The following is a 243,350-nucleotide window of genomic DNA, read 5'->3' on the forward strand; positions in this document are numbered from 1 at the left end:
TCCAAAGCGCGTCTTTGAACACCACTTCCGATATTTTTGGACGAGTTTTAGCAGTTGTGACTATTTTTACTTCATTACATAGATTTTGTATTGCACCCCACAATGTTCAACATAGATTTATAGTTATTTAAGGAAATGGTGTTACCTCTGTCCTGTTATTTGGACACTAAACACCATTAACTGTTATCTTTTGCAAATATTATATACATAAGTATACTTCTGTTTTATGAATTGTATAAATTTAAGATTGCACAAGATAATAATGAATAAAAATGAATGATGATAATGATGATGAAAACCTGCAAAGCTGCAAAAATATATTTAAAACATTTATTATCGAATTTCTGAAGGTGGTGATACAAGCGATCGAGATGTGTCCTTGTGTGTATGTATATATACGTGAATGTAAATTGCAAATAGCCAACAGGGTACATATGTTGGCCTTGATATCACATTGAGCCCTAAGCTTGATATACATATCACGGTATGACTGGAAGTTTTATCATTGGCAATCTTTCTCGCAACAGTTTCCCATTAAGGTGAGTAGGACTGGACCAAACAAGATAAATGTTTATATATGAAATTTGGGCAACCTTGGGAGTTTACCACTGTAGAAGAATTAGAAGAATCCAATGACCTGAACTTCAAAAACACTTACAACAAAGCCTGCCCGCTAATAAGATACGGAAATTGGTCGTTGATATTTGAATATTCATGAAATGTTTCAAGACAATTTCTAAAGGCTATGTTGGACTGCTAACATGTGGGCATTCCTTCACGAAAAGGAAATGGACAAATTTGTCATTCATACTCGAAAGACTAGAGGGCATTCATCCAAGATTTTTCTTCTTCAAAATCCGCTAAAGCTGAGCTTAGAAAAAATGAGGACACCACTTCCGAGTTTTAGAAGTTGTAATAAGAATTACTTCAAAACCTACAAGGAAACCTGCAAAAATATATTTAAAACATTTATTATCGATTTTATATTAATATTGCAACATCTTACCATAATTTAATGCCGAAAATATGATAAAACGAAATTATTATATGAGAATTGTCACACGTTTGAATCATATAAAAGTCAACACAAAACGGAACTTGAGAAAAAAAGCGATGCCGTTGTATATTTTTTTTAGAAAAAAATGATTTGTTCAGTTTTACATACATTTTTTCCTCTGCATAACAAAGTAGTTTTATAAAGCGACAACATTCTTATTTCTAAGAGCGTTCAAAATGGCGGCGTTAGAGCGAGAAACTGCTTACATCCGCCACCTTCTATAATTCCATGATGCAATTAATCAGCCCTATTCTGCATTTCGACTTGGATTGGAATTTTTTCGATTTGGCAATTTTGGTATTCTGTGTTCCAATCTCTTTCGATCCAACTTCGAATCGTTCGATTTTGCGTATTCTGCATTTCGATCGTAGTTCCGTTTTTCTAAGTTGCAAATTAGTTGGCGGAAAAATATTTTCTTTTTAGTTTTTTATTAATTTATAACAGAATTTTAACAAAAATGTAAGTAAAACTTGTTAAGAAACGTAGAAAGCTTGATGATGATTGTTTTTTATGTTTCCAGGTCAAAAACAACATGTCGATGTCGAAGTCCTTGGACGTATTTGCCCCGCAAAAGTATCTAACACATATTTGAAAGCATCCTTATTAAGTAGAAAGTTTTTTTGAACCTAAATAAGAAAATAAGTCATTAAACTTTACCATTTTTAAGTTCCAATTTCTTACAATTCGTCACTCATCTCAAATGGATTACACAAATGTCGCAATATTTGCCTTTCCATTCTCGCCTGGCCATTTTCGTATGCATTGCTTTCCAACTCCACAAATAATGCCGCGGCTATTGATTCCATTATAATAGACAGCTATAATTTGTGTCTGTTCGTTGGGTCCAGTTATATGCCAAAGCAAGCTGCCGGCGTAGAGGAAGGTGGAGCGAAAACGTAAACAATCCTTGCGGAAAGAATAAATAAACCTTTATAAAGTATTTTAGGCCAGTGCAATGAAATTAGCATCCTTAAAATTCAGAAAATGTCAACTATATTCGTGCAGGAATCCGTTTTAACAAAACTTGGTGGCCACGGCAGGGAATTGGCCAAAAGAACGACAAAAACACACTTACAATTATGAAAGCACTTCATTCAAAAAAATATAACACTGCGGCAATATATTCTTTTGCTTTTTTTGTACAAAATGGCGTGGATAATAAAATATAAACGTTTTTCAGTGTTTTTTACAAATTATCTTTATTTTATTTTGTTCCAATGGTCACACATTCCGTACCAACAGCTGATTTCGAAAAATCATTTGCTCTTCCTCTTCTCTTTACGATTCCGTCGTAATGCAGAATACCAAACTTCGATTAAAGCTGGAGACATTGGTGCTTTATCGGTAACCGTATCGGTAACCTTATAACAGCTGATTCGACCAATCTTATGAGAATCAATGCAATCGATTATTGGTGCCGCTAAGGTCGTAACCGTATCGTAGCCAACCAATTGGGTTTTGGTTTACCGTCGTAACGATAAACAGCTGATTACGTTAGGGATACGGATACAGCGATACGACATACGGCACCAATGACTCCAGCTTAAAGCGGAGCGTAGAACGGGAACGTAATCGAAATGCAGAATAGGGGTGAATATTCAGGTGTTCTCATCCCGTCAAAGAGGATAAATATAACAAGAGGCGTCACTCGTTATTTTTTTGGCATTTACTCGATGTATACTGAGAGGTAGTCGCTACATTTTTTTTGGGCGAGATGTTTATAAATGTCTTCTATACATTTTCGTGGGGTATTTGTGTTTATTTTTCGACTGTATTTAATTAATTTATTTAATTCTCTTTCTAAAAATCACAGTTGCACAAGGGGCCTACACGGCATGGATAAATGCGAGACAATTAAAAATGTCCTTCTCAGAAAACATTCGGCATCAATTTTTTCAATTTCCAGCGAGGTACTCGCCACAAAATAACGAGTGACGGCTCTTATTGTATTCATCCTCTTTGATCCCGTTGCCGTTTTCCCTAATTCTGACAAGTTCGGCATGCATAATTTAGAGTGTTGTCTATCATACATAACTGCCTTTGAATTATACTACGATCGGAGCAGATTTTACTATACGTTTAGAAATATAATAACTATGTAAGCCGGTACCAGAATTTTTTAGACATAAACATAAACGTAACTTTGTATTCCCCAAAATATTATAGACAAAATTTTTCAGAAAACTTAATTTTTGAAGAAATTTTTGCGAAAAATTTAGCAATAAAAATTTAGTACTTTTGTAGTACAAGTAAATACTGGCAAATAGAGCTGCCGAAAAAGTGAGGTTATGTTGTTGACATCACCTTTATTATTCCATCATGCTATAATTCCATTATGCGTATATACGCGATTTCATAGCGAGTCTACAAATATCAGGAAAGTTCGGCGGTCTTCATCGAGATATCTCGCATAGCACAGGATCTAAATGCATGTTAGAGTGTAAGCAGTCTCTGGAGAGAATCGTGAGGGGAGAAGCATACATCTATATTGGGTCCCAGGGCATATGGGAATAAATGGGAGTGAAAAAGTGGATGAATTAGCTAAAAAGGGCGCATCCCTTGAAGCTTGCTCCGTAGACATCCCAATTAGACTGGGCGCGATTAGCGAAGGCGAGAGGTGCACATGCCCGACCAGGCGGGAAAGGCGTGGTTTCAAGCGCGGGGCTGTAAAGTGTCGAAGATTATGTGTAGGTCTTACAACCATAGACTAACAAAGTTGCTTCTATCATTAAAAATAGAGGACTGTAGACTCATGACGGGTATTCTGACTGGACACTGCCTTCTGGCGTCACATGCCTTTAAATTAGGCTTGGTCAGTGATTGCAGATGTAGGAAGTGCGGGTTGGAGGGGGAAACGATCGAGCACGTGCTGTGCTCGTCCCCTGCGCATGCCAGGCTAAAACTGCAGCTATTAGGAGTAATACAGCTTTCAGATCTAGAAGCAGCAAGTGGCTTAAGTCCTAGGAAGCTTCTAGTATTTGCCAAGAGGACGGAGTTATATTGTAACATAGGTCATGGTTTTTGATAGGGTTTTTCAGTTTGGTCGTTAAAACAAACTTCTGGTAACACTACAGACTCATTCAGTCTATGTGAGGTCCTCATGGACCGGCCAGTTCAATCTAACCTAACCCATAGAGACACGACCAGCATGACTATCCAAGAAAAACGCGCTCGTTCTCCGGGAACCGACGTTACAAACATCGCAGACCAGGACAAGTTACACGTTTCAGAGCCAGTCAAATCGGCGGAACCGGTGGAGTGATATCGGTCAAGTCGCAAGCCGCTTGCGACCAATTGATACATCTACATGGTATATAACCAAGAAATCATTAAACTGCAAAGAATATACCTTAGCAGTTTTCCTCGACATTACGGGCGACGAGATGGACGCGGCTCAGCACGCATACCGAAAGGCAAATCAGTTGATGACGCGAGAAATCATTGAAATGCAAGGAAGGCTATGACAGCCTCCCTCGATATTGAGGGTGCCTTCAACAACGTTCAAACGGAGGGTACTTATACGATATGAAATCCAAGACTATTGTTGCATGGATCTATTATTTGCTAAGTTTCGTTGACGACAAAACTTAAGGCGTTGGCTCAGTTTGTAAATAACTTCCAAGGGCACACCTCAGAGCGGCGTGCTAGCAACACCTCTTCTTTGGATACTGGTAGTTAATGAAATTTTGTAATTCTTAAGGCCAGATGGAATGCGGGTAGTCGAATACGCCGACGGCTAAGTGATTCTGATTACAGGTAAATTCCTGCACACAAGTACAGGACAAAACGGGCTGGGGCTAAACCCAACAAAAACGAAACCTAGGCTAAACGGCACAGCAATAAATCTGGCGTCTGAAGCCAAATATCTTGACATGATACTCGACTCCAAATTATGCTGGAAAGAGGAACCTTGAGGAAGCTCTGATACTATACTACACCTGCAAAACGGCTTTCGGGGGGAACTGGGGACTATCATTCGACCGATTCTAACGTATGGATCAAGACAAAAGAGCAGTGAGGGTTAGGAAGGTGCAAAGGCTAGCACACCTGGGTATGTTCGGCACAGTGAACAGCGTTTCCCAGGAACGGTTAATTGTTCACTTGATGCGTCTACAAGTGTTCGCGGAAGGATTGGTCGTGAATGACGATTAGATGACACGATAAGGGGCGTAGGCTCCATGTTACAATTGAAGAGATGCTGGATGTCATGTGCGGGCATATCGCATGCAGGAAATATGTACATCACGTATTTCATCGTTATGCTCTTTTATGTTGATTTCTTTTGCCCCAGTTGGCAGTTCTGAGTGCAGCATTTTGGCATGTCTGCAGCCTCTTCCAGTGTATGTTTTTTAGTGTAGGCGATATTTCCCCATGGGAAAGTCTCTTAGATCGAGCTGTATCGCTAGGTTACGTTCTCTTGCTAGGGTTACAGCTTCGACCGGGAAATGTGGCACATCGGCCCACCTCCACGGGGCTAAGGTAACATCTCCATAAGCAATATGATATGATGAGACCCGGCACCTGCCAACACTGCCGTTTGATCCAGGCAAGCATAAGCAGGCCGTTAGCCAAACCCACACAGAATCGGTAAACGCCTTTGTCAGGACGCGCCCGGTGAACCCTGTTATCAATATTCAATATCCTACTCTTGCAGAAGAAGAAAGCACACAACCAAGGGAGACCCGAGTCACCACCCCCAGCGGGCTAGGGGCTTAGAATATACCCGCGGCAGGTATGCCGTAATGTATGTAGTAAGAGGCGACTAAAGTCCCAAATTGATTCAAGGGGTTGTGTAGCGAAACCCTTTCAAAGGGTTTCCAGCTCAATATATAGCTTCTCCAACCCAATTATCCACCTTACCTACCCGTGGCGAATCCTGTTTCTTTAATAGCCGCGACTCTGGCGACCCCAATTTCCTCATGGATCTAAGGGGTTTGGGGAGGTGGTATGGCCAAGAAGGATCGTTCCCGAGATGGTGGGGCTAGTACCTTAATGGTGCTTGATACCAGAACGTTCTGGATCTGCATCCGGCAAAGAACCATCAACATCGATAACCTTCGGGTTACAACAACAACATCAACAATACGAGTCACCCTGAACCAACTTCGCTCTGGACACTGTAACAGGTTGAACTCTTACTTCTCAAGAATCAATCGCGACATACGTAATGTATATCCTGCATGCGATGTGTCCCCACATGACACCAACCATCTTTTCCCCTGTTGAAACTACCAATTTCCTTTGACTCCCGTTATAGGAATTTGGTGACAATTTATGAGTGGTCGTGAATCGGGCGAAGCACGGTTAACACAACAGTAGCAGGGAGCCATAAGTTGTATTAACGCTTCGTTGTTTTTGTTGTTGGAGCGATAAAGACACTCCTCGAAGGTTTTGAGAATTGTTATCGATGTTGATGGTTCTTTGCCGAATGTAGACCTAATACGTTCCGGTAAAAAGTGTCATTAAGGTACAACGGCCATCACGGGAACGATTTAATATGATTACATTGAACATTTTAGGCTTCCCGCCGCCATCCCCTAGTTCCATGAGGAGCTTGGGGTCGCCAGAGCCTCTCCTGCTAAATAAAGAGAATTCCCAATTCAGTTGAGGTTCACAATTGGTTTGGAGAAGCTGTAAATTTTGCTGCAACCCCTGAAACGGACAGAAACGGCTGTCGTGTGATGCGCGGTCTTTTCCGTCGTTTTTTATTTCGTATGCGGACCAACCCAGCCTACTGTACATTTTGCTTAAAAGCTGTAAGCTTAAAAAACCACAAGAATTATATTTAAAACACAAAGTCTATATTTTTGTATGATGATAATGAGTACTTTTTCTAAGACCCTATTCTACAACTTGACTCAAAAGTTATAGAATTCGATTTAAAATTGTAAAAATAGGTACCATGAAATGTACAATCCGAATGATATGCAGACTACTATCAAATTGGAGTGGAGTATTAAATTATAAACAAATATCGATCCAAGTTTTAGAATAGGGCCGTTTTATATCAATACATAATGAAATATCATATCATGTCAAGTAACAAATTCACGCGCGCTTACAAAACTACGAAAAAAATAGATGTAGTTGCATGCATGCATTGTATAAAATAAAATATGAGAAAACCTTTAAATATTTAGCTTCAAAATTTTGCAAAAATTCTCAAACATTGAGTAGCTGCATTTAAATTTTTTTTGCAATATCACCTTTACTTTGTTTTCTTGTTAAATTTTAGCTTTTCGCCTTTACATAAATATTTCTTTTTTTTATACATATTAAGCAGTTTTTGATATTTTTTTCCTATCCATAAATATACACGTTTTCATAATTTAATAATCATAGCGCACCATTTAGTAAGCTGCTCTCAAAATAAGTTTATTTTTATATATTTTTTTCCATATCGAATTCCTTATCATTATCAACAATTCATAATCAATTGCAACACTCCATTCTTTTTTTTTAATCTCGTTTCATATTTATATGTAGATACAAGTAGTCTTCTCACAAACTCTATTTACAATGAGAAATATTTTAGAAATTGTGCTGGCGGCACTGGCTGTGCCACCACTAATTGTCCACCACCCGCCGCATCCTCCAGTCGTTGCTTGTAGTCGGGCATTTGATCGGCAATACATGGATGACCCTCCGATGGCCAGAATAAACAGGAACATATCCGGCATAATTTCAATACTTCAGCAAATTGATATTCATCATTTACGCCATAGGTGCGTTTCAATTGATGATACATTTTTTTCCAGTCCTTAACCTCATTCATTAGTTTAATATTATTAATATCTAATATAAGATTGATTTGGTATTGCTTGAAATGAAAGCGACAAAGTTCGCGCCAAATCCGTTGTTCCGAGACCAATGTGGCCATTGTGTTCCATGCGGCGGCGGAGGACTGTATAGGGTTAAATGAATAGTAAATAAAATATTATTTTTAATTTATTCATAGAAATCATTTATTTTATTATTGATGTTAGAGAAAAATCATGACGCCATAGATCATCTTTGCATCACGCAATAAAGCCAAACACGTGGTTTAACTATATGGTTGGCTCATCTCTACAGTAACAACATACCTTTGTTCAGATTGTCAAAATCTGCGTGTTGGTGTTAGGCGAATGGAATGGAGAGAAAACATAAAAATTTGCAAATCTTGGGTGTTGGGAAAATAATGCGGTAAATTAGATGGATTTACTAAAAAAAATACTTGAAGTTATATGAAACTATTTTGTAATACAAAATTGGCCACCACGGCAGAAAAAATTGTCAATATGTTGCTTATATTTTGCGTTTGCCGTCTCCAGTGAAATAAAAAAAATAAAATAAGCTGATGAGATGAGCCAACCATATAATTGAGCCATGGCCAACAACAAAAATTTTACGGTCATGAAGGGAAAATATTTGGTACTATTTTGCTACTTTTTTAGTACTTTAGCAATGTAACCCTGCAAAAACGCTCCACGTCATCTGACTAGTAATTTACGGTAATTTTGCCCGGTCATTGTAGTAGTCATATTCATAGTCACATTTGCATTGGCGATAGTCGATTTTTGACCAAATTTTGTTTCGTTCCTATTAATGTGATCGTGCCGGGTGGCTGTGTGCGTTTTTGGTCACACGATTTTTGCACGGCATGTGCGGAAAAGAGTCAAACTTGATATATCTCACACATGGGAAACGGGAACATGACAGAAAAGTGATGAGAAAACAGAGGCAATAGGAAGAAAAAGTTGAGTAAGTTGGAGGGAAGTGGGAAAAGTAAAGACACCAAGAGGAAAAGGGAGAGTGAGAGTAAAAGCAAGTATAAGGCTAATGGTTTGAGAAAAACTAGTAAAAAGAGGTTTACAGGAAGAGTAAGAATAATATTAAGCGTAATAGTCATAGTTAGACTTGGATAAGAGCAAAGCAAAGAGTAAGAGGAAAAACGGGAAGATTTCCGGAAGAATAAAAGGGTAGGGGAAGTTGAATGGGCCGATTAAGGTAAATTAGAATTAGAAAATTAGGGTAGAAATAAGATAAACTGAATTAAGCAAGGAAACAAATACAAGCAGGATAGCCTAGTGGTTAAGGCAACTGCAGTTTCACCGTGTGATTCGCGGTTCGAATCTCGGCGAAACCTTTGATAACATTACGAAATTGCCTGATGATGATTACGTGGTTTCGAAATGGTACCATCGCAATATGCCAGTAAACGTTGATTTCTTTCTTTTCAGTTTCTCTTAGAATAACATAATAATTGAATATTCAATTATTATAAGCCGGAAATGGTACCAATGGAACCTACCTCTTAACGCTTCATTTAAATAGTTAAATATTGAATCTCGGGACCGTGTACAGCCCATCACCAGCTTTCGTACTACAAGCCTCCCAGTTACTCTTCCGCGATTTCATGATATTTTTCCAGGTCGTCAATCATCCCACTGACGTCAAAAGTCCGTTCCCATATTACCTAGTTGTGTACAATGGTATACTCTGAAGATCCAGCTTTTCAGTTGCGTTGTCTAAAACTTTTCCATTTCCACTCAGGAAAAGAAAATAAACCCTCCCTAAAATACAGACCGCAGGCGATGTTTTCCTGTACGTTACTTTATATTTCAGAAAGGCATTAATGTAGTATTTGTTATGATACTGAAAAAATCAATGCTGTAGATAAATCAAGAAGCAACACTTAGAATTAAAGGGCTAGTATTGTCAATTGCGAACCCATTTTGTAATAATGACTTCACCTGCCTGGTTTTATTGCGTTATGGAGAAAAATTTTACAAATTTTACATACGGCGATGGTTACAAGGACACGTTTCTGAATTTCACTTCTTTATCAGCTAGCTTTTCGGGAGCTGAGTATTGAACTCGAAATCTGCAACATTCATAATTCATACTAGTTTAAAAGCAGATACCTTTATCCCCTCAGCCATATGACTGTCCCGCTGCACGCTTTGTAAGATGCCCTTGTACATACCAACTAATATGGAGCTAAGTGCCACCTTTGTCCATGCCCTTTAGGCTAGGTTGCGTTGTGTAGACTGAAGTCGCCAAGCAAGACTTTTATATCACGGCGAGGCAGCGCTCGTATGTGCATTCTCGGGGTTTGTAGAATTAGATGTTAAAGAAATTCGCTTTCATGTGAACAGCGGCGCAAACCGCTTAGCGTCGATGAAGATATTGCGATGCACGTTTGCATGACGAGTCGCTTAATTCAAACAGACGCCTGCAGCTGCACTTTATGGTGGTCAGAACTGCCGATGAATTCCTCCAGCTTGTCCTTATACCGATTACGTCGAAATGGCTTAGCCAGGTTTGTCGTCTTGGGCTCACCACTAAACGAATTTTTTGTGGCTACCCAGACAACGTTTGGTCACAGACCGGTATTAGTGAGCTGCTCGAATCTCATGCAAAAGTAATGAATGGCGGTCGAAAGCTTTCTCTACCTGCGTAGTGTTCTACGCAGGGCTCTACCTTCATATGAACGCATCATAATAAAGGACCATCAATATCGATAACACTCCCAAAACCTTCGGGGAGAAGCTATCACTAAGCAATCAATTACACACTCCTTAAAGTCTAAAAGAAAGGTACCCCAAGGTAATACTCACTTCAAGATCTTTATGATCGGCTATGCGTAAAATAATTTCACGTATACACTCCTCAGGCAAGTCGTGCAATTTGGGACGAATTTCTGAGCCGGGCTGAAAAAATCGAAAAAAATTTTTGTTAGTGTAATTTTAATTAGAAAATATAAACGTTGTTTTATATAATCAAAACATTTAAGCAATTCACAAGGTGTACTATTCGCCGTGTATGCTATGCTTCAATCAAATTTTGTTTTGGAAATCATGGAAACGGCTCGATTTTTCAAATTTTACATGAGGTAGGTATATAGCATGATTCAATCACAAGAGGTTTGCTCGACAGGCACATTTTTTGACAATTGCAGCCATTTTGCTCCCAAATCGAATTGACATCCGTTAACTGTGTTGTTTCTTTGCGAATTTTCGAAAAATATTAGTAGTAGAAATAGGAAGTAATCAGTTTACAATTACCCGATAAGTACTGAACTGCATAATCCCTTAGAACATTTTTTTTAATGTTATAGTGAATTTATTAACTATACCTCGATCTATAAGTATGGCCGAACATTGAACATAGGTAATTTTATTAAAAGTGAGGACACCAAGAAATCGTGCACTTTCGTAAACCTATGAATATACGAAACCTAAACCAATTCAAAATTCATCGTTTAACATCAAAACCTTGATTCACGTAAAAATGTCTTTAGTAAATAATGGAGATGCCGTAACGAAATGTGCTCAAAATCTAGAACAGGAGTATACTGCTAATACGCGTCCAAAAATATCGAGAGAGGTGACCTCGACAACAATAATCCGAAGGCGAAAAAAAAATTGCATCTCTGTCCGGAGATATTTACAGTTGAAGTTGGCAATTTTCATGCGGTTGTTGTAATGTTTTTGTGCACTGAAAAAGATTTTGTGTACAAAGGGATTTTGCACGCATTTAATTTTGATCCCACCTCATTGGTAGACCGGCCAGGGTAATTTTTTATAAGTTCGGCTGAAGGCCGCCAACGCAACCCGGGGTCATTTTTCGGTTTTTCGTCAATATCTTTTGAACGAGCTAAAATTTTTATTTCCGCCTTCGAATTATTGTTATCGAGGTCAATACGCGTCTTTTGACACTTCTCTGGATATTTTTGGGCGCGTATTAAAAGTCGTCCTTCTGTTCTATTAATTCCGTATGTTCGGAACATTCGTTTCCATTTAAAAATTTGGGGAATCGGTTTATATTTGGAATATTATGTATATACTTATCTGATATATTCGGACCTCGTGAGGTAGTATAAAATGAACGTATTCCGAATATTCTAAATTAATGGTTTATCCGGAACGCTTCCATGAATACTTAACGGAAAAGAGCTTTCCGAAATTTCAGAATAAAAAGGTGCATACTCCCTGTGTAGCAGGACCTCACAAAAGCTTAACTCTTCTATCAAAGTCAAGGTAGGAATATAAAGTTCTAAGACAATAAGCCATTTTCTTTTATTTTTGTCAGTTTATTGCGGCTGCCTGTTCAAAATCGTGCTATCTCAAAATATTTTTAAAAAATTTCCCAATTCAGGATTTGTCACAAAACCGCCCTATATTAGAGTTAGATTGAAGAACGCTTCATCTCAGAATGCTCAAAATGCATTGAACTTATGCTCATATAGGGAGTTTTTGAAACAAATTTTGAGATAGTGCATTCTTCAAACAATTTCTGAAAGGGTGACCAAACCAACATGAATTTAGTAGAAAATGAATTGTTTCCCCAAAAACTTTTGGTATTTACAAATTTATTATCACTACTAATATACTACCAAAGATACTTTTCTACTACAATTTTCACTGAAGGGTATTGAATTATTCCCCGTTTCCCTTACTTCGTAAAAGCAACCCGTCCAGATTTTCCAATTTGGGAGTGTCAAAGATTTGTCATCATTGGAGAACAAACCTCTAGTAATTGAATCATGGGTATATAGTGTTAAACTATATTTTTATTAAAAATGTATTTCACAGTGAAATTAAATATTTTCAAATTTTAAAAATTCTAAAATAACTGATTTGAAAATTTTCATTTTGAAATAACATTAAGAATAAAATAACATAAAAATAATTTACAAAATTAAAGTATATTTTACAAAGTAGATAACCCTACATATACTCCCCCTCCAGTGAAACCTAAAATTTATTTTTTAAATGTTAATTTACAGTGTATATTGATTACTGTAATAATTTTGTGTTGTAGTTTGAAAAATGTTTGAATTTTGTGTTGTAGATATATTGTATTTTTATTTTTTAATTGTCAGAATTTTGAGAAATGTATTTTTGTGTTAATTGCGTTAAAAGTTTATGTTGGTATTGATGTAAGTACTCAATCTTTTGATGATTCGATGTACTTGATAGTTTATTTTATTTTTTAATTTTCGGTAGGTGTTGTTATTGTTTACTAATTGTAATAACATTTTATGCATATTAATATTAGGTTGTGTTATTGCTATGTTGTTGAGGCTAAAAATAACTTAATAGCTGTTTGTAAAATATTATCAATTATAATTATGTGTTTGAAGAAATTAGACTGAGGTTGAATGATAGTAGATGGCAAGTTTGTGTGCACAATCATTCAAAAATTAAAATCTTGTATTATGCAGAATATATGTTCAATATATAATTGTACTCTGCATAATGTTGGTGATAAGGAATGAAATGTTGATTCCTTTATTCGTTTGAGGTAGATATGAAATTGTCATGATTTTAATTTCAATATGAAAGAATTGATATGTCAATAAAAATTATTTAAAGAAATCTTTTGAGATTTTTTAAAATTGATTATAGTAATTAGTTTTATTTTAAAAATTTAAAGTTATTTCTTTGCTCTTTGGGTTGTTAAATATAAATTTACTTGTATTGTGAAGTTTGCATGTCTGTTGTTGTAAAATTTCATAAATGTGTTAATGATATATATTTTTTATTCTAAACTGGAGAAAGAGTATACATAATTAATATAAATAATAAATTGACTATTGTTTTAAACCAATTAATACAAATTTTTAAATAATGTAACATTATTATTCTAAATGCAATTATTTTGTTTAGATTAAATTTTCATTTCATTATGTAACAAAAATTGGAAACAAACTTCTTTTTATGAATATAAATATTTTGTTGGGTACACCTTCCTTTAGTTAATTATACATGAATTTTCTTTTGTATATGATATATATATATTTTTAATTAGTAATTGTAAAAACTAATATTTTTAGTCATATGTTTTTTTGCATTTATAGTAATATATCCTCGCTAACAAACATGGGTAATAGTCTAGTTGAGGGGTCGACTGCTAATACGCTACCAAAAATATCGAGTGAGGTGTCAAAAGAAGCGTATTAATCTCGGGAACAATAATCCGAAGGCGGAAAAGAAAAATTTTATCTCTGTCTGGAGATATTTGCAGTTGAAGTTGGCGATTTCCATGTGGTTGTTGTTGTGTTTATACCCACAAAAAAAATTGTGCATCACCGTGGCGGTAGCCACGATTATACCACACACCCGGACTTGGCATGGCGTAGCCCAGGGTTATTTTTTATAAGCGCGGCCGAAGGCCGCCAAAGCAGAAAGGTGTTCTGCGCAAAAATACTATGGATCCGACCCCCGGTTTCGGAGGTACCCGTGGGTCTTTTTTCGGTTTTTCGTTAATATCTTTTTAACGCGTTAAAATTTTTATTTTCCGCCATCGGATTATTAATACTGATGTCAAGACGCGTCGTTTGACACCTCTCTCGATATTTTTGGTAGCGTATTAGCAGTCGACCCCTCAACTAGACTATTACCCAAACATGTGCAGTAGAGCGTGAGGGATGTGATTGTAATCTTGATTTGTTTATTGGTTGACCCGACTGGCTTAATGGTTGGGTAAGTGTCCAAAAATATATTTGTTATTTCTTTTGTTTGTATAATTAATTGGAAATGCATTTCAATCTCGATTTGTTGCATTGTTAAATGTTGCTTGCATAGCGCGTCGTTTATCATTTATAATATATATTGCAGTTAGGAAAAAGAAGATAGCACCCAAAACTTCAATAAAACTTGTCGAAAATAATGAATATTGTAACGCTTTAAATTTAGTTATATCGGTATCTTAGAAATTCGCAGTCCTCAAGTCAATATCTTCATTATTATATGATAAGACACTTGAATCCGTAATAACATCTGTGATATTTTGATGTATAAAATTGGAAGTAACTATTTGCAAATAAATCACTAATAGACTAAAACAAATTTAGGTCCGTTGGTAGAATCGCCAAATTATATAGTGTTAAACTATATTTTTATTAAAAATTTATTTCACAGTCAAATTAAATATTTTCACATTTTAAAAATTCTAAAATAACTGATTTGAAAATTTTCATTTTGAAATAACATTAAAAGTAAAATAACATAAAAATAATTTACAAAATTAAAGTATATTTTACAAAGTAGATAACCCTACAGTAGGCCTGCAAGTTCAGAAATCTCATCTTGAGTTCGAATCTCAACTCGGAGGGGATATAAATCCTTAGCAGGATGGAAATAGCAATAATATCTATCTTAATAAAACTTATTGTTGCGAATTTCGAGAATTCTAGATTACGCTGCGCCTTCTGCTATCGCTCGAATCACTGAACTGTCGAACACAGAAATATTCTGCATATAAAATGCCCTTTATTAACAGCACTACTACGGTAGTAGATCTTCATAATTTAATGTGTTCCCGTACTTCACTTATAGCATGGTAAAATCAAACTGCCTCCTTTTTTCTTAGCTTGCGCTGAATACTCTTAGTTGCCTCGTTCTCCTATTTCTTCTTAGACTTTTCTCGAACAGCCTTCTCGATTCGTTATTAATTAATTTACTTCTCTCTGCATCTCGTAGTCGCTGCTGCCTTCTATGGCGGCCACCGTGGTGTGATGGTAGTGTGCTCCGCCTACCACACCGTATGCCCTGGGTTCAAACCCCGGGCAAAGCAACATCAAAACTTTATAAATAAGGTTTTTCAATTAGAAGACAATTTTTCTAAGCGGGGTCGCCTCTCGGCAGTGTTTAGCAAGCGCTCCGGGTGTATTTCTGCCATGAAAAGCTCTCAATGCGAACGCATCTGCTTGGCAGATGCCGCTCGGAGTCGGCATAAAACATGTAGGTCCCGTCCGGTCAATTTGTAGGGAAAATCAAGAGGAGCACGACGCAAATTGGAAGAGAAGCTCGGCCTTAGATCTCTTCGGAGGTTATCGCTCCTTGCATTTATTTATTTATTTATTTTTATACGCGCTCTTTGTTGCTGTTTACATATGCGTGTAATGTCATATACTCTCTTAGCTGCTGTAGATGGTAGCGTAGCTATTTGCTGTCTTATTTGGTAAGATTACTATTGTTACAAGTTTATTTGCGGAATATTGACGTATCGAAACGGCTAATATTCGCGGAATAGTGACGTATCGAAACGGCTAATATTCGCCACAATATAAATAGATTATTGTGGTTTTCATTCCCACAGCAGGAAAACTTAACCACTTTGAAGCCAAAGACTATAGATCAATACGCCTCTCATCCTTTATCCTTAAAACACTGGAGAGGCTTATCGATCTACACATTAGAAACAATGCAAATATCTGGCAGATAGGTGCAGCACAGCATGCATACCAAAAAGGCAAATCAGTTGAAAGTGCCCTTCATGAGGCAGTCAGTGCCCTCGAGAACTCACTAAGCTGCAAGGAATAGACGTTGGCAGCTTTCCTCGACATTACGGGCGCTTTCAACAACGTGCAGACGGAGGCCATCTGCAAGGCTCTTACACGATATGGAACCCAGAGCTCTATAGTTGCATGGATCGATTCTATGCTTAGGAGTAGAGTTGTCAACGCGACTTTAGGGACTATTTCTATTGGCAAATGACCACCAGAGGCACCCCCAAGGCGGGGTGCTATCGCCTCTTCTCTGGATACTGGTGTCAACGAAATTCTTGAAATATGTAGGAGAAAGGGAAGAAAGGTAGTTGCATACGCCGATGACTTAGTGATTCTGACCACAAGCAAATTCTTGCCAACTATCAGCGAACTCATTGAATCGCTACTTTGTCACATTTCGCGATGGGCGGGGTAAAATGGGATGGGGGTAAAACCAACAAAAACCGAACTTGTCCTGTTCACGACAAAGACAAAGATACCCTCCTTTAACTTACCGAGGCTAAACGGCACAACGTTAAACCTATCGTCGGAAGCGAAATATCTTGGAATTGTACTCGATTCCAAGGTAAGCTGGAAAAGGAACGTTGAGATGAGATCAAAGAAAGCTCTAGCAGCATACTACGCCTGCAAAAGGGCTTTTGGGCGGAACTGGGGACTGGCACCACATGTCATTCATGGCATGTACAGCAGTCATTCGGCCGATACTAACATATGGAGCTCTAGTCTGGTGGAAGGCGCTAGGCAAAAAGAGTAATCAACAGAGGATCGGGAAGGTACAAAGGCTGGCATGCCTGGGAATGTCAGGCGCTAGAGGAGAATCCAACATGTGGAAAACAGCTAAGCACGGGCACGCGCTGATTCTGGAGTATATGACGAACCACATCACAGGGGTTTTGGACTTCCATGTTCAGAACATACGATATCCTTCAAGGGAAGAATGGGAAGTAGGCCTAAACAACGGCAAGGGCATCACAATATACACCGACGGCTGGAAAATGGAAAAGAGAACTGGAGCTGGGATGTACTCGACATATCTACAGCTAAGCCGATCATTCCGACTTCCTGACGCATGCAGAGTATTCCAAGCCGAGGTCTATGCCATAGACAGAGCGGCAAATCTGCTCCAATATAGCGCGGTCTCCAACACCGACATAACAATATTTGGTGACAGCCAAGCCGCCTTAAGGGCATTAGAGTCCAAAATGATGAAATCGGACATCGTGCGGAGGTGTAGAGCCTCTATGGCTTCTATAAATCATCTCAATGTCTCCCTTTGCTGGGTCCCTGGGCACAGCGGCATTGAAGGGAATGAACTCGCGGATGAGATGGCTAGGAAAGGTTCCGACTTAGACATAAGTGAGGTGGACAGCTCCGTCCGACCGCCGCTGAGTTGTCTCCTAGGGAGAATCGACGAATATGAGAACAGGGCAACGGACTTGCTATGAACCAATAGGGTTGACTGCGTAGTCTCAAGGTCCTTATGGCCATGCTTGAATAGGAACGCCACCAGATTCCTTCTCAAACTGAACGAATCTGCGGTGAGGGTACTTACGGGTGTCATCACAGGTCATTGTGCTATCGCACCAATGCTCCGACGGTGGCGAATACCAACAAGCTCCCTCTGCAGAAGCTGCCAGGATGAGGGGGAAGAGGAGTCGATCTACCACTTTCTCTGCCGATGCCCGGCGCTTCAAAGAAGAAGGCTCAGATTTCTGGGCTTACGCTTCTTCGACAGAATGGCAGAGGTTGGGAAGGTGGACGTCTCGCTTCTTCTTGGGTTCATCAGGGAAAGCAATTGGTTCGTTGAGGACCGCTAGGAGTTAATGGGGCTAAACGAATTTGCCGCCACCCTGTACTTACTGAGAGCATTCACAAAGGACAAAAATGTATCCGAGAGGAAGTGTGGCTATCACCCACACACGCCTTCTTAACTTAAACTAACCTGACCTAAGCTTCGAGGTCAAGGAAAAAAGTTGGCCTATATAACTATACAAGAGGTGGAATAATCCCAACTTTTTTTCTTGGAAATTTTGTTCTTTGGAAATATGAGGTGGCACCTTGAAAACTTTCTCCTTTAAAACTTTATTTTTGTTAGTTACACTGAAGTTGCTTTTATGGCTCGATATTTTCACCATCACACACCGAAAGTGATAGGTTAGGTTGAATTGGCCGGTCAATAAAGACTTATGTTATAAAATAACTCTCTTGCTTTTGGCGAATACTAAAATTTTTCTAGGAACTACCTTAATAGCTGACTCGAGATCTGCCAACTCTGTCGCTCCTAGTAGCTGGGGCCTTGACCTGGCGAGCACAGAACACAAACACAGAACGTGCTCAACCGGTTCTTCCTGCAACTCGCACTTTCTAAATCTGCTGTTACTGACGAGGCTTAACTTATAAGCATGTGACGCCAAAAGGCAGTGCCCAATTAATATGTCCATCGTGAGCCACAGAAAGTGATAATCAACAAAAATGTGTGTATGTTTTTCAATCATAGTTAGAAGTAATGAATGAAAAGGATCTGAAAACACATTAAGCATATCCATTAACCTGGGTCGATTTGTATCGACGAAAGTTAACCGATATCGCGCCATCCATTTTTCGATAGGATTTGGGCTCAGGAAAAAAAGTTCCACTACGCATACCCAAAAAAATAATTTTCGAGTCTGTGAAATTTAATTTTTTTTTTTACTTTTTTTCGACTTTGATTTTTAAGGTTTTTTTCATGACCTACTAAAAAAATTTTCATTTGATTGTAAAATTTTCATATAAAATATTTTTTTTTTTTTTTTTCAAAAAACTGTTATCGACAAGGTTTTAACGGACATTTTTGGGTCGGACAGGATACACATATGAAAATTTTTTAGTAGGCCATGAAAAAAACTTTAAAAATCAAAGTCGAAAAAAAGTAAAAAAAATGAAATTTCGCAGGCTCGAAAATTATTTTTTTTGGATATGCGTAGTGGAACTTTTTTCTGAGCCCAAATCCTATCGATGGCCCGATATCGGTTAACTTTCATCCATACAAATCGACCCACCGTAATGTCCATGCACTAAAGGCCAAGTTTTTAATTTTATTTGCTTTCACCATTAAAAAAAATACAAAAGAATGGGTAACGCTGTATCTCTGTTATTCATATCCTGCATCACTTCCGCTAAATTAAATTTTCATCTAGCGCAAGGTGTACAAATGGGAAAATTAAACGTTAATGAAATGAATTGTAATAAACAACAATAAAGATTGCATTAACCACTCAACAGCTGCAACTGTCAATGTGCAAGATAGACTACGGCATTAGAGTGTTTCATATCGCATGAAATATTTTCATTTCTTTTTATATGGCTAAGGCCAGCCTGCTATCGTTTCGGATATTGGTAGTTACAGAAATTCTAGAAATGTTTAGGTGAAAGAATAGCAGCTAATCGTAGTGGAAAAGGAACTTTGAAGTGAAATAGGGCTTTCGGGAGGAGCTGGGAACTGCCACCGCATATCATTCATGGCATGTAAAACACAGTTGGGCTATATTTTAGGCAAATTGAGTCCTACACAGGGGGAATTCGTTAAGGTTGATCTCCCAAATGTGCTGATCCAAAATGTGATGGAGAAAATCTCTTTAGGAGAAACGAGCTGAGACCAATTGGTCGATACGACGAGGGCCGTTGCTCGTGAATCCTTGGCGTTAATGCTAAAAAACAAATTTTTCCGATACCCTCTCAACTTGAGCTTCAACTTTAAGTGCGGACTTTTACAACTTTTTTTTTGATCCAGTGTACAGTTACAATTTATCAAATCTTAAAAAAACTCACCTCTTTAATTTCGATTTGGCTAGCGACGTTTTGTATACGTTTTATGGTCTCGATGTGCTCTTGCCACAGATTATTGCTGCCCAATGGTTTTCCCCAACACTTTTGACTCTCCTGCGATACAATATCTTGCAGTTGTATTACCAGACCACGCAAAACATTGAAATGCTGTTGGCTGTCATTGACTGATAAGCGTAAAACGGAAAATGACAAAATGTTGATTTGTCGGTTCATTCGTTCGTGTTCGTTGTTAGTTACAGGTGTGATGGCGTAGACCAATTGCCGGTTTTTAGATGCAGCATTTGGATATGAAAGTTGATCAATTCAATGCAAATAAACATGGAGAGAAGAGAATTTATAGAGTATGTATGTAGCTATGTAGTTTTGGAAAATATGATAGCAGAGGCAAGATTCATACAGATATAAGAGACTTTAAATAAGACATATACATATGCACTTTGTATCCGGAAATACGAGGGCAGCTTGATAAGTAAATTAAACTAAAAAACTAACTTTGAGGAAAAAAAGGAAAAATAATAATCAATTGAAATTATTTGTAGAGGTCCACACCAAAACTAAACATTTGTATATGATTTTCATATACATGATTTTCGTTTAATGATATGAAAACATCTTTGCTCCCGGTATGGGGGAGCCCTGAACGTAAGCGTAATGTGTAGGCGTAAACGTAAGAGTAATCTTTGTGGTACGCTATATGGGGGCTATACATATGTATGAAAAAAGTTAATGCAGGCGTAGTGGATAATATTGGTATACATATATATATACTGTATGGAGTACTAGAAAGGCCGCAGCACAATGACATTTTTCATATAGATGCGTTTAACATAAGCTTATGCATTCCAATAACTTCGCATGATGTTGCGTTTGCAAATATGAAGGAACTTCAGACTTGGCAATTGAATTTATTATGGCTTTCCCATTCACATACAAAATTTCGCGAAGCACTGTTATAAACATTCTCCCTATACAACAAAAATACTTGGTAACATATTTTGTGTCGTATTCGATTGTTATATTGCAGTTTTTAATTGCGAAAAATGTTAGAAAATTCACCAACCAGTGGGAAAAATAATTTAACTTGAAAAGTGTGCCAACACCCTTAACCAAAGCAAATGTCAAATTCTTCTTCTTATGATTTGCTTGAAACAAAATTTGGGAGTTGGCTACTTTTCAATATCAGATGTCGCTTATTCTACCGTTCTCCATAAAAATACATGCAATCTACTCATAATGCAAAAGCTTGTGTTAAACTCATCTATATGAAAAACTGCTTATGTGACGGGGCTTTAAGCGTAGTGTATGGTATTGGTATGCTGTATGGAGAAATAAGAGCATAAGTACAGTCAGTACACTGTAGCGTAATGTGGGAGCAAAGTACGTGTTAGAGTTGATGTAAGCGAAATCACACAGCAATCCAAGGAAAACTTGGCACCTTCATATAAATTAAAGTTTCTGAACATAAACACAGTTGTTGTGCATGCAGGTACTCGAACAGATGTATACACTGCTGTTTTGTTGGAAATAGAGAGCCATATCAAACATGAGCAAATGCCTGATTTTTATTACTGATAAAAACAGTTGTTTACAAAAATAAAGTCCCTGGCTAGGTATTCTGGTTTCAGTTGGAATTTGTTTCTTTTTAGGATTTTATTGGTTGTAACATCTTTGTACATTATTTGGTTAGATTTATATGAAGTATAATAACGATTATTGATATGTTATTAATATGTTATCGATTTGCAAACGGATTATGACTAATTTTATATGGGACTGTTACCTGCTACCTAAAATTTTTCGATTACTTTACGAAAAATTATCCATATATTATAAAAGGGATATCAATTTGTTTTAGGAAACTTATAGATTTCTTATCGTTATTGAACGTTTCAATTAAACTAAAGAACTAATTTAAAAAAACTTGACTTGTTGGTTGATTTCAAATTGATCGTCCTAACTGCTGTCCAGGTTATACGGTTTGTTCGTGTGACTTCACCGCAAGAAATTAAGCTAGTAAAATCGAAATTCAGGTTTGTTGTTTTTGAATTTACAGGCACTCAACTGAGTTTTTCCTCAAGAAAACAAGTTTGTTTAGTTTTTTCAACAAAACAAAAACTGTTGGTTTCAGCTAGTAATATTCTCTAAATATGACAGATTCTCAATCAATCTGATTTTTCTGTTAAAATAACTGATCACTTAGATAATGTTTAGGATACCCCTCTAGCGGCAACTAGCTACAGAACATGTTGTACCGAAAACAAAGCGGAGATACACACCTCTGGTGGTCATAGTGTATAACATATAGCTGAATCGGTTGCGGTGAATAGTGGACACACACCATTTGTAGAGGTAATACATAGGGGTGAAACATACGACACACATTTCAGTTGCATCTGAAATTAAGGAGTACTAATTTTCTGCGCAGCAATTTCAGAAGAGTAGATAAAGTTTAACGCTTAGCTGTCCATATAAAGTTTAAGCGTATATGTATATTAGTCAAATGCATCAGCTAATTTTAAAGAGAATCTTGCGCTCACGGCGCTCACCAATTCTGTGGTCATAAGCAAGAAGTCACGTGTAAAAAGCTGAGACTTAGACAATTATAGTGCCTCAGAAATATCTGTCATATCATCAGCCGCAGTTATTGTAATGTTAAAGTAAATCTGTAATTTTAACAGCGTTCATAGGTATTTTAAGAGTGGCAGTAATAGTTGTTAGTTAACAGAGCAGAGTTGGCGGCCGCCGTGGTGTGAGGATAGCGTGCTCCGCCTACCACACTGAATGCTCTGAAGGCCTGGAAAAAAACTAGCAAATTCTTTAGAAAACAGTTTTTTCAACAAGAAAAAAAATTCTAAGCGGATTACATGTATGTATGTGTATATTTTTTTAACAGGTCTACGGCTTAAGTTTCACGAGCTCTTCTTTTGTTGATTTGATTGTTGCTGTTCAGAATCAACAATTTGTTAACCATTTAACAGCTACTTGCGATGGATAAAAACTGCCAGCTTTCCGCTTTTAGTGTATCATAAGACATCACATCTTTAAATAACATTTGAAAACTTAAATTTAAGATGGTAGTTTGTAGCACTTGAGTTTGCTTATATATGTCGCGTGTTTTACTTCTCCATTATTACAGGGGTCGTCAGTAATTAAAAGATAAACGAAAGACAAGTACAGGATTTCCCATGAGGTATATATACCGTAAGTATCTGAATGAGCCAGATTCAAACACGACCAAGAAAACACCAAAGACCTATCATTTATCAAACTGCCATCATAGTGTACCGTTACTGTAATTCGTTTTGATATAATACCTATGATTAGTTTTTGTTATACTTACCATGAGTTGCGACATCTTCAACAATTTGCATCAGCACCCGTTGCGCGCTTCCCGATAAATTCACGATACCTTTATGATACATCAACAAACGTAGCAGCGCACAAATATAGTGGAAACGTTTGTGATTACGTAAGGAAGTCCGAAAGTCTAGACGTTGCACAACTTCATCAAGTCCATTGAAACCGGCTATTTCGCGTGTGCAACGTACTGTTATGTGGCAGTGTGGTGGGACGATAACCTCGTCCGATTCATCATCAAAACTGTCATCTGAATTGGAGGAAAGTCTGGAAATGGATATGTAAGCAAAAATGTAATAGTTATTTACATATTATTATAATTATCGATAAGTATGTACTAAAACCTAATATAAACTACTCGAGCAAATGCCATGCTGTCCTATAATCTTCTAACAACCAAAAGTATTTCAAGCTTTGTAAGTCGTATTTAACCAAAGTGCAAACAAGGAAAAATATAATATAAAATAAAAAATTAAAGTAAAATAAAATAAAAGAAAAAAAAAAATAAAATAAAATAAAAAAATAAAATAAAATAAAATAAAAAATAAAGTAAAATAAAATAAAATAAAATGGATTCTCAGCTCCCGAGAAGCTAGCTGATGAAGAAGTAAAATTCAGAAACATGTCCTAGTAACCATCGCCGTTTGTAAACTTCGCAATTTTTCTCTAATATCAATAACAGCAAGTAAGGAAGGCTAAGTTCGGGTGTAACCGAACATTACATACTCAGCTGAGAGCTTTGGAGACAAAATAAGGGAAAATCACCATGTAGGAAAATGAACCGAGGGTAACCCTGGAATGTGTTTGTCTGACATGTGTATCAAATGAAAAGCATTAAAGAGTATTTTATGAGGGAGTGGGCCATAGTTCTATAGGTGGACGCCATTTACGGATATCGCAATAAAGGTGGATCAGGGTTGACTCTAGAATTTGTTTGTACGATATGGGTATCAAATGAAAGGGGTTAAAGAGTATTTTAAAAGGGAGTGGGCCTTAGTTCTATAGGTGGTCGCCTTCTCGAAATATCGCCATAAAGGTGGACCAGGGACGACTCTAGAATGCGTTTGTACAATATGGGTATCAAACGAAAGGTGTTAATGAGTATTTTAAAAGGGAGTGGGCCTTAGTTCTACAGGTGGACGCCTCTTCGAGAAATCGCCATAAAGGTGGACCAGGGATGACTCTAGAATGCTTTTGTACAATATGGGTTTCAAACGAAAGGTGTTAATGAGTATTTTAAAAGGGAGTGGGCCTTAGTTCTACAGGTGAACGCCTCTTCGAGATATCGCCATAAAGGTGGACCAGGGGTGACTCCACACTTTGTTTGTACGATATGGGTATCAAATGAAAGGTGTTAATGAGCCTTTTTAAAAGGGAGTGGGCCTTCGTTCTATAGTGGTCGCCTTTTCGAGATATCGCCATAAAGGTGGACCAGGGGTGACTATAGAATGTGTTTGTACGATATGGGTATCAAATTAAAGGTATTAATGAGGGTTTTAAAAGGGAGTGGCCCTTAGTTGTATATGTGAAGGCGTTTTCGAGGTATCGATGAAAATGTCGACCAGGGTGACCCAAAACATCATCTGCCGGGTACCGCTAATTTATTTATATATGTAATACCACGAACAGTATTGCTGCCAAGATTTCAAGGTTTTTTTATTTCGCCCTGCAGAACTTTTTCATTTTCTTCTACTTAATATGGTAGGTGTCACACCCATTTTACAAAGTTTTTTTCTAAAGTTATATTTTGCGTCAATAAACCAATCCAATTACCATGTTTCATGCCTTTTTTCGTATTTGGTATAGAATTATGGCATTTTTTTTCATTTTTCGTATATTTCGATTTCGAAAAAGTGGGCGTGGTCATAGTCGGATTTCGGCAATTTTTAAAACCAATTCAAAGTGTGTTCGGATAAGTACGTGAACTGAGTTTAGTAAAGATATATCGATTTTTGCTCAAGTTATCGTTTTAACGGCCCGGCGGAAGGACAGACGGTCGACTGTGTATAAAAACTGGGCGTGGCTTCAACCGAATTCGCCCTTTTTCACAGAAATAAGTTATCGTCCTAGAATCTAAGACCCTACCAAATTTCAGAAGGATTGGTAAATTTTTGTTCGACTTATGGCATTAAACGTATCCTAGACAAATTAAATGAAAAAGGGCGGAGCCATGCCCATTTTGAAATTTTCTTTTATTTTTGTATTTTGTTGCACCATATCATTAGTGGAGTTGAATGTTGACATAATTTACTTATATACTGTAAAGATATTAAATTTTTTGTTAAAATTTGACTTTAAAAATTTTTTTTTTAAAGGTGGGCGTGGTCGTTCTCCGATTTTGCTTATTTTTATCAAGCATACATATAGTAATAGGAGTAACGTTCCTGCCAAATTTCATCATGACATCTTCAACGACTGCCAAATTACAGCTTGCAAACGTTTTAAATTACCTTCTTTTAAAAGTAGGTGGTGCCATGCCCATTGTCCAAAATTTTACTAATTTTCTATTCTGCGTCATAAGTTCAACTCACCTACCAAGTTTCATCGCTTTATCCGTCTTTGGTAATGAATTATCGCACTTATTTGGTTTTTCGAAATTTTCGATATCGAAAAAGTGGGCGCGGTTATAGTCCGATATCGTTCGTTTTAAATAGCGATCTGAGATGAGTGCTCAGGAACCTACATACCAAATTTCATCAAGATACCTCAAAATTTACTCAAGTTATCGTGTTAACGGACGGACGGACATGGCTCAATCAAATTTTTTTCGATACTGACGATTTTGATATATGTAAGTCTATATCTATCTCGATTCCTTTATACCTGTACAACCAACCGCTATCCAATCAAAGTTATATACTCTGTGAGCTCTGCTCAACTGAGTATAAAAACAATTGTATGAAGCAATATGAGCATGTCTCGCTAATTAAATACAGAAAATAAAATAAAACAAAATAAAATAAAAAAGTAAAATTAAATAAAATGAAATATAATGAAATAATATAAACACAAAAAAAAAAACATCTTTGAACATTGTTTGGTTGGATTTATATAAAATATACATGTAATTCAATGCAAACAAAAAAAAAAAAATAATAAAATAAAAGGAAAAAAATAAGGATAAAAAAATGAATAAAAAGGTAGAATAAAGTAAAATTTAATGAAGTAAAAAAGCTAAGTAAAATAAAAAATAAAATATATATATAAAATTAAATGAAATGAAATTAATAAAAATAAAATAAATCGATTTTAAATAGACGAGTTTTCAGTTTGTAACCGAAATGTTATCGATATCTTATCAAAATGTTATCGATTTGCTATCGGATTGGTACCAATTTCTTTAGGAGTATTATCGAAAAAAGTTTCGATTTATAATCCAAAAACTATGGTTTACTTACGGAAAAGCTATCTATATATTATCAAGAGGATATAATTAGGAAACTTATAGATTTGTTATCGGCGTGTTGCCAATTTGCTCCCGATTTACTATTGAAGAGTTATCGATTTCTGATAGGGTGTCACCAATTTTTTATCGCAACGTTATCGATTTGTTAACGGTTTGTTATAATAAAATCGATGACATGTGTGACCAAGTCGATCATCATCACCATTAAATGGGGCTCAACCGCCTCCTAACTCAGTGGAGGTATCCCCCTTTCTCTACTTCCAAGCTGCGGTGTTTACTCAAATACTTTCTTGACCGGAGTGCCTTCGTCCATTCGCATAACATGACCGAGGCAGCGAAGCCTTTGGGTTTTTATTCGCTGCACTATCATCATTATACCTCCATCGATACTCGGCATCGGCATCACAGACAGGACCATAAATCTTCCGAAGAACTTTTCTCTCTAACACTCCAGGAGAAACGGCATCTTTTCTCGACACCGTCCATGATTCCAAGCCATACATCAGGATAGATATGATGAGCGACTTGTGGAGCGTGATTTTTGTTTGCCGAAAGAGGACTTCACTTTTCAATTTCCTACGCAGTTCAAAGTAGCGCTTGCTAGTAAAAGTTAATCTCCGTTCGATTTCTATGTTGACATTGTTTTTGCTATTAATGCTGGTTCCCAAATAGACGAAATACTTTACAGTCTCGAATTTATATCTGTCAAAGCACGAATGCGCCGATTCTTTCTTGGATGACTTCGTATTGTCCTCTTTTACCGCAGGACCCACTTTTTTACTTCTGTATCTAATTCAGAGAAGATAGAACTCACAGCGTGTTTGTTAAAGCCAATAATATCATATCATCAGCATACGCCAGTAATTGTATAGATTATATCATCACGGTTTAGTTCTGACTAGAATTATTTTCTCCAGCATTATGTTAAAGAAATCGCACGAAAGGGAGTCGCCTTGTCTGAAGCCTCGCTTGGTTTTGAACGGTTCGGAGAGGTCCTCCCCAATCCCAAGGGAGCTGGTGGAGTAGCTCAACGTCAAACCGATACGAAAGCGAATATAAGACGGACAAGGTGATAACAAATCGAAAACTGGATGATAATAATTCGCTTTCAATAATATACGGATAATAAAACAAAAACTTTTCGGTATTGGAAAAAAAGATTACTTCATTAATAACTTTTGCTAGTTTCGAAATGTTTTAAACAATTTTGTTTATTATGAAACATTCATAATTTTCTACCCAGCGTAATGTCATGTAAAAGGTAATCATGAAAGGAGGTTTCACAAATGCCCAGCCAGAAATAAAATTGATTTTCAATTGGCTTTAAATGCACTAATTTTTACAGAAATGTATTTTTAGGAGTGTGCAAAGACGAAAAAGAGAGATAAACTATTTTCATTCAGTACTAATGACATGTGTGTATTAGGGATAACAGTTTTTTTGTGATACCGGGATTGTCGGGATCACTCATGGTAATACTGGTGTTAGTACCGCGGTTGCGGTGTTTTATTTTCCAACAAATGAACTCTTTAAAAGTTCAAATTAATTTAAGAAACAAAGGACAATGCAATTCAAATTCCAAAATCTGTGGTCACAAGCAATAATCGCCAAAGATCTTTCCTTTTACAGAGGCTTTAAAGATTATTGCTTACGACGGAACACGCTGGATCGGACCACTATATCATATATCTGCCATACAAGCGGTTTCTCAGAAAAAATATTTGTATGTCATATCTTCCTCAATTTATGAAATATAAGATACTTTCGTATATGGCACGTATTGTTGTCTAAAAAACTCTTATACAGCCAATTATTCGGAAAAAACGATGTCAGTCCCGTCCTTAGTTGTTTTAATTGAAATGTACCTGCTATTTAAATAATAGTATAGAAATTAGTAATGTAAAATCTAATGTAATACATGCATATGTGTGAAGTTGACTTGTTTGAACGTTTTTCGAGGTTAAATAAAGTTAAGCCTCAAACTGTATGTGAATAAAATACCCTATTGATTCGAGGGGTTGTGTAGCGCAACCCTTTCCAGCGCCGATGTCAGGGCAATTTATAGATTCTCCAACCCAATTGTCCACCTCACCAATCCGTGGCGAATCCTGTGTTTTTTTTTTTAAGCAGCCGGGGCTCTAGCAACTCCATGTTCCTCATGGAACTAGAGGCATGGGGCGGGATGACCTAGGAGAAAATCGTTCCCGAGATGGTCGGGCTTATACCTTACGGGTACTTATTGTCGGAATGTACCAGATTTATATCCTTCAAAGGACCATCAAAATCAATAACACTCCTAAGACCTTCGGGTAGGGTCTTTATCGCAAAACAAATGCAAAGTCTACAAATTCGTAAACTAAGAAAGAACAAGTAAAGATGTCTAAGTTCGGGTGTAACCGAACATTATATACTCAGTGTGAGCTTCAATTGTACATTTCATTTCAGATAAATTACTTTTCTACATAACACGTGGCACCGCCCGTTTAAAAAAATGTCTCCCCATTTCCTCTTACAATAAAACTTGATAAGTGAAATATCATTAATTCAAAACTATTTTTTGCTAAGTTATAGCTTATTATTCTAGTCTACGACCCTTTTAAACTTGTTTTATATCAAAGTTGCCGTGGTCTTTCACCGCTCCCGTCCATTTTTACTAGAAATATTTTCTGCTATAAGGAAAATATGTGTACACAATTTCATTACGATTCGTTAATTTTTCTTCGAGGTATAGCTCCCGAAACATAGAAAATTGCTTAGTCATAAAAGGGCCGGTGCCACACCCATTTTCAAAAATTTTAGTGTTTTCAAATTTAATTTAGAAAGTAAAATTCTATTGATACAAAGCTCTTTTTCGCTAAGATATAGCTCATTATTTTCAGCTACGACCCTTCTAGAAATCTTTTATATAAAAGTGGGCGTGGTCTTTAACCTCGTCCATTTTTTCTAAAAATATTTCTTGCTATAGGGAAAATTTGTGTACCCAATTTTATTACCATCCGTTAATTTTTCTTCGACTTATGTCTCCCGAAACATAGAAAATTGCTTAGTCATAAAAGGGGCTGTACCACGCCCATTTTTTTTTAAATTTGAAGTTTTTCCTATTTATTGTTATAAATCCACTTGGGAAATGAAATACCATTGATATAAAGCTCTTTTTTGCAAAGATATGCTTATTTTATTCGTCCACGACCCTTTTAAAAATCTTGTATATAAAAGTGGGGGTGGTCCTTAACCGATTTCGTTAATTTTTCTTCAAAGCATTCCTTATAGTAAAGGCAGCCTCTCTGCCGAATTTTGTTACGATAGGTTTAACGATTTTTGATTTATGATTAATCTAATATATAAAATTCTTCTGTCACGGTTTTAGAGGCTGAACTCCTCCGAAACGGCTGAACCGATTCTCATGAAATTTGTGAGCATATTGGGTAGGTCTGAGAATCGTCCAACGTCTACCTTTTTTTCGTTACGTGTCTAGGGTCTTGAGATCAAAACGTGGACCCGGGTACCCCTAGAATGTGTTTATACAATATGGATATCAAATGAAAGCTGTTGATGAGTGCTATAGTACAGGATAATTTTCATATCGCTGGGTGACTAGGGTCTCGATATATAGGCCAAAACGTGGACCCGGATACCCCTAGAATGTGTTTATACATTATGGATGTCAAATGAAAGCTGTTGATGAGTGCTATAGTACAGGATAATTTTCATACAACTGGGAGGCTAGGGTCTCGAGATATAGCCCAAAACGTGGACCCGGGTATCCCTAGAATGTGTTGATACAATATGGATATCAAATGAAAGCTGTTGATGAGTGCTATAGTACAGGATAACTTTGATATCGGTGGGTGACTAGGGTCTCGATATATAGGCCAAAACGTGGACCCGGATACCCCTAGAATGTGTTTATAAAATATGGATGTCAAATGAAAGCTGTTGATGAGTGCTATAGTACAGGATAATTTTCATACAACTGGGAGGCCAGGGTCTCGAGATATAGCCCAAGACGTGGACCCGGGTACCCCTAGAATGTGCTTATACAATATGGATATCAAATGAAAGCTGTTGATGAGTGCTATAGTACAGGATAATTTTCATACAACTGGGAGGCTAGGGTCTCGAGATATAGCCCAAAACGTGGACCCGGGTACCCCTAGAATGTGTTTATACAATATGGATATCAAATGAAAGCTGTTGATGAGTGATATAGTACAGGATAATTTTCATACAACTGTGAGGCTAGGGTCTCGAGATATAGCCCAAAACGTGGACCTGGGTACCCCTAGAATGTGTTTATACAATATGGATATCAAATGAAAGCTGTTGATGAGTGCTATAGTACAGGATAATTTTCATACAACTGGGAGGCTAGGGTCTCGAGATATAGCCCAAAACGTGGACCCGGGTGCCCCTAGAATGTGTTTATACAATATGGATATCAAATGAAAGCTGTTGATGAGTGCTATAGCACAGGATTATTTTCATACAACTGGGGGGATAGGGTCTCGAGATATAGCCCAAAACGCGGACTCGGATACACCTAGAATGTGCTTTTACATTATGGGTATCAAATTGAAGCTGTTGATGTATGCTTTAGTACAGAGTAAGTTTTACACCGCTGGGTAACTACGGTCTCGAGATATAGGCCAAAACATGGACCCGGATACACCTAGAATGTGTTTTTATATTATGGGTATCAAATTGAAGCTGTTGATGTATGCTTTAGTACAGAGTAAGTTTTACACCGCTGAGTGACTAGGGTATCGAAATATAGGCCAAAACATGGACCCAGATACCGCTAGAATGTGTGTGTATTATGGATATCAAATGAAAGCTGTTGCTGAGAGCTCTGAAGTTCATTGTGATATTCGATTTAGTCGCATCAACCTGGCAAAACTGATAAATATGCATGCGAAGCCGAAATAAAGACATGAATTAATAATACCCACATACTTATTTGCATGCGCCTTATTCGATTTGTCTGAAATTTCGTATATAAATTTGCCTATATTAGTATTTACGATGCTTTTTTCCGGGAAGTATAATAGAGACGGACTGGGACTGGAATTAGGACCAGGACTGGGACTGAAACTGAGACTCGGAGTGGGACTGGACTGGGACTGAGACTCGGAATAGGACTGGAACAAAATACATGCCACCCTCTGGGACTGGCAATAAGAGATGAAGAAGAAGGAGAAAAACTTGAGAGAAGAGAAAAGAGAGAAGGATACTGAGAAAGAGATAGAATGAATGATGAAGTGAAAAAGACGGAGGGAGGAGTGAATAAAGAGGGGTAGGGCAGAGTTAGACGGAAAAAGCTTATTAAAATGTATGCAGATAGGCCAAATTAAGGGCAGAACAACGTCTGCCGGGTCTGCTAGTAATATTTGTAAAATTGATTTTATCACAAGTGGGCGCCCATTAAAAAAATTCTTTTTTTTCAAATTTTTATCAAGAGTCTCAATATCAGTCCACACGTCAAATTTCAACATTCTAGGTGTATTATTTACTAAATAATCAGGTTTTTTGTGTTTTCCAAAATGTTATATATATATAAAGTGGGCGTGGTTATCATCCGATTTCGCTCATTTTCAATACCAATCTATTCTTGGTCCAGATAAGCTCGTGTACCAAATTTGGTGAATATATCTCAATATTTACTCAAGTTATAGTGTTAACGGACAGACGGACGGATATGGATCAATCAAATTTTTTTTCGATACTGATGATTTTGATATATGGAAGTCTATATCTATCTCGATTCCTTTGTACCTGTACAACCAACCGTTATCCAATCAAACTTAATATACTCTGTGTGCAAAGCACGCTGAGTATACAAATTTCATCGCAAAAATATGATGTTTCCTGTTACAAATTTAATTTTGATATATGGAAGTCCATATCTATCTCGATTCCTTTGTACCTGTACAACCAACCGTTATCAAATCAAACTTAATATACTCTGTGCGCAAAGCACGCTGAGTATAAAAATTTCATCGCAAAAATATGATGTTTCCTGTTACAAATTGCGCTATTAGATGTGTCTTTTTATAAGCTTTTATTTACTTTCACTTGGCTGTTGTCTGTAATCAAATCTTGCAAGTTAAATTTTATACACTTCCCGCTGTCCGTTTGAGCTGAAATTTTGCACACATGTATAACTCCGATGACAATGCAATATTACTTTGCGAGAATTCGATAAATTTATCTATAACAGAGTTATTGGTAAAGATTTGTATTCACAAGGGAATAAAAGCCTAAGTCCTCACGAACGGAGGTAACTTCGCTTTGTTTGTGTATGCAACAAACGTAGAAGTTAGGTTGTTATCGCTAAATGTTGCATACTTTTTGTTGCATACTTTTCTGCGCACTTGATTTTGTTTTACAGATTTTTGGCGATGGAACAGAGCAGAGATCTGAAATCAGTAGTTGTAAACTGAACGCGACATAGGCAAAGTCACAATAAAATATGATTTTAAGTTAGTTAACACTCGAATAGAAGAACTTGACTGTTCAAAGTTGACTTCGAAGAATGTTAATGCATTAAAAGAAATGGATAGGATGAGAAACGTTACAAATAACTAAGTAAAGATTACATAACTAATTTAAACAATATTTTACCCTACTAAAAATTAAAAAAAAATCATATTTAAATTAAATTTGAGAAAAAAGCTTTTCTAAGAACAAGCTTCTATTACTTGTTAATAAAACGAACTTACTTACAAAAACGAACTAAAAAGTAAAAAATTAAATTAAAGAAAGAAAAACTTTTTTAAAAATAAGCTTTTATTATTGGTTAATAAAATAAACTAAAAAGTAAAAAATAAATTGACTGTAAAGGAAATATAACACTTTATAAGTTCATTGTAACCCTTAACGATAATTTTATTAGAACAATTAGGACTGTGATATAAACTGTAAGATTTAATAATGTAGGTGTAAAGTTTTAATTTTAAAAATATATAATTATGTACAATATGGAATTTTTTTGTCGCAGACGAAGAAGCCTAATTATCGTTAAAGGTTACAATGAACTTATAAAGTGATATATTTCTTTAGTCAATTTATTTTTTACTTTTTAGTTAATTTTATTAACCAATAATAAAAGCTTATTTTTAAAAAAGTTTTTTTTTTCTTTAATTTAATTTACATCTATATACATATGCACTTAAACTTTATATGGACTGCCAAGTGCATAACTTTATCTACACTTCTGAAATTGCTGCGCAGAAAATTAGTACTCCTTAATTTCAATACGCATTATACTCGGATGCAACTGAAATGTGTGTCTATGGTTCTCTTCTATGTTTTACCTACCTCTACATATGATGTGTGTCCACTATTCACCGCAACCGATTCAGCTATTTATTATACACTATGGCCAACAGAAGGCCGTCTCTCCGCTATTCGGTACAACCCGTTCTGTAGCTAGTTATTTAACCCCTGCCGCTAGGTAGGTCTCCTAAACATTATCTAAGAGATGATAAGGGTTTTTCTTTACCCGCAAATGTAGATGTATATACATGTACAAAAAAACACGACTATTATTTTGAAATAAAATTTTAATAACTGTTACAGTCGTCACATAAACCGTGAGTAAATAAAACAGACCATGATTCCAAGTGAGAGTTTAAACTGCAGTTAAAATTGACTAGAGTTTATCTATCCATTTTATTTACTGACTTTTATTGGAACAGCCATAATGTTAGGAATAAACTCACACTGAATCACACTGAAGAAAATGGTGGGAGTGTATTGTGGACAAATTTTTAAGCTTGGATAAAATAAAAAAGCGATATTTCTGGGTAAATTGTAGAAATAACAAATCCCGAAATGCACGAGAGGCTTTCGGGATTTAAACATTGCGAGATCCTGAGGTTGTTATCCCTAATGTACGGTCAGGCTGAATGTTTACGAAGTAGATCATAAAATGAAAACAAGCACAATATGTACTAACTAAAAAGGTAAATGAACGCTTCTTGGCAATGTTGAATGATTCATTGATATGTAGATATAGATAAACATTTATTTACATATATAACGATAGCGGCACGCAAATGATATTTTTAACATCTTTTTTACGCAGCTTGCAATTAAAAATGTTAAGATGTTTTTTTGTTTTTATACCTTTCATGAACATGAAATGGTATATTAACTTTGGTCCGATGTTTGTAACCTTGAGAAATATAGAAGATAGACTCACCATTAAGTATACCGAATTGATCAGGGCGACGAACTGAGTTGATATAGCCATGTCCGTCTGTCTGTTTGAACGCAAACTAGTCCCTCAAATTTCGAGGTATCTCAAAGAAATTTGGCACAAGCATGTATTTTTGAATTATATTAGACATTTGTCGGATCCGGTAGGATCGGACCACTATAACATATATCTCCCATACAACCGATCGTTCAGATAAGACGATTTTGGTCATTCCTGCCATAATTTAGAAAGTATAAACGTGAAACTCGGTGATATATATTCTAATATATTGTCACGGATATTGGCATCGCTGAGCTGTACCATCACTAAGGCGATGCTAAGGCCATGCCAAGCAGTATTTACGTCAATAATCAAATCATGTATACACATATATAAGGCAGCCGAAAGAGATGTCACACACAGATGCATTTACTTATGCGCCTATGTATGCGCGAGAGACTGTAAACTACAAACATTCACATCAATAATTCAATTATTATGTATCTACATAAACGAATAAATAATTGCGTCTACACATATGTACGTATACGAGCAGCGAAGCGGCAATGCACAAACACATGCATATATCTTATCTCAGTTGTCACAAGAGAGGGCAATAATTTTTGCACGTAGTTGTGGCTGGCGATTTTGTAGCCGAAATAACTAGTAAGTTCTGGAAATCGAAGAGCCTAGAAGTATGCAGCGTAAACTATAAAAGCGGGGCAGGCGAGTAAGAAGTAATTCAGTTTGAGTTGAGCTATCAATCAGTTTGATTAAGCACGCGATCTGGCGGCCAATAGTAGAGTTTCATTTGAGTTATCAATCAGTTTGGTTATTAAGCCAGCGAGTAGCAAAGTATAAGTGTTATTGTGAAGTACTTAATAAAGGCCATTTTTCCATCATTCAATATTGGAGTTATTTATTCAACAGTTTAGTGATTCGAACTTAGCAGAGGATTGCAAATAAGAGGATTTGCGGCAGATTCGTTACAATTGGTGTCAGAAGAGGAATTGTTGAATAAATTCCAGAGGACAACAAGGACGTGGCAAAGTTCAGTGAATTGAAGATCCAGCAACTAAAGAAGGAGTTGGAGAGCCGTGGATTGAATACAAGCGGCGTTAAACTTGAACTTCAGGCACGGCTACGAGAGGCAATGGAAGCAGAAGGAATTGATGTGGAAGAGTATGACTTTCATCTTGATGGCGAGGAAATAACAAAAATGGAAGAAACACCGCAGACAATGGCGAACACAGACCTGAACATGATATTGGCTGCAATATCTGCTCAAACATCGACAATGTCATCACAGATGGAATCTCAAGAGACACGTACAACATCAAAGATTGAAGCACAAGAAACGCGTATGTCAGAAATGTCGACACAGATTACATCGAAGATGGAAGCACAAGAAACGCGTATGTCAGAAATGTCGACACAGATTACATCGAAGATGGAAGCACAAGAAACGCGTATGTCAGAAATGTCGACACAGATTACATCGAAGATGGAAGCACAAGAAACGCGTATATCCGAAATGTCGTCGCAAATGTCATCTCAGCTGGAATCGCAGGAGAACCGTATAACAGCGAAGATTGAAGCACAAGAGGCACGGATATCCGAAATGTCGGCTCAAATTTCAGCACAGATATCATCGCAGATCTCTGCTCAACTGGAAGAGCAAGAAGGACGTATTTCCTCGAAGTTGGAGGCGCAAGATACAAAAATTTTACAGTTTGAAGAAAAAATCGAGGCCGAGGTGGATGCTTTGAGAGGACGTATCGAGCAGTTGCAACTAAATCGCCCAGCAGTTTCAACTAGTAATTCAAAGGTAAAAACACCATCCTTTGACGGTTCTGTTCCTTTCCAGGTCTTTAAGCTACAGTTTGAGAAGACCGCAGCAGTGAACAATTGGAATGTGGAAGATAAAGTTGCCGCACTCTTCGTAGCATTGAAAGGACCAGCTGCCGAAATCTTACAGACTATTCCAGAGTACGAACGGAACAGTTATGACGCATTGATGGCTGCTGTAGAACGGCGATACGGAAGCGAACACAGGAAACAGATATTTCAAATAGAACTGCAAAACCGCTACCAAAAAGCTAACGAGACTTTGCAGGAGTTTGCTTCGGACATTGAAAGATTGGCTCATCTTGCAAATGCGGATGCACCCGTGGAATACACGGAAAGAGTGAAGATTCAGAGCTTTATAAATGGCATAAGGGACGTCGAAACGAAGCGAGCCACATACGCGAACCCAAAGCAAACATTTTCTGAAACGGTATCCCATGCATTGACTCAGGAAACGGCGTCATTATTGAGTAAACCAGCATACAAAGCTCATCGTGTGGAAGTAGAAAGGCCAGAGTGGGTAGATACAATTTTGGAAGCTCTGAAGGGATCACAACAGAAAAATGCCGGAGTTATGAAATGTTTCAAGTGCGGTAACCCAGGTCACATTGCACGTCATTGCAGTAGCAATTCCAATAGTTCCAACAATGTGGGTGGCCGTAAACGCAGAGCTGAAGGAGACGAGCAAATCTCCAAATCCACTCAATCGTTAAACTAAAGCGAGTCAGCCGCAAGGGGCGACAGCTGGCTCCCTCAATTGATTGCCCCATAATCTCTATCTCGCAAATTGGAAGAATGTCAAGCAATCTTACTGTCGGAGGACATGTGGATGGAAAGGAACGTTTACTGACTGTAGATACGGGTGCATCCCATTCCATCATTCGATCAGATTTAGTCAACAAGAAGATAAGACCATTGCTTGGAGCAAGATTACGTACAGCCACGGGAGAGGACACCCAGGTAATTGGAGAAGTAGAATGTGAAGTAGCAATTGGGAACGTCTCGGTACTTCACAATTTTATAGTGGCAGGTATTGTTGATGAAATCATAATTGGAGTGGACTTCTTAATCAACCAAGGCATCAAGATCGACATGCAAAGCAAGACGATGCGATATAAGAACATGGATGTGCCACTTAATTTCAGCTACGAGAGAGGCTACAGCAGTAAACGAGTGCTGGTGGAAGAGAGTCAGCGAATACCACCAAAATCCGAAGCAGTCATCTGGGCAAAGGTTGATGGAGATTGTGGGACAAACAAATTGTGGGTTGTCGAAGCAGCAAACAAATCAGCACTAAACATACTTGTAGGAAAAACCCTGGCTATGACAAAACAAGATGGACGTATTCCGGTAAGAGTACTCAATGAGTTCAAGTCACCACTCAAACTGACTAAAGGAGCTATTTTGGGAAGATGCCAAGAGGCTGAAGTAGTTATTAACTGTGAACAGCTCCAGGAACACGTTTCAGCTAGTAATACTGATCTTTCAAATGACATCACGGCATGGACACAGGGGCTAGAGGAAGCATATCAGAGTAAGGCAAAACAACTGCTCCTAAAGTACGCGAACATATTTGACCAGGATGATTCTAAACCAGGCCGCACCAACGTTGTGAAACATCAAATTGACACTGAAGATGCGAGGCCGATCCGTCAAGCTCCACGTAGTGTTCCACTGGCGAAGCGGGAAGTTGTGAGTCAAATCATTCAAGAAATGAGCGACAGCGGCGTCATCGAACCATCAGCTAGTCCATGGAGCTCACCGGTAGTACTTGTAAAAAAGAAGGATGGAAAAATGAGGTTTTGCGTGGACTACCGGAAGTTGAATGACGTAACAAAAAAGGATAGCTACCCATTGCCAAGAATTGACGACACTCTGGACTCGCTATCTGGTACGAAATGGTTTTCCACGCTGGACTTGAAAAGCGGCTACTGGCAAGTGGAGGTGAAGGAGGAAGATAAAGAGAAAACAGCCTTCAGTGTCGGTGATGGTCTTTGGCAATTTACAGTGATGCCTTTTGGACTATGTAATGCACCAGCTACTTTTGAGAGACTCATGGACCAGGTACTGAAAGGACTACATTGGAAAACATGCTTGGTGTACCTGGACGACATCATCGTATTGGGCAAGAACTTTGATGAACATCTTAAGAACTTAGAGGAAGTTTTCCAGAGAATAGCTGGCGCTGGTCTGAAGTTAAGTCCCAAAAAGTGTGCGCTGTTTAAAAAGGAAGTCAATTATTTGGGTCACAAGGTAACGACAGAGGGCATCTGCACTGCGAACGAAAAAATAGAGGCTGTACAGGATTGGCCAAGACCACAGAACCTACATGAATTGAGAAGTTTTCTTGGGCTGTGCACATATTACCGCCGATTTGTACCAAATTTTTCCAGCGTAGCCCATAGCCTCCATGAGCTTACAAGAAAAAACAAAGCTTTTGAATGGAAGAAGGAGCAAGAAGTGGCTTTCCAAACATTGAAGGAGCGTTTGTGCACTGCCCCAATGTTAGCATATCCGATTCCAGGAGCAACATTTATTCTAGATACAAATGCGAGCGGATATGCTATAGGAGGCGTTTTATCACAACTGGTCGATGGACAGGAGAAGGTAGTTGCATATTACAGCCGTTCAATTGGAAAACCAGAGAGGAACTATTGCGTTACACGGAGAGAGCTGTTGGCATTGGTAGAATGCATTAAACATTTTCACAAATACCTCTACGGTCAGCGATTCCGTGTCAGGACAGATCACGCAGCGTTGAAATGGCTTCTGCAGTTCCGTAATCCGGAAGGACAATTGGCACGGTGGCTCGAGCGACTACAAAGCTATGACTTTTCCATTGAGCATCGAAAAGGTAGTACCCATGGAAATGCTGATGCAATGTCACGAAGACCATGTAGTTTAGAATGCAAACACTGTTCAAAGGCCGAGGCTAAAGAAGACATTATAGATGTCCGGCTAATGACTATAACGTGTACGGATGAATGGGACAAGGAGCAACTAAGAAAGTGTCAGCTAGAAGATACAGATCTGTCACATGTTATGCAAGGGCTCGAACGAAACGAAAGACCAAGCAGAGAGGATATGTCAGCAGAGAGTTCCATTGCGAAGTCATATTGGGCACAGTGGAACAGTTTGGAATTGATATCCGGTTGCTTGCAACGAGTATGGGAGAGTGAGGATGGTCAATGCAAGAAGAAACTGATAGTTGTTCCCAGAAAGAGGATTCCTAACGTGCTCAGTGAGTTGCACAATGGTCCAAGTGGAGGCCATCTTGGAATCACGAAGACACTCGAGAAAATTAAGCAGAGATTCTATTGTGTTGGTTGCCGTCAGTCGGTCACCGAGTGGATTGCCAATTGCGAGGTATGCAACAGAGCGAAAGGGCCCAAAACCCGAAGTCGTGGCCAGACGAAGCAGTATATTTCAGGTGCACCATTTGAAAGGATCGCCATGGATGTCGCAGGTCCATTTCCTACTAGCAACCGCGGAAACAAATACGTACTGGTGGTTATGGATTATTTCAGTAAATGGCCAGAGGTATACCCAATCCCAAACCAAGAAGCAGAAACAGTAGCAGAAGTGGTTAAAAACGAATGGGTTGCAAGGTATGGTGTACCAATGGAGTTACATTCTGACCAAGGCAGGAATTTTGAATCAGCTGTGTTCCAAGAACTGTGCAAGAAGTTGGGCATTCGAAAAACACGGACAACTGCATTGCATCCTCAGTCCGATGGTATGGTGGAACGTTTCAATAGAACATTGGAGGTGCATTTAAGGAAAGTAGTCGACAAGTACCATAAGGACTGGGATACACACATATCATTATTCTTGATGGCCTACCGATCGGCAGTACATGACACAACGGGCCAAACTCCCGCAAAGGTAATTTTTGGCAATGACCTTCGACTGCCAGCTGATTTGAAGTATGGGATAGATGCCGATGCGGAGAGGAATGTCAAGAAATCAACTGATGTCTTAGAAGAAGAGCTGAGAGAGATACACGATCTGGTAAGGCAACGAGCAAAGATTATGAGTGACAAGATGAAAGCGAGGTACGATAAAGCAATTAATTCGGAAGGGTTTCAGGAAGGAGATTTGGTGCTGCTATACAACCCACAACGAAAAAAAGGTTTGTCCCCGAAATTGCAGTGTAACTGGGAAGGCCCATACAAAGTTGTAAAACGGATCAACGATGTAGTATACCGCATACAAACCACTACCAAACCACGAACCAAAATGAAAGTGGTTCATTTGGAGAGATTAGCAGCGTTTAGATCGAGAAATTTGTCTGATCGGGACGATCAGACTTAGGTGGAGGGCAGTGTCACGGATATTGGCATCGCTGAGCTGTACCATCACTAAGGCGATGCTAAGGCCATGCCAAGCAGTATTTACGTCAATAATCAAATCATGTATACACATATATAAGGCAGCCGAAAGAGATGTCACACACAGATGCATTTACTTATGCGCCTATGTATGCGCGAGAGACTGTAAACTACAAACATTCACATCAATAATTCAATCATTATGTATCTACATAAACGAATAAATAATTGCGTCTACACATATGTACGTATACGAGCAGCGAAGCGGCAATGCACAAACACATGCATATATCTTATCTCAGTTGTCACAAGAGAGGGCAATAATTTTTGCACGTAGTTGTGGCTGGCGATTTTGTAGCCGAAATAACTAGTAGGTTCTGGAAATCGAAGAGCCTAGAAGTATGCAGCGTAAACTATAAAAGCGGGGCAGGCGAGTAAGAAGTAATTCAGTTTGAGTTGAGCTATCAATCAGTTTGATTAAGCACGCGATCTGGCGGCCAATAGTAGAGTTTCATTTGAGTTATCAATCAGTTTGGTTATTAAGCCAGCGAGTAGCAAAGTATAAGTGTTATTGTGAAGTACTTAATAAAGGCCATTTTTCCATCATTCAATATTGGAGTTATTTATTCAACAGTTTAGTGATTCGAACTTAGCAGAGGATTGCAAATAAGAGGATTTGCGGCAGATTCGTTACAATATCATAGAAGTTATCCTGAAAAAATCACTTTGATCGGAGCTTTATATAGTATATATCCCACACAACCGATCGTTCAGATAGAAAGATATAAAAACGTCAAACCTGGTGATATTTATTCCTGAAAAAATCACTTCGATCGGAGCTTTATGTATATAGTAAGTATATACCTATCCCATACAACCGATCATTCAGATAGAAAGATTTTTGGCCATTTCTCCCTTAGTTTCCAATATAAAAACGTGAAACTTGGTGATATATATTCTAATATATCATAGAAGATTTCCTGTAAAAGTCATTTTTATCGGAGCTATATATAATATATATCCCATACAACCGATCGTTAAGATTAGAGGGCTTTTTGCCATTTTTTATTTTATGTTTATCTTAAAAATTGTTTAGGTATGTACATCTGTTCACTATATATTTCTTATCTTATGCATCCGAGATTACGAACGGGATAAGATTATTGTTCAGTCCCATTCATGAAAGGTATGAAGTCTTCGGCACAGCCGAAGACAGTCCCGCCCTTACTTGTTTTTAATGTGTAATAATTTTTGCGCACGATATGGGGGAATCTTGAATGTGTTCCATATGACAATATATATAGAAAGTAATTTCAGTCATAGTGTGTAGATTGGTATATCTACTGTATGGAGTACTAGAAAATGTGGTAGAGTTGATGTGAGCGAATTCATACAGCAACTTAAGGCAAACATGTCACCTACATAAAAAGTGAGGTCTCTGAGCATATACACATTTTTTGCAAGTGCTTGAACTGATGTATACACTGCTTTTTTATTGGAAATAAAGAGCCAGAGCAAACATACACAAATGCGTGAATTTATTACTGATACTAAAAGTTTTAACAAAAACAGATCACGTGGTTAAGTATTCAGGTTTAAGTTGAAATTTGTCGCTTTAAAGGGTTTCATTTGTTGTAACATATTTGTACATTATTTGGTTACATTTATGTAAAGTTACTAGCAAAGAGCCGGCAAATGTTGTTCTGCACTAACTTTGGTCTAATGCATAACTTCTAACGCTATGGACACTTTCAATCTATGTACGTGAGGTCTTTATTGGTTGAACTGGCAGCCCAACCTCCCTCCTCCTCTCTCTCTCTCTTTTCCAGCCGTTATTTTCTCTCTTACTCCCTCTTCTTTCCCTAACCCGCTCTATCAATCTCTATGTCTCTATTCCTCTAACTCTATTTCTTTATTTTATATTTATGTTATGAGAATCGATCGAGCCGTTTCGAAGGAGTTCCACCGCAAACACTGTGACATGAGAATTTTGTATATAAGTGCGAACAAAGAAAAAATAAAATAAAGTAAAATAATATTCGATGAAATAAAATGAAAAAAAGAAAAAAATAAAACACCATAAAATAAAATATAATACAATGTAAAATGAAATAAAAGCAACTAAACTAAAGTGAAATAAAAAAAGTGAAAAAAATAAAATAACATAAAACAAAATAAAATTTAATTAAATCGATTTTCAATAGATTGGTTAACCGTTTGTTATCAAAAGTTTTGAATTTTTCATCAAAAAATTATAGATTTGTAAACGGTTTGTTGCTGATTTCTTATCGAAGTGTTATCGAAAAGTTATCGATATATTATAAAAAGGATAAAGTTAGATCCGTTGTGTATCAACTTCAACCCCTGGGCGAGCTGTGGTTAACTTAACAAATTGGTTTCCAGACATACGCCTGTATATTTACACGGCGAACTTCACGGGTACTTCGTACTCACGCCCTTTTTTGTTAATAAGTACTGCTCGCTTCATTACAACCGTATATGTATATCTCGTGAAACTATATATGTATATATTAAAATTATATATATAAGATTAACCTGTTCGAAAGGCTGCTTAAATAAAAAAATTCAAATAAATCGTTTCATCTTTGTTGACTTTCCGGAAAGAAATGGTCCCAAATATTGAGCTTGTCGAAAAGGAACTCTGTACTAAATTTCAATCAACTTACACCATAAATAGAATTTTTTCAAATATCTCGGCCACTGCTTCTCTCAGTTGCTCAAATATTTATTTAGTAAAAGAGAAACCCCTGTACCACATCTCAAGCAAATTAATTCATAAATAAGGTTTTCATGAATAGGTCGTCCCTGGTCCACTTCTCGAAAGGCAAGTCTCTTAAATAATAAGTTAGTCAAGGAAGTGGCCCTTATGCCAAATTTCATGGAATTCGCACCACAATTAATTTTTTTTCCCGGAAAAATAGAAACAAACAAAATTTCATAAAATCGATCCAGTCCATACAAAGAGATGCTGATAAAATTTTTTTCACAAATCAAAGATCAAGGTTAACAAACGGGTAGAAAAGTTTAGAATTTTACCAAACACACTCACGCAAACTTTATATATTTATGTACATTAAATCTTCGTTTTCGTCGATTTCCTATTTAACAAATCCGATTCCAAACAGTCGGAATCGAGTTTGGGATTCAAAATCAAACGAAAGCTTCGAGGTGTCGTATCATGTAATCATTTTACCAATTTTACGCTAAGCAAATACAAAATAATGGCAAATTAGTCAATTTCAAAGCAAAATCAGTAAAGGTCATTTGCAGTGCCAATCGAACTACTAGCAGAAAACTGGCGTTGGTCATATTCATATTCATATTCATATTCATATTCATATTTATTGAGTCAATGGCAGAAACCTTACTGACTAGATTTACAAGTTTGCAAATTAACTTAAAACTAAGCAACTAAAATTAATTAATTCAAGGATGAGATAAATTGTCTCGATAGTAAGACTCAATCCGTAACTTAAACAAAGGCCTGGGCATTGCAAAGTCAAGATTTAGCATTCTGGAAATTTTATTAAACTCTTCGAGACCTCTTGTGAGAGGGGCAAAGCTAAGGTAATTGGTTCTCAGAACTTCACCGTAGAATATATTATGAGAGCGTAGAGATCTACTAGGAACTAGAAAATTTAACTGCTCCAACAGAGCTGAGCAATCAATAGTACCAGAGATAATATCGTAAATAAACATTAAATGTTGTACTGAGGACCATAGCCAATAACAACTACCAAAGACTTTTTGCTTTCATGCAATTTCTGTGAGTAGAATCGTATGTACATATGTAAGTACATATGCATTTCAACGTGGAATCCTCTCGTAGATGTAGTAAAGTTGAATACTTAGTCATGAAAAGTTCGATAACTCTGTCTATATATGAATACTTACATACAAATATTTTGGAAAAGTAGGTTATATGCATACATATGTACTTAATAAAGGGTTAAAGTTATGTCGGATCGAACTAGAAGCTTGTTAAATTTAGCGCACAACTTTATGTATTAAAGTAGTTTACTCATTCGAAATGTAATTGAAATCGCATTGAAAGTTACTCATACGCCACGTGGTGTTAAAAAATATGTCTACGAAGCTTGTTCAAGACGTAGGAGTTGAGTCTGATAAAGGAGCACTATGCGCAAACAAACCGAAGTTAAAGCAGTTTGCAATAATTTCCTTTCATCATTTTTTCCATAAATTCTGAAATATTACGGCAACGGGAGCCTGCAATTAAATATTCTTGTATACAAGGTCTTATTAGGTAGAATATTTAAAAACGAGCGGAAAAAGTTTTGATGTGTTCACGGCATAGGGGAATCCTGAATGCAAGCGTAAGGTGTAGATGTGAGCGTAAGCGTAAGTATAGTATTTGTTAGTGGTATGCTATATGAGGGATATATGTGGAATGTAAATGCAGCTGTAGTGTCTGGTATTGGCATACTGTGTGGAGTAATAGAGATTGTAAGAGTAATGATAATTACACAGTAACGTAATATGGAAACAATGTACCTGGTAGAGTTTATACGAGCGAAATCAGACAGCAACTTAAGGCAATGATTTCCTAAAAAATGCGCAGAATTCATCTACCAACCTCTTACTGATCTGTTTAACCTCACTTTGAAGTATGGAATTTTCCAGACGGCATGGAAAGAATCCTTATTATTTAAGAATTCATGACCATAACACCGGCTTATAGTAATTGGATATGCAATTATTAGGTTTTTTCTAAAAGAAACTGAAAAAAAAAATAAAGGATCATTTACTGGCATATTGCGATGGTACCATTTCGAAACCGCCACGTAATCATCACCAGGCAATTTCGTAATGTTATCAAAGGTTTCACCGAGATTCGAACCGCGAATCACACGGTGAAACTGCAGTTGCCTTAACGACTTAATTATTATAAGCCGGTGTTAAGCTCATGAATAAAGCCACAATGGCTCTCTACGCTTGTAAGTCGGCAATCGGAAAAAGGTGGGGTCTCCAGCCACGCATAGTCCATTGGATCTATACGGCAGTGGTGAGACCCATACTCTTCTACGCCGTCACCGTATGGTGGACGGCACTCGATATCGAATCTAACAGGAGTAAAGTAACGAGAGTGCAGAGGATGGCGGCAATGCTCACCAGCGGTGCCCTTCCCTCCACTCCCACCAAAGCTCTTGAAACCATATTATTCCTTCTCCCAACTGAACTATATGGCAGATAATGTGCCTCCTGCAACGCGGCGAGGCTCAACGCTATCGAACCCTGGAGGGATTGCAGGTTTGGTCACACCCGGATCCTGAAGCAAGTCCCTGAAACCTTCTTGAAATTGGATCATACAACATCGCCCCCTTGCTGGGACAACAAATTTTCCACAAGAATCCCAGAGAGGAACGAGTGGGCAAACGGCGTAGAGCCGGGATCACACGAAATCTCCGTTTTTACAGATGGCTCTAAACTAAACAACAGAGTCGGCAGCGGGATATTCTCGGAGAAGCTCAATCTAAGCGAGAGCTTTCGCCTACCTGATCACTGCAGTGTTTTTCAGGCTGAACTCATAGCTATCTGGGAAGCAGCCCGCTATCTGGCTAACCTGCAGGTAACCAATTCTATTTCAATTTTCTCTGACAGCCAAGCTGCAATAAAATCCCTGCAATGCAGTAACACCTCGTCACTAGTGGCATTGAAGTGCAGAGAAACCCTCAACAAACTAGCTGAAAATTGCAACCTAAGCATAATATGGGTTCCTGGCCACTGTGACATCTCAGGAAACTGCGCTGCGGATGAGCTAGCTAGGGAAGGCACCAACTTGCAAACAACAACCTCCGCTGATTGGGCCAGCCCTCCTCTAAACACTTGCAAATACCACCTGCGATCTCTTTTCACGGATCAGGCAAACGCCAGATGGGCGAGGGAACCTACATGTAGTATATCCAAGCAAATCTGGCCTAAGCTGGATGAAAAGAGATCGCGATCGGTGATATTATTAAACCGTATCTCTATAAGCCCACTAGTGGGCCTTCTTACAGGTCACTGTCTCATGGGCACTCACGGTGCCTATATGGGCCTGCAGACAAATGACTTCTGCCACAGCTGTATGGACGAGGAGGAGATAGAAAGCGTTGAGCACTATCTGTGCCACTGTCCCGCACTGTCAAAAACCAGGTACCAATGCCTCCACAGACACTCTTTTGGGTGCCTTGCGGAGCTTGAATCTATAAACCCAAACGATATCTTGCGTTTCATTAGGCAAACGCGCTGGTTTAGCCTCACTGGGGTATAAACTCTCCTCTTCTTCGAAAGTAGGGTAATAGGAAATAGGGGCCCCCCGCGTGGTAGCACAACGGGCCACAACGGCCTACGTGAGTCTCCGCTCGGACAGCGGAGGCAGCCACTCTAACCTAACCTAACCTAAGCTCATGAATTCCTAAATAATAAGTATAAATTGAACACACCATTAAACAAACAAAACGAATTCTTTCTCATCCCTCTCCATAAAAGTGGCATTAAGTCGTCCATTGAAAACTATCGTGGCATAGATAGACTGGCCGCTATTCCAAAGTTGTTGTTGTTGTTATAGCAGTGCTTCGCCCCATCCAATAGGTGCGACCAATCACAAATTGTCATCAATGTAGAGGACATTCGGTCATCGGGACATCGGAAGTCCAAGGAAACTTGCTGTATCAACAGGGGTGGGCCATAATGAGAGGGTTGTTGGAGGCGTTGGTTCCACAATACAGTTAAATAGATGGTTGGTGTCATGTGGGGAAACATTACAAGCAGAACATATGTTTTGTATATCGGGGTTGATTCTGAATAGGTAAGAGGAAACCTGTTACAGTACCCAGATCGAAGTTGAGCTAGAGTGACGCGCGTTTCCCTAGGGAGAGTGCGTTCCTGCTCTGCTAGTTTTGGATACCGAATTAGCCGGGCAATTCCTGGCATATTGCTGTTGCATATTGCCGTATTTTCTCATAATGCTTACGGAGATGACTCCTTAAGCCCCTGGGCGGTATAGGCTCATCAATCAGATGTCTATTGGGATGCCCAGATTTCTGGGTATTCAACAGAAACTGTTTGGTTATCATTTCATTTCTCTCCCTAATGAAGAGTATTCTCTCCTCATTATGTAGATGTTGTTCTGGGGACATAAGAAGACAGCCCGTGGTTATGAGGGCGGTATTTTGGCAGGCCGTGAGTAGTCTTTAGGCTTGGCGACCATATCGGGGAGCATGCAATCGGCTGGCCAATTGCTTTGTAAGTGGTAATGAACGTTTCTTTATCTTTACCCCAAGTACTGCCAGCAAGAGATTTGAGGATTTTATTGCGGCTCTGGATTTTCGATACAACTGCGGCTGCATGCTCACCAAAATGTAGATCCTGATCAAACGTCACACCCAAGATTTTGGGGTGTAAGACAGTCGGTAGCGTAATCCCATTGACGTGGATGTCCAAATTGTCGACATATGGGACGTCCATGCTGTAAATAAGGTCGCCGATGATTTAGTCGATGACAATGTCAAGTTTCGCGAGGCGAAGAAACTGGAGAGATCAGGGAAATAGCCGTTTATTTTGTGGTAAAGCTCATTGATCTGTGGGCCCGGGCCTGTGATCATTAGTGTGCAGTCATCTGCGTAAGAAACACTAGAGACTCCTTCTGGTGGTGAAGGTAGCTTTGATATGTAGAAGTTAAAAAAAAGTGGGGATAGGATACCACCCTGTGGACCCCTTGTTTAATTCTTTTTGGTTTGGATGTTGCGTTCCTAAATAGCACCGATGCCTGCCGAACAGACATGTAATTTGCGGTCCACCTTTTGAGACTTCCAGGTCTTGCAGCAACGTGCTGTGGTTGTGCTATATAACCAAAGTTGTTCGAAGCAATCGTTACAAATCACCTAACAATTTCGATTTCAACATTAACTGCAAGTTCTCAGCATGGGTTTTGTAAGGGAAAACCAACCATAATTAATTTGCTTGAGTTCACAAGTCACATTTCGAACGGGTTCAGAGAAAATCTTCACACCGACGTTATATACACCGATTTTAGTAAAGCATTCGGTAAGGTATGTCACTCTTTACTTGTCTATAATAACCTCGACATGCGTGGCTTTCAACTTATCACACGTTGGATTTCCTCTTATCTCTGTGGCAGAACACAAAGAGTAATTTTAAAAACATGTTTAAGAGTATCATTAGTGTCACCTCTGGTGTTCCTCAGGGAACCATATTGGCCCGATTCTGTTTTTGCTATTTATAAATGATATCTCTGCAACTATAAAATATTCTAAAATCTTGATGTATGCTGATGACGTAAAACTTTTTAAGACTTCAAAAAAATGTAAATGCACAATTTGTTCGAAGAAGTTAAATGCCTATCTAGTTAGCATAAATTCAGATATTAAAATCAAATATAAGATAGATAAAACATAGAGAAACGTTCAATTTGTTGTTTTTATAGGTTGCCGAAAAGTTTTTTTTTGCTTGACCTTTTCCGGGTTTGAACACTTTTCTTATGAGGAGCACAAAATATAAAAAATACTACAACAATGTATCATGGAAATTAATGATCAAACCGATAAGTTAGAAAGACAAAGCTAACTCCGCTCTCTACGAATTAATTTTTCGAACTGCGGGGCACATTTTCAACTTTCTTATAGTGATACACTCTAATATACATGCTGCTTAATTTTTTTTAATCAAAAATGACCCAGTTTTTTGTGGCATGCATCTCTGCCCGATTTCCTATAAATATGTACGTAAATACATACAAATAAAATGTTTCCATTTCATTCACGAATTGTTAAATTTTAAACAATGAAACTTAAACCAAATGATTTGGAAATCACAAAAGTGTCGGTAGCTAAAGAATACTGCTGATTACTAAATCTATTTTGAGCAGCATAGTTGTAACGTATGTATAAGTATTCTATTATGAATTCACCTGGTACCCAGGGCCGCATTTACCTAGGCCGGCGGTTATAGCCCAAGGCGACCCAATTACTTTGTTTTGGGCCATAACACATCGCACATTTAAAACTTGATATCCTTAGACGTTTCCTAAATCCTAAAATTGAAAGAAATTAAGACAAAAACAAGTAAGGAAGGCTAAGTTCGGGTGTAACCGAACATTAAACACTCAGCTGAGAGCTTTGGAGACAAAATTAGGGAAACAAGTAAGGAAGGCTAAGTTCGGGTGTAACCGAACATTACATACTCAGCTGAGAGCTTTGGAGACAAAATAAGGAAAAATCACCATGTAGGAAAATAAACCTAGGGTAACCCTGGAATGTGTTTGTATGACATGAGTATTTTAAAAGGGAGTAGGCCATAGTTCTATAGGTGGACGTCATTTCGGAATATCGCCATAAAGGTGGACCAGGGGTGACTCTAGAATGTGTTTATACGATATGGGTATCAAATGAAAGGTGGTAAAGAGTATTTTAAAAGGGAGTGTTCCTTAGTGTTATAGGTTGACGCCTTTTCGAGATATCGTCAAAAACCCAGCAAACACAGTTTCTAACATTAGAGAAATATTGTAATTTTACATTAGAATTCTAATGTAGTTTTCTAATGCATTTCGATTCGAAAACTAGGTTAGAGATGACATGATCACTCATCCTTAGTGAAAATGAATCCAAAAAAGTTAAAAAGGAATAGCGAGCAGATTATTGAAGTGCTATTTGAATGGCATGAAGAAAACGCTTCCTCATCCATACCCCAAACCAACGCGGAGCTCAATCCTGAGGAAGTGGAAGCGAAAATTCCAACACAATAACTAGTACTGAAAACTGTGAAACATACGATAGGATTTTGAATTATTTTTATTTATTTTTTTTTATGAAATGTTCAAAAAGTACCTTTAATCTAACAAGACTGAATTTAACTGTTTTATATGTGTTAAGTTTTAAGTACGGTTTTAATTTATTATAATAGAAAAAGCCTTCGAAATATGTTCATTCTTAATACATAAACTGATAACCAAATAAAAGTATTTGATATAATGAAACAATGAAAATTTCGCTGATTCTGAATAATTGAGTTAATTGCGCATCACTTCAAAATTCTCATTAGAAACCCATTAGAAATTTGTGTTAGAATTCGATTAGAATTCTAACCCTTTTCTCGATATCGAGAACGAAGTCCCCTTTTTGTCGAGAATGCTATAATTCGCGACAGTTTCGCAAATCGTCCTCTAACCTTCTACCTTAGAGAAATACATTAGACTTCGATTCGCCTTCTAATCGTTTTCTAACATAAATGTTTGTTGGAAAGGTGGCCCAGGGGTAAATCTAGAATGTGTTTGTACGATATGGGAAACAATGAAAGGCCTTAGTTCTATAGGTGGACGCCTTTTAGAGATATCGCCATAAAGGTGGCCCACGGGTGAATCTAGAATGTGTTTGTACGATATGGGAATCAAATGAAAGACCTTAGTTCTATAGGTGGACGACTTTTCGAAATATCGCCATAAAGGTGGACCAGGGGTGACTATAGAATGTGTTTGTACGATATGGGTATGAAATGAATGGTGTTAATGAGTATTTTAAAAGGGAGTGGGCCTTAGTTCTATATGTGGACGCCCTTTTCAGATATCGCCATAAAGGTGGCCCAGGGGTGACTCTAGAATGCGTTTGTACGATATAGGTATCAAACGAAAGGTGTTAAAAGGGAGAAGGCCTTAGTTCTATAGGTGGACGCCTTTTCAAGATAACGGCATAAAGGGGGACCAGGGGTGAGTCTATAATGTGTTTGTATGATTTGGGTATCAAATGAAAGGAGTTAATGAGTATTTTAAAAGGGAGTGAGCCTTAGTTCTATAGGTGGAGCCTTTTCAAGATATCGCCATAAAGGTGGGCATGAGGTGACTCTAGAATGTGTGTGTACGATATGGGTATCAAATTAAAGGTATTAATCAGGGTTTTAAAAGGCAGTGGCCCTTAGTTGAATATGTGAAGGGCTTTTTTCGCGTCAATAAACCAATCAAATTACCATGTTCCATCCCTTTTTTCGTATTTGGTATAGAATTATGGCATTTTTTTCATTTTTCGTAATTTTCGATATCGAAAAAGTGGGCGTGGTTATAATCGGATTTCGGCCATTTTTTATACCAAGATAAAGTGAGTTCAGATAAGTACGTGGAATAAGTTTAGTAAAGATATATTGGTTTTTGCTCAAGTTATCGTGTTAACGGCCGAGCGGAAGGACAGGCGGTCGACTGTGTATAAAAACTGGGCGTGGCTTCAACCGATTTCGCCCATTTTCACAGAAAACAGTTACCGCCATAGAGTCTATGCCCCTACCAAATTTCAGAAGGATTGGTAAATTTTTGTTCGACTTATGGCATTAAAAGTATTCTAGACAAACTAAATGAAAAAGGGTGGAGCCACGCCCATTTTGAAATTTTCTTTTATTTTTGTATTTTGTTGCACCATATCATTACTGGAGTTGAATGTTGACATAATTTACTTATATACAGTAAAGATATTCAATTTTTTGTTTAAATTTTACTTAAAAAAAATTTTTTTTTTTAAAGTGGGCGTGTTCTTCATCCAATTTTGCTAATTTTTATTTAGCACATACATAGTAATAGTAGTAACGTTCGTGCCAAATTTCATCATGATATCTTCAACGACTGCCAAATTACAGATTGCAAAACTTTTAAATTACCTTCTTTTAAAAGTGGGCGTTGTCACGCCCATTGTCCAAAATTTTACTAATTTTCTATTCTGCGTCATAAGGTCAACCCCCCTACCAAGTTTCGTCGCTTTAACCGTCTTTGGCAATGAATTATCGAATTTTTTCAGTTTTTCGAAATTTTCGATATCGAAAAAGTGGGCGTGGTTATAATTCGATATCGTTCATTTTAAATAGCGATCTGAGATGAGTTATCAGGAGCTTGCATACCAAATTTCATCAAGATACCTCAAAAATTTACTCAAGTTATCGTGTTTACGGACAGACGGACGGACGGGCGGACGGACATGGCTAAATGAGTTTATTTTTTCGCCCAGATCATTTTCATATATAGAAGTCTATATCTATCTCGATTAGTTTATGCCATTACGGGGTACCGTTATGCGCTCTGTTCAGCTGAGTATAATTACTCGGTTAATTCAAAAAAGTTTGAAGTATTCGAGTTCAGGTTCTACAATTTTCGTGTAATTAATAGTAAGCAGGTGTCAGGGTGTTTGTTTCGGTTAATGTTGTTGTAGAACTTGTAAATAATAAAAAAAAAAATTAAGTTAAACGGTTTTATTGAAAACAATACTTACATTAAGTAGTAATAATACTAAAAGATAGAAAATAATTACGTAGGTCCTAGGTACTAGTCATCACACTCCTCATCAATCTAGGGCGTTAATCAGACAATTAAATAAAAGCGTTGGGCGTAAAATGATGGCTGGCAGGAATAATGTCCGAAAATTCTACCGAAATATCCAACGGATGATGGAAGGTTTCAAGACCGAGCAGATTTCTGCAGAATGGTTATGGCAACCTGGTAACATACGTACAGAGTTTAAGTTGTGTAGCAAACACTTCTCCTCATTGCTAGCTAGCGAGGGAGAATACGAACCCGTTACCCTAATCGGCAAACACTTTCCAAGTAAGAATAGAAATATTCCTGCTAAAAAATAAGGCGGTTAATGACGTACTACCCGCCGAGCTGTTCAAACACGGATGCGAAGAGTTGGTAAAGAGCATGCATCAACTCCTATGCAGAATATGGTCGAATGAATGGATGTCTCCACATTGGAATTTAGATTTTAACTGCTCAACTAATAAGAAAGGGGATCGCGCAGTTACCGTGCAATCGGCCTGCTTAATATCGCGTATAAAGTTCTATCGTCCACACTGTGCGAAAGACTGAAACCTAAAGCCAACGAACTGATTGTACCTTATTAGTGCGACTTCAGACCTGGTAAATCTACCATCGACCAGATCTTCGCAATACACCAAATCCTGAAGAAGACTCACGATATTACTATCCGAAACCAAATGAGGCTTCGGACAAGATGACTTCCTTTCGTGCGATTTCTTGAACACAATACGCGGCCGACGTGGTGTGGTGATAGCTTCGTGTACACACCGAAGATGCTAGATCGAGGCATGATGGCACATTCTATTATAAGAGCGTACAAGCACAAGTATACGTATGCTGATGACATTGATATTAATTGGCCTTAACAAACGTGTCGTGAGTTCTTCCTTGGTCGGATTAGATAAAGAGGCAAAAAAGTGTGTGTTGTGGCAAATGAAAAAAATACGAAGTACCTACTGGCTTCCAACAAAGACTCGGCTCGTTCGTGCCTTGGCAACCACGTCACTGGGATATAAATATGAGACTGTGAAAGACTTCGCCTATCTGGGAACCAGATTTTCAGCGAAAACAAAGTCACTTTAGAAATGAAATGGAGAATAACTTGTTAGTAGGAGTGCTACTTTGGACTGAGTAGGCAATTGAAAAGTAAAGTCCTATCTCAACGAACAAAAGTCACGCTCTAAAAGTCGCTCATCATATATATCTTGATGTATGGCTCTTAGTCATGAAGATAGAGCAGCGAAAAAAAGCCCAAAGGTGTCGCTTCACCTCCCATGGTGCTCTCGATTGGCGTCAGTCAAGAGTTAGCTTTATGCAGACATCAACATATTCCACGGAATTAAAGCGCAGCGGCTTCGCTGGCTAGGCCATGTTATGCGAATGAAAGATGACGCTCCGGCTAAGAAAGTATTTTTATCGGAACCCGCCTATGGAAGCAGAGGAAGAGGGCAGCCCCACTCCGCTGGAAGGACCAGGTGGAAAACGAGTTTAACTTTCTTGGTGTGACCAATTGGCATCAGTTGGCAGAGCGAAAAAGCGTCTTGCGCGCCTTGTTGCACGGCCATAACCATTTAAAAGGTTAAGCACCAGTTAAGTAAGTAAGAAGAAGAGTTATGTATATTTTATTTTCATGCAAAAAATTCTGCAGTTTTGAAATCTTACATTTGAATCCAATTAGAGAATTCCATTTGAGTACAAGTTGAGAACTACCTTTTTCTCAACATGAGAAACAGCTTTTTCTGCCATATTAAAAGCCTCTTTTGTTGAGAACCCTTTAATTCTCATGTTACGAAATATGCTCGTTCGTAATTACTCTCGCTTCCAGTGAGATCCCTCAAAGTATGAATTGTGATAATATGTACATATCTGTGGCAATTTGAAAAAACAACCTATGTCGAGTTAGGATAATGGCGATACATAGACCTATATCTGAAAATCTAGCCGCAATTCACCATTCTAACTTCCTGTATTTTGTAGCAGCCATTTGGTGCTAGGGCTATGAGTAAGTAACGCAGGGAGATCTGTAACGGATTTCTGTTATGAAGCCAAAATATCACTTTTATCCTAACTCGACATAGGTTGTTTTTTCAAATTGCCACAGATATATTTTTTCATAAAAGCCAAGTTTAAATTCTCTTAGTTAACACACTCAAAGATTGTTATGTGTAGAATAATAAATGTATAATAAGAATTTTTAAATCGACACCATACGAATACTTTTTACAAGACATCGATAATGTAAAGATGTTGAGGCCCCACCAAGTATTGGCCTCAGTTGTGCAAATGCTAAATACGGCCGTTGTGGGCATATATGAACATGCAAGCATATGGAATCGTGAATAATGCAACGTATGAACGCGAAGGATGTCTATTCTCAAAAAGCCTGAAGATGTGAAGAAAACTGGGCCCGTATCGTGTTTTGCGGTCTGTGATCGAAATAAATTTTTAAATCGCAATAGCTCTGTAACCAGGTCATCAAATTAAAGAAAAATGAGAAATAGGGGACTAAGATAACTCCGTAAATCCATAATATTTTATCATTTTAACAAATAGTGACAAATTCGTATTTATCGTTTGAGTGACATTTTTTTCTCATTCGTGATCGTAACAGACGATACGGGCCCTATGCGCCATAGCCTAACATTCTTTAAGAAATCGCATAGGTAAAGTTATTTATAAACAATCCTAAAATTTTTGAATATAAACAAGCTGTTATTGTTATTTTTCTAAACTTGCATGACCTCAACTCAATCCTAGCAAACACTTAAGTCGGGGTGTGAGCCTTATTTCATACATTATGTGAGCCTAAATAGGAGTCCGAACGGTCTCCTACATGGGAGTCAGCTCATTATTTACATCTTAAATGAGTAATTTATAAGGGATTAGGATTTACCCGTTCAGGGTGAATATTGACGCTGCGCATTTTGGGAAGCCTGGTGGAACGTTTGACATTTGAAATGGAACCGCTTAAGGGAGGGGCATACCGCACGTCAGCGCTAATTTAAGGCATATGGTGGCTCGACACATCAACCGGGGTATACCGCGGAGCCGATTTGTTGTTGTAATCAAAAAAAATTTAAAATACTTACTTAGATATTCATATGCGGATAATAAATAAATGATTAAACGTCCATGAAAGAGAAAGCGTCCATACCAATTCATAAAGCGAAAATGTTTCCAAAATAAAATATGAATATCTGTTCTTAAGTCGCTTTGTTTGCGGAACACTCTTGGTATAAGGCTCAATTTTTTATCATATCGGAGTCATAAAAGGCTCCTATATGATCATATTTCTGAGGTTCATATTTTTCACATATTTCGGACTCATATCGGTTTTCCAAATTATGAGCGCTACGAGAATGTTTGAGAGGATTAAAGGGACAGATTTAATTTAAACTTTGCTCACTTATCAAAGGCCGATAACAATGAAATAATTTGATGGTGGGGTGACATAAGGTCAACGGACACAAGGTCAATTGACCTTATTAACACTTCAGATGGCCATAAGGTCAATCTTTACTATGCGCACGCATCCAGGGTCGATTACAATCAAATAATTTGATGGTGAGATGACTTAAATTCAACGGGACATAAGGTCAGGCGAAACTTTACATATGCATCAAGGACCAATGATAATGCCTAATTTGATGGTGGGGTGACATAAAGTCAACGGACATAAGGACAATTTGGCTTATGTGAATAAGAATTTGCCATTTAAAGTGGCTATAAGGCCAACTGACTTTGCGACTTTTCAAAATTTGATGTAGTGGCCAATTAGGAAATTTCCGTTTGACCATGTTACTATTTCGGAGAAAATTAATTGAGACCAGCACAAAAAAAGAACTAAAATAGTTAAAAAATATATATATGTATGTAGTTCAAAAAAAAACTAAAAACACGCTTTTAAAGCACTTCAAATTAGAAAGTTAAAAATAATTTTCAAAATACACTTAAAACAATAATGAATTTAATTATTCTGTTAACAACTTTAATTTAATTTTATGTAGTGTGATGGTAGCGTGATCCGCCAATTACACCGAAGATCCTTTTTTCAATTAGAAGAACATTTTTCTAAGCGGGGTTGCCCCTCGGCAGTGTTTGGCAAGCACTCCGAGTGTCACCAAAAGCTTCTCAGTGAAAACTAATCTGCCTTGCAGATGCCATTCGGAGTCGACATAAAAAAAGTAGGTTCCATCCCGCCAATTTGCAGGGAAACTTTAAAGGAGCACGACGCAAATTGGAAGAGAAGCTCAGCTTAAAATATCTTCGGACGTAATCGCGCCTTACATTTATTTTTTTTATTATGAGTAAATAATTTATGGTAAGTTATTCGACCTTGACTTACTGTAACATAAACTAGTAGTTGTGATTAAACATTATTTTCTCATTTTTGGTCCGGTTAGTTATAAAAGGCTGTTTTTTTTTTTTTTAGTTTTTTCAACCTATTATTTATTCACAATAATCCTAGTATTTTTCATTCATTTTTCTTTTAAGCGTATTTTGAAAATTATTTTTAATTTTTTTAGTTCGATGTGTTTTAAAGCGTATTTTAAATTTTTTTTAATCATTTATTGGCTGAGCTTCATGGTTAATTTTGTATGATATGTTTTGCGATACTGCGTGACCTCGAATTCGGGATGTAATTCAATGCTAATAACTATGCCAAAGTGTCTACTAAATTTAAATTTTTTATTAGATCAAACAACATTGGCTCTAAAATGAATGTATGTATGCAGAATAGTTACGCAAATTTGAATGAACTTGAAAGTGTGCAGCAAAAACATTCCATTAAATCCGCATTTGCAATCGTTCTCACATTTAAAGGTCACATACCAAAACTCGAAGGCTCGCAATTCACATAAAAATTGGCACAGTGAGAGTAGAACAGAATGTACATGTATCATATAAGCAGCATCCTTTATAATACTAACGATTTTTGCAGCTGTTATACGGCTACCCAAACTTTGTCGTCCTTTAAATGCTTAGTTACTTCTCCCACGCTGATGTAAGTACGCACGTCGCTCTTATATTAAGGATTCCCAGTCTACTTATGCTGGTATTTGCTTTTGTGGTTTTTATTATTGCCGTAGGTTGGCGAATACTTCTTGTGCATCAAGGACAATACATACATGTGTATATGTATACATAGAAGCAAATATTGGCTTTTACTGGGAGTGTATGTAGGGTAGGATGTCATTTACTTGCAAACTTAGTTCTTTCCTTGTAAAGCCCGTGAAAATTATATGGTACATATTGTAACGAATTTAGGGAAATACCGCTTATTCCAAACCTTCTGCTAACGTTCGAATCGCTAAACTGTTGAATAAATAACTCCAATATTCAATAATGCAAAATGGTCTTTATTAGACTACTTTGAAAGTACTTTACAATAACACTTCGCAACTAAAAGCGTGTTTAAATCAAAACTGATTACTGATCACTCAGCTTGTTCTGCTTGTATACTCTTTGTTGCCTTGTCCGCATATTTCTAAAAATGTCTAGGGTAGGATGTCTAGACGTTTCTCCCTCTAGAATCTTCTACTTGGTTACCAGTTATATGCGTGTGTATTTGTAGTTTGTAGCCTCTCGTATAGGCATATGCGTGTGTATATGTGAGTGCTAATTCGGCTGATGATTACATGTGTTTATGAGTATCTCTGCGTCGCCTTGTATGTACGTGTGTAGATGATGATTGATTTGTTTACGTACATACTGCTTAGTATCGGCTTAGTGATGATAGTATCGCTTAGTGATACTAATATTCGTCACAATATATTAAGTTGGGTCATATTCTCGAAAAGAATCGCCTATAAGGCCCACTACTTACAAATTTTCATCAAAGTACTCTAACGGGAGTCGAAGGAAACTAGCAGTTTCGACAAGGGTGGACCATATGGAAGTTGTAGTTAGAGGCGTATGTTTTACATTAAATTACTTATGTCGAGGTTGATTCTGGAGAAGTAAAAGTTTAACCAGTTACAGTATCTAGAACGAAGTAGGGCCAGGGGGCTCGTGCGTCAGGGACCGAACTCTTCTAAAAGGTGGTGCGATTTGATTGAAATTCCGTACAGGGCTGGCTGCCTCTTTGATCAAATTAATATTTGATAAACTTTTATTTTCGGAAAGTGGACCGCCTTTTGTACTAAATCTTTTCTATGGGGTGATTTGCTTGAGATTTGCTAAAGGAGTACTTTTTTGCATAGTTTGGTAATTAAGAAACTTTTCCTACCGAGAAAAAATATAACTTATTTTCCTAAAATTTGGTACAGGGGTTCCTCTGCGACAAGCTTACCTAGCTTAATATTATAGAAACTTTTCTTTCAATGAAGTGGATGAGAAAGTGGAAAACAATTGGAGTTGGAAAAGGAGAGAAAATGGAGGAGGAGGGGACAGTAGGAAGAAGACGAAATAAGAGAAAGGCAGGAGATGAAGAAAAATAGATGGAGGATGAAGCAGAGGAAAGAAAATTGGAGCAAATAAAATAAAATGTAAGGCGAGATAACCTCCGAAGAGATCTAAGGCCGAGCTTCAGAAAATTGGAGTAGAAGAGCGAAAAATCGAGAAAGTAAAAGGAGGAAGATACAGAGGAGAGACAGGGAGCAAACATGGAGAATAGTGGGGCTAGAAGTGGAAGTAGGAATGGCAGTGGGAACGGAAGCGGGTTTGGGTATGGAAGAGAGATAAATGGAATAAGTGATGGACAAAAATAGAAGAAACATTGGAAGATAAGGTAAAGGATAATGGGATAAAGATTGCTGGTGTACTCTAGTATCTTTATATATGTATTTAGAAATTATCATTTTGAACAACGGTTTTGTCCACTTTTAATGGCATGTTCGGGCAGTTTCATAGGATGATCCTGTCAGTTTCGCCAAGTTTTTCTAACTAACATAGGAATTCTTTGTCCAAATGTATATTTCTTACGTAGGTTTCATTTCATTTTTCACGTTGTTTAAGGTTTGAATTTAGGAGTTTGAAACCCCCAATGGGCGAAATCGAACGACAACCACGAGCACTTTTTCGATCTCGAAAATTTCGAAAAATTGAAAAAATGCAATAATTGTTTACCAAAAACGAATAAAGTAACTAAACTTGATATGTGAGTTGACTTTATGACGAGAAACAGAAATTATGGAAAATGGGCGTGGCACTGCGCCATTTATAAGAAGAAAAGTTTAATGTTTTTCAAGCCGTCAATCAAAAGTCAATGAATGTATTGTCTTGAAGGCACGGAGGTTATCCTTGCCACTATACATAACTTTCAAATTTCAAATCGGTCCACTCCTGAAAAAAGTCGATATCGAAATTTCGAAAAAATGCAACAATGTATTACCAACACCGATAAAGGTGACGTGCAGTAGCGTCAATGGAACTAAGGTCAATTGATATTAATGCGCTTTTCAATGACAATAATTCCAAATCCGAAAGAGAACTAATGTCAATTGACTTAAGTGCGCTTTGGGACTTTTAACGTCGCCCACTCAAAAAGGAGCTGGGAGTAATAAGACTATGATTTGCGTTGCGGTTGCTAGTCCAAATCTGGCGTTGATACGATGCGACGCAATTTTTAAATTTTTTGAAATTTTCGAAAAGTATCTTAGGCTGGGTGCGAGTTCGCCTAAATTTTAGGTACCTAATCTAATATTCCACTGGAAATTTCCAGCACTGCAATAATTTAGGAAAAAGCTGTCAAAACTGTGCGAGTTGATTTGGAAACCTAAGTTGTTTATTTCTGGTAAGAAAATAAAAACAATACGGAAAATTTGGAACTTTTTAAGCTTTTTCACGCTTAAAAACAGAGGTCAATTAGGGTCCGTAGTAAGTACTTATCCCAAGATAGCAGTTCAAGAATATGCAGTGGCTCCGTTTTATAGGGAAACAGTGGAGCACGTGCACAATGACCGTTTCCACAATATGGAATTCAATAATGTGATGTTGGTACGCCTCCAATAACTTCTTTAGGCCAATTAGTGCACTTGGCTGCCAAATATGTTGAGATTGCGGTCCATATTTGAGAAGGATCAAATTCTTGTGTCGCCAACATCAGCTTGAACAAAATTGAGCTCACCATCACGTACAATCGATCGGACCATAATCGCAGAAGGGGTCATCGCTCTATGATCTATGATTTACTTAAATTGAATGGAAAAGTGTCATTTATCTCATTATACATTATTGAAAATCAATACTTTTGTTTTTGAAATTTGTCATTTTAATTTAGGTTGAAAAGTACCCTGCTAAACAGCTATCAGTCATTTGAGGCATCAATTGACAGATATGGCTGATGGAAACTTACATCACAGCGTAAAGCAAAGCATGATGAAATTAATATTCAAGTGTTCTCATCCCGTTGACGTTTTCCCTTATTCTGACAACTTCGGCATGCATAATTTAGAGGGTTGTCTATCATACAGAACTGCCTTTAAGTTCTACTACGATCGTAGTAGATTTTACTATACGTTTAGAAATATTATAACTATATAAGGCGTTACTAGAATTTTTTAGTCAAAAAGAGTAACTTAACTTTGTATTCTGTAACATAATATAGACAAAATTTTGCAGAAAACTAATTTATTTGAAGAATTTGTACGAAAAATTAAGCAATCCAAATTTATTACTTTTAATATGCACGTAAAGACTGGCATTTAGAGCTGCCTATACATTCTGTATACGTGTATGCACACACATACATACCATGGTTTTTCATACGAATAAACGGAAAAATTTATTTATTTATGCAATTCTGTTAATGTGTTGGAGATTCCGTCAGCTCTGTCTAGCAGGGTATGCTCATAAAAATTCAAAACTTTTATTTTGCACTGCCTTACCGACAGTTTCCAGTGATTCGGGTTTTTTCTCTATTTAGGTAGAAATTTATGTCAACTAGATCACAGCCTTAATATTGTAACGAATTTACTCCAAATCCTCTTATTTGCAACCTTCTACTAAGTTCGAATCACTAAACTGTTGAATAAATAACTCCAATATTTAATAATGCAAAATGGCCTTTATTAAAGTACTTCACAATAAATAACTCTATTATTGCCCGACAGATAGCGTGCTTAATCGAAACTGACTGTAGCGCCTCTGCCTTCGGTGCTTATATACTCTGTGATTTCCTCGTTGCATCTTCTAGGCGCTTCCAGAATTTACTTAGTTACTGCCATATTGTGTATTATGTATATACATAATGATTGATTTATATATGTGCATACAAGGCGCTGCTTAGCATCGGCTTAGAGATGGCAGTACCCCTTAGTGTTGCTAATATTCGTAACAATATGGTATCGTAATATGCATAGAAAATTTGGAATTAAAAAGCGACATTAATTCGCTTTTGAAAAGAGAACTAATGTCAATGACGTTGATTCCAACATGATTCTTTTATGGATTTGGAATTAATGTCGTTAACATTAATTCTTTTTCAAAAGCGTATTAATGTCAATTGACGCTAGTTCCTTTTACACTATTGCACGTTACCCCAATAAAATTTAATACGTAGGTTGACTTTTAATAGAAAATAAAAATTTAAGAAAATGGGCGTGGCACTGCCTACATTTGGAAGAAGAAAATTTAAAAGTTTCTAAGCTATAAATCAAAAGACGTTGAAGATATTGAAATTTGGCATGTAGGTTGTTCCTGCTATTATTTACACACTGTGTGAAAACAAAATCGCCACCTCGCCTCCTTTAATAGAAATCGATATAGAAATTTCAGAAAAGTTTAAAAATTCAACAGTTCTTTACCCAAGACCAAAAAAGTGATAAAATTTGTTACTTGAGCTGACTTTGTGACGAGAAAAAGAGATTTAGTAAAGTTGTCGTGACTGTTTTGATTCCAAATTCGGGTGCACCACACTGTGGACAAATTTAGTCTTTGTGAGGTCTTATTGAGCGGCCTGTTCTACCTAGGGTGCACCGCGTTGAAACCTGGACCAAAGGATAGCCTTGTTTCTGGTAACAAAATTTATTTGGATTTTTGTCGGTCTGTGATATAGGAAAAAAAACGTTGTTCACAATTGTCGACACGAATATCGACCTGAGATAATTTGGATATTCCCGCTTCAGATTTAGGTTCTGCGCAATAAAAACCTTTAAAAACCATTAGCCAAAATCTGGCCATATATTTTTTTTTGTTATTTCGTTCCCCAGTGTTATGCCTGTTTTGCATTTAAAAGTTAGATATTAGGAACAAGTTTTCAATTATTCATTTTCATTTTTCACGTTGTTTAAGGTTTGAATTTAGGAGTTTGAAACCCCCAATGGGCGAAATCAAACGACAACCACGAGCACTTTTTCGATCTCGAAAATTTCGAAAAATTGAAAAAATGCAATAATTGTTTACCAAAAACGAATAAAGTAACTAAACTTGATATGTGAGTTGACTTTATGTCGAGAAACAGAAATTATGGAAAATGGGCGTGGCACTGCGCCATTTATAAGAAGAAAAGTTTAATGTTTTTCAAGCCGTCAATCAAAAGTCAATGAATGTATTGTCTTGAAGGCACGGAGGTTATCCTTGCCACTATACATAACTTTCAAATTTCAAATCGGTCCACTCCTGAAAAAAGTCGATATCGAAATTTCGAAAAAATGCAATAATGTATTACCAACACCGATAAAGGTGACGTGCAGTAGCGTCAATGGAACTAAGGTCAATTGATATTAATGCGCTTTTTCAATGACAATAATTCCAAATCCGAAAGAGAACTAATGTCAATTGACTTAAGTGCGCTTTGGGACTTTTAACGTCGCCCACTCAAAAAGGAGCTGGGAGTAATAAGACTATGATTTGCGTTGCGGTTGCTAGTCCAAATCTGGCGTTGATACGATACGACGCAATTTTTAAATTTTTTGGAAATTTTCGAAAAGTATCTTAGGCTGGGTGCGAGTTCGCCTAAATTTTAGGTACCTAATCTAATATTCCACTGGAAATTTCCAACACCGCAATAATTTAGGAAAAAGCTGTCAAAACTGTGCGAGTTGATTTGAAAACCTAAGTTGTTTATTTCTGGTAAGAAAATAAAAACAATACGGAAAATTTGGAACTTTTTAACCTTTTTCACGCTTAAAAACAGAGGTCAATTAGGGTCCGTAGTAAGTACTTATCCCAAGATAGCAGTTCAAGAATATGCTGTGGCTCCGTTTTATAGGGAAACAGTGGAGCACGTGCACAATGACCGTTTCCACAATATGGAATTCAATAATGTGATGTTGGTACGCCTCCAATAACTTCTTTAGGCCAATTAGTGCACTTGGCTGCCAAATATGTTGAGATTGCGGTCCATATTTGAGAAGGATCAAATTCTTGTGTCGCCAACATCAGCTTGAACAAAATTGAGCTCACCATCACGTACAATCGATCGGACCTTAATCGCAGAAGGGGTCATCGCTCTATGATCTATGATTTACTTAAATTGAATGGAAAAGAGTCATTTATCTCATTATACATTATTGAAAATCAGTACTTTTGTTTTTGAAATTTGTCATTTTAATTTAGGTTGAAAAGTACCCTGCTAAACAGCTATTAGTCATTTGAGGCATCAATTGACAGATATGGCTGATGGAAACTTACATCACAGCGTAAAGCAAAGCATGATGAAATTAATATTCAAGTGTTCTCATCCCGTTGACGTTTTCCCTTATTCTGACAACTTCGGCATGCATAATTTAGAGGGTTGTCTATCATACAGAACTGCCTTTAAGTTCTACTACGATCGTAGTAGATTTTACTATACGTTTAGAAATATTATAACTATATAAGGCGTTACTAGAACTGTTTAGTCAAAAAGAGTAACTTAACTTTGTATTCTGTAACATAATATAGACAAAATTTTGCAGAAAACTAATTTATTTGAAGAATTTGTACGAAAAATTAAGCAATCCAAATTTATTACTTTTAATATGCACGTAAAGACTGGCATTTAGAGCTGCCTATATATTCTGTATACGTGTATGCACGCACATACATACCATGGTTTTTCATACGAATAAACGGAAAAATTTATTTATTTATGCAATTCTGTTAATGTGTTGGAGATTCCGTCAGCTCTGTCTAGCAGGGTATGCTCATAAAAATTCAAAATTTTTTTTTTGCACTGCCTTACCGACAGTTTCCAGTGATTCGGGTTTTTTCTCTATTTAGGTAGAAATTTATGTCAACTAGATCACAGCCTTAATATTGTAACGAATTTACTCCAAATCCTCTTATTTGCAACCTTCTACTGAGTTCGAATCACTAAACTGTTGAATAAATAACTCCAATATTTAATAATGCAAAATGGCCTTTATTAAAGTACTTCACAATAAATAACTCTACTATTGCCCGACAGATAGCGTGCTTAATCGAAACTGACTGTAGCGTCTCTACCTTCGGTGCTTAACTTGAATTAGTGACGTCTCATTCATGAATCATTATTGATGGATTACACCAAAAAAAATGTTTGCCACATCAACTAAATGATTTTTGGACTAAGAGCTGACAATAAAATTAACACAGAATATTTGCTATTTATACTATTTTATCGTAACGTAGAAATAAAATTCTCTTTTAACAGCCACATATTGTTTCAAATAATCTGTTCTAGTTAATTGGTAATATTTTAATACATATCTGATAAATTTAATGATGATTATAAATTTTAATTATTCAATATAGAAAGTTCGGATATAAAAGAGTGGATATACTTGCTTTTTAATATCAAAATTTAACTGTCCTGCCAAAACGGATTCACCACAAAGCGTGGCAAGTCCTGAAACTCGCTTTTTAGAAGAACACGATCTATGAAAGTTTTTGATTCTTGAAAGGACGCTGAAGGAACGTTCTGCACTAGCTAGAGTGACAGGGCAAAAGATACGTAAAGCAACACAAATGTTGGGGAAAATCGTATACAGATTTTGAACATACATATGTAGATGGCATTTAGCAATTCCAATGGTGACAGACTTTTATCAAAATTTGCTTCGTAAATGTGTTTCAAGTGAATTATTTCGCATTCTAAGCTTTGAGAAATGTCCGACTTGTATTTTTCGACAAATTTTGCTGCACTCGCCCGAACCGTATTTTCATCCATGCCTTCAAATTGTCACAAAAAGGAAAATGTCTGGCTCAAATTTCTCCTAGCTACAAATCGTTCAGTAATGGCACTTATTACCGAATCAACGATCACCAGGAATGTATTGTTTTTAAAATCAGACTCTGAATCATCCGTAATCATCTAATTTGAATTATCTTCAGAACGTCTTTTGGGCTTTCTCTTTCGAATGTCCGGAAACTTTGGTTAGATGTTCAATGGAATAGCAACTGTTTTTCATTCGTATAAAATTATTTCCCATTCGTTCCTGATCAACTTCAAATCAGCTAATAAGGCATCTAGATGTCGGACCTCAACATCTATGGTGACGTCTCTAGCTTGGAGGACCTCGTTTCTTTCATTAATGGTAGTCAGTATTTTGAACCAAATTGAGGACAGCAAGATACATTCGAACTTGTTGATGTATTTGAGAATGCCGGTAACATCGCCGCATGCTTACGCAGTCAAATTTGGCTTTTGGCTGAAAGACTATGAAGAGAGCTGGGTACATTTTTTTTAGGATGTCCCATCGTTGTGGAGTGCTGCTGAAAATAGTAAAACATTTTTCCGAAGAAAGTAATTGCAGCCGTACAACATTCTGCAGCATGAACACAACATAAATTGATACTGTGGGTTGCACAAGGCGAGTAATCAGCATTCAAGTTTTTGCCGAGAATGTTACGTAGTGCTCCGTTGTAAGCTTCTTTCATATAGGCGCCGTTATCGTACCCTTGTCACGACAATCTTTTAATGGGATTTCATGTTTACCTAGAGTATGGCAAATTAGACCAGCGATTTTCTGAAAACCTTTCTTGAGTTGTAAAGTTTGTTGCTTTCGAATTGAAATGGAGGTAGCGCAAAATGAACGTAGTCTGTTCAACGTGACTAGCATCAGACGTAAGTAACATCAACGATAATAGCAAAATACTTGGCTTTCTTGTCTTGATCTAATATAGTTTCCCTCACGTGTTTTGCACAAATTTCTATAAACTCGTTCTGAATGTCTGCGGAAAGATAATGAACTTGTAAACGTTTGTGCTGCTATTGTGAAATCTTAACTTTCTCCAAATGATCTCTAAGTATCGGATCATAATGGCTTATGAGATCTTAGATGCCCAAAAAATGTCCATCCTTTCGCTTTTTGAAAAAAAAAAATAGTGTCCAAAATTCTATATAAAATTTCTTTCCACTTTTGAGTTTCAGTGATTAGCTGTTCATTGATAAGTGTATCAACTGAAGCTTCCTTTTGAATTAGATTTTGTAAAGATCGCCATTGAATATAACATTTAATCTGATCTTGAGTATTTTCGTGTGATGGCAGTTTATCGTATAGCTTCTTCCATACCTGGAATTTCGAATATCCGCACAACAAATTTTAGGTCAATTTAAAGTATTGGTGCTCAACAGACGACATGGTAGACAATAAAAAGCATTCCCACTGGCACTCCACACTAACCAGTCACGCTCCAATTTCTCTCCATTTCGCAAGATTCTGTTTAACAATGAGGTAGGAAATGCCTCGTCATGACAATCACGTGGAAAAATAATAGGACATTTTTGAAGACCTCGACAAATTATTCCTTGACTTCTTCAGATCGCAAAAATTCATTATTCACGGTACCGATATCGAAGTCTTTTAAATAATCTGGACTTTGATACAGAGTTGGTGGTATTGTTGGAAGACTTTTTGAAGATGAACCTTCATCAGTGTCACCAAGAAAACTTTACGATTTCGGATTCATGTAATTCATGTATTGTCTCCTCAGTCCCAGGCAAAAAATCATTATCAATATTCGTTGCTTTTGAAATTCGGCTTAAAATTTGCACATGGAACGACTAAAGACTCTCCTGAATTACAAAAAATTTCTTAGTAATTCTAACTCGCGGGCCCCCTGAGAAACACATTTTTGTTTGATGTTTTTATTGTCTCCTCAGTCCCAGGCAAAAAATCATTATCAATATTCGTTGCTTTTGAAATTCGGCTTAAAATTTGCACATGGAACAACTAAAGACTCTCCTGAATTAAAAGAAAATGTCTTAGTACCTCTAAATCGCGGGCCCACTGAGAAACACATTTTTGTTTGATGTTTTTATTGTCTCCTCAGGCCCAGGCAAAAAATCATTATCAGTATTCGTTGCTTTTGAAATTCGGCTTAAAATTTGCACATGGAACAACTAAAGACTCTCCTGAATTAAAAAAAAAATGTCTTAGTACCTCTAAATCGCGGGCCCCCTGAGAAACCCCGGGCCGGGGAATCGCCACCCCCCCCCCCCCCCCCTCTATCGACGGGCCTGTGTGTGTATGTATAAGCGTTTGCAGGGGAACAATTAAGCCACTGACGCTTGGAGGGTTGGCTTTACAACTCGCAATGAATTATATTGCATGTCTCAGTGCCTAGCAGTCTGTCACGACGTCTTACATATATTACATGCACATTTATTTGGAATCACGAAAATGTGGAGAAATAGCATGAGGTAAAATTAAATTGCAAGTCTTTTCTATTACGTATTCATTTAACGGCTGACATTGTATGCTGCATAGATATCTTGTAACTGTCTTCCGGGCAATGGCGACTGCTGCAATTGCCTACATCTACTCGTGCACATTTAGCAAATGTCATTGGAATCGGCCATAACCGGCTGGTGTAGCTATTGCTTCCACTGTATGCATGAATTAGGTTTATTTGTTCAACGGACAGGTTTTTAATTTTTTTTAAATCTCTTTTATTGCACAATTGTTTGACTGTCATTTTTGCAATGACTTTTTACTACTTTGCTCGGGGAGCATTTTATAAAACTAACAGAGAAACAGATTATGCTTTTCACTAAAACATTTAACTTTTCTTCCGGAAAGTGCGGTAACCTCAACCGACCGCAAATATGCAGACTCAACTTGTTTCTCGGTTGCTGCAATGAATTCTTTCAGTATTCATGATGTTGCGATTCTGAGATACGATGTGGTGAATAGGTGCACACTAGAGCTTACGATTTCTCTCGATTTACACTCGTAAATTTTTGAAATATGATACAGGGTTACTTCCTCCACTATCTTATTATTTGAAAAACTTTTCTTTCCGTTAAGTGAACCATGGCCTGACCTTTTCCAAAAGTCTAACTTATGGGGCGATTTAGTTTAAATTCGGTAAAGGGGTACCTCTTTGACCAAGTAAATATTTGATACACTTTTCTCTCCGGCAAGTGAACCAGGGCACGACCTTTTGTACTCAATCTTATTTTTGAGGTGCTTTGCTGATATTTGGTATTTGCCTAGCTAAATATTTGAGAAGCTTTTCCTATTCTGACATATTCGAAACAATCTTATCTACGGTGTTATTTAAGAAATTATGGTTTGTGAGTTTTAGTTGCATATGTTAACCCATTTCTCAGATAGGTGTTTTCACAAGAAGAAGAACGAGAGGAAAAGGGAGAGTTATACTAAAAACCATAGGCAGAAAAAAAGAAAAATTAATATACAAGATAGGAGTCTGGAGAGGGGGAGAAAGAAAAGGTTGATAAGGAGAGGGTGGAAAATTAAGAGAGGGTGAGGGAAAGGAAAGAAAATGGGAGTCGGAAATTGAGAAAAAACGGAGTAAGTGCTAGGGCATAATAGGAAAGACAGAAAGCAAGAGAAAGGAAGAAGATGCAAAAATTAAGGAGTTGAGGCAGAGCAAAGAAAGTGGGAGTAGAAGAGAGAAAAATCGAGAAAGGGAGAAGGTTCGAAGGAGAGACAAAGATTAAACATGTAGAAGAGAAGGGGAAAAGGCAAGAAGATATGCATGCACAAACATTTTTTTTACAGAAGCTAAAATATGACAAATGTAGGTGCATCGCTGATAGGAATATTAACGGACAGGAGAACGTCTCAAATGTCTTTCTATATCTAATATGTATATAAAAATTAATGCGATTTTAAAAATTTTACCTGCGTTAGTTTCATATGGAAATCGGTTGGTCAGGTGAAGTAGGTTTTCAATGTTTGGTAAAGATATATGTATGTGGAAATTGCGAAGAGAGGTATAGAGAGAAGGAGAGGAAGTGTTCGTGGAAGTAGGAGTGGGTGTGGGAGCGGGTGCGGGTGCGGAAGTGTTCGTGGAATCGTGAAAATGTGAAAATGGAATAGAGAGTGGAGAGAGGAAGCATGGGGTGCTTTTTAAATGTAGGCAAACCAATTTTCGGGCAGAAGAAAGTATTTATATAATTTTGTTCATAATATTCTAATTTTCCATCAAGATATTCAGAATTCGGCTTTTCACGAGATTCTGGAATTTGTAAACTCTCGTAAGTTTCGCGAACTTCTCGACATTCAATTTAGTCACTGTTTTATATGTTTTCCAGTGTGTTTTATTTGTGGTTTTGTGAAAATTTTCGCTTGTACTTTTGTACTCTATATAAAAGTGGTAGTGCGATCAGATTGAATATCGAGAAGCTCGCGAGCTTTAGGAGCATTTCGGGATTCGAGTACCTCGCGAGAAGGCGAGACTGAAATTTGAGAAATCGTAAGCTATAGTGCACACTGATGTAAGGAGCTGGGTAAGCTAGGGTTTTCTACGCGTTCGATTAACGCTGGCCAGTAGCGCTATTCACTAACGTTTCTAACAACATTTGACAGCGGTAAATTGGCATAGCAATAATTTCAACAATTGTGCTGTTAACTAAATATTGTTAATTCTAAACTCGATAACATAAACAAAGCTGTTCCCGTTGTCGATTTGACAATTGGAAATTTTTTAATGTGGTTAAGCTTTCCAGAATGTTGGTAAAATTTATTTACTAAGTTAAGTACCCAAATTTTTATTACTTTTAAGTTAGAAATTGGTATTTCAGTTTGTGGCGTATAGTTTGTCGCGGGGCAAGAGTGGTGGACCTTGCTGCTGCCTTGCTGGTGACGCATTCGAAAAAAAAAAAAAATAAGAGCAGTAAATGTTCAAATAATATAAAAAAGAATATCGAAAATACTTTTTTTTTTGGGATTTGGGAATAATGGGTTCTATGACCATAGCGGCAGGTACAAAATCAAAATGGTCTTTCTAGATTGTCGTTTCATTTCACATGTTTCTCCGTTATTCACAATAGCTCCGTTATTCACAGTAGCTCCGTTATTAAACAATATTTAAATTCCGTTATTTCTCGAAATGTTAATTTTTTGGTTTTTAAATGGCACCACGTCAGGCACAAAATGGATAGTAATTTGATTTTTATTTGGCACCACGCCAATATGCGATCAATTATAAATTCACTGACTCCTGTTGGGAGTGCAAAATCATCACCCTGACTCCAGGTCAGGCAAGCATTGCATCTCTCAACTCCGCCATAACAGCAGAAGGAAGCACAAAGCCAACCTTGAGGCCTATTTAAATTTTCAGCTCAACCAAAAAAAAAAAGCCCGAAAATTGCAGTTGAGCCGAGGATGACATTGCACGACCACTCCGACGAACTGAATAGAACGGAATCATCAAAAATACTTAACTATGCTGCACAAAATTTGTGGCACGAATAAATGATTAGTTGTTTTTTTCTTAATTACTCTTCGAGGTTTTCGTAAGTTTCATTACCAGAGATGCCACCATTTTTCAAGTTGAATAAATAATTAACAAGTGTTGGTAAAACCAAGATAGTGAATCGCTCAATCGAAAATGGAACCAACAACTGACTACGGTAAAAATATTGATTTCAGAAACGCCAAAAGTGAGTGAATCGCGCTACAGCAACTTATTATACAGATATCTGTCGAATTACATCTGTGAAATTGGTATCAAGTTTTTTGTTCCGATCTTATCAATAATTTAACTCAATATATTGTCCCTAAATGCAATGTGTGGAGCTAAGTATTGTACCTTAATTGCTCTAAAAACCATGTTCACCAACAAATTAACAAAATCTGATCGTCTTCCCAAGTAACAGATGGTTAGAAAGTGATAAAAACAAGATGGAAGAAAACATCGATCGGATGAATGCCAGGTGTATTCGTTACAACGTCACTATCATCAACGTACGCAGCAAACGTGACTTTTCAACACGTTGAAGTTGAAAATAGCGAACGGCAAAATTCAAATTAATGGTGCTGATTAAATTGTGCAACCAGCATGGAAGTAAATTTGCTCATCGAAGTAGTATTAAGGTAGCAAATTATCATACAAATATGTAAGTGTATGTAGAAGGCGTGAGCACCAAGTACTCGTAAAATTCGATGTGTGCATATACAGGTGCACGTCCAGGACTTAAATGTTTTTAAGTTAACTAGAGCTCGTTCAGGGGTTAAAGTTAAACCACAACAGAGGTAACTTCACCAGAAACAACAAGTAAGGAAGGTTAAGTTCGGGTGTAACCGAACATTACATACTCAGCTGAGAGCTTTGGAGACAAAATAAGGGAAAATCACCATTTAGCAAAATGAACCTGAGGTCACTCTAGAATGTGTTTGTACGACATGGGTATCAAATGAAAGGTGTTAATGAGTATTTTAAAAGGAAAGGGGCCTTAGTTCTATAGGTGAACGCCTTTTCGAGATATCGCCATAAAGGTGGACCAGGGGTGACTCTAGAATGTGTTTGTACGACATGGGTATCAAATGAAAGGTGTTAATGGGTATTTTAAAAGGGAGTGGGCCTTAGTTCTATAGGTCGACGTCTTTTCGAGATATCGCCATAAAGGTGGACCAGGGGTGACTAGAATGCGTTTGTATGATATGGGTATCAAATGAAAGGTATTAATGAAGGTTTTAAAAGGGAGTGGCCCTTAGTTGTATATGTGAAGGCGTTTTCGAGGTATCGATGAAAATGTGGACCAGGGTGACCCAAAACATCATCTGTCGGGTACCGCTAATTTATTTATATATGTAATAACCCGAACAGTATTCCTGCCAAGAGTCCAAGGGCTTTTGATTTCGCCCTGCAGAACTTCTTCATTTTCTTCTACTTAATATGGTAGGTGTCACACCCATTTTACAAAGTTTTTTCTAAAGTTATATTTTGCGTCAATAAACCAATCCAATTACCATGTTTCATCTCTTTTTTCATATTTGGAATAGAATTATGGCATTTTTTTCATTTTTCGTAATTTTCGATATCGGAAAAGTGGGCGTGGTCATATTCGGATTTCGGCCATTTTTTATACCAAGATAAAGTGAGTTCAGATAAGTACGTGAACTAAGTTTAGTAAAGATATATCGATTTTTGCTCAAGTAATCGTGTTAACGGCCGATCGGAAGGACAGAAGGTCGACTGTGTATAAAAACTGGGCGTGGCTTCAACCGATTTCGCCCATTTTCACAGAAACCAATTATCGTCATAGAATCTATGCCTCTACCAAATTTCACAAGGATTGCTAAATTTTTGTTCGACTTATGGCATTAAAAGTATTCTAGACGAATTTAATGAAAAAGTGGGTGGTGCCACGCCCATTGTTCAAAATTTTAATAACTTTCTATTTTGCGTCATAAGGTCAACGCACCTACCAAGTTTCATCGCTTTATCCGTCTGAATTATCGCACTTTTTCGGTTTTTCGAAATTTTCGATATCGAAAAAGTGGGCGTGGTTGTAGTCCGATTTCGTTCATATTAAATAGAGATCTGAGATAAGCGCCCAGGAACCTACATACCAAATTTTATCAAGACACCTCAAAATTTACTCAAGTTATCGTGTATCGGACGGACGGACGGATGGACATGGCTAAATGAATTTCTTTTTTCGCCCAGATCATTTTGATATATAGAAGTCTATATCTATCTCGATTAGTTTATGCCGATACGGATTACCGTTATGCGAACAAAGTTAATATACTCTGTGAGCTCTGCTCAGCTGAGTATAAAAACTTTCGGGATGGATTCTTATCGGTAGCAACATTTACCAACAAGTTATTGACAAAGATGTTACAGCCAAAAAACCCTAATTGCAACTAAAACTTGAATGCCTTACCACGTACTTTGTTTTTGTAAGGACGCATTTGCTCATGTTATATCACTGATTCTTTATTACCAAAAAAAAACAGCAGTGTATACATCTCTTCGTGCACTGGCATGCATAAAAACTATGTTTATGCTCCAAAACATTAACTTATGTGTATGTTACGTGTTTTCCTTGAGTTGCTGTATGATTTCGCTCATATAATTACGCTACAGTGTAGTGAGTACACTTACGATTTTATATCTACTAGCAGACCCGGCAGACGTTGTTCTGCCCTAAATTTGGTCTATCTGCATACATTTTAATAAGCTTTTCCGTCTAACTCTTCCCTCCCCCCTCTACACTTTTTTAATCCTTTTATTCAATCCTCCCTCCGTCTTTTTCGCTTTATCTATCACCATCTTCGTCTAATTCTATCTCTTTCTCAATCTCCTTGTCCTTCTCGCTTCTCTCAAGTTCTTCTTATTCTTCTTCATCCCTTATTTCCAGTCCCAGAGGGTGGTATGTATTTTGTTACAGTCCCCTTCCGAGTCTCAGTCCCAGTCCCACTCCGAGTCTCAGTCCCAGTCCTAGCCCTAATCCCAGTTCCAGTCCGTCTCTGGTCTACTTCCCGCAAAAAAGGATCGTAAATACTAATATAGACAAATTTATATACCAAATTTTAGGCAAATCGAATAGGACGTATGTAAATAGGTTTGTGGGTATTATTAATTCATGTCTTTATTTCAGCTTCGCATGCATATTTATCAGTTTTACCAGGTGGATGCGACTAAATCGAATATCACAATGAAAATTACTTTAAAGCTCTCAGCAACTGCTTTCATTTGATATCCATATTACACACATTCTAGGGGTATCCGGGTCGATGTTTTGGCCTATATATCGAGACCCTAATTACCAATAAGTATGAAAACTACCCTGTACTAAAGCACTCATCAACAGATTTTATATCCATATTGTATAAACACTGTCTAGGCGTTCACGGTCCCACGTTTTGGCCTATATCTCGAAACCCTAGTCACCCAGCGGTGTAAAACTTACTCTGTACGAAAGCACACATCAACAGCTTCAATTTGATACCCATAATGTAAAAACACATCCTAGTGTTACCCTGATCCACGTTTTGGCCTATATCTCGATACCCTAATTACCAATAAGTATGAAAACTACCCTGTACTAAAGCACTCATCAACAGATTTTATATCCATATTGTATAAACACTGTCTAGGCGTTCACGGGCCCACGTTTTGGCCTATATCTCGAAACCCTAGTCACCCAGCGGCAAAAAACTTACTCTGTACTAAAGCACACATCAACAGCTTCAATTTGATACCCATAATGTAAAAACACATCCTAGTGTTACCCTTATCCACGTTTTGGCCTATATCTAGAGACCCTAGTCACCCAGGGGTATGAAAATTACCCTCTACTAAAGCACTCATCAACAGCTTTCATCTGTTATCCATATTCTATAAACACATTCTAGGGGTACCCGGGTCCCCGTTTTGGCCTATATCTCGAGACCCTGTGCGTCGATCGCAACCAAGCCTATGTGCAAACCACCGCGTGAGGTATACGCAACTTACGTGAAAGTTTGAACAAAATCGATCGGCGCATCTCTTCAAACACCGGCTACCAAATAACACACATTTTATCCTTCTTTTTTATACTCAGTTGAGCAGAGCTCACAGAGTATATTAACTTTAATTGGATAACGGTTGGTTGTACAGGTATAAAGGAATCGAGATCGATATAGACTTCCATATATCAAAATCATCAGTATCGAAAAAAAATTTTATTGAGCCATGTCCGTCCATCCGTCCGTCCGTTAACACGATAACTTGAGTAAATGTTGAGGTATCTTGATGAAATATGGTATGTAGGTTCCTGGACGCTCATCTCAGATCGCTGTTTAAAATGAACGATATCGGACTATAACCACGCCCACTTCTTCGATATCGAAAATTTCGAAAAATCGAAAAAGTGCGATAATCCGTTACCAAAGACGGATAAAGCGATGAAACTTGGTAGGTGAGTTGAACTTATAACGCAGAATAGAAAATTAGTAAAATTTTGGACAATGGGCGTGGCACCGCCCACTTTTAAAAGAAGGTAATTTAGAAGTTTTGCAAGCTGTAATTTAGGAGTCATTGAAGATATCATGATGAAATTTGGCAGGGACGTTACTCCTATTACTATATGTATGCCTAATAAAAATTAGCAATATCGGAGAACGACCACGCCCACTTTAAAAAAAATTTTTTTTGGAATCTTGGCAGGAATACTGTTAGTGGTATTACATATATAAATAAATTAGCGGTACCCGGCAGATGATGGTGTGGGTCACCCTGGTCCACATTTTAGTCGATATTTCGGAAACGCCTTCACATATACAACTACCACCACTCCCTTTTAAAACCCTCATTAATACCTTTAATTTGACACCTATATCGTACAAACACATTAAAGAGTCACCCCTGGTCCACCTTTATGGCGACATCTCGAAAAGGCGTCCACCTATAGAACTAAGGTCCACTGCCTTTTCAAATACTCATTAACACCTTTCATTTGATACCCATATCGTACAAACGCATTCTAGAGTCACCCCTGGTCCACCTTTATGGCGATATCTCGAAAAGGCGTCCACCTATAGAACTAAGGCCCACGCCCTTTTAAAATACTCATTAACACCTTTCATTTGATACCCATATCGTACAAACAAATTTTAGAGTCACCCATGGTCCACCTTTATGGCGATATCTCAAAAAGGCGTCCACCTATAGAACTAAGGCCCACTTCCTTTTAAAATACTCATTAACACCTTTCATTTGATACCCATATCGTACAAACGCATTCTAGAGTCACCCCGGGTCCACCTTTATGGCGATATCTCGAAAAGGCGTCCACCTATAGAACTAAGGCCCACTTCCTTTTAAAATACTCATTAACACCTTTCATTTGATACCCATATCGTACAAACGCGTGCTAGAGTCACCCCTGGTCCACCTTTATGGCGATATCTCGAAAAGGCGTCCACCCATAGAACTAAAGCCCACTCCCTTTTAAAATACTCATTAACACCTTTCATTTGATACCCATATCGTACAAACGCATTCTAGAGTCACCCCTGGTCCACCTTTATGGCGATATCTCGAAAAGGCGTCCACCTAAAGAACTAAGGCCCACGCCCTTTTAAAATACTCACTAACACCTTTCATTTGATACCCATATCGTACAAACAAATTCTAGAGTCAGCCCTGGTCCACTTTTATGGCGATCTCCCTAAATGGCGTCCACCTATAGAACTATGGCCCACTCCCTCTTAAAATACTCTTTAATACCTTCCATTTGATACACATGCCATACAAACACATTCCAGGGTTACCCAAGGTTCATTTTCCTACATGGTGATTGTCCCTTATTTTGTCTCCATAGCTCTTAAATGAGTATGTAATGTTCGGTTACACCCGAACTTAGCCTTCCTTACTTGTTATATATAAGATTACAAAGTACAGCAAACATATACCACACACTTTTGTTGTGGTGAGGTGACCATATTATTTATGGTAACATATTGTGACGAATATTAGTGACACTAAGTGATACTCCCATCACTAGTCTGATGCTAAGTAAATGAAGCCACAACAACAATAAAGCAGTCAGTAACTTGTATCTACATAAAGGAATCAATCATTATGTCTACACATCCATATGTACTTACACGCAGCGGAGAAGAAACGCACAAACACATGCATATATCTTATCTGAGATGCTCCCAAAAGTAGGCAATTATCTGTGGAAGTGTCACTCACATATACACGTGCATATGAGAAGCTATACACGTGCATCTGTAGTTATAATTTTATAGCAGTAACTATGTAAATTCTGGAAACGCCTAGAAGTATGGAACGAGGAAATCGAAGAGTATAAAAAGCAGCAACAGTAGAGGCACGACAATCAGTTTGATATAAGCACGCTATCTGTCGAGCAATAGAAGTGTTATTTTGAAAGTAGGCTAATAAAGACTATTTTCGAACGTTAGCAGAAGGTTGCAAATAAGCGGAATTGCAGTAAATTCGTTACAATATTTTAACAGCGCTCTGCCTCATTAGGTGCGACCACTCACATATTGTTAACAAAGGCATCTAACGAGGGTCAAAGGAAACTAGAAGTTGCAACAGGGTTCAACCCTAGGGAAGTTGCTGGTAGAGCAATAGATCCAAATTACAATTGAAAAGATGGTTTGTGTGATGTGGGGACACATCGCAGGCTGGACCAGATCCAGAAATGATGCCGGAAGAGCCCCAAATGATCCCGAAAAAGTCCCCAAATTACCCCGACGAGATCCCGGACGGATCCCGAAAACCATCCAGAAATGATGCCGAAAGGATCCCCAAATAGTCCCGTATTAGTCGCGAAAAAGTCCCGAAATGGCCCCTACGGGATGCCGGACGAATCCCAAAGACCATCCAGAAATGATGCCTAAAGGGACCCAAAATAACCCCGAAAAAGTCCCGTAATGATCCCGGAAACCATCAAGAATTTATCTCTCGAAGGTACGCAAATGATCCCGAAAGTACGCCGACGGGATCCCGAAAACCATCCAGAAATGATGCCGGAAGGGTCCCCAAATGATGGCGAAATAGTCCCGAAATGATGCCGGAATAGTCCCAAAAATGTCCCAAAATAACCCCGACGGGATCCCGGACGGATCCGGAAAACTATACAGAAATGATCCCGGAAGGGTCCCAAAATGATCCTGAAATAATCCCGAAAAAGTCCCAAAATTACCCCGGCGGGATCCCGGACCGATCCCGAAAACCATCCACAAATGATTCCGGAAGGGTCTCGATATGACCCTTACGGGATTACAAATAAGGTGAAGCTAATTATAAAACTATGTTAATAAGGCAGCAGGCGCATTGGAGCGAATGAAAAGTTACATAGAAACATACAGGTAAAGCTAATAAAAGCGTGCCAATAAAAACAATTGATGGAGGGCGGATGGCGGGAGTAGAAGGAGAGGACCACTGATCGTTCCTCCAAAATTGTCTAGATCTCGATCTGTATGTGCCAGATACCAAAAACTATTGATTTAGGAGAAAATTTATATTGAGTTATAACAATTTATAGATTTTACACCAGAGGGGGATAAAGGGGAGGGGTGGGGGCGGAGGGTGTCGCTGCTTACTTTGTAATCCTCGACTTATTTGACCCCTTGAGTCTGTGATATTGGTGAAGGCCAGTATACGTAAAGTTATAATGTGTAAAAATTATTAAAAAGGAATTGCTCGAAGGGGTCGTGGGACCCCCACCCCTCTTTCCATGTTCGAAAAAAATTTCGCTAGTAGACTGTTGTCTGTGTCCCAAATTTCATCAAAATCCGTGTAGCCATTCTGGCGTGATTCAGTCGCAAAGACGAAAAAATATAATAATTAAATTATAACTGTTCCTAGGGGGCGGGGACCACGCCCCTTTTGAAAGATATATGGCTAGTAGATCCTTCTAGACTATTGGCTATATGTGTGCAAAATTTCATCCAAATCGGTCCAGCCGTTCTTGCGTGATTGAGTCACAAAGACAAACGTCTGGAGAAACATCCAAACATCCAAACTTTGCCACTTATAATATACTAGCCTTTACCCGCGGCCCCGTCCGCACTGAGAAATTTAAATATATGGGCTATTCGCGTAAGCCTGCTTATCAAGTTATCTGTTTAAAATTTTGTTTTCTGTCTAATGCATTTTATTTTTGTAATTGAGTAAAAAAAGAACTAAATGAGCTGATAACCTGATAGGATCCCAAATGATCCCGAAATTATCCAGAAAAAGCTACGAAATTACCCCAACGCTATCGCGGACGGATCCCGAAAACCATCCAGAAATGCCCCGAAAGGGTCTCCAAAAGTTCCCGGAATAGTCCCAAAAAACCCGAAATGAAAACGACACGATTCTAGACGTATCCAGAGAACCACACAGAAATGATCCCTGAAGGTGTTCCAAAATGATCCCGAAAAGGTTCCGAAATGACCCTGACGGGCTCCCGGAAGGATCTCAAAAACCATCCAGAAAATATCCAGGAAGGGTCCCTAAATTATCCCGACATACTCTAGAAAAAGTTCCGAAATGGCTCCGAGGGGATCCACGACGGATCGCGAAAACCATACAGAAATGATTCCGGAAGGGTCCTAAAATTATCCCGAAATAGTCCGGAAATGACCCAGATGGGATCCCGCACAGATCCAGAAATGATCCCGGAAGGGTCCAAAAACTATCCCGGAAAAGTAACAAAAAATCCCGAAATGGCTCCTACGGCATCCCGGACGGATCCAGAAATGATCTCGGAAATGGTCCCGAAATGACCCAGATGGATCCGACAAACCATCAAGAAATTATGCCGGAAGGGTCCCCAAATGATCCCGAAATAAAACAGAAAAAGTCACGAAACGACCCCTAGAGGATCCCCAAATGATCCCGTATTAGCCCCGAAAAGGTCCCGAAATAACCCCGACGGGATCCCGGACAAATCCCGAAAACCATCCAGAAATAATGCCGGAAGGGATCCCAAATGATTCCGAAAAAGTCCCGCAATGATTCCGACGGGATCCCGAACGGATACCGAAAATCATCCAGAAGTGATGCCGGAAAGGTCCTCAAATGATCACCTAATAGTCCGGAAATGACCCTTAAGGGATCCTGGACGGATCCCGTAAACCATCCAGAAATGATCCCGATATAGTCCCGAAGAAGTCCCGAAATGACCCTGACGGGATCTCGAACTCATCCCTTAATGACCCTGACGGGATCCCGGACAGATCCCGAAATCCATCCAGAAATGATCTTGGGAGGGACCTCAAATTATCCCGAAAAAGTCCCGCAATGATTCCGACGGGATCCTGAACGGATACCGAAAACCATCCAGAGGTGATGCCGGAAAGGTCCTCAAATGATCACCTAATAGTCCCAAAATGACCCTAACGGCATCCCGAACACAATCGCCGAAAACAATCCAGAAATGATGCCAAATGGGTTCCCAAATGATCCCGTATTAGTCGCGAAAAAGTCCCGAAATTACCACGACGGGATCCCGGACGGATCCCGAAAAACCATCCAGAAATGATACCGAAAGGGTTCCCAAATGATCCCATATTAGTCGCGAAAAAGTCCCGAAATGACCCCGACGGGATCCCGGACGGATCCCGAAAACCATCCAGAAATGATCCCGAAAAAGTCCCCCAAATGACCCCGACGAGATCCCGTACGGATCTCGAAAACCATCCGGAAATGATGCCGGAAGAGCCCCCAAATGATCCCGAAAAAGTCCCCAAATGACCCTGACGGCATCCCGGACAGATCCCGAAATCCATCCAGAAATGATCTTGGGAAGGTCCCAAAATGATCCCGAAATAGTCCTTGGAAAAGTCCAGAAATTACCCTGACGGGTTCCCGGACGAATCCCGACAAATATCCAGAAATGATGCCGAAAGGGGCCGCAAATGATCCCGTATTAGTCGAGAAAAAGCTCCGAAATGACATCGACGGGATCCCGGACGAATCCCAGAAACCATCCAGAAATGATGCCGGTAGGTATCCCAAATGATCCCGAAATGGTCCCGAAATGACCTCGTCGGCATCCCGGACGGATCCCGAAAATTATCCAGAAATGATGCCGGAAAGGTCCCCAAATGATCCCCTAATAGTCCCGAAATTACCCTGATGGGATCCCGGATGGACCCCGAAAACAATCCAGAAATGATGCCGAATGGGTTCCCAAATGATCCCGTATTAGTCGCGAAAAAGTCCCGAAATTACCACGACGGGATCCCGGACGGATCCCGAAAACCATCCAGAAATGATACCGAAAGGGTTCCCAAATGATCCCATATTAGTCGCGAAAAAGTCCCGAAATGACCCCGACGGGATCCCGGACGGATCCCGAAAACCATCCAGAAATGATCCCGAAAAAGTCCCCAAATGACCCCGACGAGATCCCGTACGGATCTCGAAAACCATCCGGAAATGATGCCGGAAGAGCCCCCAAATGATCCCGAAAAAGTCCCCAAATGACCCTGACGGCATCCCGGACAGATCCCGAAATCCACCCAGAAATGATCTTGGGAGGGTCCCAAAATGATCCCGAAATAGTCTCGGAAAAGTCCAGAAATTACCCTGACGGGATCCCGGACGAATCCTGAAAACCAATCTTAAATGTTGCCGAAAAAGTCCCGAAATTACCCTGACGGGATCCCGAAAGGATTCCGAAAACTATCCAGAAATGATGCCGGAAAGGTCCTCAAATGATCCCCTAATAGTCCCGAAATGACCGTGACGGGATCCCGAACGGATCCCGACAACTATCCAGAAATGATACCGAAAGGGCCCGCAAATTATCCCGTATTAGTCGAGAAAAAGTCCCGAAATGACCCCGACGGGATGCCGGACGAATCCCAAAAACCATCCAGAAATGATGCCGGAAGGGACCCCAAATGATCCCGAAAAAGTCCCGCAATTATTCGGACGGGATCCTGAACGGATACAGAAAACCATCCAGAAGTGATGCCGGAAAGGTCCTCAAATGATCACCTAATAGTCCCAAAATGACCATGACGGCATCCCGGACAGATCCCGAAATCCATCCAGAAATGATCTTGGGAAGGTCCCAAAATGATCCCGAAATAGTCTTGGAAAAGTCCAGAAATTACCCTGACGGGTTCCCGGACGAATCCTGAAAGCTATCCTTAAATGATCCCGAAAAAGTCAAGAAATTACCCTGAGTCGCTAAAAATTCCCGAAATTACCCCGACGGGATGGCGGACGAATCCCGAAGACCATCCAGAAATGATGCCTAAAGGGACCCAAAATAACTCCGAAAAGTTCCGTAATGATCCCGGCAACCATCAAGAATTTATCTCTCGAAGGTACGCAAATGATCCCGAAAGTACCCCGACGGGATCCCGGACGAATCCCGATTTCGTTACCTGTGTCGGGGCTGATTCTGGACAAGTAAGAGTTAAACCTGTTATAGTATCCAGAACGAAGCTGGGCCAGATTGACTCGTCTATCCGTTGGTAGTCTGCTTTCTTCTTCTGCAAGGGTTGGATAGTGTATATTGATAACATGCGACCAAGCGAAGGTGTTTACAGATTGTGTCTGAATTAGGCTTAGGGCCTCCTTATGCTTATCTGGATCAAAAAGCTGCGTAAGCAGGTGCCAGATTATCTCTCTTGGACGCGGGCTGGATTCGTTTCCCACGGCAGCCTGTTCCAAGCCGGACCAAGGGCTGTAATTTCAGTGTAACCCCATTAAAATTATTGCTACGTTGGTCTACACTTTATTTACAAAATTTAATTTGGACCAAACAGTGCCAACAACGTAAAATGAAGATCATCTCAGTTGGACTGTTAACTTTTTACTCGCGTAAAATTTTTGTATAGCTTTTTCGTTCCCACAGTAAAATTTTATGCTTCCAGTCATTTCGAAATATAGTCAAATGTTCGGGATCATGCATATTACCTAATGCTAAGCGATTATGATTTAACAAAGTAAAGGGCCAATTAATGGTGAATTATCCATTACCAGATAAAACAGCTGATCGAACCAACCTTATGGAAATCAATGTAATCGATTAATGGTGTCATACCATAACGCTAAAGCCATAACCATACCATAGCCAACCAATTAGTTTTTGGTCTTTCGCCATATCCATAACCTAAAAATATTTGAGTTGGTGAATTTATTAACTTTTTGTATATTTTATTTATTGTTTTGTATACGTTTTGACTAAGAGACTTATTGTTTGTGGAATATGTTTGTAATTTTTTGCGTTTTCCTCATTTTTATGAAAATGTCAGATGTTTAAGGTTATGGCTCCATTAATCGATCACAATGGAGATGGTTATGGATATGGGTATGGTTACAACTATGGCGATAGGGTTAAGTAAGTTTAATTGGCCATTAAATTAGAAACTCCAATAGGCTTTACATACTAATTATATTTTTACACTGCTTCAGAGTAAAGATGATTGTGAAAGCGTGAAATGTGCGAAGCAAAATCATTAAGCACATATTGAAATGATCTTAGAAATTTAATTGCAATAACAAATAAATACATATGAGCTTGTGTACATACATATAACACATAAACAGACTGACCATTTCTGATATTTATCAGTGTTTATAGCACTTCACAGCAATACTAAATGTTCAAGTCATGTTTTAAGCTCACTTTGAAATACAACTAATATTCCCCATCGGAAGAAGAAAATGCTAAAACCAATCTCATTTGACGGTTTTTGCGAAATTACAAAAAAAAAAGGTCTTTCAGCAACTAAATAAAGGGAGCCATTTAAGTCCAAAAAAATGAGTTGTAGTTACACATTTTTCCACTACCAATATTTTTATTGAGCGTGGCAAATGTCTTAAAAACTCAGTTCTCTGTAGCCAACTACAATATCAAGATATGAGAGATGGTTTGGGCCCGTCACTTAATATTTTTAAGAAGCATTTGAAGTTCTGAGTATCCCTGTCGAGACCTACAACTAAAGAAGTGTCCGACAAAGATTTCTTACTGGCACACAGGGAAATTATTGCTTTATGATTATTTTCTTTGTTTGTTTTTTTTTTATACTCAGAGTACTTTGCACACAGAGTATATTAACTTTGATTGGGTAACGGTTGGTTGTACAGGTATAAAGGAATCGAGATATAAATAAAAATAAATAAATGTAAGGCGCGATAACCTCCGAAGAGATCTAAGGCCGAGCTTCTCTTCCAATTTGCGTCGTGCTCCTCTTGATTTTCCCTACAAATTGGCCGGACGGGACCTACATGCTTTATGCCGACTCCGAACGGCATCTGCAAGGCAGATGAGTTTTCACTGAGAGCTTTTCATGGCAGAAATACACCCGGAGCGCTTGCCAAACACTACCGAGGGGCGACCCCGCTTAGAAAAATCGTCTTCTAATTGAAAAACCTTATTTCTAAAATTTTGATGTTGCTTTGCCCGGGAGTTGAACCCAGGGCATACGGTGTGATAGGCGGAGCACGCTACCATCACACCACGGTGGCCGCCAATCGAGATATAGACTTCCATATATCAAAATCATCAGTATCGAAAAAATTTGATTGAGCCATGTCCGTCCGTCTGTCCGTTAACACGATACCTTGAGTAAATATTGAGATATCTTCACCAAATTTGGTACACGAGCTTATCTGGACCCAGAATAGATTGGTATTGAAATTGAGCAAAATCGGATGATAAACACGCCCACTTTCTATATATATAACATTTTGGAAAACACGAAAAACCTGATTATTTAGTAAATAATACACCTAGAATGTTGAAATTTGACATGTGGACTGATATTGAGACTTGATAAAAATTTGAAAAAAAAATTTTAAATGGGCGTGGCACCGCCCACTGGCGATAAAATCAATTTTAAAAATATTATTAATCAGAAATCAAAAATTGTTAAACCTATCGTAACAAAATTCGGCAGAGAGGTTGTCTTTACTATAAGGAATGCTTCGAAGAAAAAATTACGAAATGGGTTAAGGACCCCGCCCACTTTTATATAAAAGATTTTTAAAAGGGTCGTGACGAATAAAATAAGCTATATCTTTGCAAAAAAAAAACTTTATATCAATGGTATTTCATTTCCCAAGTGTATTTATAACCATAAATAGGAAAAACTTCAAATTTAAAAAAAAGGGGGTGGCACCGTCCCTTTTATGACTAAGCAATTTTCTATGTTTCGGGAGCCATAACTCGAAGAAAAATTAACGAATCGTAATGAAATTGTGTACACATATTTTGCTTATAGCAGAAAATATTTCTAGTAAAAATGGACGGGATCGGTTAAAGACCACGGCAACTTAGATATAAAAGAAGTTTAAAAGGGTCGTAGATTAGAATAATAAGCTATAACCTAGCAAAAAATAGTTTTTAATCAATGACATTTCACTTATCAAGTTTTATTGTAAGAGGAAATGGGGAGACATTTTTTTTAAACGGGCGGTGCTACGTGTTAAATTATCTGAAATGAAATGTACAATTGAAGCCTACGCTGAGTATATAATGTTCATTTACACCCGAACTTAAGACACCTTTACCTGTTTTGGACTTATTTACAGTCGCATCAAAGTAAAAGGTGTGCACGTGATTCATATATGACATTGATAATTATCAGACATTGATTATTATGTTCATTTGTTTACTCTGATACGAAACAGCAATGGCGTATGTATTTAGATACATACATATATAGGTAGGTACCTAAGGTTAAAAATAAATAAATCTAAAAAATAATAGATAGCCCCGATTACATTCACGAAGGCGGCTACAAAGCGACAGCTGTCAACTATTTTTTGCTAATAAATTTTGCATATACATACATACTTAACTGAATTATTTTTGGTAAGTAATAAATACAGATTATGATACCATTTTTTTATGTAAGGGGTTAATTTAGTGACCTTTGTAATGAGTACTACAACAATTTTTTGAATAATTTCTATGGATAATTTTTTGATATCGATTACTTTCCTCGATCCCTTTGAATGAGTACGGGTATCGAGTACAAGGTGGTATAGGAAGAACACTAATCAGCCACAGAGCTCTATAACATTTTAATATAAATTCAGTTCATGCCAATGCCTATGTTTACTGAGAAAGCAAAGACATCGCGGGGGGAGGAATATTATTGGGCAGCAGAACATCTCAATTATCTTTCTATATCTTATATGTCAAGATGAATGCAGTTTTAAAAATTAAAATTAACATAGATATTCAGATGAAACAGGTATTCCATATTTGGTACAAGGATTCCACATATGAGGAAATTGAGGTGAGAGAGGTAGATGAGTGGGTATGGGAGTGTTACCAGTAGTAGAAGTGGGAGTGGGAATTTGAGTGTAATTCAGAGTGGGTGTGGGAGTAGGAATTGGAGTGGAAGTGGGAATGGGAGTGTAGTTAAACGTGGGTGTGTTAGTAGGAATGGGGGTGGGAGTAGGTTTGGAAGTGGGAGCGATAGTTGGAGTAGGAGGAAGGTAAGTGGAATAAGGGATGGACAATAATGAGAAGAAAAATGGAGAAAAAAGTAGGAAAGAATGGGAAAGAGAGTGAACAGTTGAAGCGCGGCTCACTTTTGAAATGTACGGAAACTACTTTCGAATAGAGTACCTAGCAGCTAGTTACTTATAAATATATAAATGTAGGGCGCGATAACCTCCGAAGAGATTTAAGGCGCATCTTTTCTTCCAATTTGCGTCGTGCTCCTTTTAATTTTTTTTACAAATTGGCGGACGGGACCTTTATGTTTCTTAAATGTTGATGTTGCTTTGCCCGGGGCATGAGCCCAGGTTTTTCGGTGTGGTAGGCGGAGCACTCTACTACCACACTATCGGCTGCCTATTATGTTCTTAAAAAGATGTGGAATTGAACTTAAAAAAAAAACTAGGAACTTGATAGTCAGAGGTAAAAAGTGTGGAATGAAATCGGTGTTCACCGAAAGAGTAGGTACGTATCCGCACATTATAAATGAAACAGGGGTGCCTACCAGTGTTACACTGAAAGAAATGGTGCTAGTAAAATCAACAAATCGGTTCTTTTGTTCTTGACTTAACGGAGATTCGGTGAAATTGTTCGAATTATGGTTAACTCGACCGAGTTCCTTGTCAAGCGAACAAATTAGTTTAGTCATTTCAACAGAAGAGAAATTGTAGCTCTTAAGTTAACAAAATTCTGTAAAATTTACAGATTCCTAATCAATCTAACTGATTTTTCTGTTAACACAACTGATCTCACTGGTAATTTCAACAACGATCAACAATCAATACATGAGCAAATTTCAAAGAGAATTTTACGCTCACTACGCTCTCTACTTTGTACTTATGACGATGGTGCCACTTGTTAAAAAAAACACCAAAATAAGAAAACCACCAAATCGAAAAAACACACAAAATGGGAAAACAACAAAAACTAGTTTTTCAGTTATCAATACAAAACGAAAAACCCTTTTTTGAATTTACTGTGCAAAATATTATGAGATACCGGGACACCTATTTATCGGATACAATTTTGCAACTTCTCCTCCAAGCGAAATGCAAAATTGCGCCCTCTTAACTTAAAGTGTTACGAAAATTAAACTTGCCGAATTACATGTAAAGTTACTCCAGTGGTGAACTACCTTCCTGCGATTTGATTATTTACTTTTCTATAACTTACAAGTTCTCTATTTAAAATGTTATGTCAAACATTTATAGTACTACAAGTTTTGTTCGAAACAATCAAGTGTGACAACTACATGTGAGAGAGGAAATTGAGAATGAGCTGAGCTATAACTGAAAGAATTGAGAATCAGTTTTGTGACTACTATTTTGATTTCTATTTGCAAGGCGAAAGTGCGTTTAATAAAACAAAATAATAAAGTGTATAATGATTTTTAATAATCGGGGATTGCCCATATCGTAGGGGTGCGAGTTCGACTCCCACTCCCGGGAGAAAAGGCTTTGAAGAGATTTACAAGGTATAATCGAAACAGCTGTCGCCTTGTCCGTCCTGATGTCACGTTGTTTAAATTTTTCCCAAATTATTAAATAAATTATAAAATTAAAAAATTGCTTCAAATAAATGTTTTCATACACTTAAAAAAAAGCAATATGGGCAATCCCCGATTATTAAAAATCATACAAACAGACAAAATTGGTTAATTCGTTGTAGGTCTATAAATAGAACGAAAGCAGCAACAAAACCAAAGTTCTTTGAAAACCGCCGTACCAAGCATAGCTTTAACACATAATTGAATACGAAGTATGCAATGTGTAAAAGATTAAAATATGCAAAAAAGAAGACAATTGGGAAAGACTTCACAACAGGCATGACGTAGCTGAATGGGTTTACAACCATTTCAACTATCGTAGGGGTGCGAGTTCGACTCCCACTCCCGGGAGAAAAGGCTTTGAAGAGATTTACAAGGTATAATCGAAACAGCTGTCGCCTTGTCCGTCCTGATGTCACGTTGTTTAAATTTTTCCCAAATTATTAAATAAATTATAAAATTAAAAAATTGCTTCAAATAAATGTTTTCATACATTTAAAAAAAAGCAATATGGGCAATCCCCGATTATTAAAAATCATACAAACAGACAAAATTGGTTAATTCGTTGTAGTTCTATAAATAGAACGAAAGCAGCAACAAAACCAAAGTTCTTTGAAAACCGCCGTACCAAGCATAGCTTTAACACATAATTGCATACGAAGTATGCAATGTGTAAAAGATTAAAATATGCAAAAAAGAAGGCAATTGGGAAAGACTTCACAACAGGCATGACGTAGCTGAATGCGTTTACAACCATTTCAACTATCGTAGGGGTGCGAGTTCGACTCCCACTCCCGGGAGAAAAGGCTTTGAAGAGATTTACAAGGTATAATCGAAACAGCTGTCGCCTTGTCCGTCCTGATGTCACGTTGTTTAAATTTTTCCCAAATTATTAAATAAATTATAAAATTAAAAAATTGCTTCAAATAAATGTTTTCATACACTTAAAAAAAAGCAATATGGGCAATCCCCGATTATTAAAAATCATACAAACAGACAAAATTGGTTAATTCGTTGTAGGTCTATAAATAGAACGAAAGCAGCAACAAAACCAAAGTTCTTTGAAAACCGCCGTACCAAGCATAGCTTTAACACATAATTGCATACGAAGTATGCAATGTGTAAAAGATTAAAATATGCAAAAAAGAAGGCAATTGGGAAAGACTTCACAACAGGCATGACGTAGCTGAATGGGTTTACAACCATTTCAACTATCGTAGGGGTGCGAGTTCGACTCCCACTCCCGGGAGAAAAGGCTTTGAAGAGATTTACAAGGTATAATCGAAACAGCTGTCGCCTTGTCCGTCCTGATGTCACGTTGTTTAAATTTTTCCCAAATTATTAAATAAATTATAAAATTAAAAAATTGCTTCAAATAAATGTTTTCATACATTTAAAAAAAAAGCAATATGGGCAATCCCCGATTATTAAAAATCATACAAACAGACAAAATTGGTTAATTCGTTGTAGTTCTATAAATAGAACGAAAGCAGCAACAAAACCAAAGTTCTTTGAAAACCGCCGTACCAAGCATAGCTTTAACACATAATTGCATACGAAGTATGCAATGTGTAAAAGATTAAAATATGCAAAAAAGAAGGCAACTGGGAAAGACTTCACAACAGGCATGACGTAGCTGAATGCGTTTACAACCATTTCAACTATCGTAGGGGTGCGAGTTCGACTCCCACTCCCGGGAGAAAAGGCTTTGAAGAGATTTACAAGGTATAATCGAAACAGCTGTCGCCTTGTCCGTCCTGATGTCACGTTGTTTAAATTTTTCCCAAATTATTAAATAAAGTGTATAATGTTTAATGTGTGCCAGCATATTTGATGTACGCCCAATTGAAGTTCGGTTAGTAAGTGCGTACATATGTATGTATATGTAGCAAGCATGCGTATATATGTATTCACATATTTAGGTATGTATGTATATGGCAACATATGTACTTTCGTACAGAGCTGTCGCAACAACTTTTTTTGTTCATTTGACTACTAAAACGGTTAATTACAAATCAACGATTTGTGCGCAGTTGATTCAACATCTTGTTGCGATGGATAAAAATTTACAGAAATTTCGGTTGAATTGACCCGTATTTCGGTTGATTTTACCAGTCTTTTTCTTTAAGTGTACTCTATTCGGATATAAGAACATTCAAGTAAAGTAATTTCTTACAAACCCTGGGCTTCGTAATCTTGGCATTCGTATAACAAGAAATCAAACGGTTTCCAAACATTCAGGAAAGTTTATGGTACTGGTGTCCTAATTTTATTGTAGGAAAAATATATTGTTTTATTTGCTCGCATATTTCGTATAGATTATCATAAACTTTAAAACATAAGTTTGTCAATTAAAATTAAATAAAGTTCTGCACTCACCTCTTTCGTTTACCGCATTCAAGCACCTTCTTACAAACCCAGCCGTCATCGGTTTTGACCCAAGCTTCACCAGGCGAACGCCAGTCTCTTGAGTAGAAAGGCATTTTTCAAGATTTACTTTTGCAGGTGTGATGTTTTTTAGAAGCTGATGTTATTGCTGATTTTTGTCTCACACAAACTTTTTGATGTTATTGCTGCTATTGCAACTTATTCCGTTAATTCTTTAGTTCGTTTTGATTAGTTAATCCACTTAACTGTAGTTCAAATTAAATTTCAAATCAAAATTCGTTTTACTCTTGACTCAAACTACTTTAAAGCGTGTATATGTTTTATACCGTTAAAAAACGATTGATATTTTTCTGTTTAAATTACAATGGTTATATTTTGACTTCGTTTGATATATCATTCGGACGGTTTCGCAGTTCCACACGCACGGTAGATGTCTTTGCGAGTATTATTCTTGTTTATTTATAACTGAAAATGGTGAATTTTCAACTGCAATTATTATGCAATTCTCCTAATTTTTTCTTATGCGTTTATTCATTATTATATCATAAGTATCGCCATTTGCGTGTGTAAATAATTTTCATGCAGCCAATAATGGGCGCGTCAGAATGAGCTTTTTCATATACATACATATGTAGGTGCGTTCAACGCAAGCTTATGTATAACAAGTAAGGAAGGCTAAGTTCGGGTGAGCTTTGGAGACAAAATAAGGGAAAATCACCATGTAGGAAAATGAACGTAGGGTAACCCTGGAATGTCTTTGTATGACATGGGTATCAAATGGAAGGTGGTAATGAGTATTTTAAAAGGGAGTGATCCTCAGTTCTATAGGTGGACGGCTTTTCGAGATATCGCCATAAAGGTGGACCAGGGGTGACTCTATAAAATGTTTGTACGATATGGGTACCAAATTAAAGGTATTAATGATGGTATTAAAAGATAGTGACCCATAGTTGTATATGTGAAGGCATTTTCGAGATATCGAGCAAAATGTGGACCAGGGTGACCCAGAACATCATCTGTCGGGTACCACTAATTTATTTATATATGAAATACGACAAACAGTATTCCTGACATGATTCCAAGGGCTTTTGATTTCGCCCTGCAGAACTTTTTCATTTTCTTCTACCTCATATGGTAGGTGTCACACCCAAAGTTTTTTCTGAAGTTATTTTGGCGTCAATAAACCAATCAAATTATCACGTTCCATCCCTTTTTTCGTATTTGGTATAGAATTATGGCATTTTTTTCATTTTTCGTAATTTTCGATATCGAAAAAGTGGGCGTGGTTATAGTCAGATTTCGGCAATTTTTTATACCAAGATAAAGTGAGTTCAGACAAGCATGTGGACTAAGTTTAGTAAAGATATATCGGTTTTTGCTCAAGTTATCGTGTTAACGGCCGAGCGGAAGGACAGGCGGTCGACTGTGTATAAAAACTGGGAGTGGCTTCAACCGATTTTGCCCATTTTCACAGAAAACAGTTACCGTCATAGAATCTATGCCCCTACCAAATTTCAGAACGATTGGTAAATTTTTGTTCCACTTATGGCATTAGAAGTATTTTGAAATTTCCTTTCATTGTTGTTTTCGTTGCACCATATCATTACTGGAGTTGAATGTTGACATAATTTACTTATATACACTAAAGATATTCAATTTTTTGTTAAATTTTGACTTTTAAAATTACTTTGTTTTAAAAGTGGGCGTGTTCGTTATTCGATTTTGCTAATTTACTTTAGCACGCATATAGTAATAGGAGTAACGTTCCTTCAAAATTTCATCATATCTTCAACGACTTCCAAATTACAGATTGCAAAACTTTTAAATTACCTTATTTTAAAAGTGGGCGGTGCCACACCCATTGTCCACAATTTTACTAATTTTCTATTCTGCGTCATAAGGTCAACCCACCACCCCAATTTTCATCGCTTTATTCATCCTTGGTAATGAATTATCGCACTTTTTCGAAATTTTCGATATAGAAAAAGTGGGCGTGGTTATAGTCCGATTTCGTTCATTTTAAATAGCGATCTGAGATGAATGCCCAGGAATGAACATACCAAATTTCACCAAAATACCTCAAAATTTGCACAAGTTATCGTGCTTACGGACGGACATGGCTAAATGAATTTCTTTTTTTCGCCCAGATCATTTTGATATATAGAAGTCTGTATCTATCTCGATTAGTTTATGCTATTACACGGTACCGTTATGCGAACAAAAGTAATATACTCTGGGGGCTCTGATCAGCTGAGTATAACAAGTAATATCGCCACAATCACGCAATATGTTGCGTTTGTAAATATAAGGGAACTTCAGACTTAGCAACTGAAACTTAGCACTGTAACTCACTCACTTTACAAGACAAAATACTTGCTAGCAAAGTGAATTTAACAAAGTGTGATTGACAGTTGAATATGATTATCTTGTAAGGGACTATTATGTCAAACAAATGTAAACAAATGAATTAACCCTATGAGATGCATGTATCATTTTATCACTTCTGCTTATTTTGCATTTTACTTTGTGTAACAGCATTATTTATGACAACGAAGAAGAGAATATGAGAACCTTAAAAGGCGACAGTAATTATTTCAATAAAACTTAACACACAAGTTACATTTGTCTATCTATTTTTCTAAAAAAATAAAACATCTGTTTACAAACCGTTCAAGCCATTTTTTTTTGTATTTAATTGCCCAAGATTTATGTTTTTCCGCATTAATTATCCTCCCACTTCCAGAAAAACTTTTTGTTAGGATTTTTTTAATTTGTAGACCTAGCCTCCTCGAGCCTCACTTCCATGTTTCATATTTTCTCCTTTCGAAAACTGGTTTCGAAAGGGCTTTCTCTTTGAGCTTCCCATTCGGCAGCATATATGGTATTTCGGGCAATTGCGGCCATCTTGAAGGACTTAGTTCAATTAGAATTGAACCAGCTCCTGCATACAGCGTTTGTAAATACTCAGATCTGAGGGACAGCTGATAAAATCATATGCCTTAAAATTATTTTCTAAAAAGCGAGATTAATTTCTTAATACAACCCCCTAGCTTTCTTCCCATCGCTTCTGTCTTTGTTCGCAAGCTGGCGTTTAAAAAAAAAACGGATAATTTTGCTGTCCTCGCTGTTGTTGCACCCAACGCAATCTTCATACCTTGTGCTTCCGTTCATACCTTTTACCATCTGTGAATTGAATGGAATTGTAAGAGAATTGAAGGGGTTAATGAGCGCAATAAAAAGCTTATAGCTTTACAACTTCCTCAACCCAAATCTTGTTACAAATATGAAAGTATCATACGCATATTTCGTCATGGAATCAGATGTGCATGGCGGGATTCCCTAGAATGATCAATGTGGTCACATTAAATTGTTCCGGGATGGTTGGGCCTGTACCTTAATGGTGCTTGCTACCGGAACGTACTGGATCTATGTTCGAAAAGGGACCACAACATCACAACACTCCCCAAGCCTTCGGTATCTTTATCGCTACAACAACAACAACATAGGTCTGTACGCTGCGAAATATTATAAGTGTCATGTACCCTACTGTTTTTGGCTTATTCTTATTTCAAATGATGGTGTTTTATTCAAAAAAAAGAGCTATTTTTCACAAATTTAAAAATTATGAAATATTTTTGAGAGGGCTAAGATTTTTTTCTTTTTGAAATTATAGTCCCACGGTATAAATATTACCAGGTAAAACCATTTACTCTTCTTGGCGGCCATAATGGTTTTTCGATTTTTAAAAAAATTTTGAAATCACTCTCTTAAACTTTGTGGAAATGCCAAACCAAAGTAAACACAAAAAAATTGTTGGTTTGACATTTTTCACTTTTTTAAATCCCAAAAAAATAAAATGCTTATGACATATGTAAGTGAAAAAATATTTTGAAAAGTTTTGAAATCGGTTTTTATGTATATGGCAAAAAAATTAGTTGCCAATATAGTGGATGCGTCAACACGTCCTATTTTTGCAAAGGGACAAAAGAAAAGGTCTTCCTTCTTAACCTATTCTAATTAAGAAGCGAATGTTGAAGACCACCCCTATTGATGTTTCATTCATCCTTCTTCACTTGTGTGATACGTCTTTAACTCTTAAATATGTTGAAACTTCACTTTATAAGAGATCAGTATTCTCAAGAGTCTTCGCTATTGCGGAAAAAAATGATTTTGGAGGTATTCTTTGGTTTGTTTTGGCCCTTTTCCACGCGGTTGGAAGATACATTTTTTAATTGGCGCTTAACCATTTAGGTGATGCTGATCGTTGCGTAACAAGTCACTCCAGCTAACGCTGTTTCGCGATAACTGACGCCAACAGGGGGCACCAAGAGAGATCAAAGTCTTCCCTGCTTCTCCGAACCCAGTGGAGATCTTCCCATAACTTGACCACGCCAGCAAAAACGCTGTAGCTCTTCGCAGCTTAGATAACCATCATCGTCCAGTTGCAGTATGATAGTTCGTAGAGGCTGAATTTACCGGCTGAACGGTCAAAGTATGCCGCCGTGGTGTAGAGCTAGTGTGTTGGCCTATCCATCAAAAATATTTAAGAAAAATTGTATAAATGTTATTGATTGTCCCTCGGCATTACCTTGGAACCAAAGGTTCGTCCGCCTTAGCAGACAAATTTTTGGGTCGGCACAAAACATGTATTTAGGTGAGCCAGTTCGTAAAAAAACGAATAAACGATACCTAGCCTTCGAATTGGATGGAAAGCTAGACCTTAATCTCCTCAGATATATACCACACCAAATTGTTATTATTAGTAGATATGTATCTCTTCCGTACACCTTGGCGGTAAGTCGGGTTTTTATTCTCGTCGCGCAGACGCAGATAAATTTCTAAACAATTTGTTGAAGAAAATTCCTCAGAAGAGGATCTTGGCCTGATGCTTCTTTTTGCGGGAAAGCACAATACAATTCTTGAATTGAAAATTCTGGAATGCGGTTGACCGTTGAGATTTCTTTCCCACCAAAAAAAAGTTATTTCTACCAATAAAAAATTCGGTTTTGGATAAAATATCATAATATTGTCACGGATATTAGCATCACTAAAATCATGTATACACATATATAAGGCAGCCGAGAGATGTCACACACAGATGCATTTACTTATACGCCTATGTGTGCGCGAGAGACTGTAAACTACAAACGTTCACATCAATAATTCAATCATTATGTATCTACATAAACGAATAAATAATTGCGCCTACACATATGTACCATGTACGAATACGAGCAGCGGAGAGTCAATGCGCAAACACATGCATATATCTGAGATACTCCTATAAGTATGCAATGAGAAAAACTATAAAAATTGTGCAATTGTAGTTACAGCTGAGAAGATGCGAATGTTAAAATCAAAGAGTATAAAAGGCGACAGATGTAGAGGCGCTGCAATTCAGTTTGATTTGAGTTGTCAAGCAGTTACGACTAAGACGATATCTAGCGAGCAATAGCAGTATTATTTTGAAAGTCAGTTTCCTTTAAGCTATCAGTTCGGTTATTAAGCTATTCGTTGCACAGTTTGAGTGTTATTGTGAAGTATTTTAATAAAGGCCGTTTTTTCCATTATTCAATATTGGAGTTATTTATTCAACAGTTTAGCGATACGAACCTAGCAAAAGAGCAAATAAGAGGATTTGCAGAAAATTCGTTACAATTGGTGTCAGAAGAGGAATTGTTGAATAAATTCCAGAAGACAACAAGGACATGGCAAAGTTCAGTGAATTAAAGATCCAGCAACTGAAGAAGGAGTTGGAGAGCCGTGGATTGAATACAAGCGGCGTTAAACTCGAACTTCAGGCACGGCTACGAGAGGCAATGGAAGCAGAAGGAATTGATGTGGAAGAGTATGTCTTTCACCTTGATGGCGAGGAGACAACAAAAATTGAAGAGAAAAACGAAACATCGCAGACGGTTACCAGCACAGACTTGAACATGATATTGGCTGCAATATCTGCACAAACATCGACAGTAGCATCAATGTCGTTGCAATTGGCATCCCAACTGGAAGCGCAAGAGGCACGTATAACAGAAATGTCATCGCAAATATCCACCAACATGCCATCTCAACTAGAAGAACAGAAAACGTATATGTCATCTCAACTAGAAGAACAGAAAACGTATATGTCATCACAGATGGAATCCCAAGAGACACGAATAACATCGAAGATTTAAGCACAGGAAACACAAATTTCTTCACAACTGGAAGAACAGAAGACGTATATGGTATCCCAACTGGAATCGCAGGAAACCCGTATAACATCACAATTGGAAGAACAGAAGACATACTTGGCATCTCAACTGGAAGCTCAAGAGGCAGGTATATCTGAAATGTCGGCACAAATTTCGGAACAGGTATCATCGCAGCTCTTTGTGAAACTGGAAGAGCAGGATGCAAAAATTTTACAACTCGAGGACAAAATTGATGCCGAAATAGAAGCGTTAAAAGGTCGTATGGAGCAATTACAACTAAACCGCCCAGCTGTTTCAGCAAGCAATCCAAAGGTAAAAACACCATCATTTGACGGTTCTGTTCCTTTCCAGGTCTTCAAGATACAGTTTGAGAAGACCGCAGCAGTGAACAACTGGAATGCGGAAGATAAAGTTGCTGCACTGTTCGTGGCATTGAAAGGGCCTGCAGCGGAAATGTTACAGACGATTCCAGAGTACGAACGGAACAGTTATGAAGCATTGATGGCTGCTGTAGAATGACGTTATGGAAGCGAGCATAGGAAACAAATATTCCAAATTGAGTTGCAAAACCGTCACCAAAGAGCTAATGAGACTTTGCAGGAGTTTGTCTCGGATGTTGAAAGGTTGGCTCATCTCGCAAATGCGGATGCACCCGTGGAATACACCGAGGGTAAAAATCCAGAGTTTTATAAATGGCATACGGGACGTGGAATTGAAGCGAGCTACATACGCAAACCCAAAGCTGACATTTGCTGAAACGGTATCACATGCATTGACTCAGGAAACGGCTTCACTATTGAGTAAACCAGCATACAAAGCTCATCGTGTGGAAGTGGAAAGACGAGATTGGGTAGACACAATTTTGGAAGCACTGAAGGGATCACAACAGAAAAATGCCGGAGTTATTAAATGTTTCAAGTGCGGCAACCCAGGTCATATTGCACGACATTGCAGCAGCGGTCCCAATAGCTCCAACAATGTGGGTGGCCGTAAACGCAGAGCTGAAGGAGATGAGCAAATCTCCAAGTCCACTCAATCGTTAAACTAAAGCGAGTCAGCCGCAAGGGGCGACAGCTGGCTCCCTCAATTAAATGCCCCATAATCTCTTTCTCACAAATTGGAAGAAGGTCAAACAATCTTACTGTCGGAGGACATGTGGATGGAAAGGAACGTTTACTGACTGTAGATACGGGTGCATTCCATCATTCGAGCGGATTTAGTCAACAAGGAGGTAAGACCATTGCATGGAGCAAGATTGCGTACAGCCACTGGAGAAGACAGCACGGTTCTAGGAGAAGTATCATGTGAAGTCGCAATTGGGAACGTCACAGTAGTACACAATTTTATAGTGGCAGAGATTGTTGATGAAATCATAATTGGAGTGGACTTCTTAATCGACCAGGGCATCAAGATCGACATGCAAAGCAAGACGATGCGATATAAGAACATGGATGTGCCACTTAATTTCGGCTACGAGAGAGGCTACAGCAGTAAACGAGTGCTGGTGGAAGAGAGTCAGCAAATACCACCAAAATCAGAAGCAGTCATCTGGGCAAAGGTTGATGGAGATTGTGGGACAAACAAATTGTGGTTGTTGAAGCAGCAAATAAATCAGCACTGAACATACTTGTAGGAAAAACCCGGGCTATGACAAAACAAGATGGACGTATTCCGGTAAGAGTACTCAGTGAGTTCAAGTCACCATTCAATTTGACCAAAGGAACTATTTTGGGAAGATGCCAAGAGGCCGAAGTAGTTATTAACTGTTAACAGCTCCAGGAACACGTTTCATCTAGTAATACTGATCTTTCAAACGACATCACGGCATAGACGCAAGGGCTAGAGGAAGCCTATCAGAGTAAGGCAAAACAACTGCTCCTAAAGTACGCGAACATCTTTGACCAGGATGGTTTCAAACCAGGCCGCACCAACGTTGTGAAACATCAAATTGACACTGGAGATGCGAGGCCGATCCGTCAAGCTCCACGTAGTGTTCCACTGGCGAAGCGGGAAGTTGTGAGTCAAATCATACAAGAAATGAGCGACAGCGGCGTCATTGAACCATCAGCTAGTCCATGGAGCTCACCGGTAGTACTTGTAAAGAAGAAGGATGGAAAAATGAGGTTTTGCGTGGACTACCGGAAGTTGAATGACGTAACGAAAAAGGATAGCTACCCATTGCCAAGAATTGACGACACTCTGGACTCGCTATCTGGTACGAAATGGTTTTCCACTCTGGACTTGAAAAGCGGCTACTGGCAAGTGGAGGTGAAGGAGGAAGATAAAGAGAAAACAGCCTTCAGTGTCGGTGATGGTCTTTGGCAATTTACAGTGATGCCTTTTGGACTTTGTAATGCACCAGCTACTTTTGAGAGACTCATGGATCAGGTACTGAAAGGACTACATTGGAAAACATGCTTGGTGTACCTGGACGACATCATCGATTGGGCAAGAATTTTGATGAACATCTTAGGAACTTGGAGGAAGTTTTCCAAAGAATAGCTGGCGCTGGTCTGAAGTTAAGTCCCAAAAGGTGTGCGCTGTTTAAAAAGGAAGTAAATTATTTGGATCACAAGGTAACGACAGAGGGCATCTGCACTGCGAACGAAAAGATAGAGGCAGTAAAGGATTGGCCAAGACCACAGACTCTGCATGAATTGAGAAGTTTCCTTTGGCTGTGCACATATTACCGCCGATTTGTACCAAATTTTTCCAGTGTAGCCCATAGCCTCCATGAGCTTACAAGAAAAAATAAAGCTTTTGAATGGAAAAAGGAGCAAGAGGTGGCTTTCCAAACATTGAAGGAGCGTTTGTGCACTGCCCCAATGTTGGCATATCCGATTCCAGGAGCAATATTTATTCTAGATACAGATGCGAGTGGATATGCTATAGGCGGCGTTTTGTCACAACTGGTTGATGGACAGGAGAAGGTAGTTGCATATTACAGCCGTTCGATTGGAAAACCAGAGAGGAACTACTGTGTTACGCGGAGAGAGCTGTTGGCATTGGTAGAGTGCATTAAACATTTTCACAAATACCTCTACGGCCAGCGATTCCGTGTCAGGACAGATCACGCAGCGTTAAAATGGCTTCTGCAGTTCCGTAATCCGGAAGGACAATTGGCACGGTGGATCGAGCGACTACAAAGCTATGACTTTTCCATTGAGCATCGAAAAGGTAGTACCCATGGAAATGCCGATGCAATGTCACGAAGGCCATGTAGTTTGGAATGCAAGCACTGTTCAAAGGCCGTGGCTAAAGAAGACATTATAGATGTCCGGCTAATGACTATAACGTGTACGGATGAATGGGACAAGGAACAACTAAGAAAGTGTCAGCTAAAAGATACAGATATGTCACATGTTATGCAAGGCTTCGAACGAAACGAAAGACCAAGCAGAGAGGAGATGTCAGCAGAGAGTCCCATTGCGAAGTCATATTGGGCACAGTGGAACAGTTTAGAATTGATATCCGGTTGCTTGCATCGAGTATGGGAGAGTGAGGATGGTCAATGCAAGAAGAAACTGATAATTGTTCCCAGAAAGAGGATTCCTAACGTGCTCAGCGAGCTGCATAATGGTCCAAGTGGAGGTCATCTTGGAATCACGAAGACAATCGAGAAAATTAAGCAGAGATTCTATTGGGTTGGTTGCCGTCAGTGGTCACCGAGTGGATTGCCAATTGCGAGGTATGCAACAGAGCGAAAGCGCCCAAAACCCGAAGTCATGGCCAGATGAAGCAGTATATTTCAGGTGCACAATTTGAAAGGATCGCCATGGATGTCGCAGGTCCATTTCCTACTAGCAACCGCGGAAACAAATACGTACTGGTGGTTATGGATTATTTCAGTAAATGGCCAGAGGTATACCCAATCCCAAACCAAGAAGCAGAAGCAGTAGCAGAAGTGGTTAAAAACGAATGGGTTGCAAGGTATGGTGTACCAACGGAGTTACATTCTGACCAAGGCAGGAATTTTGAATCAGCTGTGTTCCAAGAAATGTGCAAGAAGTTGGGCATTCGAAAAACACGGACAACTGCATTGCATCCTCAGTCCGATGGTATGGTGGAACGTTTCAATAGAACATTGGAGGTGCATTTAAGGAAAGTAGTAGACAAGTACCATAAGGACTGGGATACACACATATCATTATTCTTGATGGCCTACCGATCGGCAGTACATGACACAACGGGCCAAACTCCCGCAAAGGTAATTTTTGGCAATGACCTTCGACTACCAGCTGATTTGAAGTATGGGATAGATGCCGATGCGGAGAGGAATGTCAAGAATTCCACTGGTGTCTTGGAAGAAGAACTGAGAGAGATACACGATCTGGTAAGGCAACGAGCAAAGATTATGAGTGACAAGATGAAAGCGAGGTACGATAAAGCAATTAATTCGGAAGGGTTTCAGGAAGGAGATTTGGTGCTGCAATACAACCCACAACGAAAAAAAGGTTTGTCCCCGAAATTGCAGTGTAACTGGGAAGGCCCATACAAAGTTGTAAAACGGATCAGCGATGTAGTATACCGCATACAAACCACTACCAAACCACGAACCAAAATGAAAGCGGTTCATTTGGAGAGATTAGCAGCGTTTAGATCGAGAGATTTGTCTGATCGGGACGATCAGACTTAGGTGGAGGGCAGTGTCACGGATATTAGCATCACTAAGGCGATGCTAAGGCATGCTAAGGGATATTTACGTCAATAATCAAATCATGTATACACATATATAAAGCAGCCGAGAGATGTCACACACAGATGCATTTACTTATACGCCTATGTGTGCGCGAGAGACTGTAAACTACAAACATTCACATCAATAATTCAATCATTATGTATCTACATAAACGAATAAATAATTGCGTCAACACATATGTACCATGTACGAATACGAGCAGCGGAGAGTCAATGCGCAAACACATGCATATATCTGAGATACTCCTATAAGTATGCAATGAGAAAAACTATTAAAATTGTGCAATTGTACACGCTGTACAGCTGAGAAGTTTGAGAGCTACTGGACTAGTAGATTCTGGAAGCGCCTAGAAGATGTATAAAATTGTGCAATTGTAGTTACAGCTGAGAAGTTTGAGAGCTGCTGGACAAGTAGATTCTCGAAGCGACTAGAAGATGCGAATGTTAAAATCAAAGAGTATAAAAGGCGACAGATGTAGAGGCGCTGCAATTCAGTTTGATTTGAGTTGTCAAGCAGTAACGACTAAGACGATATCTAGCGAGCAATAGCAGTATTATTTTGAAAGTCAGTTTCCTTTAAGCTATCAGTTTGGCTATTCGTTGCACAGTTTGAGTGTTGTTGTGAAGTATTTTAATAAAGGCCGTTTTTTCCATTATTCAATATTGGAGTTATTTATTCAACAGTTTAGCGATACGAACCTAGCAAAAGGGCAAATAAGAGGATTTGCAGAAAATTCGTTACAATATTAATGTTAGAACTCAAAAATATTTGGTAATTCTATACGACGGCATGACACTGGTAATACGCGTCCAAAAATACCGAGAGGTGTCAAAAGACTCGTATTGACCTCGACAACAATAATCCGAAGGCGGAAAATAAAAATTTTAGATCGTTCAAAAGATATTAACGAAAAACTGAAAAATTACCACGGAGGGCTTCGAAACCGAGGGTGGGATCTTTTCGATTTTTTGGGCAGAACACCTTTCTGCATTGGCGGTCATCGGCCGCGATTATAAAAAATTACCTTGGGTGGGTCCAACACCGGTTTGAAGACCAAAACTATATCCGCGCAAAACACTTATGTTAAAATTTTTTTTGTCGGTACCACAAAATCATCAAAATTACAACAACCACATGAAAATTTTCAAAACTTCTTTTCCAAATATCTCTTGACAGACCCAAAATTGTTTACCTCCGCTTTCGGATTTGCGATCCTGGATCCAAAACGCGTCTTTTGATACCCCTCTTGATATTTTTGGATGTGTATTAAGACTGTCATGCTGTCATATAGAATTACCAATTCCTGTTATGAAACCAAAACCAAAATAAAAAATAAAAATGTGAGAGCAGTGAGAATTTTAAAATTTTTTTAAACGTCATTTCGGTTCTCACCGGTTTTGCCTTGTAATATTTATACCATGTTATAGTCCGGTCCTTAATGAGACAACTGTCAAAATCAATCACCCTTTGTTAAAGACACTTTTCTTGCTAGCATATGCATTCTGTCTCCTTTTATGTTGTTGTATGACAGTTTTTAATTGTGAAAAACGCTGGAGAAGTAACAAAGAGTAAGAAAAATAATATCACGTTTGTGTGTGAAAGCACTCATAGCCAAATGCCGAATTCTTCTTATGCTTTACAAGTAGCAAAAGTTGAAGATTCCCTGCAAAAAATCGTGCAATTAATCCCTAAAGAGAGTGGTCTCCGGTTGATTTCTTTTGTCTACATTTGGGCATAATTGAACCCCTATAGGCCTTTTCGGGTACAGTTGGGATTAGTCAGTTTAATATCTATGTAAAAACATTAGAAGAAACAGCAACGAAGTAAAATAAAAAAGATGACAGGTGATTGAATCGAATTATTTAAGAAAAATGCGGAGCCCTATACCGAAACTAAATTATTAGGACTTGACGACTACGCCGGAGTTAGGGTTACATTTCCGGAGAATATTTCTTATTCCATTTAGAAAAGCTGTTCGGCCCGCTCAAATAAATTTTGTGGCTTGGCAAACCCTTCGATTGTGTTTATGTCATGAAAAATGCGTCTGGGCCCTATTTGAGTCCTTATATAACCGAAAAGGGACTAGTCTTCTTATGTTCCCATAAGGGGATTGGTCCTATCGATCCCTTTCGGGTATAATTGGGTACAATTAGTCTCTTCATAGGACATACCCAAGCAAAAGGGTACAGTTCAACTCATCCAAAGAGATCAAAACTGGCATTGGTCGCATACTCCTTTGCCCCGAATTCATCCTAGACCAATTGCATTTTTTGCAGGGTTGCCATCTTTTGTATGCCGGATGGCTCTGGTCCGCCCCGATCTGCCGTTTTGAACGCATTTATATGAAAAAGTTGATTGGGACGTGGCCATAAGATTTCATAAGATTTGTCGATTGTTGTTGATTGCGATATAGTACGACTATATGCATATCTAATCCCAATCGGAAATTTTTAGCCGCTAATTGGAGTATATGAATATAAAGTGCCTTTAATACCCAAATATGTACCCAAAAGAAAGGTATGCATCAGAGTTGTTAAGAAATGCAGTCAGCCCGCAATGCAATACATGCATTCTCATTCTGGACTAACACTTTTGGATTGCAGCCTTTATTCCTTTTTGTTAGTTCGGACTAATTATTTATTTTTGAATTCCTCATGTGAAATAATAAAATTTAAAGGCATTCCGCAAGTAAATAAAAATATTGTAAAGCAATAGCAATGCAAAGGATTGCAGAATGCATTCCTCCGAGTACTGCAGTCCAAGGAATGAATTTATGGAATAAAAAAAGACAAGTAAAAAAGGAACAATGACTAAAATTTTGTATTCATTATTCCGGACTTACAAAAAAATATTGCAATCTAAGGAATAATTATTCCAAATGGAATGCATTTCTTAACAACTCTGTTATGGAGTATGTTTTGGAAAATATGGGAAACAAACGCAAATTCAATCCAAAACTGACCCGGTGTAATAGTCCGTTATTATACCTATTTGGCCTACGTATTAGGCTTTGTGAAAGCATATACGAAAATTAATGGAGAGTCAAGAAGTAATGTTAAATGATACATTATAGGCACTAAATAACAATATTAATAACAAAAAATTTAGGAGGAACCCTTAAAAGTAGGGCCCACCGACGTCAGCGCCTGTTGGAGGCATATGCATGGGTTCCGAAACACCAGGACAAAGCGCGGCGGTTACATTAAAAAATGTTCAAACTACTGACATTGTTAAAATAAATATGACTGTGAAGAATCAATCTTCCACGTGCGGAAAAATTCATTTTGATGCGAAGTTGCAAACATTGTATAGCTTTTCAAGTAAGATATGTTTATTTCCTTTTCTTTCTGACACACTTCGGTCAGTGTCAAACGGCAGTTGGAATGAAAGTTTGACACTGAACGAAGTGTCGAAACCGCCAAGGCTGCTACCATCGGGATCGAAGCAGGGATGCAATAATTAGCAAAGAAAGGAGACAATGTAAAATATGGGTAATGTAAAATACGGGTTGCTGTGACCTTTTTAGTCAAGTTTAGTATGAAATATATATATAGTGCATTATATGTGACTTATCGAAAATGTTACAAAAGTCGTAGAATGGGATATCCAAGACTTGTTTTTACACCCCCTCAAAAGTTATCAGCAAAAAAGGTACAACAGCTACTGAGCACACTACAGCTACTACACTATTTTTTTTTTTCTCGGACGTTGTGGCAGCGTACTGCCCTCAAGTGGCCCGATGAAACCAGGCTAATCCTGTTTTTGTTTGTTTTTTTTTTTTAATTCATACATACTTTTTTTTTCGTTTATAAAGATCAAAAACAGAATAGGACCGAGATGGCTGCCCTGAGGCACACCGGAGGGAACATCGATGATATTCGAACAAATGTTTTTAAAAATGACTCTTTGAGTTCTACCGCAAAGATAGGAGGAGATCCAGCGAGTTAGGCCATGTTGAAAACCAAGCAATTCGAGTTTATAAACAAGTAATGAGTGGCGTACTTTGTCGAATGCTTTGCTGAAATCAGTGTATATAACGTCGGTATGATGATTGTTTCTAAACCCATTAAAGACGTGAGTTGTACATTCAAGCAAATTGGTTGTGGTTGATTTGGCTCTACAAAAGCCATGCTGAGAACTATCTATCAATGTAGAAATACGACTTGCTTCCTTTTTTATGGAGTGGGATAAGAAGAGATTTCTTCCAAGCCGTCGGGAAAATGCCATTTTTTAAAGAGAGGTTAAACAGATCAGTAAGGGGCTGGTAAATATATTCCGCACATTTTTTAAGAAAACATGTTGGGATCAAATCGCGACCGTATTTGAAGGATTCTTTTAGGGTCTTTAGATGTAGTAGAACATCTTCAGGCAGCAAATGTGGGGCATATATTGAGTTACTAGAATGGAGCTCATACGGATAATTTGTAGGTGATGAATCAACCACAGCAGAGTAATTAGAGTGAAAGAAGAGCGAAGAAGTTTGCAATCTCTTGATCGTCGCTGGAAATGCTATTTCTAAACTTCATAGCAGAAGGAAGCCCGTTAGTTCTGCGTTTAGAATTTACGAAATCATAAAAAGACTTCGGGTGGGAAATAATGTTTCTTTTAATTTTACATATGTAAGCTTTATAATACTTTTTATTAAGTTCAAAATACTTATGACGGAAAATAGCGTACTGTGCATAATGAGAATGTAAACCGGTTCTCTTATATAATTTTAATAAACGTGATTTCTTATTTTTTAAAGCTTTTAAATCTATAGTAAACCAGGCTTGCACTGGTTCAATGTACGAGCATGTGCGTTTGGGCACATGTTTTCCAAATAAAGTATAAATGGTTTTATTAAAATGTAAAATGTTTTCCTCTACATCCTCTTTATATCGAGGCCACGTTATCTCAGAAAGCTCTTTATTTAAACTGTTGAAATTAGTTTTGGAAAAATCAAAGCATCTGGTAGAGACACGTGTTTTGTTAGTGCTGCCGACTTCGTTGCTTATGATTTCGTAAGTTATGTCAAGAGAAGGATGGTAAACGTCTTCTGGCAAAACAAGAGGTTCACACCGATTAATAGAGAATTTAGATATGTCGTCAACAAATGCTAAGTCTAAGAATTTTCCATACTTATTCGGAAAGAAGTTGATCTGATTAAGGCAAAGATCAGTAATTCCATCCAAAAAGTCATTGTTATGCATCTTGGATGATACGGGGACAATATTGTGATCAACGGTATTCCAAGATATATGTGGCAGGTTAAAGTCGCCTAAAACAATCATTGAGTCCGTGGGCTTTATCATCGAAATGACTGATTGTAACAGTGAAATATGGTGCATATACACTGATAGATCAGAAGACGGTGGAATATAGCAAACGGCTAAGTAAATATGACCCCGGCCTAGTAAGATTCGGATGCTTTTATACTCGATGGAATCAACTTCGGCTAAATTAACATCTTCAGATGGAATTGAAGAATGTACAGCTAGCAAGACACCACCTCCGGTCCTATTTAAGCGATCATTTCTATAGGTCTGATACTCACCGCAAAAAATTTCGGAATTTAAAACATTGGGTTTCAGCCATGTTTCGGTAAAAGCAATAATATTATAGTTAGAGTGAATGGTTTTCATATATATGCTTAAGCAAGATGTTAAATTAAGTTTTTTGGATCGGAACTTTGAGGAGGAATTTTCGCTACATTTTGAGTAATCTCAATAGTCTTATGCACAAATTCGCGAACAAAAGCTCCTGGCGGCCAAAATGCGCTGTCCAAAAGTTTATCAAAATCTTTTGAGTAGACATCAATTCTAAATGAAGAAATGTTTCTTTCGTAATTAAATTTAAATTTTCTTAAAGTCATGCCGTCAGCCTTAATTTTCGAAGTGATATACGACTTGATATCCTCAACGGAAGTGTCTTTGTCAAAGCGAGATACAAAAATCGATTTTTTCAGCGGGACTACAACCAGCTTCTTAGCCGGTGCTTCTGAATAAGAAGTCACAGATTGAGAAGTTACAGTTTCCGAAGTTACAGTTTCAGAAGTTACAGTTTGAGGCTCTAAGGTTTTTTCCGCGGCCTTAGAAGTGGATGGAACCACAGCTTGCGGATTAGGGGAAGCCAAGTCTATGAGCTCCACTTGCGGAAGATTAATGTTCTGAGCAGGATTAAGATTCAAAGCGTTAGGTGAGTCTTCAGAGTGTTTTTTTTTATTATCGCGGTTGTCTTTATTTCTATTTAAACAATGCGGTAACTCATCCAAACACTTGAAGGATTTGAACAAGCTATCGTATTGATTGAACTTTTCCGTGATTATGGAAAACTCTTTAGCAATTTCAGAAAGCGCATTTCGTGTTTGTCTAAACAGTTTAAATAGGTCAACCTCAGTTGATCTGCATTTAATGCATGACCAACGTACTCCCTTCTCCCCATCATTGACAGTGTCAACAACTCTAGCCGTCAGTTTCGCGCACTTTCCATGGGCGAGTCCATCGCAAGGCCAGCAAGGGACAAAACGTTCGGATTCGCTTTTTACCTGACAGTTTTTGAAAATGCAAGTCATTTTTTATAGAAAGGTGAAAATAGACTAGTATAAGAATATAGAAATGGTAAAGATATGTTTGTAAATTACAAAGAAAAAACAGTTGAAATAGCACTGAGAATGAGAAAGGTTATATATAAAGCCACTCTGAAGGTTTGGGAGCTTAGCGGTAGCTAGCAGTTTTAGAGTCACTGTCACTTGACACTTAAAAAGCGACGCAAACAGCTGCGAAGACAGTAAATTGCGAGAAAAACAAAAAGTGTGCGCACAAAAACAATTGCAAGGTGAAAAGGTGCCAATCAAAATTGCAACAAAAACACAAATGCACAATGACTCGGCAAACACAAAATGAATAATAAGAAATTGATTAAAAACTTTAAAAATTCACAAAATCTTAACTTTTAAAAGCAAACCAATTGTATTAAAATGAACTCTAGGTTTTCGCACTTATTTTTGTCACAAACTAGTATTACAATTTAGATATTATAATTTAAAACTCGCAAAATAAACACAGCAAAATAAAATGCAACTTCACAGCTATAATGACGTTTGCGTTTCCGCATTTCCAAAGTAATACAACGCTGCCGAATAGCCTCCACAAAAAACGAGATAGAACAAGCATTATGGTTAGGTGAGCGCAGCTGTGAACGAATACCTGATTCAATTCATGCTGGGAAAAGTTCTTCTAGCACAAATAAGCAAGCACGGAAACCTACGAAGTAAACCATTAAATCATTAAAGAAACCAAGCTAGACATCTGAAAGATTCCACAAAATAAGAATTAGTTATGGCGTTATAGCTTCTAAGTAAGCGGGGCCAAGGTAGTCTTTCATTCAAATAAATGAATGGAAGCAACTTGGCACCGCCCGTTAAAAAAAATGTCACCCCATTTCCTCATACAATAAAACTTGATAAGTGAAATGTCATTGATTAAAAACTATATTTTTGCTAAGTTATAGCTTATTATTCTAGTCTACGACCCTTTTAAACTTGTTGTATATCTAAGTTGCCGTGGTCTTTAACCGATCCCGTCCATTTTCACTAGAAATATCTTCTGCTATAAGGAAAATATGTGTACACAATTTCATTACGATATGTTAATTTTTCTTCGAGTTATGGCTCCCGAAACAAAAATTGCTTAGTCATAAAAGGGGCGGTGCCACACCCATTTTCAAACATTTCAGTGTTTTCAAATTTGATGTTATAATTGAATTTAGAAAGTAAAATTCTAAACAAAGCTCTTTTTCGCCAAGATATAGCTTATTATTTTCGTCTACGACCCTTTTAAAAATCTTTTATATAAAATTGAGCGTGGTCTTTAACCGATTTCGTCAATTTTTCTTCAAAGCATTCCATATAGTAAAGGCAACCTCTCTGCCGAATTTTGTTACGATAGGTCCAACCATTTTTGATTTATGATTAATAATATTTGTAAAATTTATTTTATCACAAGTGGGCGGTGCCACGCCCATTTCAAAAGTTTTTTTCAAATTTTTATCAAGAGTCTCAATATCAGTCCACATGTCAAATTTCAACATTCTAGGTATATTATTTACTAAATAATCTGGTTTTTTGTGTTTTCCAAAATGTTATACATATATATAAAAAGTGGGCGTGGTTATCATCCGATTTCGCTCATTTTCAATACCAATCTATTCTGGGTCCAGATAAGCTCGTGTACCAAATTTGGTGAAGATATCTCAATATTTACTCAAGTTATCGTGTTAACGGACGGACGGACGGACATGGCTCAATCAAATTTTTTTTCGATACTGATGATTTTGATATATGGAAGTCTATATCTATCTCGATTCCTTTATACCTGTACAACCAACCGTTATCCAATCAAAGTTAATATACTCTGTGTGCAAAGCACGCTGAGTATAAAAATGAATTTTTGCGCGTTTACCGCCCGTTACTCATACTTGGCATAGACTTGACTTGACTTGGCAACTTAGCCTTGATTATAGTTTACTTTGCACATACCATCTGCATTGTCCTTGATTTTCGCTTAAATTAAACAAAAAATGTAAATAAACATATTTGCTCCCAAATAAATGCCAACATTATTTAAGAGCAAACACGTTTATTTTCCTTTTTTTATTTAAAGCTAAGTTACCAAGCCAAGCTAAGTCAAGTCAATACTATTTAGGAGCAAAGAAAGCTTTAGTCTCGGAAAAAATCTACTTCTTCTTAATGCTAGTAAATGTTTTCATGTGTCGTTTACGAAGTCACGTTCCTCTATTCCCACTTCCTATTCCATTGGCAACTCCAATCTAGCCACCTTGAATGAAGTGTCCTACCGGGATGTTATTTTCGATGCTAAGTTTTCATTCTTGATCCATATCAACAGCACTATAGCAAAATCGTATGCTATGCTTGCTTTCATCCGTCGTTTTAGTTCGAACCTTAGTGATCCGTATACGTTGAAGGTCTTATACACGACACTTGTTTCCTCCAAACTTGAACATGCGGTCTTCATTTGGAGACCTTATTTTGATTGTCATATCAAACGACTTGAACGTGCTCAAAAGGTGCACCATGCTCTACGTTCATTAAATGTTATAGACCCACTTCCACCATATAATGCCAGATACAAATGAGAATCGGCCAACGTCTACCTTTTTTTTCGTTACGTGCCTAGGGTCTTGAGATCAAAACGTGGACCCGGGTACCCCTAGAATGTGTTTATACAATATCGATATCAAATGAAAGCTGTTGATGAGTTCTATGGTACAAGATAATTTTCATACCCCTGGGTGACTAGGGTCTCGAGATATAGGCCAAAACATGGACCCGGATACACCTAGAATGTGTGTGTATTATGGATATCAAATGAAAGCTGTTGCTGAGAGCTCTAAAGTTCATTGTCATATTCGATTTAGTCGCATCAACCTGGCAAAACTGATAAATATGCATGCGAAGCCGAAATAAAGACATGAATTAATAATACCCACATATTCACTATTTACATACGTCCTATTCGATTTGCCTGAAAGTTCGTATATAAATTTGCCTATATTAGTATTTACGATGCTTTTTTCCGGGAAGTATACCAGAGACGGAATGGGATTAGGACTAGGACTGGGACTGAGACTGAGACTCGGAGTGGGACTGAGACCGAGACTCGGAATGGGACTTGAACAAAATACATACCACCCTCTGGGACTGGCAATAAGAGATGAAGAACAATGAGAAAAAATTGAGAGAAGAGAAAAGAGAGAAGGAGACTGAGAAAGAGATATAATGAGACGAAGATGGAGATCGATGAAGCGAAAAAGACGAAGGGACGATTGAATAAAAAGGTTAGGAAAAAGTGTAGAGGGGGAGGGCAGAGTTAGACGGAAAAAGTTTATTAAAATGTATGCAGATAGACCAAATTTAGGGCAGAACAACGTCTGCCGGGTCTGCTAGTATTATTTATAATAAGCAAAACATTTTTAAGTTATGTCATTAGTCTGTAAGTGCACCCTCGCCATTTATGACTACAAATAAATAAATAAATAAATATAAGGGACCTAACGAAAATTTTACAGAAGTTGTAGAATGGGGTATCCAAAGACGCGTAGTTATATCAAAATTTAGAGTCCAAACACGGATGTCAAGTTTTTCCACCCATTCAAAAGTTATCCGCGAAAAACAGTACTACGGCTACTAACACCCTACAACAATACAGTTTCTACATTATATTGTACCAGAGTAGTACAACGCTGCCGAATAGCCTCCACAAAATATGAGATAGAACAAGCATTAAGGTCAGGTGAGCACAGCTGATACATATCTTATACATATATATGGAGATAAAGTTAGACATGGACAGCGAGGGACGCAAAGGGGAGCTTAAAGAAGGAAATTTTGATAAAGGGACAGAAATGTTGGAGATGCGAGGGGATAGTGATGAAAATTTTGATAGAGATGAACATGGATATAGATACTAATATGGAGATGGATTCGGAAGTAGACGCGGATAGGAGATTGAACTTATGTATATATAAAAATCTCATTTTTCCAATTAAAAAATCTAATTTTTCCAATTTGTTTTTTTTTTTTTGGCTCATTTTAAATTGTGAACTGAAATAAACGTGAATGAGAAGCGAGGAAAAAATTGGTCACTAATTGTTGGGGAAGATCAATCGCAGCATTATTGCTATGGCAATTATCTCAGTTTCGTAACATAAAAAATAAGCGTCACAAACAGAAAATATTCCACCCACCTACCAAGGGTGGTTGATCTTATGACGCAGAATAGAAAATGAGAAAAAATTTCGAAAAAAAATTTCCTCATGGAACTTGGGGGTAGGGAGGGAGGGATGGCCTGAAGGTTTAATGTGGCCACATAAATCGTTCCCGAGATGGTCGGGCTAGCACCTTAATGGTGCTGTGTTACCGGAGCGTATTGGATCTGTATCTGGAAAAGGACCATCACATCGATAACACTCCCCAAAGCCTTCGGGGAGCAGCCTTATCGCTACAACAACAACACTACTCCTAGGAATCCTGTTTTAGAGTAAAATACAATTTTTTCTCTTTGGGTTTTAATCCACTTCGCACAAATATGCTCCTCAATAATATGTAAAAGCAGTCCAACTCCAAAATCATTTTTGATAGCTGCCATCACCAAGGAGTCTGAGTGTGGCGCATAATTTTAAAATAGGGGTACAGCCTTCCCTCGAAAGCGTTTGCGGAAATGGTCCTTAATTTTGTTTAGTAATGAGCAAAATGCCTCCTTTCAAATGTGCAAAATAACTTCATTTGAAGCTCATCATTTGCCAATTAAAAATTTTTTTACTTGGTGCTTGGTAGTTCCAAGGGATTGGAATGAATGTTTTCCGTATTCGCGACATGTCAATCGCCAACATTTTCGCCATTATAAAATACATTTCATATCATATAATATCTTGTAATACAAAATCACTTTTGCAAATGCTTAAATTTCCGCGACAAACTGATCAGCTGTTCATTTATCTGTCAAATCATCACTTTCCGAGGTTGGCAGCACTAATTCAACTTCAACTGAAATAAGTTGTAATTCGTAATACCAAACAGGAGTTGAGTTGTCTGAAAGTTGAGTTGTTTTAATTACAACCCAACTAAGTTGAGTTGTATACCGTAATAGAGGCATAAGTCAAATTTATAAAAAAATTGCTTATCTTTACAGTATATAAGTAAATTATGTCAACATTCAACTCCAGTAATGATATGGTGCAACAAAATATAGAAAGAAATAAAAGAAACTTTCAAAATGAGCGTGGCTCCGCCCTTTTTCATTTGTCTAGAATACTTTTAACAAAGAGGATAAATATAATAAGAGCCGTCACTCGTTATTTTTTAGGCATTTACTCGATGTAAACTATGAGGTAGTCGCTACTTTTTTTTTGGGCGAGATGTTTATAAATGTCTTCTATACATTTTCATGGGGTATTTGTGTTTATTTTTCCGACTGTATTTAATTAATTATTTAATTCTCTTTCCAAAAAACACGTTTGCATAAAGTGACAACACCGCATGGATAAATGGAAGGCAATTCAAAAATGTCCCTCATAAAACAAAAGTAGCGACTACCTCACAGTTTACATCGAGTAAATGCCTCAAAAATAACGAGTGACGGCTCGTATTATATTTATCCTTTTCGCTTTTAATACCATAAGTCGAACAAAAATTTGCCAAACCTTGTAAAACTTGGTAAGGGCGCACCTTCTATGACGATAACTGTTTTCTGTGTAAGTGGGCGAAATCGGTTGAAGCCACACCCAGTTTTTATACAGTCGACCGACCGTCCTTCCGCTCGGCCGTTAACACGATAACTTGAGCAAAAATCGATATATTTTACTATACTTAGTTCACGTCCTTATCTAAACTCACTTTATCTTGATATTAAAAGTTGGCGAATTCCGACTATGACCACACCCACTTTTTCGATATCGAAAATTTCGAAAAATTAAAAAAAAATGCCATGATTCTATACCAAATACGAAAAAGGGATGAAACATGGGGATATTTGACGCAAAATATAACTTTAGAAAAAACTTTGTAAAATGGATGTGACACCTACCATATTAAGTAGAAGAAAATGAAAAAGTTCTGCAGGGCGAAATCAAAAGCCCTTGGAATCATGGCAGGAATACTGTTCGTGGTATTACATATATAAATAAATTAGCGGTACCAGACAGATGATGTTCTGGATCACCCTAGTCCACATTTTGATCGATATCTCGAAAACGCCTTCACATATACAACTAAGGGCCACTCCCTTTTAAAACCCTCATTAATACCTTTAATTTGATACCCATATCATACAAACACATTATAGAGCCACCCCTGGTCCACCTTTATGGCGATATCTCGAAAAGGCGTCCACCTATAGAAGTAAGGCCCACTCCCTTTCAAAATACTCATTAACATCTTTCATATCGTATAAACAAATTCTAGAGTGACCCCTGGTCCATCTTTATGGCGATATCTCGAAAAGGCGTCCACCTATAGAACTAGGGCCCACTCCACAGCCCAATTCTAAATATTCCCTCGGAATTTTGTTCTCGCAGATTTTTTTATTCCCGCGGAAAAATTCCCCCAATTATTTTTTCCTAGGGAGAACAATAATTGGGGAATGGGAATTTCGAATTTTCGAAGTCAGCTGTTTTTCGTTGCAATTTCGTCGTTCGCAATTTCGTTGCGCATTTCTTATTTTGTTTAAAAAATTGAAAAGTTTAATTATTGTTGCGAATTTGTTTGAAATTAAGAAATAAAATATAAACAATGCACATTATTGTTTATCAAGTGGTGCTCATTGAAATGAGTAATGAATTGATGCCACAGCAACATCAACAGAGGAGCATAAGAAGAAGAAGACGGCGGGATAACACAAATCCCTAGGCTCATTTTCATACATGATGATTTTCCCTTATTTGACAAAACTTATAAACCATCTACGAAACCCTACGAAACCAACGCAGCTAAGCTCTCAGCTGAGTATGTAATGTTCGGTTACACCCGAACTTAGCCTTCCTTACTTGTTTCACTTCTCCCTTTCCTCCTATTCTGAACAATGTTCGAAAAAGCGGAAAACGGTTATGGGAGAAAAGTAGGTATTATGAATGTAAGTGTGAGGGAGATTTCTCTGCCATTATTTAGGAGTTTTTTCACTTGTTAAATTAAAGGGAATGCATCAAAATAGTTAAAGGAAATTGGTTCTTTTAAGAAAGAACACTTATTTGTACAAATTTTTGCTAAAATATGTACATTCTACCACAATATTCTTTATTTTAAGTCGAAAAGCAAATCATAAGCAACGGTAGAACTCTTGGTATATTTGAAGCAGCCATCCAGAAATTGCGAAAGGATTTTTTAAGAAGGCTTAAATAGATTTTGGCATATGGCGAAAGACGAATCCAACTCGACTTGGCCGCCAGAAAATTGCTTTGCTGAATGGAAGCAGGCAACTCCGGCGGATTTGTGTTATCCCGCCGTCTTCTTCTTCTTATGCTCCTCTGTTGATGTTGCTGTGGCATCAATTCATTACTCATTTCAATGAGCACCACTTGAAATGCAATACTGTGCATTGTTTATATTTTATTTCTTAATTTCAAACAAATTCGCAACTATAATTAAACTTTTCAATTTTTTAAACAAAATAAGAAATGCGCAACGAAATTGCGAACGACGAAATTGCAACGAAAAACAGCTGACTTCGAAAATTCGAAATTCCCATTCCCCAATTATTGTTCTCCCTAGGAAAAAAGAATTGGGGGAATTTTTCCGCGGGAATAAAAAAATCTGCGAGAACAAAATTCCGAGGGAATATTTAGAATTGGGCTGTATAATTTCTCCATTGCCCCGAGAGGGTCCGAAATATGAGGCCCGATCCATAGTTTTTTTGCACAGAACATCTTTCTGCGTTGGCGGCCTTCGGCCGCGATTTTTAAAAATAACCCTGGGTGGATCCAACGCATTTCTGCATTAGTGTGTACAAAAAATCCGGAAAAATGCAACAACCACATGCAAATTTTAACCGAAATGATATGACAGAAAATAAATTTTTAATTTTGTTTTCGGATTCTAAAATCGGAGGTCGAAACGTGTCTTTTGATACCAACTTTGAAAAATTTTGTTAAAAATTAGGTGGTGAACCGTCTTGTAAAACGTTACCTTTTTTCAAAACAACTGCAAAATTGTATGAGACAACTGCTAGTAATCAGTTGTAAGATTTTGACGTCTTTGACAACTACACCAACACAAGGTTGTAAACGGTAATGCCACAAAAAGTTGTTACGACTAGATAACTCAACCGACATTTTTTTTGACAGGTTGAATTGTAATCTGTAATACCAAATTGCGAAATTTCAACCCAACCAGAGTTGCGTTGTAAACGGTAATAGGGACATTATTCACCGATGTCTCCATATTTTCTATAACTTTGCCTTTTCCATGGGTCACGACTTTAATTAATTTTTGGCAGGTTTCCAATAGAGTGCTATCCCATCCCAACCCTTCGTCTTCTGCCAAAATAACTAAAATGAAAAGGACACGACAGTCTCATTCTAAGGTCACTTCACAAGCTCTCAATCGGGTTGAAGTCAGGGATTGACTTGGCCATTGTTTACATGCGACAATCCCATTTTTAAATCACTAAGATACCAACCGAAAAGTATGTTTTGTATCGTTATCTTGGTGATAACTCAATCTCAGTCAAATATCCCGTAGTCTACGCCTAAGCGTCCCCCCCCACTACCTTCCAGCAGCCCCGCTGCTCAGCAAGCCACAACAAGTAACCGCTGCTGCTCGCGCCCCACGGCGCCAACAACTCAAACAGCTGGTACCACTCATAACTACTACCTTCGTAGTAGAGTTGGTAGCAATGCTGAGCATCAGCCCCTGCCCCCGTCTTCTCCCCCCTCTTTTCCGGCAGCAATCGTGCAGGTCAGGGAAATAGACTCTTAGTCCCTACCTCCGTTTGCGCCGTCTGCCAGCATAGAATATATAGGTTTACGACATCCGCCCAATGCAGCTCCTGCCTTGGGTGTTGCCACTTTCCTAGATGTTCTGGTCTCCGCGACGGCAACCCCCCGACGGGTTTCATCGCGCCATGTTGCCAGGTCGCAAACCCAAATCATCCGGGTACCCCAATGCTTGCCCAAGGACGCCCAGTCCCAGGGCCACAACAGCAATTGCGTCCTGGCCTTCCACAACCCAGGCGTAGTCACCCGTCACTTACCCCCAGAGTGGCGGCGTCTCCCCTTATGCACTTCAGAATTCTGCAGTTAAACTGTAATGGACTAACTGGGAAGATTATGGAGATAGTCGATTTCATGAAGCGGCACAACATCCGCATTGCTGCGATTCAAGAGACTAAACTCACAGCAAGATCTGCATTGCAGACCTGCTCTGGGTATAATGTCCACAGGAAAGACCGCGAGAGCGGAAATGGAGGCGGTCTCGCGTTTATCATACACCACTCTGTGCAATATTATATATTTGATCCTGGCATCGACCGCAGGGACAATGTCTTAGAACGTCAAGGCCTATCTGTCCGGTCAGGCGATGCAAACCTAGAAATCATCAACATCTACATCCCTCCTGCCACCTGTTGCCCCAGTGGATACCGCCCTAATATCAGGGCCTTACTCACTGGCAACAATCGCATTATCTTAGGCGATTTCAATGCCCATCATGATCTATGGCATTCAAACTTGCGGGCGGACAGTAGGGGTGAGATGTTGGCGGATCAAATAGAAGAAACGACGTTCTGCACAATAAACGGAGACGCCCCCACAAGTATGGTAGGAAGCTGTCACAGCTCGCCAGATATCTCAATCGTGAGCGCAGAACTCGTAAACTGCGTCAACTGGCAGCCGATGGTAACATTGGCATCCGACCACCTGTCCATACTTATTTCGCTTGAGCGTACCGCCGACTTCATCGTCACTGAAAAACGCAATTTCATAAACTTCAAAAAAGGAAATTGGGAAGAATATAAATCCTTTACAGACAACCGCTTTGCTGCCCTCCCTATCCCGACTGATGCCCGCCAAGGGGAGCGTGCTTTCCGCAAGGTCATTGAATCCGCCTCGGCACATTTCATTCCCGCCGGGAGAATTCCCGAAATCCGGCCCCACTTCCCGGCGGAGGCCGCAAACTTAGCGAGAGAACGTGACCTTATAAGACAGCTTGATCCAGGCGACCCCCAAATAAGGGATATAAACCAACGCATCAGATTGCTTGTGGATGAACACAAGCGGGCGAAATGGGAGGAGCACCTAAGAGGTTGTAACCTCTCTACCGGTGTGGGTAAACTTTGGTCCACCGTAAAGTCCCTATCGAATCCGACTAAGCACAAAGACAAAGTTTCCATCGCCTTTGGCGACAAAGTGATGTCGGACGCGAAAAAATGCGCGAGCGCTTTCTGCCGACAATATATAATGCATCCTACGGTCGACAAAGATAGACGGAGAGCCAATAGACACGCACATAAACACAAATTCAGCGCTTCACCAATCACCATCACCGCTAAAGAGGTTGAGGACGCCATTGGTCGTGCTAAACCATCCAAAGCAGTGGGCCCAGACGGCATAACCATGCCGATGCTTAAAAACCTAGCGAAAGAGGGTTTCAAATAGTTAGCGCATGTCTTCAACCTGTCTCTTTCCACCTTTGTCATACCTGAGAAATGGAAAATGGCCAAGGTGGTCCCGCTACTAAAGCCTGGGAAACCAGCTAACATAGGTGAGTCGTATCGTCCGATATCTCTCCTATCGCCAGTGGCAAAGACGCTTGAAGCCATTATAACCGCACTGCGTTACCCGCCTTTACGCAACAAAACGCACCCCTGCGTGCAAGTGGCATCGCCGTCACCTGTTGCTGAACAGCAATGCCAATTGCACTCAGCAGTGGCAATTTAATTCAGCGATAGAAAAAATGGCAACGCAGCGTGGAATATATATATATAGAGAAGCGGCATTGATATATCACAGAGACGTGAACAAAATCGGAAAGTCAAAACTACGAATAGAAATTAGAAAAATCAAAGTTAAACTTAAAAACTAAGAACTGAAAAATGTGTAAAACTAAGTGTTAAATAAAACAATTATATTTAAAAACTAAAAGACATTTATTGAACTAAAAAAGGAAAAAGTAAGTACGTGTAAGTGTGCGTGTGTGTAGAGCGCATTTTTTGGTGTCCCAAAATGGACACCTTTCATGGCGACCGTGGGCCGAAGGCCTGCAAGTGCGGCGAGTGGCCATTCAAGCCTCCCAACAGGCACTAATTAAAGTACAAAGATCTAAAAATTAAATATTAATAAAATACGCATATATAAAAACAAAAAAGTTACAAATAATAATCCAAAAAAATATAAAAATGCAAAAATCTTACAAAAAAAAATTTAAATAACTATAAAAATCTACAAAAAAAACCATAAAATCTAAAAAAAAAAAACTATAAAAATGCAAAAATTTTACAAAAAAAAATTAAAAACAACACTACACAAAATGTTCTTTAAAAAACTATAAAAAATACAAAATTTAGGAAAACCCTACAAAAAAAATTACAAAACATTTAGAAACCTACAAAAAAAAAATTTTATTTAAAGACATTAAAAGTCACACAAAAAATACGAAAATTTGAAAAATATCTACAAACATACATCACACCTTTACGGATTCCTAAAACCTGGTGGAATAATCACCAGTTTTGAAACATTAAAAAACCTGAATTACAAAAAACCATACACATGGAAAATTGCAATTATATTAAATATATATGAGAAAAGTACGGAAATTGAATTACCAAAATACGCAAAATTAATATGGAAAATTTTAATTCAAAGCATACATTAATGTGTGCGAAATGAACAAAAAATTACATACAAACATTAAAATCATACGGAAAATCTAAAATTTTTAATTTTCGGCGAAAAACGGCTGAAGCCACGCCAACTCCATAACGGAACCATAATACGGTACATATTTATGTATATTGAAAAACGGCATTAGCCAAGTAACGCCCATAACGGAACCACAAGAAGAGAGCAAAAATAGCGGAAAGTACTCAGCAAAAGCAACGCCATCAGCAGCAGAGCAGTAAGCAGAGAGCAGCGGTACAGTAGGCGACATATGGTATGGCGAAATAAAAATTTCTTTACTTTCATACAATTTCATACAAATTCATTTAAAATACATTTTTTTCCCCCCAATTTTTATACTTATCAAAATTACAAAACTATTTTGCATTATATTTACAACTAATTAATCTAAATAACAACAAAAAAATAATAATAATTTACATTATATTAATCTTCCCTCTTTCAAAAATTATTTTTTATAAATACGTCAAATTTCCAAAAAAACTCATACTTAACTAATTACATTAATCACAAAAAAAAAAAATTTTTTTTAAATTATAATTTTCCACAAACATATAGGTATATGCATAAATATACAGGTAGGCACTGTGGGTCAGGGTCGGACAAAAAACGGGAAATTTTATAAGTTTTAGTTATTGGTCATCAAAGGAAGGTGGCAAAATTAATAATTAACCATTTGAACACAATGTTAGTTTTGATCCCACTCTGCCCTACAGTGGGCTTCATCAAAAACAGTACAAAAAAAAATAACATGATTACAATTTTTATTTAAAGCGGTGGTTCCGTAATTAACCAAAAAGATTTTTTTTGCGTAAACGGTGGTCCCGTAAACAACCAATGAATTTTTTGTAATCCCGGTGCGTCCGAGGATATTCATATTACAAATTTGAAAAGATGCGGTGCGCCCGTATCTATAAAAATAAAACCATACAATTTTAATAAAAACGGTGCGTCCGTAAAAGCACAAACACATTGAGATCTTTTTAATAAAGCGGTGTGTCCGTTATCAACAGCCAAGTCCTTTTACCAAAATAAAATATTTTCCTTTGAAATCAATTTAAATTAAATTACTTCAATATACATTCAATTTATCATTAAATATTCAGTCTTTCATTAAATTGCCGGATAATTCTTTCAATTTCACATCAACATTCAATTCAATTTCAATTTCTATTAAATTTTCGTAAGCAATTTCTACAAATTCGACTTTAATCAGTTTAAATATTTCTTCTTTGCTTCCTACTACATATGTTCCTTAGAAACCAAAAAGTAGTTCCCAGAATTTCAGAACAAGACTCAGATTCCGAAAATTCCAAAAATTCAGATTCCAATTCCAAAAATTCAGATTCCAATTCCAAAAATTTTAATTTCGAAAGTTCCGATTCCGAAAATCTCGATTTTAAAAGCCCAGTTTCTGAAGGCTCAACCACATATTCGCCCAGTACAATCAAAAACCTTGCTGTTAGACTTTCTTTGTCCGGAGAATTTCACGGATTTGAGGAATTGCCCGAAACAAATATTTCAAATCCTCCTAATTCCGATACAAACATGGCGACTCCTGAAGAAAAAAGGACGTTTATCGGCATATGTGCTGGTATTATGCGTGAAAATTATAGCGGTGAGCCCCTAGGTCTCGAATCTTTCATTACTAAAATTGAGTTAATCGAACAATTTGTCGACGAAAATTTAACTAGCATTTGTATTTCATATATTAAATCCCAACTCGATGGTAAAGCTCGATAGCAATATCAACTCAAGTACTTTCAGTTAACGGTATAAAAATAGCACTACGTAACCGTATAAAACCCGACAACTCCAAAGTTGTGGCCGGAAAAAATGAAGCTTTGCAAGTTAATAATAATAATTACACCGATTTTGCAAAACGCGTCGAGGAATTGTCTGATGCTTTAGAGCGTTCGCTCATTATCGAAGGGATTACTCAGACCAAAGCCCGTGAAATGGCCATCGAGCAAACAGTTAACGTTTGCCGATTGAACGCAAAAACCAGTTTAGTCAAATCAATCCTCGCTTCAACCAATTTTTCTGATTCCAAGGACGTAGTAGCTAAACTGATTGTAGAGCAATCGAATGAAATAAAAGAACGCCAAGTTTTAGCATTTAGAGCTCGGAACAATAACAATTTTAGAAATTTTCAAAGTAATTACCGAGGTCGAAATTTTCAAAATTAAAGTCGTAACTTTAACAATTATAGCCAAAATAGACCATCTTTTAGTAACAGTAACTACGGCAACAACTTCAATCGCGGCAATCAAAGGCAAAATTTCCGTTCCGGCGGAAATCGGAATCAGCCTAATAGTAATAATAATAGCAACAATAGTCGTACTAGCAATAATAGCGGTTCTAACATTTCCAATAATAGAGCTAGAAATGCAAGCGTCCGGGCTTTAAACAGGGAAGCCCCTCAGGAGCGAACACTGAGGGAGGAGGAGACAAATTACTAACTGATTCAGCTCACAATTTTTCTTCTCAAAACGTTTATTGTCTTAACTTAAATTATTCCGATTTTATACAAATAAATATTACTGGTTCTAACAAATTTTGTACATTTCTAGTCGATACACAAGCCGACATTTCGTTAATTAAAATTTCTTCTCTTAATAAAAATCTGTCAATTAATAACAATGATACAATTAATATTACTGGAACTACAGATACAGTTTCTACATTAGGTACTTTTACAACTAACTTACACTTTTCAAATTTTTATATCAAACATACGTTGCATGTAGTAGACAATGATTTCAACATTCCATCAGATGGAATACTTGGTAAGGATTTCCTAAAAACAAATAAATGCGATATCAGCTATGCAACAAATTGCATTTCCTTCTGGATAGGCAATGAAAAGATCGCACTTCCCATCCTTCACGGAATGGAAAACGATACATTTGTTATTCCACCTCGTTGCGAAGTTTATAGAATTTTCGCCTTGGAAAAAGAATCAGAACCACTTTTCGTGGATTCTCAAGAGATTTCTGACGGTGTTTTCTCAGCAAAATGTATAGTTGATACTAGTAATCCGATCATTAAAGTAATAAACACCACAAATAGCGTAAAATACGTAAATAACTGCAACATCCAAACAGAAAAACTTTCTAATTATCACGTTTATAAAATCAATAACCCAGTAAAACAAGATAGTCGTATTAAGGAACTTAAAAGCATTTTAGAAAAACAAATACCTAATTATGCTGAAAATAAGCTTATTAACTTATGTTTACAATATTCCGATATTTTTGCGCTTGACAATGATGAAATGACAATAAACAATTTTTATGAACAAAAACTAAGACTAAACGATACGACTCCAGTATACATTAAAAATTATCGCCTACCGTATTCTCAACGCGAAGAAATAAATAAACAGGTTAATAAATTATTGGAAAACGATCTGATCGAAAATAGTTGTTCGAATTATAACAGTCCCTTGATTTTGGTACCGAAAAAAGACCTAAAAGGCCAAAAATCGTATAGAATGTGCGTTGACTTTAGGGCTGTAAACAAAAAGTTAATTGCCGACAAATTTCCCTTGGCACGTGTAGACGACATTTTGGATAACCTTGGCCGTGCGAAATTCTTTTCTACTTTAGATCTTTTTTCGGGTTTTCACCAAATTCCACTTCACAAAGATTCAAGAGACATAACATCTTTTAGTACTGACCGCGGAGCTTTTCGATAGAAGGTTTTACCATTTGGTCTAAACGTAGCTCCAAATTCATTTTCAAGAATGATTTCAATTGCATTTTCTGGTATTTCACCCAACCAAGCCTTTATGTATGTAGACGATGTAATAGTAATTGGATGTAGCGAAGCACATCATCTCAATAATCTAAAAAAAGTTTTCGAAACCTGTAGGAAGTTCAACTTGCGACTTAACCCAAAAAAATGTAATTTTCTTAGGCCTGAAGTAACTTTCTTAGGGCATAAATGCTCAGCAAATGGTTTGCTACCAGACGATTCAAAAATTAAAGCAATTAAAAGGTATCCTAAGCCACGCGATGAAGATGCTGTCCGAAGATTCGTGGCATTTGCAAATTAATATAGGAGATTCATTCCAAATTTCGCTTCTTTAGCAGCTCCATTGAATCATTTGAGTAGAAAAAAGGTTGAATTTAATTGGGATACGGCATGTGAGATAGCTTTCGAAAAACTAAGAAAAAGTCTTATTTCTCCAAAACTTTTACAATATCCAGATTTCACCAAAGAATTTTTAATTACGGTTGATGCTTCAAAGTTAGGTTGTGGTGCGATACTGAGTCAAAATCATAATGGTAACGACTTGCCAATTTGTTTTGCTTCAAAATCCTTTAGCAAATCGGAACAAAATAAAGCAATAATAGAATTAGAACTTTTGGCAATATATTTTGCAATAAAGCAATTTCGTGCATATATTTATGGCACTCACTCCAAAGTTAAATCAGACCATCGTCCACTAGTTTATCTATTTAATATGAAAGATCCGTCGTCGAAACTTTCCAGAATCCATTTGGAATTGTCCGAATATAATTTTACAATAGAATATATTAAAGGAAAATCTAACGTAGGTGCAGACGCATTTTTGCGAATTTCAATTCAAGAACTTAAAAATTCCAATAATCAAATTTTAGCGGTACAGACGAGGTCTATGACGAAACGTCACGAACAATTACAACAATCGGTTGAAAACATAAACGAAGAAAATGTTAAATTACAGGAATTCGACAAATTTTCATATAATTTTTCCAAGAAAATCCATAGGATAAAAAGCCAAATATATCATGACAACGATAATGATAAAATCAATCTAAAAATATATGCGCATTTAAAACATAAAAAACCCGAGTTACTTAATATTGTGTGTACTAACAAAATAATGCAATTATATGAATTACTTTTGAAGCTTGAAAAAGAAGCTGGTAAACACAACATTAAGAAAGCAGAATGGCAAAAAGATGATCAGTTATTTAAATATTTTTCTATTTCAAATTTTAAAAGTACAGGAAATTCAATTTTAAAAAATTTAAAAATACTATTAATAGAACCTGTCGAAACAGTTACAGACAACGACAAGAAACTTAAATTAATGGAAATTTACCACAATGGCCCGATATCAGGAGGTCACTGCGGAAATAAAAAGCTTTACGCAAAAATACGTACAAAATATTATTGGAAAGGTATGACCCGTGATATTGCCACATACGTCAAAAATTGCAAAAAATGCCTTTTGAATAAAGTCAAGCCAAAAACCAAAGAAAATTTGGTGCTAACACCAACACCCTGCAAACCTTTCGATGTCGTAGTTATAGATACAATAGGACCTTTGCCTGAGTCGAATAATGGGAATACGTTCGCGGTTACCATTATGTGCGACATAAGCAAATACCTAGTTACAATATCAATCCCTGATAAGACAGCAAAAACAGTTGCAACAGCCATTTTTGAAGGCTTCATCCTCATTTATGGCATAATGGAATCAATTAAAACCGATTTAGGAACCGAACATAAAAATGAAATTTTCTCTGAATTATCTAAACTCCTAAAAATCGAACATAATTTTTCCACAGCTTACCATCATGAAACCCTAGGTACAATTGAAAGAAACCATCGGGTGTTTAATGAATATTTACGAGCTTTTCTAAATGATAACTTCCCCGAATGGGACGTTTATTTGAAATATTTTACATTTTTGCATAATACAACTCCTAGTACAGTTTTTGATAATGGATTTACTCCATACGAATTAGTATTCTGTAGAAATGTTACCTTACCAAATGAAGTTCAAAAGGAACAAATCGATCCAATTTACAATGTTGAAAGTTATGCAAAAGAAGTAAAATATAGACTATAAAAAACGCATAAATTAGCAAAAGATTTAATTAATAAACATAAAATTAAAAATAAGGATCTTTATGATAAGAGGGCGCGTCTGTTAGCTATTAATATAAACGATAAGGTAGTAATACAAAAAGAACCTAGAAATAAACATGAAAGCATTTACCAAGGACCATATATAGTCACAAAAATTGATGGAGTTAATGTCACGGTTTTTGATGAAGTAAATAAAAAGGAAAAAACCGTTCACAAAAACCGAATCAATAAGGTAAACTGATAATTTTTTCTCATACAAATTTACAAACTAGCTTGTAACTAATTTTAAATTTTCGTTACTCTGTTATTGAAGCATGAATTATCAAATTAAAATTTATATTAATATACGAAAACATAAATTTCAATTTGCATGTAAATAAAACCAAATGTTAATATGCACACACTATTTGTAATAATTATATATATAATACATTAATTTAGTGCAATAGAAATTAGAAAACAAATTACATGTACGTAATTAAATTAATATTAACAAAATTTCATATAGGAAAGGAAAAAATTGTTCTGATTGAACGAATGAGAAAAAAGGGGAGGAACACCCTAATATCATACATTCATTCAACCAAAACAATTTGAAAGTCATGAGAACAAGAAGAATATGACAAATCTGATCAACTTGTCAGATTCTTCTTTTTCTAAGGAGGGTTTGTATAACCGCACTGCGTTACCCGCCTTTACGCAACAAAACGTACCCCTGCGTGCAAGTGGCATCGCCATCAGCTGTTGCTGAACAGCAATGGCAATTGCACTCAGCAGTGCCAATTGCATTCAGCGATGGCCGCTGAGCGTTGGTGAAAAACGAACCCGAGTCTATTTGTTGTTAGACACATTGTGAATGATGACAAAGTGTGATCTCTTCTGCATAAACGTCAAAATTCCAAAGTGATTGGATCACCTGATTCGTATTTGACTATCGCTGTCTCATTCTGTATCTCTTTCTATCACCCGCTGAATATAGGCACCGCCCTATTGAACAGCCTGTCAAAACGCTGAAAAGTATCCATATTGAACAGCCTGTCAGGCAGTTGACAGATAAGAGATCAAACTTTGTCATCATTCACAATGGTTAGACATTTGAAGTGACCGGTCGTGACCAAACCCAAACCAAAGAAAAACCCAAAGTAAAGTTGAGACCCAAAGGAAAGGTTAAAACCAAAGTGTATGTACGATATCTGTAAACGAAATAGAAGACATGTGGTGAACAAAAAAAGAATAAAAGTCTAAGAACAGCAAAAGAATAAATTTAATTAGGGTTTACCATAAGTAAAACTGAAAGTGTACAGATTTCAATAATCAAAAAAGAAATTTATTAAATAAACTGTGAACAGAAAACTAAACCAAGTCTAATTAATTTGGAACTAAGGAAAAAGAAAGAAGTGTTTGTGTGTGCACAGTGGGCTGCATACCCACGAGCAAGCGTGAGTATATCCCACACCGGAAAAATGGTTGGCGTTAAAAGGCCAACATTTCACCATTTTGCTCCCTTATTTCCAAGCAAATTTGCAGCTAGCCCCTCATCAACATGGCTTCAGAAAACTCCATAGCACTACCACCGCGCTAAATGCCATTAGCACCCAGATAAATTGCGGTTTAAATCAATACCCCCACCATAGAACAGTACTCGTAGCGCTAGACCTATCAAAAGCTTTTGATACGGTCAACCATGGCTCGTTACTGCAAGACCTGGAAGGGTCTACCCTTCCCCATGTCTTAAAAGGTGGACCGCAAATTATCTGGGTGGTCGGCAGGCATCGGTGCAATTTAGAAACGAAACATCAAAACCAAGGAGAATTAAACAAAGGGTGCCACAGGGTGGTGTCCTATCCCCACTTTTGTTTAATTTCTACATATCTAAGCTACCTTCACCACCGGAAGGAGTCACAATCGTTTCCTACGCCGATGACTGCACAATAATGGCCACATGCCCAGGCCCAAAGATGATGCGCTATGCAATAAAATAAACGGCTACCTCCCTGATCTCTCCAGTTTTTTCGCCTCGCGAAACCTGGCATTATCACCGACTAAATCTTCCGCGACCTTATTTACAACATGGACGTCCCAAATGTCGACCATTTTGAACATCCACGTCGATGGCACTACGCTACCGACTGTCCTACACCCCAAAATCCTGGGTGTGACGTTTGATCAGGATCTACATTTTGGTGAGCACGCAATTGTTCCGAGCCGTAACAAAATAAACAGGCGTCGGACCTTTATGCCGGTGAATCCAGTACTTAACGAAAATTATCCAAAACACGCGGAAGAGGAACGCATACTCCCCAGGGAAACGCGTGTCACTCTTGCTAAACTTCGTTCTGGATACTGTAACAGGTTAAACTCTTACCTATCCAGAATCAACCCCGACATACAAAATGTATGCCCCGCTTGCAATGTGTCCCCACATGATACCAACCATCTCTTCAATTGTAATGTGGAACCAACGCCTCCAACACCCCTTTCCTTATGGTCCACCCCTGTTGAAACGGCAAGTTTCCTTGGACTCCCGTTAGAAGATATTGATGACAATTTGTGATCGGTCGCGGCTATTAGGTGGGGCGAGCATTGCTACAACAACAGACAAAAGATGCTAGCAAATATTTTTCTTATATAGTGAGAATGCTCATAACAGTGCTTTGCGAAATTTTGTATGTGAACGGGTAAGGCGAAATAAACTTCAATTGCCAAGTCTGAAGTTGCTTTATGTTTATAAACGCAACATCTTGCGTAATTGTGGCGATGTTATTGGAATGCATAATAAATACTATGTTTAAACAGAAAAATAAATTGAAGCGATTTCGATTTAAATTGAGTGGTGTTCAATTTAGCTTACAAAATAGTATTTTGGTAGCTGGTTGGCTTATCTCTACAGCAACAATATACCTTTGTTCAGACTGTCAAAATGTGCATGTTGGTATTAGGCGAATGGAATGGAATGAAAACATAAAACTTTGAAATTTTTTTGTGTTGTAAGAAAATGTGTTCAATGTTTTGGTTTTATTCTTCTTCTTTTGGCAATTCCTACTCCAGTGATATGAAAAAAAAATAAAACAGCTGATGAAATGAGCCAACCATATGGTTGGGCCATGCTTAAAACTGACGCTTAAATCTACTCAATAAACACACTTTACAAGGTTGCATTTGCAGTTTGAAACAATTTATTACGCAATTTTATTTAAATTGGCATTTTATTACAATTTAAAAATAAATAAATGTGTTACAATTTATTATATGATAAATTGCGTAATAAATTGCCCAAATGGTATAAATTGACAATTTGGTGTGTGTTTGTACCAGGCATGCTTAACCAACGAACCGATATCATTTCGTTACGATAATTAACGTTAATAAACGAAACAAAGCCGTTTCGTTTATTAACGTTAAGAACGTCAAATTAACAAAATGATTTTGTTTCGTTTTCTGCCATATCAAAACGAAATCAAATCGTTTATGTTGATTATTAATTTCAAACTATGCTGGCAAAGCTGATTGATGGCGGAGTCATTAAAGGTGAAAGCATTAGCCAAGCTGATTGCAACTTTTCTCATGAATTTTGACAGTACGAACATTTCTCAGAGTATTTTTGACATTACCACCAACGAATTACACAAACAAATTACATGGAGTTTGTGTGTGTATGCCCGCTCGCTGTTACCACCTTACGGATTCACCATGGCTATAGCATTGCCAGCACAATTCGAACATAAAGTATCACGTTTTTGTTAACGTTTTTAACGTTAACGAAAGCTTTTCGATTCGGTTAAAAACGAGATACAGTTTATCTTGATAATTTTTTTATCGATAATATTTCGAAGTTTTTCAACGGAAACGGTGGAAATTTTTTGATAAATGATTAGCTTAACGTGTGTCTCGGCCATGCACTAATCTCTTTAATTTCGAGATTCCATCTAGAGACAACACAGTAATTGTTTCATAACTAGCAAGTACTGAACATCTTATATGAAAAAACTAGTTATTAAAAGATAATCTCGTTATTTGTAAACTAAGTCTTAAATTTATATGGTTGAACTGCAAGGGATTTTTGCATTAATGTCGACGTGCCACCACCTTATGCTATGTTCAAACAGAAAAATAAATTGAGGCAATATCAATTCAAATTGAGTGGTGTTCATACAACTCAATTTAGCTTACACAATAGTAATTTGATGGCCGGTTGGCTCATCTCTACAGCAACAACATACCTGTGTTCAGAATGTCAAAATGTGCGTGTTGGAATTAGGTGAATGGAATGGAATGAAAAAATAAAACTTTAAAATTTGTGTGTGTTGTAAGATAATGTGTTCAATGTTTTGGTTTCATTTTGAGTTTGCCATCCTCTTTTGACAATTCCTACTCCAGTGAAATGAAAAAAATAATATCAGCTGATGAGATGAGCCAACCATATAGTTGAGCCATGCGCAGCTGACGTTTAAATCTACTCAATAACCACACTTTACAAGGTTGTATTTACAGTTTGAAACAATTTATTACGCAATTTTTTTTAAATTGGCAATTTGTTATTACAATTTATTATATGATAAATTGCGTAATAAATTGCCCAAATGGTATAAATTGCCAATATGGCGTGTGTTTGTACCTAGTATTAAATGTTCTACCAAGTTAAACAAGATATTGTTGAGGAGCTGGTAACACTATTCGCCACGTTCATATGTTTTCGTTTATTTAATTGCAACAACGGAAAAAGCAACAATAGTACCGAAGTGTTTTCCGCGAATAACTTTTAAACGAGATAAAAAATATAGTTTCTGCTTTCGGATTCTGAATCTTGACAAAAATACGCGTCTTTTGATACCGCTATCGATGCAATGTTACTAAATTTGGAAATTTAAAAGCGTATATTTCATAAACTAAGAGTTTCCTAAAGCTACGGATTCCATTTTTAGGACACCCTCTACCCCTACAAATCAACAAACGTTTGAAAATCGTGGCACCTTATATAAAATCCAACTCGTTTTCGCTTAGACCTCGAAATCAGACTTCAACAACAATCGGTAGCGAAGGTTCGTTACATCTTTAGTACCCACTCATGCATATGTATATATGTAATGGATTACACGCACATATTTGTACCTATATATATAAAATTAGTAAAATTTGCGAAATTTTGAAACATCGAAAATTTACACGTTACTTTTCTGCATTCCATATCAAAAATGTCTTAATAAAAACGACTGAATGTAAACCATTCATCTAGTTTGAATGCACTTTCTTGCTTGAAATATGTAGGTTTCCCATTTAATTCCCTTCCGTATGCTCTGGTGAAAAAGTTACATACCCAGGTAATAAAATATATCAATATTTACTTGCTAATTTTCACCTGTATTTTGTTTTAGCTTAATTTGTAAATGTTATCTAGTGATATGGCAGTATTGCAGTAAGCAACAATTGCGTTTTAGCAATAAATGCTTTTTTACTTTTTTTCACTTATTTTCAGCACTTGAATATGTATATGTTTGGAATTTCTTTCTTTACTACGCTTTATTGATCAGCAATTTATGTTTTACACGAGCCGAGCCACAAAAGTGAACTGAACGCAACGAACAGGAAAATTCAATGCATCAAGTATTGGCTCCATTAAGTTTTGTTTTTTTTTTTTTTTGTGTAGTGGAAAAATGGGGAGCCTCGTATTTGGAAATTTGTCGAACTACAAAAATAAAGTGCAATTGGCTTTAATTTGAGCGTTGCCAGTTGACTCAATGAAAATGTGTGTACAGAGAAATTGCGGGATTTTGGAGTCGTATTATGAAACCCCTGTAAGAACTACTACCCTTCAAAAAACGCGAGTACCCATAAATAATGTAAGGAATACTCTTTTGGGAGTATAGGAGTATTCCAAAACTAATCTGTATTCATACAAAAAATGTGCTCCAATTAACATTGCGATGTCCTAGGAGAGGAGTAGGTGATCCCACTCTCGCTTTGTTTGTGAGTATTCCATAGAGTACATAAGTGAGAGTACTTTCCATCTACGCTGGGTTAACTGGCGCCAGAAATTTAAGTTGTTTTCCACCTGGTCCCTTAAGTGGATTCTGGGTCCCCTCTTCCTCTGCTTCCATAGGCGGGTTTCGATTCATATACTTTCTTAGCCAGAGCATCATCTTTCATTCGCATGAGATGGCCTAGCCAGCGAATCCACTTTGTTGTAATTCTTTGGGCTATGCTGATGGCTGAGCAGCATTTGCATGGGACCGCATGTACAGTTTCAATTTTTGTGAAGTTTTTCAGCCACGAAAAAAAAATTTTTTTCGAACTGAACACAAGCATTTTTGCATTTACTGTAAGGCAAAAATATATCTCAATGTTCTATTTTGATACATTTTTTATTAATTATTTTAATCACGTTTGGCAATAAAAATCTTAGCTTGAGAATCTTCAAAAAACATCTGTCATCCATGAATTTAAAAACTGCTCCTACCTTAAAATATTTTTTATGAAAAAATTACATGACATATGAATTTAGGTTGCCATACCAGAAATATTGTAATGATTGAGCAAATGTTTGAAGATTTAATGAAGATTTAACTTAAATCTTCTGCTTTCAAGATTTAATTTTGTATGATAAAACTTGCAAGATTTAGCGTTAAATCCTTTTAGATTCCTAAATCTCGAATAAAGCTCTAAGTGGAGTGCTATAAGAATATTTATATGAAATAAAGTAGTGTGTATACAACACGAATTATTTATATTTTGTAAAAACGAGCCTAATTTTTTTCGGTAAGCTACTCATATTAGTATACGAAACATAATTATTTTTGTACCATAATTCAGAGATAATAGTCTCTGAATGATACCAAAAAATTCCGGATTGCCGGGATAGTCATTTTAAAATCCCAAAATCCCTTGCAAAAGATTTTCGGGACTGGATGCCTTATTTCACAACTTTTTTTTTTTGTTTAAATATTTCGGGAGCCCTGTATGTTCCTTTAACCACACTTTCGTTATTGCCTTTGTATCAGATGGTTGTCAAAAAAATGCGTCATAGTGTACAAGTACAAGTGTGTTGACTCGCTTAAGTGAGCATAACGGGAAAATCTGGGTTGTCATTGTTGTTTCGGTTGAAAACGGTCAATTAGGGTTCTGTGCAGAGACGTAAAAGATTGAAACAGGGTTTATGTAGTCACAAAAGTGTTGCTCCTGTTCCACAGCATTTTAATTTTAGATCATTTTCATTAAAAGTTTAATTTATTACGGAGGGTTACTCCTTTAAGTGTTAAAAGCAGAGAAAACGTAGAGTTTTTCTAATTATTGTGAAAAACTTTTTAATTTGAATTTCTGTACCCAAGTTTACTATATTTGTGTAACACAAAAATCTGGAGGTCAATTCCTTAACTATGAAAAACTGAAAAATGTGCACTTATTGAAAACTCATTTGCACACACAATTTACACTTTGAATTTAGTTGTGTTTTTATGCACAAAATTTTGAAACTAAAAACAAAATTTTCATTTGTCAGAAAAAACGGCCTAATGTCAAAAAACCCTATCGAAATACAAACTGGCTTATTTTTTTTTTAATGAACTACGTTGTCTTGTTTGGTTGTACGTTGTATTTTTCTTGTATTTCGTGGGTTTTTATATTATACCTTTATATTAAGTCGCTTTCATGTTTGTCCCCTCATTTCCATACGAATTTTTGACCCACGGAAAAGTATTTTTCGGTAAGTTCCCGTTGAGCTAGGCACTTGATACTTAGAGCATAGTTCAGATCTGGGGAACATTACAATGCAAGTGAAAAAAATCCGATAGGTGACGGGTCGAGATATACAGAAAATTTATTTTAAAATGGAAATTTTGCGATCGAAGTTTAACTAACTTCTCGATGATCTAGAGACTTGAAACTTAGCACACAGTTTGCGAGTCGATGGCACTACAATTCGTGGAAAACAGAATGCCGTCAGGTAGCAGACGAGTCGAGATAAACGAAAATCCCCGAAAAAACGCATGGAATTTAGCGATCGATTTTTAGGTAACTTCCCGGTGAGCTAGAGACTTGGAATTTGGGCCGTGAGTCAGAACCCGGTGAGAATGCAATATTTGATCAAAAAAATTTCACTAGATGGCGCATGGATCGAGATATTAAGAAAATTAATTTTGATTTGGGAATCTTTCAATCCATTTTTAACTAACTTCCCGGTGGCCTAGAGACTTGAAACTTGGCACACTCCGCTAGGTAGCGCGTTAAGTGAGATAACTAAAAATCCTTGCAAAACGAGGGGAATCTTGCAATCGATTTTATAGTAACTTCCCGGTGAGCTCGAGTAGTGTCATATAGGAGTTTGATTTGTTTGCACTTACAGTACCGTTTATTTGCAGGAGACTTTCACAGCTACAAAAATTAAGGCAGATTTACATAGACGCTTTGGCTGTGTTGCATTCATTAATTCATCTGTCGGGCGAAGTATCGAAAAATTTACATAAATGCTTTGATTGCGTGCCTACGCTTTGACAGCGCCGTACGAAAAACAATGACTTTAATTTGAATAAATTTTGCTTTACGTATGTTTCCGCATTGTTGCAGGCTACAAATCTTCTAGTATTCTTATTTCCGCGGAAATATATGCAACTATTTCATCTGTAAATACTAAAAAGTTTTATTAAACTATTAAATGCAACTCAGCTTGAAGTACTCTTACGTACGAAAAATGCAACTCTAGACCTGAGATTTGCATCAGGTCAGCGAGGCTGTTTGTAGTTTTGACGTTTATCGCTTAGTTGACACACTTGTATAGGTACACTATAGGGCCGTTCCATTGGTTTATCGAGCTCTGGCTCTGGCTCAAATCTCATTGGAACGATCTGGATCAACTTTATGAGAACTGGCAGCACTAATATAAAACATCTGTTTTGTTGAAAATAAGAAGAAACGTACACAAAATTTTAAGATACTGATAGAATTATTAACATTTAAATAGTTTCGCACGTAAGCAAACTATTTATTTTCCTTACATCATCTTCAAGTTGTTTACTCTTTCAGTGTTTTTGCTTTTAAATATGACGAATTCTTTTATGTATACACAAATGTACACATATTTAGTTCAGTGCTACAATGGCTCAACTATATGGTTGGCTCATCTCACCAGCTGATTTCATTTTTTTCATATCACTGTAGTAGGGATTGTCAGAAGATGGCAAACTTAAAATTAAACCAATGACTTTACAACATTTTCTTACTACATACAAATGCTGCTAAGTTTTATGTTTTCATTCCATTCCATTCGTCTAACAGCAACACTCTGATTTTGGCAATGTGAACAAATGTATGTTGTTGCTGTAGAGATGAACCAACCATATAGTTGAGCCATGAGTGCTACCAACTCAAAAGTGGTTAGCTATCAAAAAATCTACTACAGAAACCGAAACGAACAGAACTGCTATACGGATCAGAAATTGAACCAGATAAATATCAGGATCACAACGTTGTTGCATTTGCATCATTGTAAATTTTACCAAGTAGCGCAACTAACAGCTGATCGGTGAAAATTCGCACATTCACACGCACAGTTCTCGACTCAATTTCAAAACAAAACTTTAGATTATTTAATTCAAATTTTAAAGTGAGATAATCCTTACAAATTTATGTTTACAGAATATATATGGCGTTTTTGTTGTTATTAAAACAATAGTTTTATTTATATTAAAGCCTTTATCATTTTTTTTTTTTAACTTTGAAAAATCTCCGAACACCATTCCTTCATTATATGACATTCGACTGCCTAGTCCACTGCCTTCCACTCTATTCGCAACATAACCTCTACTTAAGCTGCCAAACTATATAGTAAACAATGATTTGCATGTTAAATTTCTATCCATATCTCGCTCAAGTCTCAATGGCATTGTTTACTATATAGTTTGGCAGCTTAATTCGAGGTTATGTTGCGAATAGAGTGGAAGGCACTCGCAGGTCGTGAAAATAGGCACTCGAATGGAGTGGAATGAAGAACAGTAGGAAGACCAGAGTTGCATTGGATCAATCATTGTATCAATATTAAAGATAAATTTCGAAAAAATAATTAAATACTTGAGTATAAGCAAAGATTTTCTTTCAATTACTGCAATTAAGGTGTCTTAGATGCTATATATTCTAAAATTATAACATTTTATGTCTGTTTAAAAATTTAACTTCAATTTCCCTAAGATTTCCGTAATATGGCCATTAGTGATGTTTGTGTGTGTGTGCAAATTTTGAGCGATCAGCTGTTAGTTGCGCTACTTGGTAAAGTTTACAATGTCAATGGAACGTAACTTATGAATTGCGTCAATGATCAACAATTTTTTAATCTGTAAAAAACTATTTCGCTTGCATATTTAATTTGAAATAAAGGTATTTTCGTGCAAAGAAATATTATGTCAGCACCTTCTGATAGCCAATTACCCAAAATAAAGGTCGATGGTAAGGCACCGAAATTGGATAGAGTGCAACTCGAGTTTATGAAAATCATCGAAGAAAAGAACTTTATACGTGTCGAAAAGTTGCAGCGCACACGAAGAAATAACCTTATTACGGCCGGTATACTGGGCGCATCCGTACTTGGAATCTATGTTTACTCAATGCTATCAGTACATCAAGAAGATTTTCTAGATAATTTCGAAGAACCTAAAAAAGTATCAAAGGAATAAACAAATTATATGTTTCATAAAGTTAAATTTAATTTTAAAGCATCTACAAACCATTCGGAGGGCAACAATATTGTTGTGTAATTACAATTTTTCTTGAAATCGCGTGAGGCAAGTTTGAACCTTTTTTACATTGTTCACAATGATTTTTTACTTTATACTTTCTTTTTTATAGACATTTGTATTTGTTTAGATATTATTTGCATTGAAAATGCCACATGCTGCTGTACGAGTACTCACCGGCGGCGTACGATTGCCGCCCATGCCAAGCATCAGAGATCTTGTCAAACTTTATAAATTACAAGCTCTTAAACATATGAGCCAAAATTTCATTATGGACGAACGTTTAACTGATAAAATTGTAAAAAGCGCGGGACGTATAGACACCAAGGATACCGTACTGGAGGTTGGCCCTGGGCCAGGTGGCATAACACGTTCAATTTTACGAAGAAAACCCGCCCGGCTAATTCTCGTTGAAAAGGATGAACGTTTTATGCCAACACTGGAGTTGTTGAAGGAATGCGCCGGTCCTCTAAATACGGAAGTCGAAATATATACAGCAGATATTTTACGTTTCGATATAGCAAAGCATGTGCCTATGTCAGAAAATCGTTTGCACTTAATTGGTAATCTGCCGTTTTCAATATCTACACGTCTACTTATAAATTGGTTAAATGATTTGTCCTTGGGACGTGGTGCTTTTCAAAATCATAACACCTCTATGACTTTGACTTTTCAAAAAGAGGTTGCTGAACGCATTTGTGCAGAAATTGGAGACGCTCAACGTTGTCGCTTGTCAATAATGTCGCAAATATGGACACAACCTTTTCTAAAATTTATCATACCTGGCAAAGCATTTGTGCCCAAGCCTGATGTTGATGTGGGCGTAGTTAAGCTGGTACCACTTAAGCATCCGAAAACAGATTTGCCATTCGAATTGGTTGAACGTGTAATGCGTTGCATATTTAATATGCGTCAGAAATATTGTAGGCGTGGTTATAGTAACTTGTTGCCACCAGAGAATCGTGATGAAATGACTGATGCACTTTTTGAGTTGGCCGATGTTGATCCAACAGTAAGACCATTCGAGCTATCTGTTGATGAATGTTTACGTTTGATTACGGTGTATGCAGGTTTCATAGAAAAATATCCCGAAGTGGCAGATTATGATTATAGAGCAAGGAAAAAACCTCTGAATGACAACATAGATTAAGAAACAGTTTATTTGAATTTTAGCTTATTGGATTTTGAACAGCTAACTGAATGTAGCAAAGTTTTACGTTCGCTCACCTTTGTTTGTTCTCTTATATATATTATATGTTTAATATATTCTTTTGATTAAAAAAAATGTCTTTATTGAATCTTTTTAATTGGACTGCACGTAGTTCTATATGTACATCGTAACTTAATAAGGATTTGTAAAGGAATTATCGGAAGTCGACTAACTTTATGTACAATTGATTCTTATTACATAGATGTATGTATAATTCAATATGTATAAAATGTAAAATTTGCACTTGGACGGAACCTTTTATCGCGTATTTAGAAACTTTAATCAAGAGATTCGAGATTTCGTCATAACATATATTTTAAATGATTAATAACAGCTAAGAATTGTGTCAGCTAGCTTGATTTGACTTAAAATTACTGCCATATAGTTATTAGCTAAGGCACTTGTGAAAACTTTTCATCTGTTAATCGTATTCACTAGTGAACACAAATTTCGAATCCTAATATTAGTCTTCTTGCTAACAAGAGTACAGCACTTACACCTCCAACCATTGCTATTGAACTAATTCGGGAAATACCATCAACACCGTTACAACGATGATCAAGAAAGCAGAAACAAAACGTTACATCGTTGAAATAATCGCGTTTTACATCATGCTCTTTAATTGTGTGATTGACATAGTTCGCCAGACGTACATCTTTTGCAGCGAGACGGCAGCCTTCATACTTATCAGCAGGTATATCTGTACGAAAGCTCAATGAACTCAAGCAATCACGTGTTATAGCTTCTTGTGCTGAAATTGATCGGTAATTTATTATTCTAATAAACAAATTTTTTGCAGCTTTTGTACGTACCACCACGTTTCTCAATTAATTTTACACAAATGTCGTTGGTCTCCGGACATTGCTCGCCCAGAAACCCGATTCCACGCCAATTGAATTTTTCGCCACATCCTGGTGTGGATGATGTGCATCGATAACACCAAATCGCTGAGCCTATTTTGTTGAGAATACAAAAAAAAATAAAAAACTTAACCAAAGCTGTGAACGAGTGATAGAAACTCTTTTTTCTTTAATCTGGATATTGTGACAAAAACGGGGCTGGTGATGAACGAGAATAATCCTAAGTTCTTTCTACCACCGCTGAAAGAGAAATCAAGATGTGTATACTCGCACGAAACAAATTTGTCTAATACAAACGTCGCTTTGGTTCAAATTTTTGAAGTCTCAAGTATTCTTGAACTATCAGTAGATGATATCGATGGCATAGAAATTACGGAAGTTAACTATGAACCATGTAATCATAGTTAATAAGTGTAGCGGATTGTCGAATGTCGATACCAGCAATTGTAGTTTGATGAGTTCCGTCTCATCGTAAACACGGCTGCTCTGTATGCCAGCATGAGCGCCTCATTCACCAGCAGTGATCATCAACGAGTTCTTGGGATTCAAGGGGTTGTGTAGCGCAATATATAGATTCTCCAACCCAATTGTCAACCTCACCTTCGAGCGGCGAATCCCGTTTCACTAACAGACGAGGCTCTGGCGACCCCAAGCTCCTCATGGAACTTGCGGGTGGGGAGGGAGGGATGGCCTGAAGGTTTAATGTGGCCATATAAATCGTTCCCGAGATGGTCGGGCCAGCACCTTAATGGTGCTGTTACCGGAGCGTATCGGATCTGTATCCGACAAAGGACCATCACATCGATAACACTCCCCAAAGCCTTCGGGGAGTAACCTAATCGCTACAACAACAACAACATCAACGAGTTCTTCCAACATCCATTCAATTTTTTTTTTTTTTTGAACTCGATTGAAATAAAAGTGAAAAGCACGATTCAGTTGTAATTGGTTGCGAGTTTGTAGACATCTTAACAATTCTATTATGATTTCTTACCAACTAAATGTTCTTATTCTATACTCATTCATAAATGTATACGTCACAAGTTGCTCATTCTAATCTTACTGTCAGTAGCTTTATGTATTCCTGCTTACCTTCCCGAACAGCTAATGTTGCAACAATTAATATAGTATAAATTAATTTTCCCATCATTTTATCGTGTAAGTATAATGCAAATAAATAAAAAACATAAATAAAGCAACTATTCTGCGATATAGTAGTAAACAAATGAGTGAAGCAATTTAACAACGCCCAATAGAATTTTTACAATTTCAAATGTCATTTACTAACTCACAGTGCTACCAGACAACTTTTTCGTAAACCAACAGAACTGTTGTGCACTGTTCACATTTCCATGACAACACTCTTGGGTAGATAGCATGTTACGTTGTAGTTGTTGTTGTAGCGATAAGGTTTCTCCCCGAAGGCTTTGGGGACTGTTATCGATGTGATGGTCCTTTGCCGGATACAGATCCGGTAACACAGCACCATCAAGGTGCTAGCCCTACCATCTCGGGAACGATTTATATGGACACATTAAACCTTCAGGACATCCCTTCCTCCCCACCCCCAATTTCCGTGATGAGCTTGGGGTCGCTAGAGCCTCGTCTGTTAGTGAAACAGGATTCGCCGCAGATAGGTGAGGTTGACAATTGGGTTTGGAGAAGCTATATATTGCGCTGGCAACCTGAAAGCGTTGCGCTACACAGCCCCTTGAATCTGGTATTTTAGTCGCCTCTTACGACAGGCATACCTACCGCGGGTATATTCTGACCCCTTAACCCTCATGTTACGTAATTGATTGTTGTTGTAGCCATAAGAATTTTAAAAACAAAAGAAAAAAATTAAATGTGAAAATCAATTTTTTTTAAAAACCCTCTCAATATAAGCTTTAAATAAGGCATTTGCGACTTTTTCATTTCGTACCTTTTAATGGAAACTATTGAAATATATGAGGTGAATATAATTTTACGTCCTTTCAGCAAAGAGGATAAATATAATAAGAGCCGTCACTCGTTATTTTCTAGGCATTTACTCGATGTTGACTGAGAGGTAGACGCTACTTTTTTTTGGGCGAGATGTTTATAAATGTCTTCTATACATTTTCATGGGGTATTTTTGTTTATTTTTCTGACTGTATTTAATTAATTATTTAATTCTCTTTCCAAAAATCACGTTTGCAAAAAGTGCCCACGCCGCATGGATAAATGGGAGACAATTCAAAAATGTCCCTCATAGAAAACATTCGGCATCAATTTTTGCTTTCCAGCGAGTTACTCGCCACAAAATAACGAGTGACGGCTCATATTATATTTATCATCTCTGCTTTCAGCTTGCTATTGGCAAAACTTGTCACTGCAGTAAAAACAATGCTCTGAATTGGTAAAGGCTCTTATCATTGAAGAATCTCTATATATACATATGTTATTGACATTTCGACATAGCGATTTGAATTACTAAATTTTTATACTCAGCTGAGCAGAGCTCACAGAGTATATTAACTTTGTTCGCATAACGGTAATCCGTAACGACATAAACTAATCGAGATAGATATAGACTTCTATATATCAAAATGATCTGGGCGAAAAAAGAAATTCATTTAGCCATGCCCGTCCGTCCGTAAACACGATAACTTGAGTAAATGTTGAGTTACTTGATGAAAATTGGTATTTAGGTTCCTGGGCGCTCATTTCAGATCGCTATTTAAAATGAACGAAATCGGACTACAACCACGCCCACTTTTTCGATATCGAAAATTTCGAAAAACCGAAAAAGTCCGATAATTCATTACCAAAGACGGATAAAGCGCTAAAACTTGCTAGGTGAGTTGATCTTATTACGCAGAATAGAAAATCAGTAAAAGTTTGGACAATGGGCGTGGCATCGCCCAATTTTAAAAGAAGGTAATTGAAAAGTTTTGCAAGCTGTTATTTGGCAGTCGTTTAAGATATCATGATGAAATTTGGCAGGCACGTTACTCCTATTACTGTATGTGTGCTAAATAAAAATTAGCAAAATCGGGTGACGAACACGCCCACTTTTAAAAAGAAAATTTTTTTAAAGTCAAATTTTAACAAAAAATTTATTATCTTTACAGTATATAAGTAAATTATGTCAACATTCAACCCCAGTAATGATATGGTGTAACAAAATACAAAAATACAAAATTTCAAAAAGGGCGTGGCTCCGCTCTTTTTCATTTAATTCGTCTAGAATACTTTTAATGCCATAAGTCGAACAAAAATTTACCAATCCTGGTGAAATTCGGTAGGGGCATAGATTTTATGACGGTAACTGTTTTCTGTGAAAATGGGCGAAATCGGTTGAAGCCACGCCCAGTTTTTATACACAGTCGACCGTCTATGCTTCCCGTTATGTCATGTTTCTGCGACCTTTTCTGTCATGTATGGTGGTGTTTGCCAGTTCGCGCAAATGTTCGCCAAAAATCAAAATATTTTAATTTTTGGCGAACATTTGCGCGAACTGTTCGTGCGTGTATGGCGAAATAGCTCATAATCGTAGTAATTTCTGAACGGAACAGACGTGCGCGAAAAGTAAAATGGACAATAAAAAATTTCTGAGTGAATTTATTGAAATGTATAAATCTTTGCCATCATTGTGGCAAGTAAAAAGCAATATTGCTGCAGCACAATTGTTGTCCGTATTCATCGCTGTCTGAAAGAGAACTAATGCGAACAAGATTGCGGAATGTTCGTGGAAATGTTCGTGTCGTGTATTTAACGCTTTACTTCACGTACTTATCTGTGAACTCACTTTTTCTTGTTTTAAAAAATGGCCGAAATCCGACTATGACCACGCCCACTTTTTCGATATCGAAAATTACGAAAAATTAAAAAAATGCCATATTTCTATACCAAATATGAAAAATGGATGTGACACCTACCATTTTAAGTAGAAGAAAATAAAAAAGTTCTGCAGGGCGAAATCAAAAGCCCTTGGAATCTTGGAAGGAATACTGTTCGTGGTATTACATATATAGATAAACTAGCCTTTACCCGCGGCCCCGTCCGCAAGGAGAAATTTAAATATATGGGCTCTTCGCATTAGCCTGCTTATCAAGTTATCTGTTTAAAATTTTGTTTTCTGTCTAATGCATTTTATTTTTGAAATTGAGTAAAAAAAAGCACTAAATGAGCTGATAACCTGATAGGATCACAAATGATCCCGAAATTGTCCAGAAAAAGCTACGAAATGACCCCCACGCTATAGCGGACGGATCCCGAAAACCATCCAGAAATGCCCCGGAAGGGTCTCCAAAAGTTCCCGAAAAAGTCCCAAAAAAACCCAAAATGACAACGACACGATTCCAGACGTATCCAGAGAACCACACAGAAATAATCAATGAAGGTGTTCCAAAATGATCCCGAAAAGGTTCCGAAATGACCCTGACGGGCTCCAGGGCGGATCTCAAAACCCATTCCGAATATATCCAGGAAGGGTCCCTAAATTATCCCGACATACTCCAGAGAAAGTTCCGAAATGGCTCCGAGGGGATCCACGATGGATCGCGAAAACCATACAGAAATGATCTTGGGAGGGCCCAAAATGATCCCGAAATAGTCTCGGAAAAGTCGAGAAATTACCCTGACAGGATCCCGAACGAATCCTGAAAACCAATCTTAAATGATGCCGAAAAAGTCCCGAAATGACCCTGATGGGACCCGAAAGTATCCCGAAAACTATCCAGAAATGATGCCGGAAAGGTCCTCAAATGATCTCCTAATAGTTCCAAAAAGACCCTGACGGGATCCAGAACGGATCCCGACAACTATCCAGAAATGATACCGAAAGGGCCCGCAAATGATCCCGTATTAGTCGAGAAAAAGTCCTGAAATGACCCCGACGGGATGCCGGACGAATCCCAAAAACCATCCAGAAATGATGCCGGAAGGGACCCCAAATGATTCCGAAAAAGTCACGCAATTATTCCGACGGGATCCTGAACGGATACCGAAAACCATCCAGAAGTGATGCCGGAAAGGCCCTCAAATGATCACATAATAGTCCCAAAATGACCCTGACGGCATCCCGGACAGATCCCGAAATCCATCCAGAAATGATCTTGGGAAGGTCCCAAAATGATCCCGAAATAGTCTCGGAAAAGTCCAGAAATTACCCTGACGGGTTCCCGGACGAATCCTGAAAGCCATCCTTAAATGATCCCGGAAAAGTCCCGAAATGACCCTGACGGGATCCCGAAAGGATTCCGAAAACTATCCAGAAATGATTCCGGAAGGTCCTCAAATGATCCCCTAATAGTCCCGAAATGACCGTGATGGGATCCCGAACGGATCCCGACAACTATCCAGAAATGATGCCGAAAGGGTCCGCAAATGATCCCGTATTAGTCGAGAAAAAGTCCCGAAATGACCCCGACGGGATCCCGGACGAATCCCAAAAACCATCCAGAAATGATGCCGGTAGGTATCCCAAATGATCCCGAAATAGTCCCGAAATGACCTCGTCGGCATCCCGGACGGATCCCGAAAATTATCCAGAAATGATGCCGGAAAGATCCCCAAATGGTCCCCTAATAGTCCCGAAATTACCCCGACGGGATCCCGGACGGATCCCGAAAACCATCCAGAAATGATGCCGGAAGAGCCCCCAAATGATCCCGAAAAGGTTCCCAAATTACCCCGACGAGATCCCGGACGGATACCGAAAACCATCCAGAAATGATGACGGTAAGTACCCCAAATGATCCCGAAAAAGTCCCCAAATGACCCCGACATACTCCAGAAAAAGTTCCGAAATGGCTCCGAGGGGATCCACGACGGATCGCGAAAACCATACAGAAATGATTCCGGAAGGATCCCAAAATGATCCCGAAATAGTGCGGAAATGACCCAGATGGGATCCCGCACAGATCCAGAAATGATTCCGGGAGGGTCCAAAAACTATCCCGGAAAAGTAACAAAAAATGCCGAAATGGCTCCTACGGCATCCCGGACGGATCCAGAAATGATCTCGGAAGGGTCCCTAAACGATCCCAAAATGGTCCCGAAATGACCCTGATGGATCCGGCAAACCATCAAGAAATTATGCCGGAAGGGTCCCCAAATGATCCCGAAATAATACAGAAAAAGTCACCAAACGACCCCTAGAGGATCCCCAAATGATCCCGTAATAGCCCCGAAAAGGTCCCGAAATAACCCCGACGGGATCCCGGACAAATCCCGAAAACGTTCCAGAAATGATGCCGGAAGGGATCCCAAATGATTCCGAAAAAGTACCGCAATGATTCCGACGGGATCCCGAACGGATACCGAAAATAATCCAGAAGTGATGCCGGAAAGGTCCTCAAATGATCACCTAATAGTCCCGAAATGACCCTTAAGGGATCCTGGACGGATCCCGTAAACCATCCAGAAATGATCCCGATATAGTCCCGAAGAAGTCCTGAAATGACCCTGAGGGATCTCGAAAGCATCCCTAAATGACCCTGACGGGATCCCGGACAGATCCCGAAATCCATCCAGAAATGACCTTGGGAGGGACCCCAAATGATCCCGAAAAAGTCCCGTAATGATTCCGACGGGATTCTGAACGGATACCGAAAACCATCCGGAAGTGATGCCGGAAAGGTCCACAAATGATCACCTAATAGTCCCAAAATGATCCTGATGGCATCCCGGACTGATCCCGAAATCCATCCAGAAATGATCTTGGGAAGGTCCCAAAATGATCCCGAAATAGTCTCAGAAAAGTCCAGAAATTACCCTGACGGGATCCCGGACGAATCCTGAAAGCCATCCTTAAATGATCCCGGAAAAGTCCCGAAATGACCCTGACGGGATCCCGAAAGGATCCCGAAAACTATCCAGAAATGATGCCAGAAAGGTCCTCAAATGGTCTCCTAATAGTTCCGAAAAGACCCTGACGGGATCCCGAACGTATCCCGACAACTATCCAGAAATGATAACGAAAGGGCCCGCAAATGATCCCGTATTAGTCGAGAAAAAGTCCCGAAATGACCCCGACGGGATGCCGGACGAATCCCAAGAACCATCCAGAAATGATGCCGGAAGGGACCCCAAATGATCCCGAAAAAGTCCCGCAATTATTCCGACGGGATCCTGAAAAGATACCGAAAACCATCCAGAAGTGATGCCGGAAAGGTCCTCAAATGATCACCTAATAGTCCCAAAATGACCCTGACGGCATCCCGGACAGATCCCGAAATCCATCCAGAAATGATCTTTGGGAAGGTCGCAAAATGATACCGAAATAGTCTCGGAAAAGTCCAGAAATTACCCTGTCGGGTTCCCGGACGAATCCTGAAAGCCATCCTTAAATGATCCCGAAAAAGTCTCGAAATAACCCTGACGGGACCCCGAAAGGATCCCGAAAACTATCCAGAAATGATTCCGGAAGGTCCTCAAATGATCCCCTAATAGTCCCGAAATGACCGTGATGGGATCCCGGACGGATCCCGAAAACCATCCAGAAATGATACCGAAAGGGTTCCCAATTGATCCCGTATTAGTCGTGAAAAAGTCCCGAAATGACCCCGACGGGATCCCGGACGGATCCCGAAAACCATCCAGAAATGATGCCGGAAGAGCCCCCAAATGATCCCGAAAAAGTCCCCAAATGACCGCGACGAGATCCCGGACGGATCCCGAAAACCATCCAGAAATGATGCCGTAAGAGCCCCCAAATGATCCCGAAAAAGTCCCCAAATGACACCGACGAGATCCGGGACGGATCCCGAAAACCATCCAGAAATGATGCCGAAAGGGTTCCCAAATGATCCCGTATTAGTCGCGAAAAGTCCCGAAATGACCCCGACGGGATCCCGAAAACCATCCAGAAATGATGCCGGAAGAGCCCCCAAATGACCCCGAAAAAGTCCCCAAATGACCCCGACGAGATCCCGGACGGATCCCGAAAACCATCAAGAAATGATGCCGGAAGAGCCCCCAAATGATCCCGACAAAGTCCCCAAATTACCCCGACGAGATCTCGGACGGATCCCGAAAACCATCCAGAAATTATGCCAAAAGGGTCCCCCAATGGTCCCGTATTAGTCGCGAGAACGTCCCGAAATGACCCCGACGGGATGCCGGACGAATCCCGAAGACCATCCAGAAATGATGCCTAAAGGGACCCAAAATAACCCCGAAAAAGTCCCGTAATGATCCCGGCAACCATCAAGAACTTATCTCTCGAAGGTACGCAAATGATCCCGAAAGTACCCCGACGGGATCCCGGACGGATCCCGAAAATCATACAGAAATGATGCCGGAAAGGTCCCCAAATGATCGCGAAATAGTCTCGAAATGATTCCGGAATAGTCCCGAAAATGTCCCAAAATAACCCCGACGGGATCCCGGACGGATCCCGAAAACTATACAGAAATGATCCCGGAAGGGTCCCAAAATGATCCCGAAATAGTCCCGAAAAAGTCCCGAAATTACCCCGGCGTAATCCCGGACCGATCCCGAAAACCATCCAGAAATGATCCCATAAGGGTCTCGATATGACCCTTACGGGATTACAAATAAGGTGAAGATAATTATAAAACCATGTTAATAAGGCAGCAGGCGCATTGGAGCGAATAAAAGGTTACATAGAAACATACAGGTAAAGCTAATAAAAGCGTGCTAATAAAAACAATTGATGGAGGGCGGATGGCGGGAGTAGAGGAGAGGACCACTGATCGTTCCTCCAAAATTGTCTAGATCTCGTTCTGTATGTACCAGATACCAAAAACTATTGATTTAGGAGAAAATTTATATTGAGTTATAACAATTTATAGATTTTACACCAGAGGGGGAGATAAAGGGGGCGGGCGGAGGGTGTCACTGCTTACTTTGTAATCCCTCGACTTATTTGACCCCTTGAGTCTGTGATATTGGTGAAGGCCAGTATACGTGAAGTTATAATGTGTAAAAATTATTAAAAAGTAATTGCTCGAAAGGGTGGTGGGACCGCCACCCCTCTTTCCATATTCGAAAAAATTTCGCTAGTAGACTACTGTCTGTGTCCCAAATTTCATCAAAATCCGTGTAGCCATTCTGGCGTTATTCAGTCGCAAAAACGAAAAAATATAATAATTAAATTATAACTGTTCCTAGGGGGCGGGGACCACGCCCCTTTTGAAAAATATATAGCTAGTAGATCCTTCTAGACTATTGGCTATATGTGTGCAAAATTTCATCCAAATCGGTCCAGCCGTTCTTGCGTTATTGAGTCACAAAGACAAACGTCTGGACAAACATCCAAACATCCAAACATCCAAACATCTTCACATCCAAACTTTGCCATTTATAATATACTAGCCTTTACCCGCGGCCCCGTCCGCAAGGAGAAAATGAAATATGTGGGCTATTCACGTTAGCCTGCTTATAAAGTTATCTGTTTAACATTTTTTTTCTGTCTAATGCATTTTATTTTTGTAATTGAGTAAAAAAAAGAACTTTATGAGCTGATAACCTGATAGGATCCCAAAATGATAACGAAATTATCCAGAAAAAGCCACGAAATGACCCCGACGCTATCGCGGACGGATCCCGAAAACCATCCAGAAACGCCCCGGAAGTGTTTCCAAAAGTTCCCGAAGTAGTCCCAAAAAACCCGAAATGACAACGACACGATTCTAGACTTATCCAGATAACCACACAGAAATGATGCCTGAAGGGTACCAAATTGATCCCGAAATAGTCCCGAAAAAGTTCCGAAATTACCCTGACGGGCTCCCGGACGGATCTCAGAAACCATCCAGAAAATATCCAGGAAGGGTCCCTAAATTATCCCGACTAACTCCAGAAAAAGTTCCGAAATGGCTCCGAGGGGATCCACGATGGATCGCGAAAACCATACAGAAATGATTCCAGAAGGATTCCAAAATGATCCCGAAATAGTCCGGAATTGACCCAGATTGGATCCCGCACAGATCCAGAAATGATCCCGGAAGGGTGCAAAAACTATCCCGGAAAAGTAACAAAAAATCCCGAAATGGCTCCTACGGCATCCCGGACGGATCCAGAAATGATCTCGGAAGGGTCCCAAAATGATCCCAAAATGATCCCAAAATGGTCCCAAAATGACCCTGATGGATCCGGCAAACCATCAAGAAATTATGCCGAAAGGGTCCCAAAATGATCCCGAAATAATACAGAAAAAGTCACGAAACGACCCCTAGAGGATCCCCAAATGATCCGGTATTAGCCCCGAAAAGGTCCCGAAATAACCCCGACGGGATCCCGGACAAATCCCGAAAACCATCCAGAAATGATGCCGGAAGGTATCCCAAATGATTCCGTAAAAGTCCCGCATTGATTCCGACGGGATCCCGAACGGATACCGAAAATCATCCAGAAGTGATGCCGGAAATGTCCTCAAATGATCACCTAATAGTCCCGAAATGACCCTTAAGGAGTCATGGACGGATCCCATAAACCATCCAGAAATGATCCCGATATATTCCCGAAGAAGTCCCGAAATGACCCTGACGGGATCTCGAACGCACCCCTAAATGACCCTGACGGGATCCCGGACAGATCCCGAAATCCATCCAGAAATGATCTTGGGAGGGACCCCAAATGATCCCGAAAAAGTCCCGCAATGATTCCGAGGGGATCCTGATCGGATACCGATAACCATCCAGAAGTGATGCCGGAAAGGTCGTCAAATGATCACCTAATTCCAAAATGACCCTGACGGCATCCCGGACTGATCCCAAAATCCATCCAGAAATGATCTTGGGAAGGTCCCAAAATTATCCCGAAATAGTCTCGGAAAAGTTCAGAAATTACCCTGACGGGTTCCCGGACGAATCCTGAAAGCCATCTCTAAATGATCCCGAAAAAGTCCCAAAATGACGCTGACTGGACCCCGAAAGGATCCCGAAAACTACTTAGAAATGATGCCGGAAATGTCCTCAAATGATCACCTAATAGTTCCGAAAAGACCCTGACGGGATCCCGAACGGATCCCGACAACTATCTAGAAATGATGCCGAAAGGGCCTGCAAATGATCCCGTATTAGTCGAGAAAAAGTCCCGAAATGACCCCAACGGGATGCCGCACGAATCCCAAAAACCATCCAGAAATGATTTTGGAAGGGACCCCAATGATCCCGAAAAAGTCCCGAAATTATTCCGACGGGAATCTGAACGGATACCGAAAACCATCCAGAAGTGATGCCGGAACGGTCCTCAAATGCTCACCTAATAGTCCCAAAATGACCCTGAGGGCATCCGGACAAATCCCGAAATCCATCCAGAAATGATCTTGGGAAGGTCCCAAAATGATCCCGAAATAGTCTCGGAAAAGTCCAGAAATTACCCTGACGGGTTCCCGGACGAATCCTGAAAGCCATCCTTAAATGATCCCGAAAAAGCCCCGAAATGACCCTGACGGGATCCCGAAATGATTCCAAAAACTATCCAGAAATGATGCCGGAAAGGTCCTCAAATGATCCCCTAATAGTTCCGAAATGACCGTGACGGGATCCCGAACGGATCCCGACAACTATCCAGAAATTATGCCGAAAGGGTCCGCAAATGATCCCGTATTAGTCGAGAAAAAGCCCCGAAATGACCCCGACGGGATCCCGGACGAATCCCAAAAACCATCCAGAAATGATGCCGGTAGGTATCCCAAATGATCCCGAAATAATCCCGAAATGACCTCGTCGGCATCCCGGACGGATACCAAAAATTATCCAGAAATGATGCCGGAAAGGTCCACAAATGATCCCCTAATAGTCCCGAAATTACCCTGATGGGATCCCGGACGGATCCCGAAAACCATCCAGAAATGATGCCGGAAGAGCCCCCAAATGATCCCGAAAAAGTCCCCAAATGACCCCGACGATATCCCGGACGGATCCCGAAAACCATCCAGAAATGATGCCGGAAGAGCCCCCAAATGATCCCGAAAAAGTCCCCAAATGACCCCGACGAGATCCCGCACGGATCCCGAAAACCATCCAGAAATGATGCCGGAAGAGCCCCAAATGATCCCGAAAAAGTCCCCAAATGACCCCGACATACTCCAGAAAAGGTTCCGAAATGGCTCCGAGGGAATCAACGACGGATCGCGAAAACCATACAGAAATGATTCCGGAAGGATCCCAAAATGATCCCGAAATAGTCCGGAAATGACCCAGATGGGATCCCGCACAGATCCAGAAATGATCCCGGAAGGGTCCAAAAACTATCCCGGAAAAGTAACAAAAAATCCCGAAATGGCTCCTACGGCATCCCAGACGGATCCAGAAATGATCTCGGAAGGGTCCCCAAATGATTCCAAAATGGTCCCGAAATGCCCTGATGGATCCGGCAAACCATCAAGAAATTATGCCGGAAGGGTCCCCAAATGATCCCGAAATAAAACAGAAAAAGTCACGAAACGACCCCTAGAGGATCCCCAAATGATCCCGTATTAGCCCCAAAAAAGTCCCAAAATGACCCTGACGGGATCCCGAAAGGATTCCGAACACAATACAGAAATGATGCCGGAAAGGTCCTCAAATGATCCCCTAAAAGTCCCGAAATGACCGTGACGGGATCCCGACAACTATCCAGAAATGATGCCGAAAGGGTCCGCAAATGATCCCGTATTAGTCGAAAAAAAGTCCCGAAAGGACCACGACGGGATCCCGACCGAATCCCAAAAACCATCCAGAAATGATGCCGGTAGGTATCCCAAATGATCCCGAAATAGTCCCGAAATGACCTCGTCGGCATCCCGGACGGATCCCGAAAATTATCCAGAAATGATGCCGGAAAGGTTCCCAAATGATCCCCTAATAGTCCCGAAATTACCCTAATGGGATCCCGGACGGATCCCGAAAACCATCCAGAAATTATGCCGAAAGGGTTCCCAAATGATCCCGTATTAGTCGCGAAAAAGTCCCGAAATGACCCCGACGGGATCCCGGACGGATCCCGAAAACCATCCAGAAATGATGCCGAAAGGGTTCCCAAATGATCCCGTATTAGTCGCGAAAAAGTCCCGAAATGACCCCGACGGGATCCCGGAAGGATCCCGAAAACCATCCAGAAATGATGCCGGATGAGCCCCAAAATGATCCCGAAAAAGTCCCCAAATGACCCCGACGAGATCCCGGACGGATCCCGAAAACCATCCAGAAATGATGCCTGAAGAGCCCCCAAATGATCCCGAAAAAGTCCCCAAATGACCCCGACGATATCCCTTACGGATCCCGAAAACCATCCAGAAATGATGCCGGAAGAGCCCTCAAATGATCCCGAAAAAGTCCCCATATGACCCCGACGATATCCCGCACGGATCCCGAAAACCATCCAGAAATGATGCCGGAAGGGTCCCCAAATGATCGCGAAATAGTCCCGAAATGATTCCGGAATAGTCCCGAAAATGTTCCAAAATAACCCCGACGGGATCCCGGACGGATCCCGTAAACTATACAGAAATGATCCCGGAAGGGTCCCAAAATGATCCCGAAATAGTCCCGAAAAAGTCCCGAAATTACCCCGGCGTAATCCCGGACCGATCCCGAAAACCATCCAGAAATGATCCCGGAAGGGTCTCGATATGACCCTTACGGGATTACAAATAAGGTGAAGCTAATTATAAAACCATGTTAATAAGGCAGCAGCCGCATTGGAGCGAATAAAAAGTTAGATAGAAACATACAGGTAAAGCTAATAAAAGCGTGCTAATAAAAACAATTGATGGAGGGCGGATGGCGGGAGTAGAGGAGAGGACCACTGATCGTTCCTCCAAAATTGTCTAGATCTCGTTCTGTATGTACCAGATACCAAAAACTATTGATTTAGGAGAAAATTTAGATTGAGTTATAACAATTTATGGATTTTACACCAGAGGGGGAGATAAAGGGGGGCGGGCGGAGGGTGTCACTGCTTACTTTGTAAGCCATCGACTTATTTGACCCCTTGAGTCTGTGATATTGGTGAAGGCCAGTATACGTAAAGTTATAATGTGTAAAAATTATGAAAAATAATTTCTCGAAGGGTCGTGGGACCCCCACCCCTCTTTCCATGTTCGAAAAAAATTTCGCTAGTAAACTACTGTCTGTGTCCCAAATTTCATCAAAATCCGTGTAGCCATTCTGGCGTGATTCAGTCGCAAAGACGAAAAAATATAATAATTAAATTATAACTGTTCCTAGGGGGCGGGGACCACGCCCCTTTTGAAAAATATATAGCTAGTAGATCCTTCTAGACTATTGGCTATATGTGTGCAAAATTTCATCCAAATCGGTCCAGCCGTTCTTGCGTTATTGAGTCACAAAGACAAACGTCTGGACAAACATCCAAACATCCAAACATCCAAACATCCAAACATCTAAACATCCAAACATCCAAACATCTTAACATCCAAACTTTCCCATTTATAATATATATTAGATATTAGATTAGATAAGCGATATCCGACAGATGATGTTCTGGGTCACCCTGGTCCACATTTTGGTCGATATCTCTAAAACGCCTTCACATATACAACTAAGGGCCACTCCCTTATAAAACCCTCATTAATACCTTCACTTTGGACCCATATTGTACCAACACATTCTAGATTCACCCCTGGTCCACCTTTATGGCGATATCCCGAAATGGCGTCCATCCATAGAACTATGGCCCACTCCCTTTTAAAATACTCTTTAATATCTTCCATTTGAAACCCACAACAACAACAACTACGTTTTAAATAATCATTAACATCTTCCATTTGATATCCCTATCGTACAAACACATTCTAGAGTCACCCCTGGTCCACCTTTATGGCGATATCTCGAAAAGGAGTTCACCTATAGAAATAAGGCCCACTCCCTTTTAAAATACTCATTAACACCTTTCATTTGATACCCATATCGCACAACACACATTCTAGAGTCACCCCTGGTCCACCTTTATGGCGTTATCCCGAAATGGCGTTATCCCGAAATGGCGTCCACCCATGGAACTATGGCCCACGCCCTTTTAAAATACTCTTTAATACCTTCCATTTGAAACCCATGTCATACAAACACATTCCAGGGTTGCCTTATCTTCTCAGCTGAGTATGTAATGTTCGGTTACACCAGAACTTAGCCTTCCTTACTTGTTTTGTGCCAATATCTTCATATTATACCAAATGATTTCTATAAACTCAAGAGAGCTTGCTCCACTACATCTATTTCGGTCGAAGGATACTACAAAGATGATTGAAATAATAAGAGACATCCACTTTTACTCTTTGCGAAATTAATTTGTAATGTCTCATTTGCGGGCTAATTTTAAATTGCTTCTACGCATTTTCATGAGGTATTTTTGTTTGTTTTAAGGGATTGTATTAATTAAATTCATCCTCTTTCCAACAATCACAATATATAGATATTAATGTAAACTTCCTAAAAATTTGTAGCATTAATTTTCTAATACCCACCCATTAGGTGCATTACAAATAAATATCGAACTGACTCCTCTTATTATTTCCAGCACCAAAGATCTGTGGCTAGCACTTTTGATAACGTTTTACAAGACGGTGCACCATTTTTTTTTTATTAAATATAATCAAAGGTGGTAACAAAAGACGCGTTTCGACTTCCGTTTTAGGAATCCGAAAACGAAAAAATTAAAAATTGTATTTCTGTCAAAAGATATAAACTAAAGATCAATTAAAATTTTCATGTAGTTGTTATATTTTGCTAGATTTGTTATGCACACACGCACTAAGATGTTGGCCCACCCAGAGTTATTTTTATACAAAAAGCCATATATCTGGCACCCCAATTACCGCAATTTTACCTGGCAGCACCAATGCTTTGCTTATGTAAATAATAACAACAGCTGTTTTTGATATAGGCAGGACACTTGACATTTCTAGCATAGTGTATTAGTACAAGTTGACTTCATTCTGACAGGCACTCGCTTAAGTGAGCATAACGGAAAATCTGGGTACCCATTGTTGTTTCGGTTGAAACGGTCTATTAGGGTTCTGTTCAGAGACGTAAGAAATTGAAACAGGGTTTATGTAGTCACAAAAGTGTTGCTCCTGTTTCACAGCATTTTAATCATTGTGAATGATGACAAAGTGTGATCTCTAATCTGTCAACTGCCTGACAGGCTGTTCAATATAGCTACTTTTCAGCGTTTTGACAGGCTGTTCAATATGGCGTCGCCTATCTTCAGCGGGTGATAGAAAGAGATACAGAATGAGACAGCGATAGTCAAATACGAATCAGGTGATCCAATCACTTTGGAATTTTGACGTTTATGCAGAAGAGATCACACTTTGTCATCATTCACAATGATTTTAATTTTATATCATGGCGGAAATGTTCAGTTCAGGGTTATTGATTTTCATTAAGAGTTTAATTTATTACGGAGGGTTACTCCTTTAAGTGTAAAAAGCAGAGAAAACGTAGAGGTCTACAAATTATTGTGAAAAACTTTTTAATTTGAATTTTTGTACCCAAGTTGACCATATTTGTGTAACACAAGAATCTGGAGGTCAATTCCTTAACTATGAAAAACGGAAAAATTTACACGTGTTGAAAACTCATTTGCACACGAAATTTACACTTTGAATTTATACTATGTACAAACACAAAACAAATTGGCAATTTATACCATTTGTGCAATTTATTACGCAATTTTTTATATAACAAATTGTACTAATAAATTGCCAATTAAAAAAAAATGGGGTAATAAATTGTTTCAAACTCCAAATGCAACCTTGTAAAGTGTGCTTATTGAGTTGATTTAAATGTCAGTTACGAATGGCTCAACTATATGGTTGGTTCATCTCATCAGCTGATTTAATTTTTTTCAATTCACTGGAGTAGGGATTGTCAAAAGGATATGGCAAACTCAAAATGAAACAAAAATATAGAGCACATTTTCTTACAACACACAAAAATTTCAAAGTTTTATGTTTTCATTCCATTCCATTCGCCTAATACTGCTTTCACACAGAAACTTAATGATCTCATTTCACCTGCTAATGAAATCGTAAATTTTTTGCTTTCACACAGAAGTAACTGCTCGCTTAGTATGAAGGATGAGACAGCTACTCATGGCGGAACAATACAAGGTGGGAGCATGAGCACTGAACACACCAAAAACTAAGAAGCGGAAACGGAGGGATTCAAGGGGTTGTGTAGCGCAATATATAGCTTCTCCAACCCAATTGTGAACCTCACCTTCGAGCGGCGAATCCCGTTTCACTAACAGACGAGGCTCTGGCGACCCCAAGCTCCTCATAGAAATTGGGGTGGGGAGACAGGGCTGGCCTGAAAGTTCAATGTGGCCATATAAATCGTTCCCGAGATGGTCGGGCCAGCACCTTAATGGTGCTGTGTTACCGAAGCGTATCGGATCTGTATCCGACAAAGGACCTTCACATCGATAACACTCCCCAAAGCCTTCGGGGAGTAACCTAATCGCTACAACAACAACAACAAGAACAAGCGGAAACGGAAGCGGAACGCTGCCAACAGAGTTGCATTGTGCGTTTGACTTCATTAGGCATTCGATTAGCTACTAATGAAATAATAATAGATTCGAATTTTGTAGGGAAGATTGAGCTCAATAAGCGTCTTATGTAGAAAACTGCCTTTATTATTCAATAAGCCGTCTGTGTGAAAACAGTATAATACCAACACGCACTTTTGACAGTCTGAACAAAGGTATGTTGTTGCTGTAGAGATGAGCCAACCAGTTATAAAATTACTATTGTGTAAGCTAAATTGAGTTGTATGAACACCACTCAATGTAAATCGAAATTGCTCAATTTATTTTTCTGTTTTAACATAGTATTAGTTGTGTTTTTACGCACAAAATTTTTAAAATAAAAACTAAATTTTCATTTGTCAGAAAAAATAAAGAAAAAACGGCCAAATGTCAAAAAACCCCATCGAAATACAAATCGGCTGGTTTGTTTTTAATGAACTACGTTGTATTTTTCTTGTATTTCGTTAGTTTTTTTTAAATATAGTTCACACATTTACAGAAGTACTGAAACCTTATTGGCTCCCTCGACAAAAATATAAGAGAAAATACAAGAAAAATACATAGAAAATTAAAGTAGTGTCATATAAGACACAGCTACAAAAATTAAGGCGGGGCGAAGTATTGAAAAATCTACATTAATGTTTGGTTGCGTGCCTACGATTTGACAACGCCAGACGAAAAACAAAGAAACGCCGTACGTTATCTTTGCTTTGAAGCGACCAAAGCGTTTATATAATTTTGCCCTTATGCATTTGTGTAAACAGACTTAGAAGTGAATTATTTCCATGTTACACGTGTGGCGCTTTATATTTTGACTCTAATTTAAATAAATTTTGCTTTCTGTATGTTTCCGCATAGTTGCAGGCTACAAAGCTTCTAGTATTCTTATTTCCGCGGAAATATATGCAACTATTTCATCTTTCAATACTACAAAGTTTTATTAAACTATCAAATGCAACTCAGCTTGAAGTACTCTTATATACCAAATATGCAACTCTAGACCTGAGATTTGCATCAGGTGAGCGAGGCTGTTTGTAGTTTTGACGTTTATCGATTAGTTGACACACTTGTATACATTGTAAATTTTACCAAGTAGCGCAACTAACAGCTGATCGGTGAAAATTCGCACATTCACACGCACAGTTCTCGACTCAATTTCAAAAACAAACTTTAGATTATTTAACTAAATTTTTAAAGTGAGATAATCCTTACAAATTTATGTATATAGAATATATAAGGCGTTTTTGTTGTTATTAAAACAATAGTTTTATTTATATTAAAGCTTTTAACATTTTTTTTTTTTAACTTTGAAAAAACTCCGAACACTATTCCTTCATTATATGACATTCGACTGCCTAGTCCACTGCCTTCCACTCTATTCGCAAATTAACCTCTATTTAAGCTGCCAAACTATATAGTAAACAATGCTTGTATAGGTACCATGGTTCAATTATGTACAGGTTGGCTTATGTCATCAGCTGATTTTATTTATGTCATTGCATGGTCGAAGGGATTGTCAAAAGGAGACGGCAAACTCAAAATGAAACGAACACATTGGCAAAATTTTACTTACACATACAAAAACTGCTATGTTTTATGTTTTCATTCCATACCATTCGCACCAACACCAATGCACAGATTTTGACAATTTGAACAGACATATTTTGTTGCTTTACAGATGAGCCAACCTGTATATAGTTAAACCATGTATAGGTACACTATGATTTCTAGGGACGTTCTGTTTTGAACATTGTTTACTATATAGTTTGGAAACTTAAATAGAGTGGAAGGCAGTGGACTAGGCAGTCGAATGTCATAAAATGAAGGAATGGTGTTCGGAGTTTTTTCAATGTTAAAAAAGAAAAATGATAAAAGCTTTAATAAAAATAAAACTATTGTTTTAATAACAACAAAAACGCCTTATATATTCTATATACATAAATTCGTAAGGATTATCTCACTTTAAAATTTGAGTTAAATAATCTAAATTTTTGTTTTGAAACTGAGTCGAGAACTGTTCGTGTGAATGTGCGAATTTTCACCGATCAGCTGTTAGTTGCGCTACTTGGTAAAATTTACAATGGTTTTGAATTTCCATATTTATTTTTGATCCTTTTGAACCATTGTTTACAATGTTTTGAACCCTCTTTCAACAGATAATGGACAATTCAATGGCTCCCTTGGAGGAGCTACTCACTGAGATGGTGGTACCAACGCAGCGTGCTGGAATGAATATGAACCCCGAGCACGTAACAATGCTCCATGGAAGTAAAAGTAAAAAGCAACTTAGCCGAAAACGTCCTGCCGTCAAGAGTAAGCAACTCACGAGACGAGAGTATGCCAAGTTGGGATTGCACACATTAGCTACACGCCAAATGTTGTATGAAGAAGCGCTACCATTGCATCGCCTCTGGAAAGGTTATATGCGTGAACATTTGGGATTACGCGAAGGTGATAATGTGCCTGCAGTGCATGAACCTGCTTATGATGCATTTAGCAAATTACTAGTTAAAACTGATTTACATGGCGCTAAGGTGCGAGTGATTGAATCGAAGTGCGCCACGCTACTCGGTTTAAGTGGCATCGTTGTGCTTGATACCAAGAATATACTAAAGATTTTGGAAAAGGACAATCGCATACGATCAGTGCCAAAGACTGAATGTGTTTTCGGTATGCGATTTGGTAATATGGAATTTACAATCTTTGGTAAACATCTGGCTTTGCGGCCTGCAGAACGTAGTGTAAAGAAGATTAAAAATTTTATTGAACCATTCGAACTGAGTTCATGAATCAATACTTTGTTATAATTTATAGAAACTAAGTATTATTTTGGTACCCGCAAAACAAAAAAAAAAAAAAATTAATAAAATTACTCTAACCTTTTATTAAAAATCTGTAGCATGTTTACACAATCACCATGTCATATTTATCTTAATTTAATTGCAATCATTTGTTTCCTTTAAATATCTACATATCTCTGGTCCCAAGCAAAATATTCGCCTAAGTCCTATAATTTTACACGGAGCATAGGCGATATTGCTTATTCCCACAAAATCTTAAAAATTTGAATTTGTTCAAAACCCTAAAATTTTTGAATTGCATTTTCTCAATTCTCTAGGAACTGAATGGGGCGAAGCACTCTTAAAAAAACAACAACAATATCCGGCAAGGAATAAGCATCATCAATAATACTCCCCAAAACCTTTGGGGAGTGACTATCGTTACAATAGGAAGAAGATTGTTGTTGTAGCAGTGCTTCGCCCCAACCAATAGGTGGACTACTCACAAATTGGCTTTAAGAACTGGGTTCGCCGGGCAATTTCTACTATAAAGGTTCGACTCCTTTTTGTGGATATCACTGAGGGCTTCGTTGTGCTTTTCTTCAGCATACCGCTGAGTTCTCAGGTACCGTATATCATCATAGTGCTTTCCGAGATTACTGCTTAAGTTCCTGGGAAGCGGGGCCTCTTCAATCAGATGTCTGTTGGGATGCCCAGGTTTCTGGGTGTTCAACAGAAACTGTTTCTTTAGCATTTAATTTCTCTCCCTAATGGGGTCTACTCTCCCCTTACTGAGGTGTTGTTGTTGTTGTTGTAGTAATGCTCGCCCCACCTAATAGCCGCGACCGATCACAAATTGTCATCAATATCCTCTTAACGGGAGTCCAAGGAAACTTGCCGTTTCAACAGGGGTGGACCATAAGGAAAGGGGTGTTAGAGGCGTTGGTTCCACATTACAATTAAAGAGATGGTTGGTGTCATGTGGGGACACATTGCAAGCAGGGCATACATTTTGTATGTCAGGGTTGATTCTGGATAGGTAAGAGTTTAACCTGTTACAGTATCCAGAACGAAGTTGAGCAAGAGTGACACGCGTTTCCCTGGGGAGTATGCGTTCCTCTTCTGCGAGTTCTGGATATTTTTCTTCAAGTACTGGATTCACCGGGCAATTCCCGTCATAAAGGTCCGACGCCTGTCTATGGAGTTCACCAAGGACCTGCTTGTGTTTTTCCGCTTCATACGGCTGGGTTCTCAGGTGCCGTATTTCCCCAAAATGCTTACGGAGATGACTCCTTAGGCCCCTGGGCGGTGCTGGTTCGTCAATCAGATGTCTGTTGGGATGCCCAGGTTTCTGGGTATTCAACAGAAACTGTTTGGTCAGCATCTCATTTCTCTCCTTGATGGGGAGTATTCTCGCCTCATTATGCAGATGGTGTTCTGGGGACATAAGAAGACAGCCCGTGGCGATTCTGAGAGCAGTATTTTGGCAGGCCTGTAGTTTCTTCCAGTGGGTGGTTTTTAGGCTTGGCGACCATATGGGTGACGCGTAGCACGTAATCGGCTGGCTAATTGCTTTGTATGTGGTCAAGAGCGTTTCTTTATCTTTTCCCCAGGTACTGCCAGCAAGGGATTTGAGGATTTTATTACGGCTCTGAATTCTTGGACCAATTGCGGTTGCGTGCGCACCAAAATGTAGATCCTGATCAAACGTCACACCCAAGATTTTGGGGTGTAGGACAGTCGGTAGCGTAGTGCCATCGACGTGGATGTTCAATATGGTCGACATTTGGGGCGTCCATGTTGTAAATAAGGTCGCGGAAGATTTAGTCGGTGACAATGCCAGGTTTCGCGAGGCGAAAAAACTGGAGAGATCAGGGAGATAGCCGTTTATTTTATTGCATAGCTCATCGATCTTTGGGCCTGGGCCTGTGGCCATTATTGTGCAGTCATCGGCGTAGGAAACGATTGTGACTCCTTCCGGTGGTGAAGGTAGCTTAGATATGTAGAAATTAAACAAAAGCGGGGATAGGACACCACCCTGTGGCACCCCTTGTTTAATTCTCCTTTGTTTTGATGTTTCGTTTCTGAATTGCACCGATGCCTGCCGACCACCCAGATAATATGCGGTCCACCTTTTAAGACATGGGGGAAGGGTGGACCCTTCCAGGTCTTGCAGTAACGAGCCATGGTTGACCGTATGAAAAGCTTTTGATAGGTCTAACGCTACGAGTACTGTTCTATGGTGGGGATATTGATTCAAACCGCAATTTATCTGGGTGCTAATGACATTTAGCGCGGAGGTAGTGCTATGGAGTTTTCTGAAGCCATGCTGATGAGGGGCTAGCTGCAAATGTGCTTGGAAATAAGGGAGCAAAATGGCTTCAAGCGTCTTTGCCACTGGCGATAGGAGAGATATCGGACGATATGACTCACCTACGTTAGCTGGTTTCCCAGGCTTTAGTAGCGGTGTTCTTACAGGCCTGTTGTTGTTGTTGTAGCAGTGCTTCGCCCTGCTTCCAATAAGCGCGGCCGATCACAAATTGTCATCAATATCCTCTAACGGAAGTCTAAGGAAACTTGCAGTTTCAACAGGTGAGGACCAGAGTGAGAGGGGTGTTAAAGGCGTTGATTCCACATTGCAATTAAGGAGATAGTTGGTGTCATGTGGGGACACATGGCAAGCAATACATACATTATGTATGTCGAGTTTTTTTCTAGATAGGTAAGAGTTTAGCCTTTTACAGTACCCAGATCGAAGTTGAGCGGGAGTGACGCGCATCTCCCTAGGGAGAGTGCGTTCCTCTTCTTCGAGTTCTGGATATTTATCTATCAGAACTGGGTTCGCCGGGTAATTCATGGCATAGAGGTCCGACGCCTTTTTGTGGATATCACTGAGGACCTGTTTGTGTTTTTTTACTTTATACGGCGGTATTCTCAGATGCGTTATTTCCTCATAATGCTTTCGGAGATGACTCCTTAAACCCCTGGGCTGTATAGGCTCATCAACCAGATGTCTGTTGGGATGTCCAGGTTTCTGGGTATTCAACAGAAACTTTTTGGTTAGCATTACATTTCTCTCCCTAATGGGGTGCATTCTCGCCTCATTATGTAAATGGTGTTCAGGGGACATACAAAGACAGCCCGTGGCGGTTATAAGGGCGGTACTTTGGCAGACCGTTAGATTCTTCGAGTGAGTAGTCCTTCGACTTCGCGACCATATCGGGGACGCGTAGCATGCAATCGGCTGACCAATTGCTTTGTATGTGGTAATGAGCGTTTCTTTGTCTTTTCCCCAAGTACCGCCAGCAAGAGATTTGAGGATTTTATTACGGCTCTGGATTTTCGGTACAATTGCGGCTGCATGCTCACCAATATGTAGATCCTGATCAAACGTCACACCCCAGATTTTGGGGTGTAGGTCAGTCGGTAGCGTAGTGCCATCGAAGTGGATGTTCAAAATGGTCGACATTTGGGACGTCCACATGTTGTAAATAAGGTCGCGGATGATTTAATCGGTGATAATGTCAGGTTTCGCGAAGCGAAAAAACTGGAGAGATATATTTTGTTGCAAAGCTCATCGATCTGTGGGCCTGGGCCTATGGTCATTATTGTGCAGTCATCGGCGTAGGAAACGATAGTAACTCCTTCTGGTGGCGAAGGTAGCTTTGATATGTAGAAGTTAAACACAAGTGGGGATAGGACTCCACCCTGTGGCACCCCTTGTTTAATTCTTCTTGCCTTTGATGTTGCGTTTCTAATAGCACCGATGCCTGCCGACCACCCAGATAATTTGCGGTCCACCTTTTATTATATTTATCGCTTCCCAAGGCAGTCGGTTCTATGTACCGGATCGACTCGGGTGTGTAGCGCAACCCTTCAGGTTGCCAGCGCAATATATAGCTTCTCCAAACCCAATTGTCAACCTCACCTATCCGCGGCGAATCCTGTTTCACTAACAGACGAGGCTCTGGCGACCCCAAGCTCCTCATGGAACTTGGGGGTGGGGAGGGAGGGGATGGCCTGAAGGTTTAATGTGGCCACATAAATCGTTCCCGAGATGGTCGGGCTAGCACCTTAATGGTGCTGTGGTACCGGAGCGTACCGAATCTGTATCCGGCAAAGGACCATCACATCGATAACACTCCCCAAAGCCTTCGGGGAGCAACCTTATCGCTACAACAACAACAACAACGCGGGATTTTTGCCGACCAAGCACTGTAATTTCAGTGTAACCCCATTTAATTTGTAAATAAGGTCGAGTATGATTTTATCCGTTTGAAAGTCAGGTTTCGAGAGGCGAAAAAACTGGAGATATCAGGGAGGTAGCTGTTTATTTTATTACAAAGCCCATCGATGTGTGGGCCTGGACCAATATTGTGCAGTCACTGGCGTAGGATACAATGGTGACTCCTTCTGTTGGCGAAGGTAGCTTCGTTATGTAGAAGTTAAACAGAAGTGGGGATAGGACACCAACCTGTGATACCCCTAGTTTAGTTCTTCTGTGTTTAGATTTTACACAGATGCTTGCCAACCAAACAGATAATTTGCGGTTCACCTTTGGAGACTTGGGGGAAGGGAGGACCCTACCAAGTCTTGCAGTAACGTGCCGTGGTTGACTGTATCAAAAGCTTTTGATAGGTCTAGCGTCTCGCGTACTATTCTGTGGTGGGGTTTTTGATTCAATCCACAATTTATCTGCTTGTAAATGGCGTTGAGCGTGGTGGTAGTGCTATGTAGCAGGGCTGTAGTTTCTTCTAGTGAGTAACCATTAATCTCGGCGACCATACGTATATTTGAGCCACACTTTATAATTCATTAGAAGCAATTTAGATGCAAGTGTGTATGCGGCCGGCCAGCTGCTTTGTAAGTGGCAATGGGCGTCTCTTTATGTGATTCAAGGGGTTAATAAGCGCAGTTCAAAGCTGTATAGCTTCAGAGCTTCCGCAACCAATTGTCAACCTGACCTACGTGAGGGGAATCCTGTCACAAATACGAATGTATCATACACATATTTAGCAGGCGAGGGTCTGCCGACTCCAAGCTCCCCAGGGAACTGGGGCTGGGGCATGTCCTTGAAGGTTTAATGTGGTCATATTAATCGTTCCCGAAATAGTCGGGATAGTACCTCAATGGTGCTTGTTACCGGAACGTACCGGATATATATCAGGCAAAGTACCATAAACATCGATAACACTACCCACGCTTCCCAAAGCAGCCGGTTCGATGTACCGAAGCGACGCTTCCCAAGGCCGTCGGTTCTATGTACCGGAGCGACTCGGGATTTTTCCCGACCAAGGACTGCCATTTCAGTGTAATCCCATTTAATTTGTTGCGTCCCTTCCACAAATTGTCATCCTCCCAGCAGCTCCTTGCAGCGGGACTGCTCCATATTCTCTTGCCCCGGGAAGGTATCGAACCCAATCCGGGTCCGTCTCCTGACCCCGGTCCTGAGAAATGGTTTTGCTGCATCTGCCGGAAAAGAATATTTTTAGGACGGTCATACTCTTGTCAGTGTGTCCCGTTTAAAGGATGGTTGCATCGGACAGGTAGTTCTGGGCTAGACCCCAAAACCAGACGTCCACGTAACTTCTATAAATCTTTTGTGGCTCCTTGCTGTTCACGTCCTAGGACGTTCCGTAGTCTGCGCCTTAGCGCCCAACCAAATACACCGGGTACCCCAATGCCTACCCAAGGACGTCTAGTCCCAGGGCCTCAACAGAAATCGCGTTCTGACCTTCCACAACCAAGGCGTAGTCACACGTCACTTACTCCCAGAGTGACGACGTCTCCCCCTATGCACTTCAGAATACTGCAGTTAAACCGTAATGGATTAACTGGGAAGATCACGGGGATAGTCGATGAAGCGGCACAACATCCGCATTGCTGCGATTCAAGATACTAAACTCACAGCAAGATCTGCATTGCAGACCTGTTCTGGGTATAATGTCCACAGAAAAGATCGCGAGAGTGGAAATGGAGGCGGCCTCGCGTTTGTCATACACCACACTGTGCAATATCATATATTTGATCCCGACATCGACCGCAGGGACAATGTCTTAGAACGTCAAGGCCTATCTGTCCCGTCAGGCGATGCAAATCTAGAAACCATCAACATCTACATCCCTCCTGTCACCTGTTGCCCCAGTGGATACCGCCCTGATATCAGCGGTGCACTCACTGGAAACAATCGCATATTCTTAGGCGATTTCAATGCCCATCGCGATCTATGGCATTCATACTTGCGGGTGGACAGTAGGGGTGAGATGTTAGCGGATCAAATAGAAGACACGACGTTCTGCACTATAAACGGAGACGCCCCCACACGTATAGTAGGAAGATGGCACAGTTCGCCGGATATTCCAATCGTGAGCGCAGAACTCGTAAACTGCGTCAACTGGCAGCCGATGGTAACATTGGCATCCGACCACCTGCCTATACTTATTTCGCTCGAGCGTCCCGCCGACTTCATCGTCGCAGAAAAACGCATTTTCATTAACTTTAAAAAAGGAAAGTGGGACGAATACAAATCCTTTACAGACAACCGCTTGCCTCCCTATCCCAACTGATGCCCGCCAAGGGGAGCGTGCTTTCCGCCTCGGCTCGTTTCATTCCCGCGGGTAGAATTCCCGAAATTCGGCCCCACTTCCCGGCAGAGGCCGCAACAAAGTTTAGCGAGAGAACGTGACCTTATAAGACAGCTCGATCCCGGCGACCCCCAAATAAGGGATATAAACCAACGCATCAGATTGCTTGAGGATGAACACAAGCGGGCGAAATGGGAGGAGCACCTAAGCGGTTGTAACCTCTCTGCCGGTGTAAGTAAACTTTGGTCCACTGTAAAGTCCCTATCGAATCCGTCTAGGCACAATGACAAAGTTTCCATCGCCTTTGGCGACAAAGTGCTGTCGGATGCGAAAAAATGCGCGAGCGCTTTCTGCCGTCAATATGTAATGCATTCGACGGTCGACAAAAATAGACGGAGGGCCAACAGACACGCACGTAAACATAAGTTCGGCGCTTCGCCAATTACCATCACCGCCAAAGAGGTTGAGGATGCCATCGGTCATGCTAAACCATCCAAAGCAGTGGGCCCAGACGGCATAGCCATGCCGATGCTTAAAAGCCTAGGGAAAGAGGGTTTCAAATATTTAGCACATGTCTTCAACCTGTCTCTTTCAACCTTTGTCATACCCGAAAAATGGAAATGGCCAAGGTGGTCCCGCTACTAAAGCCTGGGAAACCAGCTAACATAGGAGAGTCATATCGCCCGATATCTCTTCTATTGCCAGTAGCCAAGACGCTTGAAGCCATTTTGCTCCCCCACTTCAAAGCAAATTTGTAGCTAGCCTGTCATCAGCATGGCTTTAGAAAACTCCATAGCACCACCACCGCGCTAAATGCACCCAGATAAATTGTGGTTTAAATCAGAAGCCCCACCATAGAACAGTACTCGTAGCGCTAGACCTATCAAAAGCTTTTGATGCATTCACCCATGGCACGTTACTGCAAGACTTGGAAGGGTCTACCGTTCCCCCATGTCTTAAAAGGTGGACCGCAAATTATCTGGGTGGTCGGCAGGCATCGGTGCAATTCAGAAACGAAATATCAAAGCCTAGAAGAATTAAACAAGGGGTGCCTCAGGGTGGTGTCCTATCCCCACTTTTGTCTAATTTTTACATATCAAAACTACCTTCGCCACCAGAAGGAGTTACTATCGTTTCCTACGCCGATAACTGCACAATAATGGCCACAGGCCCGGGCCCAAAGATCGATGAACTTTGCAACAAAATAAACGGCTACCTCCCTAATCTCTCCAGTTTTTTCGCCTTGCGAAACCTGGCATTATCACCGACTAAATCATCCGCGACCCTATTTACAACTTGGACGTCCCAAATGTCGACCATCCACGCCGATGGCACTACGCTACCGACTGTCCTACACCCCAAAATCTTGGGTGTGACTTTTGATCAGTATCTACATTTTGGTGAGCACGCAGCCGCAATTGTTCCGAAAATCCAGAGCCGTAATAAAATCCTCAAATCCCTTGCTGGCAGTATTTGGGGAAAAGACAAAGAAACGCTCATTACCACATACAAAGCAATTGGCCAGCCGTTTGCGTGCTACGCGTCCCCTATATGGTCGCCAAGCCTAAAAACTACCCACTGGACGAAGCTACATGCCTGCCAAAATACTGCGCTCAGACCCGCCACGGGCTGTATTCTTATGTCCCCAGAACACCATCTACATAATGAGGCGAGAATACTCCCCATCAGGGAGAGAAATGAGATGCTAACCAAACAGTTCCTGTTGAATACCCAGAAACCTGGGCATCCCAACAGACATCTGATTGATGAGCCAGCACCGCCTAGGGGCTTAAGAAGTCATCTCCGTAAGCATTTTGAGGAAATACGGCACCTGAGAACTCAGCCGTATGAAGCAAAAAAACACAAGCAGGTCCTTGGTGAACTCCACAAACAGGCGTCGGACCTTTATGCCGGGAATTGCCCGGTGAATCCAGTACTCAAAGAACAGTACACAAAACTTGCGGAAGAGGAATGCATACTCCCCAGGGAAACGCGAGTCACTCTGGCTCAACTTCGTTCTGGATACTGTAACAGGTTAAACTCTTACATATCCAGAATCAACCCCGACATACAAAGCGGGGCTTGCAATGTGTTCCCACATGACACCAACCATCTCTTTAATTGTAATGTGGAACCAACACCTCTAACACCCCTTCCATTATGGTCCACCCCTGTCGAAACAGCAAGTTTCCTTGGACTCCCGTAGAGGATATTGATGACAATTTGTGATCGGTCGCAGCTATTAGGTGGGGCAAAACATTGCTACAACAGCAAAAACAATATGTACCGAAGCGACTCGCGATTTTTCCCGACCAAAGTCTTGTCCCGCAAATTGTCATCCTCCCAGCAGATCATTGCAGCGGGACTTATCCATATTCTCCTGCTCCGGGAAGGTATCGAACCCAATCCGGGACATGTACCTGATCCCGGTCCAGAGAAATGGTTTTCTGCTTTTGCCGCAAAATAATCTTTTTAGGACGGTCACACTCTTGTCAGTGTGAGGGATGGTTACACCGGACGGGATGTTCTGGGCTAGACCCCAATGCATTTCTTTGCATCAGATAGCACTTTATAGCCAAAGGCGATGGATATTTGGTCGTTAAAACACCCGATTGCGGCTACATACACTGTATGTCATACAGTGGGTGTTAAATATGTCCAAGCTATTGGTTCACCAAACTGGATTTGGCCATTGTATCAGTTTACAATAGCTTTGGCAAAAAAATGGGAAAATTTTGAGCCCACGATACATAAAAATAAATGTAAGGGGCGAAAACTCCGGAAGAGATTTTAGGCCAAGTTTCTCTTCCCATTTGCGACGTGCTCCTTTTAGTTTTTCCAACAAATTGGCGGGACGAACCCTATCTGTTTTATGCTGACTCCGAACGGCATCTGCAAGGCAGATGAGTTTTCACTGAGAAGCTATTCAAGGAAGAAAAACGCTCGGAGTGCTTGCCAAGCACTGCCGAAGAAAAATTTTCCTCTAATTGAAAAAACTTGTTTATAAAATTTTGATGTTGCTTTGCCATGGGCGTGAACCCAGGATCTTCGGTGTGGTAGGTGGAGCACGCGACTATCACATCACGGCGGCCGCGTAGTGTATTATAGGGTTAATAATTTCTAGTCGCTCTACTTAAAATTCGCCTTTTAGGTTAGGTTGAACTGGATGGGTCGTGAGGACCTTACAAAGACTGAATGATTTTAACGACCAAGCTGAAAAATCCTATCAAAAAGCAGGACCTATGTTATAAGATAACTCTAGCAGCACAAAACGTGCTCGATCGTTTCGTCCTCCAACTCGCTCTTCTCACATCTGCTAACGCTGACCAAGCTGAATTTAAAGGCATGTGATGCCAAAAGGAAGTCTCCAGTCAGTATACAGTTCTCTCTTTTTAATGATAGGAGTAATTTTGCTAGTCTAAAGTTGTAAGACCTACACATGATCTTCGATACTTTACAGTCCGGACCTTGGGTCTACGCCTTTCCCGCTTGGTCGATCATGTGCCCAATCTAACTGGGACGTCTACGGAGCAAGCTTAATGGAATGCCCCATTTTAAGCTAGTTCATCTTCTTTTTGTTGTTGTTGTTGTTGTAGCGATAAGGTTGCTCCCCGAAGGGTTTGGGGAGTGTTATAGATGTGATGGTCCTTTGCCAGATACAGATCCGGTACGCTCCGGTACCACAGCACCATTAAGGTGCTAGCCCGACTATCTCGGGAACGATTTATGTGTCCAAATTAAACCTTCAGGCCATTCCCTCCCTCGCCACCCCCCAAGTTCCATGAGGAGCTTGGGGTCGCCAGAGCCTCGTCTGTTAGTGAAACAGGATTCGCCGCGGATAGGTGAGGTTGACAATTGGGTTTGGAGAAGCTGTATATTGCGCTGGCAACCTGAAGGGTTGTGCTACACAGCCCCTTGAAACTGGTATTTTAGTCGCCTCTTACGACAGGCATACCTACATCGGGTATATTCTGACCCCTAACCCTCTGGGGGACCATCATCCTCTTTTTCATTCCCATCTATTCCTATATGCCCGGGACCCAATATAGATGTATGCTTCTTCTTCTGCCGAATCTTTCCAGGGATCGCTTACACTATAACACACTTTTAGATGATGTGCTATGTGATATTATTGCCTTAATTGCTGCGATAAACCCCTCGTACACCCTAGCATTGTTCTACATGCATAAAGTACCGTCGAGGCCTACTTCACTACTCTCTCCTCCACGTTGAGCTTCCATGACAACTTACGTTCTAGATATTTTGTGAAAGATTTCTCCTACAGGGTCACCCCTCCGAGCTTAGGCCTGGCCCAATTTGGGACGTTATACGTATCAATACCATATCCGTTCTCTCCGCTTTGGCGGCCCGACATTAGGTGCGCAGGTATGTATAATCTTTGGAAGGTACTTTCCACTTGTGACAATTGCAACGTCATCTTCGTAAGCCGTAAGTTTGACGGTTCCTCATCAAACTTCTTGAGCAGTTGGTTGCTGACCAGCGTCTGCCTGGAGTAATTTTACAACAAATTATTATTACCTTTTCCGGTTTAAGTTCACTGTCCGGCCGATTCAACCTAACCTTACTTAAGTTCAGAAAGCCACATTTGATTTTCAGAATTCCCAATTAAATTCAGAAAATTACAACTTAAGCTCAGAATTTGTATTTTACGAGTACATTCAAAAATTTGAGCATACATTTGTGGAAATCTCTCTTGAAACAAAGTTCGGCGCACTCATCTTCAGGAAGACCAGTATAATCTAGATTTTAAACCAAATTTGGTTGGTCATCTATGTAGTACAAAAAAGTTTCAAACCTAAGCTCAAACTTTTAACCGTGTAGTTTGAATTAGAACGTCTGGAATTCATTTGTTCATTTGCAAAGCGGCGCGGTTGAGAAAATTCCTCGCAAGGGGAAATGTTGTACATGGACTAATAAAGAAAGAAAACGGGAAAGAAATGATTACGCACTAGTAAACAGTTCCTTGAAGCGCTTATCGACACATATTTCAGATGGGTAGAGGATTCAAAAGAGCCAGCAGACAGCGCTTACTAGTTCACGGAGTGAGTATTGCAGGGCTTGATAACGAAGATCGAATGCGCGGTGAAGACTTCAAGTTTGATCCGCCGGGCCCTGTTGGTATAGTCCGTACCATGCTACAAATCTCTGGTAGAGCAATAATTAAATGACTTGAAATAATATTCGACGGTGAATAAGACTTAATCATGAACCCAACTCTTGGAGAGCTCAACATGGACAAAAACTGTTCTCCACAACACAACATGCATACACCAAAGCCAACTCGGTAGACACGGCACTAAATAGGGTGGTTATAAACATATAGAAAGGTTTGGAATATAAGGAGTACGCCTTAGGAGTCTTCTTAGACATTGCCGGGGCTTTGAACAATGTCTGTAACCAGGCGATTATGGATGGTCTTTAATACATTGAAGTACATCCAACCTTAACCAGGTCGGCAGAATGCTTAATTGCAGGAATATTACGTCGCAGTTGGGGCAGAATGAGACCAGGGCACGCCGAAAGGTGGGATATTATCTCCTCTGCTATGTACGCTCATCATCAAACAACTAATCATGCGATTCGATGATGGACCCGTCAAATTTACAGCGTACACAGATGAAATTACGCTTGTCATAAGTAGAAAGTGCCCAACAACAATTAGCTCTTTGATAGATCGGGCGCTTCGGGCATCTAACGTCGGGCTGAACGCCAACACGGAAACGATGGATATGAACTTGTTTACTAACAGGTATAGGATCCCGAATTCGGCTTGGTCCAAGATAGGAGAGGTGACCCTGCAGGAGAAACCTAAAATATCTAGGAATGAATTAAGACAGTAAGTTGTCGTGGAAGCTCAATGTGAAGGAGAGAGTGAAAAAGACAGCGATCACATTTAAAAGAATGCTGGGGTGTACTTGGGGTCTATCGCCCTCTCTCTTATTGTATATTTACAGCGATTGAAAAGTATTTCTTATATTACTAGGTGATGCACGTGTACACCGGTGGCTCTAAAGTAATAGAAGGAGTAGGATATGTGGTATACTGCGCTGATACGGAAATGAACATATCCTACAAGCTGCCAGATCACTGTAGGCGTTTTCAGGCGGAATTAGTAGCCGTGACTAAAGCAGTACAAACACTGGAGGAAAATAGCTTAAACTGCAGTCTGGAAATTGATAGCCAAACAGCAATTAAGGCAATAATCTCTCTAGAAAGAATCGAGGTAGGGTATAGTATAATTTTGCACTGGGTCCCTGTTAATGTGGGACAGATGGAAACGTACAAGCAGATGATCTAGCAAAAGGGATTCAAGGGGTTGTGTAGCACAACCCTCTCAAGGGGTTGCCAGCGCAATATATAGGTTCTCCAACGCAATTGTCAACGTCACTTACCCGCGGCGAATCCTGTTTCATTAACAGACGAGGCTCTGGCGACCTTAAGCTCCTCATAAAACTAGGGGGTGGGGAGGGAGTTATGGCCTTGAATGTTTAATGTGGTCATATAAATCGTTCCCGAGATGGTCCAGCTAGTACCATAATGGTGCTTTGTTCCAGAACGAACCGGATCTATATCCGGAAAAGGACCATTAACATCGAAAACAAAGCCCAAAGCCTTCGGGGAGTGTCTTTATCGTTAATACAACAACAACATCTAGCAAAACAGAGCGCATTCCTCGAAGCTAGCACTGTAGACGTCCGAATCAGATTGGGAAAGATTAAACGAAAGCGAGTGTTGCACATGATCGACCTAGCACGAAAGGCGTGGCACCAAGGGCTGCAAAATGTCGAAGATCATGTGCCGTTCTTACAACTTTAGACTTACAAAGTTACTCTTATCACTAAGGGAACTGTAGGCTCATGATAGCTTTTCTGACTGGACACTGCCTTGTGGCGTCACATGCTTTTAAAATAAGGCGTATTCAGTGATAGCAGAATTAGGAAGTGCGAGTTGGAGGAGGAAATGATCGAGCACGTTTTGTGTTATTTTTGTAGCGATAAGGAACCTCTCTGAAGGCCTTGGGGAGTGTTATTGATGTTGGTGGTCCTTTGTCGGATGCAGATCCGTCCTAGGTAGGCAACTGAAAAGTAAAGTCCTCTCTTAGCAAACGAAAATCATACTCTACAAGTCACTTATCGTACCCGTCCTGCTATATGGTGAACCATGACAACATCAGATGAAGCGGCTCTGGGAGTGTTTGAGAGAAGGTTAGGTTAGGTTGGGTTGCGAGGGCTGAGCTGGACACTATGGTCACTACTTAGGCAACCAACGGGCCTAAAGCGGGTCAAACCACTTCGTGGAATTTATATATTTTGCTAGAGCCTTAACTTCATAGCTAGAGACCTCAGTAAGGTCATGTAGAAAACGTTTACCAAGGATGGCCAACCTACGCCTACAAAGCGCTGGACAATGACAGAGAAGGTGCTGGACACTCTCCTCCTCTTCTGTACATCTGCAGCTGCGACAATAGTCGAAGGTCGTTACCCCCATTCTAGCACCATGCATTCCTATTAAATAATGCCCTGTTAGAACCCTTATCAGGGACGATAAAACTGATTTGTTTAAAATCAGAAGTGCTCTTGTGCGCCCCTTGTCATATGAGGGCCAGGTTAGCCTGGATGTCTCACACGATGATATGGCTGACCATAGTCCATTTGCAATTCTTATAGTGCTTGTGTTCACACGAAGCCTGAAAGTGGCCATGGGTATACCCCGAATCATTTCCCGGAAGGATATGGCCGGTGGTGTCTCTTCTGGCCAGCTCGTCTGCTCTGCAGTTGCCTTCAATATCCCTGTGCCCGGGTACCCATATAAGGCTGATACTGAAGTGCTGAGCCATCTCGTTAAGAGATCTGCGGCAGTCAATGACCGACTTTGCGTTGTCGACGCATGAGCCCAAGGTCTTTAATGCGGCCTGGCTGTCTGAGAAAATAAACACCCGTTTACCATCCTTAGGCATAGACCCAAGATGATTCACGGCCCTGTGTATTGTCAGAATTTCCCCTTGGTAAACACTATAGTGATCTGGTAGGCGAAAAGAGACCTCTAGACCCAGATCCGGTGAAAAGAGGCCTGCTCCCTCCTTCCCGTCAAGCTTAGAACCATCCGTGAATATGTTGATGGCACCCGGTACCGTATGTTGTCTGGTATTCCAGTCTTGTCGCGATGGTATATATATACTATAGTTTTAACCGAAGACGTTGTTTGGCGTGCAGTAGTCAGTGCGTACCGGTATTGGGACAGGGGCGTTCGTGCCCAGGATTGTTGCGTGTCCACTAGATCCATTTGGCCAGAGACCTGTTTCGCCTTTGCGTAAAGCGGCGATGACCGCTATTTCCTTCGCCACCAGGTCAAGAGGTGGAAGCGTTGTGTTGAGTGCTTCAGACGGAGTGGAGCCGAGAGCCCCGGTAATGCAGCGCTCCGAACTCCGTTGCACCTTTTGAAACATTTTAAGATAGGTACTTTTAGCTAGTGCAGGCCACCAGACCAAGGCACCATAAAGAAGAATCGGGCGCACAATGGCTGTGTAAATCCAGAAGGCCACCTTAGGGGAGAATCCCCAGGAGGTGCCAATTGCCCTCTTGCAGGTGTACAGCCCTGCTTCTGCCTTCTTGCATCGCTCCACTATATGGCCACTCCATAATAGCTTCCTATCCAGAATGACTCCCAAATACTTGACTTGATCGCTAAACGCTAAAAACGTACCCCCAATTCTTGGCGGTGTTAGATTTGGTACTTTGTACCTCGTCGTGAAGAGTACAAGCTCGGTTTTATCCGGATTGACTTCCAAACCTGTGGCTTTGGCCCAGTGCGAAATTTTGGATAGTGCCCCTTCCATTAGGTTGCAAAGAGTTTGCGGAAATTTCCCCCGCATGGTGACGCAAATGTCATCTGCATACTCGATCACTTGGTGACCTTCCGATTCCATGAGGCGTAGTAGTTGGTTGACGGTAATCACCCCAAGTAGCGAAGAAAGAACGCCGCCCTGTGGAGTGCCTCTGCCGACCGGTCTGCGGATCACGCATCCACCTAGCTCAGTTTTAATCTACCTACGCGTAAGCTGATTCCACCAGGCACGCGTCGACCCCCAGATCGGTCACCGGCGAGGTGATGGCCTCCGGGAGAACGTTGTTGACGGCACCCACTATATCTAGAAATGCCACGAGTGTGTATTCCTTGAGGTCAAGTGACCTTTCGATAACGGATATCAGTGAGTGCAAGGCCGTGCCAGTTGACCTGCCTTTAGTATAGGAATGTTGAGCTTGCGAAAGAAGCGATGGCTAAATCTTGCTCCTGATATAGTGCTCTAGGAGTCTTTCGAGTGCTTTAAGCAGAAAAGAAAAAAGCTTATAGGCCTATAATCATTTGGTTTAGAGTGGGAGGTTTTCCCTGCCTTGGGGATAAAGACCACGTTGACTTCTCTCCCCGATGCTGGAAATTGAGCCTACGACAACCTATAAACATCCCTTTTATCCAGGGCCTTATAAGTTCGGCAGTATACTGTAGCTGAGCTGGAAAAATTCTATTCGGCCCCGGCGATTTGAAGGTCTGTAAAGCCCAATCTATCCTTTTATCATCTGTGATTTCGCTTATTAGCTGATCATTAGGTGACCCTCCGCTAACAATATTTGAAGTCATGCCCGCGCTTGCTGGGAAGTGTGTATGCATAAGCAAGTTTATGGTTTCGGCGCTGGAGTCCGTTCAGTGCCCATTGGGCCTTTGGACGTAACTTAACTGAGTTGGAGATAGCACCTGCCTTAACCGGGAGGCCGCGGATGTGGATTCAATCCTGCCGCAGAAATCCCTCCAGGAGGATCGCTTTTCATTTCGGATTGCTTTTTTATATATATTTATTTTCGTTTTATAAGCAGCCCATGAGGATTCATGTCCGTCATACTTTGCTTTATTAAAGGCCGCCCTGCATGACTTCCTAAACTTATCAAGATCTGGCGACCACCATGGTGGTTTGTGAGTTTCCATAACCTTTTTAATCGGGCAAGCCCTATCTAAAGCATTCCTACATTTTTGAATGAAATTATTTACAAGCACGTCCAGCTCCTCCTCGCTTTCTGTGGCTCGCACCTCTTCATATAACTTTTTACCTATTATCTTCTTATAGTAGCCGCAGTTCGTTCTTCGAATATTTTGTATTGTAACGAATTTGCTGCAAATCCTCTTATTTGCAATCCTCTGCTAAGTTCGAATCACTAAACTGTTGAATAAATAACTCCAATTTGTAATAATGCAAAATGGCCTTTATTAAAGTACTTCACAATACACTCAAACTGTGCAACGAATAGCTTGCTTAATAACCACACTGATTGATAGCTCAATGAAACTCTACTATTCAAAATAATACTGCTATTGCTCGCTAGATATCGTCTTAATCGCAACTGCTTGACAACTCAAATCAAACTGAATTACTTCTTACTCACCTGCCCCGCTTTTATAGTTTACGCTGCATACTTCTAGGCTCTTCGATTTCCAGAAGTTACTAGTTAGTTCGGCTACAAAATCGCCAGCCACAACTACGTGCACAAATTATTGCTCTCTCTTGTGACAACTCAAATAAGATATATGAATGTGTTTGTGCATTGCCGCTCCGCTGCTCGTATAGGTACATATGTGTAGACGCAATTATTTATTCGTTTATGTAGATACATAATGGTTGAATTATTGATGTGCATTCACGTCACTGGTTAGCATCGGCTTAGAGACAGCAGCACCCCTTTGTTTTGTCAATATTCGTAACACTGCCCTCCACCTAAGTCTGATCGTCCCGATCAGACAAATCTCTCGATCCAAACGCTGCTAGTATCGCCAAATGTACCACTCTTCTACTCCGTAGTTTCTCAATGCTTTGTATGCGGTAGATGGTATCACTGATCTTCTTCACAACCTTGTACGGGCCTTCCCAACTGCACCGATGGATGGAACACCTTTCCGCCGGTGAGGGTTGTATAACAGTACCAAATCTCCCGCCAAGAAACCTTTCGAATTATTTTCCTTGTCGTACCTGTGTTTCATCTTACTACTCATTATCCTGGATCGTTCCCTCGCACTCTGTTGCTTGGCCAATGAAGAACTACTTTGTAGAGCTTGTTCTTGACGGATTGGCTTCACATACTCAGTATCGTTCCGACGTTTCCCAACAAAAGTGCGCGCTGGCTTGAAACCATCCTTGCATTCTTTCTGAAAAATTCTTTCAGTCATTTTAGTGCGTCCATTAGGGTTTGTTGATGCCGGTCTTTTCCTCGCAGGTACTTTTAATTTCGCTTTATTTGCCACATTCGATCCATCAACCTTTGCTCGATCTACTTTCCTTGACTTTCGTGGTCTCTGTCGAATCTCCTCCACCAGCACTCGCTTACTGCTGAACCCTTTTTCCAAACTGAAGTTAAGTGGCACATCTTGGTTCTCATAATGCATCACCCTTCTCTGCATATCGATCTTGATGTCATGGTCAACCAAGAAATCCACTCCCAATATAACTTCATCAACTATCTCTGCCACAACGAATTTGTGTAGAACCATGACCTTCCCAATTAGGACTTCACATATTACTTCTCCCTGGACTTGGTTATATTCGCCTGTGACCGTACGCAACCTCGCTCCAGGTAATGACTTTACTCTCTTGTAGATCAAATCAGATCGAATCAAGGAATGAGATGCGCCCGTATCTACAGTCAGTACACGCTCCTTGCCATCCACATTCCCTCTGACGGTAAGACTGCTTGATTTCCTTCCAATTTGCGACACAGATATCACAGGGCATTCAATAGCCGGGGCAAGTTTTCGTTCTTTATCTCTTACTCGCTCTTGCTCATCTCCTCCAGCTTTGCGTTTACGGCCACCCACATTGTTGGAACTATTAGGACCAAGATCGCAATGACGTGCAATGTGACTGGACTTCCCGCATTTGAAGCATTTGATAACATTTTCACTCCGCTTTTGCGATCCTTTCAGCACCTCCAATATTGCGTCTACCCACTCTGGCCTTTCTACTTCCACACGGCGTGCTTTGAAAACTGGCTTACACAGAAGCGACGCTGTTTCCTGAGTCAATGCATGGGATACCTTGTGCCTTATGCCATTTATAAAGCTCTGAATCTTCACTCTTTCCGTGTATTCCACGGGTGCGTCCGCATTTGCGAGATGAGCCAACCTTTCAATGTCCGAAGCAAACTCCTGCAAAGTCTCGTTAGCTTTTTGGTAGCGGTTTTGAAATTCTATTTGAAATATCTGTTTCCTGTGTTCGCTTCCGTATCGCCGTTCTACAGCAGCCATCAATGCGTCATAACTGTTCCGTTCGTACTCTGGAATAGTCTGTAAGATTTCGGCAGCTGGTCCTTTCAATGCTACGAAGAGTGCGGCAACTTTATCTTCCACATTCCAGTTGTTCACTGCTGCGGTCTTCTCAAACTGTAGCTTAAAGACCTGGAAAGGAACAGAACCGTCAAAGGATGGTGTTTTTACCTTTGGATTACTCGCTGAAACTGCTGGACGGGTTAATTGTAACTGCTGAATCCGATCTTTCAAAGCATCCATCTCAGCTTCCATTTTATCTTGTCGTTCACTAAAACCCTCCAACTGCGATGATATGCGATCCTCTTGCGCTTTCAACTGCTGAGCCAACTGAGATATCATATATGTCTTCTGTTCTTCCAGTTGCGATGCCATATATGTCTTCTGTTCTTCCAGTTGAGATGACATTTGCGACGACATTTCTGAAATACGCGTTTCTTGTGCTTCGATCTTTGATGTTATTTCTGACGACATTTCTGCAATATGCGTCTTCTGTGATTCTAGTTGTGATGCCATATATGTCTTCTGCTCTTCCAGTTGTGATGACATTTGTGACGATATTGATGCTACTGTCGATGTTTGTGCAGATATTGCAGCCAATATCATGTTCAAGTCTGTGCTCGTAACTGTCTGCGATGTTTCGTTTTCCTCTTCAATTTTTGTTGTTTCCTCGCCATCAAGATGAAAGACATACTCTTCTACATCAATTCCTTCTGCTTCCATTGCCTCTCGTAGCCGTGCCTGAAGTTCGAGTTTAACGCCGCTTGTATTCAATCCACGGCTCTCCAACTCCTTCTTCAGTTGCTGGATCGTCAATTCACTGAACTTTGCCATGTCCTTGTTGTCTTCTGGAATTTATTCAACAATTCCTCTTCTGACACCAATTGTAACGAATTTGCTGCAAATCCTCTTATTTGCAATCCTCTGCTAAGTTCGAATCACTAAACTGTTGAATAAATAACTCCAATTTGTAATAATGCAAAATGGCCTTTATTAAAGTACTTCACAATACACTCAAACTGTGCAACGAATAGCTTGCTTAATAACCACACTGATTGATAGCTCAATGAAACTCTACTATTCAAAATAATACTGCTATTGCTCGCTAGATATCGTCTTAATCGCAACTGCTTGACAACTCAAATCAAACTGAATTACTTCTTACTCGCCTGCCCCGCTTTTATAGTTTACGCTGCATACTTCTAGGCTCTTCGATTTCCAGAAGTTACTAGTTAGTTCGGCTACAAAATCGCCAGCCACAACTACGTGCACAAATTATTGCTCTCTCTTGTGACAACTCAAATAAGATATATGCATGTGTTTGTGCATTGCCGCTCCGCTGCTCGTATACGTACATATGTGTAGACGCAATTATTTATTCGTTTATGTAGATACATAATGATTGAATTATTGATGTGCATTCACGTCACTGGTTAGCATCGGCTTAGAGACAGCAGCACCCCTTTGTTTTGTCAATATTCGTAACAGTATGTACTTAGGACTTGTGTTGCCCTGTGATATAGAAAAGCTTATATGTCTATGATCAGAAAAGGAGTGCTCCTTTAGAACTCTCCATGAAACGATCAGGTCACTGAAAGAGCCTGTGACCAGGGTTATGTCGAGGACCTCTTCGCGTTTCCTCGTAATGAAAGTGGGGTCATTTCCCCTATTACATATAGTTAGATTAGTGCCTAAAAGATAGTTAAATAAAGACTCACCTCGGTCATTTGTATCACTGCTGCCCCACTGGGTATGGTGAGCATTGGCACCCAAGGCAGTCGGTTCTATGTACCGGAGCGACTCGGGATTTTTCCCGACCAAGGACTGTCATTTCAGTGTTACCCCATTTAATTTGTTTCGTCCCTCCCACAAATTGTCATCCTCCCAGCAGCTCCTTGCAGCAGGACTGCTACATATTCTCTTACTCCGGGAAGGTATCGAACCCAATCCGGGTCCGTCTCCTGACCCCGGTCCTGTGAAATGGTTTTGCTGCATTTGCCAGAAAAGAATCTTTTTAGGACGGTCATACTCTGTTCAGTGTGTCTCGTGCAAGGGATGGTTGCATCGGACAGGTTGTTCTGGGCTTGATCCCAAAACCCGACGTCCACGTAACTTTTATAAATCTTTTGTGGCTCCTTGCTGCTCACGCCCAAGGGCGTCCCGTAGTCTACGCCTAAGCGCCCCTCCACTACCTTCCAGCAGCCTCGCTGCTCAGCAAGCCACAACAAGTATCCGCTGCTGCTCGCGCCCCACGGCGCGAACAACTCAAACAGCTGATACCACTCATAACTACTACCTTCGTAGTAGAGCTGGTAGCAATGCTGAGCATCAGCCCCTGCCCCCGTCTTCTTCTCCCCTCCTCTTTTCTGTCAGCAATCGTGCAGGTCAGGGAAACAGACTCTTAGTCCCTACCTCCGTTTGCACCGTCTGCCAGCACAGAATATATAGGTTTGCGACATCCGCTCAATGCAACTCCTGTTGGGTGGTGCCACTTTCCTAGATGTTCTGATCTCCGCGACGGCAACCCCTCGACGGGTTTCATCGCGCCATGTTGCCAGGTCGCAAACCCAAATCATCCGGGTACCCCAATGCTTGCCCAAGGGCGCCCAGTCCTAGTCCTGGCCTTCTACAATCTAGGCGTAGTCACCCGTCACTTACCCCTAGAGTGGCGGCGTCACCCCTCATGCACTTCAGAATTCTGCAGTTAAACTGTAATGGACTAACTGGGAAGATTACGGAGATAGTCGATTTCATGAAGCGGCACAACATCCGCATTGCTGCGATTCAAGAGACTAAACTCACAGCAAGATCTGCATTGCAGACCTGCTCTGGGTATAATGTCCACAGGAAGGACCGCGAGAGCGGAAATGGAGGCGGCCTCGCGTTTATTATACACCACTCTGTGCAATATCATATATTTGATCCTGGCATCGACCGCAGGGACAATGTCTTAGAACGTCAAGGCCTATCTGTCCCGTCAGGCGATGCAAATATAGAAACCATCAACATCTACATCCCTCCTGTCACCTGTTGCCCCAGTGGATACCGCCCTAAAATCGAGGCCTTACTCACTGGCAACAATCGCATTATCTTAGGCGATTTCAATGCCCATCACGACCTATGGCATTCAAACTTGCGGGCGGACAGTAGGGGTGAGATGTTGGCGGATCAAATAGAAGAAACGACGTTCTGCACAATAAACGGAGATGCCTCCACACGTATGGTAGGAAGCTGTCATAGCTCGCCAGATATCTCAATCGTGAGCGCAGAACTCGTAAACTGCGTCAACTGGCAGCCGATGGTAACATTGGCATCCGACCACCTGCCCATACTTATTTCGTTCGAGCGTACCGCCGACTTCATCGTCACCGAAAAACGCACTCTCATAAACTTCAAAAAAGGAAAGTGGGAAGAATATAAATCTGCAACAGACAGCAGCTTTGCTGCCCTCCCTATCCCAACTGATGCCCGCCAAGGGGAGCGTGCCTTCCGTAAGGTCATTGAATCCGCCTCGGCACATTTCATTCCCGCCGGGAGAATTCCCGAAATCCGGCCCCACTTCCCGGCGGAGGCCGCGAGCTTAGCGAGGGAACGCGACCTTATAAGACAGCTTGATCCAGGCGACCCCCAAATAAGGGATATAAACCAACGCATCAGATTGCTTGTGGACGAACACGAGCGGGCGAAATGGGAAGAGTACCTAAGAGGTTGTAACCTCTCTACCAGTGTAGGTAAACTTTGGTCCATCGTAAAGTCCCTATCGAATCCGACTAAGCACAAAGACAAAGTTTCCATCGCCTTTGGCGATAAGGTGCTGTCGGATGCGGAAAAATGCGCGAGCGCTTTGTGCCGACAATATATAATGCATCCTACGGTCGACAAAGATAGACGGAGAGCCAATAGATACGCACATAAACACAAATACAGCGCGTCACCAATCACCATCACCGCTAGAGAGGTTGAGGACGCCATTGGTCGCGCTAAACCATCCAAAGCAGTGGGCCCAGACGGCGTAGCCATGCCGATGCTTAAAAACCTAGGGAAAGCGGGTTTCAAATATTTAGCGCATGTCTTCAACCTGTATCTCTCCACCTTTGCCATACCCGAGAAATGGAAAATGGCCAAGGTGGTCCCGCTACTAAAGCCTGGGAAACCAGCTAACGTAGGTGAGTCATATCGTCCGATATCTCTCCTATCGCCAGTGGCAAAGACGCTTGAAGTCATTTTGCTCCCTTATTTCCAAGAACATTTGCAGCTAGCCCCTCATCAGCATGGCTTCAGAAAACTCTATAGCACTACCTCCGCGCTAAATGTCATTAGCACCCAGAAAAATTGCGGTTTGAATCAATACCCCCACCATAGAACAGTACTCGTAGCGCTAGACCTATCAAAAGCCTTTGATACGGTCAACCATGGCTCATTACTGCAAGACATGGAAGGGTCTACCCTTCCCCCATGTCTTAAAAGGTGGACCGCAAATTATCTGGGTGGTCGGCAGGCATCGGTGCAATTCAGAAACGAAACATCAAAACCAAGGAGAATTAAACAAGGGGTGCCACAGGGTGGTGTCCTATCCCCAATTTTGTTTAATTTCTACATATCTAAGCTACCTTCACCACCGGAAGGAGTCACAATCGTTTCCTACGCTGATGACTGCACAATAATGGCCACAGGCCCAGGCCCAGAGATCGATGAGCTATGCAATAAAATAAACGGCTATCTCCCTGATCTCTCCAGTTTTTTCGCCTCGCGAAACCTGGCATTGTCATCGACTAAATCTTCCGCGACCTTATTTACAACATGGACGCCCCAAATGTCGACCATATTGAACATCCACGTCGATGGCACTACGCTACCGACTGTCCTACACCCCAAAATCTTGGGTTTAGCCAGCCGATTACGTGCTACGCGTCACCCATATGGTCGCCAAGCCAAAAAACTACCCACTGGAAGAAACTACAGGCCTGCCAAAATACTGCTCTCAGAATCGCCACGGGCTGTCTTCTTATGTCCCCAGAACACCATCTGCATAATGAGGCGAGAATACTCCCCATCAGGGAGAGAAATGAGATGCTGACCAAACAGTTTCTGTTGAATACCCAGAAACCTGGGCATCCCAACAGACATCTGATTGACGAACCAGCACCGCCTAGGGGCCTAAGGAGTCATCTCCGTAAGCATTTTGAGGAAATACGGCACCTGAGAACCCAGCCGTATGAAGCGAAGAAACACAAGCAGGTCCTTGGTGAACTCCATAGACAGGCGTCGGACCTTTATGTCGGGAATTGCCCGGTGAATCCAGTACTTGAAAAAAAAAAATATCCAGAACTCGCGGAAGAGGAACGCATACTCCCCAGGGAAACGCGTGTCACTCTTGCTCAACTTCGTTCTGGATACTGTAACAGGTTAAACTCTTACCTATCCAGAATCAACCCTGATATACAAAATGTATGCCCCGCTTGCAATGTGTCCCCACATGACACCAACCATCTCTTCAATTGTAATGTGGAACCAACGCCTCTAACACCCCTTTCCTTGTGGTCCTCCCCTGTTGAAACGGCAAGTTTCCTTGGACTCCCGTTAGAGGATATTGATGACAATTTGTGATCGGTCGCGGCTATAAGGTGGGGCGAGCATTGCTACAACAACAACAACAGCATTGGCATCGCCCCCGAGTAAGATAAAGTCATTTCGTGGATTTGCTGCTCTCACGAACTCCCTGAAATTATCCGGTGGTAGTGAGCCTTGTTGATCGTGCGCTATGTAGAAGGAAGCAAGTTTAAAGCTCCTCCCTATCACCTTGACGCTAACCGCTGTCAGATCCCCGTAGCCAAAATGGATAGAAGAAAAACATTAAGAGTAGACTTAGCCAATATACATGTGCGAGGCTTACCCTTTTCTTGACCGCTATAGAGCTTATACGCTGGAGTCCGCAGGCCACAGTTCCTATTGCCAGTGATCCACGGCTCCTGGGCTAGTAAGGTGTCTACTGCACCTAATGACAGGTGCAGTAGGAATGAGGCTGTTTTGTGGTTTTCAGTTGGGTCGTTGAGCAAACTTCTGGCAGCACTATAGAATAATTCACCTTTTCAGAGGTATTGTGATTTAAAAATGAGTTTCGATCACGGATCGTAATACGGGCTCTGGTCAAATAATACCAATTGAAAAAATTCTTCAGAAAAGTTTTTTAAAAATCTGGCAGCCACTCGGCAACTAGCGAAAAATCCTTCAAGTATTCACAGTTGACCGATGAACCTCATCAGCCCACACTATGGTGATCTGAATCAAGTTAATCAACATTTTCTTTACTAATTCACGTTTGTGTCCTATGCGCTGGCTCTATCAATTGTGATCAGCCTACAAGTGGCTGCATTGTGAGTACATAAACCAACACATACACCAAACCGACAATTCACCGCATTAATCGTTTGTGTTTCTGTCATCTGTTGTGATGTTCATAACATGCTGATAGAGATTGTAAGGTTAATGGATGGTGAGGTGCGGTAAGGTGGAGGGAGAATGACAATGAGAGGGGGAGGTGAGTTGGAAAATGTCTGAAATGCATGAAAGCGAAAAAAAAATTTATTAAAAAATTACGACGACAGGGGAGGGAGAAAAAGATGGAAAGCAGAATGAGAAGGAGAGGGTGAGAGAGAGGAGATTGGAAACTTATGGAAGCCAAAGGCGTTTATTTGTGAGTAGATTGATTCTTTCATTGGGGATTCAAGGGGTCGCGTAGCGCAACCCAATTGCCAATCTCACCTAATCGTGGCCAATCCTGTTTCTTTCGCAGGCGAGGCTTTGGCGACCAACAGTTCCTAATGGAATAAAGACGTTGGGCGGGATGGCTTAGAAGGTTCAATGTGGTCATATTAAATCGTTCCCGAGACGGTCGGGCTTGTACCTTAATGGTGATTATTATTACCTGAACGTACTGCGTCTTTATTCAGCAAATGACCATTTACATCGATAACACCAGTGCTTGCATTTGCTACTCCAGAGCAGCAGTAGCAACCAAAGATATGCTCTGCTAATGTTCCGGCTCTGAACAAAAACTTAGCATAGAGCACAGCCGTAGCACAAAAAAGTGATAGCATCTGTTACGAGCTACGTCATGCTTTAGAGTATAGCAAATAGCAAAACAAAAACTCAAAACGAAATGCTATATGTAGTAGAGCTAGAGTGATGTTGTTGTTTTTAAACGGTTTTATTTAGCTTGACTTGACAAGCTGGCTGGTTGGCTGGTTGGCTGGCTGGCACGAATTTTGTAATTGAAATTTAAATACCTTCCCGATAAGCTACAAGCTTGAAACTTTGAATATAGTTTAGAACCCGATGGCAATACAATTATAAGAAAAAAACCCCGATAGGTGGCGCATGGATCGAAATATTTAAAAAAATCGTATTTGTGGTCCGATTTTTTTCATATTTGGAACACATAATACATACGTGAATAGAAAATGACCTATGAAAAAATCGCCGCTAAGTGGCGCAAGGATTGAGATATTAAAAAAAACGTAATTGTGGTTCGACTTGGCTCATATTTGAAACACATGATACAGTCATGAATAGAAAGCGACCTATTAAAAAAAATCGCCGCTAGGTGGCGCAAGGATCGAGATATTCAAAAAAATCGCATTTGTGGTCCGATTTGGTCCATATTTGGAACACATAATACATACAAGAATAGAAAGAGACTTATGAAAAAAATTGCCGCTAGGTGGCGCAAGGATCGAGATATTAAAAAAAAACGTATTTGTGGTTCGAATTGGCTCATATTTGGAACACATGATACACTCATGAATAGAAAGCGACCTATGAAAATAAAACCGCAGGTGGCGCAGTGATCGAGATATTCAAAAAAATCGTATTTTTTGAACACATAATACATACCTGAATAGACAGCGACTTATGATCTCCGATTTGGCTCATATTTGGAACAAATGTTACATATAGTCCGGCAGAAGTGACATCAAAATATTTTAGAGTTCGTGGAGGGACAAGCATACGTGGCGCAGAGTCGAGTAAAGTCTTTGGAAGGATTATGTATTGAGGACTTAGATTGTAACAAATTGTGAGGAAAGAGTCCTTGTAAGAATGAGTCACTAAATGAACTAGGTAGGTAGGTGAACTAAATAGAATGAGAAATACTTAAAGCTAGAAAATAATTAGGTAGGTCCTAGGTACTAGTCATCACACTCCTTATCAATCTAGGGCGTTGATCAGATAACTAAATAAAAGCGTTGGACGCGTGAAATTTCTAAAAATGTGAGGCGTAGCATAACCTGATTAAGGTTCAGTTGATCTTACTTATGACTATCAATAGAAATTTTACGCGCCCAACGCTTTTATTTAGTTATCTGATCAACGCCTTAGATTGATAAGGAGTGTGATGACTAGTACCTAGGACCTACCTAATTATTTTCTAGCTTTAAGTATTATTATTACTTCATGTAAGCATTGTTTTCAATAAAACCGTTTATTTAAAATTTTTTTTAAATAATTTTATTTATACTTGGGTTTTTATATTGGTCTTTAAGTTTTTGTTGTTGCTTCTTGTTTTTGTTGTTATTGTTATTTCATCGGGACACTAACCCATATTCCAATGTTGCATTTCACGTTGTTGCAAACAAGTAGTAACTCCAATCGGGAAGTTTCTTTACCGCTGCAACAGCAACAACAACTACAGTGGGAAATATGGTTTAGGATATAGGAAAAACAGATGAGAGACTTGCGTGAAGAAAAGATGAATACTAAATATTTTGGCTCTTGGGAGCGGAGACTGAATTATTTTGTATGACCGCTGATTGATTTATCACCTTGTTGCCTCTCATGAGTCGTGTTATTGTACAGTGATCGAGTCCCCCTCCACCACTTTCATAAAGATATAGGCAAGCGGGGCAGCTGCATCCATTCTAACCATGGTCAGTGGGTAAGGAGTCATATTCAAAGCATTTTTAAGATTTTTCATTGAAGGTGAATTAAATCTGACAGCCTCGTATACAATACGGTGCCTACGTTAGGGCATTGGAAAATAAAAGCATTTCCTACAGTCGTATCTCTTTGTGACCAGACGTTGTTTCGACCAGCGAGCTTGTGTATGTGTAACGGGGCAAACATTAGTAATCGTCGTAATTTTGAAAGCTTTTTTTGAATTTGTTTTTAAAAGGTATCAACGAAAAAACTTGGCTTACAATATTTCTGCTATTAATTAGGTTTCAGACGGATTTGTCTAAATACTGGAGTCAGCTTGAAGGCCACATATCTCAGTGTTTATATTTTTTTGTTTGTATTGAATCGTCTACGCAATATTGTTTCGCAATCTTTTATTTTTATTTATAATGAAATGCTACCTTTTCATAAATTCAAATTATCATAATCTCGTATTTTTTTGCACAACATGCTTGGTTGGGAATTTTGGCGTCGTTCAGACGGCGGCAACTTTCGCAAACTTGATTTTTTTTTTAAAACGAATTTAAATCATTAAGTGACGTACATTCAAATAAGCCTTTTGTTAAAAAATAAAAGATGATACAAACATTTTTTATAGGACTACCTTTATATAAATGGAGCTAAAACATTAGCCCTTGCTTGGCTTTTATTTTGACTGATAGAATCGTATAATTTATGTACTATTTTAGCGTTAGCAACATCGATTACCGAAGCGTTAAGCTGTGAGAAGACGCTCCGGCACCTTACTTTCACCTTAAACTTTACCTTCACCTTTACCTTTACCTTTACCTTTCCTTTACCTTTACCTTTACCTTTACCTTTACCTTTACCTTTACCTTTACCTTTACCTTTACCTTTACCTTTACATTTACCACTCGCAGATACTAAAAACATTTCGATCCAATGTTTCATTTAAAGACACCAACTTTGCTCTAGCAAGAATTACTCCAGTATCAAACAACAAAGTCCGCATTGAGTTTGATAATCAAGACCAGCGCGAAGTCACAATGAATAAAATATCCAACGTAACTACGCTTATAGCTGAACACGCAAGAAACCGCCAACCACTTGTTATAGCAAAAGGAATATCAAAGTCAATCACCACAGATGAACTGATAACTTTAGTGAAAAATCAAAATCCAAGTGTATGTGCTAGTATGAAGAAAGGTATAGATATAAAGTTGCGATTTATAAAACGCAACAAACGAAACCCAGAATTTCTGTACAATGCCGTGCTTGAAGTTTCCCCTCTGCTTCACAATGCAATGATTAAAGCAGAACGATTAAATGTAGATCACCAAAGAGTCCATGTATCAGACTAGAGCGGCTTCGTACAATGCTTCCGATGTCTTCAGTTTGGTCACACTAAAACAAAACGCAATTCGAAAATCACACCATGTTCTCATTGCGCTATCAAAGAGCATACATTTGTCCATTGTCCCTACAAAAACTACAATACAAAGTTGAAATGCTTCAACTGTGCAGCCCGCAATTAAAAATCTGAAGCAAAGGTAGATATTCATCACTCAGCAACGAGCATAAAATTCAGTCCCCAAATCCAGGCAGTATCCCAACGTATTAGTGCTCGCACCAATTATGGGTCCTAAGCCTCTGAAATTTATACAAGTCAATGTAAATCATTGTCATACCGCCTACAACGAACTAGTCCAATATATTACTTCAGAATCAATAGATATAGCATTAAGCAGCGAACCACCAGTTTATAAAGATAACAATGTTCGTACAACAAATGGCGTTCATATATATCAGTTCCCAGCAGAGAATAGAAGAACAAAATTATGTATATTGGTAAAAGAAAACGTGACGGCACCACTAGGTATTACTCAACTATCTACTCCAAATTTAAGTGTAGTAAAAGTTCGTATTGGTCAGCGTCTATTATACGTCGGCAATGCATACGTAGAGCCTTTAGTTGATGAGTACGATACTCTAAGTGCAATAAACCATTTTCTGTTACCAACATCTTCCTCTTTACGTATAATGGGTGGGGATCTTAATGGCTGGCATTATTCCTGGGGCTCGAAATCTGAAAACGCTCGAGGAACGGCAGTTGCGAACATTGCAGCTACTAACAATATGATAATTTGTAACGTGGGAACAACACCTACTATCACAGCTATACGGCACGGTTTGTCGGCGACGTCTATCGTTGACATTACAATATCATAGCCAAAACACAAAGAATTTTTAACAATCTGTGTAAATTCGTTCGACCAACTTGGGGCATCCATCCTGAAAACGTCTTAATAATATATCGACAAGTAATAGAACCGATGATTACTTACGCTGCCGCCGTTTGGGGTAGTGCAACAAAGTGTTATTACATTCGTCTACTTCTACGATTGTTCCAACGATGCTTCGCTATTAGAGCAATACGAGCTTTTCACACCGTATCTGCAACATCGGCTTTAGCATTATCTGGCTTCAAACCATTACATCTGAAAGTTACTGAAGCAAGCAATATATACGAAAGAAAAAGAACAGGTTACTTTAATACAACATCAAGAGAATAAAAAAAAAAAAAAAAAAATAACATCAAGAGAACTCACTATAAAAAAAGCGTACGCCCACATAACCTACTGCATCCGGCAGATCGACAAACAATTAATTATGGTATGGTGATGCAACAAACACAAATCGATATAATATCAACAACCAATACAACTTTAATTTTTACTGATGGAAGTAAGCTGGAAACCGAAGAATGTGGCTGCGCTTTTGTTGTTTTTCAACCAAACGGCACTCACTATAAGGAGACATTTAAATTAGATAACGTTTGTACTGTCTTTCAAGCCGAGACCTTAGCTATAGATTCAGTTCTAGCATGGTCCCAAACCTATCTTGCGTCTACCAGGCTACACATCTTAAGTGATAGCCAGAGTTGCCTTGACGCTATTAAAGATCGGAGCAACACGAATTCATTGATTGCATCCATACACGAAAGATTATACCAATTACGTCAAAACTATTTGGTTGAGTTCTCATGGGTGAAATCTCATATCGGTATCATGGGCAATGAGCTTGCAGATGAAGCTGCTAAAGAAGCAGCGGCGCTAACAACAACTCCTCGTAAAGATTGCTGAAACGTGGCATAGTGAGTTTATGAACGAACCAACCGGAAGTGGCACTCAACTATTCTTTCAATCTCCTGCGGAAGCGGAAAGTTATAGTCAAATGCTGGGTATATCTTTCGAAATGACTCAAATCCTAACAGGTCACAGCTATTGCAAGGCGTATTTAAAACGTTTTAAAATCATCGAAGAAGATACATGTCGATGTGACTCGACAACATCACAAACAATCAACCATCTTTTGATTGACTGTCCAGCCTATGAAAGAGCCCGAAGACCTCATACAATACTATGTGAAGAGCTCGGCGTACGACCGTTCAACATTATGGAAGTCTTTAGACACAAGCAACTAATAAAATCACTTAATAAATTCGTTTATACTATTATTAGTACTCTAAAAACTTTTAACGCATAGATTGTTATTTGATAAATTTTCAATGCTTGCTATTAAATTTTAAATTGTAATATATTTTTGCTTGTATCCATTCGCAAGCAGTATTATTTTAATACTATTTATAACTAATCTGGATACATACATACCAATATTATAAAGAGTTATCATACAGTAACATAAGATTGTAATCACAAAGTTAAAATAACACATTCCTCGAAGCGCCGTTAGCGTGTAGAGACAAAGGAAAAAAAAAACCTCTACCTTTACCGTTACCTTTACCTTTACCTTTACCTTTACCTTTACCTCTAACTTTACCTTTACCTTTACCTTTGCCTTTACCTTTACCTTTACCTTTACCTTTACCTTTACCTTTACCTTTACCTTTACCTTTACCTTTACCTTTACCTTTACCTTTACCTTTACCTTTACCTTTACCTTTACCTTTACCTTTACCTTTACCTTTACCTTTACCTTTACCTTTACCTTTACCTTTACCTTTACCTTTACCTTTACCTTTACCTTTACCTTTACCTTTACCTTTACCTTTACCTTTACCTTTACCTTTACCTTTACCTTTACCTTTACCTTTACCTTTACCTATACGGGGCTATGTGCTTAGCAACCACCATCACATAAAGGTAACTAAAACAGGGTACAAAACTAATAATCCAGCTAACATGCGGCTGTATAAATAGAGCAATTTGATAAACAAAATTCCATAAACAGCGCAGGTGGGGATGAACGGCAACAAAAAATTGTCACAAAACCGAACATTTAAATTTTACGATAAAACCCAAAATTTGCATAATTGTCAAAAGTATTTGTAGTGGAATTGGAAGCGGGTATCAAAGGGGGTTAATTTACGTTTCAGCAGTGCTAAACTATAAAAGTTAATAGAAGAATAAATAAATTTAGGCATAAACAAAAATTCGCAAATCAAACTAAAATGAAAGGACTATGGAGCCCGAGCTTCTCTTCCAATTATGGTGCGGTGACATAAGGTCAACGACCAAAAGATCAATTGACATTATGACGACTTCAAATAATCATAAGGTCTATTGAATTTATGACCATAGTTAATTTGAATTTATGGCCGCTTAGGAAACTTCCGCTTGACCTTACGACTTCTGCAGGATTGATCAGACTTTTAGTTAAATATGTTCTCCATATTCAAAAGGAGTCCTACTCGGCCAAGCTTTTAATTTGATTTTGCACTTCAATGAAGCCAGAGTTAGGAAAAGTAGCACCACAACTGAAAACATGGAATAAAAATCATAAAATTTCATTTAAAAAAGTTATTCTTATTTAAAAAAATCCACGCTGGACCAGTATTAAATCCGATTTTTCATTAAAGTGAGACCAGAACTTCAAAAGTTAAAATTTTGACTTGAATACGTTTAATGAAAAAAACAGTTTTTATTCAGATTCATCTCATAAGAACAAAACAAATATTTTATGTTTCGGTTAAGACACCTACGTATGTATGTATGTAAAAAAACAATAAACCAAAGTTGAGCGAATTACATTTTTGAACAAACAAATTTTCAATTTATACAAGAACAAAATTTAGATCAATGTCCACATTCATAATAATTCAAAAAATCATACACACATGTTTAATTTTATGTTTATCAAATGTATGCAGTATTCGTTTTTTACATTTGAGTCCAAATACAGAATTGTGTGTGTGGGCAATTTGAGAACTATCGTTTTCCCGGCTGGAGAAACAGCATTTTTTGCCATATAATCACTGTTGGGAAACAACATTTAAGATTCGAGATGCTAGTTATCAAATTTAGCTCTAACGTGACTCAAGCCTAAATCTTAACTGGGTACAAGCAACAGCCTTTATTACAAAATGGTGTTAACGTTTTTATTTTGCTCTTTAATTTGAAAGTAACACCACAAATAAGTTTTGATATCACTCCGAAAAATGTGCATACTGCACCTTACTCTCTTGTGTGTCCTTTTCTTTCTCCTTTTTGAAATGTTTCAAAAACTTTCATACTCTAAACTGTACATATATTTAATGCAAAACAGAAATTCATAAAACGTTTCCAGTTAAAGGACACATTTTTAAATAACAGCCATGTATACATACATACTTATACATATATCATCCCATCATAATCCCTTGGGTACAGCTAAAAAAAGGCATATCTGTATATTTTTTGTTGAAATTTTTTAAGGAACTTAGTTTTACAATTTTTATATACATAAATAGGCATACTTATTTTTGTTGTCAGGTATAAACATATAAGTCAGGTTAAAGCGATAAGTATTCTCAAGGAACAATTGGGAGAAGGACTCACACTACGGATGCTACATACGTGTGCTATGTTGTTAGGATGAAAAAAACAGCAGGCCTTATACAAATGAACTGAATATTACTCAAATTTCATTTCTAGAGCAAATGAGCGAATATAATTGTTTTTATGGATGTATAGCGCGAAAATCAGCAAAAATTGGTAAATGTGAAATTTTTTTTGCTCATATCTAAAGTGTTTACAATAGCAAACGCGGAATATTCAAGTTGGAGTATTTGTTCGTTTTGATGGTCGTATGTTGTATACTACTTTGTTGATTAATTAAACAAATAATAAATAAAATAGAATAAAGTAAAGTAAAAGAATGAAACAAAATGAAATAAAAAAATTAAGCAAAACAAAATGAAATAAAATAAAATGCAATAAAATAAAATAAACAAATTAAAAAAGAGGAATTAAAAAAATTAAAATAAAGTGAAATAAAAAAGTTCAATGAAATCAAATAAAGTAAAAAAGAGTAAAAAAAAAAATAAAACAAACCAAAAAAAAAAAAACTAAAATGGGATAGAACGAAATAAAAAAATGAAATTAAATAAAATGAAGTCAAATAAAATAATAAAATAAAATAAAATAAAACAAAATAAAATAAAATAAAATAAGATAAAATGATTTCAGGTGAAATAAAATAAAATGAAATAGATTAAAATAAAATAAAAATAAAATAAAACAAAATAAAATAAAAAATGGAAAAGAGCAAAATAAAAAAATAAAATTGAAAAAAATATAATCAAACAAAATATAGTACAATAAAGCAGATATTAAAAAAATAAAAAATTAAAACAAAACAAAAAAATAAAATTTAATAAAATTAAATAAACCAAAATAAAATAAAATATAATATAATAAAATAAAAATTCAAGATCGTATTGTGCTAATACTGTCAATAAATAAATGAAATGAAATAAAATATAATAAAATAAAATGAAATAAACTAAAATAAATTATAATAAAATAGTAAAACAAAATAAGATAAAAAATAGACCAAAACGAAATAACACAAAAAAATAAAATAAAACAAGTTAAAAATAAAGGAAGTAAAATAAAATGATATAAAACAAACCAAAATAAAAGGAAAGGATAGGTAATTAAATGATAGGAAATTAAATTATGGAACAGGTAATGAAAGGAAAGAACAGAAAAGAAAAGAAAAGAAAAGAAGGGAGAGAAAAAAGAGGAAATGAAAGGAAAGGAAAGAAAAGAAAATAAAATAAAAGAAGGTTAAGGAAAGGAAAGAAATGGAAAGGAAATGAAAGCAACCAACACAAAGGAAAGGATAGAAAAGGAAAGCAAATTAAGGCAAACACATGGAAGGGAAACTAAAAAAACATGAAATGAAAGGAATGGAAAAAAGAAAGAAAAGCAGATAAAAGAAAAGGAAGGGAAAAAGTTAATGGAATGAATGGAATATAGAAGTCTCTAGTGGTTCAATTTCAACTCTAATTTGAATGACCGCTTTAAGAATGCCTTTATAAAATGGGTTGAAAAACAAGGAATTATTAGCAATGTGATAGTTATCTTAAGTATTTAAGAATTTATGAGCTTAATACCAATTTCTAATAATTGAATATTAAATTATTATATTTCACAAAAAAAGCAAACTCTACACAAGAAACAAATTAATGGTGGTGCAATGTCTTAAATTGTTTTGTTACGCCCCGATTCTGAGCGTTACCGGTAAAATAGTACCCAGAACATTATGTAACCGAATATCGTTACCAGTTCTTTTATCCGCGATTCTGGCCCAAGTGGTAACGCTGTCATCACCGAAAAACTCACAAGTGTCTGTGGAGAAATTTGATGAGTAGTTTTCTTCGCTTTGACGGTTGCCACTTTGGTCCATTTGGACCAAAAATGGTCTTGGTCCGCTGGTCCCTTTTCTTCAATTTTGGTCCTTTTTAGGCAATAGCCACGGTTGGTACTTTTCTTTCTTTTTGACTCAGGTAAAAATTCACAATATTGCCCAAAAATTCGCCACACTTTCGTTAGCTCCCATATAATTTTGAATTTACTTCAACTTTCACCATAAAAAATTGCTCAATCAATAAAATGTACCAGGACAATAACATTTCACCTAGGATAAATTATACAACACTATGTAAAATATATGAAAATAAAAATTGCTTCTCGCCTAGCATAGATTATAGCGAGCACTCTGCCGTGAGCCTAACACTTTCAAAACTTATACAAAGGAATTTGGCACGTTGATATTTAAATCTTTCTCACCCAGCTCAATGAGTTCAAGGAATTCCAGGACTATTGTGGTGTTAAGCCACGCAAGGTAATTGAAAATTAAGTACCTTGGCACAAGAAATATTTTAACTCGAAGACAGAAGGAAGCAAATGCAAAAGAGATTGGATTTCGCAAGAAATGTTTTGTATAAAATTATTCCCGTAAGTGCTAGCAGAACCCCTGAGACCTGGGATCAAAACTCACACTTAATGAATCTAGGCTCTGATGTGAAGTTTAAACGTTAAGGGAAAAAGTAAGCATCTATAAAAATAGCACTAAAAAATTGCCTAGTTTCATTTATGATTTACTGAGTTTTCCACATACATAGTTGGGCAACACCAGAACGCAAATTTTGAAACGTTTCTTACTAAAACCCAACTGCACTATACATTTTATTTCATTGCAATCAACAACATAATGCCAGAACCAAGAGCTTTGTGACCAAAACTAGGTTCACAACGTTTGATTGGTGAAAGACTTATCCTATGTTAAAATATAGTACCATTTTGGGTTGCATGCACAATAAACGGGACGATGTGCATATGCATATTCTGCATGATAAGTTTCTACATAGGTATATTGTAATTTATTCTGTGAAAGTACATAATGTAAACAAATATGTATAGCAAGAGGCAACACTTTTTTACTATTATCTTTACTTATTTGCGCTTCCAATTCTTTATTTTTCAGTTTTGCCTTTTTCTAAACAACAGCTTGTGTGGTTATTTCGATGTAACCACCTACTTTTGTGGGTAAAAAATTATCCGGCTACCTTTGCGGGTAGAATACCAAAAGGGTGTAAAAGTGGCACCTTTTTTCGTTACCGTAGTGAAGAATGTTGTTACCACACTAGAATCGGGGCGTTAGTGTAAAAATGAGATAAACTGAAATAACCAAGAAAGCATATGCATGTAGGATAGCCTAGTGGTTAAGGCAACTGCAATTTCTCCGAATTATTGCTGGTTCGAATTCGGTGAAACATTTGATAATATCAGGAAATTATATGGCGGAGATTACGTGGCGGTTTTTGAGTAATATTAAGAAAACATTTTATTGTCCACTGTTTTTTTTAATTTGTTTTCATTATAAGCATACAAATGTATGTATATGGACATATATAATGTTATGTATGCTGGCTCATATATATAAATACAATTAATCAAGCTTTATATATGTTGATGAGTCGTATGTTAATTGGCTATAATCTTTACAGTTATTGTCTCAATTTATTATACTCAACTATAACTAATTTATACTAATATTATTTATACTAATTATTAGTATCCAGCCGATTTTTGTATTTGAATTGTAAACCCACGCATTTTTATGTGCTAAGTGAAAGGTTTCTAATTTGGTAATAGAGGCAAACATTATTTACAAACATTGTGCTCTACGCAAAATTTGGCATCTAATTGTAGAACAAGTCTTTGAATGTCTAGTTAATCAAAGTTAGAACTTGTTAGATTATTTTTGTTGATTAGAACTATAGAAATTTAAGAATGGGTATTTCGAAGCCGGACTTGATATTAATTAAATTGTATTTTGTTAAATTTAAAGTGGTATACTATTCATGTTTTTTGTTGATCTATGCAAATTTGTATTATCATAAGCTGTGAAAAGTGCGCGACCTACGAGCGCCTGGAACGCACATATGAGCGCTGTTCGAGCTTTATGCAGACATCAACATAATCCAGCGAATGGGAAATGTTGCTCTAGCTAGGAAGGTATTCTAAACGGCGGCCCCCACTCCGCCGGAAAGAGCAGGTGGAAAACGATCAAATAAATTTGGCAATGTTTTTCTTAAATTTTGGGCAAACAAATTTCATTTTGATAAAATATAATGGAAAACAAGTAAGGAGTCCAAGTTCACTGTTCAGCTGTGAGATTTCATCGTTCCGTTTATTTAGGTAGGTGGTGTTATACCATCAACTGAATGCTAGCCATCATTCAGCTCACAAATGCGACAGATTTGTGTACCTGTTGGATTTAACTTACTCAGGTGATTTCGTAGACAACAGTGTCCCGTATCATACCCAGTAAGAGTTCGTAGGTCCTCTCTGCTTAGATTAATAAGCTTGGCATTTACTCTCGATGCTGGGAGTACAAACAATTTGGCGTGCCTTTGACCTGCGTATTCAATTCAGTGTTGTCTCAACCCCCACAAAACTTGGTTTTAGCGCCCAAATCATTTAGACTCTAATGCATTCATCCAATGCTAATAAACAAATGCAAGGCGCGATAACCTCCGCAGAGATTATAGGCCGAGCTTCCCTTCCAATTTACGTCGTGCTCCTTTTAATTTTTTCTATAAATTGGCGGGACAGGACCTACATGTTTATGCGGACTCCGAACGGCATTTACAAGGCAGATGAGCTTTCACTGATAAGGTTTTCATGGCAGAAATACATTCGGATTGTTTGCCAAACCTCTGCCAAACTTGTTTTTAAATTTTTTATGTTACTTTGACTGGGAATTGAACCTAGGATCTTCAGTGTGGTAGGCGGAGCACGCTACCACCGCAGCTTGGCGGCCACCGCGTTCATCCATTAGCTTAGAAATAATTATGTAAGACTGCAAGGCACGTAAGGCTGCCTGACTGTCTGACATAATGGGGATACTCCTCTTCGTAAATATTGTCTACCGCAAACTTCTATTGCATGGATTTCTGCCTGAAAAATAGTACGGTAGCATTCCATTGATATTGATTTCTTGAAGTTCGGCCGATGGATGCCAGCTTCCAATTTTCGGTATTCAAGTTTTGATCCGACAGTGGACCAGACCACTGAACCAGGGGAGTAATGCATTCTCTGTTTTCCAAAGAGCTCTGCACATAATAGAGACCTCAAAATTTCGTGAGATTCTGGGCATAGGGTCCATTGCATTACGTATTTGCAATACGGGATTTATTATGAGTTTTCTTATAACTTACATATGCCCTGTCATGTTTCTGCTCTTTAAGTCAGAGATATTTTGAAATATCTAAAGAAGTGTTACCTCTTTCTCTATTTTGATAGCGAAGGGAATTTAAAAACGTCATATATTCAATTGACCTTATGATCATTTAAAGTGGTCATAAAGGCAATTTAGATGTTTTTCTCATTCTAGGTAGATATGTGTTTTTTCTGAGATTGTACAAGGCCGCGTGCGTTGATGGATTGCCTGCGGAGCTATTCAACATTCAAGGAGAGGCAAGTTAATAGTTTGGCAAATGCATCAGTTAACTGAGAAAGTAGATACATCACAGGGAGGAATATTATCGGGCAGAAGAACGTCTTCATTACCTATCTATATCTTATAAGTAAAGATTAATACGATTTAAAAATTCTTTATGTATTAGTGTCATAGAGATTCGTAGTAGTTTATAATAACAAATATGTTGCGACAAGTTTTGGGTAATTCTTGACTGATTGAGTATTACTCAGCTTGCGCTGCTTTTAGACTCTCAGTTACCTCCTTCGCCTAATTATCCTAGGGTATAGACTTTTCACGAGCAGCCTTTTCGAACAGTTGTATATCATAGTAGGTTATTTAGCTATACATATGTACATATATGTGTAAGTAATGCCATCTTCGCTCTTAGCTGAGGGTTATATGATGTATGACTGTTTCACTTTCTTCTTCGCTCTTAGCTGCTGACTACATGTACATATGTCAAATATTCTCTTCGCGCTTAGCTTTCCTGTTTACATGTATGTGTGGCTGCTTGCTTTGCTGCTGCTGTGTAATTATTTACTAGCAGCATGGTGATGTATCGAAATGTTAATATTCGCCACAATATTGAAATCGGCCGGTCAGGTGAAGCAGGTATGTATACCATATTTGGTATAGATATTCCATATATGAAGAAATTGATGTAAGATAGAGGGAGTGGGAGTGGGTGTGGGAGTATCCTATGGGTTTGAAGGAGGAATAAGAAGTTGAAGTGGGAGTGTGAGCAGTAGTTGGAGTGGGAATGGATTCGTGAGTGGGAGGAATAATAAGAAGAAAATTTGAAGATAAAGTAGAAAAGAATGAGATTGAGTGTGAAGAGGGCGAAACGAGGTCAACTTTTGAAATGTAGGGAAACCAAATTTGGGCAGGACAATACCTGCCTGGTACACTATCGTAACAATAAAATCGTTCATGGAAGTACTTTTACGCTGAGCGTTTAATTTTCGGATATTTGGTACAACTTTCTCACTGGAAACCAAAAAAAGATATTTTATGTTTATTATATATTCAAAAATTATTTTATTTATTTTTTCTTCTTATCAAAATACACTTAAATGTATACTTAATATATGAACTATTTAGTTAAGAATCTAAAGAGCAAGACAAAAACGCAGGCTCTAGTAGTAAAAAATTAATGATTAAGTTAAATTTACTTACAAATATACCACATTCAAAACACATACAAACAATATTAAACAAAAAATTGTAAATACAAGCTAAGCAATAAATTGATAAAAAAGTGAAAGTTAAACTAAATATTATAACAAATGTGAAATACGAATTATTTACAAATTGATTTTTTTTATATTTTCAATAAATAATTTTAAAAGCTAAAAGTTTTAAATGAGCGAAAAGCGGAGAAATTAAAAATTAGCACAAATTTTTTTACATAAACATTTATACTTCAGATAAAATTCGCACACTTAGAATATATTGTTAAGCTTCATTGATGGTAGCTTATAATAAACAATAGTTAAAATCACGTTTTTCCTACACATAAATTGTGTGTATGTGTGCAACTTGTAGCACTTGAGTATTTTCCCTTCTTTCACTTTGCAAGCTGCTTTTGGTTTTCTTTTTCAAATCAACAATTCTTAAGCCGACACAATAAATTCCTTGCCAGTTTTAAAATCAGTGCACTTGAATTGTGGACAACATTTGGGAAATGACCATTGTGGATCACTGGGCAACTCCTTACAGCCGGGCATCTCAACAAAGGGGCAAGTTTCAATATTAATTGTTTGTGCATGCAGATCGCACGTCATAACGGCACAGATGCCCTTTGGCTTGTATTCCTTATTGGGCAGCATAGCACGACGGGTGATCTTATCAAAACACTTGCCATGATGCGCTAAAGAAAACAGGAAGAGAGAAGAGGTGAAAAAACGAAATTAATAAATTTGTATGATTTTGTTCACTGTATATATGTTTGTGTGTGTTGTTGTTGTCGTGTGTAAACTGAGATGTGTAAGTGAGTTTTGATTGCATTGTAATTTATTCTTATTATTGCTTAAAGCCTTTGCTTTGTAGTTGTTGCTTATTGTTGACTAAGCGAGTGCTCAACAAGGAAGTAATTATTATTAAAAAAAGGTGGAAATAAAAATAAACAACAGCAAAGTAGCGCTTAAAATATTGTGCGTGCGTAAATTTTGCATGCCGCGCGGCATTCGGGTTGATGAGCTACACACATCCATACATACAATAACATATGTATGTGTTTGCATGGGTGTCTGTTTATCATGCAAAACAGTTACGCTTGCTATTGACCGTTTGAGCAGGAAGTGCTTCCTTTCTTATTACATTATGATAAAAAGATTCAAGCGAAAATCTTGTCGTATGAAGGTTGGTGTGCAATTTATACAATTAAGTGTTTAGTAGTTGTTAATTAAAAAAGAAGCAAACGTGATAGTGTGAAATTTTAATTAACAAGAATGTGCAGCTTACTGCAAATAACTAATATAACTAACAAAAACTAAAACATACCATAACATATGACCATTTCGGAAAGGCACTATGTTCATAATGTCAATATCGCTAACATTGTATCTATTTGAAATTTGGCGTTTTGACCATTTCTTATGGTTATAACTTCAGTTGACTTTATTGCCATTTGGAGAAGTTATAAGGTCAAGCGATGTTATAGCCGTATTCCTCATGCCACCACTCCATATGTTATACATAAATCAATCAGCAGATATTTTACATCCCTAATCTCTATGAAATAATATAAAAGAGTTAAGATACAAACTTCATAGTTAAAAGTTGCTTTTGTAGGCTTTCTTTAAAATTTAACAAAATACTCAAGACAAGAACTTGATATTTTGAATTTAATATGGATTGATTTATATGGGTATATAGCGTGTACTTGATATTAGCCGTGTTTTTTAACACGCGTATATCCGTTTACGCTTAAACTTTATATGGACTGCTAAGCGACAAACTTTAAATACACCTCTGAAGTTGTTGGGCATAAAATTTGTCCTACTAAATTTCAATACGCATTATACTCAGATGTAACTGAAATATGTGTCTTTGTTCCACCCTCTACACTAATTCTATGTATTCTATGTGTGTCCACAATTCATCGCAACTGATTCAGCTATATGTTATACCCTATGCCCATCAGAGCGCTGTGTCTCCGCTTTTCGGTACACCCTGTTGCTGTAGCTAGTTGTTTAACCACAGCCGCTAGATGGGTCTCCTAAGCATTATCTAAGCGCGGATAGGCGTTTTTTTTTCACGCGCAAACGAAACATATACGCGTGTAAAAAAAAAACACGGCTAATAACAGTGTTTTTTTTTTACACGCGCATACGTTTCGTTTGCGCGTGAAAAAAACGCTTATCCTCGCTTAGATAATGCTTAGGAGACCCATCTAGCGGCAGTGGTTAAATAACTAACATAACAGAACAGGGTGTACCGAAAAGCGGAGACACAACCCTCTGATGGCCATAGGGTATAACATATAGCTGAATCAGTTGCGATGATTTGTGGACACTAGTGTAGAGGGTGAAACAAAAACACATTTCAGTTACATCTGAATATAATGCGTATTGAATTTTAGTAGGACAAATTTTATGCGCAGCAATTTCAGAGGTGTATTTAAAGTTTGTCGCTTAGCACTCCATATAAAGTTTAAGCGTAAACGGATATACGCGTGTTAAAAAACACGGCTATTAACGAAATTGGCTTTACCTGCTTATTTGTACCCATAAAAGATTGGCATTGAAAATGGGCAAAATCGAACGGCAACTACGCCCACTTTTTCGATACCGAAAATTTAAAAAAATGCGATAATTCATTGCCAAAGATCGATAAAGTGCCTAAACTTGAGAAGTGGGTTGGCCTTATGATTAGAAATAGCAATTTAGTAAAATTTTGAAAACGTTTTTGAAGCCGTGAATTAAAAGTCGTAGAACATATTATGGTGAAATTTTTGAATTGGATTGAAATTTATGAAAATTAACAAAATGGTTTGGAGATCACTCTCACTTTAAAAAAAAAAATCTATCAAAATTTCGAAAAATGGAAAAAATGCGATAGTTCATTACTAAAGATCGATAACAGTAGGAAATTTGATACGTGAATTGACTTAATGGCAAGAAATGTAAATTTGAAAGGTTTACAAGTTTTGCAATCCATGAAACAAAAGCCATTCAATTATTATTAATTATTATATATATAAACTTTAAAAACTGTGGAAAAGGCGGGGCCAATCCCTTTTTAGGTAGTCTTTGGATAATAATTTTATTTATATAAATAGAAAAAACGACCAATTCTAGCATACTAGAAATCGTGTTATTTTGGAAAATGAGCATGGAAGATTTATTAGAAGAAAATTTAAAAGTTTTGCATGTCGGAAATCAAAAGACGTTCTTACAGCTTTGTAATTTTGCATAATTAAGGTACTGCAAATTATTTTAATTAAACAAATTGCTTTTTGTGGTGCTTAGAAATTGACAATGTCACATCATATTGTAACGGATTTTGCCAGCGTTCGAATCGCTGAACTGTCGAAGAAAAAACTCCAATATACAGTATTGCAAAAATGGTCTTTATTTAGACTTCTTTGGGAATAGTACTTCACAATAACAATTATACTTCACTAATAGCGTTTTTAAATCAAACTGATTAGTTATCCCTCAGCTTGCGGTGCTTTTATACTGTATGTTACCTCGTTCGCGTATTTCTTCTAAGGTCTGGACTTTTCACGAACATGCCTTCTGGAACAGTTGTACCTCATACTTGGTTATTTAGCTATATGCGTGTGTATGGTGAGTAACTTCTGCTCTTAGCTGATGACTACATATGTGTATGTGAAAAAAATCTCTTTGCTTCAAGCTGTCGCTTAAGTGTGTGGAATATTCTTCGTTGCCTTGTACATAAGTGCGGCCACTTGCTTTAATCTGTACATGTACATAAATGTGACTGCTTGCTTTTTTGCTGTTGTGATTATTCACCAACATCATAAAAAAATGTAAGGCACGATAACCTTCGAAGAGATTTTAGGCCGAGCTTCTCTTCCAATTTGCGTCGCCCTTCTTTTAATTTTTCCTACAAATTGGCGGGACAGGACCTACTTGTTTTATGCCGGCTCCGAACGGCATCTGCAAGGTAGATAAGTTTTAACTGAGAGCTTCTCATGGCAGAAATACACTCGGAGTGCTTTCCAAACACTGCCGAGGGGCGACCCCGCATAGAAAAATTTTCTTCTAATTGAAAACCTTGTTTCTAAAATTTTTATGTTGCTTTTTCTGGGATCTTCGGTGTGGATGGCGGAGCACGCTACCATCACACACACCGGCCGCCAATCATAGTGATGCTAATATTCGCCAAAATATCAATAAAAATAGGTTAGTGAAAATATACGAACAAGCTTTTCACAAAATTTTCAATAGCCAAATCTCGAACAAAAAGCGATACATTTTAATAAGATTCGGTAAGAAAATTTTTCCAATAACAGATAATATTTTATAGCTTTTTACCGAAGTCTATATTTGCATGTGTATAAGTAATATGTTTCAGCTTCCATATCACTTAATGCTGATTATATTTCTCCTTAAATATACCCCTAATATAGAGTGGCGGCCACCGTGGTGTGGTGGTAGCGTGCTCCGCCTACCACACCGTATGCCCTGGGTTCACACCCCGGACAAAGCAACATCAAAATTATTGAGAAATAAGGTTTTTCAATTAGAAGAAAATTTTTCTAAGCGGGGTCGCCCCTCGGCAGTGTTTGGAAAGCGCTCCGAGTGTATTTCTGCCATGAAAAGCTCTCAGTGAAAACTCATCTGCCTTGCAGATGCCGTTCGGAGTCAGCATAAAACATGTAGGGTCCCGTCCGGCCAATTTGTAGGGAAAATCAATAGGAGCACGACGAAAATTGGAAGCGAAGCTCGGCCTAAAATCTCTGCGGAGGTTATCGCTCCTTACATTTATTTATTTTTAATATAGAGCACACAACTTGGTATATAATTTTCGTTTTCGCTGGAACCTAGACATCCTTACTTGTTTTTAAAATGCTGTAATGGAAAAATTCTTTTTGTTATTTATTCATACATTTTTTTACTAAAGTAAAAAAAATTTATGTAAATAACAAACAAGTTTCTATTTTTGTTTAAACAAACAACTTTTGCGTGATAACTTAATGAATATAAATATTTTAATAATGAGTGTCACAAATTCAATAATTAATTATTTGAACATCATATATAAAAAAATAGCACGACTAGTTGAAAAAACTTCAAAAAACGTAATTAGCTGTTCGTATCAGAGTAAAAAAAAAAAGATATTTAGTTCAGTGCTAGTTTTATAATTTGCGCATGTTAAAAGCATCTAAAGTGAAGGCTGAGACGATGAAAGTACTTAGTTACTATATATACATATATATACATATATATATATATATATGTATGCATTACATAAGTATATATATAATATAATGAACCCACATTCCAATACAGTGGTGTACTCAAGAGTTTAGTAGAGCTGCGGAAAACTATTCTGCGTTTCCTATATGTCATATAAGTGCAGCGGCAGCGATTCAGTAAAGCAAGCAATCAATCAGTTTTAGCTTGTATTTCAAGCAGTGAGTGCCGGCCGCACAAAGACATTTTTCATATAAATGCGTTTAACACAAGCTTATATATTCCAGTAACATCGCCACAATCAATCAACTTGCGGTCTTCAGCACGACCACATGAACAAGACCATCCTTTCCTGTTATAACTTCTAGAACTATTGCAAGGGGCCACTTAAGAGGCGGGTAGTTCTCTTCCTTCATTAAAACCATGTCACCAGCCTTAAGGTTCGTCTCGGGTGAATTCCATTCTGTACGTTTCTGTAGGAGAGTTAAATACTCAGACCGCCACTTGTTCCAAAAATGCTGTTGCATGCAGCACACACGTTGCCATCTTTTGAGTCAGCTTATTTCGATCTGTATCAAGTCTAGTTCCACGATAGATAAAAAGGGTGCGCGTATTAAAAAATTAGCAAGAGTAAGCACCTCCAGTTTACAAACCTCTTCAAAGTTTGAAGTTGAGTTTATAAATATGAATGAACTATAGACTGGCGATTAAAGTTTATTTCGCCATGCCCATTCACAAAATTTCGCGAAGCAGTGGTACAAATATTCTTAATTTCACTTGCAAAGTGTGCCAGCAGCCTTAGCTAAAGCAAATGTCAAATTATTCTTCTTATGTTTTGCATGCAACAAAATTAGAGAGTTGGCTACTTTTTCATATCAGATGGCACCAGTGTAGTTCGATCTGTCATCCTCCATAAAAATACGTGAATCTACTCATAATGCATAAGCTTGTGTGTCATCTATATGAAAAACTGCTTATGTGACGGAGCTTTAAACATCTCATGCGTTAACTCCATGCTCAAACATTCTCCATGTAAACGCATGCTACTGCAAAGAAAAGCTACGTTTATATTCGAAGCTCTGCTGGCGTTGTGCATCACTGTTAAATATGTAAGATGCGCGGACTGCAAACAAAATTTTCCAATACACAAGAAATACAACAGCATTTAAATTTTAAGAAAACTTGCATAAAATATGACGAACTTGCTTGGTTTTTTATCGCTACAATAACAACAACACGCTTGCCCTTAAAACTTGAACCACAAAAACGCTGTGGCGTACATTCAAATTGACTGCAAGATGAAAAACAAGCCTTGCCATGCGACCTTCAGCCAACAGGCGCCATGCCGTCGCCATAAAAATATTTACTTTATTTGGAATATTAAGAATGCCGTCGATAAAATACAAACTTATAAAAAAGGCATAAAAAACTAATTAGTTTCAAAACAAACAGAATAAGATCTAATCTGTTACACAAAAAAAATTATAAAATTTAGCGCCGAAAAAGTTAATAAAAACAAGTAAGGAAGGTTAAGTTCGGGTGTAACCGAACATTACATACTCAGTTGAGAGCTATGGTGACAACATAAGGGAAAATCACCATGTAGGAAAATGAACCGAGGGTAACCCTGGAATGTGTTTGTATGACATGTGTATCAAATGAAAGGCATTAAAGAGTATTTTATGAGGGAGTAAGTATAGTCGCCTTTTCGAGATATCGCCATAAATGTGGACCAGGGGGGACTCTAGAATATGTTTGTACGATATGGGTATCAAATTAAAGGTATTAATGAGAGTTTTAAAAGGGAGTGGTGGTAGTTGTATATGTGAAGGCGTTTTCCAGAAATCGACCAAAATGTGGACCAGGGTGACCCAGAACATCTTCTGTCGGGTGCCGCTAATTTATTTATATATGTAATACCACGAACAGTATTCCTGCGAAGATTTCAAGGGTTTTTTATTTCGCCCTGCAGAAATTTTTCACACCCATTTTACAAAGTTTTTTTCTAAAGTTATATTTTGCGTCAATAAACCAATACAATTACCATGTTTCATCCCTTTTTTCGTATTTGGTATAGAATTATGGCATTTTTTTTCATTTTTCGTAGTTTTCGATATCGAAAAAGTATGCGTGGTCATAGTCGGATTTCGGCCATTTTTTACACCAATTCAAAGTGAGTTCGTATAAGTACGTGAACTGAGTTTAGTAAAGATATATCGATTTTTGCTTAAGTTATCGTGTTAACGGCCGAGCGGAAGGACAGACGGTCGACTGTATATAAAAACTGGGCGTGGCATCAACCGATTTCGTCCATTTTCATAGAAAACAGTTAACGTCATAAAATCTATGCCCCTACCAAATTTCAAAAGGATTGGTTAAGTTTTGTTCGACTTATAGCGTTAAAAGTATCCTAGACAAATTAAATTAAAAAGAGCGGAGCCACGCCCATTTTGAAATTTTCTTTTATTTTTGTATTTTGTTGCACCATATCATTACTGGAGTTGAATTTTGACATAATTTACTTATATACTGTGAAGATATTAAATTTTTTGTTAAAATTTTATTAAAATTTTTTTTTTTAAGTGGGCGTGGTCGCTCTCCGAATTTTGCTAATTTTTATTAAGCATACATATAGTAATAAGAGTAACGTTCCTGCCAAATTTCATCATGATATCTTCAACGACTGCCAAATTACAGCTTGCCAAAGTTTTAAATTACCTTCTTTTAAAAGTGAGCGGTGCCACGCCCATTGTCCAAAATTTTACTAATTTTCTATTCTGCGTCATAAGTTCAAATCACCTACCAAGTTTCATCGCTTTATCCGTCTTTGGTAATGAATTATCGCACTTTTTCGGTTTTTCGAAATTTTCGATATCGAAAAAGTGGGCGTGGTTATAGTCCGATATCCGAGTGCTCAGGAACCTACTTACCAAATTTCATCAAGATACGTCAAAATTTACTCAAGTTATCGTGTTAACGGACGGACGGACGGACATGGCTCAATTAAATTTTTTTTCGATCCTGATGATTTTGATATATGGAAGTCTATATCTATCTCGATTCCTTTATACCTGTACAACCAAACGTTATCCAATCAAAATTAATATACTCTGTGAGCTCTGCTCAACTGAGTATAAAAATGCTGCTAAAGCGGTTTAGAAAAAGAAAAAAACAGAAAATAAACAATAAAAATTGTCTAAAAAGTAAATTAACATAAAGTTTATCTTACGCATGTATGTATATATGCTGTAGAATACAAAAAACACCGGAATCTTTATTACATTGCTAAATTCTTTTATTACCAATTCTACACACAAGAAAATTTTGGTGCCAAAGCCGCACTTTTTGGTGTTGATCCCCAAGAAGTGTTGGAAAAAGCAAATCTAAAAATAAAGTTAAAATTATAATAAGAAAAAAAAAGATTGGTTGTTACTTCAGCCGGGACTTGAACCTGTGACATTCGATGTGAAAGGCGAATTACGATACCATCACACCACTGTGACTTGCTGTTCACATTTGCAATTACTAAATCCAAAGAGCAACAGCGTTGACTACAACATTAGTTTTGATTTTACACCGAAAAGTGTTAAAACTGCACTTAATTTTTTTGTGTGTACATTTTTTGTGCCTCTTTTTTCACGTAGCTTCGTTTTACCTGTTCTTGTTTATATGCTTGCGCGCTTTGACGTCATACTCAGCCGGTCCAACTACCGCACATAAAGAGGCTATCAACAGTTGTTTGTCAAAATAAAATTTTATCTTTTTGCCAAAAATAAAGTAATCGAAAATTTTAATTGGCGATTGCCATCAAATGCAAATTTTTTTTTGGGTTTTTTAATACAAAATGTTTATTTGCATGAATGAGTCAGTGCTAAATTAATGCAAATACGACGACCTTAAATTGCAGGAATTTTGTGGGTTTTCAGTTCCGTTTCATTTGGGATGCATTGTTTTTGTTTTTTTCGTTGCTTTTGCATTACTAATTTTTCGCTAATTTGAGCAAGTGAGTCAACAAAAACCGGCAATTGTTTTATTGTAAAGAAATTAAAGCAAACAAAAAAATTTACAATATTTAATGTCAAGGATGTTTGATGGCCTTCATTGCCGGTAAAAATTTGCGAAGAGCACGAAAGGCCAGGTGTGATCTGTATATATTTCATCATTGGGGTTTCATCTCCTGTCCTTAGGTTCGGCTCCTATTCGGATAATCTCGAGGTCTGTGTTTTTACTTTAAATGCGAGAAGACTTTACTTTTGGGTAAGTTGAAATGAAAGCATTCTCAATGAAGCTATGCATTTCCTTCAGCTCTCGAAGTTGACACTAAAGCATTTTCTTCTGACCTATGCGGTCGCTTTGTTAGAAAGGTTAGGAATAAAGTTTTCCTTTGTAGGCAATGTCTCCAAAGCCGGCTTTTTTTTAACCTATTCTAAGCTAAGCGTACATTTTTTAATTGATTCTTCTGCGGTGGTCAAAGTAAAGGTTAATCACATAGCTCAATTGTGACCCACATCACTTAATTGCCAAGAATAGGTTGTTCAAATCCCTTAATACTTATATTATTTATGCTTAGCTGAATGATATTGAAACTAACGGTGTAGTGGCCGTGAAACCGGATGTCAATATCCATAAAATGGACGAGGTTACATCTTACTAAGGTAAGACCTTGTTATTGTACACAACATTACAAGCTTTTTGGTACCAACGATCGTGCACTGAAGTGTTTGGCAGATAATCTACTTAGTTGGTTGCTATGCCGCCCGGATACCAAAGATCCGAGCCCAAGTAGCGCTTGTGGCGGCATCTGGATGCGTTTCGTTGCCCTCGATGTTCCTGTGACGAGGTACCCATATAAGGGTTATGTTTCTAAAGTTAGCTCCGGCTTGAAGCGACCTCTTGCAACTGCTGATGGCCTTAGAAAAGTGAAGGGGGAGTTAAGCGCCGTGCGCCATGCTTGGCTATCTTAGTAAATACTACACAAACTATTGAATATTTCATAATATTAAAGTATGCAAATAAATGTTGCCTGTAAAGGCGGCAGATTTAGTCTATGAATAGCTCTTAACACATTGTTTTTTAAATATAAAATTTAACTCTGTTTTGGAAAGCGTTACTTAATTTCTTATATTTTTTAAAATTATTTTTAATATTTTATAAGCAACACTTTAAAAGTTTTTACAATCGTATTTAACTTTTTCTCATATTTATAAGCAAATATACGCAATGACTGAGAATAATATTTTTATCTATCACATTCTTAGTCATTGTAATAAAACACGGTTATATTTTTTTTTTAATTTCGTGCTGTCATTATTAGTCCTAAAAAATAATTTAATAAAATTTTAAGTTAAACGGTTTTGAAAACAATACTTACATGAAGTAATAATAATACTAAAAGCTAGAAAATAATTAGATAGGTCCTAGGTACTAGTCAGCACACTCCTCATCAATCTGGGGCGTTGATTAGACAACTAAATAAAAGCGTTGGACGCGTGGCTTTTAGTGGCTCATTAAGTCCTCAATACATAATCCAAAGGCTTTATTCGACTCTGCGCCACGTATGCTTGTCCCTTGAACTCCAAAGTATTTTGATGTCACTTCTACCGGATTGTATGTAATATTTGTTCCAAATATGGACCAAATCGGACCACAAATACGACCCTTTGATTATCTCGATCCTTTCGCCACCTAGCGGTTTTTTTTCATAGTTCACTTTCTATTCTTGTATGTATTATGTGTTCCAAATATGAGTAAAATCGGACCACAAATACGATTTTTATGAAAATCTCGATCCTTGCGCCACCTAGCGGCGATTTTTTTTCATAAATCGCTTTCTATTCTTGTATGTATTTTGTGTTCCAAATATGAGCCAATTCGGACCATAAATACGATTTTTGTGAATTTCTAGATCATTGCGCCACCTAGCGGTGATTTTTTCTTACTATTGCATTGTCATCGGGTTCTGAACTATATTCCAAGTTTGAAGCTTGTAGCTTATCGGGAATTTACTTAAATTTAAATTACAAAATTCGTTCACAACGGCCGTGCAGCCGTGCAGCCTGTCAAGTCAACCTAAAAAAAACCGTTTAAAAAACAAAAGATATAAGCTATGAACTTGCGAACGCTAACTAGAGCCATGAAAAAAATTTAGTGTTGCTTTGGAGAATATGGCTAAATCGCAATTTGTTCGAAAATATTGCCTAAAATTGGGTTGATTTAGTTTAGTACCAAAGCATGGTTTGCTCTCTTCAACAAAAGACTTAAGAAACGAACTCGCCTAGGAAAACGTCGGCTCAGCTCCAAAAATGGTTCTAAATAAAAAAATTTTTTTTAATAACTATTCGCAATATGTTTAAGAAATATTTTCGTTAGTGAAATGTTGAAAAGGACTTTAAGATTTGATGGGAATTATTGACATGATCTGCGTCCTGATAACAAAAGATTTAAGCAACGAGTTTGAACTAATTCGATTCATAAAAAACTTTTTTTTATTATTTATTTTAATTTTATTTAACATCTTATACTCATTGAAAACACATCACTTGTAAACATTCTTTTTTTAATTTTTTTCTTTATTTTTACTTACCAGGATGGAAGACGGCAGGCTGTGTGAAAACGGCAGCACTGCTACTACTTATGCAGCTTAACGCAATAATAACAGTTATGGTAACGGTGAAACACACTTTTAGGGAGCACATTTTTGTTTTAAATTTGTTTGCAAGTTTTCCTTTTTATTAATAAAAATTATTTTTTGTAAAATTTGTTATATTGCTCGCGCACAATTTAAATTCGCTCAACAAATAAAGTTTTTGAATTGTTAAAAAATATTTTCTAACACAAATATGTATTTTAATTTTGTATTTGTAAAAATTATTTAACTGTTTTCTCTTACTTTAACAAACAACTTTTTAACGCAGTTTTGTAGCTTTTTGATCTGTTTACGTTGAGTATGGGCTTACAACTGAACGTTACTTTAAGCCGGTGCTCATATTTAAACTAAATATACGCATTCTCCCAATATTGTTTTGCTGTCTGCTTAGTGCTTTTTGTTTTTGTTGTTTATACTTTGTTTACTATCGCGCACCGGCGAAACAAATACAAAAATCTATACAAATTTGAACGTCAGCAAATATCTCGTAGCGGCGATTGAGAGAAAGATCGAGCATATGAAAGAGACAACAAAACGCAAAAAATTAAATAACAAAAAAAAATAAAAAATAGGAAAGAAATCATTCAGATATGTAAAATAAAAAAATATAAAAGACAATACTAAAAAAAGATGATAAAAAAATTTTAAGGACTACCTTTATATAAAGGTGGAGCGCAATCTTTCAATTTAAGGCAAATCGTGTACTTGGGATTAACTAATTCATTATTTAAAATTTAAACACGCACTCTACCTTATAATTTTAAATCCCAAAATTCTTTTAGTAGAGCTATTGTTAAAGTTTTTTAGTCAAAATTCGACAAACTATGTCTGTATTAAACGAAAAATGGCCTTCTATTTTTTGGTCCATTTATATAAAGGTAGTCCTTAAATTTTTTTTATCATCTTTTTATTTTCAATTTTTAGTACTGCCTACAAAAAGGCAATTGCAACTTTGATTAGTAATTTAATTAATTCCTAAGCGAAAATTCTTATCTTTATTTATTTGTTCAAAATAGCAAGATTTAAAAGAATTGGTGGAATTTTCGCTGACCACACTGGCGAAACCAACAGAATTCCACCTCTGCATCATAACAAGAGAATTCCACCTTGTTTGTCAGCTACTTGATTTGCACAGCTGAAAATCGTGGTGAAATTCGCATATGCCTGAAAGTCTAAAAGAATCGTGGTGAAAGTCGCGTACGCCTAAAAGTATGCAAGGACGTGCATTGAGTTGGGCCTTCAACCAGGTGGAATTCTACAATGCCTGCAAAACTCAGGAGGCTAGCCATGAATGTATGGCCTAATCTTCTAAATAGTTCGACCTGTACGTTACGCAGCTCAAATTTTTTGATCAAACATTGCACTGTCACCGAGTTTTAAACCATATTTCAGGTTTCAAATCTCTAGATATCCAGGAAGTTAGTTAAAAATCGATTGCAAGATTCCCAATTTAAAACTAGTTTTCTCAATATCTCGATCCATGTGCCACCTAGCGAAGTTTTCTTGATCAAATGTTGCATTGTCACCGGGTTCTGACCTGCGGCTCAAGTTTTCAAGTCTCTAGCTCACCAGCAAGTTACTCAAAAATCGATAGCAAGATCCCCCCTGTTTTTTTTCAGGGATTTGTAGTTATCTCAATTAACACGCCACCTAGCGGAACTTTGTTTTCTATAAATTGTATTGTCACCGGGTCTCGAACTATGTGCTAAGTTACAAGTCTCTAGATAACCGGGAAGTTAGTTGAAAATGGATTGAAAGATTCCCAAATTAAATTAGTTTTCCTAATATCTCGACACATGCGCCACCTAGCGTAGTTTTTTTGATAAAACATTGCATTGTGACCGAGTTCTGACTTACGGCTCAAGTTTCATATCTCCAGCTCACCGGGAAATTACTCAAAAATCGATTGCAAGATTCGCCTCGTTTTTCAAGGATTTTCTTTTATCTTGATTCGTCTAACACCTGGCCGCATTTTGTTTTCCACGAATTGTAGTGCCATCGATTCGCAAACTATATGCAAAATTTCAAGTCCCTGGATCACCGAGAAGCTAGTTAAAAGTCTATCGCAAAATTTCCATTTTAAAATTAATTTTCTGTATATCTCGATCTGTGCGCCACCTAGCGGATTTTTTTCACTTGCGTTGTAAAGTCTCTCAAATCTGAACTATGTTCTAAGTATCAAGTGTCTAGCTCAACGGGAAGTTACCGAAAAAGACTTTTCCGTGAGTCAAAAATTCGTATGGAAATGGGGGGACAAACATGAAAGCGACTTAATATAAAGGTAAATAATAAATAAAAAAAATACTAATAAAAAGTGAATAATTACATGCTTTTGATGATGAGCCAAGTGAAGCACACTGATCAGAGCAGAAAAGTAAGACCTTTGTAAGGAATTTTGTATTTGCATTTGTATGTAAAAAATAAATATTTATAGTCATAAAATGTATACAAATATGTGCATGGCCTAAGTAGAAGGGTGACGAAATATAACCGCAATGTTGGGGCTGTCCATATATTCTTGTGTTTGCAACTTGATTTTTTGACCTCTACTTATTTGATGGTAATAAATTCTTAAGTCGTGATTCATTGAGACGCATTTGGCTTAAAAAGGCTACAAACAAAAATTATTCGTTTTTTTTTTTGCATTCTCCTTCTTAACTCTTGTTATGAGACTAGTTTTACCCGACGTACGTTGTAACGCCCGAGATCGAATAAATGTTGCGTTATTTTTTCTGCTTTGTTTGTTAATAATTTAGTTTAAAAAAAAATAAATGTAAGGCGCGATAACCTCCGAAGAGATCTAAGGCCGAGCTTCTCTTCCAATTTGCGTCGTGCTCCTCTTGATTTTTCCCTACAAATTGGCCAGACGGGACCTACATGTTTTATACCGACTCCGAACGGCATCTGCAAGGCAGATGAGTTTTTCACTGAGAGCTTTTCATGGCAGAAATACACTCGGAGCGCTTGCCAGACACTGCCGAGGGGCGACCCCGCTTAGAAAAATTTTCTTCTAATTGAAAAACCTTATTTCTAAAATTTTGATGTTGCTTTGCCCGGGAGTTGAACCCAGGGCATACGGTGTGATAGGCTGAGCACGCTACCATCACACCACGGTGGCGTTTATTGTTCCTTAAATTGAATTAAATTTTGTAAGATTTAATCGGGGACTGCCCGTATTGCTTTTTTTTAAATGTGTGCAAATATTTATTTGAAGCAATTTTTAATTTTATAATTTATTTAATAATTTGGGAAAAATTTAAACAACGTGACATCGGGACGGACAAGGTGACAGCTGCTTCGAGTATACCTTGTAAATCTCTTCAAAGCCTTTTCTCCCGGGAGTGGGAGTCGAACCCGCACTGCTACGATAGTTGAAATGGTTACAAACGCATTCAGCTACGTCGTTGAAGAGATTTATAAGGTATAATCGAAACAGCCGTCGCCTTGTCCGTCCTGATGTCACGTTGTTTAAATTTTTCCCAAATTATTAAATGAATTGAATTTTATTTGGTGAAATTTTCGTTTAAAACATTTCATTATTGCATCTTATTGTAATGCATGTCGGTACACAATATTTTTGGTTTTTTTATTCAGTGCAAAAATAAAAAAAATTTTTTGCCGTTCCAACTCTATAGCAAGCAACATATAGCTGGCCATGGGAAAAGCGCGGACTCTCTAAATTTAATCCTGCAACAGTAAGCGATAATCCTTGTGCTTTGTTGATTGTAATTGCAAAAGCAAGGCGCACAGGAAACTGTAAGCGATTAAAATTGAATGGCAAATCTGTAGGAATCATTGGGATCCGTGGTATGAGCACATCTTCACCTTTGCTTTTACCGCTGATGATTGTTGTTTCGATTACATTCGGCATTAATTTCTTAACGCAAAGTCTGGTTCCATTGCACAATTTGGGTGGGTCTAAATTCCGAAGAAGCATGATTGGTGAGCAAGTTTTCAAAGTTAATATATGCGCAGGCATATAAGTCAATTGTATAATTGAATATTTGATTTTCATCTGTAACTGTGCCGATCGTCACTTCACCAGGAATTTGGTTTTGAATGCGATCGTTGATTTTGTTAACATTATTATTTTTGGGAGCTAAGATTGCTCGTTCGCATAGCCAAAAAAAAATTTTATTTAAAATTCTTAATTCTGAAATACGAAAAACCTTAGTCTTGATATGAGGAACCTACAGCCAAAATTTGGTGAAATATTTAAGTGTGGGAAATACGTTTTCATAGGGAACACACACGCAGAATTTGATTTTTATAGAAGATATGGATAGACTGAAGCAAACAAATTTTTTTAACGGCGGGAGATTACTACGTCCAAAAGGAATAACAGCCAAACTCAACAATGCAGTCGAACTTTAGGTGTTAAAATAACCTAAGTTTGTACGGCAGCCATAGTTCTGAAAAATCCCATTTGTAGGGGAGGTGGCACGCCCTTTTTTCCAACTTCCACATTTTACTGGAGGTGTTAGGACTTAACGTCATATAGGTTCTTACCAATTTTCATTATCCTACCATTACTACATTCAGAGATATGCAGTATGATATATTATATATGATATATTCCATTTGTATGGGAGGTGCCACACCCCTTTTTTCCTAATCGCACATTTTGTTAGTGGTGTTGGGGGTTGACTTCATATAACTTCTTACTGAATTTCAATGGTCTGGCATGTATACCTTCAGAGTTATGCAGTTCCAAAGGTTCCATTTGTATGGGAGGTGCCACGCTCCTTATATATATCGAAATTATTTTTAGCCTAAAACCTTCGTGTTGATCGAAGCAACCTTCAGCTAAAATTTGGTGATGATTGAAGTGTGGGAAATACGTTTCCATAGCGAATACACACAGACACAGAATTTGATTTTTATATATGTAGATAATGCTTTGCGGCCTATAGGTCTTTTGCGTACTCATTCTCTTCATAGCGCCTTATCCAAGTCAAGCTCCCTGAAGAAGCTCCCAGGTGCTCGGCTTTAGAGAGTGTATGTACTAAGGTTATGTAAGCCGTGTTTATTTTACATTTATATACATATGCACTTAATCTTCATATGGACTGCTAAGTGCATGACTTTATCTAAAATTCTGGTCTTCACTTCTATGGCCAAGAAGTGTGTGTCCACTATTAATTGCAACCGATTCAGCTGTGGTTTTGTACTATGACCAACAGAGGTTCGTGTCTCCGCTATTAAGCAGAACCCACTTTGTAGCGAGTTATTTAAGATGGGTCTCCTAAACATTATCTATGTGATGATAAGCGTTTTTTACCCGAAAACTTAGATATAAACGGCTATAGTTTTTATAGTTATATATTTTTGTGTGAATTAAGCGAGAATTGTCCTCATTGCTTTTTAAATGTATGAAAACATTGATGTGAAGCAATTTTTAATTTATAATTTATTTAATCATTTGCGAAAAGTTTAAAGAACGTGACATCAGGACGATCAAAGGCGTGTTCGAATCTCACCGAGAAAGAAACCTTTGAAGTGATTTACAAGGTATAATCGAAACAGCTGTCCCCTTGTCCGTCCTGTTTATATATAGTTTTATCGATCCAAAGATTCTTAGTCTTCTTCTCGCGATTGAATCACATTCGAGAAGGATGTGTTCAGCAGTCTCATCATCGCTGTCGTGGAACCGACTGAGATTATTATCAATGAACACTTCAAAATCAGATATGTGCGCATTTTGATTGTTCTATTGATAGGTGAGTGATAATAAGCAGGCACAGCGATTTAGTGAATCAATATGAGTGACTGTCGTGCTCTTTGTAGATAGAACCATCTAGTCGGTTTATCAGTTATCAGCTGTCATGCCAAAGGTATGTGAAATATACTCATCCTTAGTCGAGATGCTAATTTTATAAGAAGGAATAACTAATAACTGAGAATGTATGTATGTATATTTATATAGCCATGTATCTTTTGGTGATAAAATTTGGTTTATTAATTCCTTTGATTATGGCATATTGCAAATTTTAATAATTTCTATTTTAAAACTGGTTGGATTCTTTCGCTTGTTTGCGTTTATAAAAGTAATAAAATTAAATTTGAGTGGGTTTTTTGCAAAAAAATTGAAATGATTTAAATTAGTACCATCTGTATTTTAATACTGCTAAAATATATGTCTCTGAGGCAGTTTTATTAAATTTCTGCCTCCGCTTTTTATCTACGTATTTGCAAAAGATAAACAAAACACATATCTGCAATATTTTTTTGGAGCTCGAGTTCACATTTTCAAATTGATCGCCAAGAATCAGTACAAAACACTTTTTATTTTTCTCATTAAGAGATTGCAATGGGTTTCTTTGTATAATCTGCCACCGTATACTAACCGCCTGAATCTTATTAATGTTCGTTCCCATGCTAGTCGTAGAGAAATGCTTGGAATTGTTTTTATGATTAAACTACTACATAAATGGTTCGGTCTCTAGCTCATTCCTTCTGAGAAAAATAAAGCTTAATGTCCCTTCCCTGCCTTCAAGACATTTTAAACCGCTTTACCTAAAACGTTTTAGACGCAATTTTGAATTAAATGAGTAATTCCGCTATTTATGTCAAAATTACAACTCTCACTTTAGCATATATGATATTTCGGACTCACCCTTTAGTATTAAAATAAATCTGTTCATTCCCCTCTTGGTAGCAACTATTTGTATTCACTAACATATTGTTGCGAGTATTAGCAATTCCCATACATCACAATGCCGCTAGTAAATAAATGCTTCACAACTACAACAGCAATGTAAGTTGATGAGACCATAAATAATTACGTACTCATGTAAACAGCGACAAATAGCGCAGACAATACTCACACATATGCAACGCAACAAAGAGCGAAAACAACGTTACTCACACATAAACACATCAATAAAGAGTGCCTATGAAATCACATAAGCTACAGATATACATGTATATTGCCAAATTCAATGTGAGATACAGAAACAAGAAATAAATAAGCAGTCTTTCGAGAAGGCTGTTCGTCTAACGCAGGAGAAAAATACGAACAAAACAACTGAGAGTATGAAATAGTCAATCACATTAATTTCACCACGGCTTAACTGAAGTAAGTGAATACAATAAATTGTGAAAATCTACAAACATACTTAGTAGGGCTGTGAATGAAGAGCATTTTACATACAGAACATTCGTGTGTATTTATTCGACAGTTCAGTGATACGAGCGATAGCAGAAAGCGAAAATAATTGGGAATTCCTAAGATTTGCTACAATATTAAATTTAATTTCTATTAATTATATCCATCTTTGAATAAATTACTCATTTATATTTTTATATAAATCTGGTATATATTTTCATGATGAGTTTTCCTCTGTTACTGAGCAGTTTTAGATCTCTGGATTAGCCTTGAGGGCAGTTCAATATCACAAAGTCCAGGAAACCAAAAAAATATTCAACAACCACAACATCGATGACAAATAAATCGTAAAAGAGAAAAGGATAGATAAACAGATACATGTGCGTAGAGGAAAAGCAGCAAAAAACAGCATTGGTAGCAATGCGTAGAAGGTAAAGATACCATTGTAAAGGGTTGCAAGCATTGTACAGGTCTACAAGTAGGATATGTAGCAGCACGCACATACACAGCCACGCTCACCTGATAAAATGCTTGTTCTTGTTCGTTTTTTTTGTGGATGCTATTTGGCACTGTTGTACTTCTTAGGACCAAACAAAGTTTAGTAGCTGCTATCGAAAACTGCTTAAAATTTTTTTTTCTTATATTACAAAGAAATATACTTATTTACTTTCAAACGAGCACTTAATTACATCTCTCTTTAATAACCATATATTTTGGACAATTTTAATTAACAAATTGTGATACTTTTTTACGCGGACGATTGCTAAAACACGGCCAAAACCGTCGGGGGAAGTATTAATAGACGCGTTTTTGCCTCGGTTCCAATAATTCGAATACTTTTTCTCTTCGGACTATTGACAACAAGACAAAACGCGTCTATTCATTTTTCTTTCCGCTTTTTTGGACGGGTTATTGCAGTCGACCTCGGTTTCAAACTGTTTTTCGCGGAGAACTTTTGAACGGGTAGAAAAACTTAACTCCCGTGTTTGTATTCTTAATACTGAAATAACTACGCGTCCTCAGATACCCCAATTGAAGACCTTTTTATAATTTTCTGAAGGACCCACATGGGTGCACTTAAAATTTCCTACTAAATTCGTTAAAAGAAATTTACCATCACAGCAACCCATATCTGATATTCCGATCCCTTTTTTGCTTCCCTGTGTCGCTTTCGACGAAGCAACCCCGGTAAATTTGACACTTCGTTCAGTGTCAAAACTCATGTTCCACGCAGGTTCCATTGGGTTCCACGCTAGTTTGACACTGACCGAAGTGTCAAACTGCCGTATGTTAGAAAGGGAAGGAAATTGTTTCCCTCTCATACATATCATACTTGTAAACCTGTACAATGGTTGCAAGTAAGATATGTATCAGTTGTTTGTCTACAGTTGCGTTCACCTCACCTCATGCTTGTTCTATCTTTTTTTTTTGTGGAACGCGAATTTGTAGAACGCGAATAACACAGAGATATGTAGTAGCTTCAAGTGTGGTAATTTATGCTCTACTAGACTATGAATGACGACGAAAAATAAAAGTAGTTCAAGATTGTGTTTTTCTTTTAAGTGCTATACTATTATTTTCTTATTTACTTCATTGGCCACAATTGGCAACACCAAGGGAATATAAATCGTTTTCCTCCTCTCTGCTCCAGCAGAAGCGAATACCAACCTTCACTAACGCTAAAACTGTATCGCCAAAAATATCTAAAACAGTATCAAGTGCGCGGAAAAGTATACAACATGTAGTATCTTATGGCCACAAACAATAACCACCTAAGTCATTTGTAAAAGTATAGGAGTTAGGCTGTTATTCGTTATGACGGCATAGTACTAAATGTTGCATACTTGTCTGCCTGATTGATACTATTTTAGATATTTTTAGCGATGCAGTTTTAGCGTTATCGAAGGTTAGAATTTGGGGGAGCAGAAGCCCCTTACCGAAAAATCATTTACAACTTAGTTTTAAAAGGATACAGGTAATATAACGGTAAGTCGCAGCAGTTATTATTAAATAAATTTAGTACTTCTGTCTTCATATTTAATACATTTTTCATTCATAAGTTTTAAAATTTTGATATTTAGCACACCACAATAAGCACACACATCTACGTAAAAAAGCACATATAATAACGCCTTGAAGCCGCATATTAATAACCTATTATGGTATGGACTTCGCAAAACTTTACATCGCTGCTCAATGAACTTCAGTACATTATTAATCTGTAGGTATTTGTGTGTCAATAGGGACTTGGCGGGGACAGGCCCGCCATTATGGCTTAAGCAGATACAATACGTCACTTACTTGGCGGGCAAGAAAGAAACTGAAAGCAGAGTTCGCTGTATTTATTTTAATGGTAAACACCAGATAGACATCATATCAGTAGTTAAATCCTTTATACTTTGCCAATTTTCTACTTGTGACATACGTCAGCCACGTCATAAATGTTGGACTTTATTTTTTTTTGTTGCTATTTTTGGTACGCGTGTGTGAAAAATTGGTGTTTAAAACTAAGGAATGCTATTAGTTGACTAACTATTATTATTTTCATAATGGAATCTACAATTTTATTACTTAATATAAGTATTTATTTACATCAGTTGTTATCTGTCTCACTTTCCACCAAGTACGTGCTGTCAGTGAAAAATGGCTTACGCCGTGAAGGTGACGGATTGTATCTGCTGAGCTCATTAGTCGGCTGTTGACTGCGTTTACACCCACACAATCATTCATTAATCATCATCATATATATTTCCATAGCTAAGCTCAAACACCTCTAATGGAAATGTTGCGATTGGCATTCGACCCACTCAATTATAAGTTTCGATAATCCATAAAAGTCAACTCTTTGTTATTAATCGTGGCTTCAAAGCGATTAATGCATATTTAAGTTGCCACAGAATAAACGATAACAGTACTTGTTCAAAATGTCAATTATAATGACAAGCCTAACAATGGAGGTGTTAAGTAATTTATATTGGCAACCAGTGGCATAGCCAGAGATGAGCATAGTGAGTTGGGTCGAATCGATTTCAAACAAAAGTCTCGAAAAGTAAAGCATCTATGTTCTATGTGGGGGAAGGGAGGTAAGTACCCCTTAAAATATGCTAGAACTTCTATTAAAAAGCTATTAAAGAAGCGTTATAAACTTAAAATAATTTAGACATGTTTTACTTCATTTTTATAAAAGTACTACCTCATTGGAATCTTTCATTTGATTCCATTAAGAAATCACACTTGAGTGCAGGTAGGTAGGTAGGTTGAACTGGCCGGTCCACGAGGACCTCACATAGACTGATTGAGTCCGTAGTGTTACCAGAAGTTTGTTTTAATGACCAAACTGAAAAACCCTATCAAAAACCAGGACCTATGTTATAAAATAACTCCGTCCTCTTGGCAAATACTAGAAGCTTCCTAGGACTTAAGCCACTTGCTGCTTCTAGATCTGACGGCTGTATCACTCCTAATAGCTGGAGTCTTAGCCTGGCAAGTGCAGGGCACGAGCACAGAACGTGCTCGATCGCTTCCTCCTCCAACCTGCACTTCCTACATCTGCTATCACTGACCAAGCCTAATTTAAAGGCATGTGACGCCAGAAGGCAGTGTCCAGTCAGAATACCCGTCATGAGTCTACACTCCTCTCTTTTTAATGATAGGAGCAACTGTGTTAGTCTAAGGTTGTAAGACCTACATATAATCTTCGACATTTTACAGCCTCGCGCTTGAACCCACGCCTTTCCCGCTTGGTCGATCATGTGCACCTCTCGCCTTCGCTTAATCTCGCCCAATCTAATTGGGACATCTACGGAGCAAGCTTCAAGGGGTGCGCCCTTTTTAGCTAGTTCGTCCGCTTTTTCATTCCCATCTATTCCCATATGCCCTGGGACCCAATATAGATGTATGCTTCTCCCTGTCCCGATTCTCTCCAGAGACTGCTTACACCCTAAAACGCATTTAGATGCTGTGCTATGCGAGATTATTGCCTTAAGTGCTGCTTGACTGTCAATATAAAAGTTAACACGGTTGCAGCTTAAGCTATTTTCTTCCAGGGTTTCTACTGCTTTGGTTACGGCTAATATTTCCGCTTGGAAAACGCTACAGTAATCCGGCAGCCTGTAGGATCTGCTTATTTCCGGATCAGCGCAGTATACCGCAGACCCTACTCCTTCCACTACTTTGGAACCATCGGTGTACACATGTATCGCCTCGTCCGCCATTTGCGCACCCTTGCGCCAACCGTCCACCTCTATTGTGGCCTTAAGATCTGCCTCGAAGCGCAGATAGGGAATCAAGTAGTCTGTTCGTCTTGTGATAGATGACGCTATACTACTATGGCCATATGGTCGGCGCTCAAGCTGCCCCGAAGCACCGAGCCTGGTTGCGGTCGTTAACGCTTTGTTCTTTGCTACCAGGTCTACAGGTGGAATGTGCAGAACTTGAGAAAGCCCAATCTTGCTATATAAAAAAACATAATTTTTATTGAGAGTACGTACTATGATTCTCAAGTTGAGCCACTGTGAAACAAAGCTTTAAACTAGAGTTTGCAAATGTCCGTGCACCTGTGATTTTTTCACAGATACTGAAATATCGCAGTACATTTCAGCGATAGCTTAGAAGGAATAACCGTTATCGATTGCCTGCTACATAATTTATTTCCCGTTAGCAATCACGCTTACCTATAAACTCAATCACATACTTAAACATAGCTCTCATCACAGGAACAAATTCTATGCTATGAACCAATACAATGAGCATGTTACTTAAGCTTCGACTGAATAACAGTAGATGTCCCAGAAAATTATACAGAGACGGCTATAGAAATACCCTCAGTCCACATCCACCCTTAAATCAATGGCCGCAGTAGCAGTAATGTTATGTATATGCGAGCCGGACCCGTGCGTACCTTGCGCAACCAACTATCAACAGAAATCATCTGTTCTATCAATCAATTAAAACTTACAGCTTGCGCTGCCATCTAGCGTATGGTATCAAATGCCAGTAATGCAGTGCAAATATTCACAATAGTTCCATAGTACAAATAAATTTCTTTGTGTGCTCACAATCGTCTATATTTAACAAATTATTTTAATAAAATATAGCTAAACAAAAGCACTTCGACTAAAATTGCCCAAAGCTCCATCTTTGCAACCAAAACTTTATTTATAGATTTTGATTCCAAATAGGAGCGAAAAAGGGACCCGTACATAAAAACAGCAATTATAAATAATATATATGATCTGCTACTAGTGAGTGCGTTTGTAGAGGCTGTTCCTTAGAGATTTTCTGCGACATCTGCTGTAGTGTAAGCAGCCAACAATTCAATTTAATCCAAAATATTTAAATCAGTCTAATATTCTAACCTGCTACAAAAATAGTCTAAATGTTTATCAACACATAAAAATGCATTTGAGAATTAATGCTGACACAGCCATTAATAAACAGACGTGTAGAATACACAACCAAACGAATTTGAATCCCAGCAATTTGCATTCCTGCAACTTGCAAGGTTAGCATTTCCCATAAATTTGCAGCTCATATATGTAGGTACATATTTTGTGCCGAGTAGTATGTATGTATGTTTAGGGTAGTTATGTATGTAAGTATGTAAACTTAAATGTAAATAGATATGTAAGAATATGTTTAGAATAATCTAATATAAATAAGCTGAATTATTTGAATAAAGACAATTCGACATTCATAATTCAAGCAGTGAAATCTTCTATGTTTTAATTGCGTTAGGGACCTTTCTACATGGCGATCCTGCCTATGATTCTGTTGGCTGATTTTTCAGCCTAATTTCATAGCTGGCAAGGATACGCCTTTCTACATGGCGATCCTGCCTATGATGCTACTGGCTGATTTTTCAGCCTAATGTCATAGCCGGCAGGATTTTTCTGGCTGATTACAGCCTAAGCCTTGTAAAAAGAAAAAAAAAAAAGAGAAGGTGTTAAAGTCGGGCACCAATAATAAAAATTGAGGCAATTACTTCAACGGAAAATACACGAAGATTTGCATATTGTGGCAATTACTTCAACGGAAAATACACGAAGATTAGCATATTGTGGCAATTACTTCAACGGAAAATACACGAAGATTAGCATATTGTGGCAATTACTTCAACGGAAAATACACGAAGATTAGCATATTGTGGCAATTACTTCAACGGAAAATACACGAAGATTAGCATATTGTGGCAATTACGTCAACGGAAAATACACGAAGATTAGCATATTGTGGCAATTACTTCAACGGAAAATACACGAAGATTAGCATATTGTGGCAATTACTTCAACGGAAAATACACGAAGATTAGCATATTGTGGCAATTACTTCAACGGAAAATACACGAAGATTAGCATATTGTGGCAATTACTTCAACGGAAAATACACGAAGATTAGCATATTGTGGCAATTACTTCAACGGAAAATACACGAAGATTAGCATATTGTGGCAATTACGTCAACGGAAAATACACGAAGATTAGCATATTGTGGCAATTACTTCAACGTAAAATACATTAAAATTGGAACGATATTAGCATAGCACCAGAGCAAGAATGACACTGATCTCGTGAAGCGTACCACATTTTCAATGGTGATAAACAAGAGGAGCATGATAATTATAAGTATAATAAATATAATAAATACACTAGCTTAAGTATGAAGTCATTTCTTTAACCATTATTTAAAAAAAAAAAAAATATTCGGGCAACCTAGCGGCTGCCTATTGACAAGCAAAAATTATATTTTTGCTGTAAAAAACAATTTTTTTTACTGCTTATTGAATTATGTTCCCAGAAGAGGACATACAAAATCAAAATCAAATGTTTAGGTCGTTTTCATAAAACTCCTTAAATGTGAAAAATGTATTACCAAAATTGAAAATTTTTTTAAGCCCAAAATGACATAGAAAACAAAATGAAAAAAAAAGAAAATAGCATAGGAATTAACTTTTAATAGTTAAAAAAAAAAAAAAAATTAACTCTATTTAACAATTCATCATCTGAAAAAAAAAAAATAAATTTCAGAAGATTTTGTAAGAAAATTTAAAAATGTTAAATTAAACAAATTTTCCCTTAAGAACAAACATTTTTAGAAATAAACCTTTTAAATAATAACTTTTATAATGCTAACTAAATAAAGAAAAAAAAATAATAAAAGTAAAAAGTAATGCTTAATATTATAAACATAAAAAACAAATTAGCATTTTTTCCCCACCCCCAAAAAACAGGAATAAATTTCTAATTTCTCTTTAATTTTCTCTTTCAATCATATCATCTCTTTAAAATGTCTTCGTGGACAAAAATTAACCCCATAGCTGGTTACGAGGTAGAAAAAAGAAACTCTGAAACATCAGAGAATAGAGTATTAAAATATAAACCACCAGCTGAACCAGAGCCAAAAATTAACCCAAACATTTCAGATGTTTCGCTAGCAGTTTCAACCTACGGAATCGTGCTATTGATATAATATTCAAATTTAGCACCCTAAATCCCCTAAATTCAACACAATTTCGATAAGAACAGTAAATATTACAAATGAATCACTGCAAAATGCCTCACTCAATAGAAGAATTAATTAAGACAGCTTCATTTGCACTGTCTAAGTTCATGAATTTGCTAATTCACAGTAGTAGCTGTCAAAGTATAAGATTTATACCACAAACCTTTCGCAACATAATGCTTGACTAAAAACCTTACGTAAGTGGAAATATGCAAAATACCTAAATTTACCACAAGATCGGAAACTTAAAACCAGCCAGAATGAAGAAAATAAAAAGTCACAAAGAGAACCTTATTATAAATAAAGCGCTTAATAAATAAACTTGCAATTAGACATGTCACGCTCGTTTTCATCCAAAATGATAGAAAAATTGTAGCGCAATACAAGCAACCAGATTGTTGCGGAAGTTATTGACTTAGGACAATATTCAACCAGGCTTAAAAATGCCTGTAATCTAGGACTTGTAAGAAAAAAGACAGTTGTCCCTTAGGAGACAAATTGGTCAAGAATAATGAATAATCGAGTAAGCATATTTAAAAATAAAAAAATAGGTACCCAAGTTCTCAAAGATCTAATATTTGCATTAACCCCATAAGATATGCATGTGACAAATGTCGACAGAAATTAAAGAAATTCTTCATAAATATCATGACGATCCCATCTGGAAAGGCCACCCAGAAAATCGCATGACACATAAGATCTAATAAAAATATTGCTGGAAAATATGAAAAATGGTATAAGAAAAGATTTGAAAAATTTTTGCATCCACTGTACCCATTGGTTTAACAACTTATCACTATATAACTACTTCTTGCTCTAGCAGCAACTGAATTTACCCAATCTACTGTATATCATGCGCTCAAAGATCCCACTTTTTAAAACAATGTCAATTTTCACCCAATGATGACTGTAACCATAATCTTATTCTATACGTTTTAATTTTAATAACAATGTCAAAGCTTTGTTTAATATGAAATAATCCAGGTAAGGAAAACTAAATCTCCTATATTTAGTCGATAGGATATATATAGGGTCCTGTGGAGTAGAAAGTAAGGAAATCTAAATCATTAATCTCCATTATTTTTATTAGAAATATAAATTTAAGTTAGACCTGATTCATCTAGGATAACCTCGCCTTTTAGAAAGGCCATAATTTTAGATAATAGGATCCTTTATACCTAGTTAGGCTAGATAGTAGATATAAAGAGCCCTTTGGAATAGAAGATATCAATAGGAAAAATATTTTTTTCACTTAAACCCTTTAGAGTAGTAAACATCGATGAAAACAATAATTTTACATTAATCCCCTATAAGGTAGAAGAAATCGATGAAGAAGAAAACACTAATAATAAAAATTATGACACCTTAATCCCATCTATAATAGGAAATGAGGATAAGCAAAAATTTAGTAGTAACATAGAGAATAGGCAAATAAAAATACAGAAAAATAGACTTAAATTAGTAGAATAAGAAGATGTTCAACCTACAAATATTAAAATACAAAAGTAGAATTAATTTACAAAAATAGAATACTCATGCATTCCCCAAATGCATAAGCATTCTAAAAAAAAAGGGAGATGTAGTGTAAGCAGCCAACAATTCAATTTAATCCAAAATATTTAAATCAGTCTAATATTCTAACCTGCTACAAAAATAGTCTAAATGTTCATCAACACATAAAAATGCATTTGGGAATTAATGCTGACACAGCCATTAATAAACAGACGTGTACAACACACAACCAAACGAATTTGAATCCCAGCAATTTGCATTCCTGTAACTTGCAAGGCATTTCCCATAAATTTGCAGCTCATATATGTAGGTACATATTTTGTGCCGATTAGTATGTATGTATGTTTAAGGTAGTTATGTATGTAAGTATGTAAGCTTAAATGTAAATAGATATGTAAGAATATGTTTAGAATAATCTAATATGAATAAGCTGAATTATTTGAATAAAGACAATTCGCCATTCATAATTCAAGCAGTGAAATCTTCTATGTTTTAATTGCGTTAGGGACCTTTCTACACTGCTACTTATTCCCAACAAAATCCGTAGCGAAAAACATATAACTGATTCCTGTTGTCCTTTTTATTTTGCTTCAGTCATAAAATAAAAAATAAATAAATGTAAGGCGCGATAACCTCCGAAGAGATCTAAGGCCGAGCTTCTCTTCCAATTTGCGTCGTGCTCCTCTTGATTTTCCCTACAAATTGGCCGGACGGGACCTACATGTTTTATGCCGACTCCGAACGGCATCTGCAAGGCAGATGAGTTTTCACTGAGAGCTTTTCATGGCAGAAATACACCCGGAGCGCTTGCCAAACACTGCCGAGGGGCGACCCAGCTTAGAAAAACTTTCTTCTAATTTAAAAACTTTATTTCTAAAATTTTGATGTTGCTTTTTCCGGGGTACGAACCCAGGGCATACGGTGTGGTAGGCGGAACACGCTACCATCACACCACGGTGGCCGCTTCAGTCATAGTCACGGGTAAAAGCCGCTGTGACTTAGAGGTCACAGTCACATATAACGTTGTTCCTCAAAAATTACGGGATCGGCCAACGACACTTGAGATCTGAGAACTATGCTAGTTATTAGCCGATTTGCGTCGTTTTTCGCACGCCGCCCCCGAATGTCAAAAAAATCGGCGCGCTGGCAGCGGCGTTCGGCGCGTTACTATATTTTCTACTCTTTTATGACTGTCTACGCCATTTATTTTTTATCTCGAAAATTGGTCCGATATGGTCGAAAGGGGTATAAAGGGATGCGCATCACTGCCAGTTATGAAAATCCAATCCAAGAATAAGTGAAATCAGTGATGCAAAATCCTTTAGTAGGCTCCAGTGGTTTAAATTCTCCTTTGAAATGATTCGCAACTCACGCTTAAGTTGCATACATCTAAAACACGAGAAGGGTTTGAAAAATCACCTTATAGGCTTGGCTATAAAATAGCGTCTGAAATCTTATTTTGATTTTCACACTTCATCATTCAACACCCAAGTCTCCCGGTTTGATATTTCCTTAAGTTGGTGGCCCTATTCCCAACTAGTCCCTTAGAGTGAATCACATTGGATATAGCCTATCAACTATGTTTAAATATGAGCAGCACGTGACGGCTCCTGTTAAAAATGTGAATACGTAGGCATATTTTTTAACCAGGTTAGGCTTTGTCCTTCGCAAGAACACTCAAGGTGGTGAAGCAAAAGCTTTCTCAAGACAGTCGAACAAATTACCGGGTGTTCTACTGTCCTAACGTAGAGAATAGTCGAACTAGTCTGAAAACGGAAGGCGGTCATCCATAATGAGTTCTTATATCATAAGGCTGCAAACGAAGACTATTGACGTCAATGTATCGAACACTATACGTTTTAAAACTTTTATCCACGCTCATTGTAAAGTTTAAATTATGTAGATGCGCCAAGGACTATATTATTTTCACCCATGCGTTACCCAATTATAACGACTTAGACTGCTTATGATTTCGATGGCGGCATCCTTGGCCGAATAAATACTCCCTAACATTTCAAGGTGTTTGTTTTGGTGTAGCTCGGAAGCATAGCGGGACAAAAACATCCGTCAGAAAGCCTTCGGAGCTACACCTAGAGCTTCGAGCAAAGTGACGTCGACGAAGGTATGAGTTCGAAGTTGCAGTCCTACAGCTTCTGTGCTGGCATATGGTATAAGGGCCAGGATGCGTGGTAGCGACTGATGTTCGGGATAGCTACTGTTCGCACGTCGGGAATTGTAGCTCCTAGAAACAGCCGAAAAAATTGAAGGCGCCTTTTGGCGCGGTCAACAATAAGCCAGCATTGGCGCTAATCGTTAAAACTGTGCCACGAGAGTTATGACTATTAGTAGATAATTGATAGCAACCGTAAGTTGCCTTTGTGCCTGACCAGCATGTAGCCACAAATGATTTAAAGAAATCGTGCCGACGACGGGTATTAGAGTTAGCCCAGAACATCTCCTTCGGTAAAACTACGCTACAAAGTAAAAGGAAGTAAAAGAGCTCTCTCGCAGTACCGTGCAGCACTAAGAATTGTCCAACGCCTGGGAGCAGTGGTCAACCCAAAAGAAGGGGAGATCGAGCGCTTGGAATGGGCCCATGAGGCGGTAGAAGTAGGTCGAGGGCAGTTCAAAAGGTTTGCTGCTAGAAACCCTCGGTCCTGCAATCGGTACGAGGAGGAAGAAGCGCTAAATAGCAGAATGAAGAGGCAACGTTCGGCGGAAGGCGAAAAGCCTGCTTTCAAGAAGCAGAAAGGACCCAGTCCCAGAGCGGCGAGGCAGGGCAGTCGCATAGACAAAACAAGTAGGCCCAAAGCTGTAAGAGAGTTGGGCCCCAATAGCGAGGTAGCAACTACCTCGAAAGCTGCGAGTCAGAGGGAAGTTCCAACTACGGAAGTAGGAGATAAGCCAAAGGGAGATAACGCTAAGACTCCGGCTTTCTCGGAGGTGCTAAAGGGAGTTAAAGCTAAGACTCCGTCTTTCTCGGAGGTGCCAAATCAGGTTCTACATAATCAGAATCCGAACATACCGACACAGGGTTGGAAGGTACTTACTGTATCTCGGCCTACCGAGGAAGGTCAGTTCAACATCTTCCAAATAAACAAGCAGGCGGAGGATATATTGTACACGCAGCTTGGAAAAATGTCCTTTGGTACAGGCAAAATTTATATGCGACCCAGGAAAAGAAGTCCCGAGGATAAAAATCCTTACACGCTGTAAGTGGGCGAAAAGGACCTAAGGGAAAAAAGACAGGTGGAGATAGCCGACATCACCACGAAGGCGTTAGAAGAGGACCAACAGATGGTGCTGTGAGTCGCACAGAGGAACACACGGCACAACAGTTACAAGAGGCTGAAGGGGGCTTCGAACACTCTAAACCAAAAGGGAAAGGGGAGGACGACGACGTAACGACGAAGTTGCTGGAGGGGGACAAACAGCCCAATGGCGCTGCGAGTCCTACAGATAAACCTCCAACACAGTAAAGTGGCGTCGAGCGAACTCCTCCTAATCCTTGAGGAGGGGTCGTTTGACGTGGCGCTGATCCAGAAGCCGTGGATCTCATTGGGAGGAAAGGTTTCTGGATTTAACGCGTGCGGATTTGGCGTTTACTATGCGTAAACGGAAGGACGGGTGCGAGCTGTAGTAATGGTAAGGAAACAGCTGCATTCATATATGCTACCTAATTACACTACTGAGGACCTCGTAGTGGTGGCCGTTGAGCAAAGGAATAATCAGGAATTTATCCTGGCCTCCTGCTACTTGGCCAATGCTGCGGAGGTTCCGCCGAAGGAGTGCAAGAGGCTAGTATAGGACGAAGGGCGCAAAGGGCGGCTGGTCATAGGCGCGGATGCAAATGCGTGGTGAGGAGCAGATACGAACGAGAGAGGCGAATCTCTATTTTGTTACATCCTGCAAACCAATTTGCAGATAGCCAACAGGGGAAATGCCCCTACATACATTGGTCCAACATCCAGCAGTGTTTTGGATATTACACTGAGCTCCGAACGTGATATATCAAGGTATGATTAGATGGTTCATGACAGACCACCCTTCTCCGACCATGCGTATATCAGCTTCAGCATCCCCTAAAGAGGGCAGAGAAGGGAGGAAGCTTTAGAAACCCTAGGTCAACGAACTGGACTAAATTCCAGAAACAGGTAGAAACGAAACTGGGGCAACCCAAAGAGGGTGCCAATGTGGAATAACTGGAGAAGTCTAATGAATTCCTAACAAGGACGCTTATGACTGCGTATAACAAAGCTTGCCCTCTAAGAAGATTCAGAGGAAAAGCAAAGCCGCCATGGTGGAGCAATGAGCTGAGTCTTCTAAGAAGACAGGTAAAAGAAATGTTTAAGCTAGCAAAGACCGCGGAAAGCGAAGCGTGTCTGGAGGAGTACAGGGATCTACTGAGGATCTACAAGCGTGAAACTTCCAGGGCGAAGGGAATCTCATGGAAAAGTTTCTGTACGGACATAGAGTGCTCCAGCGAAACAGCACGGTTGAGAAAAGTCCTAGCAAGGGGAAATGTAGTCCAGGGACTAATAAAGAGAGAGAACGGGGAATGGTCACGTGATAGTGAGGAATCCCTTGAAGTGCTTCTCGATACACATTTCCCATCGGGAGATGGTTTAGAAGAGCCAGCAGACAGCATTCACACTTCGATCACGGAGCGGGTTGTTCCGGGCTTTCTAACCGATACCAAGATCGAGTGGGCAGTGAAGACGTTTTCTAAGTTTAAATCGCCGGGCCCAGATGGTATATTCCCGGCCATGCTACGAGTTTCAAGTAAGGCGGTCGTGGAATGGCTTAAAATAATATTCGATGGGTGCATAAGACTGAATCATGTACCGCAGTCTTGGAGAACTGCTCGTGTAGCTTTCCTACCAAAGGCGGGAAAGATCGGTCACGTGTATCCCAAAGATTATAGACCCATTAGCTTAACATCATTTCTGCTCAAAACCTTTGAGAGGCTGATAGATGTGTACATAAAGTCCAATGTGGATGAAAAGCTGCTCTCCACAAAACAACATGCGTACACCAAAGGCAAGTCGGTAGACACCGCATTGCATATGGTGGTAATAAGCGTAGAGAAAGCCGTGGAATATAAGGAATATACTCTAGGAGTCTTCTTAGACATTGCCGGGGCTTTCAATAATGTCTCTAAATGGGCGATTATGGATGGTCTGAATTACATTAAAGTACATCCAGCCTTAACCAGATGGATCGGCTGCATGTTAAATTGCAGGAAGATTACATCACAATGGGGATTGTACGAGGCCACGAAATCAGTGGACAGGGGAACGCCGCAGGGAGGAGTGCTATCACCTCTGCTGTGGACGGTGGTCATCAACCAACTGCTCCGACGATTTGATGAGGGACCCGTAAAACTTACGGCTTACGCGGATGACGTTGCAATTGACATAAGTTGAAAATGCCTTCCAACGATTAGCTCTTTGATGGATCGGGCGCTGCGGGATATTCATACCTGGGCATCAAATGTCGGGTTGAAAGTCAACGCGGATAACATGGATATGGTCTTGTTTACAAAGAGGTTCAAGGTCCCAAATTGGATCAGGCCTAAGTTAGGAGGGGTGACCTTACAGGAGAAACCTTGCACAAAGTATCTAGGAATCATCCTAGACAGTAAGCTGTCATGGAAGCTCAACGTGGAGGAGAAGGTGAAGACGGCTTCAACGGCACTTTATGCATGTAAAAGAATGCTGGCTTGTACGTGGGGCTTATCGCCCTCTCTTTCTCATTGGGTTTTTACAGCGATTGTAAGCCCTATCCTATACTATGGAGTTCTTGTTTGGTGGAAAGCTACACAAAAAGCAACCAACCTCAAAAAAATTAGAGGGCTATGCAGAATATCAATGCTTAACATTACGGGAGCCCTGAAAACAACCCCGACTGCTGCACTGTATGCCATTCTGCACATTCCACCTGTAGACCTGGTAGCAAAGAACATAGCGTTAACAACTGCAATCAGGCTCAGTGTCTCGGGGCAGCTTGAGCGCCGACCATACGGCCATAGTAGTATAGCGTCATCAATCATAAGACGAACAGACTACATGATTCCCTATCTGCGCTTCGAGGGCGATCTTAAGGCCACAATAGAGGTGGACGGTTGGCGCAAGGGTGCTCAAATGGCGGACGAGGCGATACATTTGTACACAGATGGTTCCAAAGTAGTGGTCTGCGGTATACTGTGCTGATCCGGAAATAAACAGATCCTAAAGGCTGCCGGATTACTGTAGAGTTTTCCAAGCGGAAATAGTAGCCGTAACTAAAGCAGTAGAAACCCTGGAAGAAAATAGCCCAAGCTACAATCGTGTTAACTTTTATATTGACAGTCAAGCAGCAGTTAAGGCAATAATCTCGCATACCACAGCATCTAAATGCGTGTTAGAGTGTAAGCAGTCCATGGAGAGAATCGGGACAGGGAGAAGCATACATCTATATTTGGTCCCAGGGCATATGGGAATAGATGGGAATGAAAAAGCGGATGAACTAGCTAAAAAGGGCGCATCCCTTGAAGCTTGCTCCGTAGGCGTCCCAATTAAACTGTGCGAAGAGCGAAGGCGAGAGGTGCACATGATCGACCAAACAGGAAAGGCGTGAGTTCAAGCGCGGGGCTATAAAGTGTCGAAGATTATGTGCAGGCCTTACAACTTCAGACTAACAAAGTTGCTTCTATCATTAAAAAGAGAGGACTGTAGACTAATGACGGGTATTCTGACTGGACACTGCCTTCTGGCGTCACATGCTTTTAAATTAGGATTGGTCAGTGATAGCAGATGTAGGAAGTGCGGGCTGGAGAAGGAAACGCTCGAGCACGTTCTGTGCTCTTGCCCTACGCTTGCCAGGCTAAGACTCCAGCTATTAGGAGTGATACAGCTGTCAGATCTAGAAGCAGCAAGTGGCTTAAATCCTAGGAAGCTTCTAGTATTTGCCAAGAGAAGGGAGTTATTTTATAACATAGGTCCCGATTTTTGATAGGGTTTTTCAGTTTGGTCGTTAAAACAAACTTCTGGTAACACTACGGACTTATTCAGTCTATGTGAGGTCCTCATGGACCGGCCAGTTCAACCTAACCTAACCTAACGCTACGAAAGTGTGACCATTTTAAGTATTTCTCCCTTTCTCTGCAAGGAGCTACTCACGAAATTGTTTGAACGCTCCGAGAGATTTTGAGGCAAAAATCGCGGATCTTTCCGAAATGGCCGAAACGTCGATTTCCTTAAATACTTATAAACAAAACTTTTCCAAATAGTTTTTTTTAATTTTCGCTTTAAAAGCCTCCCAGATACTCATCCGCAAGTTGATGATATTGTTCCAGATCATCAAACATACTCGTACCATTGACGTCAGCAGTATATTTCCATATTAATTAGTTGTGGACAACTGAAGTCCAGCCATTCAATTAAGAGGTTTACACCGATCACGCCACCGCCGCCGGTATAATAGAGCCCAAGCCGCCGCCGATTAAGTGACAGGGGTAAACCTCTACTAGTTATCATCTTGAGCTCTAAAGTGACTCAAGCCCAAATATTTATTGGGGATGTGGATGAATATGATCTTGAAATATTTCACAAACATACACATTTCATGTTTCATATTTCAATGCTTTTTACATTGCACATATTGTGCACTATGTTAATGCAGTCTTCATTCAGATTTAACTCATTATTTACGCTGATTAATTTTGAATTTTAATGTCCCATTCAACCTTTGAGGTCATAATAAATTTCATGTTTACAGTAAATAAATCAGTAGATGATTTGACTTTGGCGCCAATCATACATTATTCACATGGGCTCAGACGCTATTGAGGTTTTTATAATAATTTTTGTTTAAAATCTATTTTGATTTTTGTATGAATGTACGGTCTTTTCACCATGTGAATGTACTATATGTGTAAGTATGTATTGAGATTAGTAAACTTGACACTTGAATTAAACATTCTAGGCATGCAACAAGTAAATTAGCAAATTAACATTTATGTTTGAAATTAGTTGTTTATGTTTGAACATGACATTAATTATTTAGCGAAATTTATGTATGGGTGTTTTTCGTAAAAGTGTCAACAAAAAGCAATAAAGTAAACTTTTGCCTGAGATAATTTTATAGATGTCAAACGATAGCCACAAATGGCGTCCTCCATGACATAAAATATTGGTTTAATTCTTTGGCTAGTGTAGGGTACTTTTATTGTGTTAGTCTTAATGTTTTAATTTTAATACTACTAAAATTCTGTTCTACTTTGAATTGTTTTAATATTTATCAAGTTATTTAAATATTTATTTTCAATTTTTATATTTAAAAAATGTTCATTCAATAAAAAGACATTTATCATTATAAAATTATCTCAATAACTTTTATTAATTTTTGCATTGGCCCATCTCCAAAGCTAGTATAGAAAATATGAAAGGTTAGTCTAATATACTAAGGTAGGCGTAATGTGTGGTTATAGTGTATGGGGTATTAAAGAATATGTATGCGAAGTGCGTAGCATTGGTGTACTGAATGGGGAACCACAGAATATGTAAGCATAGTAGTGTGTGACATTACTATACTGTTATTGGTTATGGGAGGATGGAGCCGTGTGTAGAAGTTCACGTAAGTGGGGAAAGCTTCTGATCGCTATACACCATGGAATGTAGAAGGTGATTCTTTTGCATGTGGTTCAAGCAGCTCACTTCTTACGGTCGCTTGCGTCCAAGTAGCCTCTAGATAGCCGCTGAATATCCGAAACGCCATTCCGGAGTCGGATCACCATTAGGTGCGGCGGCAGGGCGGCGTCTACCTTGGATCAAGGAACTTTCTACATAAACGTGCCAGTAATACTTTCATTCCCGTTGTGCGTCTTGTGCGCTGGGCTTGGGACCTGAGTCATAAATGGAATGTCTGTCCGTAAATGGGATTGGTGCAGATGACCGGCTGGTTGATGTCCTCGTTAAAGTAAAAACCGACATCACCACCATCAAAGATGTACGGTCCGCATGTACCGACGGAGGAGAATGATGATGAGGTGAAGAACGCAATCTACAGGCGCCGAGAACGTATATATTAGTGCTGTCCCTGCCATGATAATAAAAGTCGCGCTTGCCTACTTTAACGTATGGTGGGCAAAGAAGGTGTTTTTGGCCCTACGTTCGGAAAGTTCAGCCCCAAAGAGACCTCCTTCAATGGCCTGAGACGGATCGATTTCGCCAGTGCTCAAAATATGGTCATAGCCAGCACCATGTTTAGACATGAAGATATATATCAAGTTACATGGCTGTATCGTGATCGAAATACAAGTAACCAGATCGACCAAATTGTGATAGAAGGGCGGAATGCCTAACGTCGGCTCGGACCAAGGGCGGCAATCCCAACAAACTGCCAATGATTTCTCAACCCGACTCTCAGACCTGCTCTGCGAGAAGTTTGAGCTGCTAGCCACCAGTAGTAACGCTCGCAAATTTTACAAAAAAATCCGGCGACAGACAGACAATTTCAAACCCGGGGCAAACTTCTGTAAATACGAAAACAACGACCTGGTAACCGATGTCCATGCTTGGATTATAGAGGGAACACTTCTCTGTGCTCCTAAATAAAGAGAGCGATTATGACGAAGAAAAGCAGTAACCAGATTAAAAAACAAAATGATTGATAGCCTTCATATAAGGACCTATCAATAATTGACACACAACTCTTCCTCGATTTTAAAGCCACCTTAGACAGTACGAAAAGAAGCTGCCTATATGCCAAGGATTTAGTCGGCTGTCCGATGTGCAGGTTTATCTCCTTAATTTGATGGTCGCCACGGTCTTATTGTCTCTTATCCGCACCGTTGGAAAGTGGCCGGATTTCCGACGCGCTTCCAGCGGAAGTGAACGGAGCCCACGCGGAAAGCACAGTCCCCTTGTCTGACATCAGTCGGAATTGGGAGGACTGCGAAAGGATTATCTATGTATGCTTTATATACTTTCCACTTTCTTTTTCAAAGAATAGGAAGTGCGTTTCTCAGATGCCATTGCTATAGCGAATGAAGTATGAGTAGTTGGTCGGATGACAATGTTACTGTCGGCTGTCAGTTGACGCAGTTTTTATGTCCTGCACTTACGAGCTCTATAGAGCTATGAACATTTCCTACCATTCGTGCGAGGGCATCCTCGTTTAATGTGCTGAATGTCCCTATTTGATCCACCAACATCTCCCCTCTACAGTCGGCTTGTAAATCAAAAGCCATTAATCGTGGTGGGCCAGAATAATGTGGGTTTCATCAGTGATAAAGCCACTGATATCAGGGCAATATCAACGGGGGCAGCAGGTAATAAGAGGGATGCAGATGTTGACAATTTCTTACTTCGCATCGTCTGAGTGGACAGATATTCCTTGGACACTGTAATAGATAATACTGCACAGAGTGGTGAGTGATACATGCGAGCCCGCCTCATTCCCTCTTGCACGATCTTCACTACGTACGTTGTAGCCAGAGCAGGCCTGCAAAGCAGTGTGCTTAGTCTCTTGGATCGCAGCTATGCGGATGTTGTGGCGCTTCATAAATTCGACTTTCTCCACTATCTTCCCACTTCAACCATTGCAGTTCAACTGCAGTCTTCTGAAGTGCAACGGGGAAGACGTAGTCACTCTGGGGTAAGGTACGAATGGTTGCTCTAGGTAGTGTAAGGCTAGGTCGCATGCACTTGTGAAGCCCTGGAACGGGATATTCTTGGGAGGGTGCCGCAGTACCTGCACCGTACTACAAAAGCACTCGTCGGGGATTACCGTCGCTGAGCCCAGAACATTTAGCAAAATGGCATCGTCCAAGACAGGAACTGCACCGGGAAGATGTCGTAAACGTATGAGAGAGATAGTTATTTATTATATTACAAAAAGAATTACAAAAGTAGAAATTGTAAAACTATACTTTAAAATAATAAATAGTGGATCTTAGACAATAACATTAATTGTTGTGTGTCTACATAGCACATATAGTTAAAAACAATAGTTTAAGCAAATTCTGTTACAATAAGTTCCCTATATTTAACGCAACTACTTATATAAAAGCGTATCGAGTGATAGTTACCACCACTAAGAATAGTTAAAACCTTTTGCAGGTCCAAAACTTTCTCACCAAACATTGATCACGGATATCTTTGTAAATAGGACATATCCCAAAATGCAAGGTGTCTTCAGCAGTACATAAGTTGCAAACCGAGCAGTTTACAGAAGTTACATTTTTAAAAGCTCTTGCATTGAGGTTTAGCAAGCCACCCCTAGCGCGAAAGATCAGACTTATGGCGTAGGCTGAGAACTCATCGGAGAAATAAGTAGCGTCCACAGGAATCAAGTACGGGTAAAGATCGTGTGACCTAGATTGCAGCATACTCTCGTTGTAGCTAGCAAACTCTTTTTGCAGCAATTTCTCTAGTACTACAGGAATACGCAGTTTTAGCGCTGCTGGCGAGAAATCACGCTGAGGGTCCATATCAACACTTACATAAACATTATCCCAGTTTTTCACCCAGCACGTGCCTTGACGCACTGTCTCCTCAACTACAATGCGGGACAGTCTATTTGGTGATAAACTGAAACAGCGCGCGATATAATGCATGTGCGTGCTTAAAGTATGGTAGTACAGCGAACATAAACCTGATTCGAGGTGCAACATATAGTTTGGAGTGTTAGATGGCAGAAATATTAGCTTTTTTATAAAGAACCGCAGGAATTTCTCTACGGACTCAAACTTATCAATACCCCATAGTTGCGCACCATAAAACATGATAGACCTGGACGCCGCTTCGAAAATTTTCATCTTTTGCGAGATGGGAATTCTGGGATTATTTATATATTTGAGCCATGTAGCAACTATAGCAGTTTTAGCTTCTGGCAGTTTCGCATCTAAGTGCTTGTTGAAAGAAAGTTTATAATTTAAAACGCCTAAGTATTTGTACTCATTTACAATCTCAATAGTGTCATTACCATATTTCCAGGAACACCCCGCGGACATCCTGCTAGCTTCCCTAAAAACTAATATTTTGGATTTAGAAAGATTAACTGTCAACCCCCACTGCTTACTGTAAAGGTAAAGCGCATCTATCATTTTCTGTAAATCTGTCGAAGAGTCTGCCAGAAGCACAATATCGTCAGCGTACAAGAGAACTTTAACTACAACGTCAGCAACTTTTACACCACAGGAGAGAATGCCACTTAAGTCATTAATATATAAAGAGAACAGAGCTGGACTTAGCATGCACCCTTGCCGTACACCCTGTTTAACAGAAAATGGTTCCGAAAGCGCTCATCCATTCAAACCTGACTAGTTGTATCTTCATAAATTAAGCGAAGTACCTCAATAACGTGACTAGATAGACCGAGCTGGGCAAGCTTGTAGAAAAGCAAATTCCTTGGAACTGTGTCAAAAGCACATGAAAAATCGACAAAGAAAGCGAGTTTTCTTTTTCGCACAAAAGTTCAAGTGTACAATACTGGTCAGGTTGAACTTATTGACAATTGTTGAATAGTTTTTGCGGAAGCCCGCCTGAAACTCGGTAATAACATTATTGCATTCGAGCCAAGCGTTAATGCGACTCAGAAGCAAAGCAGCGAAAATCTTATATATGGTTTGAAGAGGGCGATAACAATTGCGCTGCGGAAACATTGCGGAATCTGTTTCTTAAGAAATATTGCATTGAACAAAGCCAGTAGTTCTGTTAAGAGACACTGCGGGGCGTACTTGTAAAATTCATAAGAAATTCGATCTTGACCCGGAGCTTCGTTGTCTTTTAGACTTTTCAATACAAGCTGTAACTCGCGGAGCTCAAAAGGAGAATCGAGAAAAGGTTCTATCACTGAAGGTAACGTACAATGCATGCAAGGTGCTTCTACTGTACTAGATAACAATAACTTGAAGTGGTTGTAGAAATCTGACAACGACAGACTACACGACACCCTATGGGATTGACTTTTCAAAGAGTTAGCAATCCGCCATCCGTCCCTTGTGCTTCTCACAGTACTTAAGAGGTCAATATTCTTTCCTTCATATTCCAGTTTTTTCTCAGAGCAAAGATTGTAGTAACTTGAACGTAATGCGACATACGATATACGAGCTGCTTCCAAGCCACTCCTCCTCCACTCGTCTAGGTATACTAACATTTTTCTACGGGCTTTAAAGCACTGGTTGTCAAACCAACTATTTTCTGGGCCGTATTTTCCAGGACTGTCCGGGGCAGCAGATTTTATTTTATTTTGTAAGGAAGACACCATAACATCAATGCTTACATTTGGAATGTCAAAACTGCTGCTGGGCATTGAGCTAATAAGATTGGCATACCTTTGCATGTGCTTCGGCTTCCACACTAACTTGGGGGGGCAGGTCCTTGAGGTGTCCTTAGCGTTTTTATCTGAAACCTCCAAATTTACGCAAAGCGGCATATGATCAGAATATTCTTTTTTGCTAATTGAAAGGCTCTTAACGGCTGGTAGAAGCTCAAACGAAGATATAACGTAGTCTATAACAGAACACCCTATAGCACTGCAAAACGTAAATTCGCCACTCATATCACCGGGTGACCTACTGTTTAGTATAACTCCGCCCACATCCTCGACAAAATTTAGTAGCTTTTTGCCTTTAGCATCTAGCACTACATCCTTAGATTTTCTGCTTACCTGTGCACCCGAATGACCAGACAGTAAGTTTTTGTCAAACAATAGATGTTCACCTACGCGCGCGTTTAAATCACCCAAAACACAAAAAGAGACCGGTTGCTGCGAAGCGAAAAAGTTCTCTTAGAGCTTAAAATCATCAACCCATTTGTTGCAGTTCAGATACTGAGGGATTAACCACGTACACACATGTAGGTTTACCGACAGTACAACACACTCAGAAAGACTAAGAAATTTTAAATTGTAAACAGCTTCCAAACTCCTCTTAAAACCAAAAAGACATCCTCCGCTAGTGCGACCAGCAACATGAGTCTTAACCGCATGTACCCAGTGTAGTACATAATCTTTAAAATGGTGAGAAAATTTTGACCTGGCCTCGTGAACAACATGAGTCTCAAATAAGAAAAATGCATTGAGATCCTTCTCTAAAAATATAGACGACCCCGACAGTTTTTTAGCGCTTTTGAGCACATAGGTAGCCATCTCTGCAGAAGAAAACTCAGCAATCACGCCCATTTTTTGATTTTGAATGTACAGGCGACGCGCATCTGGGACCTGTACGTGTTGCAGACCCAGCCTCTCAATGCATAGCTTTTCTACCGCTTTTTTGGGGAGTCTTCCTTTGGAATACCTCTTACTACAACGTTGTTCCTTTTTCTGTCATCAATAAGTCGGTTTAATTCCACCCTATCCAATTCCCGATCGTGCTTAATTTGCGTTAGCTCAGCTTTCAGTGCCTCATTTTCAGCTTTGAGGTGTTCGATTTGAGCCCCCACTGTCTGCTTTAGCTCGTCAATGTCGCTTTTCGTTGCTAGCCCTTCAAGCTTTCTACTTACATTGCTTTCTATATTTTTAATAGCAGACATTATGTCATGCAACGACAAGTTAGGGGAAGTGTCGCCCACCTTGCGCTTTTCAGCTTGCGACGTAGGTGTGCGTTGCATTTTTATTTGCTTGTGGTGTTATTTGGTAGCCCTGGCTATATGAGGGTCGATAACGAAGTGCAGGGGAACAACTGATATTGTCTATTGCTTTATTTAGGCTTATTTTGAACGCGCCTTACAATTCGTTGATTTTGTGTAATAACTATTTTTGCTTCTTTTAGTGTTTTTTTCCACGCGCCAGAAATTTACGATATTTGTAATTACATATAGATAATAAATCAAGTTTAAAACAAATTACAAAACTCCCAAAGAGAGCAAACGTAGCACAGGCTAAGAGTTTGTTTCTTTAACATACGATGCTACCGAAATGGTACTGAAGGGTTGAAGCAGCCATGTGACCTGCTCTGAATATTACAATGTGTGGGAGCGACGCAACAAATAAAATGGGTATCCACTGAAATGGCAGGTTTTGGTCGGGAAAAAGCCCGGGTAGCTCTGGTACATAGAACCAGCTGCCATGATAAGCGGTACCACGCTTTCCAAATAATCAGTTTTTGCGATACTTAACTTCTTTGTAATTGGAACCAAGATAAAACAATGTAAATGCGTCGGAAGCACTGTGACCAGAGCACTCTTTTTAAAGTATCTGCACATTCCAGCATGAAGCAACCTACAGGGTTGATTTAAACACGTGCAATACCTGTACTTATCTCACAACTATTTTAATAAAAAAGAAGCAAAATAAAGACAAGCAAAATTCCTAAAGTAGGCTGCAATCCGATACTTCTCAT

The 243,350-nt window shown here is 38.6% G+C and overlaps 6 protein-coding genes, 1 long non-coding RNA gene and 1 pseudogene across 15 annotated transcripts; 5 read left to right on the forward strand and 3 right to left on the reverse strand.

Annotated features, from left to right (window-relative positions):
* Positions 1-6,836: 6,836 nt before the first annotated feature.
* LOC137252583 (F-box only protein 32) lies at positions 6,837-132,398 on the reverse strand. 9 transcript variants are annotated; one of them, XM_067788547.1, is made up of 6 exons: positions 132,098-132,398; positions 91,582-91,835; positions 23,503-23,786; positions 20,145-20,326; positions 10,660-10,752; positions 6,837-7,961 (listed from the first exon to the last, which is right to left on the reverse strand). In XM_067788547.1, exons 2-6 carry the CDS (start codon positions 91,683-91,685, stop codon positions 7,572-7,574), a joined length of 1,053 nt encoding a protein of 350 aa, XP_067644648.1. In that variant the 5' UTR covers positions 91,686-91,835; positions 132,098-132,398; the 3' UTR covers positions 6,837-7,571. The 9 variants fall into 9 exon arrangements, with proteins under 9 accessions (XP_067644648.1, XP_067644647.1, XP_067644644.1 ...); XM_067788546.1 differs by having other exon boundaries at positions 91,582-91,890; XM_067788543.1 differs by having other exon boundaries at positions 91,582-91,940.
* On the forward strand, positions 20,388-23,786 carry LOC137252584 (uncharacterized). Its single transcript, XR_010953617.1, has 2 exons — positions 20,388-20,503; positions 23,299-23,786. It is a non-coding gene; the product is annotated as an uncharacterized lncRNA (long non-coding RNA).
* Positions 132,399-136,995: 4,597 nt separating the features above from the next.
* Positions 136,996-137,598, forward strand: Ccdc56 (Coiled-coil domain containing 56). Its single transcript, XM_067792394.1, has 2 exons — positions 136,996-137,504; positions 137,569-137,598. Exon 1 carries the CDS (start codon positions 137,124-137,126, stop codon positions 137,394-137,396), a length of 273 nt encoding a protein of 90 aa, XP_067648495.1. The 5' UTR covers positions 136,996-137,123; the 3' UTR covers positions 137,397-137,504; positions 137,569-137,598.
* A 6-nt stretch (positions 137,599-137,604) lies between these two features.
* On the forward strand, positions 137,605-138,903 carry mtTFB1 (mitochondrial transcription factor B1). The gene has a single exon (XM_067792391.1). It carries the CDS (start codon positions 137,605-137,607, stop codon positions 138,604-138,606), a length of 1,002 nt encoding a protein of 333 aa, XP_067648492.1. The 3' UTR covers positions 138,607-138,903.
* On the reverse strand, positions 138,427-140,804 carry crim (QVR superfamily protein crim). The gene is made up of 3 exons (XM_067792392.1): positions 140,619-140,804; positions 139,479-139,619; positions 138,427-139,417 (listed from the first exon to the last, which is right to left on the reverse strand). The coding sequence occupies exons 1-3, from the start codon at positions 140,674-140,676 to the stop codon at positions 139,101-139,103; spliced, it is 516 nt and encodes a 171-aa protein (XP_067648493.1). The 5' UTR covers positions 140,677-140,804; the 3' UTR covers positions 138,427-139,100.
* An 18,261-nt stretch (positions 140,805-159,065) lies between these two features.
* Pop4 (ribonuclease P/MRP subunit POP4) lies at positions 159,066-159,890 on the forward strand. The gene has a single exon (XM_067786691.1). It carries the CDS (start codon positions 159,158-159,160, stop codon positions 159,785-159,787), a length of 630 nt encoding a protein of 209 aa, XP_067642792.1. The 5' UTR covers positions 159,066-159,157; the 3' UTR covers positions 159,788-159,890.
* A 39,990-nt stretch (positions 159,891-199,880) lies between these two features.
* Positions 199,881-212,224, reverse strand: LOC137253715 (uncharacterized). The gene is made up of 2 exons (XM_067791109.1): positions 211,843-212,224; positions 199,881-200,743 (listed from the first exon to the last, which is right to left on the reverse strand). The coding sequence occupies exons 1-2, from the start codon at positions 211,952-211,954 to the stop codon at positions 200,487-200,489; spliced, it is 369 nt and encodes a 122-aa protein (XP_067647210.1). The 5' UTR covers positions 211,955-212,224; the 3' UTR covers positions 199,881-200,486.
* A 13,283-nt stretch (positions 212,225-225,507) lies between these two features.
* Positions 225,508-225,601, forward strand: LOC137234094 (U6 spliceosomal RNA; annotated as a pseudogene).
* The last annotated feature ends 17,749 nt before the right edge of the window (positions 225,602-243,350 follow it).

The sequence above is a fragment of the Eurosta solidaginis genome, chromosome 5 (assembly GCF_040869045.1).
Source record: "Eurosta solidaginis isolate ZX-2024a chromosome 5, ASM4086904v1, whole genome shotgun sequence".
Taxonomy (NCBI): domain Eukaryota; kingdom Metazoa; phylum Arthropoda; class Insecta; order Diptera; family Tephritidae; genus Eurosta; species Eurosta solidaginis.

Coding starts and splice junctions, on each gene's coding strand:
- mtTFB1 (XM_067792391.1), top strand. CDS start 137,605: ATGCCACATGCTGCTGTACGAGTACTCACCGGCGGCGTACGATTGCCG.
- Pop4 (XM_067786691.1), top strand. CDS start 159,158: ATGGACAATTCAATGGCTCCCTTGGAGGAGCTACTCACTGAGATGGTG.
- LOC137252583 (XM_067788547.1), bottom strand. CDS start 91,685: ATGCCTTTCTACTCAAGAGACTGGCGTTCGCCTGGTGAAGCTTGGGTC. Junction 20,327..23,502: donor TGAAGATGTCGCAACTCATG/GTAAGTATAACA, acceptor TACGCTTATCAG/TCAATGACAGCCAACAGCAT. Junction 10,753..20,144: donor GCCAAATCGAAATTAAAGAG/GTGAGTTTTTTT, acceptor CGATTTTTTCAG/CCCGGCTCAGAAATTCGTCC.
- Ccdc56 (XM_067792394.1), top strand. CDS start 137,124: ATGTCAGCACCTTCTGATAGCCAATTACCCAAAATAAAGGTCGATGGT.
- LOC137253715 (XM_067791109.1), bottom strand. CDS start 211,954: ATGTGCTCCCTAAAAGTGTGTTTCACCGTTACCATAACTGTTATTATT. Junction 200,744..211,842: donor GCCTGCCGTCTTCCATCCTG/GTAAGTAAAAAT, acceptor TGTTTTCTTTAG/CGCATCATGGCAAGTGTTTT.
- crim (XM_067792392.1), bottom strand. CDS start 140,676: ATGATGGGAAAATTAATTTATACTATATTAATTGTTGCAACATTAGCT. Junction 139,620..140,618: donor AACATTAGCTGTTCGGGAAG/GTAAGCAGGAAT, acceptor TCAACAAAATAG/GCTCAGCGATTTGGTGTTAT. Junction 139,418..139,478: donor ATTAATTGAGAAACGTGGTG/GTACGTACAAAA, acceptor GATCAATTTCAG/CACAAGAAGCTATAACACGT.